The 286,145-nt window shown below is 44.4% G+C and overlaps 8 protein-coding genes across 23 annotated transcripts; 5 read left to right on the top strand and 3 right to left on the bottom strand.

The window, feature by feature from the left end:
- Nucleotides 1–4,353: 4,353 nt before the first annotated feature.
- On the top strand, nt 4,354–55,684 carry LOC118088449 (sterol O-acyltransferase 1). 3 transcript variants are annotated; one of them, XM_088673706.1, is made up of 16 exons: nt 4,354–4,493; nt 7,789–7,926; nt 23,586–23,644; nt 28,355–28,491; nt 29,622–29,681; nt 30,954–31,061; nt 32,813–33,095; nt 33,600–33,678; nt 34,195–34,276; nt 36,338–36,383; nt 37,830–37,959; nt 41,714–41,811; nt 50,339–50,437; nt 51,409–51,544; nt 52,190–52,335; nt 53,617–55,684. In XM_088673706.1, exons 2-16 carry the CDS (start codon nt 7,806–7,808, stop codon nt 53,671–53,673), a joined length of 1,641 nt encoding a protein of 546 aa, XP_088529832.1. In that variant the 5' UTR covers nt 4,354–4,493; nt 7,789–7,805; the 3' UTR covers nt 53,674–55,684. The 3 variants fall into 3 exon arrangements, 2 of the variants coding, with proteins under 2 accessions (XP_088529832.1, XP_060132606.1); XM_060276623.2 differs by lacking the exon at nt 4,354–4,493 and adding an exon at nt 6,364–6,504; XR_015950942.1 differs by lacking the exon at nt 51,409–51,544 and having other exon boundaries at nt 53,617–53,755.
- Nucleotides 55,685–56,255: 571 nt separating this feature from the next.
- LOC148684970 (uncharacterized) lies at nt 56,256–57,653 on the bottom strand. The gene is made up of 3 exons (XM_088673577.1): nt 57,579–57,653; nt 57,052–57,141; nt 56,256–56,992 (listed from the first exon to the last, which is right to left on the bottom strand). Exons 1-3 carry the CDS (start codon nt 57,651–57,653, stop codon nt 56,399–56,401), a joined length of 759 nt encoding a protein of 252 aa, XP_088529703.1. The 3' UTR covers nt 56,256–56,398.
- A 486-nt stretch (nt 57,654–58,139) lies between these two features.
- Nucleotides 58,140–61,118, bottom strand: LOC148684971 (uncharacterized). The gene is made up of 2 exons (XM_088673560.1): nt 61,029–61,118; nt 58,140–59,799 (listed from the first exon to the last, which is right to left on the bottom strand). Exons 1-2 carry the CDS (start codon nt 61,116–61,118, stop codon nt 58,255–58,257), a joined length of 1,635 nt encoding a protein of 544 aa, XP_088529686.1. The 3' UTR covers nt 58,140–58,254.
- A 780-nt stretch (nt 61,119–61,898) lies between these two features.
- LOC148684972 (sterol O-acyltransferase 1-like) lies at nt 61,899–87,102 on the top strand. 2 transcript variants are annotated; one of them, XM_060276618.2, is made up of 16 exons: nt 61,899–62,342; nt 63,308–63,445; nt 66,960–67,018; nt 68,257–68,393; nt 71,072–71,131; nt 72,412–72,519; nt 74,216–74,498; nt 74,998–75,076; nt 75,605–75,686; nt 76,813–76,858; nt 78,503–78,632; nt 81,593–81,690; nt 81,930–82,028; nt 82,625–82,760; nt 83,353–83,498; nt 84,776–87,102. In XM_060276618.2, the coding sequence occupies exons 2-16, from the start codon at nt 63,325–63,327 to the stop codon at nt 84,830–84,832; spliced, it is 1,641 nt and encodes a 546-aa protein (XP_060132601.1). In that variant the 5' UTR covers nt 61,899–62,342; nt 63,308–63,324; the 3' UTR covers nt 84,833–87,102. The 2 variants fall into 2 exon arrangements, 1 of the variants encoding a protein (XP_060132601.1); XR_009557858.2 differs by lacking the exon at nt 82,625–82,760 and having other exon boundaries at nt 84,776–84,913.
- Nucleotides 87,103–92,159: 5,057 nt separating this feature from the next.
- On the top strand, nt 92,160–126,275 carry LOC118089157 (sterol O-acyltransferase 1). 3 transcript variants are annotated; one of them, XM_088673704.1, is made up of 18 exons: nt 92,160–92,299; nt 93,669–93,812; nt 103,949–104,007; nt 106,327–106,472; nt 106,583–106,642; nt 107,875–107,934; nt 109,214–109,321; nt 110,521–110,803; nt 111,306–111,384; nt 111,901–111,982; nt 113,182–113,227; nt 115,040–115,169; nt 118,505–118,602; nt 120,611–120,709; nt 121,550–121,685; nt 122,314–122,459; nt 123,526–123,611; nt 124,892–125,028. In XM_088673704.1, exons 2-17 carry the CDS (start codon nt 93,686–93,688, stop codon nt 123,580–123,582), a joined length of 1,716 nt encoding a protein of 571 aa, XP_088529830.1. In that variant the 5' UTR covers nt 92,160–92,299; nt 93,669–93,685; the 3' UTR covers nt 123,583–123,611; nt 124,892–125,028. The 3 variants fall into 3 exon arrangements, with proteins under 3 accessions (XP_088529830.1, XP_060132599.1, XP_060132602.1); XM_060276616.2 differs by having other exon boundaries at nt 123,526–126,275; XM_060276619.2 differs by lacking the exon at nt 109,214–109,321 and having other exon boundaries at nt 123,526–126,275.
- A 2,201-nt stretch (nt 126,276–128,476) lies between these two features.
- On the top strand, nt 128,477–168,484 carry AXDND1 (axonemal dynein light chain domain containing 1). Of its 4 annotated transcripts, none has more exons than XM_035123956.3 (27): nt 128,477–128,505; nt 128,738–129,033; nt 129,509–129,680; nt 133,030–133,211; nt 133,873–133,973; nt 136,586–136,706; nt 137,588–137,673; nt 139,136–139,192; nt 139,284–139,392; nt 141,795–141,916; nt 142,957–143,097; nt 143,190–143,294; nt 143,944–144,064; nt 147,559–147,660; nt 149,155–149,321; nt 149,538–149,616; nt 150,619–150,853; nt 151,859–152,072; nt 154,132–154,225; nt 154,801–155,009; nt 156,300–156,396; nt 160,932–161,042; nt 161,168–161,320; nt 162,880–163,017; nt 165,187–165,278; nt 166,050–166,198; nt 166,958–168,484. In XM_035123956.3, the coding sequence occupies exons 3-27, from the start codon at nt 129,572–129,574 to the stop codon at nt 167,044–167,046; spliced, it is 3,183 nt and encodes a 1,060-aa protein (XP_034979847.2). In that variant the 5' UTR covers nt 128,477–128,505; nt 128,738–129,033; nt 129,509–129,571; the 3' UTR covers nt 167,047–168,484. The 4 variants fall into 4 exon arrangements, with proteins under 4 accessions (XP_034979847.2, XP_034979846.2, XP_088529820.1 ...); XM_035123955.3 differs by having other exon boundaries at nt 128,738–128,807; XM_088673694.1 differs by lacking the exon at nt 129,509–129,680 and having other exon boundaries at nt 128,738–128,807.
- Nucleotides 168,485–171,700: 3,216 nt separating this feature from the next.
- On the bottom strand, nt 171,701–182,522 carry NPHS2 (NPHS2 stomatin family member, podocin). Its single transcript, XM_035123237.3, has 8 exons — nt 182,238–182,522; nt 181,535–181,638; nt 179,997–180,069; nt 177,810–177,892; nt 176,015–176,218; nt 175,082–175,137; nt 173,478–173,556; nt 171,701–172,094 (listed from the first exon to the last, which is right to left on the bottom strand). The coding sequence occupies exons 1-8, from the start codon at nt 182,518–182,520 to the stop codon at nt 171,822–171,824; spliced, it is 1,155 nt and encodes a 384-aa protein (XP_034979128.2). The 5' UTR covers nt 182,521–182,522; the 3' UTR covers nt 171,701–171,821.
- Nucleotides 182,523–186,436: 3,914 nt separating this feature from the next.
- On the top strand, nt 186,437–227,017 carry TDRD5 (tudor domain containing 5). Of its 8 annotated transcripts, none has more exons than XM_088673698.1 (18): nt 186,567–186,734; nt 191,806–192,044; nt 193,165–193,587; nt 196,455–196,654; nt 199,850–199,933; nt 200,653–200,709; nt 201,504–201,657; nt 203,411–203,518; nt 203,743–203,894; nt 206,025–206,245; nt 207,557–207,769; nt 211,170–211,236; nt 212,039–212,239; nt 214,126–214,287; nt 217,648–217,866; nt 221,370–221,459; nt 222,807–222,978; nt 224,102–227,017. In XM_088673698.1, exons 2-18 carry the CDS (start codon nt 191,813–191,815, stop codon nt 224,344–224,346), a joined length of 3,000 nt encoding a protein of 999 aa, XP_088529824.1. In that variant the 5' UTR covers nt 186,567–186,734; nt 191,806–191,812; the 3' UTR covers nt 224,347–227,017. The 8 variants fall into 8 exon arrangements, with proteins under 8 accessions (XP_088529828.1, XP_088529824.1, XP_088529823.1 ...); XM_088673697.1 differs by having other exon boundaries at nt 186,570–186,734; nt 203,411–203,533; XM_088673695.1 differs by lacking the exon at nt 186,567–186,734 and adding an exon at nt 186,741–186,925 and having other exon boundaries at nt 203,411–203,533.
- The last annotated feature ends 59,128 nt before the right edge of the window (nt 227,018–286,145 follow it).

Raw genomic sequence — 286,145 nt, forward strand, 5'->3', positions numbered from 1 at the left:
TGCATATTTGCATGCAAATTTTAGATCATGAAGTGTTAATGAGACAACCCCCAGGTTTTGAAGAGAGGAATGGTGCAGTGTGGCGTTTGAAAAAGGCTGTTTATGGACTCAAACAAAGTGGAAGATGTTGGAACCGATGTTTAAATGAAGCCCTTGTAAAACTAGGTTTTAAAAAGAGTGTGGCTGATCCATGCCTGTACACCAAGGGGACAGGCGAAAAATATCTAATGCTCTTAGTCTTTGTAGATGATTTGCTTGTAGCAGGGAGTTCCACAGATGAAATCCAGAAGCTCACTAGTCAGCTGGAAAAGAGGTTTAAGCTTAAAGCCTTGGGGCCTGTAAGCAACTACTTGGGAGTAGAAGTAAGGTGAGAAGCTGATGGAAGCTTCCTATTGAGACAGAAAGAGAAAATTTATCAGTTGATAGAGCAGTTTGGTATGGAAAACTGCACACCAGTTCAAACTCCCATGATACCAGATTTCACAAAGATAGTATGTGATGATGAATTTGATCAGCCTGAGTTGTATCACTCAAAAATAGGATCATTGCTGTATTTAAGCCAGTGGTCAAGGCCAGATATTGCATGTGCTACAAATGTTCTGAGCCAACGTGTATCTAAACCCAGTACTGTTGATTGGTGTAGTTTGAAAAGGCTTATTCGATATCTAAAGGGGACATCAAGTGTATGTTTAAAGATATCTAGTACACAAGATGAGAGGCTAGAAGTATTTGTTGATGCAGACTGGGGGAGCTGCATAACTACCAGAAAATCTACAAGTGGAATGGTTGTGATGTTTGCCAATTCCATAATTGGATGGCGGTCCAAGAAACAAGGATTTGTAGCAACTTCATCCTGTGACGCAGAATATGGGAGCCTGTTGCTAGCATGCAATGAAATCATGTGGTTTATACAGATTCTAAAAGATCTAGATTGTAAAGTAGATTTGCCTATCCAAGTGTATGAAGATAGTCAATCATGCATTGCATTAGCGGGCTCAGAAATGATGAAATCCACATCAAAACATATTGCCATCCGTTATGCAAATGTTAGAGATTGTGTACAGAATGGGTTAATCAAACTGGAGTATTGTCAATCACAAGATAATATTGCTGATTTGTTTACCAAGCCTTTGCCAGCAACATGTCATAAGGAATTGATGACAAAACTGGGTTTATGTATATAGTATATGTATGTTTTGTTTTTCTGTTGGAGTTTTTGCATTTAAAGAAACAGAAGGGGTGTCACGGCTAAAATTTGGCCGCTGTTTCTTTAATGCTGGGGAGCTGGGTCAGCATGAGTCAGCAGCCTGCAGTGACTCATGCAACCTTTCACCTAATTGTATTGTACCTGTATATATGTTAGTGGTGTTTGCTTCGGGTTCTTTGGTTGGTTGGTTGGAGAAAGCTGGTGGTGTTGATGTCTGTCGTTCTGCAGTTGAAGACTTTTAAGAATAAAAGCAGAATATACTCTGCAAGGACACTCTTTCCATGGAGTCTTTTGTGCCAGGCAAAGCAGGTCAGAAGCTTTGGAATATTTTTCAAAACACTGACATTCATCTTCCTCTGCTGAGTTTTAGGATCAGCACTGGGCATAGTAGAATCGTAGAACTGTAGAGTTGGAAGGGACCACAAGGGTCATCTAGTCCAACCCCCTGCAGTGCAGGAATCTCTTTGCCGGATGTGAGTCTCAAACCCATGACCCTCACATTAAGAGTCTTATGCTCTACCAACTGAGCTGGGCAGTGGCTTTGGTGTCCTAGCTGTTGGCTACCTAGCCGCTGCATTCTTTGCTTTTCTGCAGGCTTTGTTGCTCTAAATGTAGTGGTAGTAGGTTCAGTTTTTGCTCAAATAGTGGAGAATAATGCAACAGCAGTGCAAAGAGATTGGGGCAAGAGTGCCCTAGTTCAGATGTTTTCATCAGGTATTTTCCACTAAAGCCCCTCTTTTGTTTCTGCCGCTCTGTGTGGAGGCCAAATGCTTTAGGAAGACATGAACAATCTATTTGTAAAGGTGGTAGTATGAGTCCTGTATACCTGAAAGAGCGTCTCCACTCCCACTGTTCAGCCCGGACACTGAGATCCAGCGCCTAGGGCCTTCTGGTGTTCCCTCATTGCGAGAAGTGAGGTTACAGGGAACCAGACAGAGGGCCTTCTCGGTAGCAACACCTGCCCTGTGGAACGCCCTTCCATCAGATGTCAAGGAAATAAGCAGCTATCCTAATGTTAAAAGACATCTGAAGGCAGCCCTGTTTAGGGAAGCTTTTAATATTTAATGCTGTATTGTTTTAATATTCAATTGGGAGCTGCCCAGAGTGGCTGGGGAGACTCGGCCAGACATCCTTGTTTTTCACAGTAGTTTTTGCTCTTACGAGCTGTTCGACTTCCCTCCCTCCTGCCTCATGGTTACCATATTTCCTTTCTATGTCATAGCATTTGTATCTTTTCCTGCTTATTTCACTTCAATTCAATTGTCAGATTTTTAAATAAATATAAGAAGGTATAAGTTATAGTCATTACAAGTCTTTTTAAATGAGACCAGCTAGCGTTGTTAATTGTTTGCAATTGTCCTTCAAATATTCTACAAATTTAACCCGTCTTTCTGGAAAGCTTGATCACACTGGTTTCAGGTTTTCCCAGTCAGCTTTGCCAATTCTGCATATTCCATTATCTTTGTCACTCTTCAGTTGTTGGTAGTTCCTATTGTGTCCATTTTTGGGCTAAAAGAGCCCTTGCTGCCGTAGTTGCATACATAAACAGTTTTTGATCTCTCTTTGGGATTTCTTCACCTACTGTACCCAATAGAAACACTTCTGGTTTTTAAACAAATGTACACTTGTACAATTTCTTTAACTCATTATATATCATTTCCCAGTAAACTTGGGCTAGAGGCAAGCTTTGTGAAAGAGATCCACTGCCCTCTTCTTGAGATATGTAGGGTTGCCATCTACTTGTTCTTTTCTCCCCCCCCCTTTTTTTACTGCAATGATTCCTCTTGCTACCAACCTATCATGCAATTGCAGAGCGATGTGGAAAGCTTCTTATGCTTATTTCCTACATGCCATGTTATAGTTAAAGGAACAGGAACCAAAACAAGGGGGTGGGGTTGTCAACCTGTGGGTCTACCAAAGACTCTGTGCTGGCAAGGTACAAAACAAGCCTGGAAAATTGTGTTTTGGTTTAAAGAGGCACAATATGTGCAGCCATACACTGTATATGCAAAATGGCTTGTGCTTGGCCTGTAATGATGGGCACCAATCTGAACTTATTCGATGTGGGGTTGGTGTATGATAGTAGCGTGGCCAACCCACTAATCCCTTAGGCTTAGCTAGAGTAATACTGGCAAACCAGTACAGTGTGAGAGATAGGAAGGTGAGGTATGGGTTAACTGTGCTGGGGGAGGCTGGATGCACCTGGAAAGGTTTGGTTCGAACTGGTTGGATCTAGCCTGACAGGGAAAGACCGGGATGGGTCATTGTTATGTACTGAGCTGAATCCTAGAACAATAGGATTCAGAATCAGCGGGAGCTACCCAATCCAACTCCAGGTGGAAGTGAATCCGCAACCTGATTGGCCTGCTGGAGCAGCCAATCAGGCGGCTGGCAGAAGTGAATCTGCTACCTGATTGGCCTGTAGGAGCAGCCAATCAGGCTGCAGGCAAAAGTCAATCCACAATATAATTGGCCCACAGGTGTAGCCCTGAAGTAGCCAATCACGCAAGGCCCATTGTGTAAATAATGTATATAAGCAGATGGTTTTGGGAAAAGAGCCATTCGTCTTCTCTTCTCCTCCTTGATGACTATGAGCTGAATAAAGAGCATGAAATTCACTCTTGACTCCGAGTATATTTCAGTCATGCTGAGGTGAGAAGAGCACAATGAATCCTTATGGGGAGTTTGGAAAGTTACTGAGGATCACAAGACTGAGAGGAGGGGGATGTTTGATGAGAGGGACATGTGACAGGTATGGGATGTGAGAGATGTGCCACTAGCCACCATAGCTGCCAAGTTATCCCTTTTTTTTAAGGGATTTTCCCTTATGCTGAATAGGCTTCCTCGTGAGAAAAGGGAAAACTTGGCAGCTATGCTAGCCACTTCCTCTATGGCGGAGAAGTTAGGGTGTTGGCAGGAAGTGACCTGTACCTGTACATGTTTATGCATGAGGTTTGCTCTGTGATTGGCTGGAAGTTACATCGTGAGTTAATGTTTACCTGTCAAAGCTGCTGCTAATAAATACAGACCCCCAAGCTCTGGCTGGGGTTGTTCTTTTGGAACTCAGCCTTGTCTTAATCTCGTTGTTGGATCTAACCATTACTACGATTCGATGGTTTATTTCTGTAGACCGTGGCATCATTAAAGTTGGCATAACTTTCAGTATTGTTGCGGCTTTAAAATTCAGGTCTCTTCTACTGAGTATTATGGCTACTCTTCAAGATTTTCCTCATCCGGATGCTACCCATTTTTGCTTGAAGTTCACTCAGGAGTCTGTTTCCTACAGGTGGGTTGTGTACTTCCTGAAGAAAGATAATGTGGGGTTTCATGGTGTTTACAAATGTACTGTACTGTATTCCCCAGTGAACTCTCTTGACAATGGTGCTAGTCTTCATTTTAAATGTGACCTGGAAGGCATGCATAACATGACTGACTTCTTAAGACCTAAAGTAAAGATCAGCTCAGGGCTTTTGTGTTATCAGCAAAGGTATACGAGAAATTGAAAAAAATGTTAATGTTAAAAATAACATTAGAGAAAAAACCTGAATTATTTTTATTAAGCATGATCCCTGACAATATACCCAAAGATAGAAGGAATATTTTATTATATGCAGGTGCAGCAGCACGGATGCTCATCGCCCAAAAATGGAAGGGGGAAGAAATTCCAACAGTGCAGGATTGGCAAATCCAATTAACAGAATTTATGAATTTAGCCAAAATGACTGCAGCTATAAGGAACACTCCTAAACAAAAAATTCAAAATGAGTGGAAATGGGTAGAGGACTATCTGAAAAAGAAGGTATAAAAACTAATTTGGTGATTTGCTTAAATTAAGTAACTTATAAGGAGAGATATTTATTAGATAAAGGAAGAAGGTACACCTGGGGAAGGTGGTTTAAATATAAGAATTTAAGAAAGCGAGTAAAGATGGGTGAAAAATACAGGAAGCGATATGCTAACAGTCGGAAGTATTTTAAACCTTTTATTTTGTAATTGTCTTGTCCCTTTTTTCCTTTCTTTTCTTTTTGAAATTTTATATTTGGATTTCATCTTGATTTAAACCTTTTGTATATGATTTGATGTGTATTATGTTGATTATAAGTTCAGAGGAAATTTTATTTTGAGTATATACTCTTATGTTCTACATTCGTTATATATTTTTCTTCTCTTTACTTTGGTTTCCTTATATTTTGTAAATTTTCTGATTTTGATATTGTTTTTGTTATATTCTGTAACTTTTCTTAAAAAACGGAAATAAAGGTCTATTTTAAACCTTTTTTAAAAAATCAGCAAACTTTAATTATCACCTCCTGTAAAAAGAATGGCTTCCACGTATGCAATAGCATATTCCACAAAAGATAAATGCACGATTCAGGAGACATACAAGATAACCAGTTAAGTCATTTCCCACATATAGTGTGTGTGGAGCCTGTATTTACTATTTAAAACACTTCATCCAGTTGATTCCAGGGTGGTTTACAATAAGCATATATCTTAATCGAAAATAGAAATAAAAACAGCCTGCACAAGTTAGTGCCCTTGTCCAGACTAGCAATGGGTCTGGTGTTTTGTATCATTAAAACCGCGCTTTTTGGCTGCCCCGTGTGACCATGTCTTTACCATATCTTGCTTCTAAAATGGGGTTGCCATATTCTAGTTCCACAAAAAATCTCATGAGGCTGGCTGCCATACTATGAACACTTCTAGTTGGCACAAGCCCTATTAAACGCCACGGGACACTTTCTTGCCTTGAATCATTACCATAACTCCCAAGTCTGTAGTTTTTTGCAAGGTGCCTTCGCGCCTGAGCGGTAGGGGATTCGAAACGCCGACCTTCTGATTGGGAAGCCCAAGGCTCAGCGGCTTACACCACAGCGCCACCTGCGTTGTGCCTTTAGGTAGCACTATTCGACTGAAACATAAGCACCGCTGGATTAGCTCAACACGAAGCTCTAACTAGCCCAGGTGTGCTGAACCTTTTGTCCCTCCAGATGTTACTACAGCTCCCAACCTCCCATCAGCTCTAGCAAGCATAGCCAATATCTAAGGATGATGGGAGTTGTCCTTTGGCAACACCTGGAGGACCGAAGGTTCCTCCTACGTGATTTAGTCTACCATTCTGTTTCCAAAGGGGACAGCGACGTACCCTGTTCCCACCTCCTCCTCTGGCTTCGCCTCCTCTTTCGCCTACCGGTACCTGCCCTGACTAAGGCAGAGGAGGAGCCAAGCCATAAAGCGCTCCCCTCCGCGTGCGGAGCTGCAAAAGACGCAAGGGGAAGAGAGACACGGAGGCTCAGGTAGGCGCTCCGGTGACGATGGTGATGGGACTCGCCCGGCCTGGGGTGAAGGGCGAGGGGCGGTGAAGGACTGGGAGAGGGGGCGCAGGTACCCCTCCTGAATCTCCCTGGTCGCAGTCGAGAGGGAGCGATGACGCGCGGGGAGGGGAGAAGGAGCGAAGGAAGCCTGTTGGTCCCCTCTTCCTCCTCTCTTTTCCGTGCGTAAAGGCCACCGGCTTCCAAGCTGGGAACCATAGTTTTCTAACTTGGATGAAATAGAAAACTATGTTATTTGGTCGATTTCTCGTTTAATTGCAGCTTGGGCAAATGGCTGTGTAGTTATGCAAAAGGTTTGTTAATGTCTTTGCTTATTAAGCACGGATCATCAGAACTGGCGGCCAAAAAGTGCTGTGTATGTGTGATTTATCCCTCTAAACTGACATATCACCTTAAACGCAAGGGCTGCAAGTGGTGAAATCTTACCTTTATAGAAGATTTCCTTTGAGGGCATTAAAGGAATATTTCCTGCAACTTTTACCTTCATTAATACTCAACCGGAACAAAACTTTTGAAAAATACAAGTTTAAGGCAGCCTTTTTAACCGTAAATCCAGAGATGTTGTTAGACTACAAGTCCCATCATTCCTAGCTAGGAAAACAAGTGGTCAGAGATTATGGGAATTGTAGTCCAGCAACATCTGGGGACCCAGCCAAGACTGAGAGAGGCTGACTCTGAGAATGAAGGGAACAGTTTGTGGTTTTGAACAAACCCCATCCTCTACAACAGGGGTGGCCAACTCCCAAGAGACTGTGATCTACTCACAGAGTTAAAAACTGGCAGTGATATGCCCCCCCCTTTGGGTTTCAGGGCAAAGTTGTTGAACTTTTTTTAGGAAGGAGGAAGACCGATTTGGGGGGTGGGGTTCAGGTCAAAGTTGTTGAGTATTTTCAGGGAGGAGGTAAAATGTTGAGCTTTTCTTAGGGGAGCCACAGTTGTTCAGCTTCTTTGGGGGGAGCCAATGATCTACCAGTGATCTACTGCAGACATCCAGTGATCTACCGGTAGATCACGATCTACCTGTTGGACTCGCCTGCTCTACAGTTTTCACAACTTTCATCAGTCTGAAGTGGTGTATTTAGAAATGTTTTCTGGCAGCCAGGATGCCTAGGGATTTGATTTGTAAAAAAAAGCACTGTGCTTATTAGAATGATTATAGGCTAATTCTACATCATATAATAAAGAACAATAAGTGCATGGTCATAAAATGCTGAGGTACTTCATACAAGTAAATTTTGTCCTCTGCAGTGTGTTAGCCTGACACCATGGTGGGTGAAGAAAATATCTCCGTAAGGAACCGCCGATCAACTTATGAGACTGCAGAAGAGAAAGGACACTTGTCAAAGAGACTTGAAGCAGACTGGTCTTTCCCACAATCAAGCAATGGTGAGATTTCATCAATAACTGCAGAAATCTTATCTGATTAATTATAAGAATTTATCAGTAGATTTATTTTGAATCTGCAAATGAACAGAAGTTCTGAAGTAAACACGATTTCTTCCTCAGTTCTTAAATAATGGATTGTTTCCAGTGTTCACCATGTCCAATGGGTCTACTATGAGTAAAACTTTGTTGACTACAACCCAGTTCATGCATTTTAGCTTTCCAATCTTTTTGAACCTGTTGGCACATCTGTAAAGTGGATTAATTGTGGGTGTTACACACACCCTACAACAAAGCACATCTTGTACTGTAAACTATTTTACTGTTTGTGATAGAAAAAATTCTGCTTTCAAGCCAAGTTTCGGTGTGTGGGTTGTGGGTGTATTCACCCACTTCTGCATTGTGGTTTTTATTGAAAGAGGTACCAGACATTTGCCCCTGGGTGTGGATACTGGTGTTCATTGCTAAGCATATTTACTCAAATTCACGCTGGGGGTAAAACTGCCTTCTACTGAGTTGGACCAGCAGTTCATCTGACCCAGTACTGCTTACTCTGACACGCAATTGCTCTTCAGACCACCTTATTGTGATCAGGTGGGATTCCATCAAGTCTGAGAGGCAGTGTGGTGTAGTGGTTAAGAGCAGTAGACTCGTAATCTGGGGAACCGGGTTCGCGTCTCCGCTCCTCCACATGCAGCTGCTGGGTGACCTTGGGCTAGTCACACTTCTCTGAAGTCTCTCAGCCCCACTCACCTCACAGAGTGTTTGTTGTGGGGGAGGAAGGGAAAAGGAGATTGTTAGCAGCTTTGAGACTCCTTCGGGTAGTGATAAAGTGGGATATCAAATCCAAACTCTTCCTCTTCCTCTTCTTCTTCTTCTTCTTCTTCTTCTTCTTCTTCTTCTTCTTCTTCTTCTTCTTCTTCTTCTTCTGCACAGAATGAGGTCCAGTCGCCCAACCAGCCTTTCCCTGTCCCGTAACGTAATTATGTGCTCTGGAGGGCTGGGGAAGTCTCCTCAGAACATGTTTAGGGCTCATGCAGGGGGAAGAGAGAGGGGAAAGTGACATTGCACGAGTGAACCTGATACCTCACAGACATATCCAACTTAGCACTGTGTTGAATTCCACGCATCATTTTCAACTGGAGATGCCAGAGATTGAACCTGGGGTTTTCTGCATGCAACACATGTGCTCTTCCACTGTCCTGAGCTGTGCCCCACTTTCCAGGTGCCTCTGTCAGGTGTACCCTCTGTCTGGGCTCAGACTGTATATGGGTTGGACCCACCACCCCATTCACAAAAGAGGACACCAATTTGCATGTAGTTTATGTCATATTCCAGCTTATGTCCCACTACTGGGTGGAGTGGAGGCCTGAAAAAATAGGCTAGGGCAGGCATCCCCAAACTTCAGCCCTCCAGATGTTTTGGACTACAATTCCCATCATCCCTTACCACTGGTCCTGTTAGCTAGGGATCATGGGAGTTGTAGGCCAAAACATCTGGAGGGCCACAGTTTGGGGATGCCTGGGTTACACAAGTAAATAAGATGTACAGCAAACAAAATGTTAGTTTCCTCCAGAAATGTATTTTTATACTAGGCAAAGCTTAACTTGCTGAATTTCTGCAGGGAGAGTATTGTGCCTGAGAAAGCATCAATTACAACAGCTCCAGTCTCTTGTGGGGAGGAATTTAAGGACATGGGGTGTGTGATCTATTGCTTTCCCACCTTGGGAGTGGTTGTTACTGGCATGAACACTTAAATGGGTATATTCACATCAAAGGCCAAGCCCTTTTTTTACTCAAGTAAAGAAAAGAGTTGTCATGTGACCTGGAATAATAACATTGCTATAATTATTTAAACTTTATAATTAACAAGAAATACTGATGGAATGCTCTGGTTGCTTTTTATCAATTTAATTCTGAGTTTGTCCAATTATATTGATTCCAATCATCCTTGTTTCTACATTTGAACCATTTTGTCTCATATAGCAAGCTAAATAGTTCACATAGCAAGTTCTTCCTTTAGCAAACCAGCAGTTTCAGCACAACCACAGCCATTCCCCGAACCTTCTTTCATACTTAAGAGCACCTCAAAACCAAACTAAAGGGAAATTCATTAATAAAAGGGATCTTTATTTATCCTTTATTAATATTTATGTTCCCTTCACTAGTTTGGCTGGAATTTCATTCAACATGCGCCCACTAAACTGATAGAAAGGTCAAGAGTTTCTTCTTAGTGATGATGTAATTAAAAATTAATAATAAAATTCAATAATAGACCACAGGTTCTGCAGTTTGTCGTGCTGGTTTAGTGGCTCATTTCTGACAAATCTGGAAGAATATTAGTCAATTCAACTTTCTGTCCTGTGTTTCCATCCAAGTTTGGCAATAAGATGACTGTGCAGTCTTGCATTGCAGAGTTTGAATTACGATATATATACATGATATAGCACATATTAATTCTGACCTGGCACACACATCCATTCTATCTGTACTCTCTGGGTTGCTGGTGTAGAGTAGATGCAATGATGAGATTTCTTCATCAGTAACTGCAGAAATCTTATAAGATTTTATCAGTGGATTTCTTTTGAATATGAAAATGAACAAAATTTCTGAAGTAAATACGAATTTTTCCTCAGTTCTTAAATAATGGATTGTTTCCAGTATTCACCATGTCCAATGGGTCTACTATGAGTAAAATCTTGTTTACAACCCAGTATATTTATTTTGGCTTTCCAATCTTTTTGGACCTGATGGCACATCTATAAAGTGGATTAATTGTTGTGATGCTACACACACCCTACGGCAAAGCACATCTTGTAAACTATATTTAATCGTTTGTGATAGAAAAAAATGCTGCTTTCAAGCCAAGTTTCGGTGTGTGGGTTGTGGGTGTGATATTGTGTGTGCCTGGGAAGGCCTCTGCTGACCTGTGCACTTAGGGTTGTCATATTGATGACCACTGGATTCTAACCATAGCTTAGAACTCGAATGATAAATTGAGTTATGATGAATTTGCGTAGCTGGCAAATTGTTTTCAGGCTGTTCCTGTTTTCTGTCCTCACAGCACTCAACTTTGTAAGCTCAGTCCTGTTTGAAAGCTCAGACCCTGTCTCTAGGGTGCAGGGCCCTTGGGAGGCTGAGCGATGGCCCTAATTGTGGTTTGTCAATTTGAAAATAAAACCATGTATTTACATAACTCTCCTCCTTTTTCTGGGTGCAGGTAATGTTCTCTTTATTTTTCGGTATTGAATTTAAAGATTTTCCTTCCCCAGGCCATTTTTGCAGATAAAGTCGCTTAGATTCGGGAAGAGGTAGACTCCATCGTGGGAGCAGGGCCGGGGCGGGGGAGTGCTAGAGGTCTGTCTAGTCAAGTTGCGTGGGATCAATTCCAATCTGTTACCTCTGAGGATGTGGACAGGCTGCTTGGACGAGTGAAACCAACCACCTGTCTCCTTGATCCTTGCCCATCCTGGCTTATAAAAGCTAGCCGGGAAGGGCTGGGTGATGGGTTTCGCAGGTTGGTGAATGCTTCTCTCTGTGAGGGAGTCTTCCCAGACCCGCTGAAAGAGGCGGTTATTAAACCGCTTCTTAAAAAACCATCTTTAGATGCGGCCAATATGGCCAACCATCGCCCAGTCTCAAATCTTCCATTCTTGGGCAAGGTCAATGAGCGAGTGGTTGCTGAACAACTCCAGGCACGCCTGGAAGAAGCGGACCATTTGGATCCCTTTCAGTCGGGATTCAGGCCTCATCATGGGACTGAAACTGCCTTGGTCACGCTGGTTGATGATCTCCGGCGAGCTAGGGACAAAGCTAAGAGCTGTTTCCTAGTCCTGCTGGATCTCTCAGCGGCTTTTGATACCATTGACCATAACATCCTTCTGGACCGTCTAGAGGGGTTGGGAGCTGGAGGCACTGTTATACAGTGGTTCCATTCCTTCCTCCTGGGCCGTGATCAGGAAGTGGTGGTGAGGGGTGAGTGCTCAGACCCCTGGGCTCTCACTTGTGGGGTGCCTCAGGGTTCTGTCCTCTCCCCCATGCTTTTTAACATCTACATGCAGTCGCTGGGAGAGATCATCAGGGGGTTTGGGCTGGGTGTTCATCAGTATGCGGATGATACCCAGCTCTACCTCTCTTTCAAATCAGAACCAGTGAAGGCGGTGAAGGTCCTGTGTTAGTTCCTAGAGGCGGTTGGAGGATGGATGGCGGCTAATAGATTGAGATTGAATCCTGACAAGACAGAAGTACTGTTTGTGGGGGACAGGAGGTGGGCACGTGTGGAGGACTCACTGGTCCTGAATGGGGTAACTGTACCCCTGAAGGTGACCCAGAAACTATAATCCAGAATGCGGCAGCTAGACTGGTGACTGGGAGCGGCCGCCGAGACCATATAACACCAGTCCTGAAAGACCTACATTGGCTCCCAGTATGTTTCCGAGCACAGTACGTTTCTGAGGATTAGCTTTTATCTGCCATCTGTACTTAATGTTCTAAGATGCATGGGGCTTGTGTTGCAGCCTGCCTTACCATTTGCTCCCTCTAACCTAGAAGCCTCTCCTGATGCTAGTTAAATCTCCATTTTCTGAGACTGATCATGGCCAGAGTAGGAGGGAGGACAGTAGTACTGTTCGTGGGGGACAGGGGGTGGGCTGGTGTGGAGGACTCCCTGGTCCTGAATGGGGTAACTGTGCCCCTAAAGGACCAGGTGTGCAGCCTGGGAGTCATTTTGGACTCACAGTTGTTCATGGAGGCACAGGTCAGTTCTGTATCCAGGGCAGCTGTCTACCAGCTCCATCTGGTATGCAGGCTGAGTCCCTACCTGCCTGCAGACTGTCTTGCCAGAGTGGTGCATGCTCTAGTTATCTCCCGCTTGGTTACTGCGATGCGCTCTAATTGGGGCTACCTTTGAAGGTGACCCAGAAACTATAACTAATCCAGAATGTGACAGCTAGACTGGTGACTGGACACTTCTGACACAGTGGTTCCCTTACTTAAATTCCCCCATCCAGTTAATCTCACATCATGCGTTATCTGCCCATTAGCCTTCAATATTACCTGGCTTCTGTCAAAATACGGTTTTAACATATTAACATGAAAAACTTTACATCGTCTCTCTTCAGCATTTATCTCAACTAGATAGTTCACCGCTGATAGCTTTTCTATCACTCTAAAGGGTCCGTCCCAGGAAACCTCAAGCTTCTGCTGTTGTCTGGGTCTCAGAACCAGGACTTGGTCACCAGGTTGGAAGTTCCGGTGTCTAGCGTGTGCGTCGTACCATCCTTTCTGGCGTTGTTGTGCTCTCTTTAAATTGCAGGATGCTAGTTTCTTGATCTCCTGTAAGTCACTTTGCAGTTCCTGAAGATAGGTTAAGACGTCAGCACTCTCAATGGGTTCCTTTCCTACCCAGGCAGACTTCAACAGGTCTAATGGTCCACGGGGTTGCCTTCCAAATAAAATTTCAAAGGGGCTAAAGCCCGTACTTTCTTGAGGTACCTCTCTGTACCCAAATAGAAAATGCTGTAAACGCTCATACCAATCATTTGGGTGATTGAACGGATATGTCTTCAGCATTTGGTTAAGGATTTGATTAAATTTTTTCTGTCAAGCCATTGGACTGCGGATGATAAGCTGTCACTTTTAGATGTTTAATCCCACACAGAGATAACAGCTCCTCCATTGACTTAGATATAAAGGCTGCCCCCAAGTCCGTAATGATCTCCTTAGGGAACCCTAGCCTAGAGAACACAGACAATAAAGCTTTAGCCACTGTCTTTGTGTCTATGTCTCTCAGGGGAATAGCCTCTGGATATCGTGTAGCATAGTCCAACATAGTCAGAACATATTTATGACCACGACGTGCTGCTCTAGAAACTGGCCCAATGATATCCACACCAATCCTGAAGAAAGGCTCTGTTACTACAGGAATTGGTTGCAGCAAGCCACGGGTCTTGTCACCACTTTTCCCTGCTCTTTGGCATATCGGGCAGGACTTGCAATAAGCCCGAATGGCCTTTCCCATCCCAGGCCAATAAAACCGCGATTGTATTCTGTCTCTGGTTTTATTAATGCCTAGGTGAGCAGCAATGGGTGAATCATGTGCCAGCTGTAAAACCTGTAGTCGGTATTTCTGGGGCAAAACCAACTGTTTTTTTGTTTTCCATACTGCTGCACTTTCCCTCCTTTTAGCTATTCTATGAAGTCTCCCCTCTATTTCAGTAAACACGCAGGGATTCTCTACAGTCACTTCAGTGTCAGGGCTCTGCACCTTATCCCACAATTCTTTCAGGGATTCATCCTCCTTCTGTTCTACTAAAAACTGGGTGCTAAATTCCTGTGCATTCGGTAGTGTAAGCAGTACCTCCTCTCCCATAGGCTCTATGGGTAGTGCATTAGGGACAGGGGTTGAACCCGCAAGGGCTTGAGATTTCGCTCTTGTGACAAGGTCTATTTGGTGTCTCTGTTTTGCTAAGTCATTCCCTATTAAGACAGGAACCTCCAGATCATCCCATATACCCACTATCTACTTGCCATGAAAGCCTTGGTACTGAATGTTTACTTCTGCTATCGGCACCTCAAATTCAGGACCCCATATACCTTTTAGGCTGTAAGACTGGTTTGGGAGATATTGTTCTTTAGGGATCCAACAAAGTCTCACCAGAGTAACCTGTGCGCCAGTGTCTCTAAGTCCCATTAATTGTTGCCCATTTACTCTGACAGTCTCCATAAATTCCTTGTTAACCTCTCCCTCAGCTCTCCAGACCTGCATAACTTTAGCAGAATCCTCTGCTTGACTGAGCTCTGGCACCTGGCCTGCTGTCTGAGGAGGGTGTATAGCACGGGTGTCAGAGACAAGGCCCGCGGGCCAAATCTGGCCCGCCTGCCCTTGCGATGTGGCCCACCGCTCACCACTCGCCGCCCGCGGCCCGCTGGCCCGCCCGCCGGCCCGCCAGCGCGGCCGCTCCCCGGCGCGGCCGCTCGGTCGCTCCCCCGTGCTCGCCCGGCGCTGCTGGATCCTCTGAGCTGCTGGCCGCTATGCGCGCACCAGTAGCCAATTCAGGGCGCCGGGATGGCAGGTTTCCTCAGCCGGGTGGAGGCGAGTCCGCTGGCTCCAGCGCTCCGCCCGGCGCTGCTGGATCCTCCGAGCTGCTGGGCGCTGCGCGCGCACCAGCACCCGATTCAGGGTGCCGGGATGGAAGGCTTCCTCAGCCGGGCGGAGGTGAGTCCGCTGGCTCCAGCGCTCCGCCCGGCGCTGCTGGATCCTCTGAGCTGCTGGGTGCTGCGCGCGCACCAGCAGCCAGTTCAGGGCGCCGGGATAGCAGGCTTCCTCAGCCGGGTGGAGGCGAGTCCGCTGGCTCCAGCGCTCCGCCCGGCGCTGCTGGATCCTCCGAGCTGCTGGGTGCTGCGCGTGCACCAGCAGCCGGTTCAGGGCGCCGGGATGGCAGGCTTCCTCAGCCGGGCGGAGGCGAGTCTGCTGGCTCCAGCGCTCCACCCGGCGCTCTGAGTTGCTGGGCGCTCCGCGCTCCAGCAGCCAGTTCCGGGCGGCGGGACAGCACGCAGGCCTCCTCCTCCTGCTGCTGCCGCAGCTGGCGTGCTGGATCCTGCTGGCTGGCTGGGGCGCATCTCCCTCAGTGCAGCCAACACTGGTTGGCAGCAACAGCTCTCCAGCTTTCAGCCCTGCCTGGAGTTGCTGCCAGGATTCCTGCATTGCAGGGGGTTGGGCTAGATGACCGATGCAGGTGTGTGTGTGTGTGTGTGTGTGTGTGTGCACCTTGTGGGTCTTTCATCCCCTGCAAGAGAAAGCCCTCCCCATCAAGCCAAAGGGCAACCCTTTTGCTGGGGGCACCTGCTGGAGCTCTGAAACCTGCTGTCCAAATAAATCCCCCTCTCCAAGCCTCCCTCTTGAGCAGCCACAGACAGACCCCCGTGAAGAGGAGCCTCCTTCCATGGCTGCCCCAACCCAACATCTTCCCCAACCCCAGACGCTGAGCTTTCATTTTTCAAAAAAGGTCTCTAGTCCTCCCAGAGAACTTTGGAACTCCCTGCCTAGGGAAGCTAGATGGGCTCCCTCCCTGCTGGCAGATGGGAACTGACTGTGTTTTGAGGAAAGGGCTAGCGCTGTGGTATTTTTATTGTTGCTATTATCTGTATTTCTAATAGATCTTTTCAATACATTGTTTTAATTCTATTTGCGCTGGCTGACGGGAGTTGTAGTCTGCCGTGCGCCCTCTTTCAGGAGCTCTGCGCAGAGCATGTCCCGACCAAAGGTGGGAGGGGCTCCCCAGAATCATCTCTCCTTTGCCCCCAAGAATGACATTTCTCCTGCAACCCGCCACTGCAGATTGTTGAAGGCTCTTCAGGCGTTCCCAATAAGTATTCAGTTAAGCCTCTGCAATAGTTCTGTCCTGCACCGATTATTATTTTTTAAGCAAAGAGGGTGATTTTTGTTGTCTTTGTTTAGAAAATGTTAAATTCGGTCAATAATATATTAGCAACAGTTGAAAATGAATCTCGGGTAGATACCGCTCCTAGGAAGAAAGGTGGGATATCAAAGCAACACATAAATAAATATGCACAACATGTTTTAATATTCATGCACGTTAACAGCAGTCTGTAGATGGGAGCTGAAGTCCAGCACTAACTGTTTCCTTCTATTTATATGTTTCTGTGAATTTCTGTGAATTCTGTGAATTTTTGCCAGCTGGACTCATTGTTGGAGTTGCTTGAAGGATGAGGGTGAGATCTGGACATTATACAGTACTCCAGATTAGGACATTAGGAAGAACCTCCTGACAGTAAGAGCTGTTCGGCAGTGAAATTTACTACCAAGGAGTGTGGTGGAGTCTCCTTCTTTGGAGGTCTTTAAGCAGAGGCTTGATGGGCATATGTCAAGAATGCTTTGATGGTGTTTCCTGCTTGGCAGGGGGTTGGACTGGATGGCCCTTGTGGTCTCTTCCAACTCTATGATTCTATGATAGGGGGGTCTGCTTATTATTCTGCTTAAAAGTGACAATAATTTATGATAATAAAGAGTGGACACATAGTCCTACAGATATAACCGGCCCTTTGAGGGTGACCAAACTGCTGATGCGGCTCCCGATGAATTTGAGTTTGACACCCCTGGTGTATAGTATCTGTTTGAAGCAACAATTTTACCGGTTTCGCAGCATCACCTGCAGTTTGTGCTTTTGCCAGTAGGGGGCATTTTGCTCGAACATGCCCCTCCCTTTCACAGAAAAAACATGTAATTTTCTTTTGAGGTGGCTTAACAGACCCCGCTTGTCTGACAGGGTTGTATTCTTGTTTTTCCCGACTTTCTCCAGCTCACCACAGTTTATTTTTCTGTGAAGGCTTAGGGAATATTATTTAACCATCCTCCCCTTCAATTTGATCTAAAACTTCTGCTGCTGCTGCCACAGTTTGTAATTTTTTGTCCCTCAGAAACCACCGTAAACTGGTAGGAACATGTTTGAAGAACTGCTCTAAGCCAATTAACTGGTTTTTTTCTTTCTTTCTGGTTTTTATTTGCATTTCAAATCATTACAAATTATATCAACACCAACAGAGGAAGGAAAAAGAAAGAATTAAGAAAACTATTATAAATTATAAACAATTATAAATCAAGAAATCATATAAAATGGTAAATCATATACATTTAACATGTTGTAAATAAATAAAAAAAATAGACTTAAACAAATTAATGACCAACAAAAGCAAACTTCAATTAAGAAAAGACAAATGAAGGAAGAACATGGATAGAAAGAATGAGATAAAAAGGTAACTAAAAAGAGAAAAATAAAGAATTATATATATATAAAGAAAGATATATATATATATGTATAGTTTACATTTTTTCTACCCCCCCACCATCCCACCCTCCACCCACCATACGTGAAACTGTGCTTCCAGCCATATTTGTTCTGCGCCTTTTATGTTCTTTCAATCGTCTGTATACCTGAAACATTATTATTTATCTCTTAATAGATCTTTTGTACCTGAGTCATCAAATGGCTTCTGCAAGCGAGGGTTTTTCCATCATTGTCCTTACGTAATTTCTATATTTCCCCCAATCTTTATTTCTGGTTTCCTCATTAATTCCTTTAATTTCAGCATATTTCATTGCTGAATTGTAATATATTAACAATTTTTTCTGCCAGTCCTCTTTGGTTGGTACCTTGTTACTTTTCCAATTTAAACCAATCAAATTTCTGGCTGCTGTTGCAGCATACATTACGATACTTCTATCTTTGGGCCTGATTTCATCATGTAATATACCAAGGAGGAATAGTTCTGGGTTCTTTTTAAATGAGTACTTAAGGATTTTTTTCATTTCCCTATAAATCATATCCCAGTAGGGCTTTATTTCGTTACACCTCCACCATATATGGATGTAACTGCCTATTTCTTTTTGACATCGCCAGCACTTCTCATCAGCTCCTTTATACATTTTGGATAATTTTTGTGGTGTTAGGTGCCATCTATGTTGCATTTTAATTAGGTTTTCTTTTAGGTCATAGCTTGGCGTATAATTCATATCCCTGTTCCATAGTTTCTCCCAGCTGTCTACCACGATTGCCTTCCCCAAATCTTGTCCCCAACGAATCATTGATGTTTTGGTTAATTCTTCTTTTGTTTCCCATTCCAATAATAAACTGTATAGATTTTTTATATATTTATTCCCGCCAATTGTTAAGATTTTTTCGAATTGGGAAATTTCCTTATTGAATCCTATCTTTTTGTCTATTTGGAACCTTTGGTTTATTTGGAAGTACTGCAACCAGCTGCTTAGGAGATGTTTTAATTCGTTGTAACTTTTTAATTTTAATTCGGCCCCAACTTCTTCTAATATGTCCTTATAATTTGGCCAGCTTGTGCCCATGTTACGTCTTTTGACCGCCACCACTTCCAGTGGCGATAACCATTTCGGAGTTTTTGTTTCTAAGATTCTGCGATATTGCTTCCAAATTTTATAGATGGATTTCCTGATAATATTATTTAAAAAAATATTTTGGGGTCTTAGATTTTTTTGTGTTAAATAAAAATGCCAGCCAAAGCCAAGTCCTTCGCCTTCTAAATCTAATATTTCATCATTTTTAAGCTCCACCCACTCCTTCATCCAGTATAAGGCTGCTGCATTATGATAAAGCTCCAAATCCGGTACGTCCAGGCCCCCTCTACTCTTATGGTCAATTAGCACTTTATATTTTATTCTAGGTTTTCTGCCTCCCCATATAAATTTGGTAATGTCTTTTTTCCATTCATTAAAGCATTTGCTTTCGCCTAGGATGGGTAAATTTTGAAAATAATAATTCATCTTGGCTAACACTGCCATTTTAATCAGAGAAATGCGTCCCAATAATGATATTTTTAACTTCGTCCAAATTTCCATTTTCTTTTTGTTCTCCTTCCAAATTTTAACATAATTTTCCTGATATAAATCAATGCTTTTTGCTGTTATTTGGATTCCCAAATAATTTATTTTCTTCTTAATTTGTATACCGGTCAATTCTTGTAATTGTTCTTTTCCCTCTATCTCTAGTTTTTTTACCATCATATTCGTTTTTTAATAATTTATTATAAAGCCTGCCAATTTGCCATATTCCTCAATTTTTTGCAGTGCCTTGGGGACGCTGTTAATGGGCTCTTCTGTTGTTATAATTACATCGTTGGCGTAAGCTTTAACTTTAAATCTTTTTTGTCCAATTACCACACCTTTAATATCTTCTTCATTTCTTATGTTTTGTAATAATACTTCCAACACCACTATATAAAGTAGGGGAGATAGGGGGCACCCCTGTCGCGTCCCTCTTTTTATATCAATATTGTCTGAGAGATTGCCATTTATTATCAATTTAGCTGTCTGGTTTGTATAAATTGCTTCTATTGCCCTCTCTAAATTATTCCCTAGTCCTAATTTTATTAGTAGTCTCTTCATAAAGAACCAAGAGACTCTATCAAAAGCTTTTTCAGCATCGATTGATATCACTGCTGCCTTCTTACCTCGGTTATTCTCTAGGCATTCAAAAATGTTTATAATATTCCTGATGTTATCTTTTAGCTGCCTACCCTTTATAAATCCCGCCTGGTCCGAATGTATAATATCCTTTAATATCAAATTTATTCTATTGGCCAATATTTTTGCGTAAATTTTGTAGTCCGAATTTAATAATGAGATTGGTCTATAATTTTTTGGGTTTTCTAAATCTGAGTTTTGCTTGGGCAGCAGTGACACCAATGCTTCCTTCCATGTTTCTGGCAGTTTCCCGTACTTCATAATATTATTCATAAGATCTTTTAATGGTTTTGATATTACTTCTTGTAAGCATTTATAATATTCAGCTGGTAGGCCGTCCGGGCCTGGAGCTTTCCCCTTTTTTAATTCCTGTAGCACTGTCTTGATTTCATTTTCCGAAATTTCTTGATTTAATATTTTCTCTGGTGATAAGCCAATTAACTGTTTAAGCTCCTCAAAGCTCTTCACACTGCTTCCTTCTACCCATCTATCCAGCAGTCTATCCAATCTACTTCCCAACTGGGCATAAGTTTCCTTTGGGTTCCGCTTAATTCCATGAAATGTCTTCCTACTCTGCTCTGCTGTGAGCCCACAATGCACTTTAACCCAATGTTTAAAAACTGAGTAGCTTGATAATTCCTCCTCCCTCAAGTCTGAATAAATTTCACTCAAGATCCCACAGATCTGAGGACGTAAATATATCATCCAGTTCTCCTCAGGGATATGAAATTCTCCACATACCCTCTCAAAAGAGAATAAAAATGCCTCTATATCATCACCACTCACATATTTAGGGAATCGTTTCACGTTCACTGAGGTAACTTCATTAGTATTGAGATTCTGTGGTAACTCTGCCCTTAATTTCATCTCTTCAAGCCAAAGAGAATACATCTCTCTCTATCTGTCCTCAATCGTTCCAGCTGTATTTCTTTTTCTGCTTCAACTCTACTTTTTTCTGCTTCAACTCTACTTTTTTCTGCTTCAACTCGAGCTATCTCCAATTGAACTTTCAATATTTGTAGCTCTGAGTTGGAATTTTCTTCACTAGTTTCAACTTCCTGAGTTCTAACATCTCCCTTTGCTCTCTCCCCTTTCGTAAATGTGCCATCTTCTGACAGGATTTGTTTGTCTTATTCGACTTCACTCAGCGTGTGGGTGTTGTTTTCAAATCACGACGCTGCCACCAAAAATGTGAGGGATCCCCCCCTCACTGCTTTAACATCAAAGACTCTCCCTGTGCTTCTCTACAAACAGGAGAAAAAACCTCGAGTGTCCAAATTGGACTTGTCTCCAGAGTACCTCAGGCGCTGCGTTCGAAACCTATTGCCACCAGTGGGGTGTCCCTCCCATGGATCCCTACTGCTACAGTGTGCCTCTCCCTTAGGCAACTATGTGGCTCCTTCGGCTTTGCTAACCAGCCCTTTGTATGACAGGATAAAAAGCAAACAGTTTCCTCTTCCCCAGGAAAGCTTTGTTCTCCCTTCTTTGTCACACCTCTGAAGGTACTGAGACACTGCCGAGTCAGTGAACGTTTAAGCACATTTAACTTTATTATTTAACTTATAAACATGAATTTCTTTGGTTCTTAAAAGCACATATCTTCTTTTTAGTGAACACAGACTTGTTAATACAGCTCCTGCATCCCTCTCTAACATTCTACCCTCCAACTGCCAACTCCCAACTGCCAACTGCCATTTAGAATGCCATCTAGCTCCGCCTCCCAAGGAACACCTGCCTATAATGGGAGTGATACCGTGTTTCTCATATTTTAAGGCATCCCTACAAAATAAGGCATGGCAGGATTTCCAAGACCTAGCGAAATATAAGGCGTACCCCGAAAATAAGACATGCTGGTATGGCAGGGCACGCCATGCCAAGTCCCAACCCAGCGGGACCCGGCAAAGGTCTGAGAGGGCGGCTCCGGGAAGCGAGGAAGGAGCAGGCAGCGGCCGACAGCAAGAACCTTCCGCGAGGGAAAACGGGACGACATGCCCAGGCAAGAGACAGGAGAGACAGGAGGAGGAAGAGGGCAGCGGCGGCAGCAGCTGCAAGCAGGGACCCAGACAAGGAGGCAGCCAGGAGCGCGAGAGGGAGCGCAGCCGGAGCCGGAGGGCGAGGAGGAGCCTCTGGCGTGGGGAAGCCGGAGGGCGGGCAGGCAGGCAGGCAGGCCGGGCGGCTGTGGCGGGGCAGAGGATCCGCCGGTGGGAGCTGGGAAGGAGGAGGAAGTGATGCGTGTTCCGGCCTGGCTCCTCCTTCCCTGGCGTGCGCTGTGCTTGCGCTGTGCTGCTCTCCCGCCGTTCTTCCGGCTCAGCTAGAGCCGAGACAAGGACACGGGGAAGGAGGAGGAAGAGGAGGCGGGGCCTCGGCACCCATGGCAGCCTCCTCCGGATGGGAGCCCACCCTTTGCCGGCTCGAGCTCCAAGCCGGCGGCGGGCTGCTGCCTTTGCTGGTTCCCGCTCAGTTGGGGCTCGGCAAAGCGCGCACTTTGCCAAGCCCCAACGGAGCGGGAGCCGGCAAAGGCAGCAGCGCGCGCTTTGCCAAGCTCCAAGCCGGCGGCGGGACGCAGCAAGAGCTGCAGCGCGCACAGCTTGGAGCCCCAACCCGGCAGGACCCAGCAGCGTGCCCTGCTGAAGCACCAACAAAGTGCACAGCAGCCAGTTCCGGGCGCCGAGCCACAGCAGAAAGAGGAGGTACCGTAATTTTTTTTTAAAAAAAGACACCCCCGAAAATAAGCCACAGGCTTATTTTCTTGAGTAAAAATGAATATAAGACATGACTTATAATATGAGAAACACGGTAGATTAACATGATGAACTGGAGCCGCCGAGACCATATAACACCGGTCCTGAAAGACCTACATTGGCTCCCAGTACGTTTCCAAGCACAATTCAAAGTATTGGTGCTGACCTTTAAAGCCCTAAATGGCCTTGGTTCAGTATACCTGAAGGAGCGTCTCTACCCCCATCGTTCTGCCTGGACACTGAGGTCCAGCACCGAAGGCCTTCTGGCGGTTCCCTCGTTGCGAGAAGCCAAGTTGCAGGGAACTAGGCAGAGGGCCTTCTCGGTAGTGGTGCCTGCCCTGTGGAACGCCCTCCCATCAGATGTCAAAGAGGAAAAACAACTACCAGACTTTTAGAAGACATCTGAAGGCAGCCCTTCTTAGGGAGGCTTTTAATGTTTAATAGATTACTGTATTTTATTTTTCTGTCGGAGAGTGCAGGGGGCAAGCGGTGCATGGATGGTTGAATCATACAGATGTCCGGGAGGTGGCCAGGCTAGAATCCTTCTCCCTAGCACCTCCTGTTTTTTTAGTATTTGGGTAGATAAGTTTAAATGGTCTGCCAAAATTAACTACGGTTTTAATGCACTCCAGGAACGGAAGCCTTGGAAATCGGAATACGGTAGGTTGTTTTTCCTTTTGGTCAGTAGCGGATTACTAATGCAGGTACATCTCAGCAGGGGAATAAGTGAAAGTTTTGAGGGCCAGTGACTTTTGTGGACTTATTTTCAGCACTGATTTTAAAATACTTTAAATTTCCAGTTTGCATACAATTCCTGTTTTGCCTTTCATACTTGTGGAAAACATATACCCAGTATTTATTGTCTTTATCGTTTACAGTACAGTAACGATTTGTTTTTTTCTCTCTCTTAGGTCGTGTTGACGTTGACCATTTGGTCACTCGAAAGATGCAACTTTTGGTGGAGGCTGAGGTAAACCTATCTGAATTGTAGTTAATATGAGTTGACAAGGAGGAATCCCTAGATGGCAAAAAACCCACCTCCCATCTGCAACAGATCTATGCATAATATTGGCTTGTTACGGTAGCAATCCTAGATCCTGTAATTGGAGTCACTGAGTCTTGGACTGCTGAAAGATTTCCTAGGTCTTCTGACATTTTATTTTATTTGAACCATTACAGTCCTTTGTAGCTTTATTATCCCCCAACCCTTCAAAGGTTCATGCTGTGTTCACTGCCCCCAACCCTTCAAAGGTTCATGCCTTAGAAACCTTCAGCTGCTGTTGTAGGGCACAGGAGGTGGCTAGTCTGTTAGCAAGTGGGATACTTAAGGAATTCATTCTTTGTGATTTCCACTACAGTATAAATAACCTGATTTGGTTAGATCCCCGGAGGCACGCTTCATTGTCTCAAGAGACAGATGGATGCCAACAATAACAACCTGATCTGCACCTTCTGGCCTGATTGAAACTTAAACTATTCACCCACTTTCACATTTCTCAAATATGCCAGCTCTTCGCTAAGAAAGCATATCAAAATGCATTTAGAAATCTTGAGAGAGAAATGTGTGTTTAAATGCATTAAAGGAAAAGCAGGACAAAACAGAATCGTGAGTGCATGAGAAAGCAGATACGTTCTCAAATATTTGCTGTTGCACAGTATGTGAAAAATAAAAGTCTTTTAAGAAGAAGAAAGTTTCACAGACTGGCTATCTATCACTAGCCAAAGCATTGCTGCTCATATTTAGTACAGCTAGAGCCACAAGAGCTGCATATCAGTGTTTTGGTAAGCTGGGACTGGAATAAAAAAAATTCCTTCCAGCAGCACCTTAGAGACCAACTAAGTTTGTCATTGGCATGAGGTTTTGTGTGCATGCACACTTCTTCGGATACACTGAAACAGAAGTCACTAGATGCTTATATATAACCGGTAGTGAGAGGGTGGGGCGGAGTATTACTCAGAAGGGTGGTGGAAAAGGGTGATTGACTGCCTGATAGCTGTTGATGACTGTTAACGACTGCAATTGGTCTTACAGGAAAAAGCAAGGGGTGAGATGGCTAAAGATAGCTTTATCATGTATCTACCGTGTTCCCCCTATTTTAAGACGTAGTCATAAAATAAGCCGTAGCAGGCTTTTTAAGCATTTGTAAAATATAAGACAGCCCCTGAAAATAAGTCATACCTCCGTGCTGCGCGGAGTGAGACCATGAGCGCCCGCCCAGCCAGCCAGCGGGACCCAGCACGCCGGCCGCAGGAGGAGGAGGACATCTGCCGGGTTAGCGCCCGGAACTGGCTACTGCCACGTGGAAGAAGAGTGCCAAGTCAGCAGCAGCAATGCCAGCCGTGGCAGGAGGCAGGAGGTGCCCGGAAACGGCGGCTGCTGCAGCCCTGACAAAGCACGCAGCAGTGCTGCTCGCCCCGAGGCAGCGGGACCCAGCAGCAGCGTTGCCCTCGTCCTCCTGCTGCTGTTGCTGCTGCTGTTACTGCCGGGCCAGGCGGAGGCGAGGCCGCTGCTCGCCCCTGGGGGCCGTGGAGGAGGCTGGGCGGGGACAGCCGGAGCCCAGCCGGGCAGCAGCAGCAGGAGGAGGACAAGGACGGCGCTACTGCTGGGTCCCGCTGCCTCGGGACGAGCGGCGCTGCTGCACGCTTTGTTGGGGCTGCAGCAGCCGCTGGTTCCGGGTGTCTGCCTCCTCCTCCCGAAAAGGAATGCTCTGCTTCCCCACCACCACCACCCGCAATGCCGGGGCTTTCAATCACACCCCAAGGGACTGGCTCCAAAGGTCCATAAGCCATAGGGTAATTTTCTTGTGTAAAATAAATATAAGACAGTGTCTTAAAATATGGGAAACACAGGTATATACCGGTATATATATAAAATAAATGTAGAACATGCATTTTGTCAATGCCCACCTTTCTCCGAAGCCGCTTGCCCGATTGCCATCAAATTTGGCCACAAAGTCAGACGGCACACCTAAGGCAGGTATATACCTGATTTTGTGTCAAAATAAATAGCAACCTCCAGTGGACATCAAAGGAATAGGCGGAATAGGAGCATATTCCCACGTGATCCAGGCAGTCTGCCGAGATCCAGACCGACTAACGAAATTTAGGACCAATGGACAACCCCAGCCCCGAGATCCACACACCACACCGAGATCCACCCTGCCCCGCCATCCACCGCACCAAAATCAAACCCACCCTGCAATCCAAGCAAACCCACCCTGATCAATCCCACCCCACGATCCAGCCAGCCCTGGAGATCCAACCCCCCCCCCCCGGCATCCACCACACTGAAATCAAGCCCAAGCAAACCAACCCTGATCAAACCTACCCTGCGATCCAGCCAGGCCCAGAGATCCAACCCCCCCCCGGCATCCGCCACACCGAAATCAAACCCACCCCATGATCCAGCCAGCCCCAGAGACCCAACCCCACCCCGCCATCCAAGCAAACCAACCCCGATCAAATCCAACCCCGACCCATACCTAATTGGTTGATACAGAGTGAGGGGAGACACAGGGATACCCCTATCTAAACATAACACACACAAAACGGGGACTCTTGACAGCCAGGAGAGTCTGAAGAGGGACTCTGACCCTCCATTTAACAAACTAAGCCACAGCAATGCATGGCAGGGCCAGCTGTAATGAGATAAGAATCCAATCCCTTTATTCAGACCAGGTCTCTCCATGGTTTTAAGCTTGGTAATAAGTTGCAGTTCAGCAACTTCTCTTTCCAGTCTATTTCTGAAATTCTTTTGTAATAAGACAGCTAGCTACTTTGAGCTACTTTTTTACCTTCCACCAGACATTCAATGACTTTCACCCCACCATCAACCTAAAAATGAACCAATCTATGCAAGAAATACATTTTTTGGACACTACTATAAAAATACAGGATGGCCGTATAGAACCACCTTATAATATAAACCAACTGACCGACAAACAAATCTACATGCTTCTAGCTACCATCCCAAAGATACCAAACAATCCATTGTATCTAGCCAGGCCCTACGTTACAACCGCATCTGTTCCAACTCTACAGACAAAGACTCTCATCTAAGAGATCTACAGCAAACCTTTTTAGAACTAAAATATCCACCTGATGAAGTTAAACAACAGATCAACAGAGCCAGACTGATACGCAGAGAGAACTTGCTGCAATTCAAACCCAAATAAGACAGACCCAAATAAAATTGCCACATCAAAGCAATCATAGTGCTAAACTTCTAAAAATGAAATCCTAAGTGAAATGTGTTTCCCTGTTTAATTTCTTTAGACATTCTTCCCTACATTGGGTAGAGTTGTGAGAGACCTTTTTATTGGGTTCTGCTAGCCAGGGTTCTACCTTTGAAGCAACTTCATTAAACTGTTAGCTGTTCATTAAACTGTTAGCTGTTTAAAGAATCTTTGTGTGTATGGTGGGGAGTTAGCCAGAACTGAGCATTTTGTGGGTGATCATGGTCAGGGCCGTCTCAAGCAGGTCGGGCGCTCTGGCGCTGAGGCGCGGAGATCGCTCCGGCACCCCCGCCCTTGCAGCATGCAGCACGGCTTCGACTCGCAGCGTCCCCCCCTGCCGGCCCAGCGCCCTGGCACCCCGCGCCACCGGGACTACACCTAGAGCCGGGCCTGATCATGGTGCCTTCTTACATCCTATTCTTGGACTTGTCGGCTTTCCTTAAATTTAATAGACTAAAAGAGTGTGTTTTGCATGTGGTTGGTATTTGACTAGTATAACAAAAACAAAACAAAAAGCCCCTGCAGAACAAGTCAGTTTTCTGGTCAGATTTCTGTCAGATATGTGGAGTGAGTTTATTTGTAAGCAAGATGGGAGGCAGCTAGGCAAAGGATGGAAAGAAAAGGAAGCTCCAGAACTTATAGATTGGCAAAATAAACTTCAGGAATTTGCCAAAATGGCACAGTTAACAAACAGCTTGAGAGGAAAGGTTAAAGAAGAATTTGTTTAAAAGTGGGATAGGTACAAGAAATATGTTAGAAAATACACTGAGAACAAAATTTCTATGATAGCGTTTGAGTAAAAAGGGAAGAAAATTGTTTGGATTTGCAGAAATTGGGTTACTTAAAGCAATAGGAGTGTGAAACGATATGTAAAAACAGAGACAGCATGGATTGAATATACATTCTATGACAAAAGAGCAAAAAGTATGCTGATGGAGATAACAGGAAGTCCAAAGACAAAATATTATTATTATTTATTTATTTTTCATATTTGTATATAATTTTTTTGTTTTTTGTTTTTTGCTTTTGGTTTATTTTCTTTCCTTCCTTTCCCTTTTTTGTTGGGAAAGGAAGACTCGAGATATTGTATGAAAAATGTAATAAACAAATGTATATGTATGTATATGTGAATAAGCATGAAGAGGGGAAAAATGTACAGATTTGGTGAAGGAAAATAAATATTATTAAAAAAAAGGAATGGGGAACCAGATGTTGCTAGACCAGGAAGTCCCATCAGCGCTGACCATTGGCCTCTCTGGCCATTACTTTGACTGGGGTCCAAGAATATATAGTCAGTTGTCAGGAAATGAGACACGTTCGTTGTTAGCATGGTGTTAGGAAGTCAGCCTTGCATTACATTTTAGCAGGCAAATTACAGGCAATACTTAGGAATCATACTTAAGGTGTTCTCTTTTCTCTTCCTTCCTTCCTCCAAATTTTATCAGCAAATGAAACCAGCTTTCATGCAGCGGATCGACAGCCACTTTACAGAATTCGTAAATGGCTTGATTGCGAAGTCCGTTCAGCTGGAGTCTTCGCCCCCTGCCTTCTCAGCCGAGAAAGACGGTGGCTTCAAAAGCAAGTATGTTGGCTCTTAGCTGAGTCTGAAGCAGAGTTGAAATGTTGATTCTGTTACAGCAATGGTGTGTGGGGGGGGCACATCTTTGAAGTTGTTAAAATGTTACAAATATTATGCCTGAATATATCATTTTGACTTGACAGCTCAGGGAAGATACCGAGCTTTATAGATTTGTAGAAAATCCATACTTTAACCGACTTTGCTACCTCATCTAATGCCATTTTAATCCTTAAAGAAAGGTGAATTTGGGCTCCACCTCCCTCCATGAACCAAGAAGCAAGAAGTCACGTAGGCAGCAGGAACACGGCATCCCGCCATAATCCCCCAAGTGTGAGAGCATATACAGGGCACCCCACCCAGGGAGTGACCAAGGGGGCAACAATAGACACCCACAGGGGCAGTTTAGCAAGTCAGGTGTTCTGAAAGCCCATCTCCAGACAAGTCCTAAAGGCAAGGATATGTAAAGAGTTTTAAATGGTTACTTAGAATCATAGAGTTGGAAGAAACCACAAGGGCCATCCAGTCCAACCCACTGCCAAGCAGGAAACACCATCAAAGCATTCCTGACATATGGCTGTCAAGCCTCTGCTTAAAGACCTCCAAAGAAGGAGACTCCACCACACTCCTTGGCAGCCAATTCCACTGTCGAACAGCTGTTACTGTCAGGAAGTTCTTCCTAATGTTTAGGTGGAATCTTCTTTCTTCTAGCTTGAATCCATTGCTTCGTGTCTGCTTCTCTTAAGAGGTGATGGAAAAGGTGTCTGATAAAGTGACCTAATGTTGAACTTTTGTAACCCTTGTATACCCCTCCCCATTTGTGACATGTAGTGATGTAGTGATGGTGTATTAGTGATGCTACTCGAAGTGTATTCTGGGGGAAAGAGGGAAGTTTTAAAAGAGGATGTCACCCATGCTCAGGGTTCTTATTCCTGTGGGGATCTGTTTCGCAACAATAAAGATCATGGTCTACAGACTGCTGTTTTGCTCTAAATTACTTGGCTGGAACTTCCTTCTTTTACTGACCGCATGGACCCGTGGGGGACTCGCACCCCGACAAGCTGGGCTGTTGAGTAGTGTCTCACCCCAGAATTTTTCCTTAACAATTTGTTGCTGAATATTTGTTCTTTTCACAGAGGATCAAGAGCATCTCTAGAACACGGAAAAGTTTTTGTTGCTAGAAAGTCTGCCTTGGAGTGAGTATGTTTCACTGGTGCCCTTGCTAAAATTCCCTTGATCCACTGGGTGGCTTATCTGCACATCTCGCGTCTCCCTCCCAGTAGATCCCATTCATTTTTATACTGTGTAGATTGAAAGTAGGTATTCCTAACCTTTATAAATGTTCTAGCCATTTGACTATTGCACATCCCAAAATCTAACTTGGATGTGGCTGTATTCTGTATTCACAGAGGCTGTTCTGTTCTGTAGAAACTGGTCTACAGAATAGAATGTCTATTGCCCAATGGCAATCCAGACTCCCCATGGGTGGTCTGGTTCTCCAATAATGTTTGTTCCTAACTTCATTTATATACAGCCCAGGAGAACCCATAACGTAATAGTACCTTGGCCCAGTAGGTTCAGACTTGGATATGATACAGTCCTGTGTTCTCCAGGGCTCCTTTGGAGGCAGGGTGGGATATCAATTTAATAATAAATGAATAATAAGCACTCTAAGCTTCTGAGACCCAAATATTCACATAGCATGGAGTGGGGATTACAAAAGGCTTCAGTCGGTGGAAAATGGCAGAATGTCTGTGTGAAACGATCTTCTGACCTGGTCTGGCATCCTAATTTGACCCACAAGTCCACCTTCCCCAAACAGAGTCCTTCTGTGGGCAGGTAAAGATGTAGTTCCCTGCTGAAAGCAGGTTTGCTGCACCAGAAGTCAGTGTAGGCAGTGCCTACAAAGTCTTGTGCCTTTGCTGACATGGTTTGATTTCAATCCACGCAGGCACAGGAAACTGGGTTTGCAGGCACAGTTGACCATTGCTGCTTTTAATGCCTTGTCCCAGTTTTGATTTCATATTGTACGGGCAAAGAAAAGGACTTGCTCTGATGTCATGGTTTTGGCAGATGATTCGCAGTTGAATGCTTTCCTCCCCACCTGTCAGAATGGCTCATGGGGGGAGGGGGACCTAAACTCTCAGCGTCCTGGTTGGAAACAGTTTGAGAATCTCTTTCTCCACACTACCCCCTCTAAAAAGTGGTGAAGGTCTTATATTTGTTGACAGGCGAATTTTGTAGAAAATATGTAATTTTGTAGAGAAATTACACTCCGAAAAAGAGTGATCCCATGTTACATTTGAAGGAGGAAAAGCAAATGGCCTAGGGAAGCCACAGCCATATCCTCCTGTGGAAATCTTCTGATCATATTCCTGCTGCTTTTGATTCCTAAGTTTAACCACTGGACGTCCTGCATTTTAGCCCCACCCCCTGAAATGTTCTAATGTACTTCTTATTTTCCTCAGTGAACTATTTGAAGTGGAAGACATCCGGACCATACATCACATGTTCATTGCTTTCTTCATCTTGATCATTCTCAGCACCCTCATAGTAAACTTTATTGATGAAGGAAGGTAGGGAAATATTTAAGGGATGAGCTGGCGGTTTGTTTGTTTTTGTTTTGTTTTAGTGTTGGACTTGAGACATTTCATACCTGAACCAATGAAAATGTATTGCTTTGCTTTTAGTTGAACTAGAAAACTCGTAGCAAGTATTGTATCAAAGTGCTTGTACTGGGGGAAAGACATAGACCAAGTGAGGGAACGTGTCTACAAGAATGAAAAGCTCAAAATTGTAGAAGTATAATTTGAAATGCCCCAAAATCTTTCAAGAGTAGAGTCCCAAAGCTGTCTGTGTGTTGCATATATGCACACGTGCCTGACTTTAGAGTTCACTTTAATCCTAGATTCTGTTTTTATTGGTGCTTTTTTATTGTTCTGGAATTCTGTGTGTGCATGTTCATATTTTACTCAATTTTGGGTTTTCTTTGTTGGTTTAAATTCTACCATAACAAGGCAGCAAACGACAGTAATAACATAATTCTGTGGATGAGAAGCTAAAGGGTAGAAGAGGATGTATTTGTGCTTTAATAAAACTGGCATCGCTTTATCTGAACCATCAAGAGTCTGTGCATGGAAGGAACCTGTGTCCGTGAGCACCCTAGAGAATGAGAACATGCCCCCACCCATGGTTTGCTCATGCTTGTGTTTGTGGCTCTTCTGCACTTGAAGCTGCAGTGCTATGCATGCTTTTCAGCAATCTCACTGGAACCAAGTGGGGCTTACTTCTGAGTGAGAACACTTAGGATTTGGCTTTTAGGCACGTATCCACTGCAGTGCTAAGGAATAATCCCATCAGCACAAGGATTGCCCCTTCTCCTCCCCTGCATGCCCCCTAAATCTGTTCTGGGTTTTCCCCCAACCATCTAGAGCAGATTTGGGGAGAATGTGAGGCACAGGCAGGGAGATCGGGCAGAGAGAGTCCTGTTGCACAAGCAGGAATCCTTGCGCTAATGGGCTGCTTATTTAGCCTTGCATTGAGTACAACCCCCAGTGTTTTATTTGAAGAAACCATCAGGCATTCAGATTGGTCAAAATCAAGCAGCACTTAAAATCAAAGTTCTGCATGCAATTCTTGGAAGGTGTGGAGCCCTGCCAGTACTGACTGAAAGGCTGCAGGCTATGCCACAATAAATACAAGTTTCCCCACATGCGTGTGCTTATCCAAGGGGTCCTGGATCTCTGTAGGGGTTGTATCTGTCTGTATCTGTGTGTTTGCTTTCTTATTTTACAATGTTCTGTGCAATATAAATCCATAGGGTGTACAGTATACTTAAGTTCAGTATTCATTTCATAAGATTTATACACTGCCTGATTCTAAAAGGAACCTCAAAGATAAAAGATATGAAATGAAATCATGAAAAATATCACAACCATACTCTAAAACAGTGCTCCCCAACCTTTTTATCGCCACGGACCAGTCAACGTTTGATCATTTTACTGCGGCCCGCTGAGGGGAGGACGTTGATTGTTTATATTTTATTTAGATTGTTTTGATTTAATAATTTTAATTTAATTGTAATTAAATGTTCCTTGAGCGGCCCAGTACCAAATGATCCACGGACCGGTACCGGTCCGTGGCCCGGGGGTTGAGGACCACTGCTCTAAAACATACAAAACTTAGAATACTAAAACAGATTAAAATTACAGAACCTCAACTTTCATTATAGAATTCCTTAACTGTTACTGATTTCAGCTGATGGAATATATATTTTAATCCAAGTATATGATTTTAACTTTCTGTGTTGTTTGAATCTCTTTTGAAGGTCGGTGCTGGAGTTTGATCTCCTGGTCTACACTTTTGGCAAAGGTTCTGTCGTTGCTTCCACTTGGCTTTACATGTTCCTGTTCACCCTGACTGTGCCCTATGGGCTGTTCCTGCTGTGGGCCCAGGGCTACCATGGTTCCTCCCACAAGACAATCCGCTCCACTTTCTTTGGGGGTCTCTTCATGATCTTCCAGATATTTGGGCTTGGAGTGGGACCAGCTTACATAGCCATTGTCTACAATTTACCACCAGCCTCTGCTTTCATAGTGATACTTGAGCAGGTGAGTTTCATCTGGAGAGCTAGTTTCTTGTGGATGTAGCTAAAGGTCATTTCACAAAGTTTAAATTAGCAAAATGCTGCTTCTTAACAGAATGTAATTCCTTCGCTAACCTGTAATTTTGTGTGCATATTCCACTTTTGCTTCTGTCTGACTTGTGGTAATATTAACAGTGACAAGTTTTCTTTTTTTCCAAGAGATTGGGCCTTAGAGTGTTAGAAATGGTCAGATGCAAAAAGAAACTCACCATAATTCTTAAGGTTCTGGAAGTACGGTGATCGAGAGAGTAATGCCAGTACAACTGGAAGCATTCTTGGAGGATACTGATTATCTCGACCTCTTGCATTCTGAGTGCTGATCTGGTTTGAGACTGAATCTGCTTTGGTCTCTCCATCAAAAGAGAGGCAGAGGAGTTTTTGATGCTATTAACCATGGTATCCTTCTGGACTATCTCTCCCTTAATTGTAAGGTGTCAAATACGTTTTATCTGTTATTCCACTCCTTTAGGTGCGTCTGCTGATGAAAATCTACTCTTTTATCAGGGAGAATACTCCTCGAATACTTTCCTTTATGCCACAGAAAACAAGTGAGTGACTGTTTTCTACAATAATCGTACAGCTGTGAGAATTAAGGCTCCCTCCCCTCTTCCTGTTCTGAGGGTTGGCTTCTGTGATATGGAGACAATTCAAATATCTGTTCTAGTTTCGAAGAATGTCTGTATGGGCCTCCCCATGTTTTGCAAGATTACCAATGCTATGCAATTTGTCAGTCTCCTAATGCTTATTGGAATGGGAGTACACTTCTTGCAAAGGATATAAGAGAATTCTAGGTTTAGTGGAACAGGGGAAAGTGCTCTGACAATAGAGGGTTTATTGGGGGGGGGCGTTAAACATGGGGTAAGGAATTTGTCTTGCTCAATGTAAAAAAAATGTCGGATAAGAATGGCATATAAGCCATCTCAAAATGTATTACTGTATTGCTAAACTCAAGCATTAATAAACAGTTTGAGACCCGTAGAAAAAAGGATGGAACCCTATGGGGTTTATTTTTTTAGTGTGGCATTATCTGGTACTAAACGACTCTCTCTGTTCTGCTTTTTCAGACACCATCCAGGTTCCTAAAGTTTCCCAGTACCTGTATTTCCTCTTTGCTCCCACCCTTATTTACAGAGACGAATATCCCCGGTAATGTCAATGTAGTTGCTCCGTTGTGACTTGGCAATTCTTATAGCCATTGTGATTGCAAGGTTGGACTGGATGCATGCTTCATGACAGAGGGCATAATACACGGGTTGGGAACCTCAGGCCCAGGGGGCAGGTGCGATCCTCTGCAGTGGCATAGCATGGTGGGGCCACAGGCACGGTTGCCCTGGGTGCAAAATTGTTATGGATGCAAAAGTTCAACACCCGGGGCAGCCTCTTCTGTCACTGGGATCCATTGAAAACAGCTTCTCCATTCAAACCAGGAGTGACCTCTCCAGACCACAGAACGACTCTTCTATGTCTCCTGGGTGATGCAAACAGTATTAGGCAGTTGAATGTGCATGCATACACTTGTCTGTTTCCCTCCCTCCACCAAACCTCTCCTCGTGGCCCTGGGCAACCCACACTACTCCACTGGCCTCTGAGCCTCTTTATCTATTGCTCCACTCACTTTTGCCTCTGGCCTCATCCACTGCTGGGTCTCTAACTTAACCCATGGTCATGAATTTCAGTGGGTCGTCTCTGTGTAAAGGTTAGGTTTGTTTAGTTGTGACGTGGGGTTTGTGATTTCAGCTCTCTTGACATAATATGCTGGAGACAGTTCTCTAGTAACACTTCTTTATTAAAGTAAACAAGACTGACTCTGAGGGAAGGAAGGCTACATTTATAGGGACAGGGAACTAGCTAGAAAGGGATACATTTTGGAGGGAACAATATCAGGCAATCACAGTGCTGCCTTTTGGAGGAAACCAATAAGACAGAGGATCCAAATACAGCAGCTTAAATGAACCAATAGTAGCTGTACCCTCTGGAACCAAAAGGCACTTTATCCTAATGCAAATACAGACAATAATAATACAGATATAAAGTCCTTTGACTCAATACACAACAGTTTCTCTGAATTCTCCCGGAGCAGGCCTAGTAGGATCCAAAATGCATTGGCTCAATGCATATCTCTTTTGAGCACACCAGAGTTTTTTGCTTCTGGTTCCAATAACAGGTGCTCTTCATAGGTTTTGATGGGGTTTTTTATATATATATAGGGTTCTAGAGCAGTGTTTCTCAACCTTTTTTGGGCCAAGGCACACTTGTTCCATGAACAAAATCACGAGGCAAGTTTCAGGTTGAGCTCATCCAGCCAGCTTCTTTAAGTTTGTCTAAAACCACCCTCCCGTGGTGGTGGCTGTTGAGAGCTGTGCTCGCCCTGCGTCGTGACCCGGCCGGCTTCCTTTCCGGCGGGTCAGTGTTGACTATTGGCGGCCGCCAGGCACGTGACAATGCAAATCGCCCTTCTCGTCGTCGCACGTCGCGGCACACCAGCCAGCGTCTCGCGGCACACTACCGTGTTTCTCATAAGACATGTCTTATATTTATTTTTTCCTCAAAAAAACACACTATGGCTTATTTTCAAGGGATGTCTTATTTTTTTCCTCCTCCTCCTGCCGCGGCCGGCATTGCTGCTGCGCCTATCACTATGTCTTATTTTCGGGGTATGGCTTATATTCCTTGAATGCTTAAAAATCCTGCTATGGCTTATTTTATGGGTATGTCTTAAAATATGAGAAACAGGGTAGTGTGCCGCGGAACAGCGGTTGAGAAACGCTGTTCTAGAGTTCCTTTGTAGAAGTTATAGAGGGTTATCTTTCTATTTTTCATTTTCTCCAATTTATATATCCTATTGCCTTCAACTACTCCTTTCCTTCTTTATGCAAAATAACAAACTGATTTAAAAAAAAATAGTGCAGCTGCACATTTAGTAAAACATGCAGTTTGACCAAAGTTATATCTAGCAAACAGACTTTCTTACGATAAGTATTTGCTGTTCTGGAAGAGAAATTGGTTTGTGTTTACTGCAGACTACATCAGCTCTGCTTTTATTTTTTTATTGCACCTTATTAGTTGCCTTTATCATGGAAAGTAACTCAAAGTGACTTGCTGTCTAGCAGTTGTTTGTAAAATTATCACAAATTAGGTTTCAGCTGATGCCAAGCAAGCTCTTGTCTTGACTTAGGTGTAATGACTGTGACTTCCTTTACTTTTCAGAACTCCTACAATAAGATGGAGCTATGTAGCTACCATGTTTGCACAGGTTAGATATTTCTCTTCCTTTTGGGATTCCTGTGTTTCTGAAGCCTTGACAACTGCTAAGAGTTCCTGGTTCATAAAAATATATACTAGCCTACTGGACTGCACAAGCCTGCATTAGTTATTTTTATTTTGGCATGAGAAAACAGAGACAAAGCTTTCTGAAGCTTCCATGCCTGGTCACATGGATACAATAGTACTAAATGACAAGCCTTCCTAAACTGACTTTTAACCAATGTCTGTGTGCTAATCCTCTGATCATCAATAAACGTTTTCCAAAGTTTAGGAAATTGTGAACAGTGCAGCATCTGTATATTGTATTTTAATTTTGCTGAGTGGAGCAGATCAGCTGATTTCAAGGATGGTTGAAGGCTAGCTGTGCAGTGTCACAGATCCTAAAAGTTCAAAGGACAATCTGGAATAAAAAGATATAAATTATTTATTTATTTATTTATTTATTTATACATACCCCGGCCATCTGGCTGGATTTCCTCAGACGGCTTCCAACAGAATATTAAAATACAATAATCTATTAAACATTAAAAACTTCCCTAAACATTCTGTTAATCAGCTCTCTACTTGTGGGACCTGCTCCTTGCAGGACAATGAAACCACTACCACGGCTGCTGCTGCTGCTGTCGGTAAAGCAGGTGTTCCAACTGGGCCCCTCCACATATCAGGGCCGGCTCGTCGTAGACCCCCGGTGGCGCAGGGCACCATGGCGCTGGCCCGCCAGGAGGGCGCCGCGAGCTGCGCCCACCCACCCGCTGGCCGGCCAGTCCGCCGGTCCGCTGCGCGCGGCGCCCACCTGCCCACCGCGCTGGGAAACGGGGCGGGAGGGCGCCGGAGAGATCGCGCTGTGCCTGCCCGCCCGCCGCGCAGCAGCGCCGCGCCCACCTGCCCACCGCGCCGGGAAACGGGGCGGAAGGGCGCCAGAGAGATCCGGCGTACCATGGCGACAGGGGCGCTTAAGACGGCGCTGCCACATATACACAGGCTTCCAATGTGTGCTGACTCTGTTGCTTGTAAGTGCACCTACCCTCCCAACTGCTGGCATGGTGAGTCTGAACATGGTGGAGCCCACATGGAATGCCGTTTATCTTAAAGAAGCACGGTCTATCGTAGTGGCACTGAATCCTTTGGTTAGCTGTTGCCTACGGCTGCATACACACCAGACATTTAAACCACATGGCTTCCTGCCCCCCTTCAATAATATTGGGAACTGCAGTTTATTAAGGGTGTTGGGAATTAGAACTCGGGGGGGGGGGAGTCCACGTCCCAGGATTCTTTGGGGAATGCCATGTGCTTTAGAATCATAGAATCATAGAGTTGGAAGAGACTCTATACTGTATTATGTTTACTCAGCTTAGATCTGTGCAGCTTTCTCTCTTATGGCTTCCTCCTGTGCTACTTTTATAATCAAGGGCTTTTTTTTTTTACTCCTGTCTAGGTCCTTGGGTCACTCTTCTATACTTCTTATTTATGTGACAAACACCTTTTACCTGCATTTCGGAACTATAGTCGAGAGCACTTTAATGTACGAGAGCTTGTCCTTTGCATCTTCAACACCATACTTCCAAGTGAGTGCTTCTGCTTGTCATACTGGGCCCCTTTTGATTCTGGAATTTATCTAAGCAACAAATAAAAAACAACTGGCAACAACTGGTAAAGTATGGCCTGTGGGATGATCTTAACTGTGGATCTCCAGGGTTTCCAGACAAGGAAGATTTCCTGGCTCTACCTTTTGCATGCACTCACTACCAGTGAGCTACTGCTCTTCTCTCTGAACAGCTTTTGCAGTATGTAATAATATCAGTACAAGTAGACTGGAGCAGGTGCAATCCTGCTTCATCCATCTCTGCTTTTTGGTCTTGTGTTGGAGATGCAAGCAGTCGTTAGTTTCTGGACTCAGTTCAAAGTGCTGGTTTTGACTTACAAATCCTCATGCGGCTCAGGACCCCAACACCACAAGGGCTTCCTCTCTCCTTGTCACTGCGTAAATATCTTAGGGAGGAGTGGAGGGTGGAACATGCAAACAGACCCTTTCAGTGGTGGCTCCCTGCTTGTATAATGCGGTCCACAGGGAAGCGTGTCTGGCTCCATCATTAAAAAAATTCCTTCAGTAGCACCTTAAAGACCAACTAAGTTTATATTTTGGTATGAGCTTTCGTGTGCATGCACACTTCTTCAGATACCTGAAGTTGGTCTTTAAGGTGCTACTGAAGGAATTTTTTTATTTTGCTTCGACTCAGACCGACACGGCTACCTACCTGTAACTGGCTCCATCATTGTCTGTTTTAGGTGCCAGTCAAAAAACAGACAATGGTTCCTAATGGGAGGGTAATCAGTTACAGTCATACCTCGGTTTAAGTATGCCTCGGTTTGAGTATTTTCAGTTTAAGTACTCCGCGGACCTGTCTGGAACGGATTAATCCACTTTCCATTACTTTCAGTGGGAAAGTTCGCTTCAGGTTACGTATGCTTCAGGTTAAGTACGGATTTCTGGAACCAATTACACTCATACCCTGGGTTAAGTACGCTTCAGATTGAGTACTCCGCGGCCCGTCTCGAACAGATTGATCCACTTTCCATTACTTTCATTGGGAAAGTTTGCTTCAGGTTAAGTACGCTTCAGTTTAAGTACTCCATGGACCTGTCTGGAACGGATTAATCCACTTCCCATTACTTTCATTGGGAAAGTTCACTTCAGGTTAAGTGTGCTTCAGGTTAAGTACAGACTTCTGGAACCAATTATGTTTGTAAACCGAAGTACCACTGTATTTACATGGTCATTGTCAAAGGAGGGGGCCAAATCACTCCCCAGGTTCGTCCAAGGTAGGGCATTAAATATGAAACGCAACCAAGGATTCCAGCAAGACAATACCCTTTTATTAACTATACTGCAGTCAAGGAAAATCCCATAAAATGGTGGGATCACAGGTTTCAAGACACTTTTATATTCTTTCACATACAGCTTACATCATGCTAAATATACGAGTTATATGTTGTCCATTATGCATTAGCCATGACATGACATCCTCATGCTCTGGTCAAGACCCCCTTACAGGTCATCACTAATACAACAAACTAGCCTCAGATCAGAACAGCCAAGTCAAACAATAAACAGTCAAACAAGTCAAAACAAGTCAAACAATAAACAAACAAACACAATAGTTAATCTTTAACTAAAACAGCAGATTCTTTCTCCTTGTTCTAGTCTATATAGTCTGATATTGGTAAAGGACTTTATGCACCTTCTATTCTTATATGTACAGTGGTACCTCTGGTTGTGGATGGGATCCATTTTGGAGGTCCGGACGGATCCCAAGGTTTTCGCAACCCGGAGGACCTTTTCTGTGCATGTACGCATACGCATCCCGAAGTTTACATAACCAGAGGGTTACGTAAACGGAGGTACGACTGTATAAAGGTTCAAGCTAACTAATACTTTAGCAAATATGACTAAAGAAACAAAAATACATATTTTTTACATTGAATTATCTAAAACATTATCAATCTTTTACACTTTTATTAAATTTCTGAACATTTTACACAAACCATTCCAATACATTTTTTAAAAGAGATTTCTTTTCTGTTCTTGACTTCTCAATCCGTTTTCTGTGATGTTTTCCTTATGCTGCAGCCTATTGTCACTCATTTATCACAATACAATTGTCTCTAATTTTTTCTGTTGCTCTTAGCTGAAAACCTAGTTGTGGATTCTTCATCCTGTAATGTTTCTTTAAAAAATCCAAAAAGGTCTTCTATTCAAAAAAGTACTCAGCATTAGATTCTCTTATTATAGCTGTTAGCTTTGCTAATTCAACATAGGTTCATTACATTATTATCCATTCCTCTTTAGTAAGGACTTTTTCATCTTTCCATTTCTGTGTATAAAGAATTCTAGCTGCTGTACTTACATACATAAACAATTTAACCATCCTTTTTTGAATTTCTAACCATATAATCTCTAGCAAAAAGGCTCCAGTGTTTGTTTTTGGTAAACTCCCTTTCCCCCCTATTTTTATATCTCCCCCCCCCCATTTTTATATATCTAAAGGTTCAAGCTAACTAATACTTTACCCAATATGACTAAAGCAACGGAAATACATATTTTTTACATTGAATTATCTAAAACAGGGGTCCCCAGGCTTACCCGCCTTCGGGCCGGTGCCCGCCGCGCCGATCGTGCGGCGGGCCGGAGGGCGGGAGAGTGCGCGCGCAGTGGGCCGGAGGGTGGGGGAGTGCGCGCCAGTGCGCATGTGCACACCCATTTACTGGCGCGGTGGCGCGCTTCCAGGCCGGAAAAATTGTCGAAAATTGTTTGTGCGCGTGCGTATGGCCTCCCCCAACCCGGAAGTGCACCTCCCCCAACCCGGAAGTGCACCGGAAATGACCTCTTCTGGGTCGGGAGAGGCCCATACGCATGCGCAGAAACTATTTTCGGCTATTTTTTCCGATCTGGAAGTGCGCCGCCGTGCAGCGCGCCGAAAGAGCGGGCGGCGGCAGCGGGCGGCGGGGGGCGCCGCGGGCCGGATTGGGAGGCCAATTGGGCCGCATCCGGCCCTGGGGCCGTAGTCTGGGACCCCTGATCTAAAACATTAAAAACATTAACAATCTTTTAAATAATATTTTGTTAAATTTCTGAACATTTTACACATAACATTCCAATACATTTTTTAAAAGAGATTCATTTTCTGTTCTTGACTTCTCAACCCATTTTCTGTGATGTTTTCCTCCCCACCCCTTTGCTGCAGCCTATTGTCACTCATCTGGTAAACTCCCTTTTTTATTTTTTTAAATTCCTCATTGAGTCCCCCCTCCCCTCCAGAGAGATGGGAGAGCCTGCTTGCTCAGTTCGTGGCCTGAAAACACAAGTGCAACATTATACGTCTTCTATTTACAGCATATTTATAAAGGTTCAAGCTAATTAATACTTGAGCAAATATGACAAAGCAACTAATGTACATATTTATACATTTACACATTAACAATATTTAATGATCTTTATTGCTAGGTCCATTTCTTATCCTTGCTAGCTTATTTGCTGCCATTTGCCCCTCACAGAGCTTTTGCAGTACAGTATCCGTGGCATCAGATCAACAACCCTTTGCCCAACACTGCATTAGCAAATGGTCAAGAGCAAACATCCTCAGATATTGTCCTAAGCAAGGTCAATCAGTACTTTCATTACTTCTATTTCAAGGGTTTGCTATTCTAGAGCGTTTATGGAAACTTGGGGAGCAATACAGAGGGGGGAGGGCAAGCCATTTCCCCCTCCACATGAATGAAATAAATTAGCCTGAAATACATGTTTTCTTCTTTGCTCCCCAGGTACATTGATGACAATATTCTTATATTTTTTGCTCTTTCACTGCTGGCTGAATGCTTTTGCTGAGATGCTGCGCTTTGCTGACAGAATGTTCTACAAGGTAATTGATGTGCAAGACTCATGGTCTCTCTCTCTCTCTCTCTCTCTCTCTCTCTCTCTCTCTCTCCCCCCACACACACACATTCCTTTCCCTCTGTTGAAAAAGGGAGCCTGTGCCTTTTATTCTGTTGACATTCCTGATTCACAAGCATTTATTGCTATGTGTTGTGTTACTGGGCTTTTCGGATAGTATTTTAACCTTGCTGTGACTTTTAAACAAATGTACGTAAAAAGTTTTGAGTATGGCGTCATGGAAAAAAAGTATGTCCGTTTTATAAATTACAGTATTTCGCAGAACTCGCCTGCAGCCTTCTTTTGGTGTTGGCATATAGTGGCGCCTTTAAACGTCCACAATAAAGTGTTGCTGTATTCCTTTTGGCACCTGCTAAAAACATTTTGCCTATCCAGACAATGTAGAAATTGAAGTGTGTCTTAATATGTTTTTAGCTTATCTGCTGATTTTTTCTGATGTTTTAAACTTTTATTGGCAATTTTGATGCCTTATGTGAAATAAGCAAAAATCTGCTCTTATTCCATTATTGGGTTCTCCATCGGTCGGAGAATGTAACAGAGGCCAACCAGAGAATTTTGAGAAGCAAAGCCTTTATTTTTGCTGTTGCAACAGGGTCCTTCCCCTCACACAAGAGATCAAGGAAGGAACCCAGAACAAAAGAGAACCTCCACTTTTATCAGTTTTCCCATCACCAAGAAACACCCCCTAAATACATCATTCCCTGGTGGCGCTGTGGTTAAACCACTGAGCCTAGGGCTTGCTGACCAGAAGGTTGGCGGTTCGAATCCCTGTGACGGGGTGAGCTCCCATTGCTTGCTCCCAGCTGCTGCCAACCTAGCAGTTCGAAAGCACGTCAAAATGCAAGTAGATAAATAGGAACCACTACAGCGGGAAGGTAAATGGTGTTTCCATGTGCTGCTCTGGTTTGCCAGAAGCGGCTTTGTCATGCTGGCCACATGACCTGGAAGCTATACGCTGGCTCCCTCGACCAATAATACGAGATGAGCGCGCAACCCCAGAGTCGGTCACGACTGGACCTACTGGTCAGGGGTCCCTTTACCTTTACCTTACATCACAGCTACGTAATCAATACCTCACAAAAAGGGAGGGTTCAAGGTAGAAATCTGAGCACCTTTGACACCTCTCCTAGTCCTCTCACCCCTCCCAGGTGTGAATTCCTAAACACAAAGAGAAATTAACAGTTTCCTAAAAGTTGTTCACTATCTTTTGTTCGGAGGAGTCTTCCATTGTGAAAGAGATGGCTAGCAGTCTGGCATCATTGATGGGGAAATGTCCAGTTGGCAGAGCCTCTGGCTTACAGGATTATGGCTCCCAAGTTGGTAGTCATGTGGAAATGTGTGTGTGATTCTGGTCAGAGAGAGTCAAAATGGTGTCAGTCAGGCCTGTCTTCCTGTGCTGCTTTAGAAATGTGCCTGTACATTCATGTACATGTTTATGAACAATTATATATATTTATATATATATAAAACCTTAAAATTTACAACAATATCCTCCCTTTGAGGCTTAATTTTTGGTACAAAAATTATTGCCTCACATTCATTATTAACCCTGTTTTATTGGAAATGGACGTCTTTGTGTAAATCTCAAAGCCTTGCATGTCAGGTCCCTTTAGGCTATTTGGAAGTGTAGGAATGCACATACCTGGACATAGGATATGACATAAAATAACACATGTTGCATTTTGTTACTAAAATTACTTATAGCATTCTAGCATGTTGAAAGAAACATTTTCTCAATAGTGGTCTATGCTTTACATTTATCAGGAAGGTTCAGCAATGATTGAAAAATGCATTCTGCTTTGTTTCTGCCTTTTTGTGTGTTCTCAGGTGCCAAAGTTAGTTTTCTGGTCCCACACCTCCAACATACGCACAGCAACAACTCCTGGCGAAATCCCCTTAGGGCTTTTCTTTTGACCATGTTGCCTTGTCCCTGACATAAGGTTTGGACACGCCGTGAGAGAAATGTCTTTGCCTTTGCCTTCAATGGGATTGCATTATTATTTATTGGCGTTGGTCTTGCACTCTAGGAAAGTTGCTCAGTTGTTCTGAGGGGACCAGAGAAAGTTCATTGCACCTGGGATACATGGCCAATCCAAACTGAGGCCAATTAAAATTTAGATAGCGCCATGGTTTTCAACTTTTCAAACCAATCCGTAAAAACCATTCTAAGAAGGGCACTTGTCCAAATAGGTCAATTTTAACTCGATAAGGAATCATTCCTGTTAAATCAAAGCATGCATACCATAATGTATCAAATGTTTTCATGGATCCTGAAGTGAAGCTTCTCCTTGGTAAAATGGATTTAAAACAATCTAAAAATGTGTAAGAAGGCTGGCATACTACAAAGTGCTAGGTGAGATAAGGGAATGTAGTCATAAATTGATCTTAATCTAAATATTGGACTACGCAATAACCTGATCTATTAGAAAACATGAGAATCCTCCATTGGGTGTGTAAGGAATAAGATACTATACAATAACATACTTATACATTAAACATAAAAAAACAATTACACACAAAATTCCCCCCTTTGTGGAAGTGACATTTACATGTACACAAAAATAGTTCAATGTTTCTGCATAAGATCACACAACACAAAACATTTATATATCAGTTGCATATCTTGAAGTCAAACCTTGTTGCTTTTCCTTATTCTTCCAATCCTAAATCAAAGTCTTGAGATTAGAGAGATAGCATGTCCTTGCAATTCAACTTTCCCCCCTTTGTCAGCCCTCCACCCCCTACATAATAACACATAATACACAAAACCTACAAATTATTAATTCCACCCCAGTTGGATGTCTCTGAGGAAATCGTGTGATTTTGAGAAAATGTCCTTACAATTCAACTCCCCGCCCTGTCAGTCCATATCCTTTTGGAATGAGATTGTTGTGGCCACTTTGAAAACTCTGGTGTCTGTAGTTGCAGGTAATAAATAGTTTTGTGGTCATGAGGATTTGGGTTCAATGTTTTTCATCATTGGGTCTATAGTAAAATCTGTAGAAGGAGTATCCTGTAAGGGGCAGGGTTTGGGGGTACTTAAGGACACAGTTAGAAGGAGGAAGGGGCAAAGGCCAAAGAGAAGAGAAAAAGAAAAATATTTCCTGGAGTCTTCTTGGGAAGCTGCAATCAATAAAATCTTAGAATCATAGAATCATAGAGTTGGAAGAGACCACAAGGGCCATCCAGTCCAAACCCCTGCAAAGCAGGAAACACCATCAAAGCATTCTTGACATATGCCTGTCAAGCCTCTGCTTAAAGACCTCCAAAGAAGGAGACTCCACCACACTCCTTGGTAGCAAATTTCATTGCCGAACAGCTCTTATTGTCCGGAAGTTCTTCCTAATGTTTAGGTGGAATCTTCTTTCTTGAAGTTTGAATCCATTGCTCCGTGTCTGCTTCTCTGGAGCAGCAGAAAACAATCTTTCTCCCTCCTCTATATGACATCCTTTCATATATTTGAACATGGCTATCATATCACCCCTTAACCTTCTCTTCTCCATGCTAAACATACCCAGCTCCCTAAGCCGTTCCTCATAAGGCATCGTTTCCAGGCCTTTGACCATTTTGGTTGCCCTCTTCTGGACACATTCCAGCTTGTCAGTATCCTTCTTGAACTGTGGTGCCCAGAACTGGACACAGTACTCCAGGTGAGGTCTGACCAGAGCAGAATACAGTGGTACTATTACTTCCCTTGATCTAGATGCTATACTCCTATTGCTGCAGCCCAGAATTGCATTGGCTTTTTTAGCTGCTGCATCACACTGCTGACTCATGTAAAGATGGTGGTCTACCAAGACTCCTAGATCCTTTTCACATGTACTGCTCTCAAGCCAGGTGTCACCCACCCTGTTTTTGTGCCTTTCATTTTTTTTGCCCAAGTGTAGTACCTTACATTTCTCCTTGTTAAAATTCATCTTGTTTGCTTTGGCCCAGTTGTCTAATCTGTTAAGGTCATTTTGAAGTGTGATTCTGTCCTCTGGGGTATTAGCCACCCCTCCCAATTTGGTGTCACCTGCAAACTTGCTCAGGATGCCCTCAAGCCCATCATCCAAGTCATTGATAAAGATGTTGAATAAGACTGGGCCCAAGACAGAACCCTGTGGCACCCCACTAGTCACTACTCTCCAGGATGAGGAGGAGCCATTGATGAGCACCCTTTGGGTTCAGTCAGTAAGCCAGTTACAAATCCACTGAATGGTAGCATTGTCTAGCCCACATTTTACCAGCTTCTTTACAAGAATATCATGGGGCACCTTGTCAAAGGCCTTGCTGAAATCAAGATAGGCTACATCCACAGCGTTCCCTTCATCTACCAGGCTTGTAATTCTGTCAAAAAATGAGATCAGATTAGTCTGACATGACTTATTTTTCAGAAACCCATTCTGACTTTTAGTGATTACAGAGTTTCTTCCTAGGTGCTCACAGACTGATTGCTTAATGATCTGCTCTAGAATCTTTCCTGGTATTGATGTCAGGCTTACTGGGCGGTAATTGTTTGGGTCCTCTCTTTCCCCCTTTTTGAAAATAGGGACAACATTTGCCCTCCTCCAGTCTGCTGGAACTTCGCCTGTTCTCCAGGAATTTTCAAAGATTATTGCCAGTGGTTCTGAAATCACCTCTGCCAGTTCTTTTAATACTCTTGGATGTAGTTCATCTGGCCCTGGAGACTTGAATACATCTAAACTAGCCAAGTATTCTTGTACTACCTCCTTACTTGTTCTGGGCTGTGTTTCCCCTGCTGAATCATCTGCTCCATATTCTTCAGGTCGGGCATTGTTTTTCTTTTTTGGAGAAGACTGAGGCAAAGAAGGCATTGAGGAGTTCTGCCCTTTCTCTATCCCCTGTTTGCATTTCACCATCTTCTCCTCTAAGTGACCCCACTGTTTCCTTGTTCTTCCTTAATTTTAAGTATTTTATTCATCACATTTCTATATAATTACTACTGTCATTATCTGCAAAGTTTGTTTGGGTTTTTCTTTTCTTTCAAAAGGGTAACAATTTAAAAGGGAACAAACCAAAAACAAAAAAATTAGATCCACCTTTAAGCAATGTTCTATCTGATAAGAGAGAACTTTATGGAGAGGGGGAAAAACACTTACAGGTGGTACCTGAACAAATAAACATTAGCAATAAGTTTTGGAGATGCAATAAATGAAGGTCCTTATTCCACATGAGATGGACTGATGGACATGCCCCAAAATATAACAAAACAAAACACTGACCTATGAGGAACCAACAAAATAAATAAATGCTAAAACACACAATTTCTAATAATAAGCATCTCAAATGAAAATAAAGAGATTAGGAATCTAAAGTTGCGCAAGTATCTCAAAGTAGCCACAATGACAATTAATAAGAAATACTCAGGCAAGACTACCTGACTAAAAATACATAATGGAAAAAATACATAATGGAAAAACTGATTAAATAAATGAATGCAGATTATTTGTAACCTAAAGAGAAGCGTCAAAGCCAAAGAAAAATAATAATAGAGGGATTCGATATAGCAGGGATTCAAACTTGTTTTGCAGACTGTAAGGAAAGAAAGACTAAAAGGAATCACTGTTTGTATCTCCTCACTTCTCTCTCCCTCTTTTTTTTTCTGTGGGAGAAAAGAAAGGATAAACACTTGTTAATGGGGTTTAGTCTTCTTAAAGGTCCTCTGAAAATCTGTCAGGAATGTTCTTCCTGGGAAAGCTGCAACAGAGGTAATGCTTGGGGTGAAATGCAAATGGGAGATAAGGGAAAGTACATCCTGGGAAAGAACAATAGAGCCTTAGTTTGCATAGCCTGTCAACTGGGTGGATCTGACCATCAGGGTAGTATGAAGAGAAGACAGCCATTTTCTATGATTTCCAAGTGTGGAGGGGGCTTGTTTAGGAAGTGTTGCCCCCCCCCCATTGGGAGATAGATTTTGCATTAAGCTTCTGAAAGAATTTCTCCGCACCCTGAATCTCAGTATCCTGCTGGAAGGGGGAAATTATTTCATGTGAAAATCTTGTCAGGAAATGTTGTTCCTAAAATGTATAGGTATACAGTGGGAGAGCTGTGAAAAGAGTTTTGCATGTTGAATTGGAATTGGCAGCTTCTAAACAGTTGATGGTTCTCAATGGTTCTTTAGTTATTTATTTATTTATTTATTTTTACATATGGAAATTTGAAGTTTCATGTGCAAAGCATAACCTTGAACCTCTTAATTAATTTATAAACTACTCAAGAGACAGACTTATAGTAGGAGTACTCTGCTATTTATACCTGTGGAAAGAATCTGGCATGTTAGATTTTGGAACTTGGTTGTTTTCCCTCTGTGGTTCAAAGCTTTAGATTAAGAAATTTGAATAATATTTCATGAGCAGATTATAACATTTTCACCCCTTAGTTAAAACCTCCATTTTCTCCTCTATTTTCCTCTTCAAGCTGACATAGCCTCTGTGCATGTACAGAGTTTGTGATTCAGAAATCCATTGTACCACTTGAAAGTGTTGCAGCTGTTGGCTAAATTACCATTTGAATAGAGGAAGGGAAGGGTGAATACGGTAGGTTAGATTTTAAACAGAAACCCAGCAATTTACACTTCCAAACCAGCAACAAAAAGTGGTCAAATTAAATTCTTTTTTTGTCAGTTTAAATCCATTTCTTTAGCTTTTGTGTCCTGAGATATTTCTGACACCTCCTATTTCCTGTTCCTTGCTGCTTAGGAAGCAGACTTATAAATCTTAAACTTTAAATATATAAAACTTCAACATCCAGGCAACCCAATATTTCCACTAGAAAGCTGCAATAAAAGTTTGGTCAAATTAAACTCCTTTAATTTGGTCAAATTAAAGTCATGACACTAATTAGCCATGTTTATTGTACCAAATAAACATCTCATACCCCAGGCAAAGGAAACCTAGATTTCCCCCTTTATCTACAGGGTTTGGGGTACAGACTTGTATTCAAAAATATTTCACAAATGTGGATTATTATTATTAGTGTGCTTTCCCTCTGGTCATTAGCGGAAAACCATCCACTCTCTTATGTATGAGAGTCAGAGAGTCAGAATTCATAAATTTCAAATAATTTTCTTAGTAATTTCAGCCATGGGCAGACTAAATTCCCTGCCCCCCTCATGTATGGGAAAATGGCTACAGGGTCACAATTCATGAGATATATTTTGCCCTTTACTTACAGGGGGAAATGGTCATAGGTGCTTAAACTTTAAACCTTAATAGACAAAATGATAAAAACTTAGATAATCACTGCTTAAAAAACAACAACACTCTGTTCCAACTCTGTAAACCAATAATCTTTCCTTGCCAGAAAGCAGTGCTGGGCTGAATTTCAACCCATCACCACATCAGACACATTGCCTTCCACATAGGTATAAAATGGGAGTTGGAAGGGACGCTGAGGTCATCTAGTCCAGCCCTCTAAGATACAAGATTCAGAAGATTTGTACTACTGGAGAGACACACTTAAATGAAAATACCAACCTTATACAGAACCCTGTAGCAGATGAGAGATTTTCCTTAGACTAAAGTGCATTGAACAGACAGTTTGTTTCTAGGATTAGATAGAGAGAGAAAACAAAGACAAAAGAGTGAACAATTTCCTGACCTTGCCTCTTAAGGTTAAGCTTAGTATAAATGATTGGGTTAAAATAAACACACACAGAGAAAATGGAGTTCCTAGCAAACACTGCCCCCCCCTTTGTAGCTTCCTCATGAAAGGAAAGGAAGGTTACTTGGGAGTGAATTTTTACCTGTTAAGGCACAGAAGGAAGGGGGGGGGACTGAAAGAGACAGGAAAAGAGACTGAAATCAGGAGCCCAACAATAACCCTTCTGTCCAACAGAATCGAAGTTGAATCATCCTCCTGCGGCTTGGGGCACTCTGTGCGGTGCTGCCGGGCGCTTTGTCAGCGCTTTAGCTGGGTCCCGCTGGCTCGGGGCTACACACGGCGCGCGCTGCGGACGTTGCTGGGTCCCGCTGCCTTGGGGCTCCACGCGGTGCGCGTTGCTGGGCATTGCTGGGTCCCGCTGGATCGGGGCTCCACGCGGCGCGCGCTGCTGGGTGTTTTAACGAGGCCCTCCAGAACTGCACTCAGCACTACGGCTTATTTTTGGGGTATGTTATATTTTTTCAATGCATGAAAATTGTGCCTTGGCTTATTTTATAGGCACGTCTTAAAATGTGAGAAACACGGTATATGTTGTTAAATAAATGAAATTCCAAGGGACCATACAAATGTGTGTTCTGATCCTGCTGCTTCTTCTACTTAATGATTAGTTTGAGCAGTTTAGAGATGGAAAGGGCCTCTGAATTTCATCTACCTTCTATATTTCCCTTTTCTGAATATGCTTTGCAGGTTTCCCCCCTACTTTGAATTACTGTTCTTGTAGAGAAAATGTCACATTTGAATTAGCTCTGATCATTTTGAATCTAAGCCTTGGAGACCTACTGTAGCTACCAATACTCTGCTCTTTTTACTTCCCTGACCCTCTCTTGCAGGACTGGTGGAATTCTACATCTTATGCAAGGTACTTCCGAACCTGGAATGTGGTGGTGCATGACTGGCTGTATTACTATGCATACAAAGATTTCCTTTGGGTAAGCAACCATCTTTTAATGCACCCCCTTGCTTCAACTCTAATAGAAAGCCATTTTTTAAAAGGAATGGCAGAGATCTTTACATTTCACCCACAAAATGATTTTATTAAAGTTCTAATGTAAAGGTGAATTACACAACATGTAAAACACCTAGTCACTTTACTTATACAGAGATCTGACAATAGCCTCTTTCCTGGTGAGGAAGGTGGAAAGAGAGAAGCTTGTACTTATGCACTCTGGTTTGTATCCAGTATTTGGGAAGTCACTTTCTTTTTACCAGCCTATCACCAATTGCACCCCTCTATGCCATATCCCATACTGTTCCAGCTCTTGTGTTAAGTGTTTGTGGGGCTGCATTGAGTAGGAGGGAACAGCAAAAATGAGGTGCCCTGCCTTGTGCAAGTAGAAGTCCTGTTATGTATTGGTTTAATTTGTGTACATGAGTTTCTCTGCTAGTCCTGTAACTACCTTTCCCGCTCCAGGGCGATTCAAATGGGTGCGGTGACAGTTACTATTGGTTAACTTGCTAGCACAATTTGGATCCTCACTCTGATAGGGTCCCGCCAAAATCTAAATGTATCCTTTCCCCAACCCCTGCTCCTGAGAGTATAAAAGGAGCTCACCCTTTCCCTCCAGTCAGTCAAGATTCCTACTGCAATAAAGAAGACTGTTCTTGTTATACTTGACTCCTAGCAGTTCCTTGCTAGTATGCTGAATCACTACTCAGAGCTGACTTCACGAAGAGCTGAAATCGCATTCACGACATAACAAGTCCTTTTGATAGAGCAAGGCCACCATTGGAGACAACCCTCCCTGTGCAATAAATATGAATGGGCAATTTAAAGGTGGTTATCGCAAGCTGTTCACTGTTTTTGAAAACTGGATACCCTCTGATACATTCACCTATCAGAGAGTCACCCTTCCCCTTGTTTGTTTGTTTGTTTGTTTGTCTGTGTCTCTCTCACCACCAGTTATTTGGGGGAAAATCCAAAGCAGTTGCTATGCTGTCAGTCTTCACCCTTTCTGCTATTGTGCACGAATACGTCTTGGCCGTCTGCCTTGGTTACTTCTATCCGGTCCTGTTCTGCATCTTCATGGGTTTTGGAAGTAAGTACCAAATACAGTGGACCCACCGGATTTGAACTTAATTCGTCCCAGGGTTCCGTACTCACCCCAAAAAGTCTGTATCCAGAGGCGCTGCTTCTGCGCACGTGCACGGCGCAATAAAGCACCTCTGCATGCGAGATGTGCGCTTTCGCACATGCACATGCTGCGAAACCCAGAAATATACACTTCCGGGTTTGATGTGTTTGCAACCCGAAATAACGTTACTCGAAGGTAACATAACCTGAGGTACAACTGTATACCTTCCAGCAGCAGCAGTTTCTGAAATTACTGAGGTTTGACTTTTAGCTGCCACCTGTTCTTAAGATGCAGAAGGCTTGTTTTCCAGCCCGCCCTAGCATTTGCACTCTCAAACCCGGAACCTCTCCTGACCCCAGTTAAATATCCATTTCTAATACGAAGAGTCACGAAGAGTCGGACACGACTAAACGACTAAACAACAACAATACACACACACACACACATTTTCTGAGACTGATCATGGCCAGAGTAGGAGGGAGGGCTTCCTTTGCTTGGCTGAGGAGTAAGGACTTCTAATGCGCCAAACTGTAATTTGTGACTTTCTCAAAGTCTCATGAGGTGGTCAATAACATGCATTTTGAGTGCATTTTAATTTTCTTCCGCCAGTGGTTTTCAACTTCATTCTCAATGACCGTCGGAAAGGCCCCATTTGGAATGTGATCCTGTGGAGTACGTTCATCCTTGGCCTGGGTATCTTATTTTGCCTCTACACCCAGGAATGGTATGCCCATAAGCACTGCCCTTTGGAAAATGTGAGTATTCCACTTGTCATTGGAAGTAAGAGGAACAGAGCTGAGCTGCTATTCTAGACTATTCATTCAAGGCCTAAGAAGTGAACATGAAATTTGAAAACTTCTTCCAGATGTTTAGAAGGTTGCATTCTGCCTTGAATAGCTACTGTTGAGGTTCCTTTCTAACAGGAATAACAAGCAGCAGGGTCAGCAAAAAAACTCTGAAACTTCCTCCATGTCTTTTTATATGAATACTGTAAAGCTCTGAGCTAGCTTCTGTCCTTCTGGAAAGTTGAAAGCCAAAGGTTCTTACAGGATGGAAGGGGGCAGTAAAGAAGGGAGGGAGAGGAAGGTAATGGAAAAGAGTGAAAGGCCTTAGCGGAGCATAGTGGTTTCTTCATTTTGCTTGCTGTGTTCTGTGATTCAACTGCCAACTTTGGATCTCCTGGGTTCAAATAGAGAGAATTCACTACATCTTTGCCACATTTAATATGCAGTGCCCGCTACCTTTCCTCATTTAATATGTAATGCCAGATCAGCCCACATGCATATGCATAACCCCCTGGGGCTGCTTCTTGGACAGTTGAGGCCTCATAGTAGCTGGAGCCAAGGGGGATTATAGTTTCAGGATTGCAGACACCTTAGCAGTTCTGCTTGACAGGGCCATCTTAGGCATATCTGGCGCCTTGGGGCCGTGGTGCAAAGATCCCTCCGGCGCCCCCCCGCCCCGTTTCCCAGCGCGGCTGTCTGGCGGCCTTACGCCCTGGCGCCCTGCGCCACCCAGCCTTGCCGTAGGGCCGGCCCTGCTGCTTGACCTGGAAGACCTGCCATTCAGAGAGTTAAAGAGGCTGGGTGAAGCTGCCATCTTAGGCATATCTGGCGCCTTGGGGCCGTGGTGCAAAGATCCCTCCGGCGCCCCTCCACCCCGTTTCACAGCGCAGCTGTCTGGCAGGCACAGTGTGCCCTTACTGTAGGCCCGGCCCTGCTACTTGACCTGGAAGACCTGCCATTCAGAGAGTTAAAGAGGCTGGGTGAAGCTGCCCTGAAGGGGGGTCTTATTGGGAAAGGCAAGCCTTTCCCCACCCCCAACCCACTTCTAATTGCCTAGATTGGCTGCTGAAAGTTCGGGGGCTGCCCAGGCTTGAGATACAGCAAGTCCTTAGGTCCTCTGTAAAACACTTTGGTTTCATCACTGGCGTTTGTTCACATGGCTACTGGATAGGAAGAAGAGGCTTAACAGACAGAAAGTGAAAGTGCCCAGCATTTCCTGCCTAACATTACTGTTCCTCTTGTGTTTTATAGCCCACTTTCCTTGACTATGTGAAACCGCGTTCCTGGACTTGCCATCTTAAGGTCTAACACCCTTTGGGATATCCCTCTGCGTCAAGGCCTGAAGATGTTTGTCTTTTAAACAATGACAAGAAGTTGGGCTAGCGTGTTAAAATGACAGCAGACTTTTTAAAGGGAAACTGTCTTTAGTTAAGGCAAATGATGGCATTTTGTCACTCAAGGCAGCTAGGACTACAGGTGGCTTGGCAGATGGTTCTCTTTCCTTTGGCAGCTCCAACCTGAGCTGGTTATGAAACCTACTGAAAGGTTGGTGAAGGAATTTCTGGTGAAGACTTTTGCCTATTGCAAACAGTACTTTTTGTGTTACTGTCTGAAGTTGGCTGTACAGTGCTACCTTGGTTTAAGAACAGCTTAGTTTAAGAACTTGGATTAAGAATGCTGCAAACCTGGAAGTAGGTGTTTTGGTTTGTGTACTTTGCCTTGCAATAAGAACATGTTTTGCTTCCTATTGTCCCCCGCTGCTATGGGAAAGCACGCCTTGGTTTGGTGCTGTCTGCTACTAAGGGCTGTATCATTCTCATTTTGACCAGAACCAGTGTCTTCATGGGTTCCTACTCTCTAGCTAAGGACCCAACTGGACTTGATGTTGTTTATGCAATTAGTTCTTTGGAAAATAAATAGCATCTGTCGAGCCCCAATGTGGATTGGAATTGTGGAATAGGGCTGAGGAGCTTTAACAGTAGGGTCCCAGTTTTGATCAGGGGAAACCCACAGTGGGTGAGTGGAAAACTCTCCTTGGCACCAATCATAGGCGCACAAAATAAATATAAAACTGTACTTTTATTATTCTGTGGCCCTATCAACCACCAGACACAATTTTCCTGTGGGCCAGATGCAGCCCATGAACTGCCATCTGGTCAGCATTCCTGTATCAATATACTTCCAGGGTTAAATTGCTATAAACAGCTAAAGGTCCCCTTTTGCTCCATGTCCAGTTTTAAGTTTTTGGATTCCTCACTCATGATTTCTGTAGCGATTTGGAGGGCGAATGCAGTTTGTGTTGAAGAACCTAGAGCAGGCATCCCCAAACTTCGGCCCTCCAGATGTTTTGGACTACAATTCCCATCTTCCCTGACCATTGGTCCTGCTAGCTAGGGATCATAGGGGGTTGTAGGCCAAAACATCTGGAGGGCCGCAGTTTGGGGATGCCTGACCTAGAGAGTGTGTTGACTTGAAATGATCATACTGCTCCACTTCTACTCATGTAAAAACATGCTGATTCCTGGACCGCCTGCGGGCCGGATTCAGAAGGTGATTGGGCCGCATCCGGCCCCAGGCCTTAGTTTGGGGACCCTGTTATAGACGCATCCTTTCCAAAAAGCTTTTTGCTTTTGGTCTTAAATTGTCTATGATGGCACTGTAATTGTCATTATAAAATGGCCTGGATCCACCCAAAGAATTTTCATCGCATTGTGTCCTTTTCTGCTGTTTGTTTAAAGAGAACCCCCCAAACATCTGTCTTCAGAATATAATTTGAGAATTTTATCAAATAAATCCTGTTGTCTTTGGGAAATATGTGTACTTTTTTCTAAGGGGGATGTTTGGGAAGATAAATATACTAATTGTAGTCAACCTCATGCTTTGGGACTGAATCTGTGAATGTAAACTGGATGGGCACAACATGGTTGTAAATCTCTTGTGAATGATCTACACAACTGACTAACCTTTGTACCTCTGTGACAAGGCATCCTGTTAGTTTGAAAGGTGCTGGATTGCAAGGCTGTAGTTTTACTCTTTTCTCAGAGTGAGCAATGGAAAAAATTTCTTGCACAGACTGTGGTGAGAAGAGGACCTTAAACCGTACTTGACACTGGAATGGTATCGCCAAGCCTCACTTGCATCTTTTTGTAATATGGAGAACATTGTGAGTCAGGGAAGGTTGTTGATGGTGAGATATAGAATTGTTAACTGATTCCAAAATGTATTGAACTGTCTGTTGTGACCTATTCTGTTACTTGCAAGGGATTATGTGATCTATACTGTACTACGGAAATTGAAATATATTTTGCTATTCATGAAACTTGTCTGCCTGCATTCATTCCAGCCACGATGTACTGCACCTAGACAATGAACTGGTTGAAAGTATGATATTCTCCATTGTATGTTTTTGTTTTATGGTGTTTTATGGTGGCAAGCCAATATATCAGGGTTTCCCCCCCCCCCACTAAACCCCCTCTTTGTTTCTGCCGCTCTGTGTGAAAGCCAAATGCTTTGTGTGGCAATGTCCCTCCTTCCCACATAATCAAGACTCATGACACAGAGATTAAGATTTAATTGGGTGGTTAAGGCCACAACTTTATTGATAAGCATGTTGAGCGGAATTGGCTTAGGTGTTGGAACCTAACAGACTATATCCGACTCCAACCCGTGTGTTGGAGTCCTTGAGAAGTTAACCACCAGAAAGGAGCCCCGCGATGTAGATCTACTAGAGCTCCTCCTGTGGCCACCGAAGGGGCGTGCCCTACGGCCCAGGCAACTCCAGGCTCAGGACCAAGCGACGCCCCCGGAATCCTTTAACGGAATTACTTCTCCCAATTTGGGCAGCCGTTGACGTAATCTGCCCCTCCTCCTTCTATTGTTATGCAAATTTCCAACGCCTAACCGCCACTCGAGCCCCCCCCTGGGCTCGCCGCCAATCCGCTCTCATGCCTTAACCAATAATTTGAGATTAATTGGATTATTTTAGGGACTTCATATACTGTTTAAGGGGCCGTGATCCTCCTCTCTTATTCACCTAATTAAATTCTCTAACACGTAACCAATCTTTGATTCCCATTATTACGTCCTCAAGCCAGACATCATTCCCTCTGGGCGACAGATGAACACCATCATCACGATAAAGGGCTGCTTCACTCTGTTTTAAAGTTGGATGCGAAATGGCACGTCCATTCAAAGACAGGACTCTGCGGATCACGAAGGAATTCAGGAGCCGTCTGGCTCTGTTCAGGGCGATAGGGCAACGTCCATCGCGCCAACTGCGTCTCTCAAGCAAGGAGGACCAAAGCAGCGTCATCCTCGGGCAGGTGTCCAAAAGGGTATCAAAATCTCTGAATATTTGTAATTTTAAGTCCACGGCATTGCGATAGGGAAGGTCATTCTCTCCAAGCTGGACCACCAGTAGGTCAGGGTAGCTGAGTGAAGCAGCCCGATCTTGTATTGCCGGCAGCAACTCGTCCCACAGCATGCCTCTCCTCGCAATCCAAGACACCTGGACGAATTCTGGAAGGCCCAGCCTGTTCCCTAGACCCACCTCGATGGCCCTTTCACGAGCCCAATGGACTATGCTATGCCCGGCTATCCAGACCCGCACGATCCGAGAACCTGAAAATCAAGAATGACAACCAGGGATCAGCCAGGCCACCGTGTCGACGCTACGTACGAATATACCTTTTGTACGCATTCGATTTCCACCTCCCCAAGTCCTGAATTCTTTCGGATGAAAGGCCCAAATGCATGGCTGACGTAGCCGCGCCAATCCTAAAAGAGTGAGCAGAGAATTCATTGGGATTATGGCCGCAGGAGGCAATGGCCTTGCGCAGAACCCTGGTAAATTGGTGGCGGGTGAGCCTAGCGCCATCCTGGTGGATCAGCAATGGGCCTGGGCCGGGGGGCCGGAGATAAAGAAACCGTCTGGTATCTTTAACCGGACATGGACCTGGGGTACCAGTGGCGGGGAGCTTAATAGTCGCGCCCCTTCCCCTCTGGTCCGTTTTGGAACACCGTATGAGCACCTGCATTTGGGAGTCAACCAGTGACACGTCCTGCATGAGAATGCCGCGTGTGATGCCCTGGGGGGAGTCCTCGCATACTACCTCGCCCACTCTTAGCGCTCCAAAGTACGCTATAGAAAAAGCTGCGGAGAAAAGGCGCGCCTCAAATTTGGACCAACAGAGGGACCTCAACTGCCTGTGTACCTGAGCCAACATGTCAAAGGTAATGGGTCGCCTGGGGTCGCTGGCAGGCGGCTGGAGCCTGCGCCAGCCCTCCATAGCTCTACGCAAATGGAAATTGTCACACGGGTCTGTAAAATAGAGTGATTTTGAAAAGAATGTGATGGCTGCTGTGTGAATGTTAAGAGTCTTTGGTGCGCGCCCCAGGTTCCTCAAGTGCACTACATACTGCATGACCTCCTCCGGGGAAGGTGGGGCCCGAAGGGAAGCAGAGGACTCTCTCTGCCTGAACTTAGTGAAGTCTGACCAAGCCCGTTTATACGAGCTCAGTGTAGACGGGGCAACGGAAGCTAATACTCCCTTTAGGATCTCTCGCTCCCAAGGTTCCATAGATGTTCCGGGAACGGCTCCGGCGACTGGCTTGCCTCCGGTGCCAACGATCGGAAGCGATCCATCTGGAAGCGAGACAGAGCATCTGCGATATTATTATTGACCCCTGGCACAAATTTGGCAGAAAAATGCATATTCAACTGCAAACTGAGTAACACGAAGTGGCGTAGGAGGGAGGACACCCTCATCGACCGCGTGGATTGCCGAGATAGGACGCTGACCACCGCCTGGTTGTCGGTTCTGAAGCAGACCCGCCGGTTCCTGAAATCTTCGGACTATAGGTGTACGGCTACTACTATAGGAAAAATTCTTAGAATGTTAAGTCGCGTGTGATGTCTGTACCCTGCCACCTGGCCGGCCAACGCTGCGAGCACCATTTACCTCTGAAGTAGACCCCGAAACCTAACGCACCTGCCGCATCGGATTGCACTTGGAAATCAGCCCGCAGCAACATGGTGTCCTGCCATAATGACACCCCGTTGTAGTTCTCCAGAAACACCAGCCAGGATTCAAGGTCGGCCTTGACCCCGCGGGGGAGGCGCTTCCTATGAAAAGGTTTGGTTAGGCCTACCGTGAGCCTAGCTAAGCGCCGGCAGAATGGGCGACCAGGTGAAATAACCCTGCAGGCAAAGTTGAGGTGCCCTAGCAGTGATTGCATTTGTCTAAGGGTAAGTTTTTTAAGGGGAATGAGTTGCCTAATGGTCTCTTTGAGGGCAAGTAGTTTTTCAGACGGCAGGCGTGAGGTTTGTGCGACCGTGTCCAGTTCTATGCCTAAGTACGTAAGGCGTGAGACGGGCCCTTCGGTTTTCTCAGCAGCCAATGGTACCCCTAACTCCTCTGCGAGAGCTGAGAAGGCCCGCATAAGGCCTGCACACTCGGAACTGCGAGCCCCAGCCACGAAGAGAAAGTCATCCAGATAATGCGAGACCCCTGGAAGGCCTGTCCTAAAGCGCAGGGCCCAGTCCAGGAATGTGCTAAAGGTCTCAAACGCGGCACATGCCACGGAGCAACCCATCGGCATGGCCTTGTCGATGAAATATGCCTCATTGAATCTGAAACCCAACCATTTATAGTCCTGCGGGTGAACTGGGAGTAGGCGAAATGCTGATTCAATGTCACATTTAGCCATTAACGCCCCCTTGCCAAATTGCCTTACCAACTTCACCGCCTGATCGAATGAGGCATATTTCACCGTGCATAGCTCCTGGGGTATTCCATCATTGACTGACCTGCCTATCGGGTGGGAGAGATTGTGTATGAGCCTGAATTCCCCGGGCGCCTTCTTAGGGACTATTCCCAATGGGGAGATGTGGAGATCAGGTATTGGTGGCGACGCGAACGGGCCAGCCACGCGTCCTGCCGAGATTTCCTTGTTAATTTTCTTAATGGCTATGTCTGGTCTTTCCCTAATAGATTTTTGATTGGGTGGTTCACCCGTGCTAGGTGGGGTACGCACGGGAATTCGGAAACCTGTTGAAAACCCTTCCCAAAGGTATTTAGCTGCATCTCTATCGGGGTAACAGTCAAGCAGTACTTTCAGAGGGTGAAGCTTTACAGGAGAGTGGGCCAGAGCAAGTGATCTATTAATATTTGTTAGTCCCCGAGATTGATCCCTGGGGGGTACCTGAGGTATTTCTGGGGCCCTGGTGCGAGTTGCCCCTGGCGCCCCGAAAGGACTGCCTCCCTTTAAAACACGAAACTCCCGGGTGCTGACCCAAACACTTTTCGCATTCGTGGGAGTACTTACAGTTGGGTCGCTGACAAAGGCCCTTGTTATATTCCCAGCAAACCCTGCGTCGCGGGTCCCTCTTGGGTTCAAACCTGGTGGACCTAGGTGGATCCGTATGTTTCCTTTCTACATATGGGACTACGTGATTGCTCCAAAAATGCTGGTGGCGCTGATCCCACCTGGTTTTTGGGTTTTGCGAAGCATTCCTATGGAAGTCTTCATCGTAATTCAGTGCAGCCGCCTCCCCGGCGGATGACGCAGGCGGGAAGCCACCATCGCGTAGGGGCTGAACTCGCAGCCCCTACGCGGTGGTGCAGTCGGTCGGCCCACAACGCCGCTTCCGTCGCAGGCGCGGAAGCGGCTTTAGGAAGACATGAACAATCTGTTTGTAAAGATGGTATGAGATCATTTGGCCTAGGGTGGAGGCAAGCTTTGTTTTTGTTTTTAAATAATATTTTATTAAATTTCCATTTTATAACATTTACAGTAAATACATCCTTGTTTTTCACAGTAGTTTTTGCTCTTATGAGCTGTTCGACTTCCCTCCCTCCCGCCTCATGGTTACCAAATTTCCTTTCTATGTCATAGCATTTGTATCTTTTCCTGCTTATTTCACTTCAATTCATTTGTCAATTTTTTAAATAAATATAAGAAGGTATAAGTCATAGTCATTACAAGTCTTTTTAAATGAGACCAGCTAGCATTGTTAATTGTTTGCAATTGTCCTTCAAATATTTAACCCAGTCTTTTTGGATAGCTTGATCACACTGGTTTCAGGTTTTCCCAGTCAGCTTTGCCAATTCTGCATAATCCGTTATATTTGTCTGTCACTCTTCAGTTGTTGGTAGTTCCTATTGTGTCCATTTTTGGGCTAAAAGAGCCCTTGCTGCCATAGTTGCATACATAAACAGTTTTTGATCTCTCTTTGGGATTTCTTCACCTACTGTACCCAATAGAAACACTTCTTGTTTTTAAAGAAATGTACATTTGTACAATTTCTTTAACTCATTATATATCATTTCCCAGTAAACCTGAGCTGGAGGCAAGCTTTGTGAAAGAGCTCCACTGCCCTCTTTTTAAGATATGTAGGGTTGCCATCTACTTGTTCTTTCCTTTCCTTTTTTTACTGCAATGAATCCTCTTGCTACCAACCTATCATGCAATTGCAGAGCGATGTGGAAAGCTTCTTATGCTTATTTCCTACATGCCATGTTATAGTTAAAGGAATAGGAACCAAAACAAGGGGGTGGGGTTGTCAACCTGTGGGTCTACCAAAGACTCTGTGCTGGCAAGGTACAAAACAAGCCTGGAAAATTGTGTTTTGGTTTAAAGAGGCACAATATGTGCAGCCATACACTGTATATGCAAGATGGCTTGTGCTTGGCCTGTAATGATGGGCACCAATCTGAACTTATTCGATGGTTTATTTCTGTAGACTGTGGCATCATTAAAGTTGGCATAACTTTCAGTATTGTTGCAGCTTTAAAATTCAGGTCTCTTCTACTGAGTATTATGGCTACTCTGCAAGACTTTCCTCATCCGGATGCCACCCGTTTTTGGCTGAAGCAGGGTTCACTCAGGAGTTTGTTTCCTGAAGGAAGACGATGCGGAGTTTCATGGTGTTTACAGAGTTGGCATAACTTGATATGTAATGTATTCGCCAATGAACTCTCTTGACCCTGGTGCTAGTCTTTATCTTAAATGTGACCTGGAAGGCATGCATGACATTTCTGACTTCTTAAGACCTAAAGCACAGGGCTTTTGTGTTACCAGCAAACTTTAATTATCACCTCCTGTAAAAAGAATGGCTTCCACATATGCAATAGCATATTCCACAAAAGATAAATGCACGATTCAGGAGACATACAAGATAACCAGTTAAGTCATTTCCCACATATAGTGTGTGTGGAGCCTGTATTTACTATTTAAAACACTTCATCCAGTTGATTCCAGGGTGGTTTACAATAAGCATATATCTTAATCGAAAATAGAAATAAAAACAGCTTGCACAAGTTAGTGCCCTTGTCCCCATGTTACAGACTAGCAATGGGTCTGCTCTTTTTTACCATTAAAACTGCCCTCGTTGGTTGCCCTGGGTGACACTGTACTTACCAGGTTCCAAAATGGGGTTGCACGATAAATCTCATTTGGCTGCCTGCCTTTAGGTGGCACTATTCGACTGCTCTGGTCCATGGGGTCATGAAGAGTCGGACAAACGACTAAACAACAACATTCGACTGAAACATAAGCACTGCTGGATTCTTCTTTTTTCTTTGGCGATCACTGGTAGCCGAGTAAGATTGTCTTCTGCTGGATTAGCTCAACGCAAAGCTCTAACTAGCCCAGGTGTGCTGAACGAATATCCAAGGATGATGGGAGTTGTCCTTTGGCAACATTTGGAGAACCGAAGGTTCCTCCTACGTGATTTTGTAATACCGTAATAAAAATAAAAATAATTTATTCTCTGTACCCCGCCCATCTGGCTAGGTCTCCCCAGCCACTCTGGGCGGCTTCCAGCATTCTGTTTCCAAAGGGGCCAGCAACGTATCCTGTTCCCACCTGCGGCTTCGCCGCCTCTTTCGCCTGAGGAGCCAAGCCATATAGCGCTCCCCTCCGCGTGCGGAGCTGCAAAAGACGCAAGGGGGAGAGAGACAGACACATAGACGAGGGTAGGCGCTCCGGGGACCATGGTGATGGGACTCGCCCGGACTGGGGTGAAGGGCGAGGGGATGGGCTGGGCTGGGCTGGGAGAGGGGGCGCAGGTACCCCTCCTGAATCTCCCTGGTCGCCGTCGAGAGGGAGCGCTGGCGCGCGGGGAGAGGGGAGAAGGAGCGAAGGAAGCCTGTTGTCCCCTCTTCCTCCTCTCCTTTCCGTGCGTAAAGGCTGGGAACCATAGTTTTCTAATTTGGATGAAATAGAAAACTATGGTTATTTGGACGGTTTCTGTTTCTGCTTGGGCAAAGGGCTGTGTAGTTAGGCAAAAGGCTTGTTAATGTCTTTGCTGATTAAGCAAGGATCATCAGAATTGGCGGCCAAAAAGTGCTGTGTATGTGTGATTTATCCCTCTAAACTGACATATCACCTTAAACGCAAGGGCTGCAAGTGGTGAAATCTTATCGTTATGGAAGATATCCTTTGGCGACATTAAAGGAACAAAGATAGGGCCAGAGAAAATTTCCTGCAACCTTTACTTCCATTAATAATCAGCCAAAACAAGTCTTTTGAAAGATACAAGATTAAGGCAGCCTTTTAAACCGTACATCCATAGATTTGTTAGATTACGTCCCATCATTCCTAGCTAGGAAAACAAGTGGTCAGAGATTATGGGAATTGTAGCCCAGCAACATATGGGGACCCAACCAAGATTGAGAGAGGCTGGCTTTGAGAATGAAGGGAACAGTTTGTGGTTTTGAACAAACCCCATCCTCTGCAGCTTTCACATCTTTCATCAGTTTGAAGTGGTGTATTTAGAAATGCAGCCAGGATACCTAGGGACTTTTTTTGTAAAAGAAAGAGTGAGAGAGCACTGAGGTTCTTAGAATGATTATAATTATACATTATATAATAAAGAACGGTAAGTGCATGGTCATAAAATGCTGAGGTACTTCATACAAGTAAATTTTGTCCTCTGCAGTGCTTTAGCCTGACACCATGGTGGGTAAAGAAAATATCTCCGTAAGGAATCGCCAATCAACTTATGAGACTTCAGAAGAGAAAGAAGACTTGTCAAAGAGGCTTGAAGTAGACTGGTCTTCCTCACAATCAAGCAATGGTGAGATTTCATCAGTAACTGCAGAGATCTTAGTTGCTTAAGCATAAGATTTTATCAGTGGAATGATTTTAAGTCTGCATGTGAACAAAAGATCTGAGGTAAATATGAATCCTTCCTCAGTTCTGCACTGATCTACACACATAAAACAAATTCACGCACAGGCATCTTCCAAAAACCCACCCCAATCCCAAACCCAAAAAAGTTCCATGGCAATCGGCAAATGGTACCGGGGGCAGGACCATGAAATCCGGAAGCCCCTAGTCTTGAACCAGCACATGGGTGGTGGATACATATTCAGTTGTTCCGACTCAAGGAATGAGGCAGTTGAGCAGCTCAGCAGCTGTATCCATGAGTGAGCAGTCCTATTTAGGATCCACTCTGCTCACTCTGAAAAGGGGGAGGGTCTAGAAAAGGTACCGTAAAACATAGTCTGCCTCCCTTTTTCCCTGACTGGATAACTAGGCCCAGTGGGGTCACCACCCAGCGGCCATAAAATATAATTGAACTTTGGAACATGGAATATATGGACTTTGTTAGATAATGAGCACCCCGAACGCAGAACTGTCATCATTGCAAGAGAGTTGCAACGTTTTAACATTGAAATTGTAGTGCTTCAAGAAACTCAAAGAGCAGAAGAGGAACAACTGAAAGAAGAAAAATGAGGCTACACATTCTTTTGGAAAGGTCTACCTGAACAAGAATGTTGAATACGTGGAGTAGGCTTTGCTATCAAAAACGATCTTATGAAGCTTTTGTCAGAAGTCCCTACTGGCATTAATGAGCAACTTTCAACACTTCAAATAAAACTTGCCAAAAACTAACAGGCTACTATTCTAAGCACTTATGCACCAACACTGGATGCCAATGAAGACATTAAAGAATTCCCCCCCCCCCTCAGCTGGATACCATCTTATCAGAGACGCCTAAGAAGGCTAAAATCATCTTCCTGGGTGATTTTAATGCACTGCAAGAGTTGTAATGCATGAGTCTATGATTCTATGAAAACCTCCAGTCATACCATTCTATAGTACACGTGACCTTTATGTCATATGGCATACATCATGCTGACTCCTGGGGCATGCACATTGTGATCAACAATGGATTCTTCAGCATGCTCTTGCATGATTTACTTGAAGGCAAATGCGCTTTGATACTCCTTATTTTATCATACATTGCTTAAGTACTGATAACAACCACCCTAGTTTCTACACTGATAACAATCATCCTAGTTTCTACACTTGACATACTTTCAAACTGCTAGGTTGGCAGGAGCTGGGACCGAACAACGGGAGTTCACCTCGTCATGGGGATTCGAACCACCGACCTGATCGGCAAGCCCTAGGCACTGTGGTTTAGACGACAGTGCCACCCGCTCTTGGAACCTCTCCATTCTGAAGGAAATCAGCCCTGAGTGCTCACTGGAAGGACAGATCCTGAAGCTGAGGCTTCAATACTTTGGCCACCTCATGAGAAGAGAAGATTCCCTGGGAAACACCCTGATGTTGGGAAAGATTGAGGGCACAAGGAGAAGGGGACGACAAAGGATGAGATGGTTGGCCAGTGTTCTCGACGCCACCAACATGAGTCTGACCAAACTGCGGGAGGCAGTGGAAGACAGGAGTGCCTGGTGTGCTCTGGTCCATGGGGTCACGAAGAAGCGGACATGACTAAACAACAACAACCCACCCTGTTTGCACATGTCTGCAGAGCTTGTTGCAACAATTAATTAATAATTGTTGCAATAATTAAGACCTACATTTGGCAATGTATGTAATGTAAGAATAAATTATGTTCTGTGATGTGTGTGTGACAGTGCCAATCATACGGTTTGTGGAGGGCTTGGTGCTAATTGCTGAGGCAGCTGGATTTCTGACTCTTGTGAAAGACAATGTCAGAAGCAAGGGAATCTGTCCCCTAAGCAAGCCACAAGAGCTGGAAGGCAGCCCAGGAAGAGGAGAAGGGGAGACTGAGATAATAAGTGAAACTGCCATGGAAAGGGCGACGATGGAAGTTCAGTCAGGTCATCTTGAGATGGAGACGGACTGGAGGCGGGGGAGAGCTCCCCTGTTATATGTGCTTTACTTGGAATTAAAGCAACCTTTTTAATGAACTGGATTCTTGTGTGTTTCACCGCCGCTCCCAGACAACCTCCAGTACCCAGAGGCAGAGGAAGATGAGGAAAGAACAGCAAAGAAAACTAAAATTGATATTTAAACTCTTACAGTGAGGGGGGAAAGTATTTCATCCCCTGCTAAATTTGCCCGTTTGCCCTCTGACAAAGAAAGGACCAGTCCATAATTTTAATGGTAGGTTTATTGTAGCTGTGAGAGACAGAATAACAACAGGAAAACCCCCAGAAACCCAGAAGACAGAAGTCAGAGATTGATGTCCATTATAATGAGTGAAGTAAGTATTTGATCCCTTTGCAAAAGGTGACTTAGTACTTGGTGGCAAAACCCTTTATGTCATATGGCATACATCATGCCAACTCCTGGGACATGCACAATGTGATCAACAATGGATTCTTCAGCATGCTCTTGCATGATTTACTTGAAGGCAACTGCACTTTGATACTCCTTATTTTGTCATACATTGCTTAAGCAAGCATTGCCCAAGTTATCACCCTAGTTTCTGCACTTGCCTAAAATAGCAAGCTCAATAGTTCACATAACAAGTTCTTCACTTATCAAGCTGGTGGTTTAAACAGAACCTCAGGCATTCCTGGCACTTTCCCACACGCTTACTTAGAGCTCAGCAAAACCAAGCTAAAGGGGATTCCATTAATAAAAAGGATTTTTATTTTTCATTTATTAATATGAATGTTCCTTTCATTAGTTTGGCTGGATTTTTGTTCAAGATGTGCCCAAATACAATTGCTGAATGCTTGTTTAATGACAGGAATTTCAAGAAGAACCATTCTAACTGCAATTCTGCAGAAACAAATTTTGTTTCTGTTTTCAGAAAAACTTATTTCTATGCATTGTACACCCCTTTTGTCACAGTTGAATGTCTTGTGTGCACCGTCACTGCTGTCTTGCTCTCACTTGGCTAGTGAACTGGTGCCTGGGTTGTACCACTTGAGGGTGCAGGGGGCAAGCGGTGCATGGATGGTTGAATCATACAGGTGTCCAGCAGGTGGCCAGGAAATCCTTCTCCCTAGCACCTCCTGTTTTTTTTAGTATTCGGCTAGATAAGTTTAAATGGTCTGCCCCAATTAACTACGGTTTTAATGCACTCCAGGAAGGGAAGCCTTGGAAATCGGAATACGGTAGGTTGTTTTTCCTTTTGGTCAGTAGCGAATAACTATTGCAGGTACATCTGGGCAGGGGAATAAGTGAAATTTCTGAGGGCTAGTAACTTTTGTGGACTTATCTGCAGCACTGATATTAAAATACTTTAAATTTCCAGTTTGCATACTTTTCCTGTTTTGCCTTCCATACTTGTGGACAACTTATACCCAGTATGTATCGTCTTTATCGTTTACAATAGAGTAACAATTTTTTCTCTCTCTCAGGTCGTGTTGACGTTGACCATTTGGTCACTCGAAAGATGCAACTTTTGGTGGAGGCTGAGGTAAACCTATCTGAATTGTAGTTAATATGAGTTGACAAGGAGGAATCCCTAGATAGCAAAAAGCCCACCTCCCATCTGCAACAGATCTATGCATAATATTGGCCTGTTAGCAATCCTAGATCCTGTAATTGGAGTCACTGAGTCTTGGACTGCTGAAAGATTTCCTAGGTCTTCTGACATTTTATTTTATTTGAACCATTACATTCCTTTGTAGCTTTATTTGTTGAATGGTTTCTTTAAATATTAAGGTTCATTATTGTTTCACAAGATGTGTATCTGTTTAAAAGACAGAAGAAAATATTATGATGTAGTTTTACAGCTGTGAGGCAGTACTGAGCAGGCAGCCGGGAAACTTCCCATCACACTTGTTTGCTCTTCTCGCTAAATGTTAACCATCACAGCTTCTGTTTTTTAATAACTCTGGAAGTACAAGAGTATTCCTCTCTGCTGTAGCTGCCCTTGCCCCTGCCACCCAAATAAAATTGCCAAATCAAAGCAATCTTAGTGCTAAACTTCTAAAAATGAAATCCTAAGTGAAATGTGTTTCCCTGTTTAATTTCTTTAGACATTCTTCCCTCCATTGGGTAGAGTTGTGAGAGACCTTTTTGTTGGGTTCTGCTAGCTGTTCATTTTTAAAGAATCTTTGTGTGTATGGTGGGGAGTTAACCAGAACTGAGCATTTTGTGGGTGAACATGGTGCCTTCTTACATCCTATTCTTGAACTTGTCAGCTTTCCTTAAATTTAATAGACTAAAAGAGTTTGTTTTGCATGTGGTTGGTATTTGACTAGTATAACAAAAACAAAACAAAAAGCCCTTGCAGAACAAGTCAGTTTTCTGGTCAGATTTCTGTCAGATATGTGGAGTGAGTTTATTTGTAAGCAAGATGGGAGGCAGCTAGGCTAATTATTATTTTATTAGAAAGGCTCTGCACTTGGCTACTTTGCTTCCTCATTCTTGGGGAGCTGTTGATAGGTGGTTTAAACCAGGAATGGGGAACCAGATGTTGCTAGACCAGGAAGTCCCATCAGCGCTGACCATTGGCCTCTCTGGCCATTACTTTGACTGGGGTCCAAGAATATATAGTCAGTTGTCAGGAAATGAGACACGTTCGTTGTTAGCATGGTGTTAGGAAGTCAGCCTTGCATTACATTTTAGCAGGCAAATTACAGGCAATACTTAACAATCATACTTAAGGTGTTCTCTTTTCTCTTCCTTCCTTCCTCCAAATTTTATCAGCAAATGAAGCCAGCTTTCATGGAGCGGATCGACAGCCACTTTACAGAATTCGTAAATGGCTTGATTGCGAAGTCCGTTCAGCTGGAGTCTTCGCCCCCTGCCTTCTCAGCCGAGAAAGACGGTGGCTTCAAAAGCAAGTATGTTGGTTCTTGGCTGAGTCTGAAGCAGAGTTGAAATGTTGATTCTGTTACAGCAATGGTGTGGGGGGGGCACATCTTTGAAGTTGTTAAATTGTTACAAATATTATGCCTGAATATATCATTTTGACTTGACAGCTCAGGGAAGATACCAAGCTTTATAGATTTGTAGAAAATCCATACTTTAACCGACTTTGCTACCTCATCTAATAATAATAATAATAATAATAATAAATTTTATTTATACCCCGCCCTCCCCAGTCAAAAACCGGGCTCAGGGCGGCTGACACCAACAGAACCACAATAAAACATAAAAACAATTAATTAAAATACAGATCAAAATACAGTATTAAAATTTAAAGTGCAGCCTCATTTCAAGTAGGCCATAAGTGGCTGACACCAACAGAACCACAATAAAACATAAAAACAATTAATTAAAATACAGATTAAAATACAGTATTAAAATTTAAAGTGCAGCCTCATTTCAAGTAGGCCATAAATCCAAGCCATGAGGGAGAAAAACACAGGGGTTAGGCTGAGTCTAACCCAAAGGCCAGGTGGAACAGCTCTGTCTTGCAGGCCCTGCGGAAAGATGACAAATCCCGCAGGGCCCTGGTCTCCTGGGAAAGAGCGTTCCACCAGGTTGGGGCCAGTACTGAAAAGGCCCTGGCTCTAGTAGAGGCCAATCTAGCCATCTTATGACTCGGGATCTCCAGAATATTATTATTTGTGGACCTTAAGGTCCTCCGCGGGGCATACCAGGAGAGGCGGTCCCGTAGGTACGAGGGTCCCAAGTCGCATAGGGCTTTAAAGGTCAAAACCAGCACCTTAAACCTGATCCTGTACTCCACCGGGAGCCAGTGCAGCTGGTAAAGCACTGGATGAATGTGATCCCGTGGCCGGGACCCTGTAAGGAGCCTCGCCACGGCATTCTGCACCCGCTGGAGTTTCTGGGTCAGCTTTAAGGGCAACCCTGCGTAGAGCGAGTTACAATAGTCAAGCCTGGAGGTGATCGTCGCATGGATCACTGTGGCCAGATCGGGGCGAGAGAGGTAAGGGACCAACTGCTTGATGCGGCGGAGATGGAAAAATGCCACCTTTGCTGTGGATGCAACCTGCGCCTCCATGGAAAGGGAGGCGTCAAAGGTTACACCCAAACTCTTGACAGAAGGCGCTGGTACCAATTGAGCCCCTGCAAAAGATGGGAGTTGGCCCCCCAACCCCATGTTGCCCCGACCTAGCCAGAGGACCTCTGTCTTCGAAGGATTTAACTTCAGTCGGCTCCCACGTAGCCATCCAGCCACAGCTTCCAAGCACCTGGTGAGTGTGTCCGGGGCCGAGGCAGGGCAGCCGTCCATCAACAGATAGATCTGGGTGTCATCAGCATATTGATGACAACCCAGCCCAAAACTCCGGACAGTCTGGGCAAGGGGGCGCATAAAGATATTAAAAAGCATTGGGGAAAGGATTGCGCCTTGCGGGACTCCACACACCAAGGGGTGCCGCGGCGACAACTCCCTCCCTAGCGCCACTCTCTGTCCCCGACCTGAGATGAAGGAACGCAGCCATTGTTGGACTGTGCCCTGAATCCCCACGTTGGCAAGGCGGTGGTCTAAAAGTTCATGATCGACCATATCGAAGGCTGCTGACAGGTCTAAAAGAATCAGCAGTCCCGACCCACCTCGATCCAGCTGTCTACGGAGATCATCTGTTAAGACGACCAGAGCTGTCTCGGTCCCATGACCAGGGCGAAAGCCGGACTGAAATGGATCTAATGCCATTTTAATCCTTAAAGAAAGGTGAATTTGGGCTCCACCTCCCTCCATGAACCAAGAAGCAAGAAGTCACGTAGGCAGCAGGAACACGGCATCCCGCCATAATCCCCCAAGTGTGAGAGCATATACAGGGCACCCCACCCAGGGAGTGACCAAGGGGGCAACAATAGACACCCACAGGGGCAGTTTAGCAAGTCAGGTGTTCTGAAAGCCCATCTCCAGACAAGTCCTAAAGGCAAGGATATGTAAAGAGTTTTAAATGGTTACTTAGAATCATAGAGTTGGAAGAAACCACAAGGGCCATCCAGTCCAACCCCCTGCCAAGCAGGAAAAACCATCAAAGCATTCCTGACATATGGCCGTCAAGCCTCTGCTTAAAGACCTCCAAAGAAGGAGACTCCACCACACTCCTTGGCAGCAAGTTCCACTGTCGAACAGCTCTTACTGTCAGGAAGTTCTTCCTAATGTTTAGGTGGATTCTTCTTTCTTGTAGCTTGAATCCATTGCTTCGTGTCTGCTTCTCTTAAGAGGTGATGGTAAAGGTGTCTGATAAAGTGACCTAATGTTGAACTTTTGTAACCCTTGTATACCCCTCCCCATTTGTGACATGTAGTGATGTAGTGATGGTGTATTAGTGATGCTTCTCGAAGTGTATTCTGGGGGAAAGAGGGAAGTTTTAAAAGAGGATGTCACCCATGCTCAGGGTTCTTATTCCTGTGGGGATCTGTTTCGCAACAATAAAGATCATGGTCTACAGACTGCTGTTTTGCTCTAAATTCCTTCTTTTACTGACCGCATGGACCCGTGGGGGACTCGCACCCCGACAAGCTGGGCTGTTGAGTAGTGTCTCACCCCAGAATTTTTCCTTAACAATTTGTTGCTGAATATTTGTTCTTTTCACAGAGGATCAAGAGCATCTCTAGAACACGGAAAAGTTTTTGTTGCTAGAAAGTCTCCCTTGGAGTGAGTATGTTTCACTGGTGCCCTTGCTAAAGTTAAAATTCCCTTGATCCATTGGGTGGCTTATCTGCACATCTCGCTTCTCCCTCCCAGTAGATCCCATTCATTTTTATACTGTGTAAACTGAAAGTAGGTATTCCTAACCTTTATAAATGTTCCAGCCAATTGGCTATTCCACACCCCAAAATCTAACTTGGATGTGGCTGTATTCTGTATTCACAGAGGCTGTTACGTTCTGTAGAAACTGGTCTACAGAATAGAATGTCTATTGCCCAATGGCAATCCAGACTCCCCATGGGTGGTCTGGTTCTCCAATAATGTTTGTTCCTAACTTCATTTATATACAGCCCAGGAGAACCCATAACGTAATAGTACCTTGGCCCAGTAGGTTCAGACTTGGATATGATACAGTCCTGTGTTCTCCAGGGCTCCTTTGGAGGCAGGGTGGGATATCAATTTAATAATAAATGAATAATAAGCACTCTAAGCTTCTGAGACCCAAATATTCACATAGCATGGAGTGGGGATTACAAAAGGCTTCAGTCGGTGGAAAATGGCAGAATGTCTGTGTGAAACGATCTTCTGACCTGGTCTGGCATCCTAATTTGACCCACAAGTCCACCTTCCCCAAACCGGCTCCTTCTGTGGGCAGGTAAAGATGTAGTTCCCTGCTGAAAGCAGGTTTGCTGCACCAGAAGTCAGCTGATTGGCAGTGCCTACAAAGTCTTGTGCCTTTGATGACATGGTTTGATTTCAAACCACGCAGGCACAAGAAACTGGGTTTGCAGGCACAGTTGACCATTGCTGCTTTTAATGCCTTGTCCCAGTTTTGATTTCAAATTGTACGGGCAAAGAAAAGGACTTGCCCTGATGTCATGGTTTTGGCAGATGATTCACAGTTGAATGCTTCCCTCCCCACCTGTCAGAATGGCTCATGGGGGGAGGGGAACCAAAACTTTCAGCATCCTGGTTGGAAACAGTTCAAGAATCTCTTTCGCCACACTTCCCCTTCTAAAAAGTGGTGAAGGTCTTATATTTTTTGGCAGGCGAATTTTGTAGAAAATATGTAGTTTTGTAGAGAAATTACACACCGAAAAAGAGTGATCCCATGTTACATTTGAAGGAGGAAAAGCAAATGGTCCAGGGCAGCCACAGCCATATCCTCCTGTGGAAATCTTCTTATCATATTCCTGTTGCTCTTGATTCCTAAGTTTAACCACTGGATGTCCTGGAGTTTAGCTCCACCCCCTGAAATGTTCTAATGTACTTCTTCTTTTCCTCAGTGAGCTATTTGAAGTGGAAGACATCCGGACCATACATCACGTGTTCATTGCTTTCTTCATCTTGATCATTCTCAGCACCCTCATAGTAAACTTTATTGATGAAGGAAGGTAGGGAAATATTTAAGGGATGAGCTGGCGGTTTGTTTGTTTTGTTTTGTTTTAGTGTTGGACTTGAGACATTTCATACCTGAACCAATGAAAATGTATTGCTTTGCTTTTAGTTGAACTAGAAAACCCATAGCAAGTATTCTATCAAAGTGCTTGTACTGGGGGAAAGACATAGACCAAGTGAGGGATCGTGTCTACTTGCAATGAAAAGCTCAAAACTGTAGAAGTATAACCTTTTGAAATGCACAAAAATCTTTCAAGAGTAGAGTCCCAAAGCTGTCTGTGTGTTGCATGTATGCACATGTGCCTGACTTTAGAGTTCACTTTAATCCTTGATTCTGTTTTTATTGGTGCTTTTTTATTGTTCTGGAATTCTGTGTGTGCATGTTCACATTTTACTCAATTTTGGGTTTTCTTTGTTGGTTTAAATACTACCATAACAAGGCAGCAAACGACAGTAATAACAGAATTCTGTGGAAGAGAAGCTAAAGGGTAGAAAAGGATGTATTTGTGCTTTAATAAAACTGGCATCGCTTTATCTGAACCATCAAGAGTCTGTGCATGGAAGGAACCTGTGTCTGTGAGCACCCTAGAGAATGGGAACATGCCCCCACCCATGGTTTGCTCATGCTTGTGTTTGTGGCTCTTCTGCATTTAAAGCTGCAGTGCTATGCATGCTTTTCAGCAATCTCACTGGAACCAAGTGGGGCTTACTTCTGAGTGAGAACACTTAGGATTTGGCTTTTAGGCACGTATCCACTGCAGTGCTAAGGAATAATCCCATCAGCACAAGGATTGCCCCTTCTCCTCCCCTGCATGCCCCCTAAATCTGTTCTGGGGTTTCCCCCAACCATCTAGAGCACATTTGGGGAGGATGTGGGGCACAGGCAGGGAGATCGGGCAGAGAGAGTCCTGTTGCACAAGCAGGAATCCTTGCGCTAATGGGCTGCTTATTTAGCCTTGCATTGAGTACAACCCCCAGTGTTTTATTTGAAGAAACCATCAGGCATTCAGATTGGTCGAAATCAAGCAGCACTTAAAATCCAAGTTCTGCATGCAAATACTTGGGAAGTGTGGAGCCCTGCCAGTATTAACTGAAAGGCTACAGGCTATGCCACAATAAATACAAGTTTCCCCACATGTGTGTGCTTATCCAAGGGGTCCTGGATCTCTGTAGGGGTTGTATCTGTCTGTATCTGTGTGTTTGCTTTTTGCTTTATAGCAGGCATAGGCAAACTCCAGCCCTCCAGATGTTTTGAGACTACAATTCCCATCGTCCCTGACCACTGGTCCTGTTAGCTTGCTTCCACTGGTCCTGTTAGCTAGGGATGATCAGAATTATACTTCCAAAACATCTGGAGGGCTGGAGTTTGCCTATGACTGCTTTACAGTGTTCTGTGCAATATAAAACCTTAGGATGAATACTTAAGTTCAGTATTTGTTTCATAAGATTTATACACCGCCTGATTCTAAAAGGAACCTCAAAGCGGTATATGAAAGATAAAACAAGAAAATCATGAAAAAAATCACAACCATACTCCAAAACATACAAAACTTAGAATACTAAAACAGATTAAAATTACCTCAACTTTCATTATCAAATTCCTTAACTGTTACTGATTTCACCTGATGGAATATATATTTTAACACAAGTATATGATTTTAACTTTCTGTGTTGTTTGAATCTCTTTTGAAGGTTGGTGCTGGAGTTTGATCTCCTGGTCTACACTTTTGGCAAAGGTTCTGTTGTTGCTTCCACTTGGCTTTACATGTTCCTGTTCACCCTGACTGTGCCCTATGGGCTGTTCCTGCTGTGGGCCCAGCGCTACCATGGTTCCTCCCACAAGACAATCCGCTCCGCTTTCTTTGGGGGTCTCTTCATGATCTTCCAGATATTTGGGCTTGGAGTGGGTCCAGCTTACATAGCCATTGTCTACAATTTACCACCAGCTTCTGCTGCCATAGTGATACTTGAACAGGTGAGTTTCAACTGGAGAACTTGTTTCTTGTTGATGTAGGTAAAGGTAATTTCACAAAGCTTGAATTAGCAAAATGCTGCTTTATGCCAGGATTCGAGTCCTTAGCTAACCTGTAATTTTGTGTGCACATTCCACTTTTGCTTCTGCCTGACTTGTGGTAATATTAACAGTGACAAGTTTTCTTTTTTTCCAAGAGATTGGGCCTTAGAGTGTTAGAAATGGTCAGATGCAAAAAGAAACTCACCATAATTTTTAAGGTTCCGGAAGTACGGTGATCGAGAGAGTAATACCAGTACAACTGGAAGCATTCTTGGAGGATACTGATTGTCTCGACCTCTTGCATTCTGAGTGCTGACCTGGTTTGAGACTGAATCTGCTTTGGTCTCATCTTCATCAAAAGAGGGGCAGAGGAGCTTTTGATGCTATTGACCATGGTATCCTTCAGGACCATCTCTCCCTAAATGTCAAATACATTTTATCTGTTATTCCACTCCTTTAGGTGCGTCTGCTGATGAAAATCTACTCTTTTATCAGGGAGAATACACCTCGAATACTTTCCTTTACGCCACAGAAGACAAGTGAGTGACTGTTTTCTGCAATAATGGTACAGCTGTGGGAATTAAGGCTCCCTCCCCTCTTCCTGTTCTGAGGGTTGGGTTCTGTGATATGGAGACAATTCAAAGACCTGTTCTAGTTCAGAATGTTTGTATGGGCCTCCCCATGCTTTGCAAGATTTCCAATGCAATGCAACTTGTCAGTCTTCTAATGCTTATTGGAATGGGAGTACACTTCTTGCAAAGGATATAAGAGAATCCTGGGTTTAGTGGAACAGGGGAAAGTGCTCTGACAATAGGGGGTTTATTGGGGGGGGGGCGTTAAACATGCAGTAAGGGACTTGTCTTGCTCAATGTAAAAAAATGTAGGATAAGAATGGCATATAAGCATATGCCATATAAGCCATCTCAAAATGTATTACTGTATTGGTAAACTCAAGCATTAATAAACAGTTTGAGACCCATAGAAAATAGGATGGAACCCTCTGGATTTATTTTTTAGGGTCTGGCATTATCTGGTACTAAACGACTCTCTCTGTTCTGCTTTTTCAGACACCGTCCAAGTTCCTAAAGTTTCCCAGTACCTGTATTTCCTCTTTGCTCCCACCCTTATTTACAGAGATGAATATCCCCGGTAATGTCAATGTAGTTGCTCCATTGTGACTTGGCAATTCTTATAGCCATTGTGATTGCAAGGTTGGAACGGATGCATGCTTCATAATGGAGGGCATAATAAACGGGTTGGGAACCTCAGGCCCAGGGGGCAGGTGCGATCTTCTGCAGTGGCATAGCATGGTGGGGCTACAGGCACGGCTGCCATGAGTGCAAAATTGTTATGGATGCAAAAGTTCAACACCCGGGGCAGCCTCTTCTGTCACTGGGATCCATTGAAAGCAGCTTCTCCATTCAAACCAGGAGTGACCTCTCCAGACCACAGAACGACTCTTCTATGTCTCCTGGGTGATGCAAACAGTATTAGGCAGTTGAATGTGCATGCATCCTCTTGTCTGTTTCCCTCCCTCCACCAAACCTCTCCTCGTGGCCCTGGGCAACCCACACTACTCCACTGGTTTCTGAGCCTCTCTACGGTATCTACTGCTCCACACACTTTTGCCTTAACCCATGGTCATGAATTTCAGTGGGTCGTCTCTGAGTAAAGGTTAGGTTTGTTTCTCTAAATTTTCCCGGAGCAGGCCTAGTAGGATCCAAAATGCATAGGCTCAATGCATATCTCTTTTGAGGACACCAGAGTTTTTTGCTTCTGGTTACAGTAACAGGTGCTCTTCATGGGTTTTGATGGGTTATATATATATTTCTAGAGTTCCTTTGTAGAAGTTATACAGGGTTATCTTTCAATTTTTCATGGTATTCCACATTCTCCAATCTGTATATCCTATTGCCATCAACTACTCCTTTCCTTCTTTATGCAAAATAACAAACTGATTTTAAAAAAATAGTGCAGCTGCACATTTAGTAAAACATGCCATTTGAGTAAAGTTATAACTAGCAAACAGACTTTCTTATGTTAAATATTGGCTGTTCTGGAATAGAAATTGGTTTGTGTTTACTAAAGACTACATCAGCTCTGCTTTTATTTTTTTATTGCACCTTATTAGTTGCCTTTATCATGGAAAGTAACTCAAAGTGACTTGCTGTCTAGCAGTTGTTTGTAAAATTCTCACAAATTAGGTTTCAGCTGATGCCAAGCAAGCTCTTGTCTTGACTTAGGTGTAATGACTGTGATTTCCTTCATTTTTCAGAACTCCTACAATAAGATGGAGCTATGTAGCTACCATGTTTGCACAGGTTAGATATTTCTCTTCCTTTTGGGATTCCTGTGTTTCTGAAGCCTTGAAAACTGCTAAGAGTTCCTGGTTCATAAAAATATATACTAGCCTACTGGACTGCACAAGCCTGCATTAGTTATTTTTATTTTGGCATAAAAAAACAGAGACAAAGCTTTCTGAAGCTGCCATGCCTGGTCACATGGAATTGCATCCTATTGTCATAGATTTGGATCGCTGAATGAATAATTACCCCTAAACTAATGACAAACACACCTACCCATTATAAGATAAATAAAACCGTTTTGCTTCTCTGAAGACAGGACGTAACAGTTCTAAACATCAAGCCTTCTTAAACCAACTTTTAACCAATGTCTCTGTGCTAGTCTTCTTATTATCTGAACGTTTCCCGAAGTTTAGGAAATTGCTAACAGTGCAGCATCTGTATATTGTACAGTCAAACCTTGGTTCCTGAACGCCTCTGTTATCGTACATTTCAGCGCCCGAACACAGAAAACCTGGAAGTGTTGAGGTTTTCAAACATTTTTCGGCTGCCAAATGTCCGACATGGCTTCCACTTGAGTGTAAGAAGCCTTGGTTGTCAAATGTTTTGGAAGCCGAATGGGCTTCCGGAACAGATTATGTTCAACATCCAAAGTTTGACTATATTTTTATTCTGCTGAGTAGAAGAGATCACCTAATTTCAAGCCCGGTTGTATTTTTCAAATGGAGATGTAGTCTTCCCCTGAGGTAGGCTAGCCGTGCAGATCCTAAAAGTTCAAAGGATTACTGAATGAATAATTCTCCTAAACTAATGACAAACACACCTATCCATTATAAGATAAATAAAATAGTTTCATTTCTCTGAGGACAGGATACAATAGCACTAAACGACAAGCCTTCCTTAATTGACTTTTATCCAATGCCTGGGTGCTAGTCCTCTGATCATCAATAAACGTTTTCCAAAGTTTAGGAAATTGTGAACAGTGCAGCATCTGTATATTTTATTTTATTTTTGCTGAGTGGAGCAGATCAGCTGATTTCAAGCATGGTTGAAGGCTAGCTTTGCAGTGTCACAGATCCTAAAAGTTCAAAGGACCATCTGGGATAAAAAGATATAATAATAATAATAATAATAATTATATTTTATACCCCGGCCAACTGGCTGGATTTACACAGGCGGCTTCCAACAGAATATTAAAATACACATATACACAGGCTTCCAATGTGTGTTGACTCTGTTGCTTGTAGGTGCACCTACTTACCCAGGCCTTCCAACTGCTGGCATGCTGAATCTGCACATGGTGGAGCCCACGTGGAATGCCGTTTATCTGAAAGAAGCACAGTCTATCGTAGTGGCACTGAATCCTTTGGTTAGCTGTTGCCTATGGCTGCATACACACCAGACATTTAAACCACATGGCCTCCTGCCCCCCCTCCAATAATATTGGGAACTGCAGTTTATTAAGGGTGCTGGGAATTAGAGCTGGGGGGGGGAGTGCACTTCCCAGGATTCTTTGGGGAATGCCATGTGCTTTAAATATACTGTATTATGTTTACTCAGCTTAGATCTGTGCATATTGGGAACTGGGATCAGCTTTCTCTCTTATGGCTTCCTCCTGTGCTACTTTTATAATCAAGGGCTTTTGTTTTTACTCCTGTCTAGGTCCTCGGGTCACTCTTCTATACTTCTTATTTATTTGACAAATACATTTTACCTGCATTTCGGAACTATAGTCGAGAGCACTTTAATGTACGAGAGCTGGTCCTTTGCATCTTCAACACCATACTTCCAAGTGAGTACTTCTGTGTGTCATACTGGGCCCCTTTTAATTCTGGAATTTATCTAAGCAACAAATAAAATAATAATCAGATACAGTGGTGACACTGGCAACAACTGGTAAAGTATGGCCTGTTGGGTGATCTTAACTGTGGATCTCCAGGGTTTCCAGACAAGGAACATTTCCTGGCTCTACCTTTTGCATGAATCCGCTACCACTGAACTACTGCTCTTCTCTCTGAACAGCTTTTGCAGTATGTAATAATATCAGTACAAGTAGACTGGAGCAGGTGCAATCCTGCTTCATCCATTTCTGCTTTTTAGTTCAAAGTGCTGGTTTTGACTTATAAATCCTCATGCGGCTCAGGACCCCAACACCACAAGGGCTTCCTCTCGCCTTGTGAACCAGCCTGGTCACTGCGTAAATATCTTAGGGAGGAGTGGAGGGTGGAACATACAAACAGACCCTTTTAGTGGTGGCTCCCTGCTTGTATGTGGTCCCCAGGGAAGCGTGTCTGGCTCCATCATTGTCTGTTTTAGGTGCCAGTCAAAAAACAGACAATGGTTCCTAATGGGAGGGTAATCAGTTACAGTCATACCTCGGTTTAAGTATGCCTCGGTTTGAGTATTTTCAGTTTAAGTACGGACTTCCGGAACCAATTACACTCATACCTCGGGTTAAGTAGCTTCAGATTGAGTACTCCACGGACCGTCTGGAATGGATTAATTCACTTTCCATTACTTTCAATGGGAAAGTTCGTTTCAGGTTAAGTACAGTCTTTTGGAACCAATTATGTTTGTAAACCGAGGTACCACTGTATTTACATGGTCATTGACAAAGGAGGGGGCCAAATCACTCCCCAGGTTTGTCCAAGGTAGGGCATTAAATATGAAACGCAACCAAGGATTCCAGCAAGACAATACCCTTTTATTAACTATACTGCAGTCAAGGAAAATCCCATAAAATGGTGGGATCACAGGTTTCAAGACACTTTTATATTCTTTCACATACAGCTTACATCATGCTAAATATACGAGTTATATGTTGTCCATTATGCATTAGCCATGACATGACATCCTCATGCTCTGGTCAAGACCCCCTTACAGGTCATCACTAATACAACAAACTAGCCTCAGATCAGAACAGCCAAGTCAAACAATAAACAGTCAAACAAGTCAAAACAAGTCAAACAATAAACAAACACAAAAGTTAATCTTTAACTAAAACAGCAGATTCTTTCTCCTTGTTCTAGTCTATATAGTCTGATATTGGTAAAGGACTTTATGCACCTTCTATTCTTATATGTACAGTGGTACCTCTGGTTGTGGATGGGATCCATTTTGGAGGTCCGGACGGATCCCAAGGTTTTCGCAACCCGGAGGACCTTTTCTGTGCATGTACGCATACGCATCCCGAAGTTTACATAACCAGAGGGTTACGTAAAAGGTATAAAGGTTCAAGCTAACTAATAGCAAATATAACTAAAGAAACAAAAATACATATTTTTTACATTGAATTATCTAAAACATTAACAATCTTTTAGACTTTTATTAAATTTCTGAACATTTTACACATAACATTCCAATACATTTTTGAAGAGATTTCTTTTCTGTTCTTGACTTCTCAATCCGTTTTCTGTGATGTTTTCCTAATGCTGCAACCTATTGTCACTCATTTATCACAATACAATTGTCTCTAATTTTTTCTGTTGCTCTTAGCTGAAAACCTAGTTGTGGATTCTTCATCCTGTAATGTTTCTTTAAAAAATCCAAAAAGGTATTCTATTCTTCAAAAAAGTACTCAGCATTAGATTCTCTTATTATAGCTGTTAGCTTTGCTAATTCAACATAGGTCCATTACATTATTATCCATTCCTCTTTAGTAAGGACTTTTTCATCTTTCCATTTCTGTGTATAAAGAATTCTAGCTGCTGTACTTACATACATAAACAATTTAACCATCCTTTTTTGAATTTCTAACCATATAATCTCTAGCAGAAAGGCTCCAGTGTTTGTTTGTTTGTTTTTTAAACTCCCTTTTTTATCTTTTAAATTCCTCATTGAGTCCCCTCTCCCCTCCAGAGAGATGGGAGAGCCTACTTGCTCAGTTTGTGGCCTGAAAACACAAGTGCAACATTATACGTCTTCTATTTACAGCATATTTATAAAGGTTCAAGGTAATTAATACTTTAGCAAATATGACAAAAGCAACAAAAATACACATTTATGCATTTACACATTAACAATCTTTAATGATGTTTATTAAACACTTGTTTATTAAACACCTGGGACCCAGGTGGTGCTGTGGGTTAAACCACAGAGTCTAGGGCTTGCTGATCAGACGGTCGGCGGTTTGAATCCCTGCAACGGGGTGAGCTCCCATTGTTCAGTCCCTGCTCCTGCTCACCTAGCAGTTCGAAAACACATCAAAGTGCAAGTAGATAAATAGGGACCGCTCCGGCGGGAAGGTAAATGGCGTTTCCATGCACTGCTCTGGTTCGCCAGAAGCAGCTTTGTCATGCTGGCCACATGACCCGGAAGCTGTCTGCAGTCAAACACCGGCTCCCTCGGCCTATAGAGCGAGATGAGCGCTGCAACCCCAGAGCCGGACACGACTAGACCTGATGGTCAGGGGCCCCTTTACCTTTACTATTGCTAGGTCCATTTCTTATCCTTGCTAGCTTATTTGCTGCCATTTGCCCCTCACAGAGCTTTTGCAGTACAGTATACGTGGCATCAGATCAACAACCCTTTGCCCAACACTGCATTAGCAAATGGTCAAGAGCAAACATCCTCAGATATTGTCCTAAGCAAGGTCAATCAGTACTTTTATTGCTTCTATTTCAAGGGTTCGCTGTTCTAGCGTGTATATGGAAACTTGGGGAGCAATACAGAGGGGGGAGGGCAAGCCATTTCCCCCTCCACATAAATGAAATAAATTAGGCTGAAATACATGTTTTCTTCATTGCTCCCCAGGTATATTGGTGACAATATTCTTATTTTTTTTACTCCTTCACTGCTGGCTGAATGCTTTTGCTGAGATGCTGCGCTTTGCTGACAGAATGTTCTACAAGGTAATTGATGTGCAAGGCTCATGGTCTCTCTCTCTCCCCAGGGCCTCTGAATTTCAGCTACCTTCTATATTTCCCTTTTCTGAATATGCTTTGCAGGTTTTCCCCCTACATTGAATTACTGTTCATGTAGAGAAAATGTCACATTTGAATTAGCTTTGATCATTTTGGATCTAAGCCTTGGGGACCTACTGTAGCTACCAATACTCTGCTCTTTTTACTTCCCTGATCCTCTCTTGCAGGACTGGTGGAATTCTACATCTTATGCTAGGTATTACCGAACCTGGAATGTGGTGGTGCATGACTGGCTGTATTACTATGCATACAAAGATTTCCTTTGGGTAAGAAACCATCTTTTAATGCACCCCCTTCCTTCAACTCTAATAGAAATCCATTTTTTAAAAGGAATGGCAGAGATCTTTACATTTCACCCACAAAATGATTTTATTAAAGTTCTAATGTAAAGGTGAATTACACAACATGTAAAACACCTAGTCACTTTACTCATACAGAGATCTGACAATAGCCTCTTTCCTGGTGAGGAAGGTGGAAAGAGAGAAGCTTGTACTTATGCACTCTGGTTTGTATCCAGTATTTGGGAAGTCACTTTCTTTATACCAGTCTATCACCAATTGACCCCTCTATGCCATATCCCACACTGTTCCAGTTCTTTTGTTAAGTGTTTGTGGGGCTGCATTGAGTAGGAGGGAACAGCAAAAATAGGTGCCCTGCCTTGTGCAAGTAGAAGTCCTTTTGATAGAGCAAGGCCACCATTGGAGACAACCTTTCCTGTGCAATAAATATGAATGGGCAATTTAAGGGTGGTTATCACAAGCTGTTCACCGCCGTTTTTGAAAATTGGATATCCTCTGATACATTCACCTATCAGAGAATTCACCCTTCCCCTTGTTTGTCTCTGTCTCTTTCTCACCACCAGTTATTTGGGGGAAAATCCAAAGCAGTTGCTATGCTGTCAGTCTTCACCCTTTCTGCTATTGTGCACGAATACATCTTGGCCGTCTGCCTTGGTTACTTCTATCCGGTCCTGTTCTGCTTCTTCATGTGTTTTGGAAGTAAGTACCTAATACAGTGGATCCACCAGATATGAACTTAATTCGTCCCAGGGATCCGTACTTACCCCAAAAAGTTCGTATCCAGAGGCGCTGCTTCTGCGCACGCGCACGGCGCAATAAAGCACCTCTGCATGCGAGAAGCACGCTTTTGCACATGCGCATGCTGCGAAATCCAGAAATATACACTTCCGGGTTTGATGTGTTCGCAACCCGAAATAACGTTACTCGAAGGTAACATAACCTGAGGTACAACTGTATACCTTCCAGCAACAACAGTTTCTGAAATTACTGAGGTTTGACTTTTAGCTGCCACCTGTTCTTAAGATGCAGAAGGCTTGTTTTCCAGCCCGCCCTAGCATTTGCACTCTCAAACCCGGAACTTCTCCTGACCCCAGTTAAATATCCATTTCTAATACATATATATACCCATTTTCTGAGACTGATCATGGCCAGAGTAAGAGGGAGGGCTTCCTTTGCTTGGCTGAGGAGTAAGGACTTCTAATGCGCCAAACTGTAATTTGTGACTTTCTCAAAGTCTCATGAGGTGGTCAATAACATGCATTTTGAGTGCATTTTAATTTTCTTCCGCCAGTGCTTTTCAACTTCATTCTCAATGACCGTCGGAAAGGCCCCATTTGGAATGTGATCCTGTGGATTATGCTCTTCCTTGGCCAGAGTGTCATATTTTGCCTCTACACCCAGGAATGGTATGCCCATAAGCACCGCCCTTTGGAAAATGTGAGTATTCCACTTGTCATTGGAAGTAAGAGGAACAGAGCTGAGCTGCTATTCTAGACTATTCATTCAAGGCCTAACATGTGAACATGAAATTTGAAAACTTCTTCCAGATTTTTAGAAGGTTGCATTCTGCCCAGAATAGCTACTGTTGAGGTTCCTTTCTAACAGGAATTACAAGCAGCAGGGTCAGCAAAAAAACTCTGAAACTTCCTCCATGTCTTTTTATATGAATACTGTAAAGCTCTGAGCTACTTTTTGCCCTTCTGGAGAGTTGAAAGCCAAAGGTTCTTACAGGATGGAAGGGGGCAGTAAAGAAGGGAGGGAGAGGAAGGTAATGGAAAAGAGTGAAAGGCCTTAGCGGAGCATAGTGGTTTCTTCATTTTGCTTGCTGTGTTCTGTGATTCAACTGCCAACTTTGGATCTCCTGGGTTCAAACAGAGAGAATTCACTACATCTTTGCCACATTTAATATGCAGTGCCCGCTACCTTTCCTCATTTAATATGTAATGCCAGATCAGCCCACATGCATATGCATAACCCCCTGGGGCTGCTTCTTGGACAGTTGAGGCCTCATAGTAGCTGGAGCCAAGGGGGATTATAGTTTCAGGATTGCAGACACCTTAGCAGTTCTGCTTGACAGGGCCGTCTTAAGCATATCTGGCGCCCTGGCGCGAAGATCCCTCCGGCGCCCCCCCCCCCGCCCCGTTTCCCAGCGCGGCTGTCTGGCGGCCTTACGCCCTGGCGCCCTGCGCCACCCAGCCTTGCCGTAGGGCCGACCCTGCTGCTTGACCTGGAAGACCTGCCATTCAGAGAGTTAAAGAGGCTGGGTGAAGCTGCCATCTTAGGCATATCTGGCGCCTTGGGGCCGTGGTGCAAAGATCCCTCCGGCGCCCCTCCACCCCGTTTCACAGCGCAGCTGTCTGGCAGGCACAGCGTGCCCTTACTGTAGGCCCGGCCCTGCTACTTGACCTGGAAGACCTGCCATTCAGAGAGTTAAAGAGGCTGGGTGAAGCTGCCCTGAAGGGGGGTCTTATTGGGAAAGGCAAGCCTTTCCCCACCCCCAACCCACTTCTAATTGCCTAGATTGGCTGCTGAAAGTTGGGGGGCTGCCCAGGCTTGAGATACAGCAAGTCCTTAGGTCCTCTGTAAAACACTTTGGTTTCATCACTGGCGTTTGTTCACATGGCTACTGGATAGGAAGAAGAGACTTAACAGACAGAAAGTGAAAGTGCCCAGCATTTCCTGCCTAACATTACTGTTCCTCTTGTGTTTTATAGCCCACTTTCTTTGACTATGTGAAACCGCGTTCCTGGACCTGCCATCTTAAGGTCTGACACCCTTTGGGATATCCCTCTGTGTCAAGGCCTGAAGATGTTTGTCTTTTAAACAATGACAAGAAGTTGGGCTAGCGTGTTAAAATGAATGCAGACTTTTTAAAGGGAAACTCTTTAGTCATGGCAAATGATGGCATTTTGTCACTCAAGGCAGCTAGGACTGCAGGTGGCTTGGCAGATGGTTCTCTTTCCTTTGGCAGCTCCAACCTGAGCCATTTCCAGGCTGGTCATGAAACCTACTGAATGGTTGGTGAAGGAATTTTTGCCTATTGCAAACAGTACTTTTTGTGTTACTGTCTGAAGTTGGCTGTACAGTGCTACCTTGGTTTAAGAACAGCTTAGTTTAAGAACTTGGATTAAGAATGCTGCAAACTTGGAAGTAGGTGTTTTGGTTTGTGAACTTTGCCTTGCAATAAGAACATGTTTTGCTTCCTATTGTTCCCCCGCTGCTATGGGAAAGCACGCCTTGGTTTAAGAACACTTTGGTTTAAGAATGGACTCCTGGAACAGATTAAGTTTGTAAACCAAGGTACCACTGTATTGTGATTGGGGTTAGGCTTGCCTGTCTGACCGTAACCGTCCTTCTGAATTGCCTTTGGAAACGGGACACTTGCTCAGTATTTGTATGCATTCTTTTGCTTGTTGCTACAGCACAATATGTGATGGAGCCAATGGCCCACAAAAAAATGACTTTGTTTTTTATTTACTGTCACCAGACAACCTCGATTCCTCCCCACTCCCAAATATAGGCAGAGGCTTTGAAGGAGATGCAGGGCTATTTGCATTGGGGTATGGAAAAGGGAAGGAGAGTGGGAGAGAGACTTGGGGTTTCTTACCTTTCGCAAACCACGGCCCAAGCGAGGAGGGCTTGAGTCTGGAGATGTGTGTTACGGGACACGCTTCTTGTTGGAGGGCCAAGTTCACTTGCCACCTGTATGTGACTTTGTGGATACCTGGTTGGAGAAGCAGTAAGGTATTTTATACCCTTTCCCATGGAAGTAGCCATAATGTAAGCATATGAGTTTTGATTCATCCACAACCTTTAATTTGCCAAAACAAATAGTTGTTGTAATGTAAATTGGCCGAGGATACATGGAATCTGTTAACTTCTGCTTCGAAGGATAATGTTACTGATCCTTATGTGTCACGAAAGGTACGTTGTAACTTTTTTGCCTTGTTTTCGAGCTTTATTCCCCCCCCCCCCGCCCACCTTTTGAATAAATTTTCACTGGCTGAAGTGTACCATTTAGGTGTAGTATCTTCCTTTGGATACTTAGCCTCTTAATAATACGAGCAGTAAAGGTTGGTCTTTTCCTTACCAGGCTCACTTTGCCCTTTGGCTTCCTATCCAATAAAACAGGCAGCATTAAATTAAGTACCACAATTAAGGTGCCATGTGTTCCAGGTTTATTTGACGAAGGTGGGTGTGTCATTGATATACCCATATATTCCGGTGTATAAGACAACTGGGCGTATAAGACCACCCCCAACTTTTCAAGTTAAAATATAGAGTTTGGGATATACTCGCCGTATAAGAAATTCGACCCGGCGTATAAGACGACCCCCGACTTTTGAGAAGATTGTCCTGGGTTAAAAAGTAGTCTTATATGCAGGAATATACAGTATGTTAATTTTTGTGGATTGAATATGATGAGCAGTAGTTTCAAGATGCCCAACGTCAAGTACAGTATTTGGTGATTTGTCTAAACTGAAAAGGAAGCAGGAAATTTTATTAATTATAACGATGCAATTAATGAAAGAAAGAGTGAGAAGTAAATTAAGACAAGAATAGAGGGGGGGAAAGGAAAGCGATGCATGAATAGTAGGAAGTATTTTCCTTTGTATTTTTTTTCCTTTTTTGCGTATTTTATGTATTGTATGTAAATATCTTAGCTCTATTTTTCGTTCTTTTATCATAAGTTGTATAATTTGAATAGTTTATTAGTTTATTTAAGTCTTATTTGAAATTTGAAATTATGGTTTGAGTTATGGTTTGGATTAAGTCATGTTAAGTTATGTTAAATTATGTTAATTCCTTTATTATTTTGTTAATTTGTTAATTTGTCATTTTGTTAATTTGTTTATTGCTTTTTTGTTAATTTGTTTATTTGATTTGTTTTGCTTTGTTTATTTTGTATTGTTTATAGAATTGAAATAAAGTTTTTCTTTTATTTAAAAAAAATAAAATAAAAGCCGTGTCTGGTGTTGTCCCGTTTTTGTTAAAAAAAAAAAGATAAAAAGATAATATGCAGTTGAAAAGGTTGACAATAGGACCCATGGAGGGGAAGGTGGGAATTCCAAAGATTCAGAAAAATCTCTAAATATGGATATGTACTTTGTATTGTTATAAATCAATACAGTACTGTAATTGTAAAACCAAATAAAAATTATTTCAAAAGAAAACAAAAAGGCCTGGCAAAAAAATAATTTGCCTAGCACCAGGAAGAAATTGGAGGAGATGCCAGCGGATCCCACCTCTGTCTATGAATTGCAGCGGATCCAAACTACGTACACACACTATTATATAGATTTTCAACCACCAAAGGTTATCTTTTGGTTCTTGCATGAGCATAGGCAGGGGGGAGCTGCCCCCCTAAATCAATCAAAATCAATACAAATCAATACAAATCTTAGGGTCCCCCCCGATAAAAGCCTGCCCCCCCCAACAAAAATCCTGGCTACACCTTTGGGTTCTTGTGTGAGGTAAAAATCAGGTCGCTGGAGACTCAAGCAGAAGTTGAACAAGTAAGAAAAATTCATTTAACAGACCACAGTGATAAAACAAGGGATATTTTAGGAGATAATGTTATTTCAGGAAACAGTTAAGCTATTAATAACTATGCTAAATTGAATGGATGTGACAGGCCTCTCATCAAGCACAGCTTCTTTTAAACTTCAGTTGCTTATGTTCTGTTATTACGTTTCAGGCTTCTAAACTAGATGGTAAAATGCTCAGCTTATTTCCAGTTGTTGTTGTTTGTTGTTATTTGTTGAATTTATATAATGCCTTATACCCTCTCATCTCAGGGTGATTATTACACTTCAGTTCAGTTCAGTTCACTCAGTTGTTGCATAGGGTGTTACAGCTTAATACTTTGGTTTCTTAGACAGCCTTTGACATTCATGCTTCCTGAGGTACTCCAAATAGTACTGCGGACCTAGGGGATCCCACCCCACACCATCCCTTAACTGGCCTGGGAGTCTTCTTTTTCTAGAAGATCTCTCCCCTCCTGACTCGAACTCAGCCCCTCCAGTTCACTCCTATCCGAATACTCTTCCTAGCAAAGCTCAGAGACTCCTTTCTCTAGCTGTAGATATTTCCCTCAGGCTGGATGTGAAACACATTCTCCCTATCCCCATCCCTATCTATTTGGCATGAGCGTGGGGGGGGAGAAGGGGGGTGGGAGAGAGGGACAGCTGCCCCCCTTCAACTAAACCAATACAAACTGAGGGTCTGCCTCCCCCCCCCAACATACATTCTGGCTTTGCCCATGCCAGCTGGACATTCCCTCAGAAACGGTGCCTTTTATTTTCCCTCCAAAAGTGCTGGGCAGCCTCCAACCCCTCTGTTGCCCGGCCGTCCAGGTAAAAAGCAGAATTGCTTTGGGATGCAACAGGCATGTGTTCAAACAGAAGGCTAACGAGGTTCTCGTCTTTGACAAACTCCTCTGGCAAGGTGTAGCCAGGCTCTTCCGGATAGATGAGCTTATGCAACGAGATGTGGTGATGATGTTTGACCTATTCATCTTCCTCTGCAGAGTTTTAGGATCAGCACTGGGAATAGTAGAATCGTAGAACTGTGGAGTTGGAAGGGACCACAAGGGTCATCTAGTCCAACCCCCTGCAGTGCAGGAATCTCTGCCAAATGTGTATCTTGAACCCATGGCCCTCACATTAAGAGTCTCATGCTCTACTGACTGAGCTGGGCAGGGCAGTGGCTTTGGTATCTTTGAGAAAGACTTTGGGGCAGATTTATGGAAGGTAGGTCTATGAAGAACTTTCAACCATGAGAGGAAATGGAGCCTCCATGTTCAGAGGCAATGTACCCCTGAGTGCCAGATGTCTGGGACCTTCATTCTGCTGATATCCTGCTGCTTGTGAACTTATTGAGCTATTCCAACAGTGCTTATGTTTCAGTCTCCTAATGGCACCTTGCAGAAAACTATATACTTGGGAGATAATGATACAATCCAAGGCATATGGCCAATGGGCAACCAGTGCAGATCTTTTAACAGGGGTGTCCTAGCTGTTGGCTACCTAGCCGCTGCATTCTTTGCTCTTCTGCAGGCTTTGTTGCTCAGTCTAAATGTAGTGGTAGTAGGTTCGGTTTATGCTCAAAAAGTGGAAAATAATGCAACAGCAGTGCAAGGAGATTGGGGCAAGAATTGCCTAGTTCAGATGTTTTCATCAATGGCAACAGATGGCAAGCCAATATATCAGGGTTCCCCCCCCCACTAAACTCCCTCTTTGTTTCTGCCGCTCTGTGTGCAAGCCAAATGCTTTAGGAAGACATGAACAATCTATTTGTAAAGATGGTATGAGATCATTTGGCCTAGGGTGGAGGCAAGCTTTGTTTTTGTTTTTAAATAATATTTTATTAAATTTCCATTTTATAACATTTACCGTATATTCTGGCGTATAAGACAACTGGGCATATAAGACGACCCCCAACTTATCCAGTTAAAATATAGAGTTTGGGATAGACTTGCAATATAATAAATACGACCCGGTGTATAAGACGACCCCAAAATTTTGAGAAGATTTTCTTGGGTTAAAAAGTAGTCTTATATGCAGGAATGTACAGTAAATACATCCTTGTTTTTCACAGTAGTTTTTGCTCTTACGAGCTGTTCGACTTCCCTCCCTCCCGCCTCATGGTTACCAAATTTCCTTCTATGTCATAGTGTTTGTATCTTTTCCTGCTTATTTCACTTCAATTCAATTGTCAAATTTTTAAATAAATATAAGAAGGTATAAGTCATAGTCATTACAAGTCTTTTTAAATGAGACCAGCTAGTGTTGTTAATTGTTTGCAATTGTCCTTCAAATATTCTACAAATTTAACCCAGTCTTTTTGGATAGCTTGATCACACTGGTTTTGGATTTTCCCGGTCAGCTTTGCCAATTCTGCATATTCCGTTAGCTTTGTCTGTCACTCTTCAGTCATTGGTAGTTCCTATTGTGTCCATTTTGGGGCTAAAAGAGTCCTTGCTGCCGTAGTTGCATACATAAACAGTTTTTGATCTCCCTTTGGGATTTCTTCACCTACTGTACCCAATAGAAACACTTTTTAAACAAATGTACACTTGTACAATTTCTTTAACTCATTATATATAATTTCCCAGTAAACTTGGGCTAGAGGCAAGCTTTGTGAAAGAGTTACACTGCCCTCTTCTTGAGATATGTCGGGTTGCCATCTACTTGTTCTTTTCTCCCCACCCCCTTTTTCTTTTTACTGCAATGATTCCTCTTGCTACCAACCTATCATGCAATTGCAGAGCGATGTGGAAAGCTTCTTATGTTTATTTCCTACATGCCATGTTACAGTTAAAGGAACAGGAACCAAAACAAGGGGGTGGGGTTGTCAACCTGTGGGTCTACCAAAGACTCTGTGCTGGCAAGGTACAAAACAAGCCTGGAAAATTGTGTTTTGGTTTAAAGAGGCACAATATGTGCAGCCATACACTGTATATGCAAAATGGCTTGTGCTTGGCCTGTAATGATGGGCACCAATCTGAACTTATTCGATGGTTTATTTCTGTAGACCGTGGCATCATTAAAGTTGGCATAACTTTCAGTATTGTTGCGGCTTTAAAATTCAGGTCTCTTCTACTGAGTATTGTGCAAGATTTTCCTCATCCGGATGCCACCCGTTTTTGGCTGAAGCAGGGTTCACTCAGGAGTTTGTTTCCTGAAGGAAGACGATGTGGAGTTTCATGGTGTTTACAGAGTTGGCATAACTTGATATGTAATGTATTCGCCAATGAACTCTCTTGACCCTAGTGCTAGTCTTTATCTTAAATGTGACCTGGAAGGCATGCATGACATTTCTGACTTCTTAAGACCTAAAGCACAGGGCTTTTGTGTTACCAGCAAACTTTAATTATCACCTCCTGTAAAAAGAATGGCTTCCACATATGCAATAGCATATTCCACAAAAGATAAATGCACGATTCAGGAGACATACAAGATAACCAGTTAAGTCATTTCCCACATATAGTGTGTGTGGAGCCTGTATTTACTATTTAAAACACTTCATCCAGTTGATTCCAGGGTGGTTTACAATACAGTGGAACCTCGGTTTATGAACACCTCGGTTTATGAATTTTCGGTTTATGAACCCATCTGGAACGGATTAATTCATTTTACATTACTTTCAATGGGAAAGTTTGCTTCAGTTTATGAACGCTTCAGTTTATGAACAGACTTCCGGAACCAATTACACCCATGCTTCAGTTTATGAACGCTTCAGTTTAAGTACTCCGCGGACCCATTTGGAACGGATTAATCCACTTTCCATTACTTTCAATGGGAAAGTTTGCTTCAGTTTATGAACGCTTCGGTTTAAGTACCCCGCGGACCGTCTGGAACAGATTAATCCACTTTCCATTACTTCCAATGGGAAAGTTCGCTTCAGTTTATGAACGCTTCAGTTTATGAACAGACTTCCGGAACCAATTGTGTTCATAAACCGAGGTACCACTGTAAGCATATATCTTAATCGAAAATAGAAATAAAAACAGCTTGCACAAGTTAGTGCCCTTGTCCCCATGTTACAGACGAGCAATGGGTCTGCTCTTTTTTACCATTAAAACTGCCCTCGTTGGTTGCCCTGGGTGACACTGTACTTACCAGGTTCCAAAATGGGGTTGCACGAAAAATCTCATTTGGCTGCCTGCCTTTAGGTGGCACTATTCGACTGCTCTGGTCCATGGGGTCATGAAGAGTCGGACACACGACTAAACAACAACATTCGACTGAAACATAAGCACTGCTGGATTCTTCTTTTTTCTTTGGCGATCACTGGTAGCCGAGTAAGATTGTCTTCTGCTGGATTAGCTCAACGCAAAGCTCTAAGTAGCCCAGGTGTGCTGAACCTTTGTCCCTCCAGAGGTTGCTGAACTACAGCTCCCAACCTCCCAACAGCTCTAGCAAGCATTGCCAATATGCAAGGATGATGGGAATTGTCCTTTGGCAACATCTGGAGGACCGAAGGTTCCTCCTACGTGATTTAGCAATAACAATAAGAAATAATTTATTATCTGTACCCCGCCCATCCGGCTGGGTCTCCCCAGCCACTCTGGGCGGCTTCCAGCATTCTGTTTGCAAAGGGGCCAGCGACGTATCCTGTTCCCACCTGCGGCTTCGCCTCCTCTTTCGCCTGAGGAGCCAAGCCATATAGCGCTCCCCTCCGCGTGCGGAGCTGCAAGAGACGCAAGGGGGAGAGAGACAGACACGGAGACGAGGGTAGGCGCTCTGGGGACGATGGTGATGGGACTCGTCCGGACTGGGGTGAGGGGCGGGGGTGGGCTGGGCTGGGAGAGGGGGCGCAGGTACCCCTCCTGAATCTCCCTGGTCGCCGTCGAGAGGGAGCGCTGGCGCGCGGGGAGGGGAGAAGGAGCGAAGGAAGCCTGTTGGTCCCCTCTTCCTCCTCTCCTTTCCGTGCGTAAAGGCTGGGAACCATAGTTTTCTAATTTGGATGAAATAGAAAACTATGGTTATTTGGACGGTTTCTGTTTTAATTGCAGCTTGGGCAAAGGGCTGTATAGTTAGGCAAAAGGCTTGTTAACGAAGATCATCAGAACTGGCGGCCCAAAAGTGCTGTGTATGTGTGATTTATCTCTCTAAACTGACATATCACCTTAAACGCAAGGGCTGCAAGTGGTGAAATCTTATCGTTATGGAAGATATCCTTTGGCGACATTAAAGGAACAAAGATAGGGTCAGAGAAAATTTCCTGCAACCTTTACTTCCATTAATAAAGGTAAAGGGACCCCTGACCATTAGGTCCAGTCGTGACCGACTCTGGGGTTGCGCGCTCATCTCGCATTATTGGCCGAGGGAGCTGGCGTATAGCTTCCAGGTCATGTGGCCAGCATGACAAAGCTGCTTCTGGCAAACCAGAGCACATGGAAACGCCGTTTACCTTCCCGCTGTAGCAGTTCCTATTTATCTACTTGCATTTCGACGTGCTTTCGAACTGCTAGGTTGGCAGGAGCTGGGACCAAGCAATGGGAGCTCACCCTGTCACAGGGATTCGAACCGCCGACCTTCTGATCAGCAAGCCCTAGGCTCAGTGGTTTAACCCACAGCACCACCTGGGTCCCTCTACTTCCATTAATAATCATCCCAAAAAAAGTCTTTTGAAAGATACAATTTTAAGGCATCCTTTTTAACCGTACATCCAGAGATGTTGTTAGATTGCGTCCCATCATTCCTAGGAAAACCAGTGGTCTGAGATTATGGGTGTTGTAGTCCAGCAACATATGGGGGCCCAACCGAGATTGAGAGAGGCTGGCTTTGAGAATGAAGGGAACAGTTTGTGGTTTTGAACCATGACGGGTTCAAAAGCACTACGTGTGGCTTTGAGAATGAAGGGAACAGTTTGTGGTTTTGATCTCTGCAGCTTTCACAACTTTCATCAATTTGAAGTGGTGTATTTAGAAATGTTTTCTTGCAGCCAGAATGCCTAGGGACTTTTTTTGTAAAAAAAAAGAGTGAGAGAGCACTGAGGTTCTTAGAATGATTATAATTATATATCATATAATAAAGAACGATAAGTGCATGGTCTTAAAAAGCTGAGGTACTTCATAAGAGTAAGTTTTCTCCTCTACAGTGTGATAGCCTGACACCATGGTGGGTGAAGAAAATATCTCCTTAAGGAATCGCCGATCAACTTATGAGACTTCAGAAGAGAAAGAAGACTCGTTAAAGAGGCTTGAAGTACCGGTAGACTGGTCTTCCCCACAGTCAAGCAATGGTGAGATTTCATCAGTAACTGCAGAGATCTTAGCTGATTAAGCATAAGATTTTATCAGTGGAATGATTTTAAATCTGCATGTGAACAAAAGATCTGAGGTAAATATGAATCCTTCCTCAGTTCTGCACTGATCTACACACATAAAACAAATTCACGCACAGGCATCTTCCAAAAACCTACCCCAATCCCAAACCCAAAAAAGTTCCATGGCAATCGGCAAATGGTACCGGGGGCAGGACCATGAAATCCAGAAGCCCCTAGTCTTGAACCAGCACATGGGTGGTGGATACATATTCAGTTGTTCCAACTCAAGGAATGAGGCAGTTGAGCAGCTCAGCAGCTGTATCCATGAGTGAGCAGTCCTATTTAGGATCCACTCTGCTCACTCTGAAAAGGGGGAGGGTCTAGAAAAGGTACCGTAAACATAGTCTGCCTCCCTTTTCCCCTGACTGGATAACCAGGCCCAGTGGCGTCACCACCCAACAGCCATAAAATATAATTGAACTTTGGAACATGGAATATATGGACTTTGTTGGATAACACAGATAATGAGCACCACAAACGCAGAACTGTCATCATTGCAAGAGAGTTGCAACGTTTTAACATTGAAACTGTAGTGCTTCAAGAAACTCAAAGAGCAGAAGAGGAACAAATGAAGGAAGAAAAAGGAGGCTACACATTCTTTTGGAAAGGTCTACCTGAACAAGAATGTTGAATACGTGGAGTAGGCTTTGCTATCAAAAACGATCTTATGAAGCTTTTGTCAGAAGTCCCTACTGGCATTAATGAGCGATTTTCAACACTTCAAATAAAACTTGCCAAAAACTAACAGGCTACTATTCTAAGCACTTATGCACCAACACTGGATGCCAATGAAGACATTAAAGAATTTCCCCCCTCTCAGCTGGATACCATCTTATCAGAGACACCTAAGAAGGCTAAATCATCTTCCTGGGTGATTTTAATGCAAGAGCTGGGTGAGACGTTGACCTGTAGCCTGGAACTATTGGGAAAGAAGGAATTGGCAACAGCAACCAGAATGGAATCTTACTTTTGACTCTTAAGACGATGTTAATGGAAGACAATTTTATCATCTATGAGTGATTGCCAAAGAAGAAGAAGAGGAGGGGGGAATCAGATGGGGCGGGTTAAAGTCTAATAATTTAACAATCAGAAAACTGTTTTCTATAGAAATAGATTCAGTAACCATTAGTGTGAATGCCATCAACCCAAAGCAAAGTGGGGAAGTGCTAGAATAGAATGCTATAGAATCCTATCTTTACTACCTGGAGGTGAAGTCACCTCTTGACGCCTCTCAAAAGTAGGTGATGATACTAAAAGACATAAGATGCACCAATGTATTCCATGCCTGCAGCAAGGAGAAATTGCACTTGCATCATCGTTCCAGGTGAGCGTCCCTGCTGCAGCTCTCTTGATATGTAGAAATGCTATGAGCTATGAGCTATGCCATGCAGGGCCACCCAAGATGGACAGGTCATAGTGGAGAGTTTTGACTAAATGTGATCCACCTGGAGCAGGAACAGGCAATCCACTCCAGTATCCCTGCCAAGAAAACTCCATGGACAATGAAAACAGGCATATAAAAGTTACGACGCTGGAAGATGAGCCCCTCAGGTCGGAAGGCATCCAACATGCTATTGAGGAAGAGCGAAGGAGAAGTACAAGTAGATTCAGAGCTGATGAAGCGGCTGGGGCCAAAGCCAAAAGGTCGCTCAGTTGTGGATATGCCTTGGAAGCAAAAGGAAAGTCTAATGCTGTAAAGAAAAATATTGCATAGGAACCTGGAATGTAAGAACCATGAACCTTGGTAAGCTGGATGTGGTCAGAAATGAGATGGCAAGAATAAATTTTGACATCCTGGGCATCAGTGAACTAAAATGGACGGGAATGGGCGAATTCAGTTCAGATGACCACCATATCTACTACTGTGGGCAAGAATCCCGTAAAAGAAATGGAGTGGCCGTCATAGTCAACAAAAGAGTGGCGAAAGCTGTATTGGGATGCAATCTCAAAAATGATAGAATGATCTCGATAGGAATCCAAGGCAGACCTTTTAACATCACAGTAATCCAAGTTTATGCACCAACTACTGGTGCTGAAGAAAGTGAAACTGACGAATTCTATGAAGACTTACTTCACCTTCTAGAAATGACACCAAAGAAGGATGTTCTTCTCATCATAGGGGGTTGGAATGCTAAAGTAGGGAATCAAAAGATAAAAGGAACAACTGGCAAGTTTGGCCTTGGAGCTCAAAACGAAGCAGGGCAAAGGCTAGTAGAGTTCTGTCAAGAGAACAAGCTGCTCATCACAAACACCCTTTTCCAACAACACAAGAGACGACTCTAGACATGTACATCACCAGATGGGCAGCATCGAAATCAGATTGATTATATTCTCAGCAGCCAAAGATGGAGAAGCTCCATACAGTCAGCAAAAACAATACCTGGAGCTGACTGTGGCTCAGATCATCAGCTTCTTCTAGCAATATTCCAGCTTAAACTGAAGAAAGTAGGAAGAACCACTGGGCTAGTAAGACACAATCTAAATCAAATCCCTTATGAATACACAGTGGAAGTGAGGAACAGGTTTAAGGAGTTGAATTTGGTGGACAGAGTGCCTGAAGAACTATGGATGGAGGCTCGTAACATTATACAGGAGGCAACAACGAAAACCATCCCAATGAAAAGGAAATGCAAGAAAGCAAAGTGGCTGTCCAATGAGGCCTTACAAATAGCGGGGGAGAGAAGGCAAGCAAAATGTGAGGGAGATAGTGATAGATACAGGAAATTGAATGCAGATTTCAAAAAAAAATAGCAAGGAGAGACAAGAGGGCCTTCTTAAATGATCAATGCAAAGAAATAGAGGAAAACAACAGAATGGGAAAAAACCAGAGATCTGTTCAAGAAAACTGGAGATATGAAAGGAACATTTCGTACAAAGATTACAATATTAAAGGACAAAAATGGAAAGGACCTAACAGAAGCAGAAGACATCAAGAAGAGGTGGCAAGAATACACAGAGGAATTATACCAGAAAGATATGGAGGTCTCGTACACCCCAGGTAGTGTGGTTGCTGACCTTGAGCCAGACAACCTGGAGAGTGAAGTCAAATGGGCCCTAGAAAGCACTGCTAATAACAAGGCCAGTGGAAGTGATGATATTCCAGCTGAACTATTTAAAATTTTAAAAGATGATGCTGTTAAGGTGCTACACTCAATATGTCAGCAAGTTTGGAAAACTCAGCAATGGCCAGAGGATTGGAGAAGATCACTCTACATCCCAATCCCAAAGAAGGGGCAGTGCCAAAGAATGCTCCAACTACTGCACAATTGCACTCATTTCACACGTTAGCAAGGTTATGCATAAAATTCTAAAAGGAAGGCTTCAGGAATATGTGGACCGAGAACTCCCAGAAGTCCAAGCTGGATTTCGAAGGGGCAGAAGAACCAGAGACCAAATTGCAAACATGCGCTGGATTATGGAGAAAGCTAGAGAGTTCCAGAAACACATCTACTTCTGCTTCATTGACTACGCAAAAGCATTTGACTGTGTCGACCACAGCAAACTATGGCAAGTTCTTAAAGAAATGGGAGTGCCTGATCACCTCATCTGTCTCCTGAGAAATCTCTATGTGGAACAAGAAGCTACAGTTAGAACTGGATGTGGAATAACTGATTGGTTCAAAATCGGGAAAGGAGTATGACAAGGTTGTATATTGTGTCCCTGCTTATTTAACTTATATGCAGAATTCATCATGTGAAAGGCTGGACTGGATGAATCCCAAAACGGAATTAAGATTGCTGGAAGAAATATCAACAACCTCAGATATGCAGATGACACAACCTTGATGGCAGAAAGTGAGGAGGAATTAAAGAACCTCTTAATGAGGGTGAAAGAGGAGAGCTCAAAATATGGTCTGAAGCTCAACATCAAAAAAACCAAGATCATGGCCACTGGTCCCATCACCTCCTGGCAAATAGAAGGGGAAGAAATGGAGGCAGTGAGAGATTTTACTTTCTTGGGTTCCATAATCACTGCAGATGGTGACAGCAGTCACGAAATTAAAAGACGCCTGCTTCTTGGGAGAAAAGCGATGACAAACCTAGACAGCATCTTAAAAAGCAGAGACATCACCCTGCTGACAAAGGTCTGTATAGTTAAAGCTACTGGTTTTCCCAGTAGTGATGTATGGAAGTGAGAGCTGATGGCCTAAGAATTGATGCTTTTGAATTATGGTGCTGGAGGAGACTCTTCAGAGTCCCATGGACTGCAAGAAGATCAAATCTCTCCATTCTGAAGGAAATCAGCCCTGAGTGCTCACTGGAAGGACAGATCCTGAAGCTGAGGCTTCAATACTTTGGCCACCTCATGAGAAGAGAAGACTCCCTGGAAAAGACCCTGATGTTGGGAAAGATTGAGGGCACAAGGAGAAGGGGACGAGATGGTTGGACAGTGTTCTCGAAGCTACGAACATGAGTCTGACCAAACTGCGGGAGGCAGTGGAAGACAGGAGTGCCTGGCGTGCTCTGGGACCTCCATGGGGTCACGAAGAGTCGGACATGAGTAAACGACTAAACAACAATGTAGAAATGATCTTTCATGGGCAGGTGGTGCTTGGAGTGTCTTGTATGCACAGTGAAACATAAAACAGCAGCCTCTTCCTGCCCCTTTGAACTATGCCCATCAGAACCTACTGAAGAGGGAGGCATCACGTGGACACATTTCTGGCACTTCTTCCCTGTTACAAGTGTGTTAACAGTGGCTACCCATCCTGTTTGCACATGTCTGCAGAGCTTGTTGCAATAATTAATTAATAATTGTTGCAATGATTAAGACCCACCTTTGGCAATGTATGCGATGTAGGAATAAATGATGTTCAATGATGTGTGTGACAGGGCCAATGATACGTTTTGTGGAGGGCTTGGTGCTAATTGCCGAGGCCTCTGGATTTCTGACTGTTGTGAAAGACAACCTCCAATACCCAGAGGTAGAGGAAGATGAGGAAAGAACAGCAAAGAAAACTAAGCAAAGAAAACACTCTTATATAAAACTGCACAAAAAACAAGTGCTGAACTTGGTGCTATTTTACCTATCACTCTGTATAAGGAAAAGTATAATTCATCTAAAGATTTATTATGAAGTAGCTACATTTTGCTGGATGAAAGAATGGTTTTGGTTGGAAAATACTGATGCTTTGGATTTGGAGGGCTTTGACAATGCATTTGGTTGGCATGCATATTTATGGTATGATAAGATTAAGGTTCACAAAGGCTTTAGAACTCTTTTGGTTAGAAAATCATTGTTTAATGTTTGGAATAGATATAAAGACTTGTTAGAAAGGAAAACACCTAAATGGATTTCACCTTTGGAGGCGAAGACTCATAAAAGGTTGAATATGCAAACCAGGTGGCTAAAATATAGAGATATCCTTATAGAAGAAGGAGACCAGTTTAAGATAAAGACGTATGATCAATTGAAAAATCACCTTGATGACTGGCTCAAATATCATCAAATAAATGAGTTATTTAAATTGGACAGGAAAATTGGTTTCCAATCAGAAAAATCCAAGCTGGAAACGGAATTGTTAGAACCAAAAACAAAAATTCTTTCCAGAATGTTTAATTTATTGCTGGAGTGGCACACGAATGATGAACAAACAAAAACTGTTATGAAAGACTGGGCGAAAGATGTGGGACATAACATAATGATAAAGGATTGGGAAAGGTTATGGAGGAAGAATATGAAATTTACTGCGTGTAATGTCTTAAGAGAAAATATAATGAAAATAATGTATAGATGGTATTTAACACCAGTAAAACTTGCTAAGATTTATCATAAACAAGATTCTAAATGTTGGAAATGTAAGAAATTAGAAGGAACCTTTTACCACATGTGGTGGACTTGCCCACTAGTTAAGGATTTCTGGGGGGGAAATTATGAGATAAAGGGAGTGTTGAAAAACACTTTTACTAAGAAACCAGAATCCTTTCTCTTGGGTTTAGTCGGAAAAGAAATCCCAAAGAAAGATGTTACCTTTTTTCTATATGCCACAACAGCAGCAAGAATTTTGATAGCTAAGAATTGGAAAACACAAGAGACACCAACAGTGGAAGAATGGCAAATGAAAATGATGGATTATATGGAACTTGCTGAGCTGACCAGGAGACTACGTGACCAGGGAGAATAGTCGGTGGAGGAAGATTGGAAAAATTTTAAAAATTATTTTAAAAATTATTGCAGAATTGATCAGTATGATTAGATTTAGAAGCGTATATAAACTGCAGGTTTTAGAATTATGTTATATAAGTTGTTGCTTTAGAGGAAAGTTTAATTTAAAATGGATATGATTTAAAATTAGGATATAGAATTTGCTAAAGAGGATCAGAAATGAACCGCAGATGGGGGGAGTCCGAGGAAGTCCCCTTTTAAATGTTAAGAAAAGATCAAGATTAGAGACGTAAATTTGTTTTTCTTTTTCTTTTTTATGGTGTGTTATTGTTTTTTATGTTTTATTGTGGGTGTATGTGTTATATGTTAGTTGGAGTTGTTGTGTATTGTGCTTCTATATAAAATGAATAAAAATCATTTAAAAAGGGGGGGGGAGAAAAGTATAGCTCAAATGCTTTTCACCAACTAAAGTTTTTAATTTTAGGAGGGGAAAAACACCGTTTCCCTTACAGGGTATGTGGGGATTGTGAACCTCCAGCCTGTGGAACAATCTTTGCCCATTAGGGGTCCAATGTGGCTTGCAAGGCCATTTCATGATTCAGGTAGGGGCTTTGCATGAAAACCCCCTGCTTTGTTTTAGCAAGGGATTCCAATGCAAACCCCTTCCTGATTTAGGAGATGGTTGGCATTGGAATCTTGCTGAAAGGAAGGGCATTCAAACAACTCAGCTCCTAGGTGGGGTGCAAGAAGCTCAGACCACACCAATACATGTGAAAGGAAACAGTTCTAGCTTCACAGAATACGGAAAGATTCACAGTTCAAGAAGGATACTGACAAGCTGGAACGTGTCCAGAGGAGGGCAACCAAAAGGGTCAAAGGCCTGGAAACAATGCCTTATGAGGAACGGCTTAGGGAGCTGGGTATGTTTAGCCTGGAGAAGAGAAGGTTAAGGGGTGATATGATAGCCATGTTCAAATATATTAAAGAATGCCATATAGAGGAGGGAGGAAGGTTGTTTTCTGCTGCTCCAGAGAAGCGGACACGGAGCAATGGATTCAAACTACAAGAAAGAAGATTCCACATAAACATTAGGAAGAACTTCCGGACAGTAAGAGCCGTTCGGCAGTGGAATTTGCTACCAAGGAGTGTGGTGGAGTCTCCTTCTTTGGAGGTCTTTAAGCGGAGGCTTGACGGCCATCTGTCAGGAATGCTTTGATGGTGTTTCCTGCTTGGCAGGGGGTTGGACTGGATGGCCCTTGTGGTCTCTTCCAACTCTATGAGTCTATGATTCTATGAAAACCTCCAGTCATAGCATTCTATAGTATACGTGACCTTTGTGTCACGTATATCATGCTGACTCCTGGGGCATGCACATTGTGATCAACAATGGATTCTTCAGCATGCTCTTGCGTGATTTACTTGAAGGCAAATGCACTTTGATACTCCTTATTTTATCATACATTGCTTAAGTACTGATAACAACCATCCTAGTTTCTACACTGATAATAATCATCCTAGTTTCTACACTTGCCTTTCCTAATGTGGCCAGGATGACTAAGCCGCTTCTGGTGAATCAGAGCAGTGCACAGAAATGCCATTTACCTTTCCGCCAGGGCACATGACACTTGCACATGACATACTTTCAAACTGCTAGGTTGGCAGGAGCTGGGACCGAATAACGGGAGTTCACCTCGTCATGGGGATTCGAACCACCAACCTCCTGATCGGCAAGCCCTAGGCTCTGTCATTTAGACCACAGCGCCACCCGCTCTTGGAACCATCAGAACCTACCGTACTGAAGAGGGAGGCATCACATGGGCAAATTTCTGCCACTTCTCCCCTGTTACAAGTGTGTTAACAGTGGCTACCCATCCTGATTGCTCACTGGAAGAACAGATCCTGAAGCTGAGGCTCCAATACTTTGGCAACCTCATGAGAAGAGAAGATTCCCTGGGAAACACCCTGATGTTGGGAAAGATGGAGGGCACAAGGAGAAGGGGACGACAGAGATGGTTGGCCAGTGTTCTCGACGCCACCAACATGACTCTGATCAAACTGCGGGAGGCAGTGCAAGACAGGAGTGCCTGGCGTTCTCTGGTCCATGGGGTCGCGAAGAGTCGGACACGACTAAACGACTAAACAACAACAACCCATCCTGTTTGCACATGTCTGCAGAGCTTGTTTCAACAATTAATTAATAATTGTTGCAATAATTAAGACCTACTTTTGGCAATGTATGTGATGTAAGAATAAATTATGTTCTGTGGAGGGCTTGGTGCTAATTGCTGAGGCAGCTGGATTTCTGACTATTGTGAAAGACAATGTCAGGAGCAAGGGAATCTGTCCCCTAAGCAAGCCACAAGAGCTGGAAGGCAGCCCAGGAAGAGGAGAAGGGGAGACTGAGATAATAAATGAAACTGCCATGGAAAGGGCGATGATGGAAGTTCAGGCAGGTCATCTTGAGATGGAGACTGACTGGAGGCGGGGGAGAGCTCCCCTGTTATCTGTGCTTTACATGGAATTAAACCAGCCTTTTTAATGAACTAGATTCTTGTGTGTTTCGCCGCCGCTCACAGACAACCTCCAGTACCCAGAGGCAGAGGAAGATGAGGAAAGAACAGCAAATAAAACGAAAATTGATATTTAAACTCTTACAGTGAGGGGGGAAAGTATTTCATCCCCTGCTAAATTTGCCCGCTTGCCCTCTGACAAAGAAAGGACCAGTCCATAATTTTAATGGTAGGTTTATTGTAGCTGTGAGAGACAGAATAACAACAGGAAAACCCCCAGAAACCCAGAAGACAGAAGTCAGAGATTGATGTCCATTATAATGAGTGAAGTAAGTATTTGATCCCTTTGCAAAAGGTGACTTTGTTGTTGTTGTTGTTGTTGTTGTCATATGGCATACATCATGCCAACTCCTGGGACATGCACAATGTGATCAACAATGGATTCTTCAGCATGCTCTTGCATGATTTACTTGAAGACAACTGCACTTTGATACTCCTTATTTTGTCATACATTGCTTAAGCAAGCATTGCCCAAGTTATCACCCTAGTTTCTACACTTGCCTAAAATAGCAAGCTCAATAGTTCACATAACAAGTTCTTCACTTATCAAGCTGGTGGTTTAAACAGAACCTCAGGCATTCCTGGCACTTTCCCACACGCTTACTTAGAGCTCAGCAAAACCAAGCTAAAGGGGATTCCATTAATAAAAAGGATTTTTATTTTTCATTTATTAATATGAATGTTCCCTTCATTGGTTTGGCTGGATTTTTGTTCAAGATGTGCCCAAATACAATTGCTGAATGCTTGTTTAATGAGAGGAATTTCAAGAAGAGCCATCTAAATGCAATTCTGCAGAAACAAATCTGTTTCTGTTTTCAGAAAAACTTATTTCTATGCATTGTACACCCCTTTTGTCACAGTTGAATGTCTTGTGTGCACCGTCACTGCTGTCTTGCTCTCACTTGGCTAGTGAACTGGTGCCTGGGTTGTACCACATGAGGGGGCAGGGGGCAAGCGGTGCATGGATGGTTGAATCATACAGATGTCCGGCAGGTGGCCAGGCTAGAATCCTTCTCCCTAGCACCTCCTGCTTTTTTAGTATTTGGCTAGATAAGTTTAAATGGTCTGCCCCAATTAATTATGGTTTTAATGCACTGCAGGAAGGGAAGCCTTGGAAATCGGTATACGATAGGTTGTTTTTCCTTTTGGTCAGTAGCGGATGACTAATGCAGGTACATCTGGGCAGGGGAATAAGTGAAATTTCTGAGGGCTAGTAACTTTTGTGGACTTATCTGCAGCACTGATATTAAAATACTTTAAATTTCCAGTTTGCAAACTTTCCCTGTTTTGCCTTTCATACTTGCGGAAAACATATACCCAGTATTTATTGTCTTTATCGTTTACAGTACAGTAACAATTTGTTTTTTCCCCTCTTAGGTCATGTTGACGTTGACCATTTGGTCACTCGAAAGATGCAACTTTTGGTGGAGGCTGAGGTAAACCTATCTGAATTGTAGTTAATATGAGTTGACAAGGAGGAATCCCTAGATGGCAAAAAACCCACCTCCCATCTGCAACAGATCTATGCATAATATTGGCCTGTTTGCAATCCTAGATCCTGCAATTGGAAGTCACTGAGTCTTGGACTGCTGAAAGATTTCCTAGGTCTTCTGACATTTTGTTTTATTTTATTTGAACCATTACAGTCCTTTGTAGCTTTATTATCCCCCAACCCTTCAAATGTTCATGCTTTTCTCTGATGCCTTAGAAACCTTCAGCTGCTGGGATGCTTAAGGAATTCATTCTTTGTGAATTCCAGTATGAATAACCTGATTTGGTTTGATCCCCGGAGGCACACTACATTGTCTCATGAGACAGACGGATGCCAACACTAAAAACCTGATCTACACCTCCTGGCCAGATTGAAACTTAAACTATTCACCCACTTTCACATTTCTCAAGTATTCCAGCTCTTCGCTAAGAAAGCCTATCAAAATGCATTTAGGAATCTTGAGAGAGAAGTGTGTGTTTAAATGCAGTAAAAGAAAAAGCAGGACAAAACAGAACTGTGAGTGCATGAGAAAGCAGATACGTTCTCAAATATTTGCTGTTGTACCGTATGTGAAAAATAAAAGTCTTTTAAGAAGAAGAAAGTTTCACAGACTGGCGATCCATCTCTAGCCAAAACATTGCTGCTCATATTTAGTGCAGCTACAGCCATAAGAGCTGCATATCAGTGTTTTGGTAAACTGGGACTGGAATGCCCATCAGCAGGCTGTGGGATTAGGCTGTTCCTGCATGCTTTGGACTGTAGGAAGGATTTGCATGTGGCTCTGAAACTATTGCTGGGAACCCTTTTGAGTATTTGAACTTATCAGGAATTAATTAGTGGGAAGATGGTGAAGAAGCTTCCCTGGGAATCAGCTTATCTATTGTCCCACTTTTTCCTGGCAGTGAGCAGATAGAGGAGAGCAGGATACATCTTCCTAGTTTCAGGTGGGGCAGCAGTGGAGCCCAACAGGTCTTGCCAGCATGTCAACTGCCTCAGGGAAAAGGAGATGCAAAGTGCATATAATCGTTTTGGGGGCTGTGTCTGTAATATGTGAATGGATAACAGCAGGTGATCTCTTTCCCCAGGCAAATTCCAAGGGCTACATTGAAAGCAGGAACTCTGTTGTTGCTCAGGTGCTGTTTCCCTGTGCAGCAGAAACCCTATAGCTTGCTTTCCCTTCTCTTGGTTCTTTCTCTATGTTTATTTTTCACTCTCTCTTGGCATCATTCTTTGTTGACTGTGTGGAGCGGCAATGGCAGATCGACCAGCCCTTTAATTTGTAAACAAACAAACAAACAAACAAAACACCCTGTGCTTTGTGAACACCCTGTGCTGAGCTGAGCAAGGCAGCCGGGAAACTTCCCATCACACTTGTTTGCTCTTCTCGCTAAATGTTAACCATCACAGCTTCTGTTTTTTAATAACTCTGGAAGTACAAGAGTATTCCTCTCTGCTGTAGCTGCCCTTGCCCCTGCCACCCAAATAAAACTGCCACATCAAAGCAATCATAGTGCTAAACTTCTAAAAATGAAATCCTAAGTGAAATGTGTTTCCCTGTTTAATTTCTTTAGACATTCTTCCCTCCATTGGGTAGAGTTGTGAGAGACCTTTTTGTTGGGTTCTGCTAGCTGTTCATTTTTAAAGAATCTTTGTGTGTATGGTGGGGAGTTAACCAGAACTGAGCATTTTGTGGGTGAACATGGTGCCTTCTTACATCCTATTCTTGGACTTGTCCGCTTTCCTTAAATTTAATAGACTAAAAGAGTGTGTTTTGCATGTGGTTGGTATTCGACTAGTATAACAAAAACGAAACAAAAAGCCCCTGCTGAACAAGTCACTTTTCTGGTCGGATTTCTGTCAGATATGTGGAGTTTATTTGTAAGCAAGATGGGAGGCAGCTAGGCTAGCTATTATTTTCTCAGAAAGGCTCTGCACTTGGCTACTTTGCTTCCTCATTCTTGGGGAGCTGTTGATAGGTGGTTTAAACCAGGAATGGGGAACGAGATGTTGCTAGACTAGGAAGTCCCATCAGCGTTGACCATTGGCCCTCTGGCCGTTACTTTGACTGGGGTCCAAGAATATGTAGTCAGTTGTCAGGAAATGAGACACGGTCGTTGTTAGCAAGGTGTTAGGAAATCAGCCTTGCATTTGAATGCAAAGAGTAACATTCCATTTTAGCAGGCAAATTCCAGGCAATACTTAACAATCATACTCAAGGTGTTCTGTTTTCTCTTCCCTCCTTCCTTCCTCCAAATTTTATCAGCAAATGAAACCAGCTTTCATGCAGCGGATCGACAGCCACTTTACAGAATTAGTAAATGGCTTGATTGCGAAGTCCGTTCAGCTGGAGTCTTCGCCCCCTGCCTTCTCAGCCGTGTGCTCAGAGAAAGATGGTGGCTTCAAAAGCAAGTATGTTGGTTCTTGGCTGAGTCTGAAGCAGAATCAAATGTTGATTCCTCTTTCTTTCTTTTTTTTAAAAAAACTACAACTACCTTGCTGAATATTTGTTCTTTTCACAGGGGATCAAGAGCACCTCCAGAACATGGAAAAGTTTTTGTTGCTAGAAAGTCTGTCTTGGAGTGAGTATGTTAATGAGATTGTAAATTTCACTAGTGCCCTTGCTAAAGTTAAAGTTGCCTTGATAGTGGGTCGCTTATCTCCATATCTCGCTTCCTCCCAGTGGATCCCATTCATTTTTATACTGCGCAGACTGAAAGCATATATTCTTAATCTTTCTATGGCTGAGTCTGAAGCAGAGTTGATATGTTGATTCTGTTACGGCAATGGTGTGGGGGGGACATCTTTGAAGTTGTTAAATTGTTACAAATATTATGCCTGAATATATCATTTTGACTTGACAGCTCAGGGAAGATACCGAGCTTTATAGATTTGTAGAAAATCCATACTTTAACCGACTTTGCTACCTCATCTAATGCCATTTCAATCCTTAAAGAAAGGTGAATTTGGGCTCCACCTCCCTCCATGAACCAAGAAGCAAGAAGTCACGTAGGCAGCAGGAACATGGCATCCCGCCAAAATCCCCCAAGCGTGAGAGCATATACAGGGACAGTTTAGCAAGTCAGGTGTTCTGAAAGCCCCTCTCCAGACAAGTCCTAAAGGCAAGGATATGTAAAGAGTTTTAAATGGTTACTTAGAATCATAGAATCATAGAGTTGGAAGAAACCACAAGGGCCATCCAGTCCAACCCCCTGCCAAGCAGGAACCACCATCAAAGCATTCCTGACATATGGCCATCAAGCCTCTGCTTAAAGACCTCCAAAGAAGGAGACTCCACCATACTCCTTGGCAGCAAGTTCCACTGTCGAACAGCTCTTACTGTCAGGAAGTTCTTCCTAATGTTTAGGTGGAATCTTCTTTCTTGTAGCTTGAATCCATTGCTCCGTGTCCGCTTCTCTTAAGAGGTGATGGAAAAGGTGTCTGATAAAGTGACCTAATGTTGAACTTTTGTAACCCTTGTATACCCCTCCCTATTTGTGACATGCTAGTGATGTAGTGATGATGTATTAGTGATGCTTCTCGAAGTGTATTCTGGGGGAAAGAGGGAAGATTTAAAAGAGGATGTCACCCATGCTCAGGGTTCTTATTCCTGTGGGGACCTGTTTCGCAACAATAAAGATCATGGTCTACAGACTGCTGTTTTGCTCTAAATTAGTTGGCTGGAACTTCCTTCTTTTACTGACCGCATGGACCCGTGGGGGACTCGCACCCTGACAAGCTGGGCTGTTGAGTAGTGTCTCACCCCATAATTTTTCCTTAACAATTTGTTGCTGAATATTTGTTCTTTTCACAGAGGATCAAGAGCACCTCTAGAACACGGAAAAGTTTTTGTTGCTAGAAAGTCTCCCTTGGAGTGAGTATGTTTTACTGGTGCCCTTGCTAAAGTTAAAATTCCCTTGATCCATTGGGTGGCTTATCTGCACATCTCGTGTCTCCCTCCCAGTAGATCCCATTCATTTTTATACTGTGTAAACTGAAAGTCGGTATTCCTAACCTTTATAAATGTTCCAGCCAATTGGCTATTCCACACCCCAAAATCTAACTTGGATGTGGCTGTATTCTGTATTCACAGAGGCTGTTCCGTTCTGTAGAAACTGGTCTACAGAATAGAATGTCTATTGCTGAGCAATCCAGACTCCCCATGGGTGGTCTGGTTCTCCAATAATGTTTGTTCCTAACTTCATTTATATACAGCCCAGGAGAACCCATAACGTAATAGTACCTTGGCCCAGTAGGTTCAGACTTGGATATGATGCAGTCCTGTGTTCTCCAGGGCTCCTTTGGAGGCAGGGTGAGATATCAATTTAAAAATAAGTGAATAATAAGCACACTAAGCCTCTGAGACCCAAATATTCACATAGCATGGAGTGGGGATTACAAAAGGCTTCAGTCGGTGGAAAATGGTAGAATGTCTGTGTGAAATGAGCTTCTGGCCTGGTCTGGCATCCTAATTTGACCCACAAGTCCACCTTCCCCAAACCGGCTCCTTCTGTGGGAAGCTAAAGATGTAGTTCCCTGCTGAAAGCAGGTTTGCTGGCACCACCGGTCAGCTGATTGGCAGTGCCTACAAAGTCTTGTGCCTTTGCTGACATGGTTTGATTTCAAACCACGCAGGCACAGGAAACTGGGTTTGCAGGCACAGTTGACCATTGCTGCTTTCAATGCCTTGTCCCAGTTTTGATTTCACATTGTACGGGCAAAGGAAAGGACTTGCCCTGATGTCATGGTTTTGGCAGATGATTCACAGTTGAATGCTTCCCTCCCTCCCCACCTGTCAGAATGGCTCATGGGGGGAGGGGGACCTAAACTTTCAGCGTCCTGGTTGGAAACAGTTCGAGAATCTCTTTCTCCACACTACCCCCTCTAGAAAGTGGCGAAGGTCTTATATTTGTTGACAGGTGAATTTTGTAGAAAATATGTAGTTTTGTAGAGAAATTACACACCGAAAAAGAGTGATCCCATGTTACATTTGAAGGAGGAAAAGCAAATGGCCTAGGGCAGCCACGGCCATATCCTCCTGTGGAAATCTTCTGATCATATTCCTGCTGCTTTTGATTCCTAAGTTTAACCACCGGATGTCCTGGAGTTTAGCTCCACCCCCTGAAATGTTCTAATGTACTTATTTTCCTCAGTGAACTATTTGAAATGGAAGACATCCGGACCATACGTCACATGTTCATTGCTTTCTTCATCTTGATCATTCTCAGCACCCACATAGTAGACTTTATTGATGAAGGAAGGTAGGGAAATATTTAAGTGATGAGCTGGAGGTTTGTTTGTTTTTGTTTTGTTTTAGTGTTGGACTTGAGACATTTCATACCTGAACCAATGAAAATGTATTGCTTTGCTTTTAGTTGAACTAGAAAACCCGTAGCAAGTATTCTATCAAAGTGCTTGTACTGGGGGAAAGACATAGACCAAGTGAGGGATCGTGTCTACTTGCAATGAAAAGCTCAAAACTGTAGAAGTATAACCTTTTGAAATGCACAAAAATCTTTCAAGAGTAGAGTCCCAAAGCTGTCTGTGTGTTGCATGTATGCACACGTCCCTGACTTTAGAGTTCACTTTAATCCTTGATTCTGTTTTTATTGGTGCTTTTTTATTGTTCTGGAATTCTGTGTGTTCATGTTCATATTTTACTCAATTTTGGGTTTTCTTTGTTGGTTTAAATACTACCATAACAAGGCAGCAAACGACAGTAATAACAGAATTCTGTGGAAGAGAAGCTAAAGGGTAGGAGAGGATGTATTTGTGCTTTAATAAAATTGGCGTCACTTTATCTAAACCATGAAGTCTGTGCATGGAACGAATCTGTGCCTATGAGTTTAGTGGTCTGAGCACCCTAGAGAATGAGAACATGCCCCCCCCCCCATGGTTTGCTCATGCTTGTGTTTGTGGCTGTTCTGCATTTAAAGCTGCAGTGCTATGCATGCTTGTCAGCAAGCTCACTGGAACCAAGTGGGGCTTACTTCTGAGTGAGAACACTTAGGGTTTGGCTTTTAGGCATGTATCCAGTGCAGTGCTAAGGAATAATCCCATAAGCACAAGGATTGCCCCTTCTCCTCCCCTGGGTCCTGGATCTCTGTAAGGGTTGTATCTGTCTGCATCTGTGTGTTTGCTTTCTTATTTTACAATGTTCTGTGCAATATAAATCCATCGGGTGTACAGTATACTTAAGTTCAGTATTCATTTCATAAGATTTATACACTGCCTGATTCTAAAAGGAACCTCAAAGTGGTATATGAAAGATAAAACAATGAAATCATTAAAAATATCACAACCATAAAACATACAAAACTTAGAATACTAAAACAGATTAAAATTACCTCAACTTTCATTATAGAATTCCTTAACTGTTACTGATTTCAGCTGATGGAATATATATTTTAACACAAGTATATGATTTTAACTTTCTGTGTTGTTTGAATCTGTTTCAAAGGTTGGTGCTGGAGTTTGATCTCCTGGTCTACACTTTTGGCAAAGGTTCTGTCGTTGCTTCCACTTGGCTTTACATGTTCCTGTTCACACTGACTGTGCCCTATGGGCTGTTCCTGCTGTGGGCCCAGGGCTACCATGGTTCCACCCACAAGACAATCCACTCCGCTTTCTTTGGGGGTCTCTTCATGATTTTCCATATATTTGGGCTTGGAGTGGGTCCAACTTACATTGTCATTGCCTACAATTTACCACCAGCCTCTGCTTTTATAGTGATACTTGAACAGGTGAGTTTCATCTAGAGAGCTAGTTTCTTGTCGATGTAGCTAAAGGTCATTTCACAAAGCTTAAATTAGCAAAATGCTGCTTCATAACAGAATGTGAGTCCTTCGCTAACCTGTAATTTTGTGTGCACATTCCACTTTTGCTTCTGTCTGACTTGTGGTAATATTAACAGTGACAAGTTTTCTTTTTTTCCAAGAGATTGGGCCTTAGAGTGTTAGAAATGGTCAGATGCAAAAAGAAACTCATCATAATTCTTAAGGTTCCAGAAGTACAGTGATCGAGAGAGTAATACCAGTACAACTGGAAGCATTCTTGGAGGATACTGATTGTCTCGACCTCTTGCATTCTGAGTGCTGACCTGGTCTGAGACGGAATCTGCTTTGGTCTCCATCAAAAGAGAGGCAGAGGAGCTTTTGATGCTATTGACCATGGTATCCTTCTGGACTATCTCTCCCTTTATTGTAAGGTGTCAAATACGTTTTATCTGTTATTCCACTCCTTTAGGTGCGTCTGCTGATGAAAATCTACTCTTTTATCAGGGAGAATACTCCTCGAATACTTTCCTTTACGCCACAGAAAACAAGTGAGTGACTGTTTTCTACAATAATCATACAGCTGTGAGAATTAAGGCTCCCTCCCCTCTTCCTGTTCTGAGGGTTGGCTTCTGTGATATGGAGACAATTCAAATATCTGTTCTAGTTCAGAAGAATGTCTGTATGGGCCTCCCCATGTTTTGCAAGATTACCAATGCTATGCAATTTGTCAGTCTCCTAATGCTTATTGGAATGGGAGTACACTTCTTGCAAAGGATATAAGAGAATTCTAGGTTTAGTGGAACAGGGGAAAGTGCTCTGACAATAGGGGGTTTATTGGGGGGGCGTTAAACATGGGGTAAGGAATTTGTCTTGCTCAATGTAAAAAAAATGTCGGATAAGAATGGCATATAAGCCATCTCAAAATGTATTACTATATTGCTAAACTCAAGCATTAATAAACAGTTTGAGACCCGTAGAAAAAAGGATGGAACCCTATGGGGTTTATTTTTTTAGTGTGTGGCATTATCTGGTACTAAACGACTCTCTCCGTTCTGCTTTTTCAGACACCGTACAGGTTCCTAAAGTTTCCCAGTACCTGTATTTCCTCTTTGCTCCCACCCTTATTTACAGAGATGAATATCCCCGGTAATGTCAATGTAGTTGCTCCATTGTGACTTGGCAATTCTTATAGCCATTGTGATTGCAAGGTTGGACTGGATGCATGCTTCATAACGGAGGGCATAACACACAGGTTGGGAACCTCAGGCCCAGGGGGCAGGTGCGATCCTCTGCAGTGGCATAGCATGGTGGGGCCACAGGCACGGTTGCCCTGGGTGCAAAATTGTTATGGATGCAAAAGTTCAACACCCGGGGCAGCCTCAGTACAACTGCACACTTCTGTCACTGGGATCCATTGAAAACAGCTTCTCCATTCAAACCAGGAGTGACCTCTCCAGACCACAGAACGACTCTTCTTATGTCTCCTGGGTGATGCAAACAGTATTAGACAGTTGAATGTGCATGCATCCTCTTGTCTGTTTCCCTCCCTCCACCAAACCTCTCCTCACGGTCCTGGGCAACCCACACTACTCCACTGGTTTCTGAGCCTCTCTATCTATTGCTCCACACACTTTTGCCTCTGGCCTCATCCACTGCTGGGTCTCTAACTTAACCCATGGTCATGAATTTCAGTGGGTCGTCTCTGAGTAAAGGTTAGGTTTGTTTCTCTGAATTTTCCTGGAGCAGGCCTAGTAGGATCCAAAATGCAGAGGCTCAATGCATATCTCTTTTGAGGAGCACACCAGAGCTTTTTGCTTCTGGTTCAAATAACAGGTGCTCTTCATGCGTTTTGATGGGATATATATATATATATATATATATATATATATATATATATATATATATATATATTGCTAGAGTTCCTTTGTAGAAATTATACAGGGTTATCTTTCAATTTCTCATGGTATTCCACATTCTCCTATTTGTATATCCTATTGCCATCAACTACTCCTTTCCTTCTTCATGCAAAATAACAAACTGATTTAAAAAACATAGTGCAGCTGCACATTTAGTAAAACATGCCATTTGAGCAAAGTCATAACTAGCAAACATACTTTCTTACGTTGAATATTGGCTGTTCTGGAATAGAAATTGGTTTGTGTTTACTAAAGACTACATCAGCTCTGCTTTTATTTTTTTATTGCTTTTTATTATGGAAAGTAACTCAAAGTGACTTGCTGTCTAGCAGTTGTTTGTAAAATTCTCACAAATTAGGTTTCAGCTGATGCCAAGCAAGCTCTTGTCTTGACTTAGGTGTAATGACTGTGATTTCCTTTACTTTTCAGAACTCCTACAATAAGATGGAGCTATGTAGCTACCATGTTTGCACAGGTTAGATATTTCTCTTCCTTTTGGGAGTCCTGTGTTTCTGAAGCCTTGAAAACTGCTAAGAGTTCCTGGTTCATAAAAATATATACTAGCCTACTGGACTGCACAAGCCTGCATTAGTTATTTTTATTTTGGCATAAAAAACAGAGACAAAGCTTTCTGAAGCTGCCATGCCTGGTCACATGGAATTGCATCCTATTGTCATAGATTTGGATCGCTGAATGAATAATTACCCCTAAACTAATGACAAACACACCTACCCATTATAAGATAAATAAAACCGTTTTGCTTCTCTGAAGACAGGACGTAACAGTTCTAAACATCAAGCCTTCTTAAACCAACTTTTAACCAATGTCTCTGTGCTAGTCTTCTTATTATCTGAACGTTTCCCGAAGTTTAGGAAATTGTGAACAGTGCAGCATCTGTAAATTGTACAGTCAAACCTTGGTTCCTGAACGCCTCCATTATCGTACATTTCAGCTCCCGAACACAGAAAACCTGGAAGTGTTGAGGTTTTCAAACATTTTTCGGCTGCCGAATGTCCGACGTGGCTTCCGCTTGAGTGTAAGAAGCCTTGGTTGTCAAATGTTTTGGAAGCCAAATGGGCTTCCGGAACAGATTATGTTCAACAACCAAGATTTGACTATATTTTTATTCTGCTGAGTAGAAGAGATCACCTAATTTCAAGCCCGGTTGTATTTTTCAAATGGAGATGTAGTCTTCCCCTGAGGTAGGCTAGCCGTGCAGATCCTAAAAGTTCAAAGGGTTACTGAATGAATAATTCTCCTAAACTAATGACAAACACACCTACCCATTATAAGATAAATAAAACAGTTTCATTTCTCTGAAGACAGGATACAATAGTACTAAATGACAAGCCTTCCTAAACTGACTTTTAACCAATGTCTGTGTGCTAGTCCTCTGATCATCAATAAACGTTTTCCAAAGTTTAGGAAATTGTGAACAGTGCAGCATCTGTATATTTTATTTTATTTTTGCCGAGTGGAACAGATCAGCTGATTTCAAGCATGGTTGAAGGCTAGCTGTGCAGTTTCACAGATCCTAAAAGTTCAAAGGACCATTTGGGATAAAAAGTAATAATAATAATAATAATAATAATAATAATAATAATAATAATAAATTAATATTTTTTATACCCCGGCCAACTGGCTGGATTTCCACAGGCGGCTTCCAACAGAATATTAAAATACAATAATCTATTAAACATTAAAAGCTTCCCTAAACATTCTGTTAATCAGCTCTCCACTTGTGGGACCTGCTCCTTGCAGGACAATGAAACCACTACCACAGCAACTGCTGTCGGTAAAGCAGGTGTTCCACCTGGGCCCCTCCACATATACACAGGCTTCCAATGTGTGCTGACTCTGTTGCTTGTAAGTGCACCTACATACCCAGGCCTTCCAACTGCTGGCATGCTGAATCTGCACATGGTGGAGCCCACGTGGAATGCCGTTTATCTGAAAGAAGCACGGTCTATCGTAGTGGCACTGAATCCTTTGGTTAGCTGTTGCCCATGGCTGCATACACACCAGACATTTAAACCACATGGCTTCCTGCCCCCCCTCCAATAATATTGGGAACTGCAGTTTATTAAGGGTGCTGGGAATTAGAGCTCGGGGGAGGAGAGTGCACATCCCAGGATTCTTTGGGGAATGCCATGTGCTTTAAATATACTGTATTATGTTTACTCAGCTTATATCTGTGTATATTGGGAACTGGGATCAGCTTTCTCTCTTACGGATTCCTCCTGTGCTACTTTTATAATCAAGGGCTTTTGTTTTTACTCCTGTCTAGGTCCTTGGGTCACTCTTCTATACTTCTTATTTATTTGACAAATACCTCTTACCTGCATTTCGGAGCCATAGTCGAGAGCACTTTAATGTACGAGAGCTTGTCCTTTGCATCTTCAACATCATACTTCCATGTGAGTGCTTCTGCGTGTCATACTGGGCCCCTTTTAATTCTGGAATTTATCTAAGCAACAAATAAAAAAATAATCAGATACAGTGGTGATACTGGCAACAAGTGGCAAAGTATGGTCTGTTGGATGATCTTAACTGTGGATCTCCAGGTTTCCAGACAAGGAACATTTCCTGGCTCTACCTTTTGCATGAATCCACTACCACTGAGCTACTGCTCTTCTCTCTGAACAGCTTTTGCAGTATGTAATAATATCAGTACAAGTAGACTGCAGCAGGTGCAATCCTGCTTCACCCATTTCTGCCTTTTAGTCTTGCGTTGGAGATGCGAGCAGTCGTTAGTTTCTGGACTCAGTTCAAAGTGCTGGTTTTGACTTATAAATCCTCATGCGGCTCAGGACCCCAACACCACAAGGGCTTCCTCTCTCCTTGTGAACCAGCCTGGTCACTGCGTAAATATCTTAGGGAGGAGTGGAGGGTGGAACATGCAAACAGACCCTTTCAGTGGTGGCTCCCTGCTTGTATAATGCGGTCCCCAGGGAAGCATGTCTGGCTCCATCATTGTCTGTTTTAGGTGCCAGTCAAAAAACAGACAATGGTTCCTAATGGGAGGGTAATCAGTTACAGTCATACCTCGGTTTAAGTATGCCTCGGTTTGAGTATTTTCAGTTTAAGTACTCCGCGGATCTTTCTGGAACGGATTAATCCACTTTCCATTACTTTCAATGGGAAAGTTCGCTTCAGGTTAAGTATGCTTCAGGTTAAGTACGGACTTCTGGAACCAATTACACTCATACCCCGGGTTAAGTACGCTTCAGATTGAGTACTCCGCGGACCCGTCTAGAACAGATAAATTCACTTTCCTTTACTTTCAATGGGAAAGTTCGTTTCAGGTTAAGTACAGACTTTCGGAACTAATTATGTTTGTAAACCAAGGTAGCACTGTATTTACATGGTCATTGACAAGGGAGGGGGCCAAATCACTACCCAGGTTTGTCCAAGGTAGGGCATTAAATATGAAACGCAACCAAGGATTCCAGCAAGACAATACCCTTTTATTAACTATACTGCAGTCAAGGAAAATCCCATAAAATGGTGGGATCACAGGTTTCAAGACACTTTTATATTCTTTTACATACAGTTTACATCATGCTAAATATATAACGAGTTATATGTTGTCCATTATACATTAGCCATGACATGACATCCTCATGCTCTGGTCAAGACCCCCTTACAGGATGCAACAAACTAGCCTCAGATCAGAACAGCCAAGTCAAACAATAAACAGTCAAATAAGTCAAAACAAGTCAAACAATAAACAAACAAACAAACACAAAAGTTAATCTTTAACTAAAACAGCAGGTTTTTTCTCCTTGGTTCTAGTCTATATAGTCTGATATTGGTAAAGGACTTTATGCACCTTCTATTCTTATATGTACAGTGGTACCTCTGGTTGTGGATGGGATCCATTTTGGAGGTCCGGACGAATCCCAAGGTTTTCGCAACCCGGAGGACCTTTTCTGTGCATGTACGCGCACGCATCCCAAAGTTTACATAACCAGAGGGTTACGTAAATGGAGGTACGACTGTATAAAGGTTCAAGCTAACTAATAGCAAATACAACTAAAGAAACAAAAATACATATTTTTTACACTGAATTATCTAAAACATTAACAATCTTTTACACTTTTATTAAATTTCTGAACATTTTACACATAACATTTCAATACATTTTTGAAAAGAGATTTCTTTTTTGTTCTTGACTTCTCAATCCGTTTTCTGTGATGTTTTCCTTATGCTGCAGCCTATTGTCACTCATTTATCACAATACAATTGTCTCTATTTTTTTCTTAGCTGAAAACCTAGTTGTGGATTCTTCATCCTGTAATGTTTCTTTAAAAAATCCAAAAAGGGCTTCTGTTCTTCAAAAAAGTGATCAGCATTAAATTCTCTTATTATAGCTGTTACCTTTGCTAATTCAACATAGGTCCATTACATTATTATCCATTCCTCTTAATAAGGACTTTTTCATCTTTCCATTTCTGTGTATAACGAATTCTAGCTGCTGTACTTGCATACATAAACAACTTAACCATCCTTTTTTGGAATTTCTAACCATATAATCCCTAGCAGAAAGGCTCCAGTGTTTGTTTGTTTTTGGTAAACTCCCTTTTCTATCTTTTAAATTCTTCATTGAGTCCCCCCCTCCCCTCCAGAGAGATGGGAGAGCCTACTTGCTCAGTTTGTGGCCTGAAAACACAAGTGCAACATTATACGTCTTCTATTTACAGCATATTTATAAAGGTTCGAGGTAATTAATACTTTAGCAAATATGACCAAAGCAACGAAAACACACATTTATACATTTACACATTAACAATATTTAATGATGTTTATTAAACACTTGTTTATTAAACACCTGGGACCCAGGTGGCGCTGTGGGTTAAACCACAGAGTCCAGGGCTTGCTGATCAGAAGGTCGGTGGTTTGAATCCCTGCAACGGGGTGTGAGCTCCCGTTGCTCCGTCCCAGCTCCTGCTCACGTAGCAGTTCGAAAGCACATCAAAGTGCAAGTAGATAAATAGGGACCACTCCGGCGGGAAGGTAAACGGCGTTTCCGTGCGCTGCTCTGGTTCGCCAGAAGCAGCTTTGTCATGCTGGCCACATGACCCGGAAGCTGTCTGCAGACAAATGCCGGCTCCCTCTGCCTGTAGAGCGAGATGAGCGCCGCAACCCCAGAGTCGGACACGACTGGACCTGATGGTCAGGGGCCTCTTTACCTTTACTATTGCTAGGTCCATTTCTTATCCTTGCTAGCTTATTTGCTGCCATTTGCCCCTCACAGAGCTTTTGCAGTATACGTGCAGTTTGTGGCCTGAAAACACAAGTGCAACATTATACGTCTTCTATTTACAGCATATTTATAAAGGTTCAAGCTAATTAATACTTTAGCAAATATGACCAAAGCAGCTAAAATACATGTTTATACATTTACACATTAACAATGTTTAATGAGCTTTATTGCTAGATCCATTTCTTATCCTTGCTAGCTTATTTGCTGCCATTTGTCCCTCACAGAGTTTTTGCAGTATACGTGGCATCAGATCAACCACCCTTTGCCCAACACTGCATTAGCAAATGGTCAAGAGCAAACATCCTCAGATATTGTCCTAAGCAAGGTCAATCATTACTTTCATTGCTTCTATTTCAAGGGTTCGCTATTCCAGAGCGTTTATGGAAACTTGGGGAGCAATACAGAGGGGGGAGGGCAAGCCATTTCCCCCTCCACATAAATGAAATAAATTACGCTGAAATACATGTTTTCTTTATTGCTCCCCAGGTATATTGATGACAATATTCATATATTTTTTACTCTTTCACTACTGGCTGAATGCTTTTGCTGAGATGCTGCGCTTTGCTGACAGAATGTTCTACAAGGTAATTGATGTGCAAGGCTCATGCTCTCTCTCTCTCTCTCTCTCACTCACACACACACACACACACACTAATACATTCCTTTCCCTCTGGTGAAAAAGGGAGCCTGTGCCTTTTATTCTGTTGACATTCCTGATTCACAAGCATTTGTTGCTATGTGTTGTGTTTCTGGGCTTTTCGGATAGTATTTTAACCTTGCTGTGACTTTTAAACAAATGTACGTAAATAGTTTTGAGTATGGCGTCATGGAAGAAAAGTATGCCCGTTCCATAAATTACAGTATTTCGCAGAACTCGCCTGCAGCCTTCTTTTGGTGTTGGCATATACTGGTGCCTTTAAACGTCTGCAATAAAGTGTTGCCGTATTCCTTTTGGCACCTGCTAAAAACTTTTTGCCTATCCAGACAATGTAGAAATTGAAGTGTGTCTTAATATGTTTTTAGCTTATCTGCTGATTTTTTCTGATGTTTTAAACTTTTATTGGCAATTTTGATGCCTTATGTATAATGCTCAGAGGTTTTATTTGTACTCAAGCAGTATATACTGTGTTTCTCATAAAATAAGACGTGCCTATAAAATAAGCCATGGCAGGGTTTTCATGCATTGAAAAAATATAAGGCATACCCCGAAAATAAGCCGTAGAGCCAGGGGGACCCAGCTGAAGCGTCGACAAAGCGCCCAGCAGCGCCACGCAGAACGCCCCAAGCCGCAGCAGGAGGAGGAGGATTCAAAGTGCTACAGAGCACTGCTGGGTCCCGCTGGCTCGGGGTTCCACGCGGTGCGTGCTGCGGGCCCCGCTGAAGCGTCGATAAAGCGACAACCCGGCCAACTGCAAGGTACCGAGGTGCACCGGCAACAGCGGACCGCCGGCCGCTGGTGCCTCAGCTCACAGTTCCGCCAAGAAACGTGCAGGCACGGAAGCATGCCTCTCCCCCGCCCATTCCATGCAGTGCGAGAGCGCATCTCTTGGGAAACAAACTGGCTGCCCGATCCCCGGGTGGCTTCTCTGGGGCACAGGAAAGCTGCGTGGCCGGCAGTGCCGTCCGAGTATGTCAGGTAGAGTGATCAAAGCGCCCAGCAGCGCCATGTGGAGCGCCCCGAGCCAGCGGGACCCAGCAGTGCTCTGTAGCACTTTGAATCCACAGCACCTCCTCCTCCTGCTGTGGCTCGGGGCGCTCTGCGCGGCGCTGCTGGGCGCTTTGTCAGCGCTTCAGCAGCAGCAGCAACTTACGGTACCGGTAATTAAATAATAATAAGACACCCCCCGAAAATAAGCCATAGGCTTATTTTCTTGAGTAAAATAAATATAAGACGGTGTCTTATTTTAGGAGGAACACGGTAGGTAAAGGTAAAGGGACCCCTGATGATTAGGTCCAGTCGTGACTAACTCTGGGGTTGCGGCGCTCATCTTGCGTTATTGGTCGAGGGAGCCAGCGTACAGCTTCCAGGTCATGTGGCCAGCATGACAAAGCTGCTTCTGGCGAACCTGAGCAGCGCACGGAAACGCCGTTTACTTTCCCGCTGGAGCCGTACCTATTTATCTACATGCACTTTGACGTGCTTTCTAACTGCTAAGTTGGCAGGAGCAGGGACTAAGCAACGGGAGCTCACCCCATCGCGGGGATTCGGCAAGCCTTAGGCTCTGTGGTTTAACCCACAGCACCACCCGCGTCCCATGAGCAGTATACACGTATATGTGTTGATAAATAAATGAAATTCCAAGGGATCATAAAATGCGTGTTCTGATCCTGCTTCTTCTTCTACTTGGGGCCATTAATGATTACCGGTAGTTTGAGCAGTTTAGAGATGGAAAGGGCCTCTGAATTTCAGCTACCTTCTATATTTCCCTTTTCTGAATATGCTTTGCAGGTTTTCCCCCTACATTGAATTACTGTTCATGTAGAGAAAATGTCACATTTGAATTAGCTCTGATCATTTCGGATCTAAGCCTTGGAGACCTACTGTCGCTACTAATACTCTGCTCTTTTTACTTCCCTGACCCTCTCTTGCAGGACTGGTGGAATTCAACATCTTATGCAAGGTATTACCGAACCTGGAATGTGGTGGTGCATGACTGGCTGTTTTACTATGCATACAAAGATTTCCTTTGGGTAAGCAACCATCTTTTAATGCACCCCCTTGCTTCAACTCTAATAGAAATCCATTTTTTAAAAGGAATGGCAGAGATCTTTATATTTTACCCACAAAATTATTTTATTTAAGTTCTAATGTAAAAGTGAATTACACAACATGTAAAACACCTAGTCACTTTACTCATACAGAGATCTGACAATAGCCTCTTTCCTGGTGAGGAAGGTGGAAAGAGAGAATCTTGTACTTATGCACTCTGGTTTGTATCCAGTATTTGGGAAGTCACTTTCTTTTTACCAGTCTATCACCAATTGCACCCCTCTATGCCATATCCCATACTGTTCCAGCTCTTGTGTTAAGTGTTTGTGGGGCTGCATTGAGTAGGAGGGAACAGCAAAAATGAGGTGCCCTGCCTTGTGCAAGTAGAAGTCCTTTTGTTTTTGTTTTATTTTAAAATTCTTTATTGAGTATTTATTGAGTATTTCAGATAAAAATACATATGCACAGTTTGCACATACCTATCCATAAATAAAATAATTACAAATCATATACCAAAACGTTAGTAACAAAAAAAGAAAAACCTCAAAACAAAGACTAAAGACAATTAAAAGGAATGGACATAAGAAAGGAAAAAGAAAAGAAAAAAGAGAAAAAGAAACAAAAGAGAAGAGAAGTCCTTTTGATAGAGCAAGGCCACCATTGGAAACAACCTTTCCTGTGCAATAAATATGAATGGGCAATTTAAGGGTGGTTATCACAAGCTGTTCACTGTTTTTGAAAATTGGATATCCTCTGATACATTCACCTATCAGAGAATTCACCCTTCCCCTTGTTTGTCTCTGTCTCTTTCTCACCACCAGTTATTTGGGGGAAAATCCAAAGCAGTTGCTATGCTGTCAGTCTTCACTCTTTCTGCTATTGTGCACGAATACGTCTTGGCCGTCTGCCTTGGTTACTTCTATCCGGTCCTGTTCTGCTTCTTCATGGGTTTTGGAAGTAAGTACCAAATACAGTGGACCCACTGGATATGAACTTAATTCGTCCCAGGGATCTGTACTCACCCCAAAAAGTTCGTATCCAGAAGCGCTGCTTCTGCGCACGCGCATGGCGCAATAAAGCACCTCTGCATGCGAGAAGCATGCTTTTGCACATGCGCATGCTGCGAAACCCAGAAATATACACTTCCGGGTTTGATGTGTTCGCAACCCAAAATAACGTTACTCGAAGGTAACATAACCTGAGGTACAACTGTATACCTTCCAGCAGCAGCAGTTTCTGAAATTACTGAGGTTTGACTTTTAGTTGCCACCTGTTCTTAAGATGCAGAAGGCTTGTTTTCCAGCCTGCCCTAGCATTTGTACCCTGAAACCCGGAACCTCTCCTGACCCCAGTTAAATATCCATTTCTAATACATATATATATATATATATATATATATATATATATATATATATATATCCATTTTCTGAGACTGATCATGGCCAAAGTAGGAGGGAGGGCTTCCTTTGCTTGGCTGAGGAGTAAGGACTTCTAATGCTCCAAAGTGTAATTTGTGACTTTCTCAAAGTCTCATGAGATGATCAATAACATGCATTTTGAGAGCATTTTAATTTTCTTCCGTCAGTGCTTTTCAACTTCATTCTCAATGACCATCGGAAAGGCCCCATATGGAATGTGATCCTGTGGATTACGCTCTTCCTTGGCCAGAGTGTCCTATTTTGCCTCCACACCCAGGAATGGCATGCCCATAAGCACTGCCCTTTGGAAAATGTGAGTATTCCACTTGTCATTGGAAGTAAGAGGAACAGAGCTGAGCTGCTATTCTAGACTATTCATTCAAGGTGTAAGATGTGAACATGAAATTTGAAAACTTCTTCCAGATGTTTAGAAGGTTGCATTCTGCCCAGAATAGCTACTGTTGAGGTTTCTTTCTAACAGGAATTACAAGCAGCAGGGTCAGCAAAAAAACTCTGAAACTTCCTCCATGTCTTTTTGTATGAATACTGTAAAGCTAGCTTCTGTCCTTCTGGAGAGTTGAAAGCCAAAGGTTCTTACAGGATGGAAGGGGGCAGTAAAGAAGGGAGGGAGAGGAAGGTAATGGAAAAGAGTGAAAGGCCTTAGCGGAGCATAGTGGTTTCTTCATTTTGCTTGCTGTGTTCTGTGATTCAACTGCCAACTTTGGATCTCCTGGGTTCAAACAGAGAGAATTCACTACATCTTTGCCACATTTAATATGCAGTGCCCACTACCTTTCCTCATTTAATATGTAATGCCAGATCAGCCCACATGCATATGCATAACCCCCTGGGGCTGCTTCTTGGACTGTTGAGGCCTCATAGTAGCTGGAGCCAAGTGGGATTATAGTTTCAGGATTGCAGACACCTTAGCAGTTCTGCTTGACAGGGCCATCTTAAGCATATCTGGCGCCCTCCGCCCCATTTCCCAGCACAGCTGTCTGGCGGGCGCAGCTGCGTGGCGCCCCCCTGACGCCCTGGCGCCCTGCGTCACCCAGCCTTACCGTAGGGCCGTCCTGCTACTTGACCTGGAAGACCTGCCATTCAGAGAGTTAAAGAGGCTGGGTGAAGCTGCCCTGAAGGGGGGTCTTATTGGGAAAGGCAAGCCTTCACCCCCACCCCAACCCACTTCTAATTGCCTAGATTGGCTGCTGCAAGTTAGGGGGTTGCCCAGGCTTGAGATACAGCAAGTCCTTAGGTCCTCTGTAAAACACTTTGGTTTCATCACTGGCGTTTGTTCACATGGCTAATAGATAACTTTATAGAAGTGAAAGTGCCCAGCATTTCCTGCCTAACATTACTGTTCCTCTTGTGTTTTATAGCCCACTTTCCTTGACTATGTGAAACCGCGTTCCTGGACTTGCCATCTTAAATTCTGACACCCTTTGGGATATCCCTCCGTGTCAAGGTCAGAAGATGTTTGTCTTTTAAACAATGACAAGAAGTTGGGCTAGCGTGTTAAAATGACTGCAGACTTTTTAAAGGGAAACTCTCTTTAGTTATGGCAAATGATGGCATTTTGTCACTCAAGGCAGCTAGGACTGCAGGTGGCTTGGCAGATGGTTCTCTTTCCTTTGGCAGCTCCAACCTGAGCCATTTCCATGCTGGTCATGAATCCTACTGAAAGGTTGGTGAAGGAATTTCCGGTAAAGACTTTTGCCTATTGCAAACAGTACTTTTTGTGTTACTGTCTGAAGTTGGCTGTATAGTGCTACCTTGGTTTAAGAACAGCTTAGTTTAAGAACTTGGATTAAGAATGCTGCAAACTTGGAAGTAGGTGTTTTGGTTTGTGAACTTTGCCTTGCAATAAGAACATGTTTTGCTTCCTATTGTCCCCCGCTGCTATGGGAAAGCACGCCTTGGTTTAAGAACACTTTGGTTTAAGAATGGACTCCTGGAACAGATTAAGTTTGTAAACCAAGGTACCACTGTATTGTGATTGGGGTTAGGCTTGCCTGTCTGACCGTAACCGTCCTTCTGAATTGCCTTTGGAAACGGGACACTTGCTCAGTATTTGTATACATTCTTTTGCTTGTTGCTACAGCACAATATGTGATGGAGCCAATGGCCCACAAAAAAAATGACTTTGCTTTTTATTTACTGTCACCAGACAACCTCTTTTCCTGCCCACTCCCAAGTATAGGCAGAGGCTTTGAGGGAGATGCAGGGCTATTTGCATTGGGGTATAGAAAAGGGAAGGAGAGTGGGAGAGAGACTTGGGGTTTCTTACCTTTCGCAAACCACGGCCCAAGCGAGGAGGGCTTGAGTCTGGAGATGTGTGTTACGGGACACTCTTCTTGTTGGAGGGCCAAGTTCACTTGCCACTTGAATGTGACTTTGTGGATACCTGGTTGGAGAAGCAGTAAGGTATTCTATACCCTTTTCCATGGAAGTAGCCATAATGTAAGCATATGAGTTTTGATTCATCCACAACCTTTAATTTGCCAAAACAAATAGTTGTTGTAATGTAAATTGGCCGAGGATACATGGAATCTGTTAACTTCTACTTTGAGGATAATGTTACTGATTCTTATGAGTCACAAAAGGTATGTTGTAACTTTTGTGCCTTGTTTTTGAGCTTTATCCCCCCCCCCCTTTTGAATAAATTTTCACTGGTGTACCATTTAGGTGTAGGATCTTAATAATCTTAATAATATGAGCAGTAAAGGTTGGTCTTTTCCTTACCAGGCTTACTTTGCCCTTTGGCCTCCGATCCAATAAAACAGGCAGCATTAAATTAAGTACCACAATTAAGGTGCCATGTGTTCCAGGTTTATTTGACGAAGGTGGGTGTGTCATTGATATACCCATATATTCCGGCGTATAAGAAGACTGGGTGTATAAGACCACCCCCAACTTTTCCAGTTAAAATATAGAGTTTGGGATATACTCACCGTATAAGAAATTCGACCCGGCGTATAAGACGACCCCCGACTTTTGAGAAGATTTTCCTGGGTTAAAAAGTAGTCTTATATGCAGGAATATACAGTATGCTAATTTTTGTGGATTTGGGGGAAAGTGCCACCTGGATTGAATATGATGAGCAGTGGTTTCAAGATGCCCAACGTCAAGTACAGTATTTAATCTAGTTCAAAACTTTAAAATTCTTTGAAACAGTATTCACTTTTGGAGAAAGATGAGGAAATATGAGCATCTGAATTTGGATCAACACCCTGTGTAAGCTCCAAAGGAGTCTGATAAGTTCCCTTAACAAACACACTGTTTTTAGAGGCTACTCACTTGTAGTTGCAGGTTCTAGATAGAGGTGTGAGGGAGACTTCTGTTCCTAGAACATTGCAAACTCTATGTGCAGATTGTAGAATTGCTAAATCAGTGTTACCATTATAGACATATCCCTTCCAAAAAGCTTTTTGCTTTGGTCTTAAATTGTCTATGATGGCACTGTAATTGTCATTATAAGATGGCCTGGATCCACCCAAAGAATTTTCATCGCATTGTGTCCTTTTCTGCTGCTTGTTTAAAGAGAACCACCCAAACCTCTGTCTTCAGAATATAATTTGAAAATTTTATCAAATAAATCCTGTTATCTTTGGGAAATATGTGTACTTTTTTCTAAGGGGGACGTTTGGGAAGATCAATATACGATACTAATTGTAGTCAACCTCATGCTTTGGGACTGAATCTGTGAATGTAAACTGGATGGGCACAACATGATTTTAAATCTCCTGCAAATGATCTACACAACTGATTGTAACCTTTCTACCTCTGTGACAAGGCATCCTGTTAATCTGGAAGGTGCTGGTTTGCAAGGCTGTAGTTTTCCTCTTTTCTCAGAGTGAGCAATGGAAAACATTTCTTGCACAGACGGTGGTGAGAAGAGGACCTTAAACTGTACTTGACACTGGAATGGTATCGCCAAGTCTCACTTGCATCTTTTTGTAATATGGAGAACATTGTGAGTCAGGGAAGGTTGTTGATGGTGGGATATAGAATTGTTAACTGATTCCAAAATGTATTGAACTGTCTGTTGTGACCTATTCTGTTACTTGCAAGGGATTATGTGATCTATACTGTACTACAGAAATTGAAATATATTTTGCTATTCATGAAACTTGTCTGCCTACATTCATTCCAGCCTCGGTGTACTGCACCTAGACAACGAACTGGTTGAAAGTGTGGTATTCTCCATTCTGTGTTTATGTTTTATGCTGTATTTTGTATTCTCATTTTGTATTTTTCTGCTGTGAACCGCCCTGGGATTTTGGGATGAAGGGTGAGCTGCAAATTTAAATCATCATCATCATGGTCATCTATGCACATCTGTGGTGTGCATTTAGACATGGGATTTGCAAGAAAATGCTGCAACGTGGAGTGTGTCTGTTCAGTGTGCTAGTCCAGCAGGGCTTCATCCATTATCATTTGGTCTCCCCTTCAATTTTCTCTTTCTCTGCTCCCCTCCCCACACTCAGCATTCTATGCCCACCGGGGGTACCACCTTGAATAAAATATTGGGGGGCGGGGCAGGTAAGCCCCACCCTGCAAAACTGATCGCATGAAGTGGTGCACGCACACCATTTGACTGCCCATCAGCTGGGAGGTGGGGTGGCCACCTCAAATATTGGGGGTGGCGAAGGGACCTTCACCCTTGGGAGTTGGCTCCCATGATGCCCACCGAGTAACAGGCTGAGTTTGCCCTACTACGATTCCCCTTTTCCAAGCAGAAGTGATTCCTGCTTTTATATGTAAGCCATCTAAGGGGTCATCTGGACTCATAGCAGAGCATGAAGATAGGCCTTTATAAACCAGCCGCCTATTATCCCTAAATGCGAGGTTGGGGGGGGGGGGCTGTGGTGAAGAGGGTTAAAGATAACCCACTTATAATTTCTGCAGGTTTCAAGAGCTGGGTGTGAAGTTTCAAGGGTGAGGTGAACGGCAGTGGAGAGAGCAGGACAGTGTTGCTATCCCTGCACTGCAATTTGGGGGACAGGGTGGGGTAGAGCCCTGGAGGACCCACCAATGCCCTGTGTTTTATCCCTATTGTGCTTGGAGGGCAGGAGGGGTTCACAAGCAACCCGGGTCATGCTCTCTGCCTTGTCAAATGCGGGGAGGGGGCAAGACTGGGCCTTTTTCCAGCTGAAACTCCCTGGAACTCAGTTCTGGCACCTCTCCAAGGGGCACCATGGCCAATTCTAAGGGAACGAAGAAAGCGATCCTGGCCAGTTCTGGCACCTCTCTTTCCATAAAAATATCTCTGAGCAAGACTGAGACATAATTACAACTGATAGACATTAAGACTGGCATCTGTTAGATCATAGTAAAAGCAACAACTGCTCAAAAGGCAGGTCTCAGGAAAGATTTTCCATTGCATACAGCATTACCCTCTCATAAAATTAGGGGGCCGCAGGTGAGTGTGGGGTTATGACATTGAGTAGATCAGCGTTTCTCAACCGCTGTTCCGCGGCACACTAGTGTGCCGCGAGACGCTGGCTGGCGTGCCGCGACGTGCGGCGACGAGAAGGGCGATTTGCAGTCATAATTATAATATGATATAATATTTTTTTCACGGAACAAGTGTGCCGTGGCCCGAAAAAGGTTGAGAAACACTGGAGTAGATCACCAAATCAACACGTGAAGCGTGGGGCTGCAGCTAGAGGGATCTCCACCCCCACACCCTTGCAAAACGCCCCTCTGATAGAAGGGCCACTCCGCCTTCCTTGAATTGCCCCTCCGCAGTCAACTGCATTTACAGCCATAGGCTCTACTGACTGGCAAGGGGACACAAGCATTTTCTAAAGTGTAGAATTTGTTTTTACTATTTGTACATAAAACACTGCGACTCAGTAAATAGAAAAAGGGATCCATCCCTATTTCTGTGTGTGGTCCTTTGCCAGAAAGGGGAGATGGACACGTCAGTGCCCATTCCTTCCTATGTCAAATTATTTGGCATCTGCAATGATTTCCTAAGGAGCCACCCCAGCTGAACCCGAGAGGCTCTAACCCAGAGAATGAGATGCGCACCTCTACACTTTTTTTCTGAGGGTGCAAGCGCGGTGGAGCAGCCTTTTCTCGCGCGCATGCTCTGTTGCTTCTTACGGAAAGGACCCTTCCCTGCCCCCATCACCGTTGTCAACGCGTCTAATTCGGTGCCTTCAAAAAAAAATTCTAAAATCGGGCGTGTGAGATAGAAAGAAGCGGGCGGATAGCGGGGATGAAAGCCGGGACCGCCTGGCGGAAGTTCTGGGCGGAAGCGGCCTCTGCTGTCAGGCGCTCCGAGTGACGCCTGCGAGAGGCGTGCGCGGTTCCCATGGCAACGGACGCGGACGGGAACCATGCAAAGAGAGGTAAAGGGAGCCGCTGCCTCTCCTCCGCTTCTTCCCCCGAGATGCTGCCGGGGGGGGGGCGACTTCCCGGCGAGCTCTGCGCCCCCCCCCGGGCTCCCTACCTGCAGCCGGGCGAGGCTTCTAGTCCTCATGGAGCGCGTGGCTCGCGGGGATCGAGAAGTGGGGCGAGGCGCCTCTGTGGGGATGGGAAGGGAGAAGGGAGGCCATTCACACGTGCCCCATTCCCTTTCAGGACAGCGGGGTCGCCATGCAGCAGGCGGTGTGACCTCCAGCAGCCCTGAAGCCACGAACCTTCTGAGGAGGTGAGAGCGGAGAATTGGGATTATTACCAGATCCATATCATGTCTGAAGGCATCAAAGCAACAGAAGTGGCCTGCCTAGGTCAGGAATGCAGAACCAGCGTCGGGTTGCCAGACTCCCGATTCTGGTCAGCCCTTCCCAGCCTTTCCCGCGGTGAGGGATGGGGGGAGAGGCAGCCTCCAAAACTCCTGGGTAGCCACAGCTTCCCCATCCCTGGCAGAAGCAAAGGTGCGGTCTTGGGAAACGGGGCTCTATAAGTTCTACTCTGTTGTATTTTAAAAGCAAAACAGCGTACTAAAGTAGAAACAAAACAGTCCAACACTTACTCCCTTTTCTTTAGTCCTCCCTCCTCTTGCCGTTTCCCCAAATCTACTGACCGTTTCAAAACAAATACATGTATCTTATGACAGTATTCATGCCTCTCTCTACTCAGTTTTACAGGGGCAAGGTGGTCTGAAACGGAGTATATCTCAATAGCAAGTGACTCTCTACTGCAGGGGTCCAACTTCTTCCTTGTAAATGGGCTAACTGCCACAGATGGAGCAGCTTGCAGTGCAAGCAGAAATGTAGGAACACAGTGTGTGCCTCCTGCAATTTATATCCTTTCCCCCATGCTAGCATACCTTCTTAAACCAAGGCTGAAATTGAATCAGGTCCATTGCAGTTATACAGTCTATCCATGTGGGTTATATATCCCTTCCAGATATATGCAGCAGCCAACAATCTGTGAGTCAGTGAGCAAGCCAGCCAAAATCAACATTTCAGCATGTCCGCAAACAAAGGACTCGTTCCAGTGCCTCCGTCTACTTCAAAGCAAGAAAACAAAAAACACAGAGATGCTTCTTCCTTAGTATCTGTCAGCAAGGATAGTAACGGTAAATCTTGCAGCAGGTTGTTCAGTAATGTATAGCTGCAGCCAGGATTGAGTTTTGTTGACTGCCTCTGTCTGCAGTGTTTGGATTCCTGAAAGTACTGCGATATATTTGTAGGAGTAGGACCGTTTCTCTTTGGTTCAGTTCAAGCACATTTTGGGCCTAACAAGATACAGTATGTGGTTGTTGCCATCAGAGTGCATGGGGAGAACAGGTCCTTCAGGAGTCAAGGAAGTAGGGCATGTGGGGCTCAGGTTAAGAAGAGGTGGTTGGATCTGAATCCCTTGTGTCTGCTGTTTGTTATTGTCTATAGCAGGAATATCAATTCTTTCACCTCTTCTATAGGTATGTTTTAATATGACTCTTTACATATGGTTGCTTATCATTTAAAGAAGTGGTTTTCCGATAATAAAGATACAGTGGTGCCTTGCTAGACGAAATTAATTCGTTCCACGGGTCTTTTCTTATAGCGAAAAATTCGTCTAGCGAATCCCATAGGAATGCATTGAATTTTTTTGAATTTTTTTTGCCCATAGGAACGCATTAATTGAATTTCAATGCATTCCTATGGGAAACCGCGATTCGCTAGACGAATTTTTCGTAAAACGCATTCGTCTAGCGAGGCAAGCTCCGCTCGAAAAATCCTTTTGTTAAGCGGAAATTTCGTTAAGCAGGGCATTCGTTAAGCAAGGCACCACTGTAACTGGAGGAGAAAATGTCTAACTAACGCTATGTTTCCTTGGTTTTGTATGTAGTCCTAAACTTTTGGTGACTCCATCATCACTATAAAATCCTGTTCATGCCATGGATTAAGTGAGGAGACTAGCCCTGCTGCAGACTTGAAAATAAAATTATAATATTTTAGTGCTGGTAGAGGAGGAGTTAAGCAATCTTGAACTTTTTTTGGGGGGGGGCATAATTTATGAAATGTCAAGTTGGTGTTGAAGCCAGGTACGGTCAGTGCTACTCAAGTTTAACACTTTTTAAAGTAATTTTTTAAAAACCCAATTCTTCATTAGTGGCAGGGTGCCCAGTTGTTAAAGAATTTAAAAACACTTGGAATGAAACACATGGTCACAAAATGTTGCGGGCATCAGGGAGGCCAGTCTGTTGCTTACTGTTAGTGTGGGTAAAGGTGCTATGTAATAAGTGACATTTAGAGTCTGGTAACCATGTTCCACACAGCACTATTTCTTTATATATAACAAAAATTATATACCACTATGTCATTAAAAATATTGAAGCAGTTTACAGAAATAAAACTGCAGTTGGATGCAATGCTTGAGGCGGAGTCACAAAGCATTGAGTGCTGAGGAAATACAGGGTTTCTAGAATAAAATTGCTTCTTTGAGAAAAACCACACAAATTTTGCAGATTAAAAACTGATATAATTTGGGGAAGGGCTGTAGCTAGGTAGAGCATCTCCCTTGCATGGAGAAGACCCCAGGCTTGCTCCCTGGCATCTCCAGGTAGGGCTGGCTATGCCACCTGCCTGAAATTCTGGAGAGCTGCTGCCAGTCCGGGAAAACAGTATCAGCTGGATGGGCCACTGGATCTGACTTAGTATAAGGCACCTTCCTATGTCCCTATGATAGGCTTGAAAAGCTCTCAGTCTCCACTGGTCCCATATCAAATTATTTTTCTTTAAATCTTGAGTTAATTTTCTCTCCCCGTTTTCATTTGCTAGTCTGGGATTTTATAAGCGTCTGCCTTACACCTTAGCATTTTTCGGTAGGAATGAGCCAAATGGGGGGGAAAATGTTGAGAAGAGTGATGTACTTTCAGGCTGTGTTTGCATGTGATGGCTTAACTAAAACCATGATTGCATATGAACTAGGAGCCAATGGTTACTAGCTAAACAAGCCAACATTGTGTGAATTAGTATCTGTGCTATGGATTTGTTGCTATTATTCTGTCTCTGCATTTAGATCCATCGTTTCACAAAGATTTGGATGGGTTGTAAGTTACAGGCACACACAGAGAAGATTGGTCAACAAGAGTGGAGTAATGGGAAGAGCAGGTGGTGCTCAAAATAAATAAAGAAATAAAATAAAAACCCCATTTGCTTCCATCATTCTTGTTCTCATCTTCCCTGTCAACTCTCACCCATCCCTCTCCAGTTTAGCTAGGAGTCAGTGTGCCTTCTGCAGTTACGCCTGCTGCCATGTTGGTTTCAGCAGTTTCCTCAAAATTTCTTTGGTTGAAACCAAGAGGGCAGCGGGCAGCCCTGGCAATTTGCTCCACCATTCCCTGCCAGCTTATCAGGCAGCGTTGGGAAGGGTGCCTTTCTTCTTATCAGGTGTGCTGTTGAGCCTTGCATGCTTGGCTGGAGCCAGTTCAGGTGATGCTTGGCTGAACAGAGAATCTACTGCTGCACAACATTTTGAAATGGGGAAAATAAACAAAAAATGAATCCTTTCCTCGGAACATCTGGCAACTTGTGGTGGTGTTGGGAGAGTGCAGAATGATGACAGTGGCAAAGAAGAGGGGACAGTTGTGCACTGGCAATGGAGGGTCTATGGTAGCATGGGCATCCTCTCAGTCCTCCCACATGGCTGTTTCCAGTGCATATATGTTGCAGTTTGATCAAAGAACAGAAATTAAAAGCATATCAGAATGTATCTCCCATGTGAGACTTTGAATGCTCCAAGCACCTTTTAAAAATCCTGAGTATCGTGTACCTGTAAAGCAGAGCTTTCCAAACTTTTCATGTTGGTGACACACTCTTTAGACGTGCATCATTTCACAATGCAGTAATTCATTTTACTAGCAAACCAGAACCCCGGGAGGAGCGCGGGGAGTGTTCATATGATACACCTACACACTACAACTGACACACTAACATGTTGCGACACACAGTCTGGGAAGCTCTGCCGTAAAGTAATAACTCTGCGAATGTAACATGGGCGTAGCCAGGATTTATTTTAGGGTGGCAGTCTTTATGTGGGGGGGGGGTAGAACTGAGTTATCTGTGATGCAATTGATCAGCTAGTTAAGTATATTTATTTATTTGTTTACTTGATTTGTTGGGGGGGGGCAGTTGCACTCCTCTGTACCCCCTGGCCAAGACCATGGTATGTAAATGGGTATTTTTCTCTGTTGCTGCTGCTCCTTTCCTCCTTTAGCAATGCTCCTACTAAACAGTTACAGCGGGGGCTTCTGTAACTTTACTCAAAGGCCAGTTTATATTAGGGATAAATACGGATTTTAAATGTTACTCTTGAGCACCAGCTTGAAATGTGTGTGATAGAATTGTCAGCTTTAAGGTGTTTTGGGGGGGGGGGGTTAAAGATAATTTGCTGCCACCACCAAATATTAACAGTTACTCTTTCTGTTTCTTGCTTTTTTCTAGAACTCCCTCAGTTAAGAGACAAGTCAGGTGCATTAGACAGTTCAAAGCCTCTGCCCACATCTTTACAGCGTGATTTCATCCCAGAAGAGATCTTTGTTGCACTGACCTCTGCTGCCAACCCAATCCCCTGTCCCAGTGTTTTAAGACCCCCCAAGAAAACAAAAAGTATAAAAGACTTTCAGGTGCATAAGTTCATTTCCAGTCTGTGAATATTTGCTTTTTAAATACAAAATTTGCCACAAAACCCACTTGCTGTGGATGTCTGCTGGTGACTGCGAATTATGCCAGGTGCACATAGACACCAGTATTTTAGGACAACACTTTGCAAAAGGGAGCATGATTTGGAACATGGTGGCATGAGAAATGCTATAGAACCTGAGGTTCACTGAATGGTGGGGGAGGCAAGAGACAGTAGTTGGGCCAAGGAACTGGCACTTAGAGTTTTATTAAGGAGATTTTAGTACTTCAGCTTTTGTTATTTTTCATACATATCACAAACTACTTTCAGCAACAGAAACTTTTGAGATTGGTTCAGTAAGAAACAAAGAAACAAGTCCTTGACAACACTTTGGGCATGTTGTATAAATAAAGAACCCATCCCTTTATTGCATCTGTTTTTTGCATGTTCTCCTTCCTGTTTTTGATGTATATTTCACATGCATCTCTCGCCAGCTCATAAAAAGGCTTCAGCTAAGACGTAGAAGAAACAGCTGACAGGATCTCACTGCTATGTGCATTTGTGTGTAATGTGTCATTAGGCTTATCAGTATTGGAGATTTAGTCTGTGCTTACCACCTGATCCCGAAGAACCTCCTGAACTAGTCTTTTCTGTTCACTCTTCAGGGGTGCATTCGTACTGCTGATGGGGTCTGGCAACATCCTGTACGCAGAAACAAGTTTCGATATCTGATAGAGCATCCAATTTGCCTCACAGGAGCTGGAAGGTAATAGAATGGAATTAATAGGGCCCTGGCATGTCACATGCCTCTTTGTAGTAGTAGTCCTAGGATTTGGGAGGCATAGTGCAAGGCTGAAGGAGAGTGCTAGGGAAACGCCCATTAAGTATGTTACAGAAGCGTGGCTAACCCGTGGTGATGGTGTGTTTGGAGATGAGCAGGAATGCCCATGAACCTGGCTATGACCCTAGAGCAGCTTCTGCTAACTTGGCGCCCTCCCGATGTTGTTGGATGCAATCCCTCCCAGCTAGTTCTGCTGGTGATCAGGGATGATGGTTGTACTCCAAAACGCAGGAGGGCACCAGGTTGGGGAAGACTGGCCTAGAGACTGCTCTTCAGCCAGTTTCCTCATGCTGCTGCCTGCACCCACAGAGCCAAACCATTCTAGTGCATGGGAGGCTGCATATGTTGCTCAGCGTTCAGCAAGCTGGCTCTGTTTCACACTCGGGTTTAACTTGTGGCACACTTGGCAAAAGCGGTGGCCACCACTGTTTGAAAACCAGCCCTTTCAAGACCCCAAGACCTTCCTTGTCAACACATTGTTCCATTTTATCTCGGGGATAGGGGGAGCCATGAAGGAGTTTGCCTTCCACTGAGAGTAATCCGCTAGAGGGTGGATGTTGGTGGTGGGTAGACCAAAAGTGGCTGGGAGCAGAGGCAAGAAACGGGCAGATCTTCTCTCTTTCTTTTTCTGTCATCCCCTTTCTCTTTTTCCACCTCTTCCCATCAAGCAATCACTACCGTAGCTCTTGGAAGAGATCTGAACTGATTGGTTGCAGTGGACTCCCTCCTCCTTGCCAGAGTTCTCAACTGATCACTTGCAGAGTCTGTCCCCCCCCCTTCCATCGCTCCATCTGGCTCCCAGCCCCATTTCTCCTGCAGGATGTCTCTGAATACCAGTCACTGGGGAACAATAGCATGAGAGGGCTGCTGTATTCATAACTTGCATGTGGTCTTCCCATAAGCATCTGATTGGCACACCTTTTGGGGTTCACTTCAGGCAGCAAGATGTTTTGGGCCAGCATTGGTAATAGCCAGGGGTTATCGGAGAACAGGTAAAGTCCTTGCAGACTGGAGGTAGGCAAAGAAGACCCAGGTAACCACCGACTAGTTAGCTTGAAATCAATACCAGGAAAGGTCCTTGAACAGATAATTAAATAGTTGGTCTGTGAACACTTTGGAAAGAATGCTGTGATTACTAAGACCAGGCACCCCCAAACTTCGGCCCTCCAGATGTTTTGGACTACAATTCCCATCATATCTGACCACTGGTCCTCATGGGAGTTGTAGGCCAAAACATCTGGAGGGTGGCAATTTGGGGATGCCTGACTAAGACCCAACCTGGGTTTCTGAAAAACAAGTCATGCCAGACAAATCTCATTTCTTTTTTTGATAAAAAAAGTTACAAGCTTGGTGCATTAGGACGTAGTGTATTTCATTTCATTTTTTATTTGTATGCCGCTTTTCAACAGTTAAAAACAATGCTCAAGGCGGTTTGACAAAGTCCCCTATTATATTCTTGTGGAGAAGCTGGTAAAATGTGGGCTGGGCAAGGTTAACCGGCTGACTGACCAAATCCAAAGAGTGCTCACGAATAGTTCCTTGTCATCTTGGGAAAAAGTTAAAAGTGAGGTGCTGCAGGGGTCTGACCTTGGATGAAGGAATTGAGGGGAGGTTCATCAGATTTGCATGTGACACCAAACTGAGAGGGGTAGCCAATGCAGAAGACAGAATCAGGATTCAAGATGACCTTAACAGATTGGAGAATTGGGGCCAAACTAACAAAATGAATTTCAATAGGGAAAAATGTAAGGTTCTACAGTTGTAAGGTTCTACACGTAGGCAGGAATAAACAGATGAGGTTCATAAATATAAATTGGGAGGAGCTTTGTTTGCCAGTAGTATGTGTGAAAAGGGTCTAGGGGCCTTAGTAGATCACAAGCTTAACATGAGTCAACAGTGTCATACAGCAGCAAAAGAAGAAGAAGAAGAAAGGGGGGGGGGTAATTCTATTCTAGACTTCATCAACAGTAGTGTCCCAATCAAATGAAGTCATAGTACTATTCTGCCTTGGTTAGATCCCACCTGGAGTACTGTGTCTACAATTTAAGAAGGCTATTGCCAAGCTGGAATGTGTGTAGACGAGAGGAACCAAGATAACCAAGGGTCTGGAAGCCAAGCTTTATGAGGAACAATTGAGGGAGTTGGGTAGGTTTAGCCTGGAGAAGAGGAGACTGAGAGGAGATACGATAGCCATCTTCAAATATCTAACGTGGGTAGGACCTGAACCAATGGCTTCAAGTTACAAGAAAGGAGATTCTGACTGTACATCAGAAAGAACTCGTGGACTCTTACAACTCTACAACTCTATGATTCTGTGTTATATGAGGGTGGCTAACCATAATCAAGGTACTCAGGGAGAATGGGAAGATTGTAGCTGCAGCAAGGGTTTTGAGGCAGAACAGTCAGGCAGAAAGTGGTAGGACTTGCCTTTGGATCAGATACTTAGTGAATTATTGATACCAGAAGAGAGGTGGTGGCTGCACAGTGGACCAATTGCACCTTCATAACTGAATGATGGTTTTCTTTGTGTTTTTAAGGGACGTCTCTTTTCTCTATGACCTCGCTTCTGAGAAAGAGGCAAAGAATCCTCCCCCAACTCCTGTATCTCACAAAACTTCAACAAATTTGCAGCAGCAGGAACCCAGTGCAGCTAAGCTTGTGAGTTGAATCTGACTCTGTATTGAGGGACTGTGATAACTTTAAACACAGGAATCAGCTTTTACAAATTCTTTCAGAATGGTGACTTCTCTTTCAGTATATCTGAAGAAGTGTGCATGCACACGAAAGCTCATACCAAGAACAAACTTAGTTGTTCTCTAAGGTGCCACTGGACTATTTTTTTATATTATATATATATATTTTTCTACTGCGTCAGACCAACACGGCTACCGACCTGATTTCAGAATGCTGAGAGACAATATGGACTCTGAGCTGAGCATTGACTAGAGTGTTCTGAATTTTTTTTCACCCAGCATAATAATTTAAATCTGGAATGAGCAGTGGGAATTAAAAATGAAGACTTTACCATTTTTGTGTACCATTGTTTTCTAAGCTTGCTAAATTCATTCCCCAAAGCCACAAGGAGTCTGAGATGGCATTTGCCTATTTATTTTGCTTGGCTGGAAAAAAAAACCCTGTTAGGAAACATTTACGCATTGATTTCTAGGCTGTACATAATAGTCCTGTAGCACTTAATCACAGTTAGTTTTTCTTAAAGATGGTTAAGCACTTAATCTGGATAATTGCCCCAGCCGGAAGGCAGGCATGCAGATGGGCAGGCAGGCAGGCAGGCAGGCAGGCAAACAAACAAGTGGGCAGTTGGAAACCAAGGCAACACCTCTAGTGAGGGAAAGCAAGTCTATATATTTATTTCGTGGCGACCCACATAAACGCGGTCGTGTGCGAGTGGGATGCACATTAAGTTGAGGTGTGTGTGCCTGTCTAAAAACCCAACTCAAAATATCCTCTTGGGAGTATGTGGATTCCTTATGTCTCATACTAGCATATTATAAGACCTTCTCTGTCTGTTCTGTCTTTAGCCAGCAGGTATAGCAGACAGTCTTGTTCCAGAGGAATTTCATATTCTAAAGAACAGAGGTGTCCTGCGCTTGCAGTATTATGATGAGTGAGTGTTCCTGTACTACTTTTAATTGCTCCTGCATTGCATCCAGGAGTGATTCACTTGGACCTGCTACTGCTTACTCGGAGGGAACAGGTGAGGCAGTGGTGAGGCTGTGCCTGTGTACCAGCTGGAGCTCCAGGTCGGTTCCACCGCCTTGCCTTGCCCCTCCATGTTCTGGCGAGCAGCAGTGACTCAGCTGCCAGGAGGCCAGTGCTGTAGCTCCACCCCACCTGGCGAGCTGTTCCTGGTTGCCCCTAATAAATGAGATGAAGTGGCAAGGCCAAAAGTACCAGCATCTGGGCAGGAAACCTATAAAAATTCTATTTCACCATTTTGCCGAGTTCAACACTTTCCATTTTTGCTCCGATCCTCACACAGATATTTAACAGATATTTTGTATGAAGTACGTTTACATTGTAAAATTAGCCAAAGCAAATTCCAAGTACTGTAGGTAAGTACTTGGCAAATAAATTACTATTCTATTCTATTCTATTCTATTCTATTCTATTCTATTCAACTCAGGGATGCTCAACTTGCATATATTCTCAGGAACTGAAAATGCCACCCAAACTGACTTCCTCATGGATGGCCTGGCAGTATAATGAACTTGGTATCAGAATGAGGTTTTTTAAAATAAACAAAATCTCAATCATAGGTGTGAACGAGGGAAACTGCAAGCAAATTTGCCAGTGTGGTGTAGTTGTTAAGAGCAGTGGACTTGTAATCTGGGGAACCGGGTTCGCATCTCCGCTCCTACACATGCAGCTGCTGGGTGACCTTGGGCTAATCACACTTCTTTGAAGTCTCTCAGCCCCACTCACCTTACAGAGTGTTTGTTGTGGGGGAGGAAGGGAAAGGAAATTGTGAGCCACTTTGAGACTCCTTCGGGTAGTGATAAAGCGGGATATCAAATCCAAACTTCTTCATCGTCGTCTTCTTTACTATGGATCGATTAACAGAGCCCAGAAGCCAGAAATCTGAATTAGGACTTGAAAGCGTGAATCAGGGTTGCACGCTGCCCATTGGGCATCTCTGATCTGGCACTTTTCTCCCAGCCTGATTCACTTCTTGTACTGGAGTTAGACTGGAGGGAAAATAAATTTGAATGACACAAGGTGGGAAAAGTACAAGGACAAACATGGATGCATAATCACATCTAGCCTAGCCCTTCATTTGGGCCCCATTTCTGCATGATAAATATATACCAGATTACCATTCCCCAGCCCCACTCTTTTCCTTACTCAGGTTCATTGCTGTAGTTGTTTTAAGTCACCACGAGTCTCATTGTAACAGAGAACTTCAATTAATTCACTTGCCTGCAACAGAGTGGCCCGTCTCTTAGTCTAATGTATTTTTAAATTTATACAATAAAAATAAAATAAATGGTTGAATCTTAGAGTCCAAAGAGATTTTTCAAATACAGTAGTCTATTGCTGTTAACATCATCATTATTAATCTGTTGCAGTAAATATACAACCCTACTTGAAGACGATGAAAGCAGACTGCGGGTTTTCCCATCCATGTGAGTGACACAATGAATCAAGATGCTTTTGTAGTGCATGCTATAGAATGTGTTGTAAATCAGGCATGTCCCTTTCCTGATGCCTTGTTAGGAAGCCATCTGGGAGGCTGGAGGTCCTGCAGCTGATGAAGGTGATGGACACCATGCTGGAAAGGGCTGGAACAGATGATAAGGATGTTGGCGTAACAGGGGTTTCACAGGTAAATAATTCCTGCCAATCCTGATTCAATCTCATCGTCCTTGATATTGCCCACTTCTAGTTTACTGTACATCATTGCTGGTGAACCTCTAGTTTATGAGCCTCGTTAGGCCTGCCAGACCTCAGAGACTGTCCCCCAGCCATTTGGGGGCAAGCGATGCCCACCTACCCTAGACCTGACATCATATACATAGCTGCCAAGTTTTCCCTTTTCTCGCGAGGAAGCCTATTCACCATAAGGGAAAATCCCTTTAAAAAAGGGATAACTTGGCAGCTATGATCATATATGAGAATTCCAGCTGCAGCTCTGGCTAAAGGAAGGGGAATTGACAGTGCACTCTCAAGTATGCTACCTATTCTTCCTTTGCATCAAAGTCACCATCGCTTTTCAAACTTGGCACTCTTTTTCAATGCCTTGCCATGGCAACGGAAAAAAGGTGCCACATTCAAAAAGAACCGGCTTTTTGATGCAAAGAAAGAAGCAGGAGTTCACTCTCAGGGCATTCCCAATTATTCCTTTGCCCTGGCTTAGATTTAAGCTGCACCCGCAAGGGAGCATTTTTCTTTTGCAGCCATGGCTTAAATTAAAGCCAGGCTACGAATGAAGAATCTGGTGCACTCCTGATTCTTTGCTTTCAAGCAGAATCACTTGAAAGAATCAGCCCTGCTCCCCCTCAAAGTGGTTGATGCTGGGATTCGGTTTAGGGTTCCCGCTCTGGCTGCACATGCTTGCTAGGAACAGTTGACTGGCAGGTTGAATATTAGCAGGTTGAAAATCAGAGCCAAGTACTGTACAGTGGTACCTCTACTTACAAATAACTCTACTTACGAATTTTTCTACTTACAAATGGAGCTCCGTCCGCCATCTTGGATGCGGTTTAGATAGGATTTTTTCTACTTACGAATTTTTAGATAGGGTTGCTTCGACTTACGAATTTTTTCTCCCTATGGGATTCGACTTACAATTTTTTTCGACTTACAAATGTGTGTTCGGAACGCATTGAATTTGTAAGTAGAGGTACCACTGTATTCCTGAACATTTTTGCCAATTGTTCTGCCAGAAACAGAGATTCACGTGGATTCCGACAAGGCAAAGAACAAAGATTTGCTCCTTCATAACATAATTTATTTAAAGGCAGGGTAGAACAAAAGCAGGGAGCTGATATCCACTCAGCTACTGGGAACCTGTAAAAGCAAGAGATGCGGGCTCCAAGAGCGAGCCGTGGCACTTACCAAGGCCCTGGTCATTGCAGGCGCTCCAGAGACTTGTGTACTTTTAGCTTAAATTAATCACACTTTCATTTGATTATCTTTAGTATGTGATGCATGCCTGAACTGAAGTCAAACTCACCCCAAGACACAGGGAGACTGCATAGGATACATAATGTCATTCTTCTCCCGCATACTTTGAACTTACATGCAGCTTGCCAGGATGCTTGACTAACACCTTTTTCTATTACCAGTTCTCTAAGGTGTCAAGGTGGGATGCGGGTGGCGCTGTGGGTTAAACCACTGGGCCTAGGGCTTGCTGATCAGAAGGTCGGCGGTTTGAATCCCCGCGACGGGGTGAGCTCCCGTTGCTTGGTCCCAGCTCCTGCCAAGCTAGCAGTTTGAAAGCATGTCAAAGTGCAAGTTGATAAATAGGTACTGCTACAGCGGGAAGGTAAACGGCGTTTCCATGCGCTGCTCTGTTAGCTAGGGATCATGGGAGTTGTAGGCCAAAACATCTGGAGGGCCGCAGTTTGGGGGTGCCTGCTCATCTTGCTCTTCCTGGTTTAAAGCTTTCTGTGTCACTGAAGCAGTCTTGTGTTCTGTATTGATATACTTTGTCCTGTATTCATATACTATGACATATTGCTGTGGAGTTTGGACATAGTTCTTTCCTGACTTATCAGGTGTTTTGTTGCCATTAAGAGGCTTGTTGCTGTGTTGTCAAACAGAAAGAATAAGTGGAAGTAATCTTAGATTACCTGATGGAGAGAATTAATATACTGGAGTACAACATGGAATCTAGTAGTTAGGGCAAAGGCAGACATAGCATTTTAAGAATGGCAGGGGAGGTTTGATAGCACTTTCACTCCTTTGTAAATTATTTAATAATACAATATTTAAGATAAGGGCCAAACATATATGCAAACAAACACATATGTGATTTAAAAATACTGTATTATCCACCTGATAAATGAAGAACATGACTGAAGCATTTAACTGACTGGCATTAATTTGTTAATTTAAATAATGTACATTCCTCCTTTCAATAAAAATACTTTCAAGGTTGCTTAGAAATAAAAGCAATAAAAAACCCCAATGATGACAACAGACATTTGGCCAATAAAGGCAGTAAGAAACAGCTCATGCTTAGCTCTACAAAGATCACAACTTCTTTCTTGCCTCTTTCCCAAGATGCACAATGTCTTGGAGGTGCTTAAGGTTGAACAGAACATCTACAACATAGTGTTTCATGAAATCATCCGACAAGTCAGTGTGGACTGTGCAGAACGGGGAGAGCTCCTTTCCAAGCTCAGGTCAGCAATCTAAAGAGCTCAACACCTTAAAATTAGTCCTGCAAGAATAGGAGTATGTGACTATTTTGGCTTGTACTGCAGGGTTGAGGGTCTGTGCAATTATAGACAAGTGCAGAAAAAAACACAGCTTGTGGTACTGCACTAGACACAGAAGTCAGCTTTCTGGGAATGTTGCCTTTGATTTTTTTTTTCAACTACTTGCTAGTCCATGTGATGTCACATCCCACATTCTTTATTTCCTGTTTCAAGATGTGCTTGAAAGTGTGTGGGAAATGCCTGGTGAAATGTGAGAGAGCCGGGGTGTCTGAATAAGATTCCTGGGGTCAGGAGGCAGGTCATCGTTGCCCTGCATGCCATCTCCATGGATAGCAGAAGAATAATTATGAAGCTGCAGCATTTAGTCAGCTATCTTTGTCATCTTTCTTTGACACGTTTTAAATGGAAAAAACCTTCCACCTTGTGCAGAGATTTGACTCAAGTTGTCGCTCATGCACCTCAATGAATGCATTAATAATCTATTAATTTAACAAAGAGCAAGCAAGCCCAAACATTAGCAAAGTATGAAACGAAACCCTAATACACATCTCAAGGATTATTACATTTAATAATGCTGCATGATGATTCCAATCCACACAATGACAAAGATAGCTGACTTCTGCACTAGGGCTGGAAATGGAATTTAAACGTTGGTTTTGCATGGGGTCAGCTAGTGCTAGTTTCCCCATAAGGACATATGGAGGGCATTACGTTGGCTACCCCCCTCATACACCAATATATTTCCTGAGGTTATAATATTGATGTGTGTCAGGACAGATAAGGCACTTTTGCTGTGTCGTATCAACTTGTTTTCAGCATTCTGAGCGTATTGAGAGTTCTAACTGCTTATGTGCACAAAGGTTTATTCTATATTTATTGTTCCCCAACTATTTTCAGAAAGGATTCTCTCTTTAAATGATTGCTTAGCAAATATGCTTGAGTGAAACAGGGCTATCCCCACCCCACCCCCGACTCACTTTTTTCTGACATCGTCTCTCTTACAGAGAAAGATACGTTGAGCTGCTAGAACGAATTCCAAGGCAGATGAGAAATCTCTACAGAGAAATGATGGCACAGAGAGTAATGGACAAACACATTACAGATGAGTTATTCCATTTCAAGGAAGCTATAGGAAAACTGACAAGGTGTTGATATTGACTGGTGTTTGTATTCAACTTTGCGAATAAAAGTTGTGATTGTACAAGGCAGCTGAGGGTATTGCTCTGTTCAACTGCAGGGAGCTTAATACCATCCGAGAACATGACCGCAGAGTCACGGTTGAAGCAGAGAAAGCCTATGATGAGCTGGCAAAGGCGGTACAGGATTCCGAGATGAATGCAAAGTGAGTTCCAGATAAGACTGGAAGCAAGGGTTGCCGTAGGACAGGCATGTCAAACCTACGGCCCTCCAGATTTTTGGCCTACAACTCCCATGATCCCTAGCTAGCAGGACCAGTGGTTGGGGAAGATGGGAATTGTAGTCCAAAACATCTGGAGGGCCGCAGGTTTGACATGCCTGCCGTAGGAGAACAGTAAAGGTAAAGGGGCCCCTGACCATCAGGTCCAGTCGTGTCCGACTCTGGGGTTGCGGCGCTCATCTCGCTCTATAGGCCGAGGGAGCCAGCGTTTGTCCGCAGACAGCTTCCGGGTCATGTGGCCAGCATGACAAAGCTGCTTCTGGCAAACCAGAGCAGCGCACGGAAACGCCGTTTACCTTCCCGCCGGAGCGGTCCCTATTTATCTACTTGCACTTTGATGTGCTTTCAAACTGCTAGGTGGGCAGGAGCTGGGACTGAGCGACGGGAGCTCATCCCATTGCAGGGATTCGAACCGCTGACCTTCTGATCAGCAAGCCCCAGACTCTGTGGTTTAACCCACAGCGAGGGGGGTCAGCAAGCCCTACACTCTGTGGTTTAACCCACAGCGCCACCTGGGTCTCAGGAGAACAGTAGAATGCCTTTATATTTATATCTCATGTCATTACCCTTTCAGCCTTTTGGATGAATATCGTGAACTGTATGAATTGCAGAGAGCAAGACTTGAGGCCCAGATCCACCAGTTAACCCAAGAAAAGGAGCTGTGGAGCAATGCTACGTATGAGTTGGCTCTCAAGGTAGCTGGCAAAAGAGGCATTGCGTGCTTCTGCTTTTGATAAAAATGCTATTCTCTCCCCGTTATGTCCGATGCTTCTGCTGGAAGATCCTTTAGATTGTTTTGGCTGCTTCTGTTGCTTTATCATTTATTAAACTAAAAGTAACTAAAAGTAGTTACAGATTTGTATCTCCTTTATAACAAATTATTTCCATTTTACAGAGGGCAACAAAGAATAGGCACATTCCATTTCATTCTTTGCTAGCTGTATTGTTTTTAAACTCTCTACAGCTGCAAGTAAGTCAGGGATCACCAACATGGTGTCTACGGACACCAGTGTGCCCACCATTGCCTCCTAATGCAGCCTGCAAAAGGTCTAAGTAAATATATTTTCAAAAATGCACAAGAGTCTGTTTGCTCTTTCAGCTCAGTTCCTGTTTGAACTGATTCAGCCTCTTCTACGGCAGACAACTTCCCAAACGTGCCCTCTTTTCATTGGATGCCAGGATTGGACACCCACCGTCCCATTTTGAACAGAGCAGTGAAAGGCATGAAGAATGAACGTTAATTTCTGTGACATCAGTTTCTTAGTAGAGTTGTCACACAATTAAAAAGTCTGGTTGAGCAATCTTGTGGGCCTTCCAGCCAATGACCCACTTATGCTGGCATAAGGTAGTTGCCATCCTATGTACTCCCAATAGAAAAAAATGTGGAGAAAAGACAAGCACTACAAAACACAAAGCAGCCACTCATCGAGTGACCTTGGCAGCAGTGGCAGCGTTATGACTGAATACCATTTCTTTTGTTTGAATTGTGTGACTTTGGAGTAGGGGCCAAGAACAACATCTGAAGGAGTTTCGGAGTTTGACATAGTCCGACTCCTTCCGGGACACGCCACTGTCCCGTTTTGGCAGAATGTGGGCATAGCTCATACGCTAGTATAGGGGCCTTCCATCAAATCCTGAAACACTCAAGGATTAAGGGATTGTGCCTTAAAGTTGTTTGCTTGTATTAATTTTAATTGATGTGAAGATTTCCATATCAATGTAACACTGTTGTTGTTGTTGTTGTTGTTGAGCATTTACCAGCCATTATTCTCCTTAAAAACATAAACATTGTGTTGAAACATTTAGTTGTAATTCTGGAAATGGATCTTCACTGGCAGGGGAATATATTTTGGTACCCTGGTATTGTAAGTGTCCACCAGAACTCAAAAACGTCCCTGTGCATATGTGGTGCATAGTATAATGCACTAAGTTTAATTTCAAACTAATTAGAAAGTTCAAATTTGCAGAGTGCAAACTGCTTCTTATTTTTGTGGGGGGCAGGGAAGAAAGCAGTGATGGTTTTGCCCCTCCTCTGCTGCTGTTCCATTGCACCTTCCTAGCCAGTGCAATTCACAATTCCCTCCTCCTCCACGTTGCAATCTTGAATGCCATTTGACGAAGAAAGCTGCTGTTCCATTGCACCTTCCTAGCCAGTGCAATTCACAATTCCCTCCTCCTCCACGTTGCAATCTTGAATGCCATTTGATGAAGAAAGCTGCTGTTCCATTGCACCTTCCTAGCCAGTGCAATTCACAATTCCCTCCTCCTCCACGTTGCAATCTTGAATGCCATTTGACGAAGAAAGCTGCTGTTCCATTGCACCTTCCTAGCCAGTGCAATTCACAATTCCCTCCTCCTCCACGTTGCAATCTTGAATGCCATTTGACGAAGAAAGCTGCTGTTCCATTGCACCTTCCTAGCCAGTGCAATTCACAATTCCCTCCTCCTCCACGTTGCAATCTTGAATGCCATTTGATGAAGAAAGCTGCTGTTCCATTGCACCTTCCTAGCCAGTGCAATTCACAATTCCCTCCTCCTCCACGTTGCAATCTTGAATGCCATTTGACGAAGAAAGCTGCTGTTCCATTGCACCTTCCTAGCCAGTGCAATTCACAATTCCCTCCTCCTCCACGTTGCAATCTTGAATGCCATTTGATGAAGAAAGCTGTATTTGGGGAACACACCTTAGGTCTTTTTGCGAAACAAGGAGAATACTGAACAGTTGCCTCAGTGTTATCACGTAATGCCAGTAGGTGTCCTCTTGAAAAGACACTCCCCACCTTCTCTCCAAAGAGAAGGGCTCTTCTAAGAGGGTGTCTGCCACTCACAGGTGCTGAGTTGTGATGCATGCATGAGTTGTATCGAGTGTCAGGTTAGAAGAAGTGTCCCTTCTTCTATACGAAGGAAGAATGCTGCAAAGAGGACATTTGCCACCTGTGACTGTTGTTTTTAACACTTAAAACACGCTGCTCAGATTAACTGAGAACCGATCAACAGTTTTTAATTAGTTTTACAGCTTTGTTGACGAAACACCTCAAAGCTAAGCTGTGCTGTGCATACTTAGTTGAGCACGCCGCATGGAACTCAGTGGAAAACATGTCTAGGGTTAAGTACGCTTCAGGTTGAGTACTTTCAGGTTAAGTACTCCGCGGACCAGGAAGTGTTTACTTCCGGGTTCCGCCACGCACACATGCGCCGAAGCGATCTGCTCGCTTTTGCGCATGCACAGAAGCGATCTGCGCGCTTCACGCATGTGCAGAAATGCTCTTGGCACTTCGTGCAGGCGTGCTATCGCCGCTTGGGTCAAGTACTTTTTGGGGTGCGAATGGCACCCCGGAACCAATGAAGTACTTAACCCAAGGTACCACTGTAAATGTTAAAAAAAATTCATCTACAATACTGCCTTATTTATTTTATAGTACAGTACATTGATTATTGCCTTCGTTTTATGGATCAATGGTCTCGTTAGACAGTAAAATTTGTGTTAAATTGCTGTTTTAGGGGGTGTTTTTCATCTGGAATGGATTAATCCACTTTCCATTACTTTCAATGGGAAAGTTCGCTTCAGGTTAAGTCATAGCTGCCAAGTATCCCATATCCGCCGGGAAAACCCCTTTTTTTCTCACCGTTTCCGGCGGTCTCCCGTTTGGCAGAGAATCCCGGCATTGTCCCTTACATTCGATTCTTCCTGGCGGCCATTTTTCTGGTGCCGCTTTGCCCTTCTATGGGCACCAGAAAATGGCGGCGCCGGCGCCGGAAGTCGCTTCCGCGCATGACTGGAAGTTGCGTGACGCGACTTCCGGTGGCGCTTCGCCCTTCTATGGGCATCAGAAAATGGCGGCACCGGGGCCGGAAGTCGCTTTTACGTGTTTCCGGTCATGCGCGGAAGCGACTTCCGGCGCTGGCGCCGCCATTTTCTGGTGCCCATAGAAGGGCGAAGCGCCACCGGAAGTTGCGTCACGCAACTTCCGGTCGTGCGCGCGCTGCCGATCCCAGATCTTTACGATCCGGACTTGGCAGCTATGGGTTAAGTACGCTTCAGGTTAAGTACGGACTTCCGGAACCAATTAAGTACTTAACCTGAAGTACCACTGTACTGTACATTGAAATTTTAATTCTTGGCCGTCTCATGAATATCCCTTAACTTTTCCCCTTTCCGTCCCTTTAATCACCTTACGTTCCATTTCAGGTAATTGAAAAGAACAAGCTGATCTTGGCTCGCAGAATGTATGACAGTGAAAAGGCTTGGGTCAAAGGCATGAGGCATTTCATTACGATGATGGCATCACAGGTAGAATTGCTTAAGAGCACCTAACTGGGAAAGGGATGCCAGCTAGTTTTGTTTGTTTGTTCCGGAATGGCTGTGTGTGAAAGGTGTCTTGCTGGTACTCCTGGATCCTTTGCTGTCGCTTGAGGCTCGAGTGCCTTCTATCACCTTCAGCTGCTGACTCAGCTTAATCTCTGTCATCTATGCTCTGTCAACCTCTAGGTTAGATTACTGACAGTTCAGGAACTTCAGCTGGTCCAAAATTCAGCTGCCAGGTTGCTCATGGGGGCAAGATGGTTTGAGCATATATATATCGATCCTGGCCTGACTGCACTGGCTGCCCATTAGTTTCTGGGCCCAATTCAAAGTGCTGGTTTTGACCTATAAAGCCTTAAATGGTCAGGATCACAATACCTCACAGACTGCCTCTCCCCATATGAACCAGCCCGGACCCTGTGATCATAATCTGAGGCCCTTCTTCATGTGGCTCCTCCATGAGAGGCTTGGAGAGCGGCAACATGAGAACAGGCCTTTTCTGTGGTGGCTCCCCATTTGTGGAATGCTCTCCCCAGGGAGGCACCAGCTGAAAATGTTTCTCCATAACCAGGCTTGTGGCTGATTAAACATTTTATGGCCCTTAACATGTGTTTGTGGGAGGGGCATAGCTGCCAAGTTTTCCCTTTTCTCGTGAGGAAGCCTATTCAGCATAAGGGAAAATCCCTTAAAAAAAGGGATAACTTGGCAGCTATGGGGAGGGGGGATTATTGATTTGCTTTTGTTTTCCAATGTACTTTGTGTTCTCGTGTTGTATTTTTCTGTTGTGATCTTTGAACGAAGGGTGGCATACAAATACAACAAATACAATCAAAGATGATTCTGGGCATCTTTGTCTCCGTTACACAGTCTATTTTTCTGGATTACACCTCTGCTCAAGTACTCCTAGAGAAGTGGGGCAGGGAGCTGGGGATGATACAAGGCTGTATATTTAGAACAGTTTTATGACACTCCATGTTAGTTGGGCCCAGGCTGGCAAAATGGCTAAAAAGCTGGTAGTGTTGACTGGCAGCAGTGTGCCTAGTGCTCCATATGATTAAAAGCCTATGTCCCAGTCTAAATATGTCCAGTGAAGCATGTTTGAATGTCAGTGTTGCACTTGTAAGATTTTAGCTGTGTGTACTATGGAAGGTAAACGGCGTTTCCGTACGCTGCTCTGGTTCGTCAGAAGCGGCTTTGTCATGCTGGCCACATGACCTGGAAGCTGTATGCCAGCTCCCTTGGCCAATAACGCGAGATGAGCGCCGCAACCCCAGAGTCTGTCATGACTGGACCTAATGGTCAGGGGTACCTTTCCCATTACTGTGGAAATATGCATAGTATTATTTGCTTAGCAATTTAGATGTCTGCTTTAAGCAGGTTTTTATTATTATTTTGATCTTTATGACTTTTTATGAATCTATTTTTCTTATGGATTCTTTCTCTACCCCCCCATATCCCATTTTTCTCTTGTGATTCATTCAGGATGCTACTGATCTTTCCACTCTACAGGAGCTGACACAGGAGTTTCGGGAACGCCTGAGCAAAATTGGCACAGAAGTTGAACAAATTGAAGAAACCAGTAGGGACAGGGCTAGGAGTATTCAGAATGGTTTGGCTGGTTGGCTCAGTTACTTCCAGAATCATGTTCTGTGAGTCTCAGGGAATGATCCTTTATTATTGGGGGGGGGGGCTCTGTGCTGCCTTCCACATTCACTGGAGCAGTACATGGTCAAAAGTCAATTTTTTAACGTTCCACTATGTGTACTTGATTTAAACATCAGGTTGCCATCAGCCCTGAGCTAACACTGGACAATAGTGTGTATTCTTTGCTATATAATTCCCACCTCCTCTCTTTGACTTCCCAGTGGAAAAGGAACTTACACTTTAGCAAAAGGTGCCTCTTTATTGGATCAAATCCTTGTGGATCTGAAGGTCTGGGAAAAGGTAAGGGGTTTCCAGTACCAATCACAATGAACACTGTATTAGATATTATTGGGTATTTAGATGTCTCTCCTGCAGGTAACATGCTTGCTTGTAGGCAGCAGATCATGCATCACTTTATTTATTGTCCTTAAATGTTCTTCTGCCTTAGGAATCTAAAAGTGGCTTGTGCGGCCATTCAGTCCCCAAGTAGGACTGCTTCTGCTAATATTTATCAATGCATTCATAGACTCGTATATCACTGCAGCCAGTAAAGGGCAAGCTTGATATGGCATAGGAGGAGTGTGAAGTTCCTCTGCTTACTGCAGCTTGTAGGGCAGGGTTCTGAATTCAAGGAAAGCAGCAGTCTTAGCATGGTGTTGAATTTTATGTTTCTCCTTGGATTTGTGTGTGTGTGTGTGTGTGTGTGTGTGTGTGTGTGTGTGTGTATTTTCACCAAAATTACCTCCGCTGCTTCACTCCTCTCCAGTTTGTGTGAAAGGACACCAGTTATGTGTTATCTTTTTTTTTTCTTCTGTGTGGAGAAAAGCAGCATAGGGGAGGGCAGAGCAAGTCTTACCAGGCAAATTGCTCATGGGGAAAAGGTCGAGTATCCCCACATCACTCATTACTTCAATCAAATTTGGAGCCTCCAGAAGGAGCAAGGGTTGACTTTCTGTAAGTTATAAATAAACAAATAGTGGTACCCTTCCAGTGCCCACAATTCCACATCTCGTTTGGTCCTAAAATCGTTAGGTTTCCCGGGTCATGCGGCCAACATGACTAAATTGCTTCTGGCGCAACGGGACACTGTGACAAGTGTCAGAGTGCACGGAAATGCCATTTAGCTTCCTGCCGCAGCGGTACCTATTTATCTACTTGCACTGGTGTGCTTTCAAACTGCTAGGTTGGCAGGAGCAGGGACAGAGCAATGGGAACTCACCTTGTTGCTTGGACTCGAACTGAAGCATACAGTCCTTCAGAAAGGTTTCAGGAAATTATGGCATTTGTTCCTTCTCCTGTTAGATGTTGAATGAGGAGTTGGCGCAGTTTGATGGGGACGTACTCCTACTGAGACAAGAGCCCCTCACAGTGGCCACTGACCTACAGAAGCAATGGGTGGATCTGGGACTTGCTGTGCATGGGCGTCACAAGACTCTCAAGGGAAGGATGCCTCTTGAGTTGAAAATGCTGGAGAGAATCAACAAGCAGTCTCATATTCTCTGTGAGCAGTACCGTATAAGGATTTGTGGAGAGAATGGTGAGAAACAGCTGGGTTTTCCCAAAAAGATTTTCTTAAGCACCTCTGGAAAAGAAATTAAGAACCTTTTCCTGATACGATTCATTAGCAGTGCAGCCATAGGAACACAAGAAGATCCCGCTGGATCAGGCCAGTGGCCCACCTAGTACAGCATCCTGCTCTCGCAGTGGCCAACCAGATGCCCATGGGAAACAAGCAGAACATGAGCACAAGGGCATCTCTTCCCATTCTGTGGTTCCCAGCAACTGGTATTTGGAAACATTGCTGCCTCTAGCTTGGAGGTAGAGCATAGTCGTCATGGCCGGTAGCCACTGATAGCCCTCCATCACTGCCTCCTGGGGGTGCAAGTTCCATAGTTTGACTGTGCACTGTGTGAATAAGTCATTTCTTTTGCCTGTCCCAAATCTTCCAACGTTCAGTTTCATTGAATGGCCACAAGTTCTAATGTTACGAGCGAGGGAGAAAAAAACTTCCTCTCTCCATTTTCTCAATGCCACGCATAATTTTATGAACTTCTATCATGTTGCCTCTCACTCGGCTTTTCTCTAAACCAGGTACCCCCAAACTCGGCTCTCCAGATGTTTTGGGACTACAGTTCCCATCATCCCTGACCACTGGTCTTGTTAGCTAGGGATGATGGGAGTTGTAGTCCCAAAACATCTGGATGGCCAAGTTTGGGGGTGCCTGCTCTAAACTAAAAGGTTCCAAAGGCTGCAGCCTTTCTTTGTAGGGCAGTCATTCTATCCCTTTGATCATTTTGCCCATCTTTTTCTGATCCTTTTCATTTTTAAGATGAGCCAACCAGAACTGTAAACAGTACTCCAGTTGTCGTTGCACCGTAGATTTGTATAACAACATCATTCTGTCGGGCAAGCAGAAACGCTTGCTTTGCACCGATGAAACCATTGCCTTAGCATGGTGTTTCCACCCTTTAGGTTTATGTTTAACTCGAATTGCCTTCCTACATCATTTCTTGTTATTTTACATTTTTTATGTTTTCTCCAGGATCTGCTAGAATTTTAACGTCCTTGATCAACAGCTTGGAAGACTGGACCTTCAAGCTGCTTGCCAACAAGCAAAAGGGTTCTATTCATGAAACGGAGTGGATAAAGTTTTTCCAGACAGTTTCTGAATGGATAACCCAGATAGACGATCTCTTGGTCTCCATTGGTACCGGTGACACTGTAGAGGACCGAAGGCTTAGAGCATTTCATAACTTGTAAGATAAGATGATTTTCGAAGCTGTTTTCTTTGCTTCTGTAGAGCACTTGTTTCTGGGCAGATAACAATCTTTTGATAGAAACTTTCAGATGGCAGAGCCCTTCAATTCTGAGTCATCAATTGAGATTAGATGGGTGGAGACACATTTGAATAACTGTTAACTAATAATTTTAACAGAATTTTGAATTCAGCAAGAGTTTAAAGTGCAGCAATATTGGCTTCACCCACTGACCTCTTCCTGCCCCAATAAAAAAGCTGGCAGGGGCTCTTTAACCCCTCCCTCCGGCATGAACAGCGAGAGAGGGATAGACGGAGCGCTCCCCTTCCTTGCAGCTCTGCTGGTAATCTGAAGGGGCCTTTGCTGCTGGTCACACTGAGGCTTGGACTAAAGAGCCCTTTGGGTCAGTAATGGATCAGTATGGGTCAGCCGTGTGGAGCCCCCCTCCTGATGCCGTCGCTACACCTTACCTGGAGGGGATTTGGTCCAGCTGAACAGCCCTGCCCTCACTGCCGTTCTGCCCTACCCTGCCACCATGGGCGTAGGCAGGGGGGGCAGGAGGGGCAATTGCCCCCCCTAGAAGCAGGGCCGCTGGCCAGCCTGCCCCGCTGGCCGCCCGGTGCCGTCTCCCTTCTCGCTGGCTGGCTGTGGGGCGGGTGGAGGGAAAGCCCCAGAGCCGCGCAAAGCGTTTGGCTCGCTTTCCCTCCGCCCGCCCCACAGCCAGCAAGGGAGAAGGGAGACATCCCTTCTAGCCGGCTGGCTGTGGGGCAGGTGGAGGGAAAGCTAGGCAACCGCTTTGCGCGGCTCTGGGGCTTTTCCTCCACCCGCCCCGGCGATCGCATTTGGGGAGGAGGGGATTGGAGCAGCCCGATTTCGGGCTGATCCTGGCGCCCCCTCGCCCCTGCCGATCGCGGACGGGGAGGAGGGAGTCGGAGCAGCCCGATTTCGGGCTGATCCTGGCGCCCCCTTGCCCCTGCCGATCGTGGATGGGGAGGAGGGAGTCGGAGCAGCCCGATTTCAGGCTGATCCTGGCGTCCCCTCGCCCCTGCCGTTCGAGGAGGGGGAGGAGGGGGTCGGAGCAGCCCGAAATCGGGCTGCTCCGATCCCCTCCTCCCCCTCCGCGATCGCCGGGGTGGGTGGAGGGAAAGCTGGCAAGGGAGAAGGGAGCTTTCCTTGCCCCGCTGTGGCCCCTCCCCCTGCCCCTTGGCCCCGCCCCTTGCCCCCCTGATTTTCATCCTGGCTACGCCCCTGCCTGCCACAGCTCTGCCCCAACACACCCTCCTGCTTTGGCTGTGTCACAAGTCTGGTGGACACATGCAAGAACCTCTGTTCCTGACACCTTTGCTTTCTATTTGCAAGAGGATTCGTTTTTATGCAGTGTCAAATTTCTACTAGGCTCAGATGGAAATGCCCCACTCCATCGCTCAGCTCTCCGCAACCTTATTCCCACCTCATTCTGTTGCATATGTCAAGGGCTCTCAAGAGCAGTCAATGGGACAAATAAACAGGGAGGCACAGCAATTTTAAAAGTCCTTTGTCCATGTCTTGGCTTGTACGGGAGAGAGCAACAAGGCTTGCTGGGGTCCAGCAGAAAAAAAAATCATCAATCCCCATAAGATTGAACCATGGAAGTCAGACAGATGGCAACTGGTGAAGACAAGTATTCCCATTGCCTAAAATGATTTCCCCTGTAATCTTGGCTCATCTCTAGTTTTCTTACCTTGAGAGAAAAGATAGAAGAGCTCCATGTCTTTTCTCCCATGAATGCAAAAAAACTGGAAGATGTGATTCTGAGAAGACAGTCACGAGGAAGAGAGTTCAGCAGCCCTGGCCAGATCAGTGTTGCAACCTTTGAAATTGGCCCTTTGAAATTATACTTTCAGCTTGACCAGTGTGTGGAATTTTATTCTCAGCTCAGAATTTGTGGGTTCTTTGACCCCATTTTAATAATGATTTTGGAAGTGAAGAGTCTAAGGTAGCGCCTGGTCCTGATCTAGTGGTTGTTGTTGTTGTTGTTGTTGTTGTTGATGAGGATGATGACTGAATTGTTTCCTTTAAGGTTGGTACCTGAGGATGTGTTCAATAAGATTCAGCAGTGGATCCTGACAACCACTAGTGGTTCCGAGAAAGAAAATGATCAGCTCAGCCATGAAGTAGGTGTCCCGGTGTTTCTCCAACTTCTAACAGCACTTGTTTCAAACTAAAATGGAAGGCAAACTTCACTCTTAAAACACTCTAAATGTAAGCCTTTTTATGTGTAAGGTAATAATTATCTGCGCTCAGAGGAGGCCCTCCTTGTGTTTCTGCGTGTGTCACTTTCCCGAGCGTGTGTCTTGATTAAAAGCAGCCAATCCGAAAGAAGTAAGTCAGGCAGAGAGAGAAAAGGCAGCCTTTTTTGAAGGCCAGCAGTTCTGCTGCGTGTCTGCATTGAGAGCAGTTGAAATGGTCAATTTGCAGCTGATGCAGAATTGGAGAGATGTAGCAAAGCTAAAAAAAAAAACATAAAAAGTGGGTCTTGTTGCAGGCTAAGGATAACGATAGGTCTTGGATCTGAAAAGGTCTCCCATTCTTCTTCCTATATGATGTCTGTCTTGTACAGGTGTAGAGAGAAAAGAAGTAAGTCCCTGGGACTTGTTCCTGTGTAAGCAGTCCTAGGATTTCAGCCCTAGTGTTAATGCTGTGACTTTGTAGTATAGCTTGAATCCACCTTGCTCTAAACTTCCTACAGCTGACCGACTTCCACAATGCTCTGACCAAGTGGATGGTCAACCTGCTCATCCACATGGCTCCAGACCACATCTCTCGTGATACCCTCCCTTTGACTGATGCAGAAGTGGCAAGGCAGGCGGAAAGGAAGCTGCTGAACGTTTTCAAGATGGAAAGAGAAGCCACAGGCCTGGCTTCAAAGCTGAGCACATTCTCCTGCTACATAGTCAGGTATTGTACAGAGAGCACCATGATAGGGCACACCTAGTGATACCTCTGTCTCAGCTAGCTCACAAGGCTGCCGGAGAACGAACGCACATTTTTATTATTATGTGGTGTTAGATGTAGATCATGACACGACCAAGTACTGAAGGAGGTTTTTGTGGCCCGGTTTGTTTTAGTTCGAAAGCACGTCAAAGTGCAAGTAGATAAATAGGTACCACTACAGTGGGAAGGTAAACACCGTTTCCATGTGCTGCTCTGGTTCGCCAGAAGTGGCTTTGTCATGCTGGCCACATGACCTGGAAGCTGTACGCCGGCTCCCTTGGCCAATAACGCGAGATCAACACCACAACCCCAGAGTCGGTCACGACTGGACCTAATGGTCAGGGGGCCCTTTACCTTTACCTTTGTTGTAGTGCCTCAGCCACACCTGTTCCACGATGCTGGTGTTGCCTAGGAGATGTTTTGACTCTCACAATTGTGATGAACTGGGTATCATTAGGCAAGCTCAGCCCTCCCTTGCAAGATTAGACACAATAAGATTGACAAATCTAGTTGCTGTAAGGATTGCCATAAGATAATGTACGTGAAGCATTTCACACACACTGAAAACACTCTATGAATATTAAAATTCATCTGGGTTATTAAGCAAGCCTTCTGGGGACTCTCCCAGAAATCCAGGCAACGAAGCCAAAACCAGGAGCAGGCAGCAAACTGACAGCATCTCATCTCTCTAGATATGAGTCAGCAGAGTGGGAAGCAGGTAAACTTGTTTCTGGCATGTCTTCAGGTCTGATTTGCTGCTAGAGTAATGCTCCTCAGAAAAGCTTGCTCAGAAAATGAAAGATTTTGTGTCCTAGATGAAATGATTATTATTGCTAATGATTATATTGAGCATATAATGATGTCAATAAGAATGACACTGTGCCCTTCAGAGTGCTCAATGCATAGATTCTCTCAGTAATCCTGATCAATGCTATTAGTTAGGATTAGTATTATCATTCTCATATTTCAGAAGGCAGAATGGGCATGGAGGCTGAGATAATGGGTTGACATTTTTCAAGGCTTCCTGGAGAATTCACTGAGATAAGATTTGAAACAAGTAATTCCTGGCTTTCAAAGAGTAGTTTCCCTCCCTCGTGTACAGTTAACTGCCCCACTTTTCTCATTTGTAAACTTCAAATGAAAATGGTCCTCATGACAGAAGGAACATGACGAAACTGGCTTTCTCATATTAAAGTGGCATTGCTTTGATGTAACATATTGCTGTGGGTATAGTGACATCATGTATTTCCTCAGCTGTTGCAAGGAGATGGTTGCAACGATAACACGCAAGAAGATGGTGACTCTTCAACCAGATGCAGAACATGAATTGCAACAGTTAGAGAGGATCAAGGTAAGCAAGACCAAATGTGGTTTCTTGCCTTTTTTGCATAACTGTCCAAATCCACCCTACTGTTTTTGGTTTTGAAGTTGGTCATTGAATAAGTGAAATAGTTCCTCGATTTGGGGCACTCTAAACCACAGAGCCTAGGGCTTGCCGGTCGGAAGGTCGGCGGTTCGAATCCCTGCGACGGGGTGAACTCCCGTTGCTCGGTCCCAGCTCCTGCCAACCTAGCAGTTCGAAAGCACGTCAAAGTCCAAGTAGATAAATAGGTACTGCTCCGGTGGGATGGTAAACAGCGTTTCCATGTGCTGCTTTGGTTTCGCCAGAAGCGGCTTAGTCATGCTGGCCACATGACCCAGAAAAACGCCGGCTCCCTTGGCCAGTAAAGCTGGATGAGTGCCGCAACCCCAGAGTCATCCGCGAGTGGTCTTAACGGTCAGGGGTTCCTTTACCTTTACTTGTTCTAAAACCTTCACAATATTTCAAACCCTGAGATGGTCTCTGATGATTAGGGAATAGGTGGTGGTGGTGGAGGAATGCCTTCAAGCCTCAGCACAGTGCACAAAGGCTTTCTGGAGCAATGGAGATGTCTTCAGCTGCTTAACTGGGCACTTCTCAGTGTGGGGCTTAAGGCTGTCCCTCATTCGCACCCTCTGGTGAGCTTTCTAGGTCAGATGGGGATGTCGGATGGCACTCAGTGATGGCTACAGCCGCCACCATTTTTATTGTCCCAGAATACCCCTGGGCATGACATCAGGACCCCGAGGCATTCTGGGGTAGTAAAGATGTCAGTGTCTCTCTCGGCAGCTTCAGCCAGTCACTTCTTTGCTGAGCACTGGACCAAAAAGGAAACCCTAAGCCAGGCATCCCCAAACTTCGGCCCTCCAGATGTTTTGGACTACAATCCCCATCATCCCTGACCACTGGTCCTGTTAGCTAGGGATCATGGGAGTTGTAGGCCAAAACATCTGGAGGGCCGCAGTTTGGGGATGCCTGCCCTAAGCAAAAAGAAAGGAGAGGGTCAGCTGCTTTGATGGGCCTTCTTGAGCTCATTCCCCCACTGTGCCAGGTGCTGCTTCTGGGCCTGTGTCCTTGCAAGCATAGTTCTGTGGTCCCCATGTCTGCATGTAAGCAATGGGAAACATTTTTCACATTCTCTTCTGGGCAGCTTTCCAGGGGCCACATGCCAGGGGTGGATGAGGCCGCAGGCAAAAGTCGGCGAGTGGGATTCTTGTGACTCTTAACTTTTGCAGAGTAGGCAACATTCCAGCCACACAAAAGTCAGAGGGTTCTACATTTGTGGCTAACAAGCCGCAGTCAAAACTTCCGTACATCTTGGTACATTGTGTACCTCTTGCCTACCTTTAAAGATGGCTTGCTCGCAGTTCCCCATGGGCAATGCTGTGCGTACTTTATAAAGCCCAGCCAATTTTCAGTTGTGGTTTTTCTTGCGCAATGTGAAATTTGAACTCTGTTAACACTGCCAATCCACGCTGTGGTGATCCTTGTTCAGGAAGTTCCAAGATCCAGCCTGGGCTGGTGCTATTAAGGGGGTACCTAGTTGGAGAGGAGGAGAAAAAGTCTGCAGTTGAGCCCAGAAGTATCACAGAAATCGTGACGGCACATGGAAGGTACCCCCCAATATTTCATGTTCCTCCCTAGGCAGGAAGAAGAAGAAAAGGCTGAAAATTTGTGGTAGTGTCAATTATGGTGGCCGTCAGCAAGGGAGGATACGAGTCTCACATTTCTGTGAACCACTTTGTGAAATAGATTGGAAAAGTGAAGTGTGGGCTGTTTGAAGGCATGCAGTAGGGCAGGGGTCCCCAGACTTACCGTGCGGCGGGCCGGAGGGCAGGGGAGTGCGCGCGCAGCGGGCTGGAGGGCGGGGGAGTGCGCGCCCATGCGCATGCGCACACGCACACGGGCGGGAAAAAATAGCCGAAAATCGCTTGTGCGCATGCGTATGGGCCACCCCCGACCCGGAAGTGCACCAGAAATGACCTCTTCCGGGTCGGGAGAGGCCCATACGCATGCGCACAAAGGATTTTCGGCGATTTTTTGCCGATTTTTTAGATCGTCGCTGCGCCGCGCGCCGTGAGAGCGGGCGGCGGCAGCAGGCGGCGGGGGTTGCCGCGGGCCGGATTGGAAGGCCGATTGGGCCGCATCCGGCCCGGGGGGCGTAGTTTGGGGACCCCTGCAGTAGGGTTTGGGCCGCTTCAGGCTGAGTGGGAAGGTAGGCTGAGGCTGGGTTGTTTGGAAAGGTTCAGGTAGGGTTGGGATAATCGTGTCTATCTTTGGCCCGTGTCGCTTTTGCGTAGGTTCACTAGGGATGTTGGAGGATTCTGATGGAAACAGAAACAGGTGCAAAAATTGCTGCTCTTCACATCTTCTCTCATTTTCAGGACCAGATTCACTTCGTGTGAATGAAAGCAGCATTGACACACACCACTGTTGTTGTTTTTTCAAAGCTGTGAACGTTATGTAATAACATTACTGAAACCTGATTACGTTCCTCCCCTGGAAGCTCCTTTGAACCCAGTGGAATTTGCTTTTGCATAAACATGCATCAGGTTACCCTGTAAATCTCATCCATAAGGTTGGGTTTTGACTCTGTGTTCCTGTGAGGCAGTTGCAACTTTACTTCCCCAAGGCACCTACTGTTTTTTTTAATGAAACAGTTTCTATAACCTGGAGTTTCTCCAAGCCTTTTAATCCCTGCTTTTGAAATTTACTACACCTTTTCAGGCTCCTCTGCTGAGTGCCAGTCATGTTTTCTGCAGTGTGCAAACTTTTTTTTTTGCGCAAAATGGTGTGTTTTTACAGTCTGCTGCTGCTACTGCATGCTGGGAATTGAAGGGGGAGGAAGTGTGCCCACATTGGCATTAGAAGCCTAACAGAGCAGCCCTAACCCTGTCTTATCAGAAGTAAGTCCTATTGAGTTCAATGAGGCTTACTTTCAGGCAAGTGGGTTTTAGATGGGATTATTTATTTATTGAATTTATATCCTGCCCTTCCTCCCAAAGGAGTTCAGGGCAGCAAATTCATAAGCCCTATGATATGGGAAATAGCTGGTTCCAAACAAAACGGAAGTTGGAATGAGTCTTAAGAGCACAGGCTAGACTCCTAACTATGTCTACTCAGAGATAAGTCACATTGAACTCAATTGTGAGAAAGCCAGCGTCATTTGGTGGAAAGGCAGGAAACAAATATAACAAATAAATAGGTTCTAGTAATCAAATCAGTCTGATAGATGTGGATCAGTGCAGTTCATGTCAGAATGCACAAAGACTGAATTCCTGGGTGAGATATTGGGATTTTGGAACGCTGGGGCTGTCTGGAGGAGATGTTGCATGTGTACAGGGTTAGCATCTCAAGGCAGCCCTGTTTAGGGAAGCTTTCAATGTTCTGTATTTTAATGTTTTGTTGGAAGCCGCCCAGAGTGGCTGGGGGAACCTGGCCAGATGGGCGGGGTATAAATAATAAATTATTATTATTATTATTATTATTATTATTATTATTATTATTATTATAGTGATAGGGGCAGGGCATTGGCCTGATGGGACTTCAGGTTTTAGCGGGCCTTTATTAGCCGGCCCTCTTAATCTCCATTTGTGACAACAGAACTTTTGAGAATGTAAAAAATAAATAGTGTTTTTCATTGGTGGGTGTTACACAAACACAAGCAACCACAGCACGCCTGCAATTAGGGCAAGGGTTTTCCAAGCCAAAGGCTGTTACTTCCTAGGCAGCAAATGCATGGACCTATCGATGACAACGAAGGGTCCAAGTACAGGTGTGAATGACAGGTCACAGTATGCATTTGCAGGGAAGATAATGGCTGGGATCAATGGTGGACCTCTCAAAAATCCTTGACCACCTACGAAGTCCAGCTCCACCTACTGCCCATTTGGGCTGGAAGCAGAAATGTTAGGGAGGGGGAGGTACTGGAGCGCATGAAATCATCAGTCGGTTGGGGTTCTCACACGGAGCCATATGCTAAGCAGAACATTGTACAACTTCAGAAGTTTGGAAACGATTCCTCTAAGCATTAGCATTCCTCTAAGCATTCAACATAGAGGGACCCAGGTGGTGCTGTGGGTTAAACCACTGAGCCTAGGGCTTGCTGATCAGAAGGTTGGCGGTTCGAATCCCTGTGACGGGGTGAGCTCCTGTTGCTCGGTCCCAGCTCCTGCCAACCTAGCAGTTCGAAAGCACATCAAAGTGCAAGTAGATACATAGGGACCACTCTGGCGGGAAGGTAAACGGCGTTTCCGTGCGCTGTTCTGGTTCGCCAGAAGCAGCTTTGTCATGCTGGCTTCTGCGGACAAACGCTGGCTCCCTCGGCCTATAGAGCGAGATGAGCGCCACAACCCCAGAGTCGGACACGACTGGACCTGATGATCAGGGGGCCCTTTACCTTTACCTTTTAAGCATTCAACATAAGCAACTCTGTTTGAGCCCTCTGGAAGAGCACCACAGGGCAATTAATTGCTTTTATTTCCCTTTTGGTGATTTATTGCTTCTTTCGCTCTCTCTTTTCCCAGACAGAGTGCTTGGATTGGATTGAAACCTGCAACCTCCTCCTGTCTGGGATGAAGACCACTCCCACCACTTTAATCAGCCAAGAAGAACTGGTCAGCCTGTTTGGGTTAGAGGTACTGGCAGAAATTAACCTTTGATGTGACTGGTGGTGGTGGGGATTTTGTCTCCCTCTGCTCCCCTGCCCTCCACCTCTCTTCTGGCGCAGGGCAGGAGAATTCCACTAGCAACCTTTTTGCAGGTGCTTCAGCTGAAACGACAGCTGCCTCCCCGTCCGGAGCAGAGCGTGGAAAGCTCCCCCACCACCACAGAGGAAGAGAAAAAAGACGAAGAAATTGGGGATGTTCTAGAAGATCAGGAAGCAACAGAACCGAAGCAAGTGTTAGAAGCAGAGGTGAGCGTCTCCATTAGAAATGTACAAAGCTGTCCCTCTTCTTTCGGGGCTTCTTTCTTTTTAGCTGGGGCTCATGACTGTGTGTTTATTGCTATCTGGTGGAAGTTTTGACATCACGAAAATGGAAGCCTGCAGTTTACAAACAGAGGAAATATATTTCTGTCCCTCATGCCCACGGAGAAGAGATTGGAGACATATTGTGGATGCTACCTGAAAAAGTCATAATATAGAGAAGCTACTTCCAGAGTAGGCCACACGGAAGTGGTTAATGGTATAAGGAGTGGCAGCACTGCTGGGCCACTGGGTTGGTAGTGTGAAGGAAGCAGATTGCGCGGGTGGGGCTGTCAACGTGGCTGTTTTTCTTACAAATATGTCCCGCACGATAGCTTCCTTTACATATTATCAGGAGCAATGGGGTATTTGTTGGCTGCATCACATTGCTGGATATGTATGAACTGCCCATTTAATGCTTTGCATTTTCCCCTTCTGTGACTTAAATTTCTTGCTGTTCTGAGCATACATCCAAAACCTCCCTCTTTGATCACTTCCTGAAAAATTGCAAATGCTTTGAAAAATCTGAGGAATTGGAATTAGATACCAGTAAATACTGGTCACTGGACTGAGGATTCCCTGCTACAGATTCTGGATTCTGTTTTTTTCTGGTGCAGAACATAGGCAGGAAGCAAGCCTCGCAAAGGAGAGGCACCCCCTTTCTCCAGCTGTTGGCCATAAAGTGTCTGCTTGAGTCAAACTTTATGCTACAAAGTTGTATACCACTTTATCTGTCTTAGCTTTCTCACAAAGCATCCTGGGAATTGTAGTTTGATGAAGTGCTGAGGATTCTCTTTTTAAGGGTGGTTGAGCATGTTTAAACATGGAAAGCGGCTAAGCCAAGAGTGTGTACACTTCTGATTCTCCAGCAGCAGAGAATCAGCCCCAGAATTCATGTGTGGTCTGTGAACACTGACTCCAGGAGCTCCTGAACCACAATTGACAGCGTAGCCTTCTTCTTCTTCTTTGGTGATCACTCGTAGCCGAGTAAGATTGTCTTCCATAAACACGGTTTTAACAATGGGTCCGTAAGTGACTGTGGAGGCCAATTCTGGATCCACATGTCCTTCCACAGTGGGGACATTGGTTTCCAGGCGGGAGTTGATCACGGTGTGGATTTGCCAAGCGTGCCTTCCTCTTAGCACATTTCTCCCTTGCGTCCTGAGATCGAGTTTCTTCAAAGCCCACGACACCTTTGGTAAAGGCTGTTCTCCAACTGGAGCGCTCGTAATTGAAGATTGTATTGATCAGAACTTTTTTCCTAGAAAAAATGGTGCCGGTACTCACCATGAAGTTGTTACAGTTGAGTGCCACACTTTTAACATATCCATTAAAAAGGCGCCTGTACTGCGTACTGTTGAGTACCCCCAGGAAAACAGGGGACTGGCAATCATCATGATCCTTCCATACAAGTCTCTTTGGTGATAAGTTTCCTTGATGATGCGGAAACAAACATTACCTTGTGTGGTCCTTCCATTTTCCCTTGCTCCTTCTGTTTGTCCTTGCAGGAACAGCCGCCTGTGCCCAGCACCAGCACTGGTGAGCAGGCTGAAAGCCTTGCGGTCACTTACCCAGTCAGATACATTGGTGATGATTCTAATGTGTATGTCAAAACCATGCAGGTGAAAGAAATCACAGTGTCACGGGTATGTATGTATGTATGTATGTATGTATGTATGTATGTATGTATGTATGTATAAATAGATAGCTCTTCTCTGGAGAGGTGTGTCTATTCGTAACAAGGTGTGGCAGCTGCTTTAGAGGACAGGTTCTCAGTGTTAGTTATTTATATCCCACCTTGTAGCAGAAGAATCTTTATTTGCATCAGCCACTAGCCATAGCAATAAAAACAAATCAAATAGTAGTAGTAGTAGTAATAATAATAATAATAATAATAATAATAATAATATTTATACCCCGCCCTTCCCGGTTCAGAAACCCGGGCTCAGGGCAGCTAGCAACAAATTTAAAACACTTAATTGTAATACAACAAAGCAGCATAAAATACAGTATAAAAGCATAACAATAAAATCCAAAGTTCAAAAATCAATTTGGGGGAAATCCATCCAATAAACATTAGATAGTCACCAGGGCTAGCTGGCTAAATTAGTCCTGAATGTACTGAAGATAGAGGTAATAACTTTCTAACTATAGAAAATACATTTTGGGGGTTTACATCAGTAATCTAATAGATCTTATTCTAATTGTCCCCACTAAAAACCCTGCAGTTTTTGCCATCACCTGATCATCTTGATCTGCTAAAAGAAAGGACACAGTAGGAATGGTTGAGTGACCTGACATAGCCTCACTCCTCAAATCTATATAAAGATTGCAAGCCAGAAGCACATGAGCCACTGACTCAATACTGCCACCTCCACATGGACACAACCGCTTTTCCAGTGGAATTTTTTTAAATCGACCCTCGAGTACAGCCAAAGGCAGCATATTCAATCTTGCGAAAGTGAAAGCGCATCTGTATTTTGGAATGGTTACATTTTGCAAATAGGGTGCCAAAGTGACTAGGTGGAAAATAATCACAACCATGGACTAAATTTCCTTATTTTGGCCAGATTATTATGTCGCTCAGTGTCATATAGGCGCTGTCTAATTAAATTATTTGTTTTACTGAAGCCAAATGTTAATAACTGTTGTGATGATAAACCAGAAAAGTAGAGCTTTTGGTTGACGATTTTAGACCAAGCGCTCTCATGACAATCTTGCGATACTAATGGTAGTAGACCAGTGTATCCCACCATTTTTCTCCAAGGAGCTCAAGGTGGCATAGATGGTTCTCCCCCTCCTCATTTAATCCCCACGAAAACCCTATGAGGCAGGTTAGGCTGAGAGGCAGTGACTGGCCCACAGTCACCCAGTGAGCTTCATGGCCGAGCAGGGATTTGAACTCTGGACTCCCAGGTTCTAGTCTGTTGGTATTAAAGGGTTAAGTTATACTAATCGCTCTAAACACTGAGCAGCTGAGCATCATTAAACATCCGGGAATGTTCGACAGCCTGTATAAATAGTCAGTTCCTTGCATGTGCTCTCTCTCTCTTAGTAGCGTTTTCTCTTAGTCTTGGTTGCTGTTTGTAGGAGTCATGCCTCAAGCTTGTGCACTGAGGCACAGTTTTGTTTAAGTTTTACTTGGCAAGAGATGAAGGATGCCTGCCTTATCTCCAGGCTATATTTTTTTGTAAATAAAGCATTTTGAGTTTGCAACGTGCTCCAGAGCTCCTGATTCATGACTCTAGCTGACTCACCTTACTCTTTGCCATTTGCTCAAATAAAGCTCTGCAGAAAAGGAAGCTTTACGTCCGGAAGCGCGACTGGACCGGTAACTTTGCTTACTTAAACACAAGCTAATTAAAGCTTATGGACATAGTCCAAACCTATGGCCACTACAACGCACTATTGCAGCAGGAAACAGATCTGGGAAGTTCTCCTGCACTGGCCCCATTGAAAAGAATGGCAGTGGTGCACGGACACTGTTATGGGGTTTTTACAAGAGATCTTCTCAGGCAATCGTGTCCTGTATAAACCCTTTCTTCTCAGAGGCAGAGTAATGGCAGCTTCCAATTTTGTGCCTCTGTAAATAAAACAGTGCAATGACCCTGTAAGGTAGGCCAGAATTATTTTTATCCCCATTCTGAAGACGTAGGGGATGAGTGAGCATCACTTGTCTAAAGCTACCCAGTGTGTGCTCATAGCTGAGGCAAGATTTGAGCCAGGGACTTCAGTATGCCAGCTCTGAGACAGAAAGTAGCCTGTTGATTTATTTCCTTTCATTTCCTATAAGTTATTCACTCTTCTTATTCCAGAGGGAGTTGCATACCAGCCAGTGGACCACAACGGCCTCAAAGAAGGAATTTGAGTTGCTGGCGTCACTGGAAATTCTGGAAGAGCGACTCTTGTGAGTACAGAACCATCAGGAAGAGATGGATGGATGTGTGCATTCTTGTGCAGACTAGAGACTATAGGGTATCTTGGAACAGGTGGCCTATGTGATTGCAGGTGTCTATTCAGCCTCAACACATTCCATTTTAAACCATAAATAGTGATATGTGAGTTCTCATGTGGTTTTGAAGTGCTAGGAATAGATTCTCCTGTAGGTTTTAGAGACTTGAAATGTACTAATCAGGTGTGGATTCTTATACAGGTAAAGGTAAAGGGACCCCTGACCATTAGGTCCAGTCGTGACCGACTCTGGGGTTGCGGCGCTCATCTCGCGTTATTGGCTGAGAGAGCCGGTCGGTGTACAGCTTCCAGGTCATGTGGCCAGTATGACAAAGCTGCTTCTGGCGAACCAGAGCAGCGCACGGAAACGCTGTTTACCTTCCTGCCGTTTACCTTCCCGTTTACCTTCTACTTGCACTTTGACGTGCTTTTGAACTGCTAGGTTGGCAGGAGCTGGGACTGCGCAATGGGAGCTCACCCCGTCATGGGGATTCGAACCGCCGACCTTCTGATCAGCAAGCCCGAGGCTCTGTGGTTTAACCCACAGTGCCACCCGCGTCCGGATTCTTACATAGGTTGCAGTAATATTGGCTGTTAGGAGAGTGAAGAAGCAAGAGAACATGTATTTTTCACAGTAGGAAGCAACCAGCTAGAATAAATCAGATTAGTTTAATTGGTTTCTTGCCTGCTCCGGGCTATGAGTTCTTTCTGGCACCTGCTCTTTCAGAGAGGCTGAAAAGCGAGCACAGCAAGCTGAGGAAAAATCTGAAGTCCTTCATGAGGACTTAGAAGAAGCTCTGGCAAAAATCCAGAACATGGAGGGTGAGCAACCAAAGCTGAAGGACTCTGAAGAAAAAGAAACAAAACTCAAAGCAGGTATGGCTAAAGGTGGAATTGTAGAGTCTAAAAATGCTCTGGAACTTTAAGGGCAATTTCATGCACCACACGTTTAGGCATACATTTGAAAGCATAAAATGTGAATGTGATAAACTGGTTTGCAGGCTCACGTGCGTTCAAGGTACAAATGTGTCAGAGAACCAGGATTGGCTGCACTTACGTCTCAAGCATACATTTGGGTGGTATAATTGAGTATGCTGCTGCTGCTGCATAATTGCGAAATGGCTCAAAACAGGCATAGGGAAGTCATGTGTTGCAGCTCTTGTTGAGCTGTGCCACCCACTTGGTGGTCCGAGCAAGCTTTTATCTGCCTAAGCTGCTCATCTGCAGCGTGATACTGGCCATATCAGGATTGTTAATTTCTCTGAACAGTCAAAGTACTGTGCACATGTCAGAGATCAGTGTGTATTAGATCATTGAAATAAGTGGGGCAGAGCACGTAATGCTCTGTTGGAATATTCCCATTATGGATGAGGTTCTTCTCACTGAGAACAGGTATACTTATGAAGTGTGAACATGTAAAAGTTGGGTTTGTGGATGCATATGCTGTTCATAACCATTTTGGGGGCAGCTGGGTTTGGTCCTGATTCCGTCAAGGCCATGCTTGGACTGAAACCTGGACCTGTCACAGAGTAGAGTATGAGGTTTCTCTGAGCTACTACCGGTAAGTTCTCATATTGTCTAGGTTTTGACAATGTAAATGTTTAAGTGCTTCTTGCTGTGCATCTGTCATTGCAGAAGTCGTCGTTAAGGAACAAACTGAATCAACTTCACAGCCCAGCACTCCTAAGCCACGAATGAAGAAATTCCCCAAGCCCAAACGCTGAAGAAGAGGGTGACCTCCAGAAGGCCTTTGGCTCCTGCTTGTAGTTGGCACTGGACACAGATGGAGGGTTGTGCATTAGTGGCTACTTGGAATTCTCCCAGCTCTGTTAAACTATTTGTTCAGTACATGGAAAGAAGTTAACTCAACTACGTGGGATTGATTCCCAGTTTCTGTTATTTATATAGAACATATTCAAGGTCTAGGTTGGAGTTGCCCTGATATTTCACTGTATTTACCTATACAGATTGAATTTAAGAATAAGTCACTAGGAAATATTAGGGTTTTTTGTTTGAACTCCCCCCCCCCAAAAAAATGAATACTTGATCCATCTTAGGAGTTTTTCACTAGTAGATGCATTGGGAGTGTCTTGGACTTTAGTATCCGGTAATTACTTGGCATGATTCCCTTCCCTCTAGTATCTGGTAATTCCCTTCCCTCTAGTACTTTAGTATCCGGTAATTACTTGGCATGATTCCCTTCCCTCTAGTACTCTAGTAGTTCTCTTTGTTTACATAAGGTAGGAGACTCTTAAAAGCAGCACCTCCAAATGTCTCCCAAGCATAGCACAAGGTACAATCCCAGCCTTCCAAAGAGCAGGGAGGGATAGTTCCCTAATCTCATGCAGATATTGGAGTTGACAGAAGCAGTGAGAGACTTCCACTGTTCCTGGCTACTCATAAAGCCTGAAGTAAACAGAAAGACACTTCTAGCTGTGGAATCTCTGCGAAGGGCAGGCTATTCACTCAAATAACACCATGCTTTGGAGATACTTAGAACTACCCATTGGAATCTAAATGCTTCTGAGAAGCTCTTACTTTGTCACAAGATGCGATCCTGATTGATTACTTCACCCAGATCCTGTACCTGTGCTGGAGGACTCAGGAAAGGGGAAGGCCCTACAGTTTTTCTCAAACTTGGGTTCCCAGCTGTTGTTGGACTACAACTCCCATCAGCTAGCAGGACCAGCGGTCAGGGATGATGGGACTTGTAGACCCTATTACGAAGCAAGAGACTCCCTCACAACTTCCAAGTTCTCTGTGGAACTTTTTCACAAGTCATCAGGAAGAGATTGGTGGTTGCTAATGGCACTTGTGAAACCCTGATCCTTTATGAATGGAAGCTGACTTACCAAATATTTTAGACTGATCTGGTATCAGTACTTTTTCTGTCCCAACACTGCATCCCTTCCACAGCCTTTTCTGAAGAAATGTGTTTACATAGCGGAACATATTTCACCCCTTTGTTGAACTGTCTTCTGCCTCATTGCCACCCCACTCTTCCTTCAGGGGGGAAATAAGAGCTAGCATGGTATTTTGAACAGGAAAGCAGAGTAAGCCAAAGTTTGGCTGCTTACACCTGTTCATGGCATTGTAAAATCATGGCCAAAAGACGCCATCTAGCAGAAATGAGCAGAAATACAGCTTGATTTATTTACTGTATATTCCTGCGTATAAGACTACTTTTTAACCCAGGAAAATCTTCTCAAAAGTCGGGGGGTCGTCTTATACACCGGTTTGTATTTCTTATAAGGCGAGTATATCCCAAACTCTGTATTTTAACTGGAAAAGTTGGGGGTCGTCTTAAACGCCCAATCGTCATAAGTATGTTCCACTTTCCTTTCTGCGGAGAACATAGGAAGCTGCCTTGTACCATTGGTTCATCTGACCAGTGCCGGATCTAGATCGGCGCAGTTTCCCCACACAGGGCATTGAGCTGAATGGGTGCAAAATAGCAATATTACTAATACCTGTATTTATTTGGTTGCCTACTCACAGTTAAAGCCCCGGTCAGACAGGTGATTGAGTTGCCACAACTATGACTTAGTGCACTTGAGAGCATGCGCCGGACTGAAGCTAAGGGAGGGGAGAGAAATACTGGAGGAGGCACTAAATTTTGTTTTTGCTCAGGACGTATTACCAAAGTCTGCCCCTGATCTGACACAACATTCTCTCTCTTCAGTAGCAACAGCTCTCTGGAATCACAGGCAGAAGCCTCTTGCAGCCCTGTTCCCCAATATCCTTTTCATTGGAAATGCATGAAATGCCTGCACCACTGAGCTATAGCTGCTCCATGTGCTGTTCAGCTGGAAGCTTCATTTTAAATGAATTAATATACTGTGTTTCCCCGAAAATAAGACATATCCATAAAATAAGCCGTAGCAGGATTTCTAAGCATTTCCGCAATAAGCCATACCCCGAAAATAAGACATGGATGCGGCGCCTCCCGGCAACAGCTTGCTGCCCTCCGCCATGCTGTGCGCGGAGCCCTTCCCACTGGAATAAGACACCCCCTGAAAATAAGCCATAGTGTGTCTTCTTGAGGAAAATAAATATAAGACAGTGTCTTATTTTTGGGGAAACACGGTAGGTGCTGGAGGAAATACAACATCACTCAGGCTGGAGATAGGTGTAAGATTCTCCCAAACTGCTTTGGTTGCTGTAGCTTTAATCCTGCCTCAAAAGCTGGGGAACTGTAATGAAGTCAAACAAGGGACCATATTTCTACGGTGGTAGGGAGGAAGGAGCCTTGCTATAATAACTCTGGGGGGCTTCCAACAAAATATTAAAATACAATAGTGTTGCAGACATTAAAAGCTTCCCTAAACAGAGCTGCCTTCAGATGTCTTCTAAAAGGAAATATATAGGAAATAATGCCTGTTTGCTTATTTTAGAAATATTTTTTAATATCAGAGGCCAGTGCCGGAGAATGGAAGCACACACTATCCACTAAAATTGTTAAAGAAAGAAAAGGAAATTTGCACATTCAGAAGATATTTATTATTATTATTACTTTAAAAAAATAGGCTGCTTTTCAGTCCAGAGTCTCCAAGGGTGATGTTTTGAAGTTCACATATCAGAGCACATAAAAATCACAAAAATACTAAAACAAGTAGCAGTGAGGCTGACAATAAGAACAGCAGACAAAATTATCATTCTAAGAGCTCTTAGCAAGAGCTGATCAAGGAAGGTTCCACCTGGCGCTGAATATACATCGGATTTAGCACACATTAGATGAATCTGTGTGCTTTGTTGAATAGCTTGAGTTTATTCTTTTGCAGAATTTGCCATTTTGTGTCCAAAGGTTTTCTTTCGTTTTGATGGGAACAACAGAACAGAACAAGGGCTAAGCTCAAGTTGTATCTGTGAGGAAGCCCCACTCCGGTCCTCCTGTGTTTTCCTTGCGCTTGGTAGAAACCACCCATTTATTTTTTTTATTATTTATTTTTTTGCTCCTTCCACTAAATCATCTCTACTGAGTTTTAGAGTCTTGGGCTGCTGATGGAACTGCCAGCCTGTATTGTCCAGGCCCAGCCCAATCTGTGTCCCTCTGCTGAAAGAGACACAGATGGTGTCCCACCTTTGTTGGCTTTAATGATAGACGGGAAGGGAGGGCTACTCCCTGAGCCAATTAACAATTAAAGCAAACAGACAGCAAAGAGCTTTCACAGCAAGTTCCCAGACTTCATTTGTGCTGTGCTGCTCACTTTCACTCTGTGAACTGGTTCAGGCAGGACACACGACTTTCAGGCCCAAGGACTGCCGTATGCTTCTTGCGGTCCACCATCAACACTTCTTATGTTCGTCTCTTGCAATGTATAATAATAATAATAATAATAATAATATATTATTTATACCCCGCCCATCTGGCTGGGTTTTCCCAGCCACTCTGGGCGGCTTCCAACAGAAAAATAAAACACAGTAATCTATTAAACATTAAAAGCCTCCCTGAACAGGGCTGCTTTCAGACGTCTTCTAAAAGTCTGGTAGTTGTTTTCCTCTTTGACATCTGTTGGGAGGGCGTTCCACAGGGCAGGCGCCACCACCGAGAAGGCCCTCTGCCTAGTTCCCTGTACCTGCCTTTCGCAATAGGGACAAGGAACAGAATGACCAAAGAACAGGAACGGCCAACGGGTGAGTTTATTATTCAGCCCTTCATCCAAGATGTTAAAAGGAAGCATACATAATCTTTCTCCGTCCCCACACCCCTGCTTTTTTAATCTTCATGACATGGTCCTGCGAGGTAAAGTGAGCTGAGAAATTGACACCCAGTGAGCTTTACGGCAGAATAATAATTTGAACTCAGTATTGGATTTTAACTGGGAATATCACACGGGGGTGGTTAGACACCTAGCAAGCTTTGTGCTTCTAAAAATATTATGTGGAAAGAAACAAATATACATTTGAAAAAATGGGGCTGGAATGCACTCTCCACATGCAGCTAGGACAGGCTGCAATTCCCTGTTTTGTACACTTGGTGGCAAAGCAGCCACCCTCATAATATGTAGCCCAGCTGGTGACCACTTAGTTCAGGAGTTTAAAAGTTTAAAAGTTTAAGCAGATTTAATTACAGGAGGCCCAATATAGGATCAACTATGACTACATCAGCTACAGTTTGAAATGCAGATTATGCCTATTCTTCTGCTGAATTCCTGTAGTGGAGTGGCAAAATGTTTTCAGACCAAGGGCCGCATTGCCTCATAAGCAACTTCCAAGGGGCCACATTCCAGTAGTGAATGGGGCCCAGGGCAAACGTGGGCAGAGCAACAGCTACAATTTTTACCTTTATCCAGAAGGCAGTTCCTACACAGACTAATATCCCCTCTCTTATCCTCCATCCAGGTGAGTTCAAGGGCACATTTCAGCCAGGCAAAAGCACTTCAGGAGGGTGCAAAGCAGGCGGGTACGAATTGTGGACTAGGCAATGGGTTATGGCCTGAGGAGCTAGACAGAGAGGCCTAGATGCTGCACCTGGTGCCTGAGTTTTCCTACTTTAGTCCTACAACATGGGGGAATCCTTCGCCTTTGGAGCTTCTGGGTTGCTGGCGATATCTGAAGAGCGCTTGCAGCCTGTGGATTTCAGGTTGTCTACTGATGAAGGATTCATTAGGTCAAGGGGGAAAGGAAGAATAAAGGTGGACGGCTTCTCTGCAGACAGGTTTTGCAACATGTGAAGGTAGCGGAGCTGGAGGGCGGCTGGCGTGTGGGAAAGCACCTCAGCTGCCACCTTCAGAGATTCGGAAGCAGCCTTTTCTCCTTCAGCAGCTATGACCTAGAAAAACAAGGTATTTAGAAGATCTTCCTTTGGGTCAGGATGCAACGAAGTTTTACTCAGAGTAGACCCATTGAAAGTAATGGGACTAACTTTGATGTGTTCATTAATCTCAATACCCTGAGTAAAACTTTGTTGAGTACAGTACTGCCCATGGTTCCTTCCATAATGGTGCCCTTCAGTGTTGTAGAAGCAACGCTACTAGTCAGCTGGAAGTGAAACGAAAACAGGTTCTGCACAGCACTTAAAATGGTGCTACATTGAATGCTCACACCCTCAGGGCCAAAAACCACCTCTAATGTTTCCTCAGAAGCAAGTTCAACTGAGTAAAAGCCCTCCAGTGTTAATTAGATACTTATTATTTGCAGGTTCTGGGCGTTAGTTTCTTCTTGAGGTAATTTCCTCTTATTAGTCAACATTTGTTCCTGGTCTGAGGAGGGCAGGGATAAGTGACTTATTTCCTTGCATTTTTTTCGTTTTTAATAAAACAGCACTGTTTTCCTATAAAAAAACAATAAAATGGCCGCAGCAGTGGTGGGGATAATGAAAAGAAACTTGTAATTAATTCCTACCACAGGGGAACAACTGGCTTATAAGGGACAGCATCCAGACAATATCTTATTCAAGTGGCAGCCCATACTCCCCTGTCAATGGATTTGGATTTTCCCAATCTATGGATAATCCATTAAGGGAAGAAAAGTCAATATAAAGTCACATATTACCTGACTTTATATTGGATGTTTTGAAGTGTGTTACATGTGGTGATATTTTGCTGGGTGCCACTTATCGCTTCATCCCCCATTTTCATTTTGTTTCCGATAGCCCAAAGGAAAGCATGCAGGGTTAGTGTGGAAGAAATTTATTTCAATCTTGTGCTGCGTAGACTTGAAACAGTCTGGACCTTCCATTTTCCAGTGCAGCTGCGAAACAGCCTTCATGTTGTACCTCCTCCATCTCTTAGGTTTCCAGTCAAAGGAAATGAAGGCGTCCCTGTACCTTTACCTATAAATTAACTAATGCAAACAAGAATGGCTCTCACTTTAGATCAGTCACCCCCAAACTCGGCCCTCCAGATGTTTTGGGGCTACAATTCCCATTATCCCTGACCACTGGTCCTGTTAGCTAGGGATGGTGGGAGTTGTAGTCCCAAAACATCTGGAGGGCCGAGTTTAGGGATGCCTGCTTTAGATTAACGAAAGTTGGATAACCAACAGAATTAGCTTTGACCAGTGACTCACTCCCATGTGCTGTGAGATGCAGGCAGAACCATGGCCAACGCTTGTCTTATTAGACCTGAAGAGAGGAAAGCATCTCCCTCCCATAGCTCCCTCCTGCCCGTAGCTTCCAGTAATAAAAACATGCCGGGTCAGTGTATTGCCTTACCCTCACTCTGGCTTGTCTCTGGGCTTCTGCTTGTGCAGCCAGTGATTCCTGAAGCTCCGTTGGCAACCGCACATCTTTACTGAAATAAACATAGTTGTTAATGAAATCTGGGACTGCAGACCTAAACTGGAAACTACGTAAATGGTTTTCTGTTTAAGAACACAAGAAGAGCCGGGCGGCTGGATCAGACCAATGACCTATCTAGTCCAGCACCCTGTTCTTACAGGGCCAACCACAGGCCTGTGGGAAGACAGCAAGCAGGATCAGAGCATGGCAGCACTCTGCTCACCTGTGATTCCCAGCAGCTGGTATGCAGAGGCACACTGCTGATGATGGTGGAGGGGAAACAAAGCCACTGTGGTTAGTACAACCATTTAGCTCAGGAAGGAAACTCTGTATTACATCAGGGGGAAATGAGTGCTGGTTGTAACCATGCCTACATGGTTGGCTGGCCAACTGGCCAGCTAGTTATCAGGTCAAATGGGACCTTTGTCCTGGGTGCCAGCTTGACAAGCCAGTCACTGGCTGAATATCTCTCTCACTGCCACTCCTGAGTGGGCCTACTAGTTTGCTAGCAACTCTAGCGACATTTACATTGGCAGTGGGATGTATCCCTGTGTCAGATTCGTTCTCATTTGTTCTGTTAGGAAAGGGGACATTTGCCATTGTGGTAGGAATGCCCTGAAGAAGTTTTAAATGGCCATAGGATGTCCTGCATGGCTCATATATGGACAAACACTTCCCATAGCTCTGGAATCAGGACCTTTGCCCTCCCACTGTTTCTGGACTCTGGCTCTCACCAACCCAATAAAACCTCAGCTTTTTTCATCCTGATCCACTTTCCCAGCAGGATTGCAGGAGCAGTGGAAAACTGACAGACCAGGAAGGCAGAGCAATTCATCTGGTTCACAACTGCCTTTTCTGGGTGGCGCCAAACTGATTCAATCATGTTGGGATCAGGACAGGAGGCAATCCTTATTCTGCCCTCACTGTGATCAGTGAGAAGACATCCAAGGCTGCCTTGCTGCCAGAAGGGATGGGAGTAATTGGCCAGAGCCCTCCCTTCCCCACTCTTGGTGGGGCTGTGGAGCCAATTGCCACCTGGCAAGGAGAACGCCTCTCGAGACACCCTTGCCTTGAGGATATCATAGCAAAATGGGAGCGACTCAAAAGTTTAGCCCAAGGTGACTCTAAACAAATGGAGAGCTGGTCAGCTGTAGCCTTTCTGGCCATATGTAGATCCATAAAACTGCAGGAACGGGGTACCTTTTGGTGCACTGAGCTGCCAGTTTTGAACTAAGCAGCTTCTCTTACATTACTGGTCATTGAAATCAACCCTTTTCACCCACAGCCATGTCAAAACAGGTGGGCGAGGAGCTAGCTGTGCGCCTGCGAGAGAGAGCAGCAGGATAAAGGAGGAGGCCCACAAAATGGTGGCTTGTACCAGGGTGACCCCCTATGCCCAGGGTTTGTTCAAGGGGAGAAATAACAAAAACTGATTATACTCATAGGGGCGGCATTAACAATAGTGAAAGGTCTCAGAGACCCCTCTCCTGATATTTTGTCACCTAATTATTTCCGCAGACCTCACATTTCATACCTACATTTCTGTCCTTTCCACCTTGATCCCCCACTGACAGGTGATGGCGTCCACAGCCACCTGCAAAAAAAAGTGTCTTCTTATTGGCAGCAGCTTTATATGATGGATGAGCAACTTAGAAATGTAAAACCAGCGGAGTCCTAACATTTCTAGTGAGAACTGCTCTAGTAGTGATGGCTTTCTCCTTGATGCAAACCAAGTGTAAAGTTACCCTGAGTTAGGTAAGCACAGAGCTGTTCAAAAAAGGATTACAGCTTTTTCAAAAAAGGTTCCCTTTTCTCTGTCTTGGCTACTAGCTGATTATAGGTCAATCCATAATTAATTTGTCAGATTCCTTTCTAAAGTTACCTAAACTGGAGCAAAGTCTATTATCTCTTGTATGCCCCAAACCTAACTGCCAATCATTTATTGGGCCACTTAAAGGTCTGCTATGAGAGGGAGAAAAAGGCCTCTCTAGCCACTCCACTAAAAAGGCAGGCAGTTAATCTTATATTTATAAAATTGTCTCTATCAACCAGAGCAGACTAAGACAATGTGCAGTTCACAAAATAGTACATTTATCACCATGCTATTAAAAGCATCACTTTCTGCAAGTCAAACTGTTCTTAAAGGTGCAGGAGACTACGGTAAGCTGGTTCGCCTGTTTGGAGGCAGTATAGTGTCTGTGGTTACCTGTTGTTGTTGTTTGAAAGGAAATGCTGCCCTAGGTGGATCTTGCAAGGCAGTTCTGAGTTTACGTACTATAAAGCCACTTTCAGGAAGGAGAAGGTGCCCAGTAGCAAGGCAGAAGCATTTCACTTGTGTCCTTTCATTGGCTACCATACCATTTTCCCAGTTCTGCTTGTAGCAGCCACTGGGCAAGCCTCCCACTCTAAGTGATGGACCTCCCCACCATGTCCTCTGTACAGAGCTATAGCCAACCCTCATCCCCACCCACCTTTATTTCCTGGCTGATGCTCTTCCTCTCCATCAGGATGTCTGTGAGCGACCGTTGTGCCAGAAAGCGCTTTGCGATGGTTGGCACTAGCAGCTGGATTGCCTTCGAGTGGTTGGCAAGGGTGGTCATGACGAGTGTGGCATTCTCCATTCGATAGTAACAGATGGTATCTATTTCTAGACTTGCCATGTCTTTGGTTATGGTCTAGGGCAAGCAGAAGGCATTGTGTGACCATCCAATAGAACAGGGGTCGGCAACCTAAGGCCCGTGGGCTACAAGTGGCCTACGGGGGTCGTTTAACCGGCAAGTCCCGGCATGCTGCACTAAACGAGCGCAGCGCACTGCGGGGACGGCGCCAGAAATTGCGTCTGTGCATGCATCAGAAATTGCGTCTGCGCAGATGCTGGAAATCGCAGATGCACATACTCGCATGTGCGATCCGGCCTAGAGGGATCTCTGCTGGAGAGAACCAGCCCAGGCGTGGTAAACCTTGCCGACCCCTGCAATAGAATGTTACAAAACCTGTCCCTCTCTCTGCCGAGAAGTGACAAGAGCCCCTGGGGTCCCAGGCTCTGTGTTCACCCAGGGTCTGTGTTCCTTTGGAGAATTGAAGACGCAGCAGAGACTGCTGTGGCTTTAAGAAATATGGTTTATTCACCTATTTGCACCTTCAGTCTGCATGGAGGGAGTCTAGATCTTACTGCACAGGAGTGGCTTATATTTGGGTATTGTCTTTTTTCCTCCCCCCCCCCGAATTTTAAAGGTGCGGCTTATATTCGGGTGCAACTTATATTTGGGCCAATATGGTACAGTGGTACCTTGGTTTCAGAACAGTCTGGTTTAAGAACGATTTGGTTTACGAACTCCGCAAAACCAGAAACAGTGTCTTGGTTTGAGAACTTTACCTCGGTCTAAGAACGGAATCCGAACGGTGGAAGGGCACTGGGGACGGGAAGCCTCATTTGGGAAAGCTCGCCTCGGTTTAAGAACGGTTTTGGTTTAAGAACGGACTTCCAGAATGGATTAAGTTCGTAAACCGAGGTACCACTGTATTAAGAAATAAACATCAAGTGGAGCTAACCCAATTCCAACAACTGAAGAAATAATGATTAACACCTATTTAGCACCTTAGAATGCTCAAAGCAAAGGGAACTGCCTTGTGCAGAGTCAGACCATTGGTTCATTTAGCTCAGGGATCAGCAAACTTTTTCAGCAGGGGGCCGGTCCACTGTCCCTCAGACCTTGTGGGGAGCTGGACTAGATTTTTTTGGGGGGGAAATGAACTAATTCATTTGCCCCACAAATAACCCAGAGATGCATTTTAAATAAAAGGACACATTCTACTCATGTAAAAACATGCTGATTCCTGGACGGTCCACGGGCCGGATTTAGAAGGCAATTGGGCCTTAGTTTGGGGACCCCTGATCTAGCTCAATATTGTCTACACTAACTGGCAGCAGCTCTCCAGGAATCCAGACTGTGTAGATTCCTAACCTTCGCTGGAGATGTCAGGGAATGAACCTGGGATGTTCTGCATGCAAAGCAGATATTCTGTCACCGATCTACAGCCTTCCTTTACGTTAAGTAATCCAACAACTGTCCCATTAGGTAGATCAGTATAATTCTTGTGGAGCTGAGTCAAAATGGCTTGCCGAAAAACTATATAGTTAGTTCATAGCCAAGGTGAGATTTGAACCAGGGGCTTCCTAATTAATTGGAATGGTGAATCTAAGTAAACTTCTGCTGCATTTGCCTCCTGCAAACAAGCTGAAGGGGCAGACTGTATCTCTCTTACCTCATAGAAAGGGATCTCTAAGGTTTTGAGGCGAAGGTCTATTTTGTGGTAGGTGTCCAAACATGGTAGGAAAAGGAATAATCCTGTTAGGAGAAAGAGAACAGCAGCAGTTGCAAGCTGGATGGTGTAAATCAGGGGTCCACAAACACATGTTGCCAAGGGCTGGTGCCGCCAGCAGGCAACCAAAATGGTCAAAGGCCTGGAAACGATGCCTAATGAGGAACGGCTTAGGGAGCTGGGCATGTTTAGCCTGGAGAAGAGAAGGTTAAGGGGTGATATGATAGCCATGTTCAAATATATTAAAGGATGCCATATAGAGGAGGGAGAAAGGTCGTTTTCTGCTGCTCCAGAGAAGCGGACACGGAGCAATGGATTCAAACTACAAGAAAGAAGATTCCACCTAAACATTAGGAAGAACTTCCTGTCAGTAAGAGCTGTTCGACAGTGGAATTTGCTGCCAAGAAGTGTGGTGGAGTCTCCTTCTTTGGAGGTCTTTAAGCAGAGGCTTGACAGCCATCTGTCAGGAATGCTTTGATGGTGTTTCCTGCTTGGCAGGGGGTTGGATTGGATGGCCCTTGTGGTCTCTTCCAACTCTATGATTCTATGATCGCGCTGCGGGCCGGAGCCTTGCGCACACATGATTTCCAGCGCACTTCCGGGTCGCCGGAACACTGGAAATAGCTTGTGTGCATGCGCATGGGCCTCCTCTGGCCTGGAAGTGTGCAGGAAATGACACTTGCACATGTGTACAAGCTATTTCCGACACTCCGGCAACCCAGAAGTGGGCGGCTGCACCGCGCCGTTAAGAGCAGGCAGTGGCAGTGAGCGCCACCTAAAAGAGCCTCCCAGGCTGCATCCGCCCCCCGGGCCTTAGTTTGGGGACGCCTGGTGTAAATAAACCAGAAGAAAACTCACATTTCTTAATGCAAAAGGTAATAGGCCTGGACCGAATAGGTAGCGAATCCAACCTTTTTAGTTAGGCAGCAGTGCTCTTTTGGAAGCTGAAGATGTAGAACAGAGGTATGTGTTGTTATAAGAATTCTAAGGTCTCAAATATAGAATAAATATTCATAAATGCGGCACCTGGAAGCAGAGCGGCAGCTGGGCTGCCAGATGAGCGAGTGAGCGCCCAGGCCGCTCTCCGGAAGCTGCAGTGGAGGCGGCCCCAGGCAGCACCGGCGGGCGCGGGCGGCAGGCAGGCTGGCCAGCGCCCCCTTCATTTTTGCGCTCTAGGCGGTCACCTAGTCTGCCTGGGAGGGGAGCACCCTGTTGCAACAGTTCAATAAAGATCAGGCTTACTAGCTGCTTTGCTTCTCAATATTCTCTGGTTGGCCTCTGTTATTTTCTCCTACTGATGGAGAACCTACAAAGGACTCTATAAGGGCTCTTGTATACCCCATAAGGGAATAAGGGCAGATTTTGTTTACAACAGGGGTAAATGCTGATAACTTTGAACTCCTTGCAATTGTGTCTTTAATTGAGTTTAATTGACCCAGCGGTGCTGGCTCATGCAGCAAAATTCTCTTTCTCATTCATCTGTCTAACAATCCTGAGTCATGATTATCCTATTTCTTATACTTATAATGAGTGTTATTTGCCCTGAAGAAACTAGTGGTTTCATGGGCCCCATAAAGGGCTCACACTAGTGTCTGGGCATTGTCTGTCCTGCCTGGTCTCTTCCTCCAAGCACTATCCCTAAACCGTGCCCTCCTCACCTGTGCCTTCCTGTACAAAACTACACAGGCAATTGTTTCTCACCTAAGCCATGGGGAGGGTCCATCTAAATGTTAAGTTCAGCTTCTTGAGTACCAATAGTGCGATCCGCATGCAGGCCACTATGTGCAATGGGATGTAATGGGGGCAGGGAACCTTTTCCAGCCTGAGGGCTGCATTTCCTAATGGGCAAAGGTGGGCAGAGCAGCAGGTACCGGTAGGAGTCTGACCTTTGCCTCACTGAAATGTAGTTCAAATGTCTCCAAGCAGGCCAGCTGCAGCTCAAGGACCCAGCGCACAGCTACTGAAGGGCACAGCCTGGTGTCAGAAGGTGCAGATTAGGAAGAGGCATTGCCTGGAAAGACTTCCAAGGGCTAAGCAGAGCAATTTGGAGGAAGGTATTTTGCTCCCCAGAACTTCCCCAGCAGGTACATAACCTGAGGCTTCCTGAAAGGCTGATAGTTCTATACTTACCGGGCCCTCTGGGCCTTCCGCAAAGAAGGCGTCCAAATCGAAACAAAATGGCTCTTTCATACTCCCGTACAATCTGTCATGGAAAAATGGATGGTGGGAATCTGTAAGATAAAGCGGAACTACGTACCGTGCGGAACCCTCTGCTCTAAAAGCCCACGGGACCCGAAATGCCTGGTGCCGCCTGCTGCAGCAAATGTAAAGTGATGACGGGCCTTTGTTGAGTGGGAAGAATCATATTCAGTTTCACAGCCACCATGCATTTCAAGCACATTTCAAGTGCATGACTTTCCCCCAAGAATCCTGGGAAGTGCAATGCAATTCCTAGCATCCTTAACAAACTACTTTCCCCAGGATTTTTTGGGGGGAAGGCACATGCTTTCAATGTAGGGTATGGATCGGTGTAGCATGGGGCCTCCAACTGAGCACCAGTGTTTGTGACTGAGGATTAAGAGAGATTCACTTGCTCTGTTTCTGGCTTCAGTTTCTTAAAAACACCATGCACAGAGGCTCTGGCCCTTGTGAGGAGTTGGCTGTCTGAAGGGGCCAGCAATGGAGGGAACCAAACATTGTTATGCCTCATGTCTGATTGTGGGAGTGTTTGCTACAGTCTACACACCTACATGCTATCTTCTTCCCCGCAATTTAAGCCACCACAAGGAATGTTTGTAAGTTGCATGACCAACTGCAAAAGAAAACGGGGCTTTTGTATCTTTTTAGAGTTGTACAGAAAGGGGAATCGTAGCAAGTACAATTAATTGTGCTCCTCCTGAACGACAAACTCCACCTTGCAAAAATCCCTTCTGCACAGCTATTAAAGGTACAGAGGCCCCATCCTTTTGTCTTCAGGAATTCTGCTAGCTTCTTTTATTCTCTTCACTTTTTTTAAACTCAGAAGGAAAATGTAGAAAAAAAGCTGAATAAGCATTATTTAGTAGCATTATTTCTAAGGTAAGCTCTCTCAGCCTACCTGTTAAAGATTATTCCAAAGTACCCTGTTTATGTAAGGTGGTGTAGAATAGCTACTACATCTGAAAGGAGAAACGATTACAAATGAGAACAATTCTAGCAGATCTTGGGCATATAAATGAAACAGAAACAAAATTAATTATCATTATCTCTGCCTCAGAGTAGCAGTAATTACTCTACTTGAAATGCACCTTGACGTGAAAGAAGACAAGTGGGCAGTATTACTTTTATTCACAATATGAGTAATTTAGAACATGATAAAATAGATGAGGGAGACTACTGTGAGCAAGCAGAACTCTTGGCTTTGTGAAGACTTTGGTATTCAGATTGCAATTGCTGGAAGAATTAGTGTTTAGTGTTATCTGAGGTCTATATATGGATGCTTCACTCACATCAATTTGGAACTACCTGTTTACCTACACAGCACCTCTGTAAGACCTCATTTGCATTGAATCGTACACATAGCAGTGTGTGTGAGTGAGAGATGCTTGGTCTTCTATCTGGGCCTGTATGTGAACTCTGAACACTGCAAAATTATAGTTCCTGCACATGCAACAGCCCCAATGACTTACCTTCATGCAGAACCAGATGGAAATGGGGAACGTGACTATGAGGAGGAGGAGGGAAAGGATGACAAGAAGCCACTCACAAATGCCCAGGCCTGGAGACTTTGTACCTACAGGGGAACAGATAAAGAGCAGGTGATGGAACAGGGTACAGTATTTCCTTTAATCTTACTGGGGAGACACAATAAGATGATGGAGGCCACTGTTGTTGGTACTATGGTCACGTATCCTACTTTACAGAAGGCTTGTGAGAGGATAGCCCTCTATTTGAAGGTGCTCTGTATGTGCAAGTGGGCCAGCTCCAGGGCTGGTTTTGAAGTTAAAGCACCATTAGAAAGGTGAGCAAGCCCTGAAGTTCCCCACCAACAATTGTTACCTGATCTAGTCTCCCCCACTAAGGAGAGATGAACCAAATTTAAATTATGGCAGTTATTTCTAAATGCACATCTATATGCCATTGTTATATTCACACTTTGTGCATATTTGTGCCCCCTTTTTGGTGATGCATTTCCTACCTTTTTTTGGCAAAACGTAAGTGGCCACCTTATGCAGCCGCAGTCTTCTTCAGACTATTATTTGGGCCCGAGTAGCAGGACACAGTAGATTCAAACTCTGGCATAGTAAGAAAAGCTCAGCAGGGTTGTCCCGGAGCCCTTCTGAGCCCCCCCCCCGTGCTCTTGCATTGCCCCTTAACTACTTGCCCCCTTACCTTCCTCCTGCTTCTCACTTTCAAGCAGGGCCTCCATTTCCTCCTCAAATGGCACAACATCATCCACATCCACTACTGTGGAAGTGTGGACTTGGTTGTCTGCCTGAAGGCTGCTCTGGGTCTCCCTTTCCCTCTTCCTTTTGCTGAACTCCTGCTGCTTCTCTTTGCTAGTCTTCCGGCTGTGTTCCACTTTGTCCTTCTTCCTGCCATCTTGAATGGCCTGCTCTCTGCTTCTCCCGCGGTGCTCCCTAGAAGAGCTCTGTGGCTTCTTTTCTGCCCTCATTTAGGGAGACTGTGCTAAGGAAAAACAACTCTTCACTGAGGATGTGGGAGTTTGTGCTGCCTGGCCATTTATCCTGTCCAAAAAGGAGGGCCAGAGAGAGGGGGAAGCCATTGCCCAGGAGGAGGAGGATGTTTATTTGCGCCACTGGAGCTATTGGACAGTGAAATCAGTCACAAATTTGAGCAGGGTGGTTGTGTCATCATATGCTGTGACTAAAATGAGAGGATCCTGCTGCACATTAATATCAATGCATTGTGGTATACAGTATTTATTTATGTAAAAGACTTTTTTTACCTGCCCTTCACCATAAGGTCCCAGGGTGAGTTATGACAATGGCAATACAGTAGTATCATTTTTTAAAAACAACAACAGTAAAACAGTTCAAAACACAACAGTGTAGATTAAACAAAAGAGGTGGGTCTCTCAAAACAAGACCTAAACTGCCAAATATGCTTCCACAGCCTTGAATCTGATCCATTATGAAATCATGTATTTTATATATGTTTTCAACTCTCCTTCAGTACAAGCAATGTGGAGTTGGAAAGGCAGAACCCACAGAGGGCCCAAGCAGTGATGGGGTGAACTGGAGGTGCAAGCACATTACCATTTGAAAAAATATCAATTTTTCAGATTTTTTGGGACAAGAAGCAGTGTTAGAACAGTATGAATAGGGGACCACTAACCCAAGTGTCTCCAGGTGTTTTTTTTGGGGGGGGGACCACTCTGGTCAGCCAGCACCTCCTAACAGGGGCTGATGGAAGTTATTGTCCAAAACAGCCAGAGAAAACCAGGTTGGAAAGGGTTGCTGAAGATCACAATACCAGTAGCAGTGTAGTCGTTGTTGCTGATACAAATTACGGGTCCCAGATCTCATGTCAGGAATACTGTATAGCTAGTCCCCTGGTTTCAAGAATGCCTAGAGAGGAACTGATAGTAAACCACGTGGAGAGAAAATAGTGTCCAACATTTCTCAGTTGTGATACCTCAACTCTAGAATGCCCTACCCTCTCAGATACGAGTAGCACCAGCATTGATGGTCTTCCAATGCCATATATATATATATATATATATATATATATATATATATATATATGTGTGTGTGTGTGTGTGTGTGTGTGTGTGTGTGTGTGAGAGAGAGAGAGAGAGAGAGAGAGAGAGAGAGAGAGAGAGATAGATTTGCAGATTGGGAGTACTTCTGGATCCTGCTCTGTCACTGGAGGCTCAGGTAGCTAGAAGTGGCTAGAAGTGCCTTTTACCAACTGTGGCTGGTTCAACAGCTATGGCTATTCCTGGACTGGGAAAGCCTTGCCACAATAGTACAACTGTACATTTGCTGATTGCTTCAAGACTGGATTACAGCAATGTGCTCTCTGTGAGGCTTCTCTCGTGCTGGATCTGGAAACTGCCGTTAATGCAGAATGCTGCAGCACGCTTGCCGACAGGAGTGAGGCCTCATCAGCACATACACCTGTGCTCATGGACCTGCACGGGTTGCTGATATGCTACCAGGCCAGGTTCAAGGTAAAGCATGTAAAGCCCTTAACAACTTGGGACCAGTTTACCTACGAGATCGCCTTACCCCACACGTGCCCACTCAACTGTTTTGATTGGCAGAAGCGGCACTATACAGGTGCCACATAATACCCGTTCCACATTCGATCATTTAGTGTGGCAGCACCGGAACTGTGGAACTTCCTGCCTATTGAGATCAAGCAGGTGCCTTCACTTTAATCTTTCTGATGCCTGCTAAAAACATTCTTGCCTAGACATGCTTACCCAGATGCTTAGAAGATTGAAGTAATTTTAATATGCGTTACTGTTTTAATTTTTGTATGTTTTGAAATAGGGTCGAATTTTTTCCCCTTGCTTTTCTTGTTTTATATTTTTGAAAACCTTATTGAGGCTTCCCACAACCAAACATTGTACAGTGTAGATTTTATGAAATAAATAAATAAAATACCATAAAAATATATCACAGCAGTTTACAACAACATAAAAACATAATTCTAGTTGCAGGTAGGTAGCCATGTTGGTCTGCCGTAGTCAAAACAAAATTAAAAAAATTCCTTCCAGTAGCACCTTAGAGACCAACTAAGTTTGTTATTGGCATGAGCTTTTGTGTGCATGCACACTTCTTCAGATATCTGGTATCTGGTATTTGGTATCTGAAGAAGTGTGCATGCCCACAAACATAGTTGGTCTCTAAGGTGCTACTGGAAGGAATTTTTTTTATTTTGTTTCGATAAAAACATAAAACCATGATATGTTCATTCAAACCTTTGACTTGGGTGATGTAATTATGTTGTATTTACACGAAACAGTGCTCCTTTGTATTATAATGCTTCTTGCTCTCAGATTGTGTGCAAAAAGAGTTATAAATAATTTAAATAAATAAAAATATTTCACTGATGAGACTAGGCACATGGCTAAGACCTCAATGATTATTCTAAGGATCACCGCCTGAGCCTCCCCACTTGCACCATGACATACCAGTATGGACAACACTGCACATTGCTGAAGGCTTTTGTACTTCTTCCTGCTTTTTGTTTACTCTTCAAGCTTTAGAAATTAGCACTGGCTTAGTAATACCGTACGGTAATCATCATGGTGCGTGCAGAAGAAAATGAATGGGACTGCAGGAGGTAACCTTGTGTTATTTTTTTCCCCCTCCTTGAATTCCGTTGTAATTAGAAATGTGTGCCACTCTGCTAAGTAAGCACAAGTGACTCGCTTTTTAAAATTCCCTTGTGTAAGCAGTTTAGATAAAGTAAAGAGGCCTTGGTTCTAGTCTTACAGGTGGCGGTGACTAAGCAATTTAAACAGCAAATCAGTTGGCACTGAGCACTGAGCAGAGCGCAATACTGAGGTGAAGGCATGGCTACAAATATTGCACCTAGTCAAAATGAATGTTTTAAACAAAATACAAAGGTCTCACTTGTGAGCCGCACAATGCCATGCCTGCCACACAAGCTCCCACACCGCAGCACACAAAGCGTTAACAGCGCACACATTAACAGGTCCGTTGCTATGTCAGAAAGATGAATTGGTACACTTGGGGTCAAGCGGGGTCAACAAACTTTTTCAGCAGGGGGCCGATCCACTGTGGGGGGCCGGACTATATATTTTTTTGGGGGGGATGAACAAATCCCTATGCCCCACAAATAACCCAAAGATGCATTTTAAATAAAAGGACACATTCTATTCATAAAATAAAAAAATTCCTTCAGTAGCACCTTAAAGACCAACTAAGTTTTAATTTTGGTGTGAGCTTTCGTGTGCATGCACACTTCATCAGATACCTATTCATGTAAAAGCATTCTATTCATGTAAAAACAAGCCGATTCCTGGACTGTCCGTGGGCCGGATTGAGAAGGCGATTGGGCCAGATCCGGCCCCCGGGGCCTTAGTTTGCCTACCCATGGGGGTAGGGGTTACACCTTGTGACCCCGCCCCAACCCCTGAGAATAGAGCTGGTGTCTCTCTGTAGCTCTGCCTCTTGGTCTGCACAGCCTCATCCTACCTTTGAAGCACATGCAAAACATCCCTTGCAAAATTCTGGGCACTGTAGTTTACACCTCAGTTACAATTCCCAGCAACCCTTAACAAACTACATTGTCCAGAATTATTTGAGGGAAAGAATGCTTCACAGGTGGCGATGGAATACTGAGAACTCGTTTACTTTTGCAGCACAGCTGCAGTTCTCGTCGCGTTTGTCAAGTTACTGTGCTTCACCTGCTTCAAACTTTTCCTTATTACAGTATTATTATTAATTGTTATTATATTGCGTCCTGCCCTTCACTCGAAGACCCCAGGCCAGTCCACATACACACTGACCGGTATGACCCCAGGCCAGTTCCCTCCCTTTCTCCTCAGGCCGGCCAGGGGGTCGCGTGGAGCAGCCGACCGTGAGGCGATTCCCGCTGGGAGCCGGCCAACGAAGGGTGGGAGCGGCCCTCCTTTCCCGCCCTCCTCTCTCGGGCCTGGTGTCGGTGATTCGCTAAGGGATGGGCTGTGTTTGTTTGCTTGCTTTAAAAAAAATATTATTGAAAAGGCGGGAGGAGACGTTGGAAAGAGGGAGGGAAGAAGAGGTCTTGAGGTCTGGCTGCTTGAGAAGCCTTTCAAAAGAGCCGCGCCTGCGTGTCCGCGCAGAAGGGAACGCGCGTGAGAGGGCGTGTCTATACGTGCGTGTTTGCGCGTGTGGAGATACAGATACTGTACGTGGCCGTTAAGAGGGAGGGGATTCAAAATGAGGGAGGGGCGGAGGGCGTCGGAGCAGTTCGGCTTCAGGCGCGTAGGTCGGCGGGGCTCGTGTGTCTGAACGCGCCCAGCCTCGTGTCAGTCGGTCGGGGGCGGGACCCTGCTGTCCGGGCGAGGGGCTTCCTCCTCCTCCACGTGAAGAGAGGTGGTGAGAAGGGAGTTGCCAGCCCAGGGGGGAGGGTCGTGATTTGGCTGTTTTTTGTTTCTACAGTAACTTGTTTTAGCTCTTGGGAAGGGGTGGCATGGAAGCTTGGTTGGGCGGCCTAAATTTCTTATACGAATATCCCTCCCTCAAAGAACACGTGAAAGGGTTGCATGGATAATGCAGGTTTTAATGATGTGCTGTCCTTGGCCTAGGGTGACTCTTAGAGTCGTTGCATTTAGAAGTGCTTTTGTGGAAGAGATTTTTCTGGTTTGATTTTAAAATGGCCTATTCATACCTGCTTATTAATTAAACATTCATCCCCACCTTTTAATAAAATAAAATAAAACAGCTTACAAGAATCATGTATTTGTAGGTTGAGGTGACAGGCTTGGTTGGATAATGGTTGCAATGTTTTTGTTAGAAGGTATGGCTTGTGGGAAGGGACCCGGGTGGCGCTGTGGGTTAAACCACTGAGCCTAGGGCTTGCTGATCAGAAGGTCAGCGATTCGAATCCCCGTGACGGGGTGAGCTCCCGTTGCTCAGTCCCAGCTCCTGCCAACCTAGCAGTTCGAAAACACGTCAAAATGCAAGTAGATAAATAGGAACCGCTACAGCGGGAAGGTAAACGGCATTTCCATGTGCTGCTCAGGTTCGCCGGAAGTGGCTTTGTCATGCTGGCCACATGACCTGGAAGCTGTACGCCGGCTCCCTCGGCCAATAATGCGAGATGAGCACGCAACCCCAGAGTCGGTCACGACTGGACCTAATGGTCAGGGGTCCCTTTACCTTTACCTATGGCTTGTGGGAGCAGTGGCACCAACTTTGGGGATGCACGCTTGTGTATGGCTCATCCCCTTCCTTTTAAAAATGGGGAAAGGGGGTTTATTGGACTTCTGAAAGTTAACAGAAAATAACTTTCCAGCTTTATATTTAATCATTTCCCTCTGCTCCCAAACTCCCCCATGGGATAGTGAAAACTTAAAATTGTACGAAGCTAAGGCTGATCCAAGATGTTTTGCTAGGGCCCGATGGCAACCCCTGCCTCATTCTACCTACAGAAACTAAATGGGTGGCACTTGACTTCAACACTGGCAGCAGGAGAGCATCCTCCACTGCACCTAAAGGCAACATAATAGTTGAGGGCAGCTAGAACAGGCTGTGTAGTTGCACAGCTCTGTCCTCCCACAGAGGGAAATGGCCACGGGACATAGGAGGAGTAGCCTTAGGCGGTCAACTTTGCCTAGTGGTAGGGCTGGTCCTTTTTATAGTCACTAAATCTTGATGCCACTAGCTCAGAACCTTCGAAGTTGTTATATCCATTTATGGGTGCAATCTAGCAAAAGTTCAGCACTTAGTAAATTCAGCAGGTTTTAGCGGGGAGATCAGAAGGTCGGCGGTTGGAATCCCCGCGACGGGGTGAGTTCCCGTTGCTCGGTCCCAGCTCCTGCCAATCTAGCAGTTCGAAAGCACATCAAAGTGCAAGTAGATAAATAGGTACTGCTCCGGCGGGAAGGTAAACAGCGTTTCCGTGCGCTGCTTTGGTTCGCCAGAAGCGGTTTAGTCATGCTGGCCACATGACGCGGAAGCTGTACGCCGGCTCCCTCGTCCAGTAAAGCGAGATGAGCACCGCAACCCCAGAGTCATCCGCGACTGGACTTAACGGTCAGGGGTCCCTTTACCTTCATCTTACATTTATCAGTTGTCCATGAGAGAGAACTCTGAAGTGTTTATGACTGACTGAATTGTGTGTGTGATGCTTGCAAGTAAAGTATTGCTTTTGGGGGAGTTTGGATGATGAGGTTTATCAGTGCTGTTAAAAAGAGATGAGATGAAAGATAAACCTTGTACCCAGTTTGCTCAGACTTTAACCGTAAGGGTTTGTTATAGTTGCGTGCTTCTGATGCGCATGAGGCTCTGTGGTGGGGTACTAATCGGCGCCGTGGTGTGCCGGATCCTCCAGCGCCCGCCGGATCCCTCTGGCGCCCTCCCACCCTGTTTCCCAGCGCGGTGGGCAGGTGGGCGCTGCGCGGGTGCAACAGGCGCTGCTGCGCGGCGGGCGGGCGGGCAGGCTCAGCTGTGCGGCGGACCGGTCGGCCAGCGGGTGGGCGCAGCTCGTGGCGCCCTCCTGGCGGGCCGACGCCATGGTGCCCTGCGCCACCCAGCCTGCACGTAGGGCCGGGCCTGGTACTAATCCCAACACTGTCAGGATATGCCTGACTCCCTCCTAAAAACCATGCAAAGGTTACCATTGTAAAAACAAAGCAGCAGCTCTTTCTGAGCACCTGTTGTTTCAAAACCCCTGGGTTTCCTTTTTTAAAAAATAATAAAAAATTTTATTGGATTTTACATAGAAAAAGGAAAAAGCGGAAAAAAGCGGAAAAAATTTAAAAAGAAAAAAGAGATACAAAAACTTTAAGAAAAAACAATTACAAAGATCTACAACAATATCATCACGTCTTTTTATAGTTAACTCATAGCATTTCTAAAATCTTAACTAAACATCATAAAGATACATCTTAGCTCTCTTATTTATATATAATTCTTAATCAATTTATATAAAAGGGTGAAGAAAAAAATAAAACCATAGAAATATTAAAAAGACGTAATTATATTTTTCAATTTCAAATCTAAACATTTCGGACTTCCTCATTCCCCTTCCTTGAGTTCTTTATAATTCACTAATTATTGCAGTTTCCATCTCTAAAATTACATTCTTCTAAATTATATTTTTTTACCATTAACCCTTCATGCTTCTCTTTACCTTAGTTACCCAATATTCTCTACCCTTTTACCCAGAAATATTCAGACAAATTTTCAAAATCTTTTACCCCCTTTTTATTCCCCCTCTCAAAACTAAATCTACCCCCTTTCCTTGGAATCGGTGTCTCCAGAGATTTCAGCCAGCTCCCTAATACATTCCGAGTTCAAATCCTGTTTTGCCAACCAATAGAAATTAGCATAATTCCCCCTCATCCCACTCCTGCTCTGTCCCAATCTAAATTTTGCAGAACCCTCCCCCCCTGCTGTATATCCAATACTTTATTTTCGGTCTCATTCTTTTTCTGCCCCCCCTCCTACTTCCTTCTCCCCCCCTCTCACTGGGGTAACAACCTTTTTATTTTTCCCTTTTGGGGGGGCTTTTGCATCGCCACCTTTCCCTGTTTCACCTCTCCCACCGGTGAAACAGTGATTTCTTCTTCATCCCTTCCCTGCTCCACCTCTCCCACCGGTGGAACAGTGGTTTCTTCTTCATCCTCTTCTATCTCAAAAATCCATTCTGTTGGTTCAGCAATCTGTTCTCCCTTAATTGTTGCATTTCCTTCAAAATTATAGTTCTCTGCCATTTCCAAAGTTTTCCCAAAAGTCACATCACAGCATGCGTCGTCTTGTCTTTCCTCTTCTCCCTTTTCTTCCTCTCTTAAGTTCAAATCTATCATCTGTTTCAAAATTCAGTTCAGTAGATTCATCAATCCTCTCTTCCATGCATGTTAGAACAACTTTAGGGTTGCAAATCTGTTCTGTCATTTCCAAGATTGTTGTGATAATCAAGTCCCACTGTGAGTCCTTCTCACAGTCCAGAACTTTCTTTTCCAACCTGTTGGTGCTCTTCGCTTCCATGATTGTAGCAGGCAGGAAGTGGTGTTATTATTGTCCTTGTTTTATATTTTCCAAGTGCAAAAGGAATAAATTCCGGTCTGAACTGGATCCAACCTCTATTTCTTTACATTTTTCTCTTAACAGTAAAACTCAAATTCAGCACTGAGCAGCTTTGAGGTTTGCTTTTAAAAGTTCCTCTTTTATTTGTCTGCAGCTCTCAGTTTCAGGCTCACAGACACATTCTTTTCTATTGTGACGTCACAAAGACAGCTAGCCGATCCTTCCTTTGACCCGACTCCAAGTTCACAGGGGGATTTCCCCTTGTCAAATCACAGTCTTTTGCAGAGATTTAGGTACACTTGTATCTTTTTACCTTACTCTGCATCAGGAAAAAGTTTTTAAGAGGTAAATTTCTGAGCTTTCCATAGATTTACTGCATCCTCCATTACTCAATTGGGGGGGCTGACTTCCCTTTTACGCCTCCTCCCAGCGCCAATTTCTTAGTCCAATCGTAGAATTTTGACTTACTTGGTCTAGGTCTAATCTTTTTGTAGGAAGAATCCACCGCTTGCAGGTTGTAGGCATGGAGCTTCGCTTCGTGGAGGTAACAATTGCACCCAAAATGGCTCCCGCGACTGCCACTCCGCTGGCTCTCGGGGGCTCTAACGAGCTTCCTGGGCAGCGGAGGAGTCGAGTCGCCTTTGGAGCTCTGCCAGGCTATTTCACCCCCGGGACGCTCTACCCGGGGTTCTTGTGGGGATCCGCGGGGCTCCCGCGGAATCCCCCCCCCACGATGCCAGAAACCTCGGAGCTCGAGGTTTCTGCACCTTTCCACCAGCGCAGTAGTCTACAGTATTGCTTTTGGGGAAGTTTGGATGATGGGGTTTATCAGTGCTGTTAAAGAGAGATGAGATGAAAGATAAACCTTGTACCCAGTTTGCTCAGACTTTAACCGTAAGGGTTTGTTATAGTTGCGTGCTTCTGATGCGCATGAGGCTCTGTGGTGGGGTACTAATCCCAACACTGTCAGGATATGCCCAACTCCCTCCTAAAAACCATGCAAAGGTTACCATTGTAAAAACAAAGCAGCAGCTCTTTCTGAGCACCTGTTGTTTTAGATCCCCCTGGGTTTCCAAGGCAAGCACTATGTACTGTATCTTTTTAAGTTTGTGTACTGTGTTCTCCCTTGTCCATCTCGCAGTAAAGTTATCTGATGATTATGAAGCCTGTTATCACCAAAAGCAGTATTTCTTTGTCCTTTACCACTTCCTTCTCTCCTCCCCCAGTGTCAACATGTCCGATCAAGAACGCCTGATGAACTCGATGAAGAAGGTAGTGAGGTCTCTGCTGACACCCGTCAAGGAAGGCCTCACCCCTATTGAGTTAAACAAAGAATACAAGTCGATGATAGGAGAACCACTTCCGTTTCGTGCCCTGGGTTACCGTTCTGTCATGGAGCTGGTGATGGATATGCCAGATGTTGTTAGCATCTGCCCTAGTGGAAATGGCAATACTGTCCTCAGAGGTGGGTTTTGGATTAGTCTGGCAAGAGCAGGGAATGCCAATAACTTGGGGAATAATGTTTGACAGGCATACAGGGAGTTTAGGCTGGGTGGTTCAAGAAAGAATGGAACTTGGCCATAGAGCTGCCTATTGTAAATATGTCCTGTAGTTTGATTTTTGTGGTCCCTCCGAACACAAAGCAGTCAAGGGCAGGCATCCCCAAACTTCGGCCCTCCAGATGTTTTGGACTACAATTCCCATCATCCCTGACCACTGGTCCTCTTAGCTAGGGATCATGGGAGTTGTAGGCCAAAACATCTGGAGGGCCACAGTTGGGGATGCCTGGTCAAGGGCATTACCTTGCATTTCCCAGCAGAGTGCGGTTTGTTTTACAATAATGCCAATTCTTCTGCAGTATTGTGTCATGGTGACACATTCCCCAAACATGGTTTAAATATGAACCAGTTTGTAAACCTAAAAAGATGAAATCTGCATGTAAGTATTTTTTAATGTGTTTATGTTGCAGGGTATAATGCACTTAGACTTCACTCACAGGGTTAACAGAATTAAGCTATTCCCACAACAAATATAAGGTACAGATTTGGACATAACGTAGCCTAAGACATCCTGGCTACTTTCAATTCTATGTATATAGAATTTTTTGGGGTGTGTGTGTGTGTGTCATGTTTGATGTATAATGTCTACCTAACGAGCCAGCACTCCAGGAGAAAGCACACCATGCGACATCTTCAACAGAATTTATGGTTGTGGGTGTTTCCCTTCACATACATAAAACACAAATACTGTAGGCTGGGGTGGGTGATTGGGTTGCCTTGATGTTGGTAAGCAGGGAAGTAAGTATAGAAATGGAGGGTTGTACATGAGATTAAATTGAGAGGCGTGGGAGCTCTAATATCCTAGGGAAAGGAGGATCTTCTGGTCTGAACAGCTGGGAAAATACCTATGCTTGCAAATCTACAAATACTGTGTACTAGTATTATGATACTAGCTGTGTTCCTTTGGCAGTACCATTTTGTTGTAAGAGGATGGCAAGAAAAAGGGAGGAGGAGAGGAGAGGAGAGAATAGTAATTTTCTGTGTCAACATGCAACTTTAACCATATGGACTTCTCCTGTCTTTTAGCTATTCCAGATGAGTCCACTGAGTTGATTGCAAGCTTGGTTGCCAGACAGAAAAGCAAATCAAAACCATATTTTTCCAGGGGAAAGCCAAATTTCTCTTTTCAAGCCAGATCTTGTTCTGGTCTGCCTCAGCCCCCCCGAATTTCTCTGCCCCGGCGGGGTCGGGTTCCTCCTACTCTCCCAGCTGTGGTAAAAAGTGAACTGAAGGAGCTGCTGAGATCTTCACCTGTCCTGCTTTCAGATTTTGACAAAGCCTTTAGTCGGCACTTTGGACGGAAGTTTGAATTTATGCGTTTTGGCTTCTTCTCTATGTTAGAAGTGCTGAATGCAGCTTCAGATATCATCACAGTTGTACAGACAAGGGCAGGCTCCTTGTTGACGCTAAAGCCCTCAAGCAAGAAAAATCCAGAAAAGTTGCCAGAGTGTAAGTTTATGTTTGCTTAAATTCAGCTCTAGGAGAAAATAGCTCTTATTTGGCACCTTCATTTAGTTGAGATTCCTGCATTGCAAGTTGGACTAGATGACCCTTGGGACCCCTTCCAACTCTACAATTCTGTTTGCTTTATCCAATACTACCTTGCAGCCTTATGGTACCTCTCTACATTAAACATACAAACTTCTTCTACCCCAACGTGTAGATAAGTGTCCCTCTCAAGGAGTAGTATGGCTGTAAGAGATGGGATCACAAATAAAGGAACTTTGAGAAACCCAACTGGTACTGGAAGATGAGTAGCAGTGGGTTGAGTTAATTCCCTTCTGAGAGCATGTGCTCTGTCTTGCTCTTTCTCAGACAGCAGCCAAGCATGAGAGTGGGAATAGTGGGGTGATGCAAAGATGTTGGTGCACTTCTATTAAAAAAATCTTGATGTGTACTATTTATGTAGAATTTTGCACCCAACTGCAGATTGCACACAGTTGTGGACAAGAATCTACAAATAAATTATGTGCTCACTTCTATAGGTAGACAATTGATTTGCTTTTGTCCCAGGTGCCAGTAAGCAGAGTAAACTTGGGAAAAGGTTGTGGTCTGAGGTTCAGAGAGCTTGGCTTTGTTAGTGCAAAATTATGACCAAATTGCCAAATATTTTCAGTAGCATTTGAAATTGAAAACCATGGTGAAATACCGTCATTTGGGGGGGGGGAGGAAGTACACCCTCTTTGAATTCCGTGGTTTTACATATGAGGACATAGTAACAATCATCTGTTCCGTAGCAGGTCTTAAAATTAGGTAAATACAACCACACATGACATATCACAACATGTCATGATTTATTTAACAGAAATGAATCCAAAATGGAGAAGCCTTATGATTCAGTAGCTTGTAGAACAACCTTTAGCAGCAATAACTTGAAGTAATCGTTTTCTGTATGACTTTATCAGCTTCCCACATCGTTGTGGAGGAATTTTGACCCACTCTTCTTTACAACATTGCTTCAGTTCATTGAGGTTTGCTGGCATCTGTTTATGCACAGCTTACTAAAGGTATTGCCATGGCATTTCAATTGGGTTGAGGTCTGGACTTTGACTAGACCATTGCAACACCTTGATTCTTTTTCAGCCATTCTGTTGTAGATTTGTGGGCGCGCTTGGGATCCTTGTCCTGTTGCATGACCCAGTTTCGGACAAGCTTCAGCTGTCGGGCAGATGGCCTCACATCTGACTCTAGAATACTTTGGTATACAGAGAAGTTCATGGTGACTCAATGATTGCAGGGCTCCCAGGTCCTGTGGTTGCAAAACAAGCTAAAATCAATCCTCCACCACTGTGTTTGACAGTTGATATGAGGTGTTTGTGCTGATATGCTGAGTTTGGTTTTCGCCAAATGTGGCACTGCATTTGGGCCAAAAATCTCCACTTTGGTCCCGTCTGCCCAAGGGACACTGTTCCAGAGTCTTGTGGTTTCTTCAGGTGCAACTTTGCAAACCTAAACCGTGCTGCCATATTCTTTTTATAAAGAATAGGCTTTCTTCTGGCAACCCTTCCAAACAAAGCATACTTGTTCTGTCTTTTTCTGATTGTATTGTCATGAACTTTAACATTTAACATGCTAAGGCCTGTAGACTCTGAGATGTAACTCTTGAGTTTCTTGCAATCTTGAATGTTTTCCACTTTTGAATAATCTTTCTCACTGTGGAATGATGGAATTAAAATTGGTTGGATATGGCTTTATAACCCTTCCCAGTTTCATGGGCAGCAATTATTGCTTCTTTAGGAACATTGCTGATGTCTTTCCTCCTTGGCGTTCTGTTAAAACACACCTGAATGCTCCAGACCAGCAAACTGATAAAACTTCGGCTTTTGTAGAGGTGGGTACACTTGCTGATGATCAATTAAGCAAGGACATTTGATTAGCAGCACCTGTCTTCTACTTAGCCCCTTAATTCCTATGGAAGCAGTAAGTTTTTCACAAATAGCTCCCCCATTTTGGCTTTATTTTTGTTACATAAATTATGACATGTTGTAATACGGCATCTGAAGTTGTTCATCTGAGGTATTTACCTAATTTTAAGACCTGCTAAGGAACAGATGGTTCGCTGGGACACGGGTGGCGCTGTGGGTTAAACCACAGAGCCTAGGGCTTGCCGATCAGAAGGGCGGCAGTTCGAATCCCCGCGACGGGATGAGCTCCCATTGCTCGGTCCCAGCTCCTGCCAACCTAGCATTTCGAAAGCATGTCAAAGTGCAAGTAGATAAATAGGTACCGCTACAGCGGGAAGGTAAACAGCGTTTCCATGTGCTGCTCTGGTTCGCTAGAAGCGGCTTTGTCATGCTGGCCACATGACCTGGAAGCTGTACGCCGGCTCCTTCAGCCAATAACATGAGATGAGCACCGCAACCCCAGAGTCGGTCACGACTGGACCTAATGGACATGGGTCCCTTTACCTTTTAAGGAACAGATGGTTGTTATTATGTCCTCATATGTACAACCACAGAATTCAAAGAGGGTGTACTCCCCCCCCCCCCAAATGACTGTAAGTATTCATGAAGGCTCTGCATTAAGCTCATTCTTCCTTTCTGCTTTGTCAGTTAAGCAAAATGGTGATCTTTGTTCTAAGCCTTGTGCACTTGAACTGATGTGTGAGTCATCTTGTATCTGCTCAAACATGCAAGTGATGAATAAAACAATACAGTAAGGGGTTTTGTGCTGTGCTGTTGGCTTATATTGAGATTCCACTGCTCTTGGAGGTGTTCTTGGAAATGAGTGTGAACCTTCCAGCATTGCCTACCTAGGGAAAACAGAAAACTGTCACGTGAAATCATGGCTGTAAACCTTTTCTTGGCTTTATTAAGGCAAACCCGTGATTCCATCATATAAGACAAAGCAGACTTTGCCTACTACTCTGCCAGCACCTGCAGTGAAGAAATCTTCAACCCCTGCCCTACCTATGGATAATCAAAATCCATCTCCAAGCCAAGAATCTGATGCTTTAGTAGTAGAGTTGAAACCGGTGGAAACCCCATTAGTGAGAACTGATGACAGGATGAAACAAGTAAGTAATAGAAACTCCAAAGGTGACTGAACTAAGGGAATATTTAATTAGTTATTATGAGAAAATGAGAATCTGTATGGACACATTTAATTTTGTTTGGTGTCTTAATTAATACACACTGTCCCTGTGGAAGGATTTTAAACCTAAGTTCTTAAAGATGAGAAAAGATCTGCTTTAAGCTGGGTGAGGACAGAGGTCGCCAGTCTTCTTGGTTGGGCCAGTGGGCATATTTGGAATCTGCCAGTCATAAAATGGCTGCCATGGGCACTTGGCATAATTAGTGATGTTAAATTCTTGAGAATATTCTTGATTAATGAGGTGTGTACATTTAAAGCACCTGAGAAGACGACATAGAAGTTACAGTTTGGAGAATATTCTCCGGAGAATTTTCTAGCAGAGAATATTCTCCAGAATTTTCTCACCTCCCATCACTAGGCATAATACAACATGGCATCTGGTGTGTGTGTGTGTGTGTGTGTGTGTGTGTGTGTGTGTGTGTGTGTGTGTCATGACTCACAATAGCTGCCATATCTAAAAGAGCAAAAATGAAGACCACAGAATAGTGCAGGCATGCCCCCTCCCCCATCAGTGGGAATTGCTACTGTACTCTGAAAGAGAGAAGCTCAGCTCCTCTTCTCATGGTTACCTCCCAGCAGAATAGCAGAATATGTTTCTGCAGCAAATGCAAACAGTTAATCAAAATGACTGTCACAGCAAGGAAAATGTAAATACCATAGGACGAAAGAGGAGTTTTCCAAAGGAATGCTCACATGAGTGCATAGACAGTTTGTTGATATGGGTGCTTCCACACTAGACATTTGGTGTGGCATTGCCATGCCTTTTTCACTCACTTTACTGGGCACACTTGTTATGCTGTCCTGTGGTTTTTCCGTATTTTTCAGACTGCAGAGGAAGATCAGAAAAACAGCGCAGTTTCTGTAGGTGTGGATAGCCTTGGTGCTTCTGTTCAGTTTATTTATTTTTTAAAAAGGGGTTTTTTGATGTGTGTAGTGACTTTTGGAAGATTACGCTAGTGCCATTCAGCACCCCTTCGCTTTTCATCCAGACCTTTTCTTTTGTTAACCAGTCTTTTAATTAGCACTGAAGAGCTTTGTGTAGGCATTTATATTAAAATATAAGTATTACTAAAATAGATCTTTTAATGAACAAATGTTCTAAAGCTATAGCTATACAATTTTTTTAAAATAAACCCTGCTACCTTTCTTGTCACCACTATTGTAACAATGCTTTTGCCCCCCCCTTCAATTTAAACACTTACGTTTCCATACAAATGTTAAATTACTTGTCATTTTGGCATTTACTGAAGAGTACAATGGACAATCAAGCTGCAGTGAATGCTCTTAGTGTTGATTATTTTATTTTTTTGAAGGATCACTTAGACTTTTATTTTTATTTCTTTTTGCTGCTCAGACAAATTAGACCCTTCCAAACCACAGCTGCTGTGCTACATGCACTGTGTGGGCAGAACATATAAGGATGAAGACACTGGAAGCGCACAGTGCCCTTGATAGTGTGGAGAGTTGATTGCTCTTCCATATATAGCTCACTGCAATTATTAGCTCTAGGAACTGCCTTTTGGGGAAAACAGCTGCAAACTGCAGAGGTATTTGAAAAATCAAGGCAGAAGACTTCTTGCCTGACTCAATCAATGGATGGGAGTTCAGTTGGCAGTTATTGCTGCAGTCCTGTCCACCTTACCCTATACCACTAAAAATGTAAGCTTGTGTCCAGTGACTTAAAAAAGAAATAGCAGCAGCATGGACTACACTCAATAATAATAATAACAACAACAACAACAATAATAATAGTTTATTATTTATACCCCACCCACCTGGCTGGGTTTCCCCAGCCACTCTGGGCGGCTTCCAACAGAAAAATAAAATAAAATAATCGATTAAACATTAAAAGCAGCGCTAAACAATGCTGCCTTCAGATGTCTTCTAAAAATCTGGTAGCTGTTTTTCTCTTTGACATCTGATGGGAGGGCATTCCACAGGGCGGGCGCCACTACCGAGAAGGCCCTCTGCCTGGTTCCCTGCAACTTGGCTTCTCGCAACGAGGGAACTACCAGAAGGCCCTCGGTACTGGACCTCAATGTCCGGGCAGAACGATGGGGGTGGAGACGCTCCTTCAGGTATACTGGACCGAGGCCATTTAGGGCTTTAAAGGTTAGCACCAACACTCTGAATTGTGCTCAGAAACGTACTGGGAAGATGCTCAGAAACGAACTGGGTTTGGTGGTTGAGGGCACCTTATTATTATTTATTACCTGCCCTCCACCTAAGGTCCCAAGGCTGGTTGCATCATTACAACCTAGTATTACAAACAGGTGAAAACAACTTAAAACCACAGAAATAATGTGGAGCCTAAAAATATACACCTCAGCTTTGGAAAGCCAGGGTAAAGAGGTGCATCTTCAGCATTCCCTAGAAGCCATATAATGAAGGTGCCAGATGCACCTCTGCGAGGAGGGGATTTCGCAGCTCGGGCTGCCATGGAAAATGCCCTCTACTGAACCACCTTCTCGCTCGCTCGCTCCTGAGGGCGATGGAGCAACGAAGAGTGACCCCTCTGCCAGTCTTAGTACCCGAGATTCTGTAGGGAATGAGGTGGTCTTTCAGGTATCGGGACTGAATTGTTTAGGGCTTTAAATACTAATGTGAGCACCTTGAATTGGGAGCATAACTTTTTCCCCCTTTGGCTCCTGCAGAGGAGGACAGGGTTATCACTAAACAGAAGCTGTTGTTAAAAGTAGGTTCCTCCAGTTTTCGGATGCTAAGATATTACTGAAAAGTTTGAGTGTATTGGGAACTATTTTGTCCAATGATGTCATTCCTGGTAGATAATTATACAATATTATGTATATTTTAGATGTAGGTGAGAGGTCAGGCTGTGTGAGGGTGAGCAGGAAGGAGAGGGCACGGGGGGGGGGGATGTAAAGATTCAACCCGCTGCTTTTAAAAAATGGAACTTTCAATATTTGTACCAATCCGATCATGTAATCTTGATATGTAATCTACCATTAATATATCTGAAGTGATTGTTGCGTGGTGTTCCCAACTTTCAGTGTGAAGTTTCCAATGTAAATGCCACATTTATATGAATGGATTCCAATTTGTATGCACTAGCTTTCCCTCTCACTTTCTTCATATCTGTGGAATCTGTTTCTCAAAGCTAGAGAAGGAGATGCAGATAGCGCTTTCCCAGAAAGGACCTGGAGGGACAATCAGCTCAGAACTCAAGGAAAAAATAAAAACTGTAAGTGTTCACAATTTAAGGAACTTAGGTTGATATTTTTTTTTAAGGCAAAGGATTGTTTTAGACATGTCATTAATTAAAACTATGCAAAGAGCCTTAGACAAATATTCCCTGCTATGCTGCCCACATTTTTCCTGGTGTGAGGCATATGATGATTTGACCACTTGTCTGAACTGGCAGACTGGCTTGTGCTAACTTTGCAAATCAGGATTGAAAACTAAGGAAGAATGTCTGAATTAATCATCTTAAAACCCAGCCTGTGTGCCCCTCTCCTTGACATCTTATATTTCAGAAAACTTGGGCTGGATCTAGACACATCAAAGAAGCGTTTCAGTTTAAAGTTTAACGGTTTAAAGTTTAAATTTAAACGGAAAACAGGTAGAGAAAAATGGGACTCCGCATCGCCATCTGGTGGCACAATGTTATATCACGCGTACAACACATACCGGTATAATCACTTTTTTAAAAAACCAGTCTAGCTGAGTCCTGGGTGTTTTAAAGGGGAAAAAAAGGGAAATCATATTGTATTTACAGTAGCTGTGTATAGAAAAATAAACTTTTGTGCCTGTATACTTTTATTTTGCAAATGTTTTCTTAGATGCAAGATAAGTGGCCAGTTAGGGGGTATTGTTGTGTATTGTTGTAAATGTTTGTTTCATGCACAACATTCCTATCGGCTGTTTAGACTGCATGACAACTAATTGTTGTTTGTAATTTAGATTGTAGTGCAGCACCCCGAAGGATTGCTTATTTCTAAGTTACCTGGTGAATTTGAGGTATGTTTCCTCCTTTCAGAAATTGCTTTTGCTCTTGTCATTTTCTGTGTATGTTTCTACTGAAACAAATATTGAAGCCTGAGTCAGAGAGACAGCCAATAGCTCAGCATGCTAGATCACAGTTTGCTTGGGCTCGTTCCAGCTCATGCACACTCTTCTAAACCATGGTTCAGCACATAAGTGCACAATCTACAGCCCTTGACTTAATATTATATAGCCTTTGGTCTTGTAGGTAACGGGTGGTGGGAAGAAGGGGAGCAGGGGGGAAAGTGATGGTTCCGCCCTTAACAGGTTACCTCTAAGGGTATGTGGCCCTCAGCAGAAAAAGCATTGTCTGCTCCTGGTTTGGTTTTATTGTTGCCTCCCTGTAATCTTACTCTACTTTTGGGGGTGGGATGCGGGAAGTTCTTCTAATCTTCCTTTTCTTTTGCTTAGATAATCAAAAATATATAATTCTAATTTCAATTTAGTAGGCTAAAATACTGTTCAGCATAGACCAAAAGTGAACAAAACAGACAGGAAATTTTACTGGGTTATATTCTCTGGGGGGAAATGGAGATGCTTTCCAGTTTTTATAGACCAGATTCAAAGAGATTTCCTACGAAAAGTACGAATTCAATATTTTCCCTTTTCTCCACCCCACCCGTTGCCCACCCATTTCCTTTTTGACCAGTATTTTAGCTTCCAAAAAGTACCTATTTTTATTGCTTTTAGTATAGCTATTGCAATTCCAAAGGAAGAATATTGCAGGACGTCCTTTTTGCTTGGATTAATCAGATTTTCTTTATATCTAGCTACATTTTAAAGAAATACTGGCAGTAAAGAAACTAGGTTTCTTAAACCTGATGGAACTGGTTGGTGCCCTTAGTGATGTTCTCCATATTGAATGCAAAGAAGGGGAACAAGACTGGCGCATCTTTGACATTGAGTCACAGCGCTTAAGAGATGGTAAGTGGGGAACACTGCATTTACAGATACTTCCAAGGTGGCAGGTTGGATTGGGCTCAAACAAACAAATAAACAAACTGCTTAACCCATGCCATTTGATAAAGCAAATTTGAAATAGACTATAATACATACCAAAGGTGTGTTGATAGGCCCCTATTGTTTTCCCCTTGGCACACAATATATTGTTGCATGCCATCCCAGTTTCCAAGTAGTGTGAGATTCCAGGGGTTTCAGGTGCTTACCAAGGTTCGGTTTCCTTGGAATGAGGCACAGTGGAGATTGTGGTGTCTTTATAACATGTGGTTTAGCTCAGGCATGTCCAAACTCCATTTTTGGGGCGTAATGCAGTCTGGGGTAAAAATCATACAAAAAGCTCAACAATGTCAATCCTAAAAAAAGGATAACAACTTTGGTCGGCCCTCACAGTCCTTCACCATCAAATCTGGCCCTCTTTGAAAAAAGTTTGGACACCACTGTTCTAGCTTCTGTCTCACATGACTTAACACTCTCCACTCTGCCTTTGTCCTTCTAACTACCCACGAGTTGAGGAAGGGGCCTCCACCCATTTTCTGTATGACACAGAGCCCCTTCCTTTGTTTCCTTAAATTAATTACCCAGGCTACCGCCTCACCAGGAAGTCGCCAGTTGCTTGCGTGCACTCTGTCTGATGAGGGTGCTTAAGCCTGTGTGTGTGTCCCAGTAATGTGCCAGTTGTTCAACTGGAGTACAGTAGAAATTGGAGTTCTTGGTAAGTTCAGAAGTAAACGAAAAATTACAAGAACTCTGGCCAGAAACATCAGGACAAGGCCCTGTTTCGATGAATCATTACAAAGATTTATGTTAACTTTTACATTCCAGCTGATGAAGAATCATCGAAACAGGGCCTTGTCCTGATGTTGATGTTCACTGGAAGTTATCCTGAATAAAACTTTGTGAAGATTTTTTGAAATTATCCTTTCTGGCCCGAGTTCTTGTAGTTGTTCAACTGGGGCACAAGCCTGAAAAAGTTGTTGCCAGCTATGTAGAGGCCAGAAGTGTTGTGTGTGTGCATTTTGTGCACCCTAGGAGCTGTTGTAAGTGCATGCTTTTGTCAATAAGGAATTAAACCACCAGCTGTGTGTCCTCCTTGGCTGAGTGTGCTCAGGATAATAGTGTCCTTATAAGTGGGATGATCTGCTCCAGAATATTTGGCAGGGGTGAAACAAAGGTGAACCATGGTTGCAGCTTGTACTTTTAGCCCTCAGAAAGGATGGCAGATTGCACCTTGTTTTACTTGTCCAGCTTACAGATCCTTCCAAGGTGGACCCCAAGAAACATGAAACTATATTTTTTAAAAATTGCACTAAACAATATCAAAATATCAAAGTTATCAAAGCAGAGAAGGGGCATAGCTCAGTGGTAGAGCATCTGCCTTGCAAGCAGAAGGTCCCAGGATCAGTCTCTGGCATCTCCAGGTAGGGTTGGGAAAGAAGGGAAATCCTAGAGAACCACAATCAGTTGCAGTGTGGGCAATACTGAGCTAGATGGACCAAGTAGATGGACTCAGTATATGGCAGTTTCCTATGTTCGTATCAAGGCTCTTTTCACAGGTCAGGGGAATGTCCAGCTGAGCAGGCTCTGAGATGGTCTTCAGATGCCTCCTTCCCTCTTATTAGATCCTTCCTAATTTCCTGTGATGTGTGAAAATGCATTAAGTATGCATGCTTAATAGGCTGCTTTTATTTTTGAATTTAACACACCTTTTTTTCCCTAGGGGGGAATAGCAGCCATGTAGGGGAAGTTTTGAGCAGAAAAGCAGGCCAGGACCCTGATTCAGAATGGGAGCCTATTCCAATTGGGCACTCTGGTTGGTTTTCCACAGGTGTGAAAATGGCAGGTGAAGCATGTTTCTTTAAAACATATAACTATTGTCATGTGTAGTTTGGCCTTGCCTCTGTGGTGTATGATTCTTGAATGAAAACTTCCTCCTTTGTGCTTGAACTTTGGGAACTGCCAATTCAGACTTTTTAAAATGAAGGTTGTGTGTTTGCCTTCTAAACACAAGTTTCTGTTGTTGCTAAACATAAGTATCTGTTGTTCCTACAGATGAGCATGCAAGTGATAAGATTGCCCAGCGTGACTCTTTAGCACATGAAGAGATGCCGGATGTGCATGAGCCGCTCAGCTGGAATTTTCCTCTGGAGGAGTCTAAGGCTCCAGATGTGAAACTTAGTGTAGTAACGAAGATGACGACACCGGTAGGGTGACATTGCCGTGGTTAACAAGTAGCGTCATATTTTACAACAGTTGGATAGATATCAAGAGGCAACTAACAGTGGATTGTATTTATTTTATTTTGAAATCAGTTGTTGTATATAACAAGCAAGCAAGCTAGGAAAGATGTTTATTCGGCTTTACGCCCATCATAAAACACAACAAAACAAATCAAATAAAACTGCGGACTTGTACAAACCACAAATAATATAACACAATTCACAGCTCACAAGGACAAATATTAACAATTCAAAAATCATATCTTAAAAGTTTAAAATAATTTTTTTATTAATTTTTCTGTTTTACAATTTAACATACTCATTTTACATCTTTAAGATATCAGTAATGTGACTTCTTCTCTTTCCCTCATTCATTTTACATACGGTATCATAAATCCCTGCATATTTTACAAAAACTATACCTTTCACTATTCCATTATTGCATCCATCAAAACTTACTTACATTGTTGGATTTCTCTTAATGCTGCCAGCGTTTTCAGCTGTACACAATTCTTTCCCATATATTCAATAAACGTTTTCCAATCTTCTTTAAACATATGCTCTTCTTGTTCTCTTATTCTATATGTTAAGTCTGCGAGTTGTACATATTCTGTCAACTTCAGTTTCCATTCTTCTTTAGTTGGGAACTCGTTCATTTTCCATTTTGGGGCTAACAAAACATGGGCCGCAGCAATGGCATACATAAATAACCTTTTTTTGACACCTGGGAATTTCAGTCTGAATTATCCCCAACAGAAAACAAATATTTATTCACTTGTTACCAAAATTAGATTTAAGGTTTTCCTTTAACCAGCGAAATTAAAATTTGGCTTATTGTTTAATATACTAGCTTTGTTTATTTAATTATTACAGTCATACCTAGTGATATGTCTGCTTCATGTTGCGTCTTTTCTTTCAGGTTACAGACGCGCCGAACCTGGAAGTCCCGGAACGGGTTACTTCCAGGTTCGGCGTGTCCGTAACCTGCGCGCATGCGCAGAAGCGCTAAATCACGCTTTGCGCATGTATGGAAGCGCCACATTGCATCACGTGCATGCGCAGATGCGGCGCTTCATGTTGTGGCCTTTTTATGTTGTGAATGGGCTGATGGAATGGATCCCGTTCACAACATGAGGTACCACTGTACTTGCTAACAGAATTTGCAAGCCATCCTGCAATTTATGTGCTCAAGGCAACTCACAACAACAACAAAAATTAAAATAAAAAACCAAAAGTACAATATGGTTTAAGAATGCACATTTTGTCAGTAGGTTTTAGGTGAGGTTCCCTGGGAAGATAATTCTACAGTGAGTACTACCACTGAGATGTAGCCAAGTGCCACATCTCATTTGGGGTAGGACTTCTGAGAATATCTCTAAATCTAGGTTGGTAGGCATGTGTTGCGAGTAAGGGTGCTTCAGGTACCCTTAAAGGTCCAGCACCTTCAATTGGGTCTGGGAATAGTCTGTGAGCCAGTGAAGACGACAAAGCATTGGTGTGATACACTAATTTCATACAATCTCAATTAGCTTTCTATCAACCAAATTCTGAAGTAACAGAAGTTTCCAGGCTGTATTCAACCATCGACCCACCCCCACAATTAGGATTTTTTCCTACCTTTGTCTCTCCCACCTTTGTTTGTTTTTCAAAAATCTGTCTGGTTTGCATTTTAAAATTGTTTTATGAATGTTCATTTACATTGTGTTTATATTAGTTTGGTGATATTTTAAGCTGCTTTGCAGTGTTTTTGCCTGGGAAAATGGAATATAAGTATGTAAACACATAAGTAAGTGAGGAAAATGTGAGCAAGAGAGGCTTTGATGTTTCAGCAGAACCATGTCATCAAGGAATTATTCACTGAGGTTATGGAAAACCAGGAGGGGATGTAAGGAGTAAGGGCTGTCTGTGTGGCACTTTTTGTTGCATGTTAGGGCATCCAGACTCATTGCTGTTGGGATGGAGACTTGGAAGACTAGGAAAGCATTTTGGATTCCTGTGTAGTCAAGTACCTGGGATTTTCCAGCCCTGGAAATCTCTTGAGTGTCCTGGATGAATCTGTTGTACTGCTTGGATCAGAATGACTTTCTTTTACCGGTACTTTCCTTATGTTTGCAGCACCTGCGTATGGAGGATACTCACATTATTCAAGAGATCATGGGAAATGAAATCCCACCAGATGCTGTCCAGGACAGAAGCCTTTATAGCCTTCCCCAGCTGGACACCAGTGCTTTAGTGGGACTATTTGTGGAACGCATTGTCTCTCCTTCACAATTCTATGTCCGACTCTACAGTGCAGAAACTTCTGAGAAGTTAGAAGACATGATGATGGAGATGAGGTAAGGATGAACTTAACCATTTCTGCCATGTGGTGGAGATGTCTGGGCTTTTCGTTGTATATGAGCTAGGATTGCAGGGAAAAAGAGAACCCAGTTTGGTATCGGTTGTGCTTGTGGTCTGTTGAAACTCATGTGCAAAAATTTTACCCTGTTTCTTGGGAAGGGTATACATTTCAGTGTGCATGGTTTTCGTATTTTATTTTATTGAAGGAGCATGATAATCAACCGGACAGAAAACCCTCCTAAACATCAAAATAGGTCTGAACAAACAAATGGGTTTTAAGCAGATGTTTAAAGCGTCCAACCAATGAAGTTTCCCAGATCTCTTTGGGTTGGTGCCATCTTGTCAATCCCCTTCAAAAGCCTGGGTGAATAGATGCATTTTCAGCTGCCACCCAAGCAGTCTATGTAATCAGAGGAAGAGTCAGCAGTGTTCACCTGTCCTCCAGTTGTCCTCATTGCTCTGCACACTCAGGCAGGGAAGAGGAGGGACAAAGTCAGTGCAGTGCAAACACTAGTGTTTTCACTACAGCCCCCTTGCCCCTTTACCTATCTGCCAGAGTGCAACAGTGACATAAGCAACTGAACATCAGATGAATCATAGAATCATGAAATTGTAGAGGTAGAAGAAGAAGAATGTGCTGACCTAAATGGCCTCGTTCCTGTATACCTGAAAGAGCATTTCCACCCCCATCGTTCAGCCCAGACACTGAGGTCCAGCGCTGAGGGCCTTCTGGCAATTTCCTCATTGTGAGAAGTGAAGTTACAAGGAACCTGGCAAAGGGCCTTCTCGGTAGTAGCACCTGCCCTGTTGAACACCCTCCCATCAGATGTCAAGGAAATAAGCAACTTTCTTACTTTTAAAAGACATCTGAAGGCAGCCCTGTTTAGGGAAGTGTTTAATGCTGTATTGTGTTTTTACATTCGGTTGGGAGCCACCCAGAGTGGCTGGGGAAACCTAGCCAGATGGGTGGGGTATGTATAAATAAATAAATAAATAATAAAAAATTATTTAGTCCAACCCCCACAATTCACAAGTGTCCCCACCCTGTCATCTGCTACTGGATCTGTTTCTATGCCAGTTGTGTCTCAGGAGTTCTATAGCCAAGGTGCCACCACAGAAAAGACCCTATCTCTGGTGTACTTGTCCCATCAACAGGACCACAGGGATGACTTCTCTTGCAGATCTCAATGCAGATTAATAATGGTATAGGGATATCTGAGAATCAAAAGTTTTTTTAAGACTTTAAATGTCTGCTACTTAGACATAGGATTATACTGTTAGTGACCTACTTGGATCCTGTATTTCAGACGATGCTATTCTAGTAAACATGTAGCTGACCGATACATCATGCCCGAAGCCTCAATCAATTCTGGTCAGCTTTGTTGTATAAGAAATTCGGAAGACAAATGGTGGTACAGAGTTATCATTCATCGAGTGCTCAATGACCAGGAAGTGGAAGTGTTTTACCCGGACTTTGGAAATACGGGGACTGCCCAGAAATCCTCACTGAGGTTTCTGAAGTAAGTAAATCGCGTGCTAGGTAGGGAATGCTTATGGGCTGAAAACTGGTGGATGGTGAGACCTCTTTCTCTTCTACTCTTACTCTCAGAAAAATTAATGGAGGATAAAATTATGTTCTGCCTCCATTTTCAGAGGCACTCTGCTCCTGGATATGAGTTGCTGCACTCAGGTCCTGCTTGCAGACTTCTCAAAAGCTTCTAGGTGGCCACTGCAAGAACAGGATGCTCATTAGAAGGGTCATTGACTTCATTCAGCAGAGCTGACTCTTATGCTCTCATATGCAAATCTCATGCACACATCCTTCCTCTCACACACAAGTCCATTCACTCAACGTTCTTTTCACTTTCTCTGTCTCCCTGTCTGCCTACTCCCCCCACCATCCAAGGCTGATTTCAAAGGTAGCACTTACGTATCAGTTCCCACATCTTGTCATCTCATACCTAAAATCCAAAGTTCTTTCAAAACTGACTTGTCCTCTGTCAAAGACAGTAAAATAACATCTGAGAACCCATCAAATGGATAGGCTTTAATAGTCTTGTTCTGTCCAGTGCATCTTCATAGTATGAAACATCATGCTAAACATCATTTAAGGCAGTAAGAAAGGCTAAGATTTATTTGGGCTACAATTTCCTCATTGTCCTTCCTGCTCCTACCTCCTAAAGACCATTCCTGCTTTTACCATCCTTCCCACCCTGTTTAATTCCTAGCCTTTTCAAGAGAAAGGTAGGGATGCAGACTTAGAGGTTGTACTACACTATATCACTAGAACAATGCTCAGGGCCGGCTCTAGGTAGACCCCCTACCTAAGGAAATGATTATTTTTCTCCTTACAATAAAGTATAGCAGAAAAGTTGTCCAAATATAAACAGTTAACTTATGAACCCTCACAATAATTTCATAATTATCTATGTATTTCTAATAGTATAACCAAATCAGTAATTTTTTGATATAAATGTAAAAACTTCTCTGAAAATTTATTATACAAAAAATGAAACCTTCCTCTAGTTGTAAATGTTAAGGTGATACCAGCAAGAATAAGTCTTTCTGTAAAAACACACACTATTTAAATCAAGTCTTACTGACTAGTGATTTAAATCGTGATTTAAATAAAATCCAACTTGGTGTGGACTAAGTCTTGCTTACTTTCTTTTGTGGGAAATGCCAAATGTCAGTGCTTTGTTCATGGGCGTAGGCAGGGGGGGCAGGAGGGGGCAGCTGCCCCCCCCCTAGAAGCAAAAAAATTAATGTATTTTACAGACCATAACCAGCACTTTTCCCCTCCAAAAACTGAAGTGGAAAGGGCTTTGCTTTAGCAAGAGCAGCTAAGTCTCCGCTTGCTGGGGGGGGGGGGACACAGCAGTAACAAAAACACATCAAATAAATAAAGCAAAGTGGCTACCAGTAGTTAAGCAGTTAAGACAATGGAGCATATATCCCCAGGCAAGATTCGATAGCTGACCATTTCACCCTATTGTTCTTAAGTGGGAGTTGTTAATGAGCATTCAGGAGCATTAAGAGTTCTATTGGCGATTTAATGAGGGTGCAGACTCAGAGGATTCAATTTGACTAAGGTGGCTCTGCAAGGCTAAAAAGAAGTGAATAAGAAAGGGGGGGCTGTAGCTTTGACAGACACAGTGATGTTTTTAAAAAGCATTGGTGTTCCAGTCTGCCCCTCCTCCTGCATCTGTATACTGTAAATCAGGGGTGGCCACCTCCCAAGAGACTCTGATCTACTCAGAGTTTAAAACTGGGGGTTTAAAAACCCCTTTTGGGGGGTTCAGGTCAAAGCTGTTGAGTTTTTTTAAAGGAAGGGAAGCCCTGTTTTTGGGGGTTTAGGTCAAACTTGTTGAGCTTCTTTTAGGAGGGAGGGAGGCCCATTTTTGTTTAGGGCTTCAGGTCATAGTTCAACTTTTTTGAGGGAGGAGGAAAATTTTGGGTGAGCTTTTTTTAGGGGTGCCAGTGACCTACCAGTGATCTACCACAGACATCCAGTGATCTACTGGTAGATCACAATCTACCTGTTGGACATGCCTGCTGTAAATCAAGCAGAGAGAAAGCTGCTTACAAGGCTCCTGTACATGCAGAGTTCCAGCATCACAGCGTCACCCAGAGGCACCCACAAATATGAGTTATCCCTCTCTCTATTTCTTCCTTCCTTCCCTCCCTCTTCCATCCTTAATAAAATACGGGGGGGGGGGCAGATAAGCCCCACATAGAAAGCCCATCAACATGGGGGGATGACTCTTTCAAATACGGTATTTACCAGTAATTGGGGGGGGGGGCACCTAGGCCTCTAGGAGTTGGATGCTATGCCTAGGAGTAGGACAATTCAAGAAAGCAGAATGATGCATATGCTATGGTAATATATCAATAGAATAATAGAATTGTAGTCGGAAGGGACCACAAGGGTCATCTAATCCAACCCCCTGCAATGCAGGATTTTTTCCCTAAGGTGGGGCTTGAACCATGGTTGAAATATTATGGTGATATGCAGCAACGCCTCGGAGCCGTCGTGGCTGCGGCCGTGTCTTGCCTCGCCCTCGCCCGCCCTTCCACCCCCTCTCGCCTGCCCGACCCTCCTGTCCTCTTGCTGCAGAGTTCCAGCATCACAGCATCATCCAGAGACACCCACAAATATGAGTTCTCTCTCTCTCTATTTCTTCCTTCCTTCCCTCCCTCTTCCATCCTTAATAAAATACGGGGGGGGGCAGATAAGCCCCACATAGAAAGCCCATCAACATGGGGGGATGACTCTTTCAAATACGGTATTTACCAGTAATTGGGGGGGCACCTAGGCCTCTAGGAGTTGGATGCTATGCCTAGGAGTAGGACAATTCAAGAAAGCAGAATGATGCATATGCTATGGTAATATATCAATAGAATCATAGAATTGTAGTCGGAAGGGACCACAAGGGTCATCTAGTCCAACCCCCTGCAATGCAGGATTTTTTCCCTAAGGTGGGGCTTGAACCATGGTTGAAATATTATGCTGATATGCAGCAACGCCTCGGAGCCGTCGTGGCTGCGGCCGTGTCTTGCCTCGCCCTCGCCCGCCCTGCCACCCCCTCTCGCCTGCCCGACCCTCCCGTCCTCTCCAGCCAAGCAGGGTAGCCGCCAACGCTACCAGCCCCAGAAGCACAAGGTGGCCGCTGCTGCCACCGCCACGATGTCACCAGGCCCGCTGGCCCTTTAGCCCCGCCCACTTTGTGGCCCCTCCCCTTCCGTGCCTTGGCCCCGCCCCTGAACGACCATGGCTTCCCCCCCCCCTAGTTTTGATCCTGGCTACGCCCCTGGCTTTGTTCATAATCCAGTTTGATGCAAGACTACTTGGCTTGGGGCAGCAAGTCAAAAGTGGCCCTCTGAATTACCTGCATGTGCTGAACCTTGTTCTTGTTGCAGGTCTTGTTATGCAAGGCTTCCTGCTCAAGCAATTCCTTGTTCCTTAGCTTGGGTGAGACCTACAGAGGTATGTATGCATGCATGCATGTATGTATGTATGTATGTATGTATTATTTTTTCAGCTAACCTTATCCTAAATGGGAACAACTTAAAAATAAACTGGCTTTTTTCTCTCTTCTTGTTTTAAAATAACGTATGTGTTCATTTGTTTACGGCACATTTTTTACCAATGTTGTAGCATTTTTATGTTGCATCCAAAAAGTGCTCAAGCTTTGGCAAATACGGATGGAAATCTCATAATGGTTAGGTATTTGCTGAGACTGCTTCTCTTCACGCCCTACATCTAGTGGATGAGTGAATCATAGAATTGGAAGGGACCCTGAGGATCATTTAGTCCAACCCACTGCAATACAGGAATATGCAGCTTTCCCACATGGGAATTGAACCTGCAACCTTTGCATTATTAGCACCATGTCCTAATCAACTGAACTACCTTGTTGCATATTATTTGGCCTGTAAGGAGCAACCAAGGGTATACTTGTCAGTTATATCTGTATATCACAAGATGTTACGGAGGAAGAAGAGTCATGAAGGATTAAGAGCAATGATAAGAACAGAATTTTAAAGTTCAGAAGGTGGAATAGCTCAAAGAATAAGTGAATAAGACAAATGTATAGCTATGTTTTGGGAAGTAAAGATAAGAAATAAGATTTGAAATGATATTTTGGGGTGAAATCGAGATACAAAAGAAGAACATGAAAAGCAATTTGAATGTATCAAGACTAATCAAATAGAATCTGATGTGCAGAGCAAATGAAATTAGTTTTTCAACTCTGCTTGATTTTGTACCTTATCCTTTCTTTATCAAGAACAATTGGACCGCCAGTGACATACTTGAATTCCAAAGGTTGTGTGGTCTGAAGCTGCTTGTGGGAGTTGTAGATGAATACATAGATGGAATCCTTTACCTCTTCCTCTGTGACACCAGCTCTGACGAAGATATCTACTTGCACAATGCACTGAGATTAAAGGGCCATGCATTAATCTGCAGAGAAAACTTTCCTTTCAAGGTGAGGGCAAATATTTGCAGGGGGCACTAAGGGAAGGTTAAAATGGATAAGTATATTTTAAGGGCATGAGGTTCTCAAACTGATTTGTGATAATGACCCATTGAAAACTGAGGGGGGATGGGGATGTCTCAAGTCTTTTTAGTGCTAACTAAACCAAACCAAAAAAATGTTTGTATCTGTCAGAATGCACACTAAATATTAAGTCTGTGGAAGGGTGATAAAAAGAATGACATGGCATGCTTTTTTTTTTCTAAGAGAGCACCATGTGAAAACATGTGGAAACATAGTTTGATGCTTATAAGTTTGCTAAAAATCAGTGACCTAAATCTGTCACTGACTTGACAGCCATCTGTCAGGAATGCTTTGATGGTGTTTCCTGCTTGGCAGGGGGTTGGACTGGATGGCCCTTGTGGTCTCTTCCAACTCTATGATTGATTCTGTGATTCTAAAAAAAGCGCACAGGATTATTATTATAATATTTAATTCAATTGCATTATTACATTTAAAAAAAACTAGTTATTTTTAGTTAATTTCTAGGTTGTTAAATATTTTGAAAAATGAATTTTATTTATCGCTTTTCATTTTGCAACAATACATACAAATTAACAAACCCCAAAATAAGACCAAATCAACTTTCCCCCACCCCATTCGTGGTTCTTTTGATTTATCTCTACTTCTGCATATCCACAAAATGCCTCAATTGTTTGTTTCCTGTAAAATTTCCTTACGTATTCTTTACTGTTCATTTTAAGTTAACCCTGCTAAAGGTTTAAGTTGTTTACAGTAACTTTTTAAATAGTCAATAAATGCTCCCCAATCTTTATTAGTTTTTTCTCTTCCTGATTTCTTCCTGTAAGTTTGGCCATCTCCACATATTCCATCAGTTTTATCTACCAGTCGTCCTTGGTTGGAACTATTTCCTCTTTCCATTTCTGTGCATATATTATCTTGGCATCTGTCATTGCATACATAAATAGTTTTTTCTGATACTTTGGTACCTCTTGGTCAGAATAAAAGCTTCTGGTCTCTTTATAAAATATATATTCAACACCCCCCCCCCCCAGTTCATTATAAATTGTTTCCCGGAAAGCTTTCACCATCTTACACGGCCAGGTTAAATGAAATCTAACTCTAGTGAGTTTATGAAACTAAGGCTGCGTACACCTGTTTGTAGCACAAAAAAGCAGCTTCTCTGGATCCAGAATTGCTCGTGTGTGTCTTCAGCATGCTGCTTTCAGTCTAGATTGATTCTAGATCCTACCATCCACAAGGATAGGTGTGGTTACTTGATAGGCATTTGAACCCAGCCATGCCTTTTCCTTCCTGCACATGCCCCAGATAAAGAAATAAATAAGTGGCAATTGTGATTTTGGTATAATCCACAAAGTTATACCAAGTACATACCCACCTACCTATTGCCAGGACTGTCTACATCTTTTTTTCAAAAGGAAACACTGAGATAATGCAGAATCAATCTGCAACAAAACTTTTATTTTTTTTCAGGGGCAGAAAATACACAGTTGATCTAGATTGTGGGGAGAGGCATGCTACATAGAAAGAATAAGGACTCAGTTGCCATTGATTCCAGCAGCCAAAGTTGTAAGGAGATAGAAAATGAGAGTAAGCAAGCACCTGGAAACCCTGGTTTGCTTTTTCTAGGTTTCAGAATCAAGCTGGCAGGTGCAAAACATTTCTTAGTGTTGGTCCTCTTGACTTTTAGTAATGTTTTGAAATACTGTACTGCATATGAGTTTTTGGTTTCATATTACGGTATCTTAACATTGCATTGGCAAATGACTTGTAAACTACTTTGGTAAGAGTTTTTCTTTAAATTGTATACAAATTTATTAAATAAATAAAATTCTTCATTCTCCTGCCTTTAACAGAATTTCAGAGAGCCATGGTTTTCCACATTGTATCTGAAACCCGGTCCAGAGCAGCAGTCTGGTTCGACGAAAGCAGAAACGCCCTTGCTTAAGCAGGAATCTCTTTGTGACCTTCCAGAAGTACCAGATTCAGGGTCTTGCTATAATAAAGTGCTTTCCCAGGTGGAAATTTTTGAGTTTTTCTGTACCCCCCACCCCACCCCAATCTAGTATTCTCTTCCCGTCTTTAACTCTTCTAACCTCTCCTGTGCCAGAAAACTCAAACCTTGTGAATGCAACTTTTAATTTTAAAAAACTTGTTTATATACCGCCCTAATTAAGGTGCTGGTTTTGACCTTTAAAGCCCTATGCGACTTGGGACCCTCGTACCTACGGGACCGCCTCTCCTGGTATGCCCCGCGGAGGACCTTAAGGTCCACAAACAATAATATTCTGGAGATCCCGAGTCATAAGATGGCTAGATTGGCCTCTACTAGAGCCAGGGCCTTTTCAGTACTGGCCCCAACCTGGTGGAACGCTCTTTCCCAGGAGACCAGGGCCCTGCGGGATTTGTCATCTTTCCGCAGGGCCTGCAAGACAGAGCTGTTCCGCCTGGCCTTTGGGTTAGACTCAGCCTGACCCCTGTGTTTTTCTCCCTCATGGCTTGGATTTATGGCCTACTTGAAATGAGGCTGCACTTTAAATTTTAATACTGTATTTTAATCTGTATTTTAACTAATTGTTTTTATGTTTTATTGTGGTTCTGTTGATGTCAGCCACTTATGGCCTACTTGAAATGAGGCTGCACTTTAAATTTTAATACTGTATTTTAATCTGTATTTTAACTAATTGTTTTTATGTTTTATTGTGGTTCTGTTGATGTCAGCCACTTATGGCCTACTTGAAATGAGGCTGCACTTTAAATTTTAATACTGTATTTTAATCTGTATTTTAATTAATTGTTTTTATGTTTTATTGTGGTTCTGTTGGTGTCAGCCGCCCTGAGCCCGGTTTTTGACTGGGGAGGGCGGGGTATAAATAAAAATTTATTATTATTATTATTTATTATTATTATACCCGCATCTCTCAGGGCGGTTCACAGGATAAAATCAGTATGTTAAACCACAAGATTCAAAATAAAAACAACAACAACCCAATAACCTCAACACATTCTGAAAGGGCATAGGTTGTCAGTCAACCCAGCTAAAAACAGTTAAAACCTTTAAAAAAATTTTTTTTAAGGTATAAAAAAGCAATTTAAAAGAAGAAGCAGTACTCTCTGCTGGGCAGCAGCAGTCCTTTTGAAGCCTGCCAGGCCAGGTGGAGAGGCAGAACCGATTCAGTTAATTTTGAAAATCGGTCCAGACTAATTTAAGATCCTGGTGGCATATCAAGAGGCCAGTGGGGACATACCACCCTGCTGCTCCTGTTGGATTTCTTGATGGCTGCCAATACTTTTGATATTGTAGGTTACTTCAATAGGGGTTGAAGTTACTTTAGAGGGGAAAGTTTTGATTTATCCTAATAAGCCTTATAAGTGAATGAATAAATGAAAATTGTGTTTAGTTTTGATTGCTGTTATGCTAAAAATTCAAGATGTACCAGCAGATGCTGGGGGGTGGGATGGATCCTTAAGAATCTCACCTAAATATTTTCCACATACTGTTTAAAATAATTCCTTAATGATACAGAACATAATTCTGTATTGTGTTGAGGATCTTGCCCCACCCCAGTTTTCTGCCTTTTAAAGCTTTGAATATGAATATAAGGATAATTTTGTTTATCTTTAATTTCAGAAATGCACAGATACATTAAAAAAATTTAATTAAAGAAGCATTGATGTTGCATCTATTGAAGTATATCCAAGCAGTTAAAATAAGTACATGAGCAAAGTAGCAGGGAAAGAGTCTCCAAGACCCATTCGTTCATAATATGGGTAATGGAATCGCTTTGATCCTAGATGCCATTCTAGTTTCATTTGGAGACCTCATCAAATACCTTCCATTTATTTATTTGTTTAAACAAGGATTTAATTAGGACAACCTGATCCCACTAACATTTAATTTAAACTACACTGCAGTGTACGGGACCCAGGTGGCGCTGTGGGCTAAACCACTGAGCCTAGGGCTTGCTGATCAGAAGGTCAGCGGTTCGAATCCCTGTGACGGGGTGAGCTCCCATTGCTTGGTCCCAGCTCCTGCCAACCTAGCAGTTCGAAAGCACGTCAAAAAATGCAAGTAGATAAATAGGAACCGCTACAGCGGGAAGGTAAACAGCGTTTCCATGTGCTGCTCTGGTTTGCCAGAAGCGGCTTTGTCATGCTGGCCACATGACCTGGAAGCTGTACGCCGGCTCCCTCGGCCAATAATGCGAGATGAGCGCGCAACCCCGTCACGACTGGACCTAATGGTCAGGGGTCCCTTTACCTTTACACTGCAGTGTAAAGGGGTGTGTGGTGAAACAAGCCTCTTGATGCCGGCAGCTGTTTTGCATGGCAATGTCCCACCCCCACCCCGGTGGAAGTAAAGGACACATGAGACATCAATTAAGGTTAATGGGCAGAAAAGGCCACAACTTCATTGCTTACGGATGTTGAGCAGTATTGGCTTAGGCATTGGTCCTTAACTGGCTATATCTGACCCCTACCCGTGTGTTGGTAGTCTGGGAAGGGTTAACGACCAGCCAAGGAGCCCAGTGATGCACATCGACGTGGAACTCTCCCTGGGGTCACCAACAGGGGCATGCCTTAGGCCCTAGCCTCCATGGGCTTCGAGCAGGGCCACGCCCCCAGAATCCTTTAACGGAATACCACTCCCATTTTGGGGGGCAGGTGATGGCACTACCTCCCCTCCTCTTGCCTTCAGCATTAATATTCCAATACCTAACCGCCCAAACCAATAGTTGTGACGTTTTGCTACGAGGTAGGTGAAAAACCAAATGGCCAGTGCCAGTTTGCCAATTGGAAAAAATTCCTACCAGGCCCCTCAACGGCAACCAACCGAGGTCCATAGCAAGGTCAAGAGAGAAGACCTAAAGGGTGGTTGGGCGGGGAAAACTGATGCAGCTGGTGAGCGGGACAAAGGGGGGATTTCCCGCCCGTGCTCCTGCTTAAGAATTGCAGGACATGCCTCCAGGCCGGCCGGATTGGCCAGCCTGCAGGCAGGGCTGGCGGGAAATTCACCTATCGCTCAGAGGCTGGGTACCCCAACCCTGCGTGCGTGGCTGGGTCGTGCCATGCCCGCAACCCCACCTCCTCTTCAGGGCGGAAGTGGCTTTGTGGGGTGGTAAGGTGGCCAATATTGCTGGTGAGGAGAGTACCTCTTGGGAGTCCTACAGCAACTCATGTGGCCCGGTGAGATTCGAAAAGATGGGAGTGAGTAACTTTAAAAGGACTGGCTGGCTGCCTTGCTACCTCCCTCTTTTCCTTCTAGCAGACAGTTTTGTTTTATCAGCCAGTGAATTGTTTAAAACAAAGCATGATGAATAAACATATTCCTTTTAAAAGTTGATGGTACTGTAACTTGGCCCTGAATCATTTTCTAGGGTACAGCAGACTCACGCTCAGACCCTGAGATGCCACTCCTCGAGCCAGTATGTATGTGCAACGAGATCTGGGATGAGAACTGGACGCCTCCCAAGCATTATGAAGAAGAGGAAAATGGCGATACTTTGTCCCCTGACAATGCAGTGTTTCCCCGCCATTCTTCGAGTGATGAAGGGAATGAGGAGGAGACTCAGCACAGCCAGGAATTGACACAACAGGTGGTGGTTGTTTAGTGTTGATGGGAGGGAAATGGTCAGGTGGGTTGTTGGTGAAGTTGCAAAGCCTTTTCATATCCCTTAGCCATCTTTCTAGCCCGTTTATTATCCCAAAGTCTGAGACCAGAGGCAATGCTCTCCAGCATAATAGATTTATTTATTTAAAAATTTATATCCTTCCTTCAGGAAAAAACTTAAATTGGCTGACATAAAAACTGAAAACTATAAAGCGTCAAATACAAAAATGAATAAAGCAAAAGCATCAGACCCCAGGAACAAACATAAGGCTACACAGCAGATATATCACAAGTAATTTAAGCTTTAGCCAAATGCCTTTCCAAAAGAGTCAGGCTTTCACCTGAAGGTGTACAGGGTCAGGTCTTGGCAGTCCTTTGGGAGGATGTTTCATAAAACTGGTACCATCATTAAAAAGGCCCCGCCTTCTAGATCAGAGTGTGGATAACTGATTATAAAGTGTGGATGTGGCCAGGTCTAGTTTCTTGTTGAAAGCAGCCCTGCTGGAAAGGCATATCTAATCCAGCATACCCAGCAAAGGTGTGTCTATTCCAGCCCATAAGCAGGATATGAGGATGGTAGCATACTGCCTCTGATACTGGAGATGGGCCACAAACTTCAACCCTAACAGCCATTGATAGCCTTATATTCCATAAATGTGGAAAGGGCACAGTAGGAAAAGTTGGTGAAAAGCACTCCTACTTCCGGGGCTTCCGGTTGACCGCGCCATCTTTGCTCAGACGGGGGTCCGATCAGCGGAGCGGACCTCGGCGCTTCAGAGGTGGAGGGAATCGTTCCAGCGAAGCGAAACCTCCTTAAAAGCCCCAAATCGAGCTTTTTGGGGACGGATTTTGCCTGGCGGCGCCAAAAGCAAGCTCTCTCCTCCCCGGATCGGCTTTGTTTAAGCCCCCGAGAGCGAGGAGGTGAACCGCGGCGGACAGGCTGACACTGCTGCTCTGAGAGCGCGAAGCTGCGAGTCTGGGAAGTGGAGGCGGCCAATTCTTTCAAGAATACTCAGCAAATGAATAGACTGTGAGTAATTTGGATTCTTTGGAATGTAAATTAGGCAACAATTTGGACCTGGGAGAGAGGGGAAAAGAGGAAGCCACCCCCCCCCCCACGGTAACATAAGAGACAGTAAACAGAAACCCGAAGCCGTAAACAGAAGATTCTAACTTAAAAGGATCCCTCAAAGGCATCAAAGAGAATCTCCCCTAAATGCAGGGTAAAAGGGGAGAGAGACTGTGGTTGTGAATGCCCTGCAGAAGGAGGTTAAGACTAAGAAAGACCTTTCTTTTCCTCGGGAGCCGGCAGCCCAGACAACCCAGTGAGCTGACCAGGATTTATAGTTAAATTTTATTTCTATCTTTATTTCTGGACTTTTTGGAAATTCTTTTTTGGTCTATATGCTTTTGAAATGTGAGTTCGAACTTTATTTTTAAGAATGCAGCCAGCTTGTTAAAATGGAGTCGAGAAAATAGACTGCGATCATATTCCACCCCATGTGACAAGTTTTGACCTTGACAGGATTGAACTATGTCAACAAAAAGGTACCCGCCTGAGTTTCAGCGGACTGTTTTGACCTTAATGTGGGAAGCAAGAATAGAACTATGTCAAGAGGAGACACAACGGCAAGAGTTACAGCAACATTTCCAGATGGTGATGGCAGAATATGATTTCTTAGAAGATGAAGCTTTTGAAACTGAAGAAGACGAATGTGAGAATGACAATGATGGTGACTGTGACTTGGAAGGAAAAAATGAAGATGAGGACTGTGATGATTTAATACAAAATGAAGCCCACCACGAAAAAAATGATGATTTTACTCTACAAAAAGTTGGATGGAGTGCCTCACCTTCGAGGGGGGCACGATTGGATTTACTGGAACTCCAGAATGACCACAGGGAAGAAGGAAAAATTAAGCAGAGAAGAGAAGAAGCTCAGGGGTCTGATAGGGAGGCCTGGATGGCAAAAGACTGTAAACAGGGGGTGGGGTGAAGGGAAAGTGAAGTTGTGATTATAAGGATGGATTAATAGGATTATAACTGGACTGCTGACTATGGAACTTGCTGGATTGGTGGGGTGGAGCCGGTACTCGGGGGGTGTAAGGCTAGTTTGGGAATAGTTATAGGTTTAAAGAGTGAATTGATTCTGGAAAAAGGTGAAAATATGGAGGCCTATAGAGGGGGTAAAAATTAGGCACGGGAAGAAAAAATGGGAGTTTGATTTTTTAGTGATTGGACATTAGGCGAAAATGATAATAGTTAGTTTAAAAGTGGTATAAGATATAAAGGTGTATGTTATAAAATATGAATTATGAAACTGTTGAAGATGATAAATAAGGGAGGAAAACCGGGGCAGGGGGCAGGGTGGGGAAGCCCACAAAATATGGTTTAACAATTATGAATTTAACAATTATGATGAATTTTTTTTTCTGTTTTTGTCTTTTTTCCTTTTTGTCTTTTTTTCTTCTTCTCTTTTTTCTCTTTTTCTCTTTTTGTATCTTCTTTTTTTGGGTATGATAATAGATGGTTGGATGGATGAACTCCTGCGTACTGCCCTGGTTCACTGGAGCTCCCTGGTGGCAGGGGGGGGCTTCGGGGGCAGGGGAGGGGGAGGAGGACAGAAATCCAATCATAAAATGGACCACTTCTGACTGTTCACCTGCGTGGGATACTTCTGTGGCAGGGGAGGACTCATGGAGGGGGATGGGAAGAAGGTGGAAAAGGTGTTTATGTATGTACCATTCTTTGTAATTTGTAAAATCAATAAAAATTATGTTTTAAAAAAAAGCACTCCTACTTCCTGCTGTCATCTGCACTGGATCAAGAAGTATCCCAAGGCTGCAAAACCTATGTCTTGTCACGGGTAAGGGTTACAGTCCCATCCATGACTGGCTGTATCTTCCTGCTCCAACTTCCCCCACCCTTCAACAATAGTTCTGATTTCTTGTGAATGTAACTTCCCATGTCAGCCTTGGTTTGGTTGTTTTAGTTTTTTATGTGTTTGTCTCATGGAGTTATTTAGGTTATATGGATAAAATTTAATGCAAATACTTTTTTTAAAAAAACCAAAAACTCCAGTATTTCTGTCTTAAGTGGATTAAGTTAGTTTTCCGTTTCCAGTTCTTCATTGAGCTGGCATGGCATTGTCTGCCTAGGATCTGTTGAAAACAAAGAAGAGTTCACAGGGTGGGGGCAGGGCGCAGGAAATACCTAAACCATGCTAGTAATTTATTTAGAGAAGGGGTGTCCAACTTCCAAGAGACTGCGAACTACTCCCACTATAAATTAACTCCCACTATAAATTAACTCCCATTATAAATTAAAGTTCTTTTTTCCTTAATTTTAGTTATCCTAACAACTTTTTTCCTGCCAGTACATTTTCTGAACTATGTTCAAATTACCCCCTCTCTTGCTTTTACTGTCAATGAGCATCACTTTGGGGGGAGCCCTTTTGCTTACAAAATGTGTAACACATTTTTTTTGCAGAATGTGGATATTTCCATTCCCGTTGAGAAAACAAACTATCTGAGTCTGGAACCCCTGAACAGAAAAGTGGAGTCATCTGGAAGAATGGAGGTAAAGTCATTTCCGTTGGCTTACCTTGTAAACTTGATTTCCGGCTTTAAAGTAGTACAGATGAATTCCATTATTAGGATGGCATGCATGGTTGCATGACTCAAGATATATTGTCAGACCCTACATATTTGTTGAATCTTGGAGTGGTTGTGGAGAACCCAGGGATCTAATGGGGACCTGCAAGTCTGCTTTATCTTTCACTTTATCTGACTGCTTCACATGTTGAGTGTTATTGCCTGGCTAGCATGTGTCCTTGAACTCTGATCATTCCTCTTGTTTCCCTGGATGGAGGCTAGAGAGAAGTGCATGTGGAAACTAGCTCAGTGCACAAATACAGTATTTTCATTTGTTCAGTTTCACCTCTGGCCCTGCCCTCCAGTGGTTGCCCATCCCTTCCAAGAGCATGGCATAAACATTTCCTCCACCCCTTCTGAAAGCATCATTGCTTCCAAGAAAAGAACCTGTGAGTCCTCTGCTAACATTCTAGGGGAGGTTTTCCAAGATCAGAGGTGTGGCTTTTGAGCCTGCACAACTATTTCATTGCTCCAGAATGCTAGCTGTGTTGTTGATCTTGCATTTTCAGCCTCTTCTTGTCTGTCTCCTTTAATGGTGGTAGTTAACCAGGAGTGGGGGACGCGGGTGGCGCTGTGGTCTAAACCACAGAGCCTAGGGCTTGCTGATCAGAAGGTCAGTGGTTTGAATCCCCATGATGGGGTGAGCTCCCGTTGCTCGGTCCTGCTCCTGCCAACCTAGCAGTTCGAAAGCACATCAAAGTGCAAGTAGATAAATAGGTACCGCTCCGGTGGGAAGGTAAATGGCGTTTCCGTGTGACCCGGAAAAACTGTCTGCGGACAAACGTCCTCTCCCTCACCCAGTAAAGCGAGATGAGTGCTGTAACCTCGGAGTTGTCCGCGACTGGACCTAATGGTCAGGAGTCCCTTTACCTTTACCTATCCAGGAGTGGGTTACTTTTCCCACTAGCTTGAAAGGCAAGGCTATGAAAATGGCTATGTGCTTGGTCCCATTCTGTGGGAGGAGGCTCCCCCCAGTCCCATCTTGCCTGCTGCAAGGTAGTTGGGATTTTCCAGCCCTTTTGAACTTTTATTTATTAATTGTGCTAGCAGCCGGATTCAGCATTTGTTTACCTTGACAACTTATCTGGCCCTGATGACAAGCTTCTGTCACATTACTGCTGTTTGCCCCATGGAAAAGCAAACTGGAACTGACTGTTTGTGTATGAAGGAAAATAAACTCTCAGTTCCTTTCAGTGGCCTGTGACAGTGGCATGGGTCACATGGGTTTACTTTTGCCCTAAATCAGGTTTCTTCCCTGTCCATTTGACTACAGGCAAGAAACACTCTTGGAGCTACAACTGATTCTTTGTCACAAACGCTGCAAGAGTTTTACATCTCCATTGTCCATCCCAAGCAATCAGCAGAGGAGAACAAATTAGATTTGGATCTGAACAAATTATCTGGCTACGGTTCCCAACCACTTCCATCACCATCTGCCATACACGGTACTTGTGGGCTGCTTAAAGCAAAAACTGTTCGAGTGCATAATCCGGCTACGTATATTAATCCCGTTTTAAGTAGTATCCTTACTACTCTATTGACATTAAACTGCAAGTCCTAAGAATGTCTGCGCAGAGTCCCACTTGGAGACTGAGTGGAGAAATGGACACCTCATTAAAGTTGCAGCAGAAAGAGAAGTGTGGAACCCTTACTGCCTAAGTGCCTTGAATGCTTGCTTGTGCACAGCATATCCTACTGAAACGATGTGGGAGGATCCTGCAGCTCATATCGAGGCGCAGTTGATGCATTACTGCACCCACATGGGAGCTGCTTCCCGTGGTTCAGTTTCACAGTATTCCAAAAAAAATGTGCCTGCCTGGCATCCTCACTGTCGGTTTTTAGGTACCCACCTAAGACATTTCGACTTACTCAGGCTTTTGGTGCCTAAATTAGCCTCTACTGTGCTGCTCATCTTTTAGTGGGGGTGGGGTAGGACTTGCCCTTCTTACTGTATCATTGAGTGAACATTTTAGGAATTTTGTATTGTATATTGTTTTTAACTTCGTTTTTTAAAGTTGATTTTATCGGTTTTTATTTTCCTCTATCTGTTAAGTAACTTTGAGATGTTTTTGTGTAGTGTGACTAACAAGTGAAATAAAAAGTGGGGATGGGACTACATTGTTCATTGCCCAGTAAAGTTTTTCTTCAGTCAAGGCTGGCCTGAGGCAAAGTGAGGAAACCGCTTTAGGTGGCAGGATCTGCAGGAGCAGCAGATCCCGATCTAGATGTTTATTCCTGATGTAGATCTTCACTCACCCCTTCTTCCATGGCCGGGGGGTGGGGGGAGTGCCATTTTGTGCTTTGCCTCAGGTGCCAAAATGTCTTGTAGCCAGCCCTGTATTCTCTTGTCAGAGAGGCACATAAGTTGCCACTCCCATGTGGTTCTAACCGGCAGACATTATCGGAGAGATGTGAGGAGAAACCATGGGAAAGCAGAACCTAAGCGCATACTATTCAAGTGTGAATTGGCCCGTGGAATTTCCCTGTTGATTTGCCAGATCAGAGAGCTGAATCTAGATCCTGTGAACTACATAGCCCAAGGTCACTTTTTCTCTCTTTGCTGTGCAGGAAATGTTCCTTCGGAGAGGAAGTTGGATGACGCCTCCAGGACCCAAGTAATAACCCTGTATACCGCTAACAGCTGGCCTAACCAAGGGGGCACAGGTCACAATGCCTTGGTGTTCACTGCCAAACTTCAGGGTTCCCCGGCATCCTGTGTCGCTTGCAGCCCTAGTGTAGCCCTTGGAGCCTCAGCACGCTTAGCTACATCTGGTGGCTTTTTCTCCTTTCACCTTAAGAAGATGATGATATGAGGGAAGCCCAAGGTGTGGCTGGATGCCTGTTTGAGACTTCAGTGGCTGGCTGCTTGCTTGTGAACATTGGTAAAAGGGAAAAAAAATACTTGAAGGCTGTGGGAATTCTACCTCTGTTTCAATTTGGACTAAATGTGGCAATGGGTTGTTATTTTCTCATGTAACTTCTCCCCTGTTTGTATAGTTGTGTTGACTCTCCTGTTCTTAATATAATTGTTCCAAAAGTAATCAGTGAGTTGTCCTATTGTCATGTTTGGACCAAACTATTTACTGAATATTCAATTGAAGCTAGACAGTTCTGTATATATTTTTGAAGTATTGAGTGCATTTAAAGAAGGTAGCTATTCCAGGCTATTTCAGAAAGGATTTGTTTGTTTGTTTTCATAACTTGATGTACAGTTAAACCTTGGCTCCCGAACACCTCCGTTTGGGAACGTTTTGGCTCCCGAACCCCGAAAACCCGGAAGTAAGTGTTCCAGTTTCTGAACATTTTTTGGAAGCCGAACGTCCGATGCAGCTTCCGCTTGAGTGCAGGAAGCTCTTGCAACCAATTAGAAGCTGCACCTCAGTTGTCGAACATTTCGGAAGTCGAAAGGGTTTCCGGAATGAGTTACGTTCGATAACCGAGGTTTGACTGTATAAGCTCAGAGTCCAGCAGCAACCAGGACACAGAGTCAGAAGTTACAGTTTAACCTGCCAAGTGGCAGACCAGCTTCATTGTTATGAGCCTGATACTGTTGATTAGGGGCCTATGGAAAATAAAAAATAAAATAAAAATCTTGTGGATGTGTTTGCTGCTCTGGACTCCTTTGGGAGGAAGGATATAAATTCAGTAAATAAATAAATGGCAGCTGGTGTTGGGTGGGACTTTAAAGGAGGAATTGGGAGCTTAAAGTGGGCTCCAGGTTGTTCCTTTGCTGGAGAAAGGCACACTCCCAACTGCCCATCAGTTGATGTGCTGTAGGAGCATGCCTTGCATGAGGAGTGGGGAAAGTGGTTTCCATTCACTGGAAGCCACTTCTCCACCCCCACTTAAGCCTCCAATTTTTAGGGTTTTAAGGGAGCGGTGTGGGGTGCCTCATGACCATAGTGTTTACAGCTTCCAATCAATTGCAGAGAAAAAATCCCTAACATCCTTCACCTGGGGGCAGTGTTTACCATCTTTAGGGATGACTTACATGGCCTCTGGAGCAAATTTGAAATCTGCTCATCCCCTTTCTCCCTATGTCAGAAAGGTTACCTGAGCATCTTGAGCATGTATGACTGTGTGCTTTGTCTGTGTGCATAAGCATACTGCAAGTAAACGGTGGGATAACCCCATGCATGACACTCAGATTGACGCTATTTGGATGAATACAGATAGGATGAGAGAGAACCTAAGATAATTCTGGTAGCTGAGATGGAAAAGCCAAATAGTTTCCCTCAGTGTGATAAAATTATCCTTAAAAATTGTCAGTTTGCTGCCTGTTAAATAATCCTGTCCAAGGCAGGCCATGGACATTGCCCCTCTCCCAACCACCACCACCACCCATTCTTCAACCTGCGTTTTCACTTGGAGCCAAATTATGTTAACTTTGCAGGGCAGTTTCTGCCTCTATATAGAAGCTGGGAATCCCATGGGGGTAGGCTCAAGGCTTTTTTTCCAGCTGGAACTCCTGCATCTCTCAGGTGGGTTCTGGCACCTCTCAGGTAGGCACCACTGACATTTGAATAAAACAAGGGAAGCGATCATGGGGAGTTCCAGCACCTTTTTTTCTAGAAAGAGCACTGCGTAGGCAGATCACATACATGTTAACATGTCAGTACACATTGCCATGGTAATGTCCCATGTGATGCACCCATCACATGATTACTAGATTTAGACATAGCTATTGCTGTGGTGTGGATCCATGCAGCAGAGGTAAAACTGTATATAATTTGGCTGTTGCCATGGCATTGCCAAATGCTGGCCACAGTTGGAGGCAGAACATTGGACAACATGGACTTCTATTCTGATCCAACAGGACTACTTGTGTTCCAGCTTCTGGCAACTAGATGGCACTCAAGTACACGTTATCAGCCACAGGTGTCATGATCCCCTCTTTCTGGAGGATATACTAAAATGTTTAATGTAAAAAATCTAATTCAGGGAAGAACTACCTCAATTCTTTACTTTGGCACATTGATGTTCCAAACAGTAATAAGACCAGGAGCTAGACCTGTAAGGATTACATGGAGGGGGTTCAGTGCTGTTTTGTGATTTCCACCTGTGATTTTAGTTTTAGTTTTCCCATTCTGGAAGATGGGAAACAAATGGTTGCGTATTTTTCAGATGGAGAAAACAGTTGACTTAACATTACAAGCAAGTGTTTAGAACTGTTTCATTATTTTATAGTTTACTGGTGAAACTCGGAAAATTAGAATATATTCAAAAAGTGCATTTAATTCAGTAACGCAACTTAAAAGGTGAAACCAATATATGAGATAGATGCATGACATGCAAAGCAAAATATGTCAAGCCTTTATTTGTTGTAATTATTTGTCGTTAGGCGGGTCAATTATAAATGAAATGTAATAGCGATGTTTATTTTTGTAATCATTTGTTTTATTACTGTGGAATTTCCAAAAGAAAGCATTTGTAAAAATAAAAATAATAAGTTGCATTACTGAAATAAATACACTTTTCGACGATATTCTAATTTTCCGAGTTTCACCTGTAGATCATATGAGTCCGATGTTACAAATCTCTGTATTCATCTTCATATGGAATATCCTGCCTGCAAGTTAGGGCTTGATCAAACATGTATGGATGCTGCATGATTAGCTTGATGTCCAGCTGACTTTTCTGAGAGGCATTGCATTAAATTAAGATGGGATAAAGTTCAATCTGCTCTGTGTTTAGAGGTGCCTCATACATGTTTGCTGTGTGAAACAGACCGTGTAGGGAAGGACTATAGCTTAGCCGTTGGCCGTATGCTTAACATACAAAAGGGTAGCTGTAGGTCTGGGAAGGATGCCTGTCTGAAACTGGAGACGTGCTGCAAGTCAATGTAGACCAGAGATGGGGAGCCTGTGGCCCTCCAGATGTTACTGGGCTTCAACTCCCAGCTAGCAATGGCCAGTAGTCAAGGATGATGGGAGTGCTGGCCAAACAACATCTGGATATCACACATTCCCCACCCTTGCTGCAGTGTAGGCAGTATTGAGCTAGGTGGACCAGTGGCTTGACTTGGGAATGGAGGAAGCTGCCTTACACCAACTTGTCATATATATATATAGATTGAATTGATATACCCCCCTATACCTGGAGATCTTGGGGCGCTTCACAGAACAAAATCAACATAAAAACCAAATATATATAATCAAAATAAAAACCACAACCCAGTAACACCCCCCTCCAAAAAAGAGCCACTTTTTAAAAGGGCATAGTATGTAAGTCAGATCAACCAAAGACATGGTTAAAAGGCAAACTTCCCCAGGGAGAGCATTCCACAGATGGGGAGCCACTGTAGAGAAGGCCTGTTCTCATGTTGCTACCCTCCAGACCTCTCGAGGAGGAGGCACATAAAGAAGGGCCTCAGAAGATGATCTTGCAATCATTTCCCAAAAAGCTTTCCTTTAGAGAAGTGATGGATGAACATATGCACATGTTAACACAATGGGGTGTAAAAACAACAACAAAGGGGCATCGCTGGGCGCTTGATGGGATATACATCTTGCCACTTGGGGCTGCAACACCATGGATGAAAACCCCAATGACTTCTCTATAATTATCGTGTTGGTCTTTGCCAAAGACAAGGTGCTCATTGTTTCGCCTATACAGTGGTACCTCGGTTTAAGTACACAATTGGTTCTGGAAGTCTGTACTTAACCTGAAGGGAACTTTCGCATTGAAAGTAATGGAAAGTGGATTATTCCGTTCCAGACGGGTCCGCAGAGTACTTAAACTGAAGCGAACTTTCACATTGAAAGTAATGGAAAGTGGATTGATCCGTTCCAGACGGGTCCGTGGATTACTCAACCTGAAGCGTACTTAACCCGAAGTATGAGTGTAATTGGTTCTGGAAGTCCGTACTAAACCTGAAGTGAACTTTCCCTTTGAAAGTAATGGAAAGTGGATTAATCCGTTCCAGACGGGTCCGCGGAGTACTTAAACTGAAAGTACTCAAACTGAGTCGTACTTAAACCGAGGTATGACTGTAATCCAATCCTATCTTCTCTGCTCATGGGCTAAAATATTAAGAGTGTCTCCTAGCGCAGCCATTGTCAACCTGGTGCCCTCCAGATGTTTTGGACTACAGCTCTCATTGGCCCCAGCCAGCACTGGGTGGGGTTCATGGGAGTTTTAGTCCAAAGTATCTAGGGAATACTAGGTTGGTGACGGTCAGTCTTTCTTTGTACTCATTCCACAGTGTTGCTTGCACTTTGTGCTGAAGTGTGTTTAATTGTTGCCTCCCTTGTCCTGCTGCTGTTGCAACCAATCCACAACTTGCTCCAATTACTCTTTTCCAGAATGCCTAGCTGCCTCCCTAGCATGGCTGCATCCTATATTTCAAACAGGGCACCTTCACATCGATCTCCAAAGGTTACCAGCAGCTTATTGACAGATTTGAGATAACATGCACTGTAGCCTTTGCTGAATGGAATTTAATTAAAGTTGAGCAGTCTGTCAAGTTCTTTAAAAACACAGACGAAACCCCTAAAGCTTTCAGAATCGGCAGAGAGTATCTTTCCAAGAAAAGCATGGGCAGTTTCTCTGCATCCATCCTACCACCTCCTTGGAACTGTTGATGCCAAAACTTCTCTGAACACAGCTAATCCTCATTTTAAAACATGCACAGGGTATGGCTATGGCTTACGGACACCTACCTGACACTCTTGAGCAGAGGTGGGGAACCTTTTCCAGCTTGAGGGCCACCTTCCTTTCTGGGTGACCTTTGGAGGGGTGTGTGCACGGGGTCAAAAGTGGTTGGAGCAGCTGATCTTAGAATAATAGAATTGCAGAGTTGGAAGGGACCACAAGGGTCATCTAGTCCAGCCCCTTGCAGTGCAGGTAGATTTTGCCCAACCTGGGGCTTGAACCCATGGTCCTGAGATGAGTCTTACGCTCTGCCAACTGAGCATACATGTTACTTTTGTACAGTAGTCTAGCACACATGCACCTTTCCCTACCCGGGCGATCAGGAATCATTGTTGAAGTTCAAGGACACATTCTAGGCAGGTACAAACGCTCAAAGAAGGTTGCAAATCAGGGCCAGGGAGTGGCTTAGAAGTTTGTTCCAGTAGATTCAATTGGGTTTTATTCCATGAGATTGATAAAAGCTATTTCCCTCTTCATGCGAGCACCTGGCCAGAGGGCAGCATTTGTTGGAACTGCAGCAGAAACGGAAAGCCCCACCCTCCCCCGGCAAAAAAAAAACCCTTCCCACATACCTTGGACCCAATCCTTCCTGCAGCTGTGTTACTTTCTAAAACCATCACGTGGCATTTTTGTACAGGTGTTAACGAAGGAAGGAAGGGGCTACCCAGTCAAGATGGGCAGCATATAAATATCATTATTAAAGGGGGTGGGTTCTCCTTGCATCTTGCCAAACTGCAGTTCCCAGGATTCAGCGAGAGAAGGAGCTTTATATCTCCTGGTGTGAGGGGTAATCCTCCAAGGTGCACTCATTCATTGCTGAGACAGATGGATACCAACTCAGCTTCCCACCTAGCTACAAAATGGCTATAGAGGTGAGAGGAACGACCCCTCTGCCAGGAAGCACTCTCCATTTCCCTGCCCACCTCCCCAGCCCTGGTTGCCTGTGTCTTTTTGCAGCATCCTTACATGGGATCCTTTTTTTAAGGACCTACCAGTACCTTTCCCCTATCAAACAAGGGGTATATGTTAAAAGGACACCTTTGCTTTTAGCAAGCCATGCTAGTAGTCGGACCTAAAAGTCCCCAGCACTTGCTTCTTGTTAAACTCTGCTTCTGTAATGATCTACGCCCACTCTGAAGTTTGCAGACAAGACTATTGAGCTTTCGTGGAGAGCCTTGAGGAATGGGGAAAGGAGCAATACTTTTGGATGGTTCTTTGCTCAGAGCTGTGCTTGGCAATAGCTGAAAATCTCCAAGCGGGAGTGTTCCTGCTCCCCATATTATTTCTGTCGCCAGCCAATGCTAAGAGAACGGGTGATGCGGTGAGACCTTGCTTGCCTCAGGCAACAAAGCAACACGAGGCAAAACAAACGGTGGATTGTTCAGAGTGTCTGTAAGATCAGATCTTGACTTGTTCAGGAAACCATGGCAAGACAAAAAGTATGGCTGTTTCTTAACTCCTGGCCACTTTTCTTTTTTGTGTGCACATATGGCAGAATCACATGTCCTCCAAGTTGCAATTGTCACCAGGATCCACATCACAACCAGAACAATGGACTCGGCTTGCAGAACAGAAGGGCAAAGTGTGTGCTGGGCAGATTCAGAGCTGATAACAAAGGAAAACAATAAACAATAAAATAGCAATTGCCGTATTTTTCCATGTTTAAGACTAGGTTTTTAAACCAAATAATTTAAAATTGGAGCTCGTCTTATCCACGGGTAGTGCTGAGGGGTGTTTTCTTAATTCGGAGTCCCCCAAAATAAGGGGGGGGGTCCTTATACATGGGGACGTCTTGTACACGGGAAAATATTGCCCAGGTACAAACAAACATCCTCTTTCTATCTAAATGCAAAAACCTGGACATTGTACCTAAGGGTCTTAGAATTAAGAACCCTCTTCAATCAACTTATCCCACAGAATATGCCAGAAAACTATGCCACACTTTATCTAAGAAACTGCTGAAACATCTTATCGGCGTTCTGTATTCCAAACAGAAGTTAATAAAGGAGGAACTCTCTGCACTGGAGAACTCCATCAGGAATCACCCGGCCTGGCAGAAGTTCCACAAGGAAAAACAAACCATTTACCACTCTCAACTGGAGTTACTGAAGAACCAGAAAAATAAAAAACTCTGCAACCTTTCCAACCTACAGGCCACCAATCAAAACAAGATCAACAACATTGTCAATCTTTCACAGCAAACACTCAGCCCAGCTGAGGAATCCGTCCTTTCACGGGGACTATCATTCTGCCCTGCCAAATCCCAACACATGATTCAGTTCTGCGGGGACCTGGAAGCATTTTTCCGCCGTTTACGCCTGAAGGAGTATTTTCATCACACACAAGAACAAGACAAAGTAGAACAAACTACATCCCCACAACACAACACCTCTCAACTTACTGGGGAACAACCATCACCCTCCAAACGCATCAATGAACAGAACATTGACCACCAACTACCACCGAAAAGAAGTTACACAAAAAGGGACTCCACATGGACCCCTCCTGATGGACGCAATACCACACTAGATCTGTACATCGAATGCTTCCGCCACAGAATCCAAACGGATGTGACCAGAAAACACCATCGCTTACAACAAAATCTAAACCATGCTGAAAGGAGAGCCATAGAAAATCTCAGGAACAACCCAGACATTATAATTAAAGAGGCAGACAAGGGTGGAGCTGTCGTCATCATGAACAAAACTGATTACATCCAAGAGGCCCACAGACAACTTTCCAATACTGCCTTTTACATGAAATTGGACTCAGACCCCACACAAGCATACAAAAAAGAACTGAACAAGATTATTAAGGAGCTACCCCTACACATCCAAGAACAGATCCTCACAAACACACCAGCGGAACCTCGGCCAGGAACTTTCTATCTTCTACCCAAAATACACAAACCAGGAAACCCAGGACGCCCCATCATCTCAGGTATTGGCACCATTACAGTGGGTGTTTCCGGCTATATGGACTCTGTTCTGAAACCATATGCTATCAGTGCTCCCAGCTACGTACGTGACACCACAGATTTTCTGAGGAAAATACAATATTTGAACAATCTTCCTAACAATACTATACTAGCCACTATGGATGTGGAATCTCTATATACCAACATCCCACACAATGATGGTTTACAAGCCATAAGGAACACCATTTCAGATAAAACCACAGCGGACTTTGCTACCAAACTCTGCCACTTTGTCCTTACCCACAACCACTTCAAATTTGGTGATGACCTGTTCCTCCAGATCAGCGGCACAGCCATGGGCACCCGCATGGCCCCACAGTATGCCAACATCTTCATGGCAGATTTAGAACAACGTTTCCTTAACTCCTACCCACTCAAACCTCTCCTGTACCTGCGATACATTGACGATATTTTTATTATCTGGACACATGGACAACAGACCCTGGAAACCTTCCACCAGACATTCAATGACTTTCACCCCACCATCAACCTAACAATGAACCAATCTATGCAAGAAATACATTTTTTGGACACTACTATAAAAATACAGGATGGACGTATAGACACCACCTTATACAGAAAACCAACTGACCGACAAACATATCTACATGCTTCTAGCTACCATCCCAAACATACCAAACAATCCATCGTATACAGCCAGGCCTTACGTTACAACCGCATCTGTTCCAACTCTACAGACAGAGAATCTCACCTAAGAGATCTACAGCAAACCTTTTTAGAACTAAAATATCCACCTGATGAAGTTAAACAACAGATCAACAGAGCCAGACAGATACCTAGAGAGAACCTGCTGCAAGACAGACCCAAAAAAGAAAATAACAGAACACCACTAGTCATCACATACAGCTCCCAAGCTAAAACAGTACAACGCATCATCAGAGATCTACAGCCTCTCCTGGACAATGACCGCTCCCTTTCTCAAGCTCTGGGAGGAAGACCTTTCATTGCCTACAGACAGCCACCCAATCTTAAACAACTCCTCACCCACAATAATACAACCACCAGACTTAACATGGACACTGGTACCAGAGCCTGCAATAAACCCAGATGCCAACTTTGCTGCCACATACACCCAGACAACACCATTACTGGCCCCAACAACATCCAACATACCATCTCAGGACTATTTAATTGCTCATCCTCTAACATTGTGTATGCCATCAAATGCCAACAGTGCCCTTCAGCTCTCTATATTGGACAAACAGGCCAAACCCTACGCCAAAGGATAAATGGACATAAATCTGACATCAGGAACCAGAAGACAGAAAAACCAGTAGGAGAACACTTCAATCTCCCAGGACATTCTATACAAGATCTCAAAGTAGCTGTCTTACTACAAAAGAATTTCAGAAATAGACTGGAAAGAGAAGTTGCTGAATTGCAACTTATCACCAAGCTCAAAACCATGGAGGGACCTGGTTTGAACAGAGATATCGGGTTCTTATCTCATTATACATGATAAGCGATCTTCAGCCATCTCAACCCTTGCTTTTTCATGCAAAACCATTTGCAGTCGTTTGCGGTCATCAACAGCTATCAGTCAGTCAATCACCCATTTCCACCACCCTTCTGAGTGATCCCCCCTCCCCATCCCCACCCCTTCTCTACATAAGTGCCTGGAAACTTCCATTTCACTGTATCTGAAGAAGTGTGCATGCACACGAAAGCTCATACCAAAATAAAAACTTAGTTGGTCTTTAAGGTGCTACTGAAGGAATTTTTTTATTTTACTTCGATCCAGACCAACACGGCTACCTACCTGTAACGGGAAAATATGGTATTTATTTTTTATAACCTGCCCTTCCTCCCCTACAATGAATATGCAAATGCAGTTGCCATGGAACAGTAATTAAAAGCAACACCAGCAATAAAATACAATGCAGCAGGCCTTTTAAACTCTACTCCACTTATGCACCAAAGCCCTGAATAAATACGTTTTTAAGTCGTTGCCAAAATGGCAATAGCATGGGGGGCAACCGCATCTGCACAATAGAGAAGGCTATGTTTTGCATAGCCACCACATGAGCCATACCCACCTGGGGAATCACAGACAAGATCTCCCTCTACTGATCCCAAGGGACAGGTTGGTAGGCAGTGGTGAAGGTGCTCCATCCAGTACTTGGGTCTCGAGCCATTCAGAGCTTGATTGGTGTTATGCATCTACCGTATTGGCCCGAATATAAGCTGCACCCAAACATAAGCCGCATCTTTAAAATTGAAGGGGGGGGGGAGAGAGAAAATACCCGAATATAAGCTGCTCCATTCCTCACTGCTCCTGGCTGCATTGCCGGCGGTCTTTCCCCTTCCTTGGTCTCTCCCTTCATGGCCTTGGGGGAGAGGACAGGGGACTATGCTTGGGGTGGGGACTGCTCTGCCGCACTCCTGGCACTTTTTGCCCCGCGCTCCTGGCTGCATACCGTAAGGTTGCGGATATAAACCACACTTTAACTTTTCATGGCCAGAATTTGGGGGGGGGGGGGGGAGAGATGAGGTTTCTATTCAGGCCAATACAGTACGTTGTTGTAAGTAAACATGTATTTAGTCAACTTTACTAAAGTCCTTTTAACATTCCGCATGGAATAAATTCACAATAAAATGCACTGTACGACGTACGTACTTTTGAAGATAGGTTTTCAGGATTAGGGATTAACCACTTGTAGACTGTCAATCAGCCAAGGCAGCCATTTTGCACCAGAATAAGCTTCCCTCACTTTGTAAAACTAAGCATTAAATATGTATTAAACAATTAAAGTTGAGTGGAATCCAGATGATGGGGGTAAGCAATTTGTTTTGGCAACTGGGATTTACAAAACTTGGTTGCCATTTCTCCCCAAAATGCCTTCTCTGAGATTTTAAGAGGCCCTTTCTAGTTCCTAAGGGGTCTAACATGTTCTACAACCCATTGTGCCGGAGAGGTTTGTGGGAGCTGTTCCATATTTGTGAGTGTAGTTGTGAAGCAGTGTTTCTTGTGCAAAAACAGAAAGTCCCTTCCCAGAGACAAAAGGGGCTAGCTGGATTTCTCTCAGCTAAGCTTTATTTACCCTCGCGGGCAGGCAGCTACCACCAACAGAAAAGACTCGCTGGAAAAGACCAGTGGAAAGCCCCGAAACTGACCCCTTTTTTTATTAATCAGGTCATTGTGTAGGGTGGAGACAAATTTGATTCAGTCTGCATTTAAAGGCAAACTTATCAGTTTGCACTTTCTGAAACAGCACAAGGATTGCAACACAAGTCGCAGTTTTCTACTGCAGTTCTGCAGCTAGTGATGTGTTCAGAAATGCATAGAGTGAAGTGTGCATAAAACACAAAAACAGATTATTCTTGGGGGAAGTGCTTTGCAAAACTGGGAGTGGAATTCAATGTTGCATTAAGTGGGGTATTCATGAGTGGAATGAGTGCCTCGCCCCAAACCTGCTCTGAGGATTGTCACAACCATTCAGAGCTTAGGGGGGCACAGAGGGATGAGTGGGGGGGGGAAGCCCTGTACCTCATTCTGTGTACAGGCATCTCCCCACTTGTGCTCGACTCGTGCATGACTGGTATCTGCGTGGCACTGGGAAATAATTTAATAGATTAATTTAAACTGCAAAAATGGCACGAAAAGAGCAGGAAAACGGGTAGCAATCCCAGGAGCCTTTGAGGCCTGCGGGGAGTTGGAGTTTGGGAAAGAAAGTTTGGAAAGGACGATTGTGGTGGAGTTTGGCAGGTTTTTTGTGGATTTGGGGCATAGTTTGACTTTTTAGATGGTGTTCCCTGCTATACGCAATTACATGTACCGGCAGTGACCATTTTGCGTGTGTTCGATTGGCGCACAACTGCTGACGCACACAACATTTCCGACCCCAGAAGGGAGTGGAACAGGCTTGCATGCACTACATTGATGTGTGCAGTGACATGGAATACAACCCCCGCGCAAATGGGGAGTTGCCAGTATACGTGGGGTATCCGGGAACGTAACCCCCGGGTATAAGTGGGGAGTCGCCTGTATGTAAGGCAAAATTGTGTACAAAAATGTGTGTATTGGGAGAAATTGGCGCTAAAATGCTGATAAATTTCCGCAAGTGCTTTTTGTTTTTTTTAAATAGCGAATGATGCTGAAATGTGCGGAGCCGAATTTAAGATTGGACAAATGAGAAACGTAAACTGAAATTTGGCATATTCACCCACCCCCAGTCACTGTATCCTTTGAATCCACTTGGGCCCTCAGCTTGGAACTGGCGCTGCTAAACCATAGCTGCCAAGTCTCCCATTTTCCCCGGGAAATCCCCATTTTTCCAGCTGTTCCTAGCTGAAAAAACGGATTTTTTTGTTTTCCCCCGGTTTATTCTGGCGTGGCGGCCATTTTGGAACTGGGCGGAGCATGCTCAGAAGCGACTTTTGATGCTGCTCTACCCAGTTCCAAAATGGCTGCAGTGCGACGTCTGGCGCGGCGGCCATTTTGGAACTGGGCAAAGCAGCATCAAAAGTCACTTCTGAGCATGCTCCGCCCAGTTCCAAAATGGCGGCAGCGCTACTTCCGGTCTGCTATTTCCGGCCCGGTCCCTTATTTCTCTGACAGCAACTTGGTAAGTATGTGCTAAACAGAAGAGAGTGGTAATGCCCTCCATTTTCGGCCTTGGCCAACAGAAGTGGCGCTGAATCTCTTCCACGGTAGGCCATTTGGGGTTATAGTCTCCTACGCCAGCACTAATGCTCAGAACTCACCGTGGGGCATTGGGAGAACAATCAGCAGTGGGCAAAACTTGCAGCAAGTTAGTGCTGTAGCTGTTAACAGGTGCTATTTTAGCAAGCAGGATTGTTGTATGGGCATTCCCCAGGGGGGAAACAAAAATGTTTAAAGTGAATTAAAAATTGAACTTCAATAGAGTGTTCCCTCTCACTCCAGCTGTTCCTGAAAGCCAGGGCATGGTAACCCCCAGTGAGGTGTGTGCTCCAGGGGAGCTTCTAATGGAATCCAGTGATGTGTGGGGTCGTAGTTCACTACATTTATATTGATGTAGCCTTAGAACAGAGGTGCTCAGTGAACAGCCCATCCCGGGCCTCCTCTGAAGCTACTTGTGTGGGGAAAGGATTTTGAGGGTGCTAGAGAAGCCGGTTTTGTTTCCTCCCATCAGTGATTTTTCAAGCTGTTTTTTTCCAGGGAAGTCTGGCGTTCCTTTCACACTTCTCAGAATGCCCCGAGGGTGAAGACTTGTGGACGAGTTTCTAGAGAGGACAGTTTGCCTTCCACTACCCACACCCCCTCTCTCACACACACAGACACCCATGTGCAAACCCAGCCATGGTGAGCGTTTTCTATGCTGTGCTATCACAGCTTTCAGGCCAGCGGTGAAGCCCAGTGGACTTGTCTCCACCGAGCTGAGTCTCTGCACCCTAGACCCCAGATGGAATCAGTGGTCCAAGTAGAAGAGGCAATGGGGATTCGTGAAATACCCAGCAAGGAACAGGAAGACTAGTTATTAAGAACTTAACAATAATCTATTTCTTATACCCATACCTGCCAAGTTGCTGTCAGAGAAATAAGGGACCGGGCCGGAAATAGCAGACCGGAAGTAGCGCTGCCGCCATTTTGGAAGTGACTTTTGATGCTGCTTTGCCCAGTTCCAAAATGGCCGCCACACCAGAAGTCGCACTGCAGCCATTTTGGAACTGGGCAGAGCAGCATCAAAAGTCGCTTCTGAGCATGCTCCGCCCAGTTCCAAAATGGCCCCCACGCCAGAATAAACCAGGGAAAAACAAACAAATCCGTTTTTTCAGCTAGGAACAGCTGGAAAAATGGGGATTTCCCTGGGAAAACGGGAGAGTTGGCAGCTATGCTTATAACCCACCCATCTGGCTGGGTTGTCGCAGTCAATCTGGGTGGCTTCCAACAAAAATACAAATAAAAGCAAATCATCATCATCATCATCATCATCATCATCATCAAATATTAAAAGCTTCCTGAAACAGAGCTGCCTTCAGATGTCTACAAAAAGTTATCTGCTGAGAGGCCATTCCACAAGGCAGGTTCAAATACCAAGAAGGCCCTCTGCCTGGTTCCCTGTAACTTCACTTCTTTCAGTAAGGGAACAGCCAGAGGGGCCCTTGGAGCTGGACCTCAGTGTCCAGGATGAACGATGGGGGTGGAGATGCTCCTTCAGGTATACAGGGCCAAAGCCATTTAGGGCTTTAAAGGTCAGCGCCAACACTTTGAACTGTGTTTAGGCCAGGTGTTATATGGTCCCAGAAGCTGCTCCCAGTTTTAGCATTCGTATTATGGATTGTAGTTTCTGAGTCACCACATGGAGCTCCTTGCAGTAGTCCAAGTGGGAGATAACCAGAATGTGTACCACTCTGGCAAGACAGTGGCCAGGAAGGTAGGGTCTCAGCCGGCATACCAGATGGAGCTGGTAGACAGCGATCCTGGACACAGAGGTGACCTGTGCCTCCATGAACAAGAAGAGGCTTGCAGAATCAGGCCAATGGCCCATCAAGCCCAGGACCACTGGATGGCCCTGGCTGTCAGTTTCCTCCCCAGCCTTGGTGTTGCCCTTTGTAGAACTCCGCAGGGAGGAAGACGTGGACAAAATTAGAATTAGTTGGTTCTGCCTGTCCTGTGCCCTGGCTCCACCCTCCTGTTGGCCTCCCTGTCCTTCTGCCTTACCAGTCTCCTTGGGCACATGTCACCACTGGGCAGGGGCAAGTGCTGTGTGCTTTGGGTGCTGGTGGGACCCTGCCAATTTCTTTATGTTGTCATCCTAGGGCATGAGAGTTGCATGTGTGCGATGGTGATTGACTTTACATGGGGGGGACTGAGGTCCCTGCTAGGCGAATGTGCTCTGGTTGGCTGGTGGCATTGGGCTTGTTTTGGGCTGCTGCTGCTGCTGAGCTTGTGAGGTTTTTCTGTGGCCTCTCTGAGACGCCACAGAACAGAGTTCAGGTGATCAGATTTTTGTGCCGGTGGGTCTCCAGTGGCTGCACCTTGTAGTCCATAGTTTGGATTGTTGTGTCCATCACTAGTTAGTCCCCTTACATCCTCCTGGACTACAATCAACTAACAGCTCCATTTTAGGGTCCATGGAAGTCAGTAGGCTTCAAGGCAACTAGCTGGGGTAAGGCCACCTGCAGCCACCAGCTAACAAGGAGAGCAGTGTGCTGAAGCCCACTTCGGCTCGATGGGCTTCTGCAGCGCCACAATTCCAACTCAATGGTGTAGCATTTGAAAATGTCAATCCCTTCTACCTGGGCAGTTCTCTTTCCACAAGGGCCGACATTGATGCCCAAACCCAGCGTCGCCTGAGCTCTGCATGTGCAGCTTTCTCCTGATTGAAGTACAGAGTGTTTGAGGACCGCAACATTCGCAGGGAAACCAAAATGCTTGTTTACAAGGCTATTGTACTACCAACCTTACTGTATGCTTGTGAAACATGGGCCACTTATAAACGCCATCTCCAACTTCTCGAAAGATTCCATCAACGATGTCTCTGAAAATTTTTACACATCGCTTGGGAAGACAGGCGAACTAATGTCAGTGTACTGGAAGAAGCAAAGATCACCAGTGTTGAAATGATGATTCTTCAACATCAACTTCATTGGACTGGTCATGTTGTGCATATGCCTGATGATCATCTTCCAAAGCAACTACTCTATTCCGAACTTAGAAATAGAAAGCGTAATGCTGGTGGTCAACAAAAGAGGTTTAAAGACTGTCTCAAGGCAGATCTTTAAAAATGTAGTATAAACACCAACAAGTGGGAAACACTGGCTTGTGAGCGCTCCAGTTGGAGAACAGCTTTTATCAAAGGTGTCATGGGTTTTGAAGATGCTCGAACTCAGGACCAAAGGGAGAAACTTGCTAAGAGGAAGGCACGCTTGGCAAATCCACACCGTGATCAACTCCCGCTCGGAAACCCATGTCCCCACTGTGGAAGGACGTGTGGATCCAGAATTGGCCTCCACAGTCACTTACGGACTCATTTTTAAAACTGTTTATGGAAGACAATCTTACTCAGCTATGAGTGATCGCCAAAGAAGAAGAAGAAGAAGAAGAAGAAGAAGAAGAAGAAGAAGAAGAAGAAGAAGAAGAAGAAGAAGAAGAAGAAGAAAGAAGCCTTCTCTGTGCTTGCCATCTTTAGCATCTTGAGGAAGGGAGAAAGATGGCAATTGGGACAGCAGTGCAACGGGAAGGTCCTAGATATCTGGAGGAGGGTGTACTGGCAACAGTATGAGAAGACTGTATGAGGACTTGGCAAGGTAGCAGACATGGTGAGAGACTGGGGGTGGGTGGATGTAGTGAAGCGGCTGAATCTTTGGTGCCAGGTGTCTTGGGAAAGGATAGAGGCCTCCATACCATCTAACTCTTTTCTTCCTCTGCTGTTGCAGTCAGCAGTTATATTGCAGATATTGTAAATGGAAGTGCTTTGAGTTTTAAATGGGCTGTCAGAAAGCATTTGGCACCAGCAGAAAGAGGCTGGGAAATGACAGCTCATTCCAGTTTTAACAAAGTGCTGCTGTTGCTGCCAAATTCTGAGTGCTGAGCGCTGGAGGCCACTCAGCTCCACCCTTTGCTGCTGTAGGAAGTCTGAGCTCCTCTTAACTTGGCTTGTGGGGAAGATTGTGGTAGTGGGGGGGGGGTCCCCTGGGACTGATCCCCTGATTCAAACAGTTCAGTTTGGAGTCACTCGTTTCTAAGGGTCTAAGCTCTTGTCTTGAGTTGGTCAGGTGCCTGGAGGGACTACACAGACATTTTGCTGTATCAGATTTTAAGATAGAATAAAATAAAAGACCCAGTTTGCTGGCAGGTGCCTCATGTAATCCATGGATGCAAAACTTGTGGCATTCCAGACATTGGACTACAGCTCCCATCATCCCTGACCGTTGGCCATGCCGGCTGGGGATGATGGGAGTTTGAGTCCAACAAGTTCTGGCTGGCCACAGGTTCCCCCGTCCCTGATGTAATTCGGACCTGAAATCGTTTTTATGTATGGAATTGTTTTAATTGCTGATGCTTGGTTTCCTGCCTTGCCACTTGAATGAGATATTTTATGTAGCCTTTAAAAAAAACACCTTACTTTATGAAGATTAAAGCCAAGACCACCAGAAAGGACACATATCCCAGCATTCAATGAAAAAGTGGGGTATCAATGGCTTAGGCAAATGAGGAGGAAATAAAAAAGTCATCTGGAATGACTCCTTATTCCTGAAACAACGTCTTCTCGCTGATAGGTTAAGCTGCCCCCACCCCCACCCCTGGACTGGTGTTTTATTGTGGGTATATTCTGCAGCACATTATTGACACAATGATAGTGGTGGATTTATTCTGCTTCCATTTGTTCTGCAATGCTTCCCCAGCCCTGCCACATTATCATAGCTGTGAACTTCCGGATTGGTAAATAAGGGATCAGCAGCAGCACGGCACCGGAAGTCGCTTCTGCGCATGCCCAGACATGCGTAGAAGCGACTTCCAGTGCCGGCTCTGCCCGATTTCCAGTGCTCAGACATGGATGGGGCAGAAGGCTACACTGAACCAAATATGCTAGTTAATTACACAGAGCAAGTATTTTAAAAAAAGATTTTGAGGAGACATTTTAAAAGTGTCCTTTCACTTGCAGTGCTACTGACTTTGGCCTCCCCACTGTGTAATGGCTCTTAGGAACTTGCCTGTGACATGGGAAGAAGCAGGACATTTGGAGGCCAAGTATGTAGAGGGGAGTGACTATTGCAATGGCCAGGCCTCTTGTTTTTTTTTTTAAAGACTGAGGCAAATTCCTGGAAGATATGAACACCAGCAGCTTTTATCTAGGATGCTCAAGGCATCTGCCCTAATGCATTGAGTGTCCCAAATACCTTAAAATGCTGGAGGCTAGAGGTGGGTAGCAGAGAAGTGAGGATTCTACCAGTACTATGTACTGTTAAAACCTCTTGATGCATCTACATTACAGGAGGAGTCTAGGGCTACATAGGGGTATAAACTAGTAGAGCTCTTCTAGACTAGTGAGGACCATATTTTCTAGATCACCTTGGGAAGCAGCCACTGGGGAGGGGGGCTGTCCTATGGCGACCTCATAATCATGGTCAGAGGCCATGCTTTCTCCAACATCCTCCACCAGAAGTGTCTGGTGTCCCCTGATGCCAGCAGCAACTCTCCAAAAATCACTCTACTTAGTTCCTGGCGTCCCATATTTTTTGCCAGCCTAGTCCCAAAGATTGCAGTACTTATGCCTACAGGAGCCACCCGTGTCCACACCTCTGAATTAGAGTGGTTAACCCTTGCAGTGGATGCTCATCTTCTCAAAGAAGGCTGAGTCAGCGTGCCACACTTTATCTGCAACAGCATTTCCAACTATCTAGGCTCAGTTTTTAAAATTACACTGAAGTAGCAAGAAGAACTTTACCTATGCATCATTGCACATTCCTCCATCTCATTCAAACCAGGTCTCATTGTCCTTATAGACAACGTTAATAAGCCAGGAATCCTTGGCCTAAGATGTACGGTTTCACAGTATTTGCATGCAGTCACGGCGTGGTATTTAGGATTTAACCATTGGTAGTTTGTGATCTTTGGTGTCTGCCAGAGTGAAAACAAGAGATGCTAATGAGCCTCCCATTCTACTTTCAAAATACACGTTTCATAATTGGAGCGTTGGAACACCTGAATATTTGCCAGTACTCCCCCTCCAGCTCCATTTTGCATTACGGTGTCAAGCCCATTAGTTTAAACTGAATCGTATGGGGCGATGAGTCTCTACTCCAGGCACCCCCAAACTTCGGCCCTCCAGATGTTTTGGACTACAATCCCCATCATCCCTGACCACTGGTCCTGTTAGCTAGGGATCATGGGAGTTGTAGGCCAAAACATCTGGAGGGCCACAGTTTGGGGGTGCCTGCTCTACTCTCTATTTCATTTGAGTCTTACCTGTGCCAGGTGTGTCCTTCTATGCATCTTTGGGGAGGAGACCACTAATACATTTCGGCAAGGGTGAAGTCTCCTCTTCTTTTGGTTCTTCTGCTCTCTTTCATTTTTCAGCAGAGAAACATACCCCCTCTCCTTTCCAACCCCCCACATACTCTACTTTAATCATTCTGTTGGCTCCCCCATCCCCCGCCTATCTCAAGCAAGAGGTTTATTTTATGGTTCAGCTCTTTAAAGAAAGAGGCTGATTGCTGGGTGATGAGATCTTACTCACTACTTTCTGGGCAGCGTGCTTGTGCTTTTAATCCCACTGCTGTCAAGCTCCATTAGGAGATCTGGACATCATCCTTCTACCTCTGGGGCTCAGCCTACCACTAGCCAGGCTTGAAATGAGGACAGTGCTTTGGCCATGGAGAGTGATGGACAGATGCAGAAAGAGGTCTTAAAGCAACAGCACCCTGCCTCTTGTCTGCTAGGGGCAAGGCTGGAGTTTTGGTAATTGCCCAGCTTCTGGCTTCTGAGACAAAAATGAACCAACTAAAGCATCCATGGCCATCCAACCTCTGCTTATAAACCTCCAAGGAAGGAGAGTCCACCACCTCCCAAGGAAGACTGTTCCACCGTCTATCAACTCTTACTGTCAGAAAGTTCTTTCTGATTTTTAGTCAGAAACTCCTTTATTGTAATTTGAAGCCATTGGAGCGAGTCCTACCCTCCAGAACAGGAGAAAACAAGCTTGCTCCATCTTCCATGTGGTGTAGTGGTTAAGAGCGGTAGACTCGTAATCTGGGGAACCGGGTTTGCGTCTCCGCTCCTCCACATGCAGCTTGCTGGGTGACCTTGGGCTAGTCACACTTCTCTGAAGTCTCTCAGCCACACTCACCTCACAGAGTGTTTGTTGTGGGGGAGGAAGGGAAAGGAGAATGTTAGCTGCTTTGAGACTCCTTCGGGTAGTGATAAAGCGAGATATCAAATCCAAACTACTACTCCTCTTCTTCTTCTTCTTCTTCTTCTTCTTCTTCTTCTTCTTCTTCTTCTTCTTCTTCTTCTTCTTCTTCTTCTTCTTCTTCTTCTTCTTCTTCTTCTTCTTCTTCTTTCTTCCATGTGACAGCCCTTGAGATATTTGAAGCTGGCTATCACATCTCCTCTTTTCCAGGCTAAACATACCCAGCTCCTTCAAGCGCTCCTCATAAAGCTTGGTTCCCAGACCCCTGATCATCTTGGTTGCCCTCCTCTGCACACATTCCAGCTTGTCAACGTCCTTCTTAAATTGTGGTGCTCAGAACTGGATACATTATTCCATTTGTGGTCTTACCAAGGCAGAATAGAGTGGTAATATTACTTCCCTTGATCTGGACACTATACTTCTGTTGAGGCAGCCTAGAATAGCATGAGCTTTTTTTTGCTGCTGCACCACACTATTGACTCATGTTAAGCTTGTGGTTCACCTCTAGATCCTTTTCACATGTACTGCTAGTAAGCCAGGTGTCCCCCATCTTATATTTGCGCATCTGGTTCTTCCTGCCCAAGTGCAGAAACTTATATTTGTCCCTACTGAAATTCATTCTGTTAGCTTGGGCCCAGTTTTCCAATCTGTTATGATTATTTTGAATTCTGATTCTGCCTTCTGTGGCATTAGCTACCCCCTTCCAGTTTGGTGTCATCGGCAAATATGATGACTTTTAGGTGTCTCTGTTATGATGCAATGGCTGATCTCATCCCAGGTGAGGCTGGCACTTGTGTAGGTAAAGGTAAAGGTAAAGGGACCCCTGACCATTAGGTCCAGTCGTGACCGACTCTGGGGTTGCGCGCTCATCTCGCATTATTGGCCGAGGGAGCCGGCGTATAGCTTCCAGGTCAGGTGGCCAGCATGACAACGCCGCTTCTGGCAAACCAGAGCAGCACATGGAAACGCCGTTTACCTTCCCGCTATAGTGGTTCCTATTTATCTACTTGCATTTTGATGTGCTTTCGAACTGCTAGGTTGGCAGGAGCTGGGACCAAGCAACGGGAGCTCACCCCGTGGCAGGGATTCGAACCGCTGACCTTCTGATCAGCAAGCCCTAGGCTCAGTGGTTTAGCCCACAGCGCCACCTGGGTCCCTTGTGTAGAGCTTAGGCTAAATGCTACCGGTATGTGCTCCCAACTCATATAAAATATTGAGGTGGTGCACAGCAATATATACAAGCACAATATTTTTTTAAAAAAACCCACAAAGCAGCAGAAAAGCTGTAATTTTACAAAGCTTTGATGTTGCTTCAGTGAGCCTTAGACTGAGCAGTCCTTTCTCAGTTGTAAGGTCTGCCTTTCCCGAAAGGTGCCTTTTCTGTAAGAGGGTTCTTTTAAACTCAGTCAAAGCAAGGTTAGGCTCTCCCATAGCTGTCAAGTTCTCCTTTTTTTTAAAGGGAAATTATGCTGAATAGGCTCCCTCGCGAGAAAAGGGAAAACTTGACAGCTATGGGCTCTCCTAGTACCAAGGCTCCTGTGGCGGAATCCTCTGGGTCAGAGGACAGCAATGTGACAGCCTCGGGTTGGAAGGGCATCAGTGGCCCAAGACATTTCAGCGCCCAAGGCAAAATGCCTTGCTGCTGCTGCTGCCCCCATGACTGGCGGAGGGGTGTGAGGCTCTGCAAGGAAGTGCCCTCACAAAGCCTTGCTGCTGGGTGCAGGGGGAAGGCAAACTCAAGAGGAAGCTTTGTGGACTCTCCCTCCCCACCTGGTGGGTTGGCAATGGCTTCTCCTTAAGCAAAAATAAAGCCTCACCATCCCACCTGGAAGGGGGAGGAGATTCGGCAAGGTCTCCCTGGCCAGTAGCAGAGTTAGGGGGCGGAATACTCTGCTGCTGTGCCACTGCCCAAACCTCCCTTACCTGGCTTGCTTCTCCAGCGGTTGTGGGGTGGGTAGGGTATTCTTGTATAGAATGTCCTGGGAGATTGAAGTGTTCTCCTACTGGTTTTTCTCTCTTGTGGTTCCTGATGTCAGATTTATGTCCATTTATCCTTTGGCGTAGGGTTTGGCCTGTTTGTCCAATATAGAGAACTGAAGGGCACTGTTGGCATTTGATGGCATACAGGACATTCTATACAAGATCTCAAAGTAGCTGTCTTACTACAAAAGAATTTCAGAAATAGACTGGAAAGAGAAGTTGCTGAATTACAACTTATCACCAAGCTCAAAACCATGGAGGGACCTGGTTTGAACAGAGACATAGGATTCTTATCTCATTATACATGATAAAGCGATCTTCAGCCATCTCAACCCTTGCTTTTTCATGCAAAACCATTTGCAGTCATTTTCAGTCATCAACAGCTATCAGTCAGTCAATCACCCACTTCCACCACCCTTCTGAGTGATACCCCCTCCCCACCCACCCCTACCCACCCCTTCTCCTCATAAGCGCCTGGGGACTCCTATTTCAGTGTATCTGAAGAAGTGTGCATGCACACGAAAGCTCATACCAAAATAAAAACTTAGTTGGTCTTTAAGGTGCTACTGAAGGAATTTTTTTTATTTTACTTCGACCCAGACCAACACAGCTACCTACCTGTAACCAGAACTATGGTTTGAAGCAGTCACTCATGGTATCTGGCTGGACATTTCATTAAATGCTTGGAGCTGGAGTCCTGGTTGGCATGAAGTCTCCGATTGTGACATAAGCTCCACCTCAGCCAAAGGATTTTGCATTAGTGGAAGGTTTCTTTGTAACACAATTTGATGCCTTGCGGGTCGGGCTGTTCCCCTTCCTGCCAACCGTTTCCAAAAGTTGTGCAGGAATTGGCTGAAAAGTAACCGATGAGCCATGGTCATTTTGAAGGTGACCTGTAATCAATAAAATAAGATTTTTAAAAACCCCAAAAGGACCAACATGACATTGGCGTTATGAGCCAAACCTTTCCAATAGCTGAGATTATGCAGATAGTAGAGCTGTTCAAAGGTTTTCCTCCTTTCACAGCAGTGGCAAGCGGTTTGCAAAACTACTGGAAGAAGTAAAATATTCACAGTCACTGGGTGGAAGCCAGAATTCTGGGCCTCCTCTGCATTGTTTGCACTTGTCAGCTATGTAAACTAAGGGTTTAAATGAGGTGTATTGGGTGGACTGATGGGGGTGATTTAAAGGGTATGTGTGAAATAATACATTGGAGGAAGAGGCCAATTGGAGGAAGAGGTATTGAGAGAGAAATACAATATGAGGGAGCAATAAGGGGTTTGTAATAATAGAAGGAAACCTCTTCCAAAGAAAGTGAAATATGTGGGGCTGCAGGAGGGTAAAGCAGGTGAAAGTGTGTGTGTGTGTGTGTGTGTAGTGTATTAATCAGTGGGAGGGAAAGTTCTTTCAAAGATGGTGTGGGTTGTGTAGGAAACTGCCTTACGCTTTTATAAATCCCTGAACTTCTACAAGTCCTGTTCCTCATGAGAACTTTTTTGGCATCTCCATGCACAACAAACTAGCTAGAGTGATTTCATAGGCCTGCATTTCCTTCAGGTTCCTTTGCTCCCACCCCCACCTCTTTGAAATACAATATCTGATTTGTAGAATAAATTTGAAGAACCACATTTTTCACTCTACTCTTTTCCAGGTTGATTTTAACTGGAACTCTTACTAATTTCTCTCGGACCATAGCAAGTGCTGTAAGAGACAATCCTAAGTTGGGTTTGATTTTGCAAATAGAGATATTTGACTTTACAAATGGGTTAATGTCTTCATGCCATATCTGGTATCATGTGTGTAGTTCAAGTTTTTTTGTGAAATTAAGTCGTTTTTGAAATTGGTTTCCATGAAACAATCTGGGAGCAATGTGTGTGTGTGTGTTAGGGTTGCCATACGTCTGGGAAAACTCAGACGTGTCCTCTTTTGGAGGCCAAAATGCCCGTCCGGGCTGATTTTTACATTTTAAAGGAAATATCTGGCTTGGGGGTGTGTGCTTGGGTGTCACGGTCCGGTCGGCGGGTGGTTGAAGCCCTGGCTGAGAACGTCAGGACCAGAGGCAAGATGGTGGCGTAGAAGCAGGAGAAGGTGCAGGGCTGAGGGTCCAGCAGCAGGGTCCAAGGCTGAGGGTCCAGCAGCAGGCAGTCGCAGGGTCAAGGAGCAAGGCAGAGGCGAAGGTCTGGGAGTCAAGGAGCAAGACGTCGGCAAGGCAAAGGTCCAAGGGTCGAGGATCAAGGCGTCGGCAAGGCAAGGGTCCAAGGATCAAGGCGCCGGCAAGGCGAAGGTCCCAGGAGCAAGGCGTCGGCAAGGCGAAAGTCCAAGGAGCAAGGCGTCGGCAAGGCAAGGGAGCAAGGAGCAAGAGGCCAGATGCAACAAGGCAGGGATAGCGTTGCTGTGGCAAAGAGCTGAAGGGAAATGCTGAGCTTTTATCCCTCCCCGCTCCTGCCACCAGGTGCAGTGAGTTATCAAGTGGCCTCACCTGAGTGGCCACTCCTTGCTTCTCCAGCACAAGCTGAGGCAGGCCCCAGTCCTGCAAAGCACTACAGGCCCCAGAGCCTGACTCCTGCCCATACTCCTGACATTGGGCTTGTGCTCAGGTTGCTCTGCATGCAGCCTGAGTTGGGGAAAGAGGCATGCTATCTCGGGCTGGTAGCAGCTCGGGCTGTCCTCTTTTTTTGCTCTTCAAGATATGGCAACCCTAGTGTGTGTAATATTTATATGCACATTTTAAAAGCTTAGAAGAAAAAGCTTTGTGAACTGTAGCCTGCTGTGAAAAAGGCCCAGAACAATCTTGACAGCCTGGAGCACTCAACTTGGAACTCCTTAATTTCTCTGAGTCACCGCATTGCACACTCTTTATTCCCCATCCTTTTCAGTAAAGGTTGTGTTTGTCCTTGACAGTGTACAAAGCAGCGAGTCTTCTGCACCCTGGGTCAGTCCCAGATGTCTGGCAGCCCCCCCCCCCCTCCTTCAACTATTTCTGTGACTCCTGCTTGCCCTCCAGTACCATGTTCGGCAGTTGCATTCTGGGATGTGAGCAGAGACTGAAGCCATATTAAGCCACATGTCCCAGAGGGCATGTTGCCTGAAGATACTGATTTAAGCTACTGTGCCCACAAGTTTCTCAATGATGATAGATGAGAATCTGCCAAGCCAAATAACATCTGTGGCTTGGCAGGCACAGGGAAAGAGAGTGCCATACCCAAGGGCCTGTTCCTGTCTGATCAGTGTTGACCTTACTGAGAAAAGCCCTTCTCTCTTGTTTAGTCATGACTCCCCCTCCGTCTCTTTGCAGAGTCGAGAGCCAGCCACCTGAGCCTGGCCAAAGGTGAGGCAGAAATGTTGGATCTGATTGTCCTGGGATGGAGCAAGACTGATACCAATTAGCTTAGGCGCCAAAGAATTGCACGACACCTTAAATTATTAGCAGATCTACTGCTAATCTGCTAATCTACTGTAGTAGATCTGCATGTGGGTTTCATGTGAATTATGTACATTAGCTCTCCCTTTGCCCCAATTCCAAAGCAGATGTTTTGTTCTTAATGTGGGGGATAGTCTATTCATTTAGGTACCAGCCCTTTGACTGAATATGCAAAGTGACATAGCTCAGCACTTTGGAATATTTGATTAATTCTGCTTTTGAAATCCCCACCCTTGGTGCGAAGTGGCACGATGGGAAAGGGACTGTTCAGGGGTGTGTGTGTCAATTATTCCAGTCCCTCTGCCGTCCTCATCGGACATTTGGGGATGTTAACAAGTTTAAACAAACAAACAAACAAACACTTGCAAGAAACAGCTGTAAAATGGGAAGCATAGCAATTCTGTATCAGTTAATCTAGGAAGTCCACAGCTTCCATGCTGCATGTGGTACTGTTTCCCCACATTATACTAAAGGTGGAAGAATGTCCTCTCCTTGAGACAGGCCAATTAGGGAACAGAGGAGGTGAGAGAGGCAATTTGTCCAAGGGTGCCAAATGAATGGCAGATTCATCTGAAATTTGGGTGTGGGTCACCCAGGTTCCTGACTTAGCTCAGAAAATGGGTAGGCAAACTAAGGAGGGATCTGGCCCAATTGCCTTCTAAATCCGGCCCACGGACGGTCCGGGAATCAGCGTGTTTTTACATGAGTAGAATGTGTCCTTTTATTTAAAATGCATCTCTGGGTTATTTGACGGTCTGAGGGACAGTCTGGAAAAGTTTGCTGACCCCTGGCTTAGAAGATTGTGTATTGCATTGCTACTAAGCCAAACAGTTACTTCTAAAGAAAAATCAACCAATATTTCTTCCTGTGCAGAACCTTTCCGTGGGACAATCTAAATGTGACACTTTTGTGGTTTCCAGAGGGGTTGTGTGTTTATGAATTCTGAAATAAACGCGTAGAGTTTTAGGAAAGGGCATGCTATTTATTTCCTATGATGCAGCAGGAAAAGGTGGGGGGAATCATGTACAGGAGGAGGAAGAAAGAGTGACTTGGCAAATTTCCAGTGATGCTTGTTAGGTGAAGAGAGAACTTTCTGGCGGGGGAAGAGGGAGATGACTTAGCAGCGAGGTGGGTGATTAGAAATCAATATTTGATTTCATCCCAGTAACTAAGAGACTAGAAAAGATCCTGACCAGATGACAAGATGCGGACCAGTTAACGAATGAGCACCTTCTTCTTTTTTTAAGAGAGAAAAAGAATTCCATTCATTCTCACGTAAGCATTTTTCAAAAGAAGTAAAGGTAGTTTGAAACAGGGGCTGCTGTTTGATGTGCATGAGACGGAGTCCCTGTTTCCAGCTTCCTTCAGCCTTACCTGTCTCCAGCCTGAAAGGCTGAGAAGGAATTGGTTTATCTAGGGTTAGTGATGGGGGATAAATCTGATTCAGTTCTCATTTAAAGGCAGATTTATCTCATTTGCATTTTCCAAAAGCATAAGCATATCAAAGCGTGGCCATCCTGCAGAATTTGCACTTTTCTGAATTTTGCAGTGCATTTCTCCAGCCAAGTAATCTGTCCAAAAATGCAAATACCTAGGATAAAAGTGTGTATGTGAATACATATACTGTAGTAAGGAAACCAACATATTAAATGCATTATATTACAGGAAATTGCTTTGCAAAAATATTAGGAAAATTACACTGACATGCACATCACCTCGAGCTCCTTTGAGGATAAGGTGCTATATAAGTATAATAAACAAATAATAAAATGCCGATGAATTTTCACGAGGACTTTATTTGTTGTTGAAGGCAAACTAATGTGGAAATGTGGAGAGCAGAACTTAAAACTGAACAGATGGGGGAATGAGAAAATAGAGTGGAACTGAAGTGGACATATTCAGCCATCCCTACCTAGGAGTTCCACAGAACCCAGCTTGTAATTTCCAGATGTATACGCTTTTGGGTGGTGCTCATATTGTGTAATGATCTCAGGCAGGCAAGCAAGCCCTGATAAGAATTAATAAGTCTCTGGAAGTTTTATGGTACGTTTATTTACAATTAACATCCAGAGCGCGGCTCAGAGCCTGCCGCTCTTAGCTACAAGTTGGTCACTCTGAGTCTCCGCCCCTTTCGCAGCACGAAGGGCGCCAAAGTCCAGTCCTTCCTCTCTTGTACTTCCGTTGCATTTTAACCCTTTCAGCTCTTCTGAAAGTTAACTCCCCCCCCCAGCTATCAAACAAAGATCCTCTAAACTCTGTTTCCCTCCTGGTTGCATAGCAACCTCCTCAATGTCATCTATCTCCTCCCCTCTCTCTGCCTGCGAGCTTTCCGAGTCTGGGAACTCTTGATGAAAGGGGGCGAACTAACCTACTTCTGCTCTGTCTGTGGCTGCAATCCTTCGTCTCCCGAATAAGACTCCCTCTTCCTTCATCTCTAGAGTCAGACTCTTCCCAGGTGTTCGATTCAGCCACGTCCCTGGCATATTGATTCCAATACCAATAGCTGGGGTCAAGAGTGGGAGAGGGCTCTTGCACTTCTGTTCCACTCATGGGCTTCGCTGGAGGCATCTGACTGGCCATCTTGGGGAACTGGTTTGGATAGGCCTCTGATCTAGTAGATCTAGTAGATCTCTTCTTATGCTGTCTCTGCCTGATGAGGAACTGAAGCTCATGGCTCAGGTTTTGCCAATGGATTTTGTTTTCAGATTAGAACAGTGCTTTGGTTGCAAGGTTCAGATGGTTGGTTGCATGAGAGATCAAATACATTACTAAGCATGAGCTAAGATGCTGACCCAACAAGCAGCAAGCCCCCTGCACCTTCCCTTTGATGGGTCAGGTGGGCGCAGCATTTATTGTGGCAAGTGGCTGGAATCCTGAGCTTGTGCAGCAAACTGGATCTAAATGCGGCAAAAAGGTGTATAAATCAAAGGCTGGATGATGCGGAGCTATACCAAAATTTCTTAGCTGGTGGTGGAGTCTGCTCGCCGTTAAATTTCGGCATAACCCCTATTTACCGTGCTCCATCCTATTTAACATCGCTTACGGCCGCGTCTCACCGATATGCCTTCATTAAAGCTAGGTTCAATGTTTTTCCAACAAACGTGCTGAGACATAGATTTACTAAGGGCCAAGTCTCTTCAATGTGTGCTTGTGAAATTAAAACATCTGAATCTCTACATCATGTTATGTTTATCTGCCCTATGTACAGTTCTGCTCGTGCTAGTATACTAAACTCCATAATCCAGCCTATGGCTGACAAACCAGTTGACCTACAGCTTGCCTGGGTTCTTCAAGATGTGGATCCTTATATTACTCTAAAGGGACCCCTGACCATTAGGTCCAGTCGTGACCGACTCTGGGGTTGCGCACTCATCTCGCATAATTGGCCGAGGGAGCCGGCGTATAGCTTCCAGGTCATGTGGCCAGCATGACAAAGCCGCTTCTGGCAAACCAGACCAGCACATGGAAACGCCATTTACCTTCCCGCTGTAGCGGTTCCTATTTATCTACTTGCACTTTGACGTGCTTTCGAACTATTACTCTACAGGTTGCTAAATTCCTAACAGCCGTCCTCTCGTACAAGAGACGGAATGGAATGTTAGTTGATAGTTATAAGAATTTTCTATAATGACATCAGATATTGATTTTAGCGTAGTGCCTACATTTTTAATCATAATCTTAAACTTTTCTTTTTGAATTGGTAATATTTGTCCTTGTGAGCTGTGAATTGTGTTATATTATTTGTGGCTTGTACGAGTTTTATTTGATTTATTTTGTTGTGTTTTATGATGGGCGTAAAGCCGAATAAACATCTTTTGTACTTTTGAGCTTGTGCAAGCAAATGGGCACTCCTTTTAGTGAGCTGACAAGGTGAGGCTTGTGCACACTGTCATCTCTGTGTGTGCCAGGTGATGGAGGTGGAATGGGTGCTCAGATTTACTCCCAGCTGCCTCTTTCGAAAGTGGAGGCTCCTGTGTAACGGGAAGGCGCCAGAGGCAGCTCTATGGCTGGAAAAGCAGAGGAGAGTGTCTGGAAGTGGGGTAACGGGTGGCATTTCTGAGAGTTTGCCTGAGCCTCCTTCAGTGGGTGGCTGGAAGCCTCCCTGGGATCAGACATCTCTTGGGGTTTGCAACCTACTACCCCCACTACACTGGGAGCCTCCCAGATTGTATGCAATAAAACTGCTAGCATATTTGCAAAGCTAAGCAGGATCCAGTGTGGTTTCAGGCTGGACGATGGACGGCGTGTTGAGATTCCTGCATTGCAGGGGGTTGGGCCGGATGGCCCTCAGGGTCTGTCCACCCCTTCCATGACACCTCCAAGGGACTCGTGGCATTATGTTCAAATGGAATTGAGAGCAGTGCAATTGTCCTCCCCCACCCCCTTTGACTACTGGTGACCCTGGAACAAAGATAGAACTATAAACAGTGAGAAGTGAAGCCTCTTAGAAAACATTGACTGTGGGGGTGGGGAGGTGTTTTGAGAATACTGATTTTGAAGGGAGAGATTTGCCAATTGTATAGTTCTTGGGTTTAGCCCCCCCCCCTATTCCGTGGATGCCTTATTTCTTAATATGCTTTTCTGTGCCTCTGCGTCTCTGTACCAAAGTATGTCAAAGTGCAAAACAAAAGGAACAGGATGCCCAGCTCGCCATCAAGGCTGGATGGCTGGCCTTGTCTGACGCTATCAGTCTGACGCACAGAACAGGCAACATAGTCAAGGCTTTGTTGAGTCAGCATGTGTGTTTATGCACAGGACCGGACACAGGAAGATCCATATATGTACTTGTGACCCCCTTGCGTGTGCAGATTTACAGAGGAGGGAGCCCAAGAAGTGTATAAGAAGCTTTGCAATTTGTGTTTCTTTACTCTTGTCGTGAGCTGACCACCAAGAGTCTCTTATTAATAAGAAATTAAATTCTTTCTCTGAATTCAACCCCCGGTGTCATTTTTGACTGTCTCTGTCCTGCCTGGGCGCAACTTAAAGGACCCTTAGTAGCTGATAAGGCTACATTTTTAGTAGCTGATAAGGCTACAATTTAGGGTCCCCATCTCTTTGGTGCATCCCTGAATTCCAAGCCATGCTGCTTCAGGATGCCTATGTTCTGTTGGCAGCTACGTACCATTAAGAGAGGCTGCTATGCCATCCCTCTGGCAAAGACACTTCTATAACCTAACCTCATCCTTCTAAGATCTGGAAAGAGCTTCTTCATTCATCAAATATTAAGGCCTGTGTTCGTTAGCAGGGGAAAGAAACACACGTTTCCCTCTCAAGGTATACGTAATGCATAAGAATCAAGAGGGGATCGGAGGTCCCTCACGCCACCCCAGAAAAAAAGCACCAACTCAGATTCATTGTAAGTGGTCAGGTCTAGATCAAACCAATTATCGCACTTAAGGCTCTTCATTCTTTGCCTCCACCATAAGTATTTGTAGCTTTATATTGAAAGCCATGGAGAAGAGAGGCTGCGTTGGAAGAATCAGCACCCAAGCCTTAAAACTCTTGACTCCACTTGCCTGTTTATCTCGTTCACGTCTTACTGAGGTGGAAGGTAGTGAATACACTTTGGCGATAAAGAATTGTGGATAGGACAACACAAGAGCTGAAGGGAAGGGAATGCTTGAAGGTCTATCTCTCAACCGGTGATTTGTTGTCCCTAAGCAGGCAGGAAAGGTCCCAGCCCACTAGACAGGTATGCACATTTTTTGTCCCGTTAGAACCAAAGGGGGTTTGGGATGCATAACTCTGAGCTGGATCATGGCCAGTGTGTGCCTAAAACTCTGGGTGAGAAACTCCTGTTAATATTGGCATTACACTTGAATATGTTTGAGACTTTCAAAGCAACAGAGGAAATCCACACACACACACCCCAGCTGCCTCACCTTTGCAGATTTCCAAATGTGTGTTTATGAGGGGGAAATGCACATACAACCTAAAATTGGGGGTGGGGGGGGGGAGGATCTGGATTGGTGGAGGTATTTTGGGGAAGAATCACTGGGCAGGGGAAGGGTTAAACAGCCCTTACTATCCATTCTTAAGGAAATCAGCCCCGAGTGCTCACTGGAAGGACAGATCCTGAAGCTGAGGCTCCAAGACCTCATGAGGCCACCTCATGAGAAGAGAAGACTCCCTGGAAAAGACCCTGATGTTGGGAAAGATGGAGGGCACAAGGAGAAGGGGACGTCAGAGGACGAGGTGTTCTTGGACAGTGTTCTTGAAGCTACCAACATGAGTCTGACCAAACTGCGGGAGGCAGTGGAAGACAGGAGTGCCTGGCATGCTCTGGTCCATGGGGTCACGAAGAGTCGGACATGACTAAACGACTAAACAACAACTAATGTGAAATACATTTTCTGCTGACCAGTAAATATTTGTCTGCCAAAGACCTGTTGGTTGACATGAGGTACAGTTCCACTGTTGGTAATTTTCACCAACAGGCAAGAGTTGCAAGAAGGATAACAATTCCTTCAAACAAACAAACAAACAAACAGAATTAAAATGGTTTGAGGGTGGAAATACTCCGTTTGCATTGCAGCCTGATCCTGTGCATGTTTACGCAAAGCAAGTCCCACTGTGTTCAATCTTAGATGGTTATTCAATTAGGATAAAGAAAACATTTTAAGGGTACTGTTGTCAACCACACACTGCTACCAGGCAGCTTCCATTTATTGCCATGAAGCTCTTATGCTACGGAGGAAGGCTGCATTGCATCCTTCCAACTTCATCTTTATAAGATTACATTGAAGGACATTTCAGTGAGACTTTCTCCCTAGTATGTGTGGATCCTAGCAGCTTCCATTCCCCCACCCCCTCCAGCAGCTGTTATAGGCTGCAGGAAATCTTAAATTCGGTTGCAGGATTCTTAAGATGAGGAAGATAAACAACTAATGGAAATAAATGCCTGTCAATAAACAAAAGCCCAAATTCTTTATTTATTGTTTAGGACAGACATCCCCAAACTTCGGCCCTCCAGATGTTTTGGACTACAATTCCCATCATCCCTGACCACTGGTCCTCTTAGCTAGGGATCATGGGAGTTGTAGGCCAAAACATCTGGAGGGCCGTAGTTTGGGGATGCCTGGTTTAGGATATTACTAGCAGAATGAAATCATATGATATAACCAGCCATCTCGAAAACTTCAGAGATCTATAGAGAGAGTGGCAGCTTCTGGGAGAATAATTTAAATATTCCATTCTGGTCAAGTGTTAACATTTTAGCTAATGAGCATATTGACCATGCATTTATTTAGGGTGGGGAGGAGGGAACTGTGAACCTCCTGGTGTTCCTGGACTCCAGCCTCCACCAGCTCCAGCCAGCATGGCCAATGGTCAGGGTTGATGGGAAGATGCCCCACTGTTAATGTGGGGCCTGAGCCAACCAAAGGTACAAGCACCTTGCAGTTCAGTCCTAATCATGTTTGCTCAGAAGTAAGTGACTGGGGGGGGTCTACTTTCTCCATATAAGCTATGCACAGAATTGCATCCTTTATCTGAATGCAAAATTAAAGCATTTTAAAATTTATATGGATATGAAATGTGCCAACAGCCCACCATGAGCGACCATATACCTGGCTGGCTACTGGCAGCTCTTGTGTCTACATAAGTCAGATTTTGTTATTTATTGCATGTTGTCTGTAGTTCTTTCCATTATTTCTCTGGTCTTCTGTGTGCATGTGTGTTTGTGTGTGCATGCACAAAATCTCAGATGAACACATTCCTCCTTGCCTGTTCTTTAAAGAAATCTCTCTACAAGTACACAGAATGCTAGCCAATTTTTAAAAAACAACAACCCCCAAACCTTTAGTTCTTCTAATTCTTTATTACCTAGTATTTTCCGTAGTTCTTCACACCAGCACAAAGCAGCTATGAACTGCTGTCATCCTGATTTAGTAGTTCTCTGTGTTTTTCTGGCACTCGCTTTGACTGGTAGGAAATATCTCTGCAAGTGCCTGAGCAGCTGAGAATGAGATCCTATGGCTTTTAGGAGTAAAAAATGATGAAATGTGTCCTGGTTATCATCATGCGCTTCCTCCCCCTCGCACACTTCCTTCTTGGCAGTAGAAGATACAAGTGTTAGCTAAACCATTTGAAAACTGTGAAGGAGAGAAGGAGAATGCTAAACTGTGAGGAACTACACCTAGACAGGATTTTTACACATATCTAGAGGAGCCAAGTGGCATGAAAGGCTAGCAAAACATTAGGAATGGATTATGCTGCCAACAGATGCCCATCCATTACTCCCAAGATGACTCAGCCTTATGAAGGTGTGTTTTAAATATGGCTGTAGGCTTTAAATGCGATCAGTCAACAAATGTAACGTAAACTCTCAGCCTCACTGAATGAAACGGGTCCCTAACCAATCAACTAAGGCTATAAGGCTATAGTTGATTGGTTGTGAACCAATTTCATTTAGTGATGCTGAGAGTTTAGGTCAGGCATAGGCAACCTTGGCCCTCCAGATGTTTTGGGACTACAATTCCCATCATCCCTGACCACTATCCTGCTAGCTAGGGATGATGGGAGTTGTAGCCAAAAACATCTGGAGGGCCAAGTTTGCCTATGCCTAGTTTAGGTTACACTTGCTTGGGTTTGGGGGATAGTGTGGTTCCATTAGGATAACAGGGGTTATGATTATATGTGGGTGTCCCAGATAGTGGCTCAGATTTTTTTCCCCTGCCCTTCTGGAAATCATCTGCTTCTCCCCATACACAGTTATTTAGGGCAGAAGTTTCCAACCTTTTTGAGTCCACGGCTCCCTTGACCAACCACATTCTTTCTGCGGCACCCCCGTGGGGCTCAGGAGCCCAGTTATGACACCCCTTGCCTGCAGAGCTGGCAGCCTCTCACCCTTTTTTTGAATACCCTCCCTTGTGGAGTGTTCCCTCAGGCTCCTCTCCCCTCTCCTTGGGAGTCCTCCAGGCAGCTGCTGCTGCCACCCCTGGTCTCTGAGCTGCCCCCCCCTGCCCCAAAGAGAGGTGCCTCCTTACACTGCCCCAGAGAGACCTGGGACTTGTCTGTCCATTCCCAACAGCCAGGACTGGCTGGCTGGGCTCCATCACCCGCTTGCATGCTTACTCCAAGGTTGCCTCAGCTTCTGGCAACCAGCACTCCCTGGCGAGCCCCAGAAGCAACTTTTGTTTGGGGAGCTTGTAGCCAGGGCTGCTGTAACAAACAGCTGTGCAAGCCTTTGGGAGGCAGAGATGGGAAAGTGCATCAGAGAAGGGAGGAAAGGGAAGAGAGACAGAGGCCAGTGTTGCCCGTGGAACCCCCGACCATCATTCAAGGCACCCAAGGTGCCTTGGTACACTGGTTGAAAACCACTGATTTAGGGGATCGTGGCTTCCCATTTTTCCTGCCTTGACAAAGAGCTGGCAGGGGCAGGCCTTGGTCTTTCACATTTCAGTGGCACTCTGTGTGAGGCCAAGAATTTTGTGCCCTCCCACCTCTGGCCTTCCATTCTGCTCAATTCACTATGTCATAGTTGCAATGCTCTGTGGCTCCCCCTAGGCTTGGCACTCAGTGTGGCGGAACCAGTCGCTGGAAGGAGGGGACTTTAAGCTATGGTGTGTGTTAGCCTCTCTGCTTCCACTGCCTCCAAACAAATTAAAAGACGCTAGTGAATGAGGCAGACATAATTCGGGTTAAAATAACTCTTCCTAGTTAGCTGGTTGTCAGTTTTGTGCAGGCTGGGCTTCTAGCTATGATGTCAAATAGATGGTGGTCCTTCCTGGAATTTCTCTGGAGAGGCTCCTCTCCCACTCTGCCTTAGCAAAAGGGCAGAGTTAATGAGCCAGTAACCAGCAACTATTTATCATTCCTCTGGCATGATTCCAGTCTGAGCCAGAAGAACTGCCCAGCTACCCTCTTAATGTACATCATTGCCTTTGTATCAAGGAAAAAAGCAATTGTGCTGCTAGCTCTCTTTTGGTGATCTTGAGCTACAAGCTGGTACTTTTCCATTTTGTGTGCCTGTTTTAGGAGCCTTCAAGGTTTATGATGGTCTTTCAGAATTATAGGCCAAAAAGTGGCTGAAAGGCCATTTAGAAGGGTTACAAGCACTATAGATTCTTGGCATACGGACATTAAACTTCTGGCACCTCACATTGTAGGGGTAGAATCACAATAGACCAGGCTTGCACTTTGTGGCACATTGAGCCAAACTTAGCCCACTAGGGGCAATTGAACCTACTAGAAGGTCAATTACAAGAACTGTTTTTGCTCCCTGTTAGGAACTGTAGAAACAGGGTGCTATCAAACACCTGGAAATCACCAGCACATGGCTGGTGGGCTCACTTCAACCCACTGTGTCAAAAGGAATGCCTAAAGTAAGCAGTGTTGAGGTAGACAGGGACCAGTGTTCTGGGTCCTTTTACTGGCCTGGGCTGGGGAATTGAGAAGAGGCCAGTATTAAATGGCTTTAGATGCCACAGTGGTGCTGTGGGGATAATGCCCAATTTTACCAGCCCCAAACTCTTTGGATAGTGTCAGCTACCACTAGGAAGGAAGGAATAAACAAAGGAGGTTTGTAGCCATGCTCTTTCACCCTGCCTTATTGAGGAATCCAAACATTCTGATTGGATGGAGCTTTTCACAGCATGAGGGTCCTTTGAGGGACACCAGGGATGTATTCTATTCCATGGATAGAGATTTTATGCAGAAAATAGCAGGGCTTTGGTGTGCAGATTTAATATGCTCAAAAAGTCTGATATATTTGGCAAGAGGATAATAGAGTTGCCAGTGCATGTACTAATCTCTCTCTTTTAATACTATGACAAGTTTTCATTTGTTCACTTAATCTTTCCTATTGCATCCATTTGGGAATGTTCCATGGTACCTGAGCCAAACGCCAGACACTGGGTCACTGCTTCCCTCTGCTTTTCCTCCGCCGCCCTCTGAAAAAAAAGATACTTGACGCACACTAGTGACCTGCTGTTGGGTGTGCAGCCAGAAAAAAAGATGGGGCATTTTGATTTCAAAGAAACAGGCACGTAGCGGATACACAGACTCAAAGCAGCCAGCATTTCTTTCGCTTTCTCGCATTGTCTTTATCCTGTTAATAAGAAAATCCGTTAATTTTGGTCCAGGTAAAAGGTAAAAATAAAATAAAATTAAAACCCGGCCAAGCAGAGGTAAAGCTTCATTTGCGAAGATTGAGGCAAAGGATCAGGACGCGCGCCGTTGATGAGAGCCGACTAATGAGGTTAGAAAAGGATTTTATCCCCAATAACGAGCTACTGGAGAGTTTTCAGGACCACGGACAGAAGCCAAAGGGAGGGCCGGAGCCGCCTGCTGCCTGGTTAATCGTATTCAGCTGGCGCTCGCAGCAACTCCTCGGTTAAGCATCTGTCGATTTTTAAACGGACTCCAGAGGGGAGTTGGCAACCTGCAACCTGTTGGGCCAAATGGACTCGTAGCTCCCGCTCCCTTTCCTTTTGCTCTTCTGCTCTGCAGCTCAAGCGAAATCTCACGGGGCCTCCTTTCCTCCAGAGGCTCCACCCTTTGGATGCTTCTCAGTCACAGGGTCGGAGCAGAACTCAAGTTTCCGTGTATGTGTGTTTAAGCAGATGCTGCAGCTTTTCTTTTCTTTTCTTTTGGGAGGTGGCGAGATGCTCTGGAGCGCCTTCCGCCCTCTTTCCCCAGCCCAGCTGAGCTGTGCTCAAACAGCGGCTGGCGGTTCTTAGCAGGGGCTCGCGAGGTCCCTGAAGCCCAACCTGGGAAAACTCAAACCGCTTAGCTTTCTTTCTTTCTTTCCTTCCTTCTTTCATTTCTTTTCAAAACGTCTTTTAAAAGTTGCATTGTTTCAGCGAACTTCAGTGATTTTGCTCTCCGCGCATCACAGTCTCTAAACGGGACTGTTTGGAGCTGGCTGAAAGCCGCGGCCTCGGGGGGTCATCCCAGCAGATTGAAATTGTGGCTTCGGGCTCCCGCTGATCGCACCCCACACTTACCCCCCACATTCGCCTGCTCGTCTCTCCGCCTGGCCTCTCGCAGTGCGCGTGGGCGGAGAAAGAGGGGTCCCGCTCCCCTAGGCAGAGCATGAAGCATCGGCGCCCCCTGCAGCAGGGGGGTATCCGGCACACGCTTTTGGAGAGCCTTGCCAGGAAGCACGCCAGACGCTCCTAGGCGAGAGCTTGAGGGCGCGCGGCGCGCCACCTCCCTCCTACCCGCGCCGCTGCGCTCCCGCCGCCTTTGCTGCCAGTCTACACACTTTCCACCCGCCACTGCCTTGCCTGCTGGGACCGGGGGTGCTCAGACCCTCGCAGGATAGGCAATCGGCCCATCCAGCCAAAACAGAGACGCCTCCGAGGTAAGTTGCTTTGGAATCCACGCTCGCCTGGGTGTGTGTGTGTGTGTGTGTGTGTGTGTGTGTGTGTGTGTTTCCCTCTGTTGCGCCCCTGCCTCTCTGAAAGATCTGTTGGAGGGAATCTGCAGTTAAGTGGCGGCACTGTGGGCTTTGTAACACGAGGGGAAGGCAAGTCCGAAGGGCATTTCCTTGTTAAACGGTGCGACGGGCTTGTACTGTGTGTGTGTGTGTGTGTCGTGACGGTTGGGGGACCGACCCGTTCTCGCTCTCTCCCTTTGCGTGGAGACTCGCGGCGCGTTTCCACCTATCCAGCTGCCATGGTCTTTCGTTTTGTTGGCTGGAGTGACACTCCACCGCCCCCCCTCCCTATGCAGAATAGTCACTCGGTTTCCCCTAACATCCCGCCCCTTCTGAAGACAGCTTGCTTGTTCTGGGATCTACGGATCTGGCGCTATCGCGCCTTGAAAAACAAACCTGCGCGGCGCGGAGACGCGGTGGAGAGACGCCTTGGGGCTGCTTAGCATTCAGGGGTCTTCCCAGACCGAAGCTTTCTTCTGCTCTTTGTTCCCTTCCAGTCAGTTCCTGAAATATATACATGGATTTGTGTGTTTTGCTTTCCTTCTCTCTGGCTTTCCTTTGTTGGAGAAGGGTGTCTTTGTGTTGGAATTCTGCCGGGGGAGGATGCAATGCAAAGAAACACAAGATTGCTGAGTTATGCTGGGGCTGGTTCCCACCCCGTCCTTTGACAGACCTCCAAGGCGTTTTTGCAAATTGAGCTGAGTTACATTTCGAGTTTCTCTCTGTGTGTGTAAAAATTAGAAGGATCATAAAATTGGGAGAAAAGAGGGTAACTCTTTGTAGCAGTCTCTGTTAACGAAGCTGGTCCTTTTGCTTGTGAGTTTATGGGTGGTGGTGGAATCAAATCCAGGCATCACATATAACTACAGAGGGGAGCAATTCAGTATTTTGTTTTGTATTTCCCCTTTTGAGTTACACGCAGGGGTTCCTTTGCCATGAAGGGAGGTGACAGACTTGGGGTGCCATGAAGGGGGGCAGGCAGGGTGGGATTTCACCCATGGGGCACACTTCATTAAGAAGTTTTCATTGAACATTCATTTCAATGGGGCTTCTACAATCTAATTCTTGGTGGATTGTATGTGATGCTGATGATCAAGAGCAGAGCACTGTCTTGTGTTTTTATTTTCTTCCTCAGGCACCAAAGTATCTCAGGTTGACCCTGAGTCTGTTTTTATGTTGAATCCAATTAAGTTGTTGGTGCGTTGTAGTTACTAAAGAGACCACATTTAACAGCTCTGCACACAAACTAAACCGCACCTGATTCTATCCCAGTAGTCATTACTACGGGATGTTAGGGGGAGCAGTCTTCATCTTTTATGATCCCTCGTAGCCAAGTAAGATGGTCTTCCATGAACACGGTCTTAACAGTGAGTCCGTGAGTGAGTGTGGAGGCCAATTCTGGATCCACACAGTGGGGACATAGGTTTCCGGGGTGGGAGCTGATCATGGTGAGGGTTTTCCAAACATGCCTTCCTCTTAGCAGGTTTCTCCCTTTTGTCCTGAGTTCGAGCATCTTCAAAGTCCATGACGCCTTTGGTAGAGGCTTTTCTCCAATTGGAGCACTCTCAGGCCAGTGTTTCCCAGTTGTCGGTGTTTCTCAAGGCAAATCTTAAATGTAGTAGAAAGTCTTTAAGCCTCTTCTGTTGACCTCTGGTGGGGGCACGTCACGCTCCTTCTGGGGTAGTTTGCTCACCTTTGGTTCCCACCCTGCACTCAGCTCTCACCTGTGGCTCCTAGAAGCATGCGACAGCGGCCACACCCTGAGAACGGCTTCAACAGGCCAGCTAAACCACGTGAGGGTAGCTGATGTGTCTCAGACCCTCAGTGAGTTAGGGACTTCCTCTGCATGAAAAGGCAGGCTCCAGCAGATTGAGTGGACAAGACCAGTAGTGGGTCCAGTGGTCAAGAAAGCAGTTTCTGCATGTGGGAAGAGGGAAGTGAGGGGCAGATGGGGCTTGTCAACCTGGGAAGGGAGCCCATCTAGGAGAAGGAAAACTCTGATCCTAAACCTCCACTGCCTTGCATAGGATATCTTTGGGAGAAGAAAAGGCTAAGGAGCAGGGCTTTTCCCAGCTGTAATTCAGTCCCAGCACCTTTCAGGTGGGCACCATAGGTGCCAACTCCCTGGGGCCCTGGGTGCCCAAGCATCCACAAAATTCCCCATGAAGGTACTGGGCAACCACAAATTTCGGTGCCAGGGCACGGTCGCGGAGCCAAGTTGGCACTCCTGGTGGGTGCCATTGCCATTATAAGAAAACGAGGGAGGTGTTCATGGTGAGTTCCAGCACCTCTTTTTCTAGAAGAATAGGAGTAAACCCTACACAAATTCAGGGTCCCTAAGATGTATGCTTCCTTCTGGCAACTCTTTTAAGCCAAGATCGTGCAAATGTATTGCTCTGTGTGGACGCACCCACAAGTAAGATAATAGTTCTGAAGAAAGTAAGCTTTCTTTGGGTTTAAATGGTGGGATGCTTGAGTCACAGCAAGAATGAGCATCTCAGGAGAGGCATTCCCTCCTGTCTGAAAGGAGAGGTAGGAGAGATGCCTCTTCTTGGAAGGCACAGGCTACCCACAGGCTTGCAAAAAAAAAAAAATCCTGAACATCTTTTTTTTTTTAATCTGCTGCCTGAAGAACTGGGGACACATTTCTAAGTCAGTCAACAGATTTTGTAAATGTATTTATATTTCAGGGTTTTATACAACAACATGTATACAAAAAACATAAAGCCATTAGTAAAAACAATACAGAGTAATCATTAAAATGGCTGGCTAATCAAAGTTTTAAAAAGTCGACCTCTTTCACAGGACAGCTCTGTGTGAAGTGTTGCCTGTGGATAAGCAGTTTTCATGTCTCAGTCTATGCTTAAAGTAAACATATATCATAACTTTCTTTTGAAAGGAATGTCTGTGAATTAAAATTCGTTATCTTGCTGAGCAGAGATCTTGGGTTGCTGTCGCCATTCAGCAGCCTGTAACTCGTTCTGGCGAATGTACCCTTCAGTCCTGAAAATTGGAAGGGGCCGTGAGAGTTATATGATTATATCTCTTAATAGTGTTTATAGCAGGGAGGGCTCAAGTTGGCAGGCGGAAGGTTTCCCTGGAAATCTTTTATTTGTTTCCTTCTCCACATCCATAAGCACACTGTGTACTGCATCGAGCTCTGCTTAGCCTGGTCATTTATATCCCTCCAGGGCACAGCTCCATATAATTATCTCTGTGTTAGACTTGTCTTGGAATTCTAAATGCTGGTTCTTGCAAAAGAGCACCTCTTCTTTCTTCTTCTTTCTTTGGCGACCACTCGTAGCTGAGTAAGATTGCCTTCCATAAACACGGTTTTAACAATGAGTCTGTAAGTGACTTTGGAGGCGGCCAATTCTGGATCCACACGTCCTTCCACAGTGGGGACATTGGACCTATGAAAAGATTTGCCATATATTCCGGCTGCTATTTCTCTCCACAGTATTCATTGTGCAAATTTCTGATTGTGTATGTGTGCGTGTGTGGGGGGGGACTTTCAAGCATATTTTAGAATATTCTCTGCTGAGATAGATAACTTTATCTGGAGAGAGGGCTTTTTTTAAAAGCTGTAGTGTGCTGCCAGTTGTAGTGTTTCTGTTCTAGAACAGTATTTGGGTTGCTCTGCAGCCAGGCAGCTGCTGTGATTAATATAGCAACAAAAAGCTTAGGTTGTGGTTCTTTGAGCATCTTTACTAGCAGTTTAAGGATTGTAGTATACTTTGTAGGTAATTAGGAAAGAGCTTCACTTTGCAATAAAGCTAAAGGTTAACAATAAAACGGATTAAACAAATGCTGATGACACCTAAGGAGTATACCTGCTTTCTCTGTGCATAATAATCTGTAGTTACACAGGTCTTCACTTTAGCCAGAGATCAGTTTCAAAATACTGTTTATTTGACTAGTAGCCTGCAGCCAAAGACCTGACTAGTTGGTTCAAATCAAAACTTCCGGTTTTACCGCAGGCTGTGTCGGTTGCGCTCCTACAGCAGCTGCTGTTTGGGGGCGACTGCCGGGGGTTTTACTGGGGCAACGCAAGGCTAGGTGACCCCCCCCCCCAAAGCCTGGAAGGAACTCCAAGCAAAAATAAATTCGGCAGTGCCTGTTATGAATCCCAGCACCACTCGCTTTTCAAAAAAAAGGCTGAGAAAGGGGGGGAACCTGGGCAAAAAGAAGAACATCTTACTTACCCGTCGGAAAGCTGCAGTTACCAAACAGCACGGAGACGGTAAAAATTCCATTTTATATCAGAACAAATATAAAGCGGCAGTGGGGAAAATACACAAATAAATAAATTGGAAAGCAGAAATAAACAGAGAAAAACCAGACCCTGAAAAGAGAGAAGGGAGAGGAAAAGGACAGAGAGTGGGTGTGTGTGTGTGTAGAAAACGATAAACGCAGCCGCAAAACGTAAGGGGGGAAGACAAAAGAAGAACTTTGGAAAATAGGAAGAAATCACATAATCCATAATAAAACAGTTTGGAAGCATATTACCAAAGACGGACTTGTAGATATAAAGAATTAAGAAGGCATTAAGGAGAGAAAAGCAGCACACCAACCCTATCGTTTTTAAAGGGGGAGACTATAAGAAGCCGCTTAGATAGGCAGAAGAGCAAAGAAAAAAATGTAGAAAGAAGAGGGACGAGACCTTACCGCTGTTGATCCTGATAAAGGGAAAATACAGAACTAAGAGAAAGTAAAAGGAAGAAGCAGATATAAGTAAAGAAAGTAAGTAAGATAAAAGGCTAATGCAAAATGGTGATGGGGGTCTGAGAAAACGCTGGGAAAAGCTGAGTAATACTAAGGGAAGAGACAGCGACACTGCTGGAGAGAATTGGGAAAACAGCGGGAAGGAAAATCAATTGTAAGAGAACAAGAAGTAATTGAAAGGAATGAAAGACATCTAGTGGCGTAAAGCAGAAGGACAAGTGAATAAACTCTTTTATAAACACAACTCCTACAATAAGCAATTGAGAGACACCTAGTGGCAAAGAGTGGAAACATACTTTCTCCATTCTTATATAAATATATAATACATATACATACACGACTCTCTTAGACGATAAAAATGTCTCATGGAATGAGAAAGCCAGGAACAGGATGCTCGCAAATGAGAAGAAAATCCAGTGTAGACCAGGAGACAGATCTGAAAGAACTCATCTGGAGCCTGAAAGATGATATAGGAGAGGTGAAGAAAGACCTGGTGGATATTAAGAGGGAGATGAATGAAAAAATAAAAACAATAAATGAGAAATTAGAAAAATTAGAAAATAAGCTGGAAAGGAATGAAAAAGAAAGTGGAGAAATAAAGACACAAGTGAAAGAGGCGGACATTTTCTGGAGAAAATACTGGAAGGAACTAGGAGGGGACAAAAATGGAGCCAGAGTTGACGATAAGAAAGAAGAAGATTTGGTAGAGTCAGAGGAAGAGAGAGAAGAAAAACAACAGGAAGGTGAAGGATAAAGAGTTGAACTATCTGAACTGCTAAACCACAATTTAAATTTTTACAAATTACAGTTGTCATGAGAGCAAAGTTAGAATATAGGATATTATATCTTATCTAAGTAACAAAACTTATATCAAGATATTTTAAAAAATTTTATTGTTGCTAACCAAAACGAATAAAGAATGGAATTCAAATTAATATCTTGGAATGTAAATGGGTTAAATGATAGGGGGGAAAGGCAAAAGATAGGACATATTTTGGAAAGACAGAAATGGGATCTAGCCTGCCTGCAGGAAACACATGTCAATGTTAACTTAATCATAAGAGAGTATTGGTAAATCCTAAATTAGGAAAGGAATTTATAGCATCAGACACCAAAAAGAAAAGAGGAGTAGTAATCTATGTTAAGAATAAATTCAAACCAGAATTACTGTATGAAGATAAAGAGGGAAGAATTGTGATAGTTAAAATAAAGATAGAAGGTGAATCCATTGTGATAGTGGAAATTTATGGTCCAAATGGCAGGAAAGCAGAATTTTATGCTAAATTAAGAGCATTATTAAGTGAGTATATAGATAAAAGAATTATTATGGCAGGATATCTAAATGGTGTGATGGAGCCATAATTAGTCAGATTAAAGGAAAGTAAGGATAAGAATGAAGAGAGGCTACCAAAGAGTTTTAGAGATATGGTAAAAATTCTGGACCTGGTAGACATATGGCGTCATAAACATCCAATTGAGAAAGAATTTACTTATTTCTCACAACCTAACCAATCACACAGCAGAATAGATGGGGTTTGGATAAGCAAGGAACTGATGATAGAGGTAGAGAAAACTGAAATTATTCCAAAAACGAATACAGACCATAATCCAGTCTCACTATATTTAAAGGGAAAAGAAAAAGAAAAGCAATAGGAGGTGGAGGATGAATGCTTTCCTATTAAAAAATGAATGACTTCAAGGAGCCAAAAGTATAATGAAAGAATATTTTGGAAAAAAATTGGAAAAAAGGGATAGATGTAAGAACAGTATGGGATGCTGGAAAGGCGGTAATAAGAGGATACTTCTTGCAGCAGAACTCTATTCTCAACAGGAATAAAGAGAAAAAGAAAAAAAAAGCTAATGGAAGAAATTAAAAGGAAGGAAAAGTTAGCATGCATCAGTAAGAATAATGAAAAATTAAACCAAGAAATTAAATAATTGAGAGTGGAATATAATATGATTATAGAACAAGAGAGCTACAAATGCAGTGAATAAGCTGGGGAAAATATTGGCTTGGCAATTAAAAAAAAGGAATGAGAAATTAATAAGTAGAATAAGAACAGAAGAAAAGATGTTGTTAGATATAAAGGAAATAAATGAAGAATTTGGGAAATATAAGAAATTATATCAAAAAGATGAAATATCAATAAAAGAGAGAGCGGATTATTTAAATAAATATAAATTATCAGAAATAACAAAAGAAGATAATAAAATATTAAACAAGCCAATTTCAAGAGAAGAAATAAAAAATATAATTAAAAAGATGAAAACTGGAAAATCTCCTGGACCCAACGGGCTACCGGCAGAATACTATAAAAGCATGGAAGAGCAGCTGATTGAACCCTTAGAAGAAGTATTGACAAAAGCAATGAATAATGGGATTATCCCTGATTCTTGGTCAGAGGTGCTCATAACACTATTACCGAAACAGGGCAGCGATCTAGAATTTGTTATAAATTACCGACCAATATCATTATTAAATTCGGATTGTAATTTTTTTCCGGGAATATTGGCTGATAGAGTGAAAAAAAATATTTAAAATATAGTGCATAAAAATCAAGCAGGGTTCATAGAGGGAAGGCAAATAAAATATAATATCAGAAATATAGAAGATATATTGGAGTACCTGAAATATAAAAAAAGACAAAAAAGCAGCACTGGTATCAATAGACACGGAGAAGGCATTTGATAATGTCTCATGGGACTTTATGGGGAAATTATTTAAAGAGATGAAAATGGGTGAAAAGTTTCTGAAAGGCATCAGTGCGATTTATAAAAATCAAAAAGCAAATATAATTATTAATGGTGGAATCAGTGAAAAAATTAGTATAAATAAAGGAACAAGACAAGGCTGCCCACTATCCCCATTATCCTATATAATAATGTCCAAGATGTCCCTGCGTCCAGTTGTCCCGTGTGTCCCTGAGGTACTGCGCATGTACCCCAGAGACACAGGGATTGGACAGCAGAGACTGCCCGCGCGCACTCTCCCCCCCCTCTGCCTCCTCCAACCGCCGCTCCCGCCGGACACCGCCTCACTGCAGGACACGTCAGGGAAGCGAGGGTGGAGGCCGGCGAAGGCCTCCTCACAACCCTCCCTGGCCCGTGAGGAGCGGCGGTTGGAGGAGGCGGGGGGGAGAGTGCGCGCGTCCTTCCTGTCGGCGGCTGGGGGAGAGGAAGGAAGGAGAAAGCGCTCCTCCGTTCCTGTCCCCCTGCCGCCGACAGCAAGGTTGGGTCCCAAGGTTCGGAGAAGCGCTGCACAAGCGCTTCTCCGAACCCTGGGATGTCTGCTTCCTGTCGGCGGCTGCGGGAGAGGAACGGAGGAGGAGAAAGCAGCGCTTTCTCCTCCTCCGTTCCTGTCCCCCTGCCGCCGACAGCAAGGACAGGTCCCAAGGTTCAGAGAAGCGCTGTGCAAGCGCTTCTCCGAACTCTGGGATGTCTGCTTCCTGTCGGCGGCTGCGGGAGAGGAACGGAGAAGAAAGCAGCGCTTTCTCCTCCTCTGTTCCTGTCCCCCTGCCGCCGACAGCAAGGACGGGTCCCAGGGTTCGGAGAAGCGCTGCGCAAGCGCTTCTCCGAACCCTGGGGTGTCTGCTTCCTGTCGGCGGCTGCGGGAGAGGAACGGAGGAGGAGAAAGCAGCGCTTTCTCCTCCTCTGTTCCTGTCCCCCTGCCACCGACAGCAAGGACAGGTCCCAGGGTTCGGAGAAGCGCTGCGCAAGCGCTTCTCTGAACCCCAGGATTCTAGCGCCCGTTATTAAACGGGCTGAAAACCACTAGTTCTTTATAATTGTAATAGAAGTGCTATTGGAGAAAATCAGACAGGATAATTCAATAAAAGGTGTAATATTAGGAGAGAAGAATTACAAGATTAGAGCTCTTGCTGATGACAAAATGGTAAGAACACAAGATCCCCAGGAAAGCATACCAAATTTATTGAGATGTATAAATGAATGCGTGTTACGTAGCGGGGTATCGCTGCCCCCCACGCCTCCGGAAGCCCCACACCTCCAGCTACAAACTCCAGGTAGAAAGCCCGCCACACTGAGCGGGCTTTCTTCCTGGAGGCGCGGGGGGTGGTGGCCGCGATACCCCGCCAAGTAACGATGCATGCGCAGTATCCCGCTGGTATCGCCGCCCCTAGTGGCTCCAATCCGCGCGGTGTGGCAGGAGGGGTGCACTTGGTGTGGACTTTTTACCAGGAGGCTGGAGGCTCAGCTTGGGAGTCATGGGGGTGGGGTGCCAAATGCCCCCCCCCAGAGTGGAACCCGGGGCGTACCGCCCCCATCGCCCCCCCCCATCGTGACGCCCCTGTTTTGCCTACGGGGTCAAAATTCTCCCAGATAGGGACAGCATAATTCAATCCGCAGTCACCTTACTTTAGCAGGCATGAGTAAATTATGGCTTTAATAAAAAACTGTTACTGGGCAAGATAATTTAATATTGGGATGTTGTTCTTGTCAATTTGCTGTTGACTCATGTGACTAACTATTGGACTTCAACCAGCCCAGCGTTCATTTATAAGAATGCGAAGCGATAGGCACATTTAATCTCTTCTCTCCATAGCAGTCTGATTTTCTTCTTTCTCTCTGTCTGTGCTTGTGTCAAATTTGACAGTGGAACAGTCTCCAATGAGAGGTGGTGGACTCCCTTTCCTGGGAGGATTTTAAGCAGAGGTTGAATCATAGAATCATAGAATTGTATCATTGGAAGGCGCTCTGAGGATCATCTAGTCCACCCCCCCTGTGGATCTGGCCACCTGTCATGTATGATTCAACTGAGATACCTACATTTCAGGGGGTTGGGCTAGATGACATTCAGGGTCCCTTCCAACTCTACAATTCTGTGATTTCTCCCCCAAGCAATTTCACAATTTGAAGGTCAGAATCCTCAACATTAATGGGTTTGCTCCGCTCCTGAAATGAAATATTTAACATGGCTCCGTTACTGCCTCTTCCTTGAAAGTATGTTTCATGCTTCATTTGCCAGTGATGTGAAGAGATTTCATGCCATATTTTTTTCTTTCCTCTCAGCTGGACATCTATAAAGGGTGTGTGTGCATGCACTCGTGAGATGTGTGTGAGCGTATGTACAAATATGTTCAGTGACCATATGATTGCATTCATCTGTGTGTACTTGAATCTTGCTGCACATTTTTCACCTGTTCAAATCTGCCTCAATGGGATACTATTTCACTGCAGAACGCCCCTCTCCCTGTATAAATGTGGATCTCCTGGGCAGTATCAGTGTCTAATTTTAACAGAGGCCGAGGAAACCGTCATTTGGCATGTACCTGTCAGTTGACTACATACTTCTTCTTTTTTTTACTATGATCAGGTATTGCAATAATAGGTACTGCTGCGACGGGAAGGTAAATAGGAGAGAGGATGAGCCATGGATGTGGAGAGGTCTGTGTTCAAGGGAGAGTCGAGAAAAGCAAGGAGCAGGTTAGAAAATGAAAGGGAGTGAAAGTAAAAAATGGAGGTGCAGAGGAAGTTGCAAAAAAGGAGGGAGTGGGAGGCATGAGGCAGGGGTGAAGATGAAATCGGAGGCCTGAAAAGGTCTGCAGAATAGAAGGGATGGTGTATTTATAACTGGGCAGAAGGTAAAAAGAGGGCTTAGTAGCTGCAGTGTGTAGGAGAAAGAGAATGCAGACTGTCTGTGTGCAAGGAGGGGGTTGCACAAAAGGAGGCCGAGGAGGCATGGGAGTGAAAGTAATAACCGGTGCAAAGTGGGGCTTCAGAGTGGGGCAAAACGTGAGCTCAGGTAGTTGCAAGGGGTAGGAATAGGAAGCTCAGAGGGTTAGTGTGAAGGAAATAGCAGGGGATGGCTGAGCAGAGGCACAGCCCCTGGTACATACATAAATAGATTATCTCCCCTCCACCCGCAGTTTCCTCTTTCCTCCCGTCCTTCCCTTTGAATTCTCCCGAACTCATCAGGCTGGATGTTAACAAAGCCGGGCATGGATTAGGCATAATAAATGATGTCATGACTACAAAATTAAATAAATGACCTAACGGCTGCAATATCCAACTTAATTGTTTTGTTTTTCCCATCCCTCGCTTTGTGTAACATCCAGCTTGATGAAGAATTCTAGAGAACGCAAAAGCTTTTCCTCTGTTTTGTGACGTTATGGTTTGTTCGAATGAAAGTATTGACTAGCTATAGATTTTTGAGGGTTCCCCCTTTATGGCCAACATGCTTACTTTTTGCTTTTCCTGTTCCTGGAGGTGTTTTGTCACTCTGTGTAATGTATAATATGTAATACGTACTGATGCTTATACAACTTGGCTGTGATTGCTAACACGTTCCTGTGTGTTTTATTCAGAAGTAAGTTCTACTGTGTTAATTGGGTTTACTCTCAAGTGGGTGTGCCTTGAAATGCCCAGACTACCATCAGCTCTCTCTGTTGTTGCCCCTGGCTCCGCCTACCATTAACTACTGTATCCTGTCTGTCAACTCTGCCTTTCCAGCAACAAGAGGCACCAGCTGCCACACATTCTGTGCACACAGCTCCAGAAGTACCATGAAGTGGTAGCTTAGCATTCTGTCCAAACTCTGGATCATGGGCTTTTTTTGCCTTGACAAACCATGGTTGCTGGGCCTGCAAGAAATGGTGGCTCCCCTTTGTGGTTTGTTTATCTACTTTCATGAAGGGAAAAGTGAAGCAGAAGGGCTTGCCTGGATGCGGTCTTGTATGGTACAGTAAACCAAGGCATTGACTGTGGCCAATGTCATTTGGCAGTGATGTCCAGAACTGAACTTACCTGGCATTAAAAGGAGATAAGGGAAAATGCGCCATTGACATATCTCCCAACATTTGGCAGCAAAATCAGTGCCGGATCAAATCCTGTGGAGGCCCCTAGGTAGTCAAAATCTCTGTTGCAAATTATCTCCTAATACATTTTTGTAATTTTCTTTCAAGATCAAATCAATATTATTTTGATCCATTGTCGTGGGGCCCCTAAAAGGCATGGGGCCCATAGGCTGGTGCTCTGCCTATTTGGTAATCTGGCAGAACCACAGTGCACCAACTCCCAGGTACACTGATGCAGCAAGAGCCTCTTGGGCTTGCTGATCGGAAGGTCAGCGGTTCGAATCCGCATGACGGGATGAGCTTCCGTTGCTCTGTTCTGGTTTCTGCCAACCTAGCAGTTCAAAAGCATACCAGTGTGAGTAGATAAATACCGGTAGGTACCGCTCTGGCAGGAAGGTAAACGGCATTTCTGGGCACTCTGGCACTGGTCACAGTGTTCCGTTGTGCCAGAAGCGGTTTAGTCATGCTGGCCAGATGACCCCAAAAGCTGTCTATGGACAAACACTGGCTCCCTCTGCCTGAAAGCGAGATGAGCGCTGAAGCCCACAGCTGCCTTTGACTGGACTCAACCGTCCAGAGGTCATTTACTCCCCCCCCCAGCTACACTGATGTAGCAAAATAGCCCATGTTTCCCACCATACCTTTCTGTGATGCAATATGGATATAACCAACTTGTTCATTGTTGAAAGGGCAGAAGTGCTACATCTTATGTGTGTGCCTATTAATATGTAAAATGTGGCCTTTACGCAAGGGGATTGGGACTGGATATTAAAGGGCAAAGACGTGCTGAAGTAGAGGCAGCCACGGCAAAGCCAGGGGGCCTATCCTAATGTTTTATGGAAGCCAGGAAGGTGTTGTAGTGGTCATCAACCAATAGAAAGGGTTTGTTGATAGCATGAGAAAACTCATTGGATATATGAGGCCACTTTGAAAGGGAGATTGCGTAGCTTCCTGGATTGCCTGAAATGACCATAAAGTTGTATATTTTCCGTGTGGAAAGTGGTACCTATTATATTTTTTAAAATTTATTTATTGAATTTATATCTTTCCCTTTCTCTTGAAGGAGCCCAGGGTGACATTAGACAGTAGATAAATAGAGGTGAATGACAGCTAATTTTTATATTTTCTTTACAAAAGGGCGCTGGTAGTCAATGTCAAATTCTTGGCTTCATGAATCAGCAGAGGCCTTAAATGTTTTAGAATTCAAAGGACAGAAGTGTACCATAGTTGTATGATGGATGGTGTTGCTGGGGGTGATGACTGATAGTTTTGACTGTAATCGTCTGAAGTGTCCTTCCCATCCTTCTTAATAACAAATGTTCCTGATCATCCTCTGGAAGTGATGATGAAGGATTTGGAAATGTGGGAGTCCGAAATATGAACTCCTTCAGTTCAGATTTCGATGCTGCATTGCAAGCCAAGCTCAGATCTCTTCAAATTTAGGCCCAGTTCATAAGAGGGTCTTCTCCTGCCATTGACAGCTAGCTCTTCCTGCAAGTTTCCTTAATGGGTAAGCAAGCTCGTTTTGGCAAAGGGGGACAGGAAATGAATGACTGACTGTTGCCAGTTCTCCCAGCACAAGACCTTGCTGCTGATGCCACGATCAGTTGAGAAGGAAGGCAAGCAGGCAAATTTCGGGGTCTCTGGGAATTAACAGATTGGGGAAAGTTCAGAAAAGGGCAACTGAAATGTTCAAGAGGACGGAGCAGCTTCTCTATGCGGAAAGGTTACAGCATTTGGGCGTTTTGAGTTTGGAGAAATGGTGAGTAAAAGGAGACATGATGGACTTCTATGGCGTGGGGAAAGGGGCTAGGAAAAAATGTTGTTTTTCCTGTCTCTCTCATAGAAGTTGTGGGTGTCCAATGGAGCTGAATGTTGGAATATCCAAGACAGAAAAAAGAAAATGCTTTCCCCACACAGTTAAAGCAGTGGCAACTTGCTTGTGGAATTGTCAGGGTTGGAGTCAGGCGTAGTACAGCAACAAAAACAACAAATCACCCATGGCCAGTGCAGCTATATCTTTATTCAATTAAACAAAGCACAGCTCAGGCCTAGTGGTCTCAGCAACTCTTACTAGGAGGTCTTGCCCCACTGAAGCAGCCGCGAGGACTGACGGTCCCTGCCTTCCCAGTGCCCATCGAGTCCAGCATCCTGTTCTCGTCGTGGCCAGTTGCCTGTAGAAGACCAGAAAGCAGGATTTGAACGCATGAGGCATGAGCCGTCTCCCCTCCTGTGGTTTCCAGCAATTGGCATTCAGAAGCCTTGCTGCCTCCAACTGCAGAGGCATAGCCATTATGGCTAGGAGCCTCCATTAATTTGTCTGCTCCTCTTTGAAAGCCATCCATGTTGGTCACCATCCCTGCCCCCTGGAGGAGCAAGCTCCATAGTTTCACTATACCCTGTGTAAAGAAGCACTTTCTTTTATCCATCCTGATTTTCCCAACATTCAGCTTCATTGGATGTCTAGTGTAACGAGGGAAGATAACTTTTCCCCATTCATTTTCTCTGTGCTGTGCATTTTTAAAAATAACTTCAATCATGTCGCCTACTCCTCGCCTTTTCTTATACTAAAAAGTCCAAAATGTTGCAACCTTTCTTCACAGGGAATTTGCTCCACCCCCTTGATCATTTCAGTTGCTCTTTTCTGAAACTTTTATATCTCTACAAGATCCTTTTTGAGGTGTGGCACCCAGAACTGAACACAGCACTATAAATCTGGTTGCACTGAAGATTTATATAATAACATCAGTTTTATTTTCAATTCTGTCACAGAGGAGGCGTTGTGACTACTCTAGAGTAACGATTCTCCACACCGTTGCCTTTTCATGCTTTTATTATGTGCAGGCTATTTACAGTGCTAGAGCTGTACAGGATACATGTTTTCAGTCTCACCCAGAACCCTGGAATGGAGGTTCCCGCGTTTTCTTCCAACATAAGAGACGGGGCATTCCAAATCTCCTCCCCCGTTTCCTCCGGCGTAATTCCGGAACCGGAGGGAGGCAGGCTCTCCTTTCCATGTTTTCCTTCTCCCCCTCTTCCCCGCCTCTCTCTTCCTGTCTCACGCGCAGCAGCGGCTCTGCTATCCTGCCAGAGCCCTGTCTCCTTCTTCCTCCTCCCTCGCTGGACTCTTCCCCCTCGCCGCTGACGCTGGTGCTGCTGGAGGAACTACTCCTCAGGATGGAAGGGGGGGTCTCTGTACCTTTTGTCCCTTACAAATTCCTTTCCTAATGATCCCTAGCATGGAAGTTACCTTGTCCACAGCTGGCACACACTGGGTCAACGTGTTCATTGAGCTCTTCCTCCTCTCCCACACCCCCTGTTTCCCCCCAAGTCTGCTCTGAAGGGTTTGGGGAACCCCCAGAACACTTTCAGGGAGGTGTGAGGGGGGGAGGGGGAAATTCCTGTTGCACACGTGGACCTCATCTCACCCCCCCAACATACCCCACTTATTGCTATGTTGAATTCCAACTAACATCTGCAGGTCCAGTTGCACAAAAGCAGAGGCTGCTTAAAAGAAGAAGAAGAAGAAGAAGAAGAAGAAGAAGAAGAAGAAGAAGAAGAAGAAGAAGAGGAGTAGTAGTAGTAGTTTGGATTTGATATCCCGCTTTATCACTACCCGAAGGAGTCTCAAAGTGGCTAACATTCTCCTTTCCCTTCCTCCCCCGCAACAAACACTCTGTGAGGTGAGTGGGGCTGAGAGACTTCAAAGAAGTGTGACTAGCCCAAGGTCACCCAGCAGCTGCATGTGAAGGAGCGGAGACGCGAACCCGGTTCCCCAGATTACAAGTCTACCGCTCTTAACCACTACACCACACTGGCTACAAGTGCCCCAGCTGAGCTGCAAGATGAGCATTCTTTTCCGTTGGATGACTGCATTCAGATTCCACCTGGAGCGTAGAGGGTAATATGGCCCCTGAGACCCCCCTGAAAGTCATATTGGGACTTGTGTCTCTGGGGAGACATGCTAAGATTATTCTGTTACCCCCTCATTTAATACGGAAGTGCAGTTTCAGCCAGAATATGGAACTGAGATCAGCACCTTTGAATAATGAGCCAAGGACCGCATAATTAAGGGACTTGAAACCATCTCCAACCTTGTACAGACTCACTGCAATTTCCTGCAGCTCATAGGCCCTATTTCTTCAGGAATTAGTCTTGCTCTTTTCAAAGGTTTATCTCCCCCTCTGGCGCAATGCACAATTAATATAAACTATCATTGGGTGCTATTGGAAGAGCCGCAATTACAAAACTTCAAACAGAAATATTACCCCCCCCAAAGGTGACAATTAAATATGGAGCCATATAAAAAAATATTTCACAGCCTCATTCATGAGCTAGACAGTCTAGACATCAGTGGCTGAATCCCTTAAATTTGATCACCTACTATTTTAGGGTAATGCCACTTCTTCACTAATGGAAAAGTAACTGGGGCAGAAAAGACCCCCCCCCCCAAAAAAAACCTCCTGCTCATTATATATTACAGTATAGAGAAGCAGGTGTGTTAAGTTATAAATGGCTAATGGCAGATTCAGTGTAGTGCACAGTAAAGGTAAAGGTAAAGGGCCCCTGACCATCAGGTCCAGTCGTGTCCGACTCTGGGGTTGCGGCGCTCATCTCGCTCTATAGGCCGAGGGAGCCGGCGTTTGTCCGCAGACAGCTTCCGGGTCATGTGGCCAGCATGACAAAGCTGCTTCTGGTGAACCAGAGCAGCGCACGGAAACGCCGTTTACCTTCCCGCCGGAGCCGTCCCTATTTATCTACTTGCACTTTGATGTGCTTTCGAACTGCTAGGTGGGCAGGAGCTGGGACCGAGCAACGGGAGCTCACCCCATTGCAGGGATTCGAACTGCCAACCTTCTGATCAGCAAGCCCTGGACTCTGTGGTTTAACCCACAGCACCACCTGGGTCCCTTTTAGCTAAGCAAGAAGAAGAAGCAAATAACAAAGATGGACCACCCAGCCACCACAACCTACAGTACATCTGTACATCTAGTAAAACCAAATGCTGCATCTGATGTTATGGCACATTTGGGGAAACTGGATACCACCCTGGGCAACAGTTGCACTACCAGATTGTCTGGTGTGAAAGAGGACACTGGGCGCCCCAAGGGTCCAACCACGCAGCGGTGGCGCTCCTGTTAGTGCCACTAGATGGCTGCCACTTCTGGTAAGCCTTCAGGGAAGTCTTATTGGGTGGAAGAAGCCCACGATGAGCACTTTCGCCAAGGCACGTTCAGATCTGAAGCTCCCCTTGGCTGCTGCTTCTAGAGAAGCATCCTTTTGATAGGGGTGAGGCGGGGGGCTATTTTCAGTTGAGAAGTGACAGATTGGAGAACAGCATTCCTATTGTCCTTGTAACTCCAACAGAGCCATTTCCCTTCTACTGAGATTCAAGCGAATTTACCCTTGCAAGCACACATCTGGCTTTCCTTAGATGGGAAAGCAGTTGGGTGGGGGGCCCTGAGTGGCAAAGCACCAAGCGGGGGAAAGTGAAGCACCCCACCCCACAAGCTACACTTGTCAGCTGAAACTCTCCTCCCCAAACTGTGTTTCCCTAGAAGCAGCAGTTGTTAGAGTCTTGATGAGCATGTTGGCATGCAACTGGTGTGTCCTCTGGCCCTAAGCCAGGGTTGCCGTAATTTGATTTTGGCACCTAGGAATTTGAAAAATGTTTTTGGGATTAGTCTAAGCCGTGCAAATGAGGTACAAATTAGATAAAGTGATACCACCCCTTCTGAGCGGGGCTCATGTTGCTGTACGAGTTTGCAAGGTTGTGTGTGATGCAAAGGTCACTGATATTTAAAAGTAGCATTTCTCACATGTCTGATACTTTCAGAGTAAGAATTACCAACCCTCGCAGACGCTTACTCCCTGGGCCTGTGACTTACCTGTGCTTCTTTACTTGAAGGAAATATGCCTACAGCAGTGAGATTTAGGCAGGTGTGCAAAGGGCAGTTTCACACTCGGAGGAAATCATCTGCCTCTAGCAGAGGCTGTTTGGCTGCCCTCTGTCTAGTTTGGAATTGTGGATTCACGAAAGTCCAAAATTCATTAAGGGAACATCCATTGCTCAGTAGCAGATCGCCTGCAGTACATGCAAAACGTCCCTAGTTCAATCTCTCTCTGGTATCTCCAAGTTAGGCTTGGAGTACTTTTGTGTGAAACCCTAGACAACCTCTGCCAGATCAAGGGGGGAACTTTAATACTGTGATTGTTGTTGTTTTGGAGATAAAGAAGCCAATCAGCAGCTGTTTCTCATCCCATCCTCATCTGCAGCAGAGTCTGGAAAAGAGGGGTGCAGTGGGATCCCCAGCCAGAAAGCCTTCACCTTTATTGGGCCAAGCAGAGGAAGTGGGGAGGGGTGGCTGTATTGGCTGGCTCACATGGCTTTAAGCAGGGAAAGGTCCGGCTGAGTTCAGAGGGGCTGACTGCCAAGTGAGTGTGTCTATGGTCCCTTCCAGTTTAATCCAGATTGTCCCTTTCTTTCTGTGGAAAATCCAATAAGTAAAACAAACGGTTGCCAACGACTTGTTTGGTAATCTCAATGGCCGATGTTCAAATTAAACCCCAGTCTGGAAGCAGCCGAAAACCCTTCACCTGAAGCCTGGCTGTCTATCTGCCTAGCTCCCTGCCATCCACCCAGTATAAAAACATCTCTTGATGAAGTGACAGGAGTCTTGTGACAGCAAAGTATACAAGGAAATAAACCAGGCATCTCCAAACTTTGGCCCTCCAGATGTTTTGGACTACAATTCCCATCATCCCTGACCACTGGTCCTCTTAGCTAGGGATCATGGGAGTTGTAGGCCAAAACATCTGGAGGACCGCAGTTTGGGGGTGCCTGAAATAAACAAATGCCAAAGAGAAGCAGACCGGCATGGTAATGTATTTGGCCACAGATTCTATTCCTGATTATACAGCAGCTCTGGTTCTAGCAATTTATTGGTGTCTTGTGCTTTAGTAATAGTGATGATGATGATGATGATAATAATAATAATAATAATCTATATATATATATAAATGTATAAGGGCCATGGTTGTTATAGTCCACTTTTCTTGGAAACCACTTGACCGATTCCGCTCAAATTTGGACACAGTGTTGCTTGCCAATACAAGAGTGTTTGCAGAACCTTAGAGTCTCCAAATCACACACTTAACACAGGTAAAAATGTGAATTTGTCTTAAAAAACCTAGCGCCCTCCAGTGGACATGAAAGGAACATGCACCATACTATGTAGGAATAGCACCACTAGGCCGAAGCCTTTACAGACAAGGCCGAATGGAGGTACTGACTCGCCTGGGTGGTGGTTGGGGGGAGGAGGGAGTTGGGGGACTCACAGGGATGAGCCGCGGGGGGCGGGGCAGAATAGGGCATGGATCGGGACAGGGTGGGGGCACTCACAGGATTAGCCACTGCAACGCGTGGCAGGGCCAGCTAGTAATAGTAGTAGTAGTAGTAGTAATAATAATAATAGTTATTGTTATTTATATGCCACACATCTAACTTGGTTGCCCCAGCTACTCTGAGCAACTTCCAGCAAAATATAAAAACACCACCCCATTTCAAACATTAAAAACTTCCCTTTACAGGGCTGCCAAACGTGGCACAAGTGCGGCAGGTCGCTGCAGCAGCTCCCTTGCCAGCCATGTCTCTTGGTCCTACATATGCTGTAAGACAGCACTCTGGGCGTCCCCCTTAAAACACCCTCACCAAGCAGCCCTGCTTATGAGTCCCGCTCATGGTTTTAGAGCAAGAGGCTGGTTGATAGAATAAGCAAGGGTCTATATTTCTGGGGGGCCTTGGGCACAGGATATCCATGGGCACCTTGTCCTTTTGCTTTCCTCCTGGAACCACACCCCCCCTTTGTTTCACCCCTTTGAAATCAAATCAAACCTTGACTAATATGGCAACCTCCTATTTGCAGGTAAAGTTATATTAGTGGGTTTTTTAAAAAAAAAAAGCAAAAAAGGTACTGGTTCCAGTAAGTGCCATACTTTTAACAATTTTATTTTTTTGGGGGGGGGAGGTGCCACTACTGTGTTCCCTTGAATGCCCCCAGAAAAAAAACCACTGGTTATAATCCATTTTGTGCCAAGAATGCACTTTCTCAGGTCACATCCTATTGGGGTACAGCTCCCAAGCGTGCAGGGCTTTGCCAGCCTCCCCCACCATGTTTCACTTGTCTGTGAGTGAAATTTGTAAAGTAGGAAGCAGTATAGTAACTTAGTTGCCTCTGTGTCCTAATATACTTTGTGTATCAGTATATCAACACACCCGTTTCCAGCCCCTCTCTTTCAGAAGCCTGCGAAAAGTATTACAAAAAACAAGTCTGTGGAAACACTAACTGAGGAGAGGGAAAAAGAGAGCAGCATTGCACACTAGTTCAAAAACATGCCTATCTGTGTGGACAGAAAACACGAATAGTAGCTGCCACTTTAGATTATGTTATCGCTCAAAGGTGTGTACGATTGCAAATGGCTGTGTACAAAAGGGCACTCTACAAAAATGACCCCTGTCCATTTCAAATGCTACGTGTGCACAGAGCCTTGATGTTAGCCAAAAGACCATGCTGTACATCTTCAATAGGATGGAGTGACTAAAAAAACATCTTTCACAGAATCTTTCCAAAAACAAAACAAAACCTTTCACAGAATCTTTCCAAAAACAAAACAAAACCTGTCCGTTGATCCAGTTCTCAGATCCTATCCCAGATGCCATGGGAGTGTAGAACCGCACGAAGTAGCACTGTTTTCAAACATCTAGTTTAAGGATCATATTGCCTTATCAAGGATGGGAAAGTTTTTTAAGCTGCTAGTTTCTCCAACTGCACAGTCAAAACAAAGCTTCCTGGGTAAAGATGTTTCTTTAGAGCAATTTCCCTCTTAGGGGCAAAGGCTAGGCTTTACTGCAGATGTCTAATCTCACACCCAGATCTTCTATTACTCTTTGTTTGTCCCTGTCCTTGTTCTTCTTGTCGTGTTCCCATCAGCTTTTACTTAATTGCATTCTCTTGGAAATGTGAATTGTCATAGCTTTTCCCTACATCACCATATCTGGGAGGGACAGGAAATTATCTGTGGTTTGAGAGAACTGAGTTGGCCAAGCTGTGATGAGGTTAGATAAGGAAACGGCATTAGAGATCTTCATTTGTGGGCAGGTTGAACTTGCAGAGCAAATAGCTCCCTTGTTGTGGCCCAGGCCTCAAGCTTGGGGCGAGAGGGGAAGGAAGAGCAGTCTAAGGATGGATCTAGACACATCAGAAATGGGTTTCAGGAAAATGCGTTGTAAACCTCAAAGTGGGAAATCACATTGGCGAAAGACAGGGCTCCACAGCGCCATCTGGTGTCGCAGTGTTATAACACATATAAAACGCTTTTTATTTGCTAATGTAGCTGAGTCCTGTCAGGAGCCGCTATGCTGATGGCTGAGAATCAGGGGCCTAACACTGAACATGAAGGTGGTGCCCAGGGACCAGCTAAGTGAGGAGTTTGTGGACAGAACTGGGACTAGGACCCTGATGAACCTCTTCTCCCAAGCCTGAGGAGGTACCAGGAAAGTGCCAAGAGGGAAGCCAAAGAAAGGAGTTTGGCTGTTAAAAATCCCAATTCTTCTAGCAAGAAGGTGGAGCTTAAGAGAGGTAGACTGATGGCAGGAGCTTTTAAGGCCTTTAGTCCAATCAACTGCATAATTTGAGCCAATACGTGTTGGACTTTACCATAGCTGCCAAGTCTCCCATATTCCCTGGGAAACCCCCGTTTTTCCAGCTGTTCCCAGCCGAAAAAACATTTTTTTTTTGGTTTCCCCCCGGTTTATTCTGGCGTGGCGGCCATTTTGGAACTGGGCAGAGCATGCTCAGAAGTGACTTTTGATGCTGCTCTGCCCAGTTCCAAAATGGCTGCAGCGTGACTTCTGGTGCGGTGGCCATTTTGGAACTGGGCAGAGCAGCATCAAAAGTCACTTCTGAGCATGCTCCGCCCAGTTCCAAAATGGCGGCAGCGCTACTTCCGGTCTGCTACTTCTGGTCCGATCCCTTATTTTTCAGGCAGGAACTTGGCAGGTATGCTTTACGCATGTACTCTGTATATGCAAACATCATGTCCAAAAATGAATGTCTTGCAGGCTAGAAGATGGGATAGTCATATTTGGTGGAGTGGGGTGAGAAAGCAGAATTTTACTTCCCTTTCCCATGTAAGGAGAAAATGGTTCAAACCTAAAATACCTCCTAAAATACCTAAGACATTTTGCCTTTGTACCATTGCATTTAAGATAGAAAATTGCAAATGCTTTGTGTGACTCAGGAACTTGCATAGTTCAGAGGTTGGCCAAGTAAGATATTTCGTATCTCTGTTGTTAGACTATGCAGCTGAGGGCTCATCCACACATCCTTTTGTGTTGCATTTCTAGTCACAGGTCTGGGCTTTCCATGTCTCTGTCCAGGTGTCTTTTTTGGGGGGTCCTGGCACTTTCCCCAAGGAAACCCGCGTTTTGCAGCTAAATCAGATCAAATGGGAGTCGAGGGTGGGTTTGTTTTGTTTTGTTGCAGATTGCAAAGGTAAGTGTGGATGAACCCTGAATTACTCTTGACCTGTTTGAGCTCTGCAGAGACACTGAGAATTAGGGAAGAGCACAATCACTTAGGCCCAAACATAGGATGTGACTTCAAAACGCCTTAAATAGATATTTTGTTCTAGGGTCATTTTAAACAGTTGGACTTCATGCTGGAGGTATGTAATGTCAAATCCTTTTGCCATCCTGCTTCAGTTTTCCAGATGGTCAGCAGGCAGATGGTTCTCATGGGTCCGGTTATCTTCTCTCTCTTTCTTTTCCAGCTCTTCCCTCGTGCTGTAAAGTTTCCATTCAGACAATTTCCTAAACACACACACACTTTATAAAAGTTTCTGTTCCATCTGTTAATAGCAGCTAATAATACCTCTTGCCCCAGGGAGCTCTGAAACTTAATTTAAAAGTTTGTTTCAGTGTTTGAAGATCTCTGAATGAAATATTGGAGGCATGTACCTACTATTTCACTCAAGTGGCAAATGGTATTTCTCTATCTTATGGGAGTTGCTATCTACAGAATGCAGGAGAAAACAAACTGGCCATATTCATTTTAAAACGAATTTAAAATATTCTAATTTTCTTTGATGGCTGTAGATTTTGGCTTGGAGCAAGCTCCAGTGGCACAGTCTATGGTGTCTTGTGTTCTTCCCCTTTGGACTGAAAAGGACCTCTTTGGTTAGAGGCCTGGTCAGCAACTCATTTGAACCTTGTACCTACTGGCTCCATTATTGTGCTAGCCCTTTCTTCCTTCGTAGGAGTCAGATCATAGGTCCATCTAGCTCAGCATTGTCTGCACTGACTGGCAGTGGCTCTCATATTAGGATATTAGAAAGGGTCTCATCCTAGCCCTACCTGGAGATGCCCGGGATTGAACCGGGGACCTTCCGCATGCAAAGCCATTGTTCTTCCACTGAGCTGCAGCCCTTCTCCATGCAGTTTTGAACCTCAATGGTCCCTTCAGAAATGAGCCCTCCACACTGTCTCTGCTTGCATGTTGCTTTTCTCCACGAGTCAAAAGCCTGAAGAGGGCAATGCTTAGGTGTCAGGAGCTGCTAAACCCTGTCGCATGAGGTGTGTCCATAACTGCAGCCTCTCAGAACAGTCTTTTAGGCTGACCATTGGCTCCTCCTGGGCAGGAAGCGGCAGGGCAGGCCCAAGGCATTTTGGCACCTGAGGCAAACCACAAAATGGTCCCTTCCCCACCAAGGAAGAAGGGGTGAGAGGGGTGGCCCAATGGAGGTGGTGGAACCAACAGTAGTTTGCGGTGACTTGTTTGCAAAGCATTTTGAGGATAAAATCCCGACTCCGCTGTTATAGCAGATGAGTATCATTGGGTGTCTATAGCACTGTCTAGTCCTGTTGTGTTGGATCATTTTCAGTTAGGCTCAAGGATGTGGACATGGCAGTGGCGCAGCCTGGGGGGTGTCAGAGGGGGCGCAAACTAGGCACCCTCATAAGGGTGCCCCCAGCCCAGCCCTCCTCTCTGCCGATGTTGGGAGGAGTCACTCACCATGTCGGCTTCCAGGGTGGGCAGGGGGCTCTGGGTGGCCCCGCTTTACTGGGGTGGGGTGGAGTCATGTCTGGGCTTGCCAGAGCCCTTAGGGTGTGTGCACTGCTTGGGCACCCCCAAAACAGGCTCTCTCACTAAGCCAGAGCTGTGGGGATGCAAGCTGAGCCTGGCTGGGCCTCTGAGGCTGGGGTGGCAGCGGTGCCTCCTTGTGGCCAGCTAAGGGATGCCCGTGCAGGCCCTGCCACTGAGCCAGCCGAGAGGGAAGGAGGGGGAGGCTGCCGACCAACGAGGGAGGAAGGAAGGAAGGAAGGAAGGGGGAATGCTTGGTACACCCCCCTGTCAGCAGGTAGGAGGTGAAACATGACCATTCACGGCATCAGCAGCCCATCTATGCATCTGGGCCACTGCAGCCACTGTGCATAAGCACTCCTTCACCCACCAAACCATCGCTGCCTCCCTGTGTACCACTCTGGTCTCGGGCACCGGGGGCCAGAGAGACTTCCTTCGCCCCTGCTCACCAACTCCCCACCATCCTGCTACCACCATTGCAGAAAATGGCGCAGGGGTAAAAAATGTGCCGTGTATGTTATGATGTTCTCCATGTACTTGTGAAGGCACATAGATCTTATAAGTGTAGCAGTTGATGTAATGGTAGACTCAGGTTTTTTTGTCTGGTTTATGAGAAATGCAGTGATGTTTATGACTGTTCTTCAGGGACTGAAATGCTAATCTC

This window comes from Zootoca vivipara, chromosome 7 (genome assembly GCF_965207765.1).
Source record: "Zootoca vivipara chromosome 7, rZooViv2.hap1.1, whole genome shotgun sequence".
NCBI classification, from domain to species: Eukaryota; Metazoa; Chordata; class Lepidosauria; order Squamata; family Lacertidae; genus Zootoca; species Zootoca vivipara.

Coding starts and splice junctions, on each gene's coding strand:
- LOC118088449 (XM_088673706.1), top strand. CDS start 7,806: ATGGTGGGTGAAGAAAATATCTCCGTAAGGAACCGCCGATCAACTTAT. Junction 31,062..32,812: donor AACTTTATTGATGAAGGAAG/GTAGGGAAATAT, acceptor TCTCTTTTGAAG/GTCGGTGCTGGAGTTTGATC. Junction 37,960..41,713: donor CTTCAACACCATACTTCCAA/GTGAGTGCTTCT, acceptor TTTGCTCCCCAG/GTACATTGATGACAATATTC.
- LOC148684970 (XM_088673577.1), bottom strand. CDS start 57,653: ATGGAGGGCTGGCGCAGGCTCCAGCCGCCTGCCAGCGACCCCAGGCGA. Junction 57,142..57,578: donor CCTTTGACATGTTGGCTCAG/GTACACAGGCAG, acceptor TCACTCTTTTAG/GATTGGCGCGGCTACGTCAG. Junction 56,993..57,051: donor AAATCGAATGCGTACAAAAG/GTATATTCGTAC, acceptor TGTCATTCTTGA/TTTTCAGGTTCTCGGATCGT.
- LOC148684971 (XM_088673560.1), bottom strand. CDS start 61,118: ATGCCACAGTCTACAGAAATAAACCATCGAATAAGTTCAGATTGGTGC. Junction 59,800..61,028: donor AGCCATCTTGCATATACAGT/GTATGGCTGCAC, acceptor TCCCATATGTAG/AAAGGAAACATACGGATCCA.
- LOC148684972 (XM_060276618.2), top strand. CDS start 63,325: ATGGTGGGTAAAGAAAATATCTCCGTAAGGAATCGCCAATCAACTTAT. Junction 68,394..71,071: donor GACGGTGGCTTCAAAAGCAA/GTATGTTGGTTC, acceptor TTCTTTTCACAG/AGGATCAAGAGCATCTCTAG. Junction 75,077..75,604: donor CTTTACGCCACAGAAGACAA/GTGAGTGACTGT, acceptor CTGCTTTTTCAG/ACACCGTCCAAGTTCCTAAA.
- LOC118089157 (XM_060276616.2), top strand. CDS start 93,686: ATGGTGGGTGAAGAAAATATCTCCTTAAGGAATCGCCGATCAACTTAT. Junction 110,804..111,305: donor TTATAGTGATACTTGAACAG/GTGAGTTTCATC, acceptor CCACTCCTTTAG/GTGCGTCTGCTGATGAAAAT. Junction 120,710..121,549: donor CATACAAAGATTTCCTTTGG/GTAAGCAACCAT, acceptor TCTCACCACCAG/TTATTTGGGGGAAAATCCAA.
- AXDND1 (XM_035123956.3), top strand. CDS start 129,572: ATGTCCGCAAACAAAGGACTCGTTCCAGTGCCTCCGTCTACTTCAAAG. Junction 133,974..136,585: donor TGCCTCACAGGAGCTGGAAG/GTAATAGAATGG, acceptor TGTGTTTTTAAG/GGACGTCTCTTTTCTCTATG. Junction 139,193..139,283: donor CTGCGGGTTTTCCCATCCAT/GTGAGTGACACA, acceptor ATGCCTTGTTAG/GAAGCCATCTGGGAGGCTGG.
- NPHS2 (XM_035123237.3), bottom strand. CDS start 182,520: ATGAGGGCAGAAAAGAAGCCACAGAGCTCTTCTAGGGAGCACCGCGGG. Junction 176,219..177,809: donor TAGAGATCCCTTTCTATGAG/GTAAGAGAGATA, acceptor TGCTTGCCCTAG/ACCATAACCAAAGACATGGC. Junction 172,095..173,477: donor AGAGACAAGCCAGAGTGAGG/GTAAGGCAATAC, acceptor TTGTTTTTCTAG/GTCATAGCTGCTGAAGGAGA.
- TDRD5 (XM_088673697.1), top strand. CDS start 191,813: ATGTCCGATCAAGAACGCCTGATGAACTCGATGAAGAAGGTAGTGAGG. Junction 207,770..211,169: donor TCCTCACTGAGGTTTCTGAA/GTAAGTAAATCG, acceptor TTCTTGTTGCAG/GTCTTGTTATGCAAGGCTTC. Junction 214,288..217,647: donor ATAATAAAGTGCTTTCCCAG/GTGGAAATTTTT, acceptor ATCATTTTCTAG/GGTACAGCAGACTCACGCTC.